Raw genomic sequence first — 243,793 nt, 5'->3', positions numbered from 1 at the left:
CAAGGAAGGCTAAATGTCCCTTGTATTGCCATCTTGTCTGAGCAATGAGTGATTCATGGATAGCAGACATGGCATGTTTTTTTTTTAAATATATATTTTATTGATTTTTTTATAGAAAGGAAGGAAGAGGGATAGAGTTAGAAACATTGATTAGGGAGAAATATTGATCAGCTGCCTCCTGCACACCCCTTACTGGGTATGTGCCCACAACCAAGGTACATGCCCTTGACTGGAATCGAACCTGGGACCCTTGAGTCCACAGGCCGCGTAAAAAAAATAATAATAATAAAAGAAAGAAAAAATATATTCTTGTGAGAGGTAAAGTGAGCTTCTGAGTCAGAGACACCTGGATTGGAAGGCTGTGTGTGACCCTGAGAAAATGACATAATCTCTCTGAGCCTGTCTTAAGATGGAGATGATGATAGCACCTATCTCCTTGCTTGTTGGAAGATTAAATAAATTAGTCAATGAGCAGTGTGAAGGTTTTAAGAAACAGCCTCCTAGATGTTGACCTCACATCTGTCCTTGGGGTTTCCCAATCCTTCCCTTTCTATTTTTGTTCACTAGATTTGAGCAAGGATCTGCCCTCGCTAAATTATTTTTGGAGAATCATGTTTATTTCTGGGCATTTAAAAAGAACTTTGACCAGGATTATAAAGGTCAGAAAACTGGCAAGTGAATTTTTGACATTAGATAAGAAATAAGAAAATATTAGTAAAGTATGGACTTTACTGGTTCATTAGCTATAACAAATCTTCTATAATAATGTTAACTACAGGAAAAACTAGGTGCGTGGTGAATAGTAACTCTGTAATTTTACTGCAACTTTCCTATGAATCTAATACTATTCTAAAATAGAAGAGATTAACTGTTTAAAAATATATATCAATAGCTAAACTATAGAAAATAAAAAATCATATGTATGTTTATAATTTATTTGTGTATATAGTAAGAAACTATCAGAATAAAAATGGAAAGAAAAATTTAAATAAGCTCTAGCCAGAAATAAGGAACATTGGTGAGATGATAAAAATGGGCACTTTCGCCAAGACCGGTTTGGCTCAATGGATAGAGCGTTTTGGCTTGGGGACTGAAGGGTCCTGGGTTCGATTCCGGTCAAGGGCATGTACCTTGGTTGCGGGCATATCCCCAGTGGGGGGTGTGCAAGAGGCAGCTGATCGATGACTCTCTCTCATCGATGTTTCTAACTATCTCTCTCCCTTCCTCTCTGTACAAAATCAATAAAAAATAAAAAAATGGGCACTTTAAAAATTTGCAGGTCTCTTTTGTGTGGAAGATAAGATATGTGTTATTTACGAGCAGAAGTTACAGGTGATCCAGTTTCACCCCGGTGATGATTAAAACTGTCCACATACCAATGGGCACATTCTCAAGTAGTACAGGACCCCGTTCATGGAAAGGGTAGATTACCACCCATTAGGGGGATGTTGCAATGAGTGGATAGGAAACCATCCTTGAGAAAATTGTATGTATTTTATGGCTGCCTCTTTCTCTTATGTCCATCTGTTCTATCTTGCTCTTTTTTCCTTTATCCTTTGAATACATTAAGCTTTGGCTATGGATTTAATTCTCTGGTGTGTGGATTTTTAACAGACTTCTTGGCCTCTGGTATTACATGCAAGCACATCACTAGGAATCTCACTTGTTCAACTTATTCTTTGTTCTCTCTTACACCGGCTCAACATCCTCATCTCGGGCTTTCCCTGCCTTGACAACCTGTTTGGACACACTTCTCTGGCTCTGACATCAGAGAGCTCACAGATTTGTTCTTGCTCTCCTGCCACACACTGAAATTCTGGATGGTCCCACTGCCAATAAAGTCCCAGGGACCTGCTAGGCAAGGAGGAACAGAAAAACATCTATTTATGGCCTTAGAGCTGACATCCAATCTCAGTAATTATTTTCAGGCAACACTTAGAGTCAGGCCTGGCCTTTCATGCCCTGTACACGTGCACTGATGGTCCTGAGAAATGAAACAGAAATGCCGCTTGAAAAATGCATCCTGCCTAGCAAACAGAACAACTGCACTGAAGCACAACGTGCCACACACACTATTAAAGATCAAAGTGATTGGACCCAAGCTCTTTGTGATTCACATCTTCCACGTAAGACCTCAGATAAACTAGTAACTAGCCCTGCAGACTCATATGTTCTATAGAAAGGACAACTGTCTCTTCCAGGAGTTCGCCTCAGTTACAAATGCTGACCAACTTCTGCTCAGACCACACTTACTGTCGCCAAAGGCCACCCGATGATTAACTGTAGCCTCTGAGTGACCTTCTCTGACTCCTACTTTCAGAGATGCCACAATAGTTGTGCTCTGCCTTCCTCAATATGTACACACCCAGCTTTAGATCCTCAGCAGGTTCCCCTGGCAGCCTTTGATTAGGGAGTTTAATAATTCTGCCTGACTCTCTGCACATTATCTTCTCGGTGTCTAGCACTCATCTATTTTGCTTTGAGGATCCACTTAAGCCAATGGACACAGATACCAGGGGGGGTGAGGGGGTGGGGAAAGGAGGCTATGGAAGGGATGGAGGGATAGTGGGGGGGGGGGAGGGGGATAAGGACACATATATAATGCCTTATCAATAAAGGGGAAAAAATTCGGAACTGAGGGGGGAAAAAAAAAAGAATCCACTTAAGTGTCAAACAATTGCTCCCTGATTTCTTCTTCATCTCAATCCTCAGCTTCCTTCATTACCCCATTCTCTGTGTTTCCAGGGACGTGGCTCAGACTTCCATTAGCTTTTCTCTTACTTTATCTTCATTCTTTAATTTATGTCTGCCCATTCTCTCCCCCTTCCCTTAACGACAAGGTCACTTTCATGCATCTTTGCATGTCCAGTGTTTGCCCTGATCCCGGGCATAGCGTAACAAAACTCTAAACAGAGCCTTAAAAGCTATGTGGGTCAATTATTTGTTCTCGGCCATTATCTATATACGAGGGAAGCCTCATGTGGAACAAACCTCTATCATGCCCATTTCTTTGTGGTAATAAGAGTCTATATATCATCTGCTGGGTGACCAAGGTCACAAGCAGTGATATGAGATTACAGGGACCAAGTTGATGGGTATGGCTAATACTATTAACAATTCTATTTTGCAAAGAAGAAAATAAACCACATTAAACATCTTCATTTAAAACATTATTTCATTAAAATAATAAATATACTATCTACTGTAGATAAAGCTAAAGTCCTTTAAAAATATTAGCTCAATCCTGATCCCAGACCTACTTCTCCAGAGGTATTTGTTGTTATCAATTAAGCATGCGTCCTTTCAGATTATCCCCATGCATTTACATACATAGGAAAAATACAGTAATGTTTTGTGTATGTGTTTAATATAAATTTAATCATCAGAAAACATCTTTAGACTTGGAGATACCAACGGTAATATATATGACATTCATTTTATTGTCTCTATTACTTAACCTACATTCCAGTAAAAATGTTAAGAATTGAACACACTCAGAGTATGTGTGTATTTCATATATGATATGTAAGTACTTGTAATAATGAATTAATTGCATTAACCTTATATTCCCAAAGACTATTCCCAACATAGCTCAAGTGAGTGTTATGAAGATTACTGAGATGATTCTTAAACCGATTTCAGCTGTTTAGAATGCAAAAGCTAAAAATAAAGCAGTAAGCTTTAAGTGATCAAAAGCATCTAAATGCAGAAAAGCTATATATTGTCTTTAGTGGAAAATTAATTCTTATTTTATAATTAAAAGGCCTTGTATAGTCATAAAGTACTTATTCAGAAATAATAAATGGAGATATCACTTCTTTCTCAATTATCTAGTCTGCCTATGTAAATTGATTATCATTACAAGTAGAATTTTGTATTTTATAATAGAAAAATAACATCCAATTCAATAATTTTATTTCAGCACCAACTTGAAGTTTTCCCAACCAAACACTAAATATGCACTTTGAAATGTATGATGAAAAAGTATCAAGGAATGATGAATAAATGTATTCACAGTTGGAAAGTGTTTGTGGTTGTGCTGTATTTGCTAATAAATTGTATTTTAAAATCTGCAAAAGAAAGCTTTTAGAAATGCAATTAATTTGCACATTAATAAGCATTCCAGGAAATCACCAGCTCAGTATTGAAAAGAATATGAATAAAACACATAGTCAATATAACATTTTATTTATATAGTCCCTACCTTATGTATGATGGTATTGTCTGTCCTAAAATAGCTGGAGTAGGCAAGGTATATTTATACACAGCTAAGAGTTCATTCCCCAACCCCACTTACCCTTCATAACAGAAGCTCACTGTAACCAGTATTCTTGCTATTGAGTCATCATCTTGTGATATCAAATACATGATATATTTAATGACATGTGTTAATAGGAGTAATTTTTCCCAACAGAGAAACTAGGCTCAAGGAGGCTACAGTAAAATTAATCCCTGGGTTTTCTGTTAGAGAATGTATTATTCAGGCTTCTCTAGGAAAACAGAACCAATAGAAAAGACACGCAAACACACGCGTGCGCACACACACACACACACATGAGCAAGAGTGAGATTTTAAGAAATTTTGCAGTCTGGCAAATCCAAAATTTTCAGTTCAAGTCCAAACAAAGATCATCAGGCTGGATGCCTAGGAAAGAGCTGACATTGCAGTTGAAGTCCAAAGGCCTCCAGCTGCCAGAATTCCCTCTTGCTTAAGGGAAGTCAGTATTTGTTCTCTTTAGACTCCAACTGATTGGATGAGGCCATCCTTATGGAGGGCAATCTCTTTACTCAAAACCCACTTATTTAAATGTTAATCTCATCCAAAAACTTCGTCACAGAAACAGCTGGAATAATGTTTGACCATATATCTGAGCACCGTGGCCCAACCACGTTGACACAGAAAATTACCCATCACAGAGAACTTGACCATTATGGCAGAAAGGCTCTGGGGACCGTTCTCAGATCTGTGAGAACCAATTAGCTTTTGCTTTCAACATGAAGTTGTCCTGGGAGTCTCTTCCAGGTTCAACTCCTGCCCTGGATCTCCTCTTTTAAAATCACCTTTCAGCCCTGCTGGCATAGCTCAGTTGTTGAGCGTCACAGGTCACAGTTCGATTCCCAGTCAGGGCACATGCCTAGGTTGTGGGCTCCATCCCCAGTGTGTGTGGGGGGGGGGGAGGGGGAGGGGAAGGTGGTGGTGGGGGAAGGGGTAGCGTGTAGAAGGCAGCCAATTGATGATTTTCTCTCATTATTGATATTTCATATCTCTCTCCATTTCCCTTCTTCTCTGAAATCAATAAAAAAATATTTTTAAAAAATCACCTTTCAGCAGATAAATAATTTTAAAGCTCCTCTTATTATCTTAATCTTTACAGTAACCTTGCTAAGCACATTTCCCCCCTTCTCCATTTATTCAAGAGAAAATGAGGTCTCAGAGAGTAGCTTGCCTGAGGCCCTACAGCTAATAAGTAGCAGAGGTAGTACCAAATCCAGGTTTTAACTAGACTTCAAACGTCATGCTCATGCTCCCTAGAGGAACACTGTCCTTGCTTCAACTTCATTTTCATTGTCCTGTGGAGGTCTGTGCAGTCTGCTGGTTGCCTACTCAATATCCATTCTTATCTTCTTTCTTAGTAACGGAATTATCTCTCTTCCCGCCCCCCCCCCTCCGCCCCAGGCAACAGTGTGATCAGCTAAAAGAGTACAATTCTCCAGCCATCTGAATAAGTTCTGGTCCAACCACTCCCTTCCTGGTTCCTGTCTGGAATGTGGGTGGGTCTGATGTTTTGAGCATGAACAAGGGTAATATGACCTTTTTTTTTTTTTTTAAGTATATTTTTATTGATTTCAGAGAGGAAGGGAAAGGGAGAGAGAGATAGAAACATCAATGATGAAAGAGAATTATCGACTGGCTGCCTGGCAGCAAGCCCCACACTGAGTATTGAGCCCACAGCCCAGCATGTGCCCTGGCTGGGAATGGAACCATGACTTTCTGGTGCATAGGTCAACGCTCAACCACTGAGCCACACCCACCAGACAAGTCTGATCTTTGACTGTGATCACAAGCACATGGAACACACTAGGAGATTATAGGACATACACCTAGTAAATGTTTTAAATAAGCCTTTTAATTTTTAATTTTTAAAATAACTTTTGATTTATAGTGAAGAGGAGTAGACTTTGCCGGTCCAAAATATGCCACTTTGGGACATTGATTATTTTAGGCTGGTTAATTTTAACAAACAGCAGGGATGGGAGATACTCTGAAAAACAAAAGTTACCCTTTGTAAAGGTCTTTTCCATTTGTAAGGAAATATATCTTTCCATTGTATACTTTCCCTCTTTGCACCAGGCTTGTCTTCATTATCAAGAAGACAGGGACTTAAATCTGAATAACACTCTTACCCTTGTCTGCTGGGCTTTCCCTGGTAATCCCCCACAACTCTTTTGCCTTTAGCTGGAGATGGTATTTTTGGTGGTGGCTTCTTCCATTTCGGCAAGTTATTCAGTGTTCCTGGGTTTCTCCTTAGGTATATACAAGAGGCATGCATATTATTAAACTTTAATATGTTTTTCTCCTTCTAATTTGTTGCGTATTGATTTGATTATAAGTCCTGCCAGAGAACTAAAAAGTTAGAAGATAATTTTTCCTCCCCATCAGAAGAAGGGAGAGACTAACAGACAAGGAAATTTAGTCAAGATTGGATATTTGAGCTCCAAATTAATTTAGTGGTAGCCTTAGGATAGATAGATCTGACTCTGAAGCCAACTTCCCAACAAATGTAATATCCTTTCCACGTTTTATTCTCCTGCCTAAACAAATAATTGTTATGTTCATGGGAGACAGTAGGTTTTTGCCAATTTTTCTGAGAATAGATGCAAAGGATTCCTTTTGCCAATATTCCTGAGATGAACTCAAAACCTCAGGTTTAAATACTTACAGTTTTTATTAAAGTTTGCGATTACATGAGAATGAGTTGAATAAACAAAAAATGGAAGTCAATGTTATTACTTTCTTTGACTTCTTATCATTGCTTTTGGCTCTTAGTAGTGAGGAGTCTTTTCATATTGACTCCTATGTTACGCACAATGATTTTTAAATGTTTTAAATATAAAAATTTAAATTATCAAATGTTCTGAGAAACACTTTTTTATGTCCACAGGCATTCTGTCCTATGTTTATAGAAGTATCAAGGACAAAAATTACATTAGTGTTGGAGTCAGTGAATTTTGCCACAAAGTATAAATTGCTTAACAAACGAATGATCGAACTCACAACCTTAGCATACTCACTCTAACCAACTGAGTGAATATGTTACCTAGCCAGGTCTACAATTTCTTGATCTTGACCCCCATTGTCACAACATGACCTCCTGGGTTCTGAACATCACCTCTTCACACAATCACATTAAAAACAGAAAGGCAGCAGGTGGGGAGTGAGGACAAACCTTTCTTTCTTTTCTTCTTTCTCATAAATTCCAAGCAGACTCCCCTTTACATCACTGGCCAGAACTGGGGTCACCAGGGAGACTGAGAATGCAAGTAGTTGGCATTGCTTGCCTCTGCTGTGGGACACAGCCACGCCAGCAAGGAAGCCGGGAAAGTTGGTCTGACCTTGGGAAGACAGCCAACAGTGTCTGCCACAGGGGCCTTGTAGCTATGGTCACTGCGCGTGCCTGGCCTATTTCTTATGCTCAATGAGCTAAAATATGGAATTCGCAATGTCACACGAAGAAGAGGAAGAGGAGAGCGTGGGAAACACGCTGCTGGTATAGAAAGGCTGTCTGATGAATGGGTCACCTGTAAGTGTCAGAAAAATTGTGAATTACCCTTAACTCAATAAACTATTCAAGTCAGAAGGACAGGACTGCCAGATTAAAACGCTGAAAAGGCTCTCTTTCTCACTCTCTGAAGCCTCACACACTTGGAAGATGATCTTGGCTGCTGAGGTTTCCCTCTTACTGGTTTGATTGGAAGTTTGCTTATATTTGTTTGTTCAGATTGTTATTCATGAGTTCTCTTGCCTTCCCCCAGGATGAGGGTCCAGTACTTAGGGAGTAATTCATAGGAATCTAGAAACCAATGGAGAAAGCATTGTTTACTCTACTTATTAAAGACAATATATCCTTGCATTTCCATGTATTAATAAGGACGCCCTCCCTTATAGAATACAAAGAATAATGCCATGCCAGATTTTCATTTCATTCCATAGAATCACATCTTCCCAGCATTCTATGTCAGAACTATTCTCAGTATTTCCACTAGGACAAAAGAGTTAATGCATAGCACAGCAAGAGTTAATGCATAGCACAGCAAGGGGTTGACTGGCCATTGTACATTGTAAAGTGAAAACAAACATCTTTTGTTTTGTTGCTGTTTTTTAATAAAAACATGATAATCAACATCCTAACTAAATGTAAAAGGTGGGCATTTGAATATTTTTTAATTAGAAGGACTAATGCATACTGCCACATTTAGTCAAATCTAGAGTTCCCCGTGCAGGCTTAAATCATAAATGTGGGCATTATTGCCTTTTACAATACTCCATTGATAGAACACCAACTTTAAAGCCAATTAAAGGTTGGCAATCTTCCTACCATTGGCAAAGTAACACTTGTTAACAGTTCCCCTTGTGACACGTTTCAGCATAATCACTGATTTCTGGAAACCTTATTTAGCACTTACGGATATTTTGAAATCTCTAATGAATTTCTTTTTATAGACATTTTAACGTTTTACTTTAATTTTTTAAAGGTGTTCAGGTAGTTTAATTTTATACACTCAGATGGTGCATGTACACAGATATTTATATGTGAAGGACAAAATGTTAGAGTATGTACAACTATACTCTATAAATAATAGTTTGCTTGTAATACTCAGATTTTAATGGTTCCATTTCTGAAATCTAATTGTACTCAAATTCATTCAGAAAAACCTCATACTAGAATCTAAATATGCAGACAACTGTTCTTTCTGTTTAATCAATTGCAAGTTCTTGTCACCTAAGAATTGGTTAAAAATAGTTGGAATAAGTAAATTCTTTCCTGGTTATTTGCTTTAAATAAAAGCATTTTGGAGGCTAGTAAACTCTTTTTTACATTTCATATGGAAATAATTTGATAAGCTTGGCCAAGATGTGACCAATGAGCTAAGAACATTCAAGTTATTTTAGTCTTGAGTTACTAACACTGAACAGAGGACTAGTTTTCATCAAGTAAAGAACAGCTTGATTATATGCTATGAAATGTTAGTGAAAAAGTAAACAATAGTTAGTTTTCACTTGGGTTTTATGTTCTGGCATACTTCAAATAGATAATATTAATTTGAGATGACATGATGCATCTGGATACTTAATACTAGAAACTTGATAACATTAAAAACAAATTATAGAAGGCATCCTGATATTCAATATTAGCAGTAGGTAATCCTATATAATAAAGAGCTAATATGCTAATGGTTGTGACACCCTCTCGTCGTAATGACTGATTAGCAGGAGGCTGTGTGCACAGCAGGCTTGGGTGGGTGGGCGATGCTACATGCTGGCTAGGTGTGCCTGGGTGGGTGGGGACTTGACTCTGTTGGACTTCACTGGAACCCATGGGTGGGTTTCTGGGTCCCATCTCCCTTGGCGGTGGTGGCAGTGGGACTCTTTCTGGGAAGGGGGGCAGGGCTGCATGAGTGGGGGGGACTCTTTCTGGGTAGGGGGGCAGGGCTGCATGAGTGGGGAGGTGCGCACGAGGAGGAATTCCAGGACTCGCACAATTTTGTGCGGTGGGTCACTAGTATTAGGATAAGATGATACAGTCCATCCCGATATTGACAGTAGATTGATTTGGGTACATACTTTGAAATGTGTTTATCTTCAGCCATCCACACACTGTTCATATCAGGACAAATATCAGTATGTTTAATTGCCCTCTTTAAAAGGAAAAATGAGTCATTATTGCAACTGTAATTAAGTATATATAATGTTTAAATTTTATTTAGTTCATGGAAATTTTTTTTCAAAAGAAGCATGCTTTAGGTATAAGTTTTTAAAAACATAAAGTAAGATGCAATTTTAAAGTTTGTAAATTACATATGTATAATAATATTTAAAATATATACACATATATATATACTTTTATTGATTTCAGTGAAGAAGGGAGAGGGAGAATGACAGAAACACCAACAATGAGAATCATTAAAAAAAAATTTTTTTTCCAATTGATTTCTGAGAGAAAGAAAGAGGGATAAAGCATTAATGAAAATATCAATGATGGGAGAGGATCACTGATCAGCTGCCTCCTGAACACCCCCCACTGGGGATGGAGCCTGCAACCTGGGCATGTACCCTGACTGGGAATCAAACTGTAACCTCCTGCTTCATAGGTGGATGCTCAACCACAAAACCATGCAGCTGGGCTGTAAATTATATTGATAATGGTGAAAAGTGAGACACCACACACATATATAAAAATCAAGATTTGATTAGCCAGGCTGGGTGGTTCAGTGGGTTGGAGCAGCATCCCACAACCAAGAGGCTGCAGGTTTGTCTCCCTGTTGGGGCATGTATCTGATTTCAGATTTGATCATATAAGAGGCAACTAACGGATGTTTCTCTCTCTCACATAGATGTTTCTTTCTCCTTTCCTTTCTCTCTAAAAATCAATAAAGAATCTTAACCAGTTTGGCTCAGTAAATAGAGCATTGGCCTGTGTACTGAAGGGGCCCCAGGTTCAATTCTGGTCAAAGGCATGTACCTTGGTTGCGGGCACATCCCCAGTAGTAGGTGTGCAGGAGGCAGCTGATGGATGTTTCTCTCTCATCGATGTTTATAACTCTATATCCCTCTCCCTTCCTGTCTGTAAAAAATCAATAAAATATATTACTTTAAAAAATAAAAATAAAAATCAATAAAGTCATATTCTTAGGTGAGAATTAAAAAAAAGATTTGATTAAATAAATTGTATCTTTAGGTTGGCAAGGCAGAGACAATTATTATAGTTGCCTATCTATATCAACTTATCCTACATTTCTTAGTAACTTCCCAATTTCATTCAGGATGGCCTGGGCATGTTGATGTGAGAACATCCAAATTTGCAGAGAATTTTTATAAAAGGTTATTTGAGCCAAACTGAGGACATACTGGGAAGCAAGATCTCAAATGTTCTGGAGCAGTAATCGCCAACCTTTTGGACCTCATGAACCACCAGTGGTCCGCAGACCACCGGTTGGCAACTGCTGTTCTGGAGAACGACAGTTCTGCAGTTTCTCTTATACATTTGGAACTAAGGCAGGAATATAAGGAAGATTTAGATAAAGGTGAGGAAAAAGGAAGGTGAGCAAATATCTATGATTGGATTTCCAGATAATTAACAAAACTATGTGCTCCACTGAGGGTGCTTATGCCTCTGAGGGGTCTGAAAAAGAGGATTCCTCTGGCATTTCAAAGATGTGTTAAACTAGATGCACAAGAACAATGAACATGGCTTGCTCAAGGCAAAGACTAACCTTTTATTTTAAAAGTTATAGGCCTGGGCATGACTGTCATCTGACCTAGGCAGATTGGAATTTATGATCCGATCACCACCCTGAGAGGTTACTTTCAGTCACTGAACTTGCTGGATGTTTGGTCCGCAGGCATGCAGACTATGCAGTTATTAATACATAAGAACTCGCTCAGAAGGCCCTTTTGCTTAGCTAATGCTCTGTTGTTGCTATTTGAAATTTTTACTTTTATTTTTGAAGTATGTTGTGAGGTCGGATAGAACATCAGTGTGAGAAGAGGGGTATAGGCAATATGCTTGTTTACTGTCCTTGTTGCCACATGAGCTCAGAATTCCAGTGGTCCCACAATGAGCCAGAGTTCAGCAAGACTCAAAGCAAGGACAAGGAAAGTGTGTTATAGCTAAAGGTGACTAAGCTGGGTCCCTGACACTTCTGAGAGGCCACGCTTTCCATTTGAACCAGAACTTGCTACCCAGAAAGAAGGCAATCGTATTCCCAGAAACATGTGTCATTTCTTACTCATGTTAATTCCCTGAAGTAGTCAACAACTTATCCTGTAAATGGTGACATGGAGAAGGAAAAGATAGACAACCGATAGCTCCTTTTTTCGTTCACTCCTTCTTTCTTTCTCATCAGTAAGCTGAAGTCAGAGTGTTGGTAGAAGGTGCTGTATGCGTATCAAGAAGTGAAATAAAAGTAGTTGATTTTATTCTGTGAGCATTGTTACTGTTTTAGTAAGAATCACGTACAGATGCATGCACATGCTATGAAATGCAAATTATGTGATTCAGAGATTCCATATACAAATTACATGTTCTTATATTTGCATTTAAAACTGACATTAGTATAAAGAGGAAGGATAAAATTCTTGCAACTAATTTAAATTGTTATTCTTTTATTACTTAAAACGACATTACATAGAAAATAAAAAATGCCATGCCAAGTCAGGAGAGAGACCTCAGAAGAAAAGAACCTTTACATTTTAGCATTTTTAATAGAACTTTACCTACTTTGATGTTGTTATTGTTTTGCGATTGATTTCAGAAAGGAAGGGAGAGAGAAATAGAAACACCAATGATGAGTAGAATCATTGATCAGCACTCTCTTGTACACCTTCTGCCGGGAATAGAGTCCAAAACCCAGGCATATGCCCTGACCAGCAATCGAACCAGTGACCTCTTGGTTCCTGGGTCGATGCTCAATCGCTGAGCCACACCGGCCAGGCATACCCTACTTTAAAGCAAGAGGTCCCATGTTTGCTCTTTTTCATTGGGCCCCATGATTACGTAGATAGTCCTGACTTTATGAAACCAACGCCACCTGTGAACTGCTACTTTTGTGTTTAAATCACTGTTATTTAGTTTTCATCAAATCTAATCCTAAGAAGGGATATTTGATTATCTCTCCAGAAAACTTACCTTGGTTAGACTAAAAAAAAAAAAAAAAAAAAAAAAGTCGGTTATGCACAGTGTGTGACATTTTTGTTTTTTAAAAAATACACACAAGCACATGGATACACACAGAAAGAAAAAAAAAAAAAGGCCTGACAATAATTACACCAAACATTAATAACATATATTTCTAGGGACTGGAATTATTGATATTTCTTTTCTTTGTGTGCATGTGGTTTTCTGTACTTTTTAATCTTCATAAAATGAATATAGATTACTTTTTTTATTAGATAAATTTAGAAAATTTACAAATGAATCCTGAGCTGGTATGACATTTACCATTAAATCCAGACACTGTAAAAACTCAGCCTCGTGTTATTTTATTTTATTTTCTAAATATATTTTTATTGATTTCAGAGAAGGCGGGCGAGGGAGAGAGAGATAAAAATATCAATGATGAGAAAAAAATCATTGATCAGCTGCCTCCTGCACACACACACACACACACACACACCCCAGGGGATCAAGCCTGCAACCTGGGTATGTGCCCTTGACTGGAATCAAACCTGGGATTCTTCTGTTCGCTGGTCAACACTACCCACTGAGGCAAACCAGCCAGGGCCAGCCTCATGTTATTTTATAGAGTCCGCTTCATTTGTTTTTCTTTAATTCTTTTTTGTTTAAAGTATCACATATGCCTCCCTTTTCCCCCATTGACCTCTCCCTGGTTGTTCCCCCTCCCCGCCAGCACATGCCCTCACCCCACTACTGTCTGTGTCCATGGGTTATGCCTTATATGCATGCATACAAGTCCTTGGGTTGATCTCTCAAAGCCCCCCTCCCCTTATAAAACTAATAAAGGCTGTTTGTAACAATTGAAATAATACAAAATTACATATATTAAAAAAAGCCAATTTTATCTCTACTCTGTCCCTGTCATCTAAGGTAAACATGTTAAAAGCTTGACATGTATCTTTTCACAAACTATCTATAATAATAAAACCATAATGTGCTAATTAGACTGGAGATCCTTCCAGACAGGCTGGGGCGGTGAGGGAAACCTGGGTCCCAGGTGCCAGAGGGAAGCTGGTGCTGGCAGCCAGGGGAAGGAAGGCCTGCTCTTGCACCAATTTCGTGCATCAGGCTTCTAATATAGTATAATCAAACCTATTTAATTTGTTCACAAATTACACACGTGCACGTAGATGGAATAAAAGAAGAAGAAAGGGGGATTGATTGAATTTTGCATTTGTTTCCAGTGAAATACAATCCTATTATACACATTACTCCAAAACTTACTATTTTCACTTTATATACCATAAACTTGTCTATAAGCCAAAAGTTATGAATTTAACTTTTTCTTATTCCTCTACACAAACATAGACACATATCATTTTATACCTCATTTTAGCCACCTCATTTTGAAGCTTGGAGATGTCTTTTCATATAATTTACAATATTAAACATTCTTTCCACTATGCCATGGGGGGAGGGCAGGAGGTGGTTTGTGTGAGTTGGGTGTTGCTTTGAGTGAACTCACTCTTGATCCAAAGTTTGTGAAAGGAAACGCCTTAAATTTATGTTTCCAAACAAGGTAATTCCTTATCCATACGATATTCCTTGCCTCCACTTTCTCATTCGCATTTCATATTAAATGTCTAGTCAGTCCCTTGGTTTTCAATTTGCTTTTGATGCATCGTCCTGTTACTCTTCAGAGGGAAAGCAGATTTAGTACTTTGAAGAAGTAAGCTAGTGTGTCTTTTAATATTTGTGAGTTTCACCTAAGAAGGCTGGGGAAACCAGAAGCTTTCAACATAGCAGTACCTGCTGAGAAATGGAGGGAATTGAAATAGACCATGTTGAACCCACAGGTCACCAGTTTGGTTGGTTCAATTCCCGGTCAGGCACATGCCTGGATTTTGGGCTTGATCCCCAGTAGGGGTAAGTGCAGGAAGCAGTCCATCCATGATGTTCCTCTCTCATCGATGTTTCTCTCTCTCTATCCCTCTCCCTTGCTTTGTCTTTAAAAAAATAAATAAAACATGTTTGTTTGTTTTTTAAAGTAGACCATGTTGCTATTTTAACATTAAGATTATTCCTACATGATACTGAAAATATATTTGTAAGGCATTGTCTCAAAACTGACCAAATGAGGGCTTTGTGTAGGCAACGTCTCAGTGAATTCCTCTGTGACCTGAGTATCCTTATTAGCATGAGCCGGTGAAGAGATGATTCTGTCTATTCTCCAGGGTATATGCATGCCCTTAACTGCACTTAAATCTTCACTTAGTCTGAGCTGCTGAAGAATTACTCTACAAACCAATGGTTCCCTTATCGTGTTAAAATACATTGCATGAATAATTAAGTGGTTTCTTTCTAGTAACAAGTTCACCGTTGCATTATCTGATGATAATGAATCCACAGTTTCTTAATTTTGCTTATTTATGGCTTTATCGTCACAAACAATTATTCACTGTACACAGACTGTGCTCTGTAGCTTCTGCGGATGAGACCAGAACATGCTCTTATCACTCCAAGGGGATTATTTTCTGGGAGGGGGGGAGGGGAATTGATGGAGTTTTTACTCCCCAAATGAGTGAACAGAAAAAAATCTTTACAGGATACAAACACAAATTACAGATGAAACAGGCATAACATTGAAAATCTTGTGGAAACAGGAGTGACTAAGAGAAACCCTTCAAATTCTATTGGTAGAATATCTTTCTGAAAACTAGATTTCTGTACTCAAAGATATAGTTGGGCCAGTTTGCTGCTTTAAGTAACAGTGCAGATAGAAAGTAACTTTAAGTTCACAATGCAGATGGAAAATAAAAATTAAACACAGAAACACAAAATTGAAATGAACCATCTACTACAAATGTATATGAAATTATTATTTCTCCTGAAACCAAGGTTGTGCCAGTCTAAGTGTGCTGATTCAAGAGGGCCTTGTCCTCAAAGGCCGGCCTGGCCAGAGGCAAGGTTGTTCAATAAGAAGTTTGTCCCTGGCACACTCACTGCCCAAACATCTCCCTTCACCTTTTGTAGTCACCTCTACTCTCTCTCCCTCTTGTTCTCAGGGGTCTCCATGTCCTTGGCTAAGTTTGGCTCTCAGTTGGCAGCTAATTAATGGGTAAGAAGTTAGAAAACGGTGCTGCTAAGTGTTTACAATGTCTTTATACGTTTCCACATTTTTCAGTTATTAGAAACAGGGAGGAAAATTATGGTAGAAGAAAACTGGGTTGGCTCTGGGTCAGCAAATCCGTCTGGCATTTTAATAGAAGCAAGCCTCAGTCATTAATTTTGCATCGTATTGTGTTCAATGACCTTAAGGTATCCAAGCAGCAGAGGTGAAAGGGGGGAAGGGTAAAAGTCAGTGGTGCTTCTGTAATTTTCTTTTTCATAGGGTAAACATAGTCATGGGAGCGACCAGAGTCTGGAAAAATTGCTATTTTCTTCTTCTTTGATAATGAGCAGAGGTTAGGGTGAGATGGGGTGGAAGTGGGGGGAACCAAAGTCAGAAGAACTGTAATCAGAAAGTTTTCGTCTGTGGGGGTTCAAATATAGGCTTAATTGGCTTAAAAATTGGGAAAATAGAATTTAAGCGCTAGCCACTTCCCTCCAACAACCTAAACAAACAGGCTGCAAGATGATGGAATGGAAATCTTTAGTATGCCCTCTGACCAAACTATATTTAACAGGGAGAAACCCATATTTGATTAGAGTTAAGGGTACAAAAATTAAGTTAACCTAAGAAAAACATTAGCTTAGTTATGAGTTTTTACTGAAATGCTATATTCTTTTACATCCTTCCTTTAAATAGGACAATTTTCATAGTTAATTATAGTTGCAAGTCATATAATTATATTTTTCTAATGAAGAATTTAAATTGTTCAAGGTGGTTTCCTGGTTCTTTAGACCAGGGGTCTTCAAAATTATTTGCATATGTAATCCTGAAAGAATTCTGGAAAACATAGCGTCCCTTGAATATTTTACATTGATATCTAAAGATGGTTTATCTTAACTTTAAATCATTGCAGAGAATGTACTTCCTGATGTATTGTAATTTGAATAAAAATTCCAGCTCATTCAGTTTACTGAAAAAGTCCACCATATAAATATTGTCAAACTAATCTTCATCAGCTAAATCAGCCTGAACATCTATCACTTTATTTATTTATTTTAAAATATATTTTATTGATTTTTTACAGAGAGGAAGGGAGACAAGATTCAGGTTGGGAGGGAGCTGTCTCTCTTTCATGAGATGGGAGAAGTATGAACATGAAAGGGGGTACTGGCAGGACTCAGGAGCTGAGAGTCTGAAAGTAGGTTGCCTTAAAACTATCCAATCACCATGTGTTTTTGGAAAGTTTCCATGTACCCTAGGAGTATGAGTGTCCAGGTTGAAGTCTTCTATTCTAAACCCCTTTTAAAAGAGAATGCACATGCTACCAAGATCCCAAAATACTAGTACAAGATAGTCTTCTATTGGGAAGAAGCTCAAACAGCCACAGACATTCCAGAAACTCAGTAGGACAAAGGGACTCCTTTATTAATGCTTCTCCTTATGGAACAGCTCACGATGCAAGGCCTAATTCTCATGTTTAGATATGAATTTTTAGAGATGAAAGAGCCTCTTCGACACAAACTTGTAGAGCTAGAATAGTGGGGTAAGTAAACAGCACTAGGGTTATTTTGAATTTTTTGCTTCTACCTAAGAGTAAGAGGCATCTTCTGATTTAATGTTTCCACTGAAGGCCCTAAATGATACCACATTAAACAAAAACTTAAAGTAATACCACATGTCAAAGGATTTGAAAGCATGCAAATGCTTCACTTGGAGAATAAAGCATGTGCCTTACTTGGAGAATACTAACTGAACAAAAATCGATGCTACATAATAGATAAGCTAATATTTTAAAGGAATGCTTCAAAGAATATCCTTCAGCATTACTTTATGCTAAACATGCTTTTACTCTATACTTCTTTCCCACAAAGCACACTTTCCCCTGTTGTTCTACAGGAATGATAAAAAACATAAAGAGAGAAATAACTTCGAGGAAAAGTCAAATTTCTACCCAAGATGTATTTTTATTGCCTTTGTTCTTTCGACATTTCTGTCTTTCATGTTTAGGTAACATTTCCCTACTTTCTTTGGAGTATTTCACATCCCTCACTCCTTACAATTCTGAGCTGCCACTCATACTCCTGCAACATAGAAGTTGTGATATGATATAGGTCAACTATCCCATCCTCCTCACTATACACTGTTCTGGAGTTAGGCATGGGATGCAGACTGGGGCCAATTAGAGCCTGTCGCAGGGATATTTATATAAAATTGAGAGCATTTCAATGAAGTTGCTCAAACACTAAAACCCTGACTTTTGTTGGATTTCTTTCTTTTCTTTTCTTTTTTTTAAAATATATTTTATTGATTTTTTCACAGAGAGGAAGAGAGAGGGACAGAAAGTCAGAAACATCGATGAGAGAGAATCATTGATCAGCTGCCTCTTGCACACCCCCTAATGGGGATGTGCCCGCAACCCAGGTACATGCCCTTGATCGGAATTGAACCTGGGAACTTACAGTCCGCAGGCCGATGCTCTATCCATTGAGCCAAATCGGTTTCAGCATTGTTGGATTTCTTATGGAAGATGACAAAGAATGGAGTTTTCCCTCTGGGGTCTAGTGCAGAACATAACCTAGCAGGCCATGTAGATACAGTGGACAGTGAAAAATAGAAAAAACACAAATAAGGAAGGATACACCCATTATAAAAAGGCCTTGAACTGCTCCAGGCCCTGGACTGGTATTCAAAGATTTACCTACATTACAGGTAAATCTGAGACAGGGAAGCCCCTGGAGACATAGGTAACAGGTTCTAAAAACTAGAGGTCAACAAGTAGGTCATCTACCAGGACAAATAAAACAGGAAGGTCTTGTTTTATAACTTCTAGGCAAGAGGAAAGCTCAAGGGCTTGTTGACAGTGATGGCATTTCCTGCACTGAAAGGAAAAGGGTGTGAAAGGCGAGAGGGATGCTATGTGTTTCGAGGAGATGTAGGCTGATTCACTATAAAGTTCGGCATGACTGGGGGCAAGTTGGGGGTGGGTGTAGGGTGAGGTGGGGGTGGAGAGTGTGTGTGAAGGGGGTATTGAGGCAACTGCAATTCTTGTGTTTCAATTGCGCCACCATGTGGCTGTGATGCCTGCAACAGTCCTATCCCTAGCCCAATATGACACCTTAGTTGACCGGTTGAATTTTCTAGTGTCTCTCCTGGAGGTAAGTAAAGCTAACTGTCCAGTCCCTAATGCATGAGGATTTCTTATGGTGGGAGATGGGCATTGGTTAGAAATAGGGAATTACAGACAAGAAAGATATTTTTTAATGATATCAGAGGGGTATTATTTGAATAACAAAAATGATGGGTTCTTATTTTGAACCCTAGGTTGGAGAAGTGGAGTTTATAGGTAGTGGTGTATTGGAGTTGGCTCATGCCAGTTTGCAAGAGATAACTGTTAAATTTCTAGGAATTTTTCAAGCTGGTTATGAAAAATTGACTACATATGTCAGGTTTAATGACAATAGATTTATTATGAAAAGAGTTAGCATATTAGGATGTAACTCCATTTGTCAAATCATAGTTTAATTGTAACCATATGTTGGCTACAGATACAAAAGCTTGGCAAAACTCAACAAAATAATTCTGTAAGAATCCATTGACTATATGGGAGTTATAATAAATATTGTATATGTTATATTATTTATAAATTGTATACTGCACATCTTTTATATTATAAAAATTAAAACTAAATATATATATACACACACACACATACTTTTTCTCCCTGTAGAGTTGGCTGTTAAAAATTTACTAGCACAACACTGCTTATAGGTTATATGTTTATAATAAATTGCTAATAAGAAAATATGAATAATGCATCATTTCATTTCACTCACACCCACTTAATTCCAGACTAGTATGACTCCATTCTGAGTCACACTCCAACAGCCTACAAAAAGTTTAGGCCGTTACCAATGCTTAATAGGAATACCCATTCATTGTTTGCTTCATTTTCTTAAATGCTTTGGTGGTAACTAGACAACTGAATTCCTATAATGTCTATGCTGATACTTTAAAATCATCCTGAAGTGCTACGTGACTGATCTTTCTGAAAGGTGACATTTCATTCCCGCCTAAATAGCTCACTTTCATGTAATTATACAAGAGGTTAGATCTCACCATGAGCTAGAAAAAGTAGGCAGGTAAGTTATTCTGCATGATAACAACCAGCACAATCATTCTGAGACTCTAAACATTAAGGAGAGGCTTACAACTTGAATGGTAGATGGTACACATATGTTTGATCTGGCTGCAATAAAAATGAAAGTAAAGGAACAAAAATAAAAAATAAAAAAAAGGAAATGAAATCCCAAGAATGAAAAGAATAAGATAAGAATCATTAAGAGCCGAAACCGGTTTGGCTCAGTGGATCGAGTGTCGGCCTGCAGACTGGAAGGTCCCAGGTTCGATTCCGGTCAAGGGCATGTACCTTGGTTGTGGGCACATCCCCAGTAGGGGATGTGCAAGAGGCAGCTGATCGATGTTTCTCTCTCATCGATGTTTCTGACTCTCTATCCCTCTCTCTTCCTCTCTGTAAAAAATCAATAAAATATATTTTTTGGGGAAAAAAAGAATCACTAACAGATGAAGATATTTATTTATTTATTTATTGATTGATTGATTTTAGGGACGTCAGAAAAGAGATGCAACCATGTGATGGATTGAACAGAGGTAAGGAAGCCACAAGTCAGATACCATCAGGAGGATCATAGGAGTCATCTGTCCAGTAAACCCTCAGAGATATTCTGGGGTTGGAAACTTGGAGTCAAACTATCAACTTGTCAACAGAACAAGATAATATTCAAGGACTCAGGAACTTTCTTTCTTAGAAGTTACTTGATGTACTTACTTGAGGAAAAAAACAAGAGGGAGGAAAATCAGAAAGAAAATGACCTGCAATACAGAAGTCAGTGGAGTTCAAAAAAAGGCATACATTCCATGTTATAGATAGAATAAATAAAGTGATGGAAGATATTTGAGCATACTGAAGAAGGCATGCTACTTTTCTTAGGGAGAAAAAAAGGCAATTAGAAATTCTAGAAAAATCAAATAAAAAATAGAAATTAAATTGTGGTTCAAATGTTAATCAATCTTAAAATACAGCATAATTTTGCCCTAGCCAGCTTGGCTCAGTGGATAAAGCATCAGCCTTCGGACTGGAGAGTCCTGGGTTCAATTCTGACCAAAGGCACATGCCTAGGTTGCGGGCTTGATCCCCAGGAGGGGACGTGCAGGAGGCAACCCATCAATGGTTCTCTCTCATCATTGATGTTTCTATCTCTCCTTCTCCCTTTCTCTCTGAAATTAATGAAGAACTATTCTGGATCCAGGTCTTACCTGCTTGGACATGTAATGGGCTACAGTTTCACTAGAGATCTTCTTTACTCACAATTCACACCATGTACTAACTGTCAGGATGTTCCCGGAGTGCTGCCAACCGTGGACAGATGTCAGGATTTCCTTTGGTGTCGCTGGGAGAGGTTTGGAGACCTTTGTGAGGTTGGACTATATAGGTTTTGTTTGTTTTTAATCTAGGTTTTTTAATGGGTGACCTGGGATGGAATTGCTTTCCAACTTGATCTCAAAGCCCATTAAAACATAAAATTAACTATTGGAAAAATTAAAACTCCAGTCTTAACTTTTAGGGGCCCATAAGCTCCTTTGGGCTTCATTCTTAACTTGCCAAGTGTTAGGGTTTTTGTTGTTGTTGTTTTGTGTGTGTGTGTGTGTGTGTGTGTGTGTGTGTTTTCTATTCGGCCTCTGTTGACACCACTGAGTGGGAATAGGCTCCTCATATCTGGTGGCCTGGGAATTTCAATTTCCCACTAGGCTTCCTCTGATGCCTCCCTAGCTGGCAGGGATAGAAGTGCCACATCACTGCCCGCCATGTGGCATCTACTGACACCCTTGTGGGGAGGGGTAGTCTCTTTACAGATGAAAGTCCTGATTCTCCACTTGGCCCCTCCTCTGGTTCTACCCAGCAGGGACTGGAGGTGCGTCTCATTACTGTCAGGTAGGGGTGGAAGTCCAGGCTCAGCACGGGGGTGAGGGGGATGTGGGGGTTGGGGGGGCTATAGGTTTTTACTGTGTGGTGTTTGTCTCCAGCGGAGAGATTATTTCCTAAAAGTTATCTGTCTTGGTAGGCTGCATCTATTTCATCCTTTGGCTAGAGAGAGTAGCCTTCCACTGGGACATTTTTGTCTGTGCGTGTTGGCATTTTCAGGTTTCTGGGCTTGGGCTTCTCTAATACCCAATAAGGGACCATAAAGCTAAATGACTAAATGAAAATCCCAGAACTTAACACTCTGTTCCTCTTCAGGTCCTGAGGTCCCTAGCTGGTATGCCTTCTTTTCTCCACCTACTTTATATATAAGTAGAGGCCTGATGCACAAAATCTGTGCAAGAGTAGGCCTTACTCCCTGGTACCGGCTTCCCTCTGGCACCTGGGACCCGGGCTTCCCTCGCAGCCCTGGCTTTGTCCAGAAGGTCTTTCGGTCTAATTTGCATATTATGCTTTCATTATTACAGATGTTCAGATGTTAGTTGTATTTATTGGGAAGGACAGGAAAAAATCTACTTATCTCATCTTCCCAGAAGCAGAAATGAAGAGCCTATAGGGCACAGGAACACAATTTTAAACAAAACTAGAGGCTGAGACTTAGGGAGAAGTTGCAGTGCCTTACACACAAAGATATCAGGAAGGCAATCGAATAAAGAAAGCCAACCATAGGTAGGAACTACCCTTGCAAATACAAGACTATCTGCAATCACCTTCAAATAGTAATCCTTAAAAAAAAAATCATAATGCTTTTGATAGAGTTCCATGAAAATCTCAAAGCCTTAATTTATAAATTAGTAATCAGTATAGGGCTTCTGAAAGGAGATAGTAAACTACATGGTGTAGACAAAGCCATCAATCAGTTTAAAAAAAAAAAAAGGCAAATTAAAAAGATCCCATGCCCAGATTCAGGTCTGCCTGCTTCTATTTCTGAGCCCTCGTTGGAGTCCTAAGAGAATACTCACTGTTCAAAGGAGGCAACCTTTTGCAAAGTAGTACTAATTTTCAAGAAAAGAGCCCTATAAACAACCTAGAGAAACAAAAACAGTAGCCCACAATAAAAATGACAAAAACAATCTGATTGGATATAAAATCTCAGGAGGACTGGAATATAAACTTTAGGAGCTGGGAGATCAATGGCCGTGTTGTCCCGTGTTGTAAATAGCTCTGCTATGTAGGTTGACATAGTTGAAAGGCAAGCGCATTTCAGCAGTTAATTATAGAAACCTGTCCAGGGAGCTGCATTTATTGGTTGCAGGAGGTCTATTCTAGCTAAAACCTAAATAAACTAAGAAGAGAGGGTCAGGTAGAAAATGCTAGGAGACTGTTCCAATGGTAGACATGATTCCCCCCCCCCCCTTTTCCTTTCTTCCTCCTTCCTTCTTTTTGGTTGGTGTGGGTAGAGACAGCCAAAGAAGAAAACTATTTTTGTATCAGTTGCAAATGGGAACCCTGCACTTGGTACCAGTTCCTGGAAACATTGCTAGCATGCCCAGAACCAGGAGTGAGCCTGCATGGAAATTATCCAATTTCTATGCTTTTTCTTTAGGCACTTCCAACTCCCTGAGTGACTGGGCAAAAGGTCAAAGTCAAATCTGTTGATTCTGCTACTTAGATTAAAAGGTTGGGTGAGCACAATTTAGGTAAATGAGTAAATAAAATGAATTGGGGGTGGGGGAGAAGGTAGTGAGCATCCTGGGGTTCTGATTGCCTTGGCTTCTCCTCTCTCACCTTCCTCCTGTACTACCCTTCTAGATAGGATTCAAGTCTTGCTTTTGTGTGTCCCTGACTCCCAACTCTTTGATGGGGAATTGGCAAGCCCTGCAATTATCACCAAAGAGTTGAGATCCAAATGTGTACATCACAGACAGAAGAATGAATATATCTCTCTGGCACACATATACACTACTTTCTGGACTTTCCAGTACCTTCAGTTTTGCTTACAATAATGGATGCACAGAATTTTAAGACAATGGAGAAATATATATTGGAATCGAGAATATGACTTCTTAGAAATTCCACCTTTCAAAGAGAACGATTTTATCAACTTGTTTTCCTACTCTTTCCCAAATGTATGGAAGCAAACTGTATGTTCGTGTTGTTAAATGACATCACAGAAATTAAAAAGTTATGTTATCCATGGTAGGTTTCTGGTCATTGTTTCCCAACGAACAGACAGACACTACAGAGTACTGCTGCTAGCATGAAAAGACCCACGTGTTACTGCAGTTAAAAACTGGCCCCATGTTTTTAGGGAGTTTCTTCTACCTAAAAATTGCAGCAGCAGCAGCAGCTGCGAGCCACAGTTCAGTATCTGCTGCAAGAAGGCAACACATGCAGCTACACCCCTCCGCGGGGGGTGGTTCTGGGGGGTCAGGTGCTCGAAGGAGGCGTCAGGGAGCGGCAGCCACCGCCCCCCACACGCCCTCCGCTCTTGCGTAAACAAGCCAACTCCCGCAGCCCGCTCATTGGGGGAGGAGCTTGGGGGCGGGGTCAGAGAGTTATGCCGAAGCCTCATTGGTGGGTTCTCCAAGTGCAAGGACCTGCGAGTCTTGATTGGTTGGCTCCCGGGATTGACAGCACCTGCTCTGACGGGGCGGTGCCTCCGGGGGCGGCGCTCCGCCCCGAGCGGTCGCGTGCCCGCCCCGAGCGGCAGAGCGCGTGCGCGCGCGGTCCACGCCGGCGCCGTGCCCGCTCGCCCGCCCGCCGGGCCGCGCACCCTCGCCGGCAGTGGGAGAGCCGGAGCGGCGGAGGTCACCGCGGGGAGGCGGGGCGGGGCAGCATGGCAGCCTCCTTCTGGCTCCGCGGAGCCGCCTCCGGCCTCCGGCCCTGGAGCCGCCGGCAGCGGCCGGCAGCGGCCAGCCTTGCAGCGGGTAAGGACCTCGCGCCGCCTCTCCCCGTCCCCCCTCCGGCCGCCCACCTCTCGCGACCTGACGGCCCGAGAGGTGTTTCCCACGGGAGGCGCTGCGGTTGGGTCGGGGCGCACCACCCCACGTTTTGGCTGGTCCCTGGGCCTGGTGTCTTTGCGCCGCTCTGTTTCCCCCTAATGGTCCCCTTGCCCCCCATCCAGGTGAATGGCGTTCAGCGCCCTTTTTGGGGGGACGGTGGGAAGACCTGGGGGTGGAGGGAATCCGGTTCAACCATATTGGGGTCCGGGGCGTGCTCCTTCGGGGTAAGTTAGGGCTCGAGGACCGGTGGAGGGCCCAGCCACAGGGGCGACCTCGCCTTCACCCCTGCGCCCCCCGGCTTTGCAGCGCCGGCCGGCGTCCAGCTCCCCTGGGGTGCACCCAGGCTGGGCGCCCCCTTGGGCGGCAGGGCCTGATTTTTGTTGAATAACCACCTTAATCGTACAAGATGGGTTTATACAAGTGGTGTTAATGCCAACCAGTTGGTAAGTCATTCAAGCAAAAGTTTTCACTCACCCTTGACAGCCCGCGAGGCGGGCTTCCCACCGCCCCATTCCTTGGAACTGTGCTCCCTGAAGATGGCACTTGTGTCAAATTATTAACCCAAATACTTGACACGTCTTCAAAATCGTGACCTGAACCCATCCTCCCTCCCTCTCCACCCATAACATTACAAGTTAGGGAGGCTAAGCATGGACTTTGGGAAGAGACAGATTTTAGACCCACAGAGAGAAAATAATTTTCATTTTCCAGGTGAAGAGCCTGAGGCTCCTTGGGCAAGTGAACTAGGGCATCTGTCCAGCAGGATCTGGAGCGTGGCCCTTGATTCTTCCTCATTCCTGCATTTCCTGGCACACCAGGATTCCTCTTTGATTGAAAAATTGGTTGATTTGTGAGGACCCTGCCATTGTGTTCCTGTAAAAGTTTGAGAGTTATTAACACCGTACTGCAAGCTCATACTCAGGATTCTGAAAAAGCCTTTGTATTAAAAATATATATATATTTTATTGATTTTTTACAGAGGAAGGGAAAGGGATAGTGAGTTAGAAACATCAATGAGAGAGAAGCATCGATCAGCTGCCTCCTGCGCACTCCCTACTGGGGATGTGCCCTCAACCAAGCTACATACCCTTGACCGGAATTGAACCTGGGACTCTTCAGTCTGCAGGCTGATGCTCTATCCACTGAGCCAAACCGGTTAGGCATATCTATCTATCTATCTATCTATCTATCTATCTATCTATCTATCATCTTTGATTTAAAATACAGCAGTTTGGGAATTGAAGTCTTAATAGCTCCCTCTCAGTACAAGCTGAGCAGAAGAGTGAATTTCCCTGACTTGAGAAGGGCAGGCTTCCTCCATGTGATGCAAGAGAACAGATGTCTGATACAGAATCACAGTAACAAGATACAGACTCACTGCACCTGCCAGACTTTATTGTAACCGCTATTTGAGCTACTGTCTAAGCTACAAAAATAAAAATAAAAATTAAAAAAGCCTCCCACTTTAGAGAAACTTAAAAAAAAATCGAGTAGCCACTTTTCCACAGTAGCAAATGTCGCACCAATTTTCTCACAAAGGTGCAGTTCTTTCCGGTTTGATTAGCCAAGGAAGATGTATGTGCTGTTTTGTGGTTTTATAATGTGTTCAAACGATGTTTTAATGAACTCGATGCACCTTTTCGGCTTGTAAAGTTAATACAACTCGATAGAAGAGCCTGGGCCCCAAAGCTATAATAACTGTCTCTTTAAGCTAGAATGCTGTTCCATAGTGCTGGTTAGACTATTTCAGCACGTGATCTTGTTTCTTGAGTCCTTTGACCCAAAGATGCTCTATGGATATAGATTTATAATAAATTTTAAATAGTTCTTTTTTGTGATGATTGTTTAAAAACAACTCAGTAGTTGTTTTGACTCTGGAATTGTTTTAAATGTTTCTGTTAATAGTTTGGTACAGCCGAAACCGGTTTGGCTCAGTGGTAGAGCATTGGTCTGCGGACTGAAAGGTCCCAGGTTCGATTCTGGTCAAGGGCATGTACCTTGGTTGCGGGCACATCCCCGGTAGGGGATGTGCAAGATGCAGCTGGTCGATGTTTCTCTCTCATCGATGTTTCTAGCTCTCTATCCCTCTCTCCTCCTCTCTGTAAAAAATCAATAAAAAAATATATATTAAAAAAAAAATTAAAAAAATAAATTAAAAAAAATAGCTTGGTACAGAACTGTTAAGTTTTTTCAATTGGAGTCTTAAAAAAGAAATTCTTCCTGCAACTTTGGAGCCTAGAGACATTAAGAAAAGAACCATGTCCAATAGTAACACATTTAGTGTTCTGAAATCTGTGGGTTGTTTGTCTGCATTGTATATTTAAGATGTTTGTATCAATAGGTTGCTAGTACTATAAAGAGCCATATAATTATTTACTACTTTTAAAAAAATGAGACCTGAAAGTTGCCAATTAATACTGCCTCCTAATATTTAAAGTATCAAAAAGGATATAGAAAAATAAGCAATATTAAACTATATATATATTACATTTTGCTCACCATTTAATAAAAGTAAATTTTATATTTTACTTTTGAAGGTAAGTAAATTTAATTTTATACTTTATATACAGATTTTTAAAAATCTACACACCTAGGCCCTCTATAATTTCCCTACCCCAACAGCAATAAATAAAATATTTAAAATATTGATATAACTTGACTCAAAAAATGAAAGTCTTTATAAAGTAAGTCTCCATCCTTAGTTTAGTAACTTTTTTTTGGAGGGAGGGAGCAGAAGAGAGAGACACATCAATTGGTTGCCTCACCCCCACCAGCCAGGGGAATGAACCTGCAACCTAGGTTTGCCCACTTGACTGGGAATCAAACCTGTGACCCTTCAGTTCCAGGCTCTAACTATTTAGTCACACCGGCTAGGGCTCCAACTAGCTTTTCCCATCAGTATCACCTTTGTATTGTGTAGACTGGCTTTCTACAAGCTTGATTTTAGTTATGTTCTTTGACTCTACTATTTCTACACATTAATGTGTGTGACTTACTTAAAGGAAGATGCATTATTTAAGTTTGAACATTTTTAGGATAATAATTTTGTTAAACTACTTTAAATATCTGCTCTGTTGGGAGCATATTCTTCTTTTTTTAAAATAGTGATTTTTTAGAAAGAGAGGAAAAAAGGGGGCGGGGAGAGACAGACATTGATGAGAGAGAAACATCATTGATTGGCCACCTCCTGTACCATCCCCACTGGGGACTGAGCTGCAAGCCAGGCATGTGTCCTGGTGAGGAATGGGACAGGGAGCCACATAGCCGGGCAGGGGCATATTCTATACTGTACAAGAACACCTTCCGATGCATCACATTAATTAAAATCTGTTTCCTTAGACATTTGGCATATGACTTGTAACTTGTGCTACTTCTTGACCATTGATAGCAAAAGTAGCAAATCTTATTCACTATCATGTGCCAGGCACTGTTTAATGCTTTACTGTATTATCTCAAGCAGTTACAATAACCTTCTGAATGAGTTACTCTTGTTGATACAAATGTCTAGAGAAGTTAAGTAACTTGTTAGTTCAAGGGCATACATCTAGGAATTAATCTTGCGTGGATAGGAATTTCAGTCTTCTAAACTGAGGGTTCTTAAATATCAATGTCAGTAAATAAACTCTTCTCGCATGACATCAAAGCACCTAATTATATAACCCTTTCTTGAACTTGGCCACCAGCAAAGATGTTATGAAGAGAACTGAGCCCTTGTTAAAGACTTCATCTTCATTGATTTTCATATTGGCCAATTAAAATTCTGGGCCTGATTATTCTTTTTATTATTCTTTAAAATTTTTAACTTTAATATATATATATATATATATATATATATATATATATATATATATATATTTTAATCCTTACCTGAGGACATGTTTCTGTTGATGAGAGAGAGAGGAAGGAAGGGAGGGAGAGAGAAATATAGATTGGTTGCCTCCCATATGCGGCATACTAGAGATTGAACCCTGCAACCTAGGTATGTGCCCTGATTGGGAATCAAATCTGAGCCCTTGGGTGTATTGAACAATGCTCCGACCAACGGAGCCTCACCACCCAGGGCAAGGGCCTCATTATTATTTGATTTTTATCTTCCTTAGAAAAGTAAGCAAGAATTTGTTGGCCAAAGCAAAAGTATACTTAGGACAGTGAAATAAGGAAGGGCATGCAAGAAACAACAGGAGAGCCGAGGCTGGGCTGCTTTGGCTCACTGAGAAGTCTGAGAAAAGGGGGTTCAGGGGATTAGTCTGGCTGCCACGGCCCATTGCTCCCCTGGTTGCAAGTCGCCTGGGGTCCCTCGGAGTTTAGGAGATGCATGCCTGTGGGGGAGGGAGAGAGGCAAGGGAATAGTAGATGTGTGTTCCCTAGAGGGAGTGCGCCAAGGGCCTCCTTGTTTGTTACCTCACCTTCAGCAGCTAACGTCAGCTCTCTACTTGAACTCTTCGAAGATCTCATCACTAGGAATTGCTATACTGTCAATATTTCAAAAACTGAACTAGTCTTCTGATACAACCCCCCTCTGATTCTTGTTCTGCTGATGAATATGCTGTTTTCCATCATCATTGAACCTCTTGTGGACCAGAAAGTTGGGCACAGGACTCCTTTTATACTCATTGTTTTAACTGTGCATTGGTGAGGTGATGTTGCACAAGAATGACACCCATATTTAATGGAAATGTTAGAGATGATCATCAAGTTAAGAGGAATTAAATATGCTTTTAACCCGAGAAGACCTCTGATTCTTAAGCATCAGGGCTTCAAATAATTTGCTTTTAAGAAATTTCATCTCATGTAGATTAAGTTCAAGGAAGAGTAGGGATTCCTAAAAGAGTGACTGTGGTTATTTGGTACACTACACAGTTTTAAAACTGGAGCCCTTGAAAGAAAAAGAAAAAATAAGGTGGGAAATGTCAGGGGATAAGACAAGTGGAGTTACTTGTCATTCTTCCTGACTGGACTAAGCCCATAACAGTGTCTGTCTCCGAGTTTTGTCATAGAACTTGATGCAGTCAATATTTGTTGAGTGGACATCTAATTCCAGAAACTGAAATAACTTCTAATATTATTTTCATAGTAATGCAGAGTCTCTTTGCTCTGTCTTGCCACAGTGATTTCAAAAATGTTTTTGTGAAAAAAGAAGAAAAGACAATAAAACAACCAGCGTGCAGCTTTTATAAAGAAGGACTTTTCCCCCCTATAAATGGAAGTGCCTCTTTCTGAGAGGGCACTGATTCCTTAGCCCAAGGGCAAAATATCTTTGACCACATGGAGGTAGCCATCTTGGTTGTTGCAGTGATGGTCAATTTGCATATTATTTTATTAGATAGGATAAATATAGTTATGAGGAATCTAGACTCCTTCACATAATAAAGTACGTGATATATATTTTATAAATGATAACATTTTAAAATTTATTGTTAAAAATGATCAAGTGTCTCTCCCTCTATTTCCCTTCATCTTTTCCACTCTACCCCTCCTCACTCTCTTCCTTCTCTCTAAAAATCAATGAACATATTCTCAGGTGAGGATTCAAAAAAATAAAAAAAGATGATAAAGGGATGTTCTAGAAAGAGATTGCTTACAAATTATTATTTCCTGAAAAACTAAAGTAGGAGTTAGTCTGCATGTACATTGTCAGTATCTGTAAATGTGATTAGATCATTAGTTTAGAACTAGTCTTTAAAAAGTTTTTAATAAGAAACATCTAAATAACAGTTGACCAAACTGACACATAAATTCAAAGAAAAAGACGATGGTTGCCAAAGGGGAGGGAACGGGGAATGGGTACAAAAATACCGAACAGTTGGCTTACTAATGTTAAATGAAAGTTTGCTATAAAAAATGTTACCTGCTCTTATTGAAAGTACTGCATTGAAATCAGTGTGTTCTAGGTCAATGGCCTCTAAGACTCCAGTTGGATTTATTGGACTTGGCAACATGGGGAATCCAATGGCAAAAAACCTCATGAAACATGGCTACCCACTCGTTATTTATGATGTGTTCCCTGATGCGTGCAAAGAGTTTCAAGAAGCAGGTGAACAGGTAAGGTCTCTTCTTAAGATTTTGATGTTTAAAAATGAATATACATTCAAATAAGTGCTGAAACAGTTTTTTTTTTTTTTTTTTAGAAGGGAAAAATAAGTAAATAACTGTTAAGAGTCATTTTATTTCTGGTAGGAAACTACATCGATACTGTGTGTATAATCTTTAATCACCTTCAAACAGAAATGAAATTAAAGTTATGGAGACAAGGTGTCTCAGATTCCTGAAAATAAATGAGAAGGTTCTGGAACACAGACTGAATTATTACTTTTTCCTTTTTTCCATCCTCCCTGAGAGACGTAAGTGGGTGTGAGGAGGGAGAGAAGTTGGGTTCTGGGTAGCTGCCCCTCAGAGTAGTGAAGAGTGAAGGCTTGTTTTAGCTTCTGGTGTGCAGTTCCCAGCCTGCCCCCCACGCGGTGGGAAAAGTTCTGTGTGTGGTTCACACTGCAGCAGCAAGCCTGGCAGGCAGAATCCTCTTTCCCACAGCTCCTCTCACATCTCTGCTTGCCCAAGAGTCTCAGCTCTAAGAAGTCCTCTGAGTATTGATTATAATAACAGAAACGGAGGGCAGATGAATGAAGGGAGAGAGGTAAAAAAACTGTGGGCCTGAGGGGAAGTATCGTGTCATAATAAAATGAAAACATTTGTTGACAAATGGTTTGTGCTAGCAGCTTAAACATTCTGATCAGTGTAATCTCCTAGGAATGCTACTTTAAAAGATAACATTAATTTCGATGAATAAGTTCTGATATAGTAAAATGTCAGTATTATTTCATATTTAGTTTTAAATATTTTTGGATAAAATAAAATATAAGTTTCATTCTACTACAAGACAAAGTCAAGACTAGGGGTAGGGATGTGATAGAAACATGGAGGTGAAAACCTTGAAACTTCTTGCTATTCTGCACAATAGTGCAATGAAGGGATTAGGGTTTAAAAATTCAGACTATATTTGAGTTGATGGTTATGTTTTAAGGACAGGTGTCCCCTTCTTCCTATAATGTTACTATGTCAAGTGAAGCTGATGAAATGACAGTCTTTAAGAAAAGAATTCCCCCCCTCCCCCCACCCAAAGATTATAGAATTGCTGGCTAGTTGATTTCTAATGTCTACTGTTAGGGGGAAATTTTTAGGGAGAAAAGGTTACAAAATAGGCATATCTGGATTAAAAGCAGTCATCTGGTTCTAAAGATCTTTGGACATCTCCGTGAAGAAGTGCTATTTCTTCTTCTTTTTTCTAAAAAGCAAATCTGGGGACTTAACTGTTTTATATAACTGAAGAGTTGGGGAGCGGTCTGATCCCAGGCACAGCTGAATTTGGGGCACAGATGTGGTCAGGTTCCTTTCTGCCTGCTCTTGGCCCTGCTTTCTACCTAAATTTTCTCATCTTATAAAGTGGGGATAGTAATAGTACCTTCTTCTTAGTGCTACATAGTTAAGTGTGTGGTATTACTACTGTTGTGAATGTTGTTGTGTCTACCATATTTCTCCCAAATCTTCATTCTCAACACCACACAGAGAAACACTACTGTCCTGGCCGAGTCATTGAGTCCAGGGTGCTTTGGAAGAAAACGTAGACATGTTTTTAAGGGAAAGAAGGATGATAAAAATGAAAACTAGGAGATAGTGATTTGACAGCATCACTGCTTAAGAACATGTTCTGCACCATCCCTTCTATGCCACTTTTATTTTGCAGAAGATACTGATTTCTCTTTTAGCATCAAGGGCATATGACTTGTGCTTCATTTTTGTTTTTATTGTCTAAGGAATTTCCCTGGAGATGCCACTGGGATTAGTAAGACTGCCAAAAGTCTTACACTATTTCTGCATGAGTTTTCTGGTTGAACTGGGCTTAATTAGGTTCTCTTTTGTTTTCTCTTTAAAAACTTGGAAAGCATCCTGTTGTTCGTGGGTTGTAAGGCTGAGCATGTCTGGTTAAGTAATTCCCTTAGGACTTACTCTGGCATCCACTCAGGTCTTGTTAAGCGAGAACTTTAAAAGTCTCTTGCAAAAGAAAAAAATAAAATAAAAGTCTCTTGCTGAGTGGCTCCATCATTGTTTACCAAATGTTTCAAGATATAGGCACAAACTACTTTTGTCAGTTTTTAAAGCATAGTGTATGCTTTTCTACTTGGGAAGATTAAAAAACACAAAGTGGCAAATTAAACCAAGGTCATGTTCATCTTATTTCTTTGCAAATTTATCTTACCCGCTTACTGGGAAGCAGTGCTGAGCTTGACTTCTGTGACTTTTGTCAAGAAGAGAGAGCGAAATTTTTCCTCTTAATGTAAAGCAGCTAGTTAATGGTCTCCTTCCAATGGATATGCATAAAGGAGTCGCAATTCCTTCTGATTACCTTGGGGTCTGATGCCCTCACCCTTTCTCCTTCCCCTCACCCGCAAAACAGGTTTTGTCTTTAATTTCTCTAGTTTCCTACTCTATTGCACACCTGTCATTGATGTGTACTAGCAAATAGATGAATCTAAATCCAGAGAAATTGGCTACAAAAACTTGTAAAGTCTGTAGATACCATGATACACAAGGGAGCCAATCTCCTGCAGTCAAAATTCAGATTATGGTAAAATAGAGTTATCCTTATTCACAATAACATATGAATAATTGGAATTAGCAAGAGATTGTTCTGGGATGGCCATGACCATCTGACCATAGCCATGGCCCAGAGTGAGCCAGGCCAGTGACTGTCCACAGAGGCGGACGTGTGCTGGAGCCCTGCCATGCTATACCTTTGTTCTGAGTCATTGCAGAGGCTTCCCAACGCATCAGCACCCCCCTCACCCTCCTTTATTTATTTATTTATTTATTTATTTATTTATTTATTTATTTATTATAGAGGCTGTACCTTTCTAGAACTTAAGGCTACTAAATATGAAAGTTTCTTTGCCTTCCTTCCCTTTCTACTTTGGAGATAGAAAACCTTAAAGATAACCCAAATCACTCTTCTTATTTTGTAAGTTCAGAAACTGAAGCCAGACAGGTTAAGTGATTTGCACAAAATTACACATTACCACAAGAGTCTTGGTAGCTTACTGGTATGCTCTCAGCCTATATGTAACTAAACCTGTGTGTCTGACTTCCCAAATTAGTGTTCCTTTCACTGATCCATGCCATCTTTGCGTATCCATTCAATTAGCAAAGTAATTGAAGGGACTCTAATTAGTTTGGCTCCTTTTTGTGGTTAGTGTCAGGCAGGCAACAAGGTTTGTGGGTCCCCCCCCCAGCTTTTGAGTCGTGGCCAAATTTGTCAGTTATTTCAGACTTTTGAAGTCATTACATGGAAGGCAAGATGGTTTGAATAGCTGGACACACATGCCTATCTGTCTAGTAAACATGCCTTCTGTAGTACAAATTAGAGACTTATTATAATGTGCCAGTTGTATCTAGTCATTAGCTATGGCGCAGTTGTGGCCAGTACAGTGATCACATTCCAGCTATCACTATCATTGTGTGTTTTTTCCGGACCTGTGACTTTGACACTACTTTCCCGTATAATTGAGGGCTTAGTGGTCCTTTGGCAACACAAGCATCCCAGGAAGCAGATGCTGGGGATGTGGGGGGCTGATTGGCCACCCCATGCACTTGGCAGTTGCATGAATTGGCACCGCCAATTTATTGGCATGAGAACCTTGGAGGTGTGAAGTATTCTTAGGTCTGTGAGCTAATTGTTGGTACCCCTGAGGGCACCTCTCAAGGAGTTATCTAGATGGAATTGAATTTCCTTCAGTGGAAGAGTCCCTCTCAATTCCTAAGAGAAAGTCTGAAATTGACTCTAGGAGGAAAGGCCACTGGGAGGTGTGCCGCCGTTTTTGCATTGTGTTTCCTTCATTTAGGTGGGAATGAACAGAGGCGGGCTCTCTGTGTAACCCATGTTCTTGATGCAGTCCAGGAACAGAGAACTATGACTCTTAATGACTCTTACTACTTCTTTTTTTTTTTTCCTTCATCTTACTGAGCTGTATTTTTCTAGAGAGAACTTGAACGTTTGCCAGGAAATAGTTGCCTCTTTTTGAATCAGAATTTATTTGGGTGTAGAAACGGTGTTCATTTAACTTAATTATTTCTTCTTTTTAAAATACATTTTTGTTGATTTCAGAGAGGAAGGAGAGGGAGAGAAACATTGATGTGAGAGGGAAACACACGGGGGATCCTCCCGCAACCCAGGCATGTGCCCTCACCGGGAATCAAACCGGCAGCCTTGTGAGCACAGGATGACACCCAGCCACTGAGCCACACTGGCCAGGGCAACTTAAGTCTTTCTTTGTCATTGATGGAAAAAATATTTTTTCCAGAATTATTTGTGGCAAATCCCTATGATACATCAAAAAATACATATTAAATATGTAAATTATAGACCTTAAAATGCTATATTGCCTTTAAAATGAAACATTAAAAGAGAGAGACTATCTTTTGTTTTTGTTGTTTTTAAGTTGTGAGATGTTTGATATCAAGGATACTTGCATGTTTGAAATTTTAAAGTATGACTTAAGAAATTTGTTTTAAAAAAAGAAATTTATGTTAAAACTACATTTATCTAGAAGGTAGGTGGTAGTCTGTTATGGAAAATTGAAATGTAAATTACTTCTAGCTTATAATATTTAGATTACATGCTGTGCTTGGTTTCCCATTCTTTTACTCTTCATCAAAGATGACAAGAAAATGTTACGTGCATTTTCACCACATGAAATGCATAGGCTTTTCCATCCTTAAGGTGCTTACATGTCACTTAATATTCTCTAATAGAGAATATGTCAATTTCTAATACATATGTCAATCATTCTATAGAGAAAGCTTCAGTTATCCTCCTGTTAATCTTTTGTCTTTTTCTAAAGAGAGAGATACAGCTTTAGAGGAGCTTTTGGGACAGTTGGGTGATGGATTCTTTCTGTTAAAGCAGAGTTCGAGTCAAGGAGTGAGCTCCTGGTCTCTTCTGCCTTCTTTGGTCATTGAGTGGCTGGCCAGGTGAATCCAGGTGTATATATGAAGGAGATCAAGGGGTTGGGGTATGTGAGTAAGGGTGTGTACACCCATGTGGCATGCACACATATAGAGATTGAACAGAGCAACTTTACAGTCAGTTTCTGGTCACCATGGAAGTAGAAATGAGGGTTGAAATGAAAGCATAGCTTGATGCGTATTTGTATGTCTGTCTTGTATATAGTTTCCACATGAGTCTTGGTAGCTTAATGGTATGCTCTCAGCCTTCATGGTAGTACTCAAAATCAGTGCAGAAGTGCTCATGTCCTTGTCCTGACCTTTTCTTTTCTGAACTAGGCAGAATTCTTCTTCTTTTTTGTTTTGTTTTGTTTTGTTTGTTAATCCTCACCCAAGGATATTTTTTCCATTGATTTTGAGAGAGTAGAAAGACTGTGTGTGTGTGTGTGTGTGTGTGTGTGTGTGTGTAGAGGAGAAAAACATTGATGTGAGAGAGACACATCTATTGGTTGCCTCCCACATGCACTCTACTTGGGCCAGGAATCGAATCTGCAACTCAAGTACATGCCCTTGACTGGGAATTGAATCTGTGACCTTTTGGTGCTCAGGCCGACGTTCCAACTGTGAGATGCATGAGCCAGGGCTTTCTTCTTTTTTATGAAAATAGAGACACAGGATCCAGGCTTGATCATTCTACCAGGAGACTTTTGCTGCCCATTGAAATACCTGTAAACCCGTAGTTTGGTTACCAGCCCCTCTTGTACTAGAATGTTTTCCTTAGTCAAAGTATCTACCAAAAAAGCATGCTGTTAAGAATCTAAGTTGGAGGAATCCCTGAGAAGTCTGTTCCCAGGACTGTTGTGTTTTGCCCTTTCCCCACAGTTCACTTCACACTTTTTAAAATAAACAGTAGATTTCATTATATACAAACTGCATCTGTATGTGTGTAAGAATGAACTCTGTTTTAGGCAGTAAGCTTTTCCTTGTCATTTGGAATCAAGGATGAGTTTTATTCACTGTCACTGTTATCAGTATGCATAAAAACTGGATCCTACTTTTGCTCTAGAAACTGCTTACGTTTTTATTTAAACGTGTCTTTTAAATTTTTTTTTAAAGGTAGTGTCTTCCCCAGCAGATGTAGCTGAAAAAGCTGACAGAATTATTACCATGTTGCCCACCAGTATGAATGCAATAGAAGCTTATTCCGGAGCAAATGGAATTCTGAAGTATGTATTTCTCAACTGTGGATATTTTCTCATTATGATAGTTCATGAATTTCACATTTGTTGAAACTATTAAGAAATTACAGTTACGCTGGTTAAAACTTTCCATACTGTTTTCTTATTTCTTAAAATGCATGATTTGGTTTCTTTCTCTTTGTAAAGGGTTTGTTTTTTTCAACGAAGTCAAGTATGTGACTTTTGGGAACACTTTTTTTTTTTTTTTTTGCTTCCGTTTCTTTCCTTTAACTCTTGCATTAAATGTCTGCTTTCATTGGTAACATGTTTAAGAGACTTTTAAAGCTTGCATGTTAAACTCCACAAATGTTACAAGCATAATATGGTTTATAGAAATTCAGGAAAAGGTTTCGATGAAAAATAAAACCAAACATTGGAAAGAACATCATTATTTAACACTTTATTGTGTAATAAAAAGTTATTGTATGTCCTCTGGGTTAGCACATCTGCAGTAAGAACTTTGAGGGGTTGGAATTAAAGGTTAGCAGTTTTGCTCTTTAAATAAAATATAATTTAGGTCAGAGTTTCCCCTAGCCAGTGCCTCGCTTCCCTGGCTTCAAGAACCTCCTGGCTAATTGCTGCCTATTGCCAAACCCTTGTGGTTTTGTTAGGATGACAGTGGTTGAATTCCCAACTTAGTTTTCTGCTCTTACTGGTTCCTGTTCCTAACTTGTTTTGTTGTTGAATTTCAGCAGATAAGTAGAACAAATGGGTAGGCTCTGAAGAAACATGAAGGGCTAAAACGAAAGGGATTCATTTCATGAAGCTGTCATATGAAATTTGAAGTTTTTGGAAATTGAATTGCTTTGGAAAACTAACAAACCTGGAAGCAAAAGACACTTGGATATAGGCAGAAAACTGATAAGATAAATGTTTAGTTTCAGGGAGGGTAAAACACACTAACTTTGGATGGAGCCCTCAGGCCCACAGTGTGTGTGGTCCTTAGGTGACCTAGCTATCTTGTTACCTACTCTGTTCCAATTATGGCCCTGCTTCACCTCTCAAGGAAAAGTTACTAAAAATTTGGGTGGAGAGAAATCCTACGTTTATTAATACCCTTTACTAACGAATATGGTGGCCAACTACCAGAGCAGTCTTATTAAGGGTGTGCTTTGAAAGAGTTTGGCTTTACTTTGAGCTATAATTTGCTTTTCATGGTTGGTTCTTGATTTTCTTCTGGATTAGGATAATTTCCCCAATCCAGGTGCATGCATAATTTTTTAGATGATTTCCCATTTTTTAAATAAGATCTTAAAATTAATATCACTGAAGACCGGTAAACTTAATTTTTATTTTTTAAGTTGCATGAAGTGAAAATCTACGTATTGGGGTGATCTGTATTAGAATATATTGTTTCATTTTCCTGTGGAATATACACAATTACTGCACTTGGACCAGATCAATGTATATGTCTAAAATTGTTATAGACATTTTATGTGCTATTTTTTTCTATAGGAAGATTTTTATTTTCTGTAGTATTTAGAAATGATTTACCTTTTTAATATTTCTATTTATTCAGTTCTAATTTTCCAGTCATAATTCTGACTAAATGTCTTAGGAAGTTTATTTTTTTTTAATTTTTATTTTATTTTATTGATTTTGTACAGAGAGGAAGGGAGAGAGATATAGAGAAACTTCGATGAGAGAGAGTCATCCATCAGCTGCCTCCTGCACACCCCCTACTGGGGATATGCCCGCAACCAAGGTACATGCCCTTGACCGGAATCGAACCCGGAACACTTCAGTCCCCAAGCCAATGCTCTATCCATTGAGCCAAACCGGCTTTGGCTTAGGAAGTTTTAATTAAAGGTTACCCGTATGCCCTAGCTGGTTTGGCTCAGTGGATACAGTGTTGGCCTGGAGGCCAAAGAGTCCCAGGTTCAGTTCTAATCAAGGGCATGCACCTTGGTTGCAGACTCCTCCTTGGTTCCGGCCTGGTCAGGCATGTGCAGGAAGCAACTAATCGATGTGTTTCTCTCACATTGATATTTCTTTCTATCTTTTCCTCTCTCTTCTCTCTAAAAATCAATGGAAAAATAACTTTGAGTGAGGATTAACTAAAAAATTAAAAAATAAAGGTTAACCATAGTCCTTTAAATAAAATATAATTTAGGTCAGAGTTTCCTAGCCAGTGATATAGAGTACAAAGGAATTACCTAGGTATATTGTCTGCACTTATAATACAAACAAAAATGTTTTACTATAAGAATGCCAATTAAATATTGGTGTGAAATATGATATATGAAAAGGCTTCTTCCCTCTTTTAACAAAGAATGTATAATATATAAATTTACTATAAAGAACAAAAAGACTTTGTGAGATTTCCAGGTCCATTCCTATATTTCCCTTTCTGCCAGTTTGATATTTTAATTTGCCTTTAAAATATTAGTATTAAAGAATACACCATCCTGAAGCAAATGGCTAAATTTCAAATTGCTTATGTTCTACCGAGTAGAAATTACATGGATATCTGAAATTTGCTATCTTTTTTAAGGCAAATAAATTACTTTTAAAAGAAACCCTGCTACTTAAAAAATAAACAAACAAACAAACAAAAACAACAAAAAAACCATCTAAATCCTACCAAATACCTCTTTTAAAGTTCATAGATGCTTTAAATTGCTTAAGTCTTAGCCTACCTATTTTATTATGATTAGAGTGTATTTCATCTAAAACCAGAATTTATACCATATAGTTTATTAGATTATTTTTGTTTGTTTGAAAGAGTTTGGGTTTACTTCAAGCTATAATTGATCTGAAAATTAATTTGAGATTTTGAACCATTTCTGATAATTCTTTAATACTAAACCAAAGAGGACCTTGATATCTGGCAGCTTTTAGCAGATTCTGGTTTTGTAGATAGTTGCATGAAATGTATATTTAGCATTGTAAACTATATTTTTAAAGCTATGTTTTTTTTTAAAAAACTACATTTTTATTTATTTACTTAGAGAAGTGAAGAAAGGCTCACTATTAATAGATTCCAGTACTATTGATCCTTCGGTTTCAAAAGAATTGGCCAAAGAAGTTGAGAAAATGGGAGCAGTTTTCATGGATGCCCCTGTTTCTGGTGGTAAGTGGTATTAAAAAAATGCACACCTATTTCAATTTGTCAAATGTAGCTAGAGGGGGCCAAAGGAAGAAGGGGGAGAATAGGAGACATCTATAATACTGTCAACAATGAAAATAAAATTTAAAAAGAGTTGTGATTAAGATTTTGTGGTATTCAAGATATATCCAGTTATTTTTAGACCTGTTACAGGAATTCTCAATTCCTTCATTATAAATAAAAACAAAACGAATTGTGTTATTTAGTGCTCTCAAACACATTGCTTATTCTTGATTCAGATAAAAGGAAACCACAATTTTAAAAAGTTGTAAATTTTTTATTCAAATTGCTATGGGTAGGGATAGATCAATTCCTGGAAACTTGGACTTTTCTGAATGGATTTAAGAAATCATGAGCTTGAATAATCTTATAACTTAAAGAAATTGACAAGAAAGGAAACAGGAAAAAAAGATCACTTCATAAAGGAAACATTAGGCTGAGTTGATTTTTATGGATGAATGTTACCAAAATTTCAAGGAGCAGATCATCTCAATTTTATACAAACTTTTCCAGACAATAGAAAAGGAGGAAATGTTTTCCAGCTAATTCTACAAGAGCTGGATAACTCTGATACTTAAATCAGACAGAAACATTGTGAGAGAAAAATTATAGGTCTATATTAGTCACGAATGTAGAAGTGAAAACTTAAAAAATACACCAGCAAGCCAAGACCGGTTTGGCTCAATGGATAGAGCGTCGGCTTGGGGACTGAAGGGTCTTGGGTTCGATTTCGGTCAAGGGCATGTACCTTGGTTGCGGGCATATCCCCAGTAGGGGGTGTGCAGGAGGCAGCTGATGGAAGTCTCTCTCTCATTGATGTTTTTAATTATCTCTCTCCCTTCCTCTCTGTACAAAATCAATAAAATATATTAAAAAAAAATACACCAGCAAGCTGAATTTAACCATATATAAAAAAGATCAAACGCTACAACCAAGTTTGGTTTATCTCATATATGTACAGATGGTTTAATATTAGAAAATCTATACATACATTTCATCAGATTAACATTTAAAAATCATGTGATCATCTCAATCAGAATAAGAAGACCCACTAATAAAATTCTCAAAGCTGATTATTATATCAAATATTAAAAGTGGGTATCTGGGTTTTTTGGAATGGCATGATTGTGGGTATTATGATTTTCCATGATTTCCAAATTTTCCAAATTGTGTAATCAAATACCATATGTATACACACATATGGATATATATATATATATATATATATATATATATATATCACACACACACACATATATACACACATACATACATACATACATATATTTATATATATAAAAGGCTAATATGCTAAGTGTCTGACCAGTAGTTATGATGTGCACTGACCACCAGAGGGTAGACGCTCAATGCTGGAGCTGTCGAGCTACAGTGTCTTGGTAGTGGCGATTCTTGGGGGACACACCCTGAGACCAGAGAAGAGGGAGACCGATTCTTTGTGGGGCCGTGAGATTCCATCTTCGGCCATCGGTTATGTTGTTGCTGGGGCACTGTTGGCCCGGAATCTGGCTTACTGCACACTTGCGTTTGCGTTCCACACCCTGTACGACAGCAACTTTGCAGAGTGCCCTCGCACTCCAGGGCCCCATGGAAAGTGTCGGAGAGCCAGTTTCAGCCCGATCCCCGCAGGCCAGGCCGAGGGACCCCACCTGCTGGAGGGACCCTGCTCACTCTGTAAACACTGAGGAGGGACTGCGGAGCTTGGCTCCAGGGTGTGTCCGGCCCGTTTTGTCCAGTTCCACCCCACCAGTCACCTAATTAATTTCCTTTCAGTGTGCATGAATCCATGCACTAGGTCACTAGTGTAATTATAATTGTATAGCAGTGGATAATGGAACAGCATTTTTATTCCAATTATATTAAACTTAATTGTAGGCTTTGGAATTCAGAAATAACAAAATATATTAATTTAAATCAGTTTCTGTTTTTTTCATAAAGAATATAATGGTTTGTAAAGCTATCTTATATATCTTAAATATTTTTTAATGTAAGTGGAGGTATAAATAATTATTAGCCCCTCTAATTGTTACATGGAATTGGTTAAGTAGGATTTAGGAGTAAAGATTTACAATGTGAGCCTGGCTGGTGTGGTTCAGTGGTTGAGCATTGGCCCATGCACGAAGAGGTCACTGGTTAGATTCCTGGCCAGGCCACATGCCTGAGCTGAGGGCTTGATGCACAGTAGGGGCATGCACGAGACAGCTGATTGATAGCCCCTTGCTTGCAAGGGGCACGCTTCATTCTTGCTTTCACACAATGAACATTTATTGAGTACTTCGTATGTGCTAGGTAGGTTCTAGGTACTAAATTACAGCTTTGAGGATATTCAGAATCTTATCTCATGGAGCTTATATGTATAGAAATAGAATAAACAAATTAACAAAGATAATTTCAATGATAAGTGCTACGAAGGAGAAAAAGGCAGAGTAAACCGTTAAGGTGACAGACTCCTTTTCTGTGGAGTTGGCAGGCTGCCCTCTGGGGAAGTGACCTCTGAGCAGATATGTGACTGCACAGCCTGAGGGGCTCTGCGACATTGAACAAGCTCGCTGTGTTCTCGAACATTTGTCTGTATCACCAAGACGCCCAGGTAGTTCACTCAGTTGTTAAGTTGAATCACTTACACATTGACACCCTTTGTGTTTAAATCACGCCTTTGCTGAGCAGTTTGTAGTTTCCAAAGTAAAGCTAACTGGGCATTTTATAATGGGCTAATTAGTAATACTGGCCTCATTAGTATGATGCCCTAATTTAGTTAAATGTCTTGTGTAAGTCACATTTTTATAAAAATTGTCATCATTCTTTAATGTCCACTGTTGTTTAGCTGCACTGTCTTGGATATAGGCATGTTTTCTCTAAGTGTGGAGTGGGTCTGTTACTGCAGAGCTAGTTTCTATGTGATCAGCTCTCTCATGTAATGAATGCTAGACATAAAGCGAATTAAAAACTATTGTTTGTGACTAATGACCAGGACTGCTCAGTCTGCTCTCCGGGCATAATTAGAGCACTTAACTGCGCTTGAATAATTGAAGAATAAACTCACTGATTGCCTAACATGTCTGTAGATTTGCATAGAGACCTTGAGCGGAGTCACTCTGCAGTGGCACTTGCAGCTCGCCCAGGGCTCTCTGTGCTGGCAGGCCTCCCTGATGTGCTAAGCTGTATTGCTCCAGTTAGGGTTTAATGTCAAATTAAAAAATTGCACTTGTGTGTACGATTGTATAACAGCTCCCTCCCAGGAAACCAAGTTTTATACTCGACTTGGCTGGGTTGCGTTTCAGTGATTTGTTTGAGGAATTCTTACACCGCGGAGATGTGAGCGCACAGCCTGTGGAGGAGTTTCTCTTAGCGCTCGCCTTGCTGGCTGACTTCTTCAGAAAGCCTCACTGGACTCCCATTATTGTTTTTAAAATCAAGTGTGCAGCCTGGCCTTTCCCGCTCACTGAGCTGGGTATGTACTATGTTTTCCACTAGACCTGTATCTAATTTATGGTAAAGGGACCACAAAAACAAAAATTATTTCTATTTTGGCACCTACCGCCATTGTAGTTAAGGGACTGCTGGCATTTTCTTAGAGAGGTTTATAACTTGGCACTTTTACTTGGCTTTGGGCCGAGACATTGCTATTTCTGTCCAAAAGCAAATTCTTTATACCAAATTTCATATGCGCTGTGGTTTATAACGTGTGGAGGGGGAAGAGCTGTCACAATAGGTCTTTGATGCTCTGCTACGCTGTTTGGTTACAAAGTAGAATTGTGTGTGGTTGTTTATGCATACATGTTAGTCTTTCCCTAATCTGATTTCATTGTTTTTAATGTTCTGAAATAAGTTGGTTTAACATGATTAATAGAATTAATTTTTATGGATTCTTCCCTTTAAAGAATTATATTATGTAATGATATTTTTTCATTCTTTTTAACTTATCAACTTCTTTTTTTTTAAAATATATTTTATTGATTTTGTACAGAGAGGAAGGGAGAGAGATAGAGAGTTAGAAACATCGATGAGAGAGAGTCATTGATCAGCTGCCTCTTGCACACCCCCTACCGGGGATATGCCCGCAACCAAGATACATGCCCTTGACCGGAATCGAACCCGGGACCTTTCAGTCCCCAAGCCGACGCTCTATCCATTGAGCCAAACCGGTTTCGGCTCAACTTCTATTATTTATTATTAAAGTAAAAAGTACTTTGTGGCATTGGTCTTTGTATGAGAGACTTGAAAAATTTTAAATAAAATAAGCCTCTCCTTGCACTAATTTGGTGGTATTTAAAGCTTTAGTGAAAGACAAATGTCATATGATTTCACTAGTATGTGAAATATGAAGATTAATATAAACGAACAAACAAAACCGAAACAGTCTCATAGATACAGTGAACAAACTAATGGCTGCCTGAGGGATGGGGGTTGGGAAGCTTTGTGAAAAAGGTGGCAGGAAGTGCAAATTGGTAGTTACAAAATAGTCATAGGGATGTAAAGTATAGCACAGGGGGATATATCTATCTATCTATCTATCTAAAAGGCTGATATGCAAAGTGTCCCTTTGGGAGTTTGTCTGGGAGACTGGGAGTTCTGAAAATATTAGGGGGAACATTTTGTATACACCTGAAACTAATACAAAATAATACTGAATATAAACTGATAAAAATAAAGTTAAAAATAAAGCTTTAGTAACTGAAATAATTAAAATTTTTTATAACTGTTTAATGGGCAAATCCATTTTCTTAAAAATAACATAGGACTCATCAATACTGATATACCAGAAATGGGTTCAATATGTTAGCCATTCACATTTACCCATAACTTCCCAGGCATACCCTGGAGATATTGCAGGTTTGGCCCCAGACCACCATGATAAAGCGAGTCATAATCTTTTTGCTGGTGGAGGGTCTTGCCTTCAATTTGTAAAAAACGCAACATCTGTGGAGTGCAATTAAAGCAAAGCGCAATAAAAAGAGGCATGCCTGGACTCATTACCCTGTATCCATTAGGTATCCTTTTTGTGTCTGGAGGATACCCTTTGCCTGGGATTTTCTCCAGTTTGCACAATTACTTCACATATGTATGGTAAATAAATTACAAAGATTTCTTTGAAATTAGTCTCAGAGAAGAGGTGCCCATAAAAACCTCTTTTACATTCTTTGGCGTGCATAAGACTCGCTTACAACAGTGTCATGGACAAGAGCCCCTATATAATGTGTTAATGAGTTCTTAACACGTTTAGGTAAGACTGCTGACTCACTGCCCAAGATAACATAGTTGAGGCAGCTTTAATAATTTGTCTCCTAAGAAAACAGAAGAAAGGTTTAGAGAAGCCAAGGTGATCTCTTCACTTAGGTTTTGTATTAATATCATCATTTACTGTGAGTTGTATTATCACTAACAACAACCTAGTTTATTTCTAAAAATTTACTTTCTTGCAGTTTGCAAATTCCCTCATCTGCAAATCTGCAGGCAAGATTTTAATTGCACTGCAATTTCCAGTCAAGTAGCCATTACCGGGGTTCTCCTGGCAGGCTCTGTCCTGTGGTGGAGGGACACTGTTCTCCTCACATGCTTATGTGGGAAAGTGCAGGGATAAGGCAGGGGTCCTACCTGCAGCAATCCTGGGGTACTTTTAATGTCTTTTAATTGCCACTCAGGATGTGAGTCAGACCAGACACAATTGGATCTGGTGACAGTTCGTGACTGCCTAGTGGTGTTTACATAAAGGTGAAGTAGATTTAATAAGTAAATCTGAAGCTGATACTAATGTATAATTTATTTTTCATTAACATCTATTGATTCTTAAGTAGTGTGAAATTAGTTTCAGTATACCTTATGTGTTCTGTGTCTTTATTTTGTTTTGCTTATGATCTCTGGATAGCATTGTTGCTGGGCAAAGGGGGTGGAGGAAATGGAGTTAAGAATTTGACAAGGATCTTGTTATCATGATCAAACCACGATCAGACTTATTTTCTAGATGTTTGATTTTCTTAAGACAGTATGATGATGATAGCAGGTAAAAAATATGTTGAGTTTAAATTCTTCTCTGCATACATTTGCCATATGGTTCTGTTTTGTTTTGTAGTCCTAGGTGCTTTGTTTGTGAGAATTTTAAATTTACATGCACACTTTATAGTAGTCATTCTCTCATCCCCCCACGGTGGCCAGTGAAATGGCGGCCCACTTGCCTTTTCTGTACTGCCTTGAAGTCATTGGAACTTGACCTCAAAGTAGAGGGGTTTTTTTGGCTTTTGGTATTTAGCTCAAACTATGTCCAGGGATATGAGTGATATGGACTCTTAGAAGAGTCTTAAGAATGTTAAGATTTGTACCTGACATCGTTTTTTATTGAGTTGTTGACGGTTAGGGATAGTCATCATTTTTCTCCATTGCAATCTCTTAGGGTTTTATTTTTTAAATGAGACAGTATGAGGCATCCAAATAATTTCATCATTAATTACGTTTCATTTCCCCTAATTCTTATGTGTGGGTAATACTTATTCTCAAGTGGCCAACATTTTTAATGTACTGTGTACATTATATATTAAAAGAGTAGAAAAATAGTCTTGGCAGACACTGAAATAATTGGCTTTTCCAGCCAAGATAGGTTTATAAAACATTCTGAAATTTAAGAAGTGAGAGGGAAAGAATTTTTCTTTGCATTAATGTCATATTTTATTAACCCTTTACCTCAGGCTATAAAATTTTTCTGCAGCTTTTTTATTTATTTTTATTATTATTATTAGGTTAGCAGCTAGGGGAAGAAGGGTAGTTGATTTATTCTAATTGTCAAATATCTTCAGGCTCAATTCCCCTGGCCCTGGTCAGGGCCTGTGTGGGAGGCAATCAATCGATGTCTCCCTCCCTCCCTCCCTCCCTCCCTTCCTCCCTCCCTCCCTCCTTCCCTCCTTCCCTCCCTCCCTCCCTCGATCCCTCTCCCACCCCTCACCTTTTCTCCTTCCCCTCCTACTTTCTCTAGAAATAAATAAAGTGATAATTTTGAGAAAGGAAATAAAAACAACATAATTCTGACTTTGAGATCTGTAATCTTTAATAGGAAACTTTTAAAAACAGCATTTAGAAATATTTGATAATATCTCATGGTCTGTAATTGAACTGTACTTTTATATTCTTATTAGTACTCATAAAATCAACAGCTTTTCATGATCAGGCATTGACATCTTATATCTTGCACACTGCTCTGTTAGGAAATAGACTGAGCAACAGTGGTTGTTTTGAAGTTAATAGAGATAGTGAACATTTTTTTCAGAAAAATTGCTTTCTGTAACATTCAATGGTTAGTGGACAAGGAGAAAGGAGGGAGGGGAGGGAGGCAGGGCAGGAGCATGTGGGGGGAACAAGAGAGATTACATTGTCCTTTTCCATTTTAGCTAGTAGTTTGGAATACAACTGTAAAGTTAAATTTTTTGGAATTGTTACTACTCCAAGTGGGAATATAAACTATATTGAACAAAATTTATTTAGCCTGTTAAAAAGTCAACCTAAAACTCGAGTTAATTAGCTTACATTACATCACTTGTAGTAGAGACTCAGACTGGTACGGAGGCTCTATCAGGTGAGCTGACTGCTACCCATATGGGGCTTTAAGATAATGATGAGTTTAAATTTCCTCTTAGAGCTAAGTGAGAATAAAACTGGAGGCAATAAATACTCTTGGCCAAAGCCATTAAATGAAAAAGCTGGGAATTCTCCAGCTCTTGACTTAAATTGTTTGTTTATCAGCTGGCGCCTAGTCTGGAGTCAAGAGCTGGAGATTTCTATCTGTGACAGAACTTTGAAACTCTTGCAGGACACTTTCATTTCAACTTAAGGTAACTTGAGTTTATAGCTTTGGCTTTAAAGATTACTAATGATTTACTCATTTCCTTACCATTTAACCAGAGTGGACTTTTTCCCAGGAAGGGATCTGTGTTTATTTAGGGCCTTTGTCTGCCGAGGGATTAAAAGGCAGCCCACCAGCATTGTGAACTTGATGGTAATAAAAGGTCACCAAAACACACCATAAAAACATTCTTACCATGGAATTAATTATACAGTGTAATTTTACAAAGCAGCTCGGTTACTCCATCCCTACCTTCCCCCCATTCTTAAACATTTCATCTTTTAAAAATGAAAGCTTTGTGACAGTTTAGGGTTTTTTGGGGGAGGAAAAATAGTTTGCTTCTTTTTTGATAATTAAACACGGAGGAACTGGCACCTGCAATAAATTGCGTAAAAATGTTTAAGTTTTAAAATAAAAATGATCACTTATTGTTAAACTCTGAGATGAATAACTTGTTTGGGAGGAGGGTAGAGTCATCAAAAGGGATGCTTGGAGTTTCAGAGAACAGTTGAGTTTCTAAAAACCTAAGCATAGTTAAGAGTTTTTCTGTGCCACCAGATGGCATTGCATCCAAACCTGCTTGTGATAACGGGATTTTTAAATACACTCTTTTTTGTTCACAGGAGGTCATAATATGTTCTCTATAGTTTGTTTTTGAAATTCATGTAAAAAAGCAACTAAAGCAGAGTTGATTAAATATCTCCAAAGAATTGAAAAGATTTCCAAACACTGCAAATGTTTGCTTTTAGGTGGTTCACACTGAAATGAAAGTAGATTAAAATGTTGAAGCATTTGCAGAGGATAGCCTTTTTTGTTGTTGTTTAGTAAGTGAACATTTAACAATTGGTTTTGTTTTGTTTAGCCTGTTCAAGCATTCCAGAGAGGATCCTGCCAATGAAAACCCTTCCGAATGTTACAAAAATGCCCTCCGCCTGGCCCCTCGCCCCCAGCACGCGCGCGCGCGCACACACACACACACACACACACACACACACTCCCGCTCACACTACCCAGCCCTTACATAAAAAGTGTCCGCAGGTCTCACTGTGAGGGAGTTTACAAAAGGAGGGAAAGACCTCTGAAAGGTGCAGGTTAGTCCTTCTCATAAGCCCGACTATGATTCATTAGGCCATTCACATTCATGTTTTAGACGCTGTTTTGGCGAAAGTAAATTCCTGCAGTTTCCTGTTCTGGTTTTGAGGGACTCTCTTCAGTCTTTTGAATCAACTCATTTTAAGAAAGTGATACGTAAAACATTAAAAAAAAAAACAAAAAAAAACCTCTTACAATTTTATAAAAGTAAGATTTTTTTCATTAAAATATTTATTAATGTTTTATTTTTACAAACACGTAAATTATTTAATCCAGCTATCTGGATGCAATGATACGTTGTTAGAATAAAAAAGGTTCGGTATACATTCTGTTGGTTTTTAGCCTTTTAAAAAATGTATTTGCCATGCAGAGAGATGCTTAATGGTTAGCTTTGATCATTTATCAAAAAGCTTTATGAAATGGTACTCATTTTATCCTCTTCCCTCTTCTCTGAGGTTTCTCAGTGTGCACAACCTGTTTAAGAAACGTATATGTTTTCAAAGTGTAAGTGTTTGACCTCCCACCTTGATGGTCTTGCTTTTAAGCATGGGCACATACACACACACACACACTCACCTTTCTCTTTTCTATATTTTGAATAACTCTGTTAGCATGTGTGTTGTACTAAAACTAAATATATACAACCTTCATTATTACGAATGATGATGAAACTTTTAAAATTATGAAAATTTCACATTTGAACATAGTCTAGACAAAGGTACTCACAACATTTAACCCTGAATATTTTAGTTTTAAATTTGATACAACAGTCTGCTTCTTAAGCTTTGTTGTATGCTGATATTTCTACTTATTTAACATCAAAAGCTGTGTTGGTTTCTCTTTATAGATTGTGCCTGTGTTCTGGAATTGCCTCCTGCTGTCCATGAATTGCTTCTTGCCTTGTTTTGTTCGAATTTCTCACCAGGGTTGTTTTGTTGTTTTTTTTGTAGCCAGCATTGGGGGGAAAAAAGAATTTGATACACTAGGATAATAAAAATTATGCTAGCTATTCATAATTATAATTAACTAAGCTGCCTAGCTCAGCATATCAGTTTTATGCAGTAAGAATAAACACTTGCAAGTCTCATATGATAATGTGGATTTATATAATTGCCTACAGTGATTCTGTTTTTCTAGTTATTTCTATAATGTTAAATGACTTTTTTGCCAAAATTCCAGAACTCTGCCTTTTTATTTAAAAAAAAAAATATTAGGAAAAAAAAATGCTTACTTGTTTGGGTGTATGTAATTCAGTAATGAAGCATTTAGATTTTGGCTTCTCTCATTTCAGTTGAAAATAGTATTGGTGTAAGTGAGTGTTACCATGGGAACCTCCACATACATATAAAAGGCAAGACTAAGTGGAGGAGGGGCTGTGTACTAAAATACCACTCTCCTTAATGATCTATTTTATATTTGTGTTGGGGTACAGGGGACACTAGGATGAGAAGGGAAGAGAAAGTAGTACAGAAAGTAAATGTCAAAACTTAAAACTATGTGCTCATACTTCTGCAGTCTCATAGGTAGAAGTGTTTCTTTTTTAATTTGAAATGTGATTCTTAATAATTTATATAATTTACATATGTTGGGGAGTCTTTGCATACATTATTATTATCATTACTCTTTATACCTTAAACTATGTTGATAGAACATGCTTAACTTACTTGATTTTAGATAAAATAATTAACTTAGTGAAATTTGTTGGAAAGTTAGGGTTTTAGCCACTAAGATGGCTTTAATTATAAATTTTATTAAAGATAGTTATCGTACCTAATTCTTTTTTACAAGCCTGAAAATTAGGAAAAAGCTTTGCCTTTGCTGATTATGAGACAGTTAATGTGGCTCACTGAAGAGCTGCATTTAGGCTTAACAGTATTGTTAATATTAGATTTCTTAAATAATTTCAGCACTTTTCTGTGAATATTACATAAGAAGACAATGACATACTGTATCTGCATGTACAGTATTGTTTTCTAAGAAGAATAATGAAAAGCTCCGAAGCAAGCATCAGATCCTTTTATTATCCCTTAGGGAGCACGTGTGTAGCTGCTGATAAAAATGATCCGAGAAGAGCCAATTTAACTTTGCAAAGCAACATTTTTATTTTTCATATATTTAGGTTATTAAAAAAAACAAAAACCAATGAAATTGTGCCAAACATAAGTTAGCTAGGTAAAATGTAACATTGCTATCACAGTTTTGACACTGTGGATACTGGTTATCAGATACATATGTAAAAATGAAAAAAACCGTTAACCTGACAAAAACTGTTTAAACTTACTCTTTTAGTCATTCCAGAGAAAAAGTAAAGCTGCCAAGGTAATAAAACATCTGGAAGTTTTTAAATTAAAAAGAGTAATTTAAATTTAAAAAGGGAGGGGAGGAATGGGAGAAGAAAGTGGGGGAAAGACTGCACACCGCTCCCAGGCCTGGCTGTGTCTGAGCAAATCCGCCCGCCATGCAGATGTGCTGTCCCTCTGCACAGACTCCGCGGCATCTCTTCGCGGGCGGGTGAGGGCTGGGTGTTTAGAAGTGAACTGGGATCCAAAGAGTTTGTCGTCAGTGAATTCTGTGACATAAAACAAGGCAGGGTTGAGAATAAAGAAGAGAGTATTTGCATAGAATTAGTTTTATATGCAAGTAGAACTTTCGAGTGGTGTGAAATAATTCATAACTGAGAGAATGCTTAGTCGTCAGTAATTTTAGTCTTTATTTTTAAAGAGTGAGGCCTCACACTTTATTTTTAAAGTGTGAAATGTTCAACAACCAAGATACCATATCACTTTTAGGTATACTTTTAGCAAATGATTTCTGCTTAAACTTTACTTTTTCAGAACAAGAAGACTAAAAAATAATTTTATTTTTTTTGGAAAAATGGTAGTAAGAGGGAGAAAAAGTCAAGTTTAAAAAAAAATACCTAAGAGAATGAAAGTAAGGACATTTGCGCTGTTTTTCTGTTTCGTTTTTTGTCTGCTGCTTGTCCCCCAGGCCTCCCGCTTCCTTGGAGGAAATCTGACAATCTTAATGGAGTGGAAAGCATAAAAAAAAGCACCTAGCCTTATCAATAAGTGCATTCAAAGTAGTTTAACTACCTTTAAAAAGGTTCATAATAGAGAATTTTCTAGAAGAAGGCAACTAAGATGTATAAGTACCTCTGGTGTATCGTGCTGGATGGTTTGTGTGTTTTAAACCATTAAGTCTTTATAGCAACCTCATGAAATGCAGATTACTCTTATTTATTTATTTATTTATTTATTTATTTAGTGCAGAAAGGAATGATATGACAGCGTGCATTTATAAGAATTTGCCTGAAGTATCAGACATTTTAAGTAGAGGATTTTATGCTAGGACTAGTACTTACAAGTTTGGGATTTTCTTTTGATGATAAAGTAATGAGAAAGCTTTGACTTATTTTATTTGAAAATAAAATCGAAGAAAATACTTTGTCATGCTCCATTGATACCACCATTCACTGACACTCCTTTCTCTCCCCAAAACCCCACCAAAATATAGGAAAAAATATTAGCTAACTAAGAGAGTCCACTTAGGTAATTTAGAGCAATTTAGTTTTCAGTTTTATATGCTTGAATTTAATCAACCACAGGAATAAAAGGGACAAGAAAATGTGGAAACAGAAGTGAAAACCACAAGTTTCAAACTTTCTAAAAGTCTTGTAGAATTTTCGGAATAAGAAAGAGCCAAAGGCTAACTTCTTTAGCTATGTAGTTAGATTATGTGTACACAGGACAGTTTCACTTAAGTTTGCTCTTTTAACTTGTGTTTCAAAATTTTCTTTCCCAATTTGTTATTTAGTTAAATATACAGGCAGTTCTTGGGTTACGTGGGACTCCACGTACATTGTTTCTTGGTTACGTTACCATTAAAAAAAAAAAAAAAGATCCATCATTTTGACATATGTACATATGTGCTTTATATTTTTTATTATTTATTTACCACAAGTAAAGGTCAGAAATTGTTCTCTTTCTTTTCAATTTTGTTACTGTTTCACTTCACTACTGCTGTGTATGTGCTTCCTGTGAGTGATGTAGATATTTACGTAGGTGGGTTCCCACTTGTGAAAATCGCGTTACATCGCCGTAGGAACAGATCTCCGATGTAAGCCGAGGACCTACTGTACTTCAACAACTTTTTTAAATACCCCAAATTGGCTTTTACAAAATATTATTGGGAGTCTCAGGGTGCATGTATACTTCAAAAACATGTTTTTATTGATTTTATTTGTTAAAAATATATATATTTAAGGAAGGGAGAGGGAGACAGAGACAGAGACAGAGACAGAGAGAGAGAGAGAGAGAGAGAGAGAGAGAAAGAGAAACATCAATGATGAGAAAGAAACATTGACTAGCTGCGTCCTGCACAACCCCCACTGAAGATTGAGCTACCAACCCAGGCATGTGCCCTTAACTGGGAATGGAGCTGTGATCTGGTTCATAGGTCAGTGCTCAACCGCTAAGCCACACCAGCCAGGCCATGTATACTTCTTAAAGTATGTTTATAGTACTCAGCTTTAAGACCTACCACTAACAGTGTATTAAAGCTTATTACTCAATAATAATAGTAATAGTACCGTATTTTCTGGCGTATAAGACGACCCCCTAATTTTACAGTTAAAACATAGGTTTAGGCCTATATTCGCTGTATAAGACTACCCCCCACTTCCGAGACAACCCAAGCTATTAAAAAAAAACTGGTGTTGCCTCGGAAGTGGGGGGTAGTCTTATACAGCGAATATAGGCCTAAACCTATGTTTTAACTGTAAAGTTAGGGGGTCGTCTTATATACCGGAAAATACAGTAATAAAGGGTAGAATTTAGTCTAATTTGATATTATGATTATCATTTTATGTTTTACTGAAATAATTATAATGTATTGGGGATTGATGATTTTTATCTTGTCAGTATTGTAAATGCCTCTCAAATACAATTCTTTAGTAATATTATGAAAAGAAATCTGTCAATAGCTTTTAACAGAAGGTCTTTAAGAATAATGGGCGTGTGTGTTTTAATAGTTTAAATATAACTCTGTGAAAGATTCTTTCTATACCTAATTCAGACTATGTGAAAAAAATATATACGAACAAACTCATATTCATTATAGCTTAACTATAAAACATAGGTTCGTTGAAGGGTATAAGAAAATATGTTTATGATATTAAAAAAAATAGATCTTTAGAAAGGGAGGAAAACATTGATATGAGAGAGAAATATTGATCAGTTGCCTCATGTAACCTAGGTCTGTGCCCTGGGGATTGAACCTGCTAGCTCTATGCCATGACCTTCCCATGCACAGGATGATGCTCCAACCAGCTGAGTCAAACCAGCCAGGGCTGTGACATTTTGCTTGGCCAGTTACCTCCCCCCGCATTTTATAAAGATCAAGTATGCTGGAGAAGGAAAGGCTAATGTATGTGTGGAAAGCAAACAGCCCACCCACCTCCTATTGTGCATATTCTAAGGGTGAGAATTTCAAGTGGTTAAGATGTCTGGTTTCATCCTCAGAGATTTCTAGCTTCAAACATGACCGACATCAGTTTAGAAAGAGTGAAGAGGAGGCCTTTCTTCCCCATATATTGGTGTATTTGACAGGGGAAAACCCAGCCAGTACTCTGGTTATAGCTCGGAGCACTGCGGAAGGCCTTGTACCCGTTCCCAGGTGCTTTTGAAAGTCATATGTGAAGATTCTTTCACTTGTTAGTTTTTCTTATTCCATAGATTTCCAACTTGTTATATATCAGATTGTTGATAGAAATGCTTACTAGATGGATTGCCATGAAAGGAGAGGGTAGAAAGGCAGAGCATATTGGCAAGAAATTTCTGGAAAAAAGAAATTAGAAAAGGTTTTCTGACCCTGATGCTTACTGAGGTAAAGTTCCAAGGGACTGATGATGATTGCTGGTCAGAAAATTGTCTCACTGGATAGTGATGAAAACTGGAGTTGAGCCAAGTCTTGTTTTTGTCTGGTTTTGTTCTTTCTTTTCCTGTTGTTGATTGTATTGGAAGGGACCTTTAGTGGGTCATCTGATTATGGCAGGATGAAGGTTAAGTTTAGCGTTGCCTGACTTCAGTGATGTTATCTTTTCCAACCCAAGTAGCCTATAATAATGAGATTCTTCATCAGAAAAAAACGAGCAATTCTTGATCTTTATCTGTACATCATTTTTAAGAGGTGATGTGTTTGTTGCAGATTGAGGTTGTGACTTTAAAAGGGTGGACTGTGCTATTTCAGGAAGTACACTAATGTGAACATGTGACTGTTTTCAGGAAGGAGAGGTAATATGGAAAAACTGTAGTAAGGAGGGTAAAGAAAAATAAGGCACCTAATGAAGAATACTCATTCTGTTTTTGTTGTTTAAGGGAGAGGACGAGGGAATTTGCATGCAGTATCAAGTGTATGTGGGCTGAAAGTTGAAAAAAAAATAGGAAAGAAAAAAACAGCTTCAGAATGGTAATTATGATGCCCTGACCGAGCACCCCTTATTAAGTATGTGTACAATACAGCTGATCACCAAAATAAACTTTATATAAATTCCAAAATAAGGAGTTGTTGGTTTTTAATTTGCGGTATGTGTCATGTGAATATGAGGGTCAGGGTCACACTGGGGAATGAGCTTGGGGAACAGGTACTGTGGAAATAAGCTGTTTGTGGTTTAATGCCTGTTTTCTGTTTCCCACATACTTTCTGTTGACATCATCGATTGCATAGTGTGGCTGGGCCTCTTCACCTGGCCCTTCTCCCCGTCCCGGCCAAAACGAGATTTTAGCCTCTATGGAGGGTATTTCCCTCTGTCATTTCCTCTACGTTTCATAGTAACTTAAGCTCTGTATATCCCCACCCCCACCATTGGCAGTACAAATGAAGGTGATATCCTTCCTTTTACTTGTCTGTATGTTAAAGGTTGTTGAATTTATTTTATGTTGGTACTACAGTGTACGCAATTACGAAGGGACCAACATAAGGGACTTACTAGTACAATTTGTCATGTAAACCATTTTTGAGGTGGGAAAGAAAACCTTTCCTTAAAAAAGCCCCTCATCTTTTGAAAAATTGCTATTAAATTTTATTTGCATTACTTTCTCATGCTTAATTTTAATCATAATTTTTAAAACTAACATAAATGTAAAGGACTTAAAGTTTAGGTTAAAAATCAATCAATTGCATCTGTTTCTGCCGAAATTCCTTAAGTAAAGTACCTAATTTTTAAAGTCTCTTTAAAATGGACATAAAGAAGGCATTTAATAAACTTTTTTCCCTCTGGACCCCAAACCACAGGTTAGATGGACTGTTATTGTTGTATACTCACATGTGAACACATTTTTGATACGGTGTTTGCTTTCTGAAGGGCTCCTTAGTTATTCCCTCCTAAGAATGATCTAAAATGGATGGATCTAAAATCTCATAATCTCTTAAGGTCTTCTGCATCTAACGAGGGTTTGAAGGGGCAGTTGTGTTGCTATATGTCTAGTTTGAATTCTTGGGCATGCTTCTGAGTGGGCATACTTTTTGCTTTTCTTTCCAGTGTTCACTCAGTACGTAATTATTGATAGGGATTGGTGATAAACTTTGTGTGGGAAAGAGGTCCTTGTTTCCTGCCTTTGTTGGTACTTGTGGGTTCCTAATCTCCTAAGAGTCTTGGGATGTAGGTCAGTACATCACAACTAGGGGTGGGTAGTTTTTTATGGCAAGGAAGAGGGAAAAAGATAGTATTGAAGCAATTCCTGTCTAGGTCTGCAAAGTGCAGATTGCATTTCTCTTTCAGTGGTGTTAGGTTTATAGCCCTTTTTTTGGAAAGTGCTATTAAGTGTTTGGAGGCCTTTATCTTGCTCTTTTTTGTTGTAGCAGATGGAGTTGTCCTCTGGTGGCTTGCTAGGTGTGATAAATGTTGTGCTAAAACTGCTTGCTGGAAGTTTGATCTAGGAAGATTACCGTTGCCTTCAGTTTCCTGAAGAAAATGGAATCAGAGTATGCAAACCATGGGGCAAACAAGCCCATCAGCTGATCAGCAATAAGAAGGTGTTCTTTTCATTGATGCTTGTGATTTCTTTTTCTCTTTATCTTTTAACTGTTTATTGTTTAATATAAAACTACAAAAGTAAGACTGCTCATTTCCATGTACATTTCATCTGTCCAGTTGTTTCGATTACAGCCCAAACCTACATGTGAATACAGCCATCTGGCTTCCGAAGTAACGTCCGTAATATTGCATAGAAAAGGCACAGCTCTCAGGTCTGTGGGGAAAAGGTTACACTTCCTTTTTAGAGAAAATCCTCCTCAAAACCACGAACCAAATGTCACTATGTGCATCTTTTCCAATATCTTGGTGGTTTGCTTGTATGGACTGCACTTCTCTTCCAAACTTACTATCCCAAAGGATGTCCAAAACTTTTATTGGCTTTGTCTGCAATAGCATTTGATCCTGGCTAATTTTCAAGAAACATTTAGACTCATTCTTAGAAGCACTGAAAACAATGGTACCCAAACAGGAACATGCACCTCACTGTTCATTGGCTATTAAAGGAAATTAACCATTTACAGCCAGAATATGTCAATATGCTTTAAAAATTTTTTTTCACAAAAATGTAGAAAGGACCAATCAATGTTTTTAAATTAAGATAATTCATGTAAAATATCAATTGCTACACAAGGTAGAGTCTGTCTTTTTTTTTAACATCTATCATTTAAGAAGGCTGCCCAGTGGTATTCATAATTCATTGTTTACCACAAAGGTGGCTAATATATTTAAGCTTTAAAAACAATCCAACTTGACATATAACATTATGTTAGTTTTAGATGTATAACATGATAATTTGATATATGTATATATTTCAAAGTGATACAATAAATTTATTTTAAATTAATCAGCATAAAAACAATCCATAAGTTGATACTTTGGCTCTTTGGAGCTTATTTATGTAAAAAATTTTCCTTGAGAAAGACATGCTCGGTGGGCCTGGGAGAGGACACCCATTGACAGTGACGTGCAATGAAGTGACAAGATGAGAGCAGAATATTATTAAGAGCTTTGAATTGAAGTGATTTTTCCCCCGTAAGTTATTTATTCTTTTTTTTTCTTTTTTCTTTTTCCTTCCTGTGGAGTTTTAACAACATCTGGATCATAACATGTGCAGAATGTATGGTAGGAATGCATTCTCTTATAGGGATGTCAATCTGTATTAAAAGTGAGGGGTCCGAGCCAGACCCCCGGGTCATCTCATCATCTGCCCAGTCCACATTCACTTGTACTCTCTTCTCTAGTGTGGGTCTATTTGAAATAAGGAAAAGTATGGGTGAGGAATGTTTCAATACCTCCAAATTTCTGAGGGAAATGAAGCATCAAAGGGTTGATACTTTAAAATGTTTTTAGTAGCACTTTCTCTCTTGGACAGAAGGGGTAACCACACCACACCCTTGTTCACATCAGAAGTTGAGAACTAGCCAGAGCCTCTGCTACACCTCAAGTGACTGTGTCAATTGAGCTTTTTCTTCTTCTTTAAAGAAAGTTTAGGAATAAAAGCCAGAAATGGTGATCAGTTTTATCTGAAATGATATACATGCTAGAAATAGTCAGAACTTTTTCCTCAGAGCATACAGGGACAGATATCTACACAATGAAAAATTGTTCCCATTTTATAAAAGAACTAGATGCCCGATGCACGAAATTCATGCAAGAGTAGGCCTTCCTTCCCCCGGCTGCTGGCACTGGCTTCCCTCTGGCTTCCTTTGCAGCCCTGGCTTCGTCCACAATGACATCCGGTCTAATTAGTATATTACACCTTTATTATTAAAGACTAGAGGCCTACTGCATGAATTCATGCACTGGTGGGGTCCGGCTGGCCCAGGGTGTGTGGGGGGATCGAGGGTGGAGCTGTCTGGGGGAGGGGCTATGGGCTAAATGGGGTGGGGGAGGCTGGTTGGAGGGCCAGTGGCCTGGGGTAGGGGCCAAGGGTGGTTGACCAGCTGGCCCTGCCCCTTATTGGAGTGGGGGACCCATAGGGGGCTGAACTGGCTAGGGGGAGGGGCTGTAGGCTGATCAGAGTGGGGGAGGCCCAAAAGGGGTAGGGCTGGCCAAGAAGAGGGACTGTAGGAGGTTGGCTAGCCAACCCCATCCCCCATTGGGGTGGGGGGGAGTGATCAGGGGTGGGGCCAGTCGGGGGGGAGGAGCTGTGGGCCGATCAGGGTTGTGGGGGCCCAGCAGGGGCAGGGCCAGCCAGGAGGAAGGGTTGCATAGGGGGCTTTGGCTGGCTGCCCTACCTTTGATCAGAGTGGGAGAGGCTAATCAGGGGTGGGGCTGGCTGGGGGAGGGTCCAAGGGAGGTTGGCTGGCTGGCCCCACCCCTAGATCTGGCCGGTTCACTGGCTGCAGTGGGCATCATAGCGACCAGCCGTTCTGGTTGTTATGGCATTCTGGGGACTGGCTTTTTATATATATATATAGGCGAGGGCAAGAAATTATGCAGTCTCTTGTGCTCACAGAAAGCTTATGCAAGGGACATGGTGTTGAATCTTATATAGCATATCTCTCCATAGTTTTATTGCTAAAAAGATTTCTTTGGGCATATTTCTAATATTCTAAGAGCATTGTTTTCTTTGGCCACATCTTTGTTCCTTCAGTTTTGATTAATTTGACTAGTAGTATTTTTAGAAAATTATGTGCTTCTACTAGCTATTATGCCAGTTTGTGGTTTATCTACACTGGAATTGGAAGATGTTAGCCACCACCTAGCTACTGTGATGAAATAAATGTTTGATTCATTGAATCCTCCTGGCAAACTTGTTATTAAAAACAGGTAGGAGTTTCTCACCAAATTAGTTGACATTCAAAGATAGAGTTTTTCTAGATCAGCTGGATATAACTGGTAGTAAAGTTATAGCCTGACCTATAAAACTCCCTATTCCAGCTCCGTTATCCTTTGTGTATTCCTAGCTTTGATAGTAAAGAATAATAGGAGTGTCCATAGTCTTAAATTTTTTTTTTTTTAACTCTTGTTGGGGAAACGCTCACTGGAATAGAAGGTGGTCCTAGTGGTATCTGAAGTTAACTCAGGTCTGATGTGATGTATAGAATGCAAAAGAGTTTGATTAGGGGGATCTTGGCAGTACCTCCCACAATGATGTGGCCTGTGAAGGAGGCATGTACATTGGTTGCAGGCTCCATCCTCACCCTGGTCAGGGCCTCTGTGGGAGGCAACCAGTTGATGTATCTCTTTCACAGAGATGTTTCTCTCTTTCTCTCTCCTCCTCCCTCCCTTCCACTCAAAAAAAAAGGGGGAGGGGGGAGATTCTTTTTGCAACTTATTTTTTTTATTTAATGTCTTTTAATGTATAGTAGATTTATTTTACACTTTTTAATTACAGAGTATTCTATTATGTAGGCAGATTTCTATTGCAAAAATGCAAATCTGAATATTCTTGAATATAGATCTTTCCATGTATATGCACATTTATCAGTAAGAGAAATGCTAAGCAATGAAATTGTGACTCAAAAATTTGTTTCCTTTTTAAAAAAAATGTATTTTCAATTTTGGTAAACGTTGCAGAATTTTCACCGAAGTTTATACTATCATCAACAGTATAAGAAAGTATTTCTTGCCCTAGCGGGTTTGGCTCAGTGGATAGAGCATTGGCCTGTGGACTGAAAGGTCCCAGGTTTGATTCCCGGTCAAGGGCATGTACCTTGGTTGAGGGCATATCCCCAGTAGGGAGTGTGCAGGAGGCAGCTGATCTCTCATCGATGTTTTTAACTCTCTCCCTCTCCCTTCCTCTTTGTAAAAAATCAATAAAATATTTATTTTAAAAAATAAGAAAGTACTTCTTCATGCTCTTGACAACATTATCTGTACATTTCTTTTCTAGTCTGATAGTCTAAAAATGGCAGAGTGGGTTTGATTTTATTTATTTTTCAAATTATGACGTTAATTTGAGCATTTTAAGGATGTTTATTGGTCATTTATTTGTATTTCTTTTCAGTGACTGCTTCTTCCTGTCCTTTGGGCATGTTTTCACTGGATTCATTCATTCAGCAGCTATTTGTTGATTAGTGTGTGCTGAGCACTGTATTAAGCATCAATCTTTTCTAATTGGTATGTCTGAGTATTAAATGCTCATTCATTGATTCAATAAATATTTATTGATTGCCATATACTAACTACTAGCCTAGGCCTGGGAATACATCAAAGAGAAAGCACACTCCATACATATTTTTCTGCGTTCAGGGAAGTTATATTTTAGTGAGTGTGAATATGTATATGTATGAGTAAATATATTTATTGCAGATATTTCCTTCCAGTTTGTCCTTTATTCATTTTGTTTATATGCAGTACTTTTTGAAACTTCAAATTTTTATGTGGTTAATTAAATCTGTCAGTCTTACTTTTTATGACTTCTGAATTTTATGTCCTGTTTAGAAGGGCCATACCTTCTCCAAGTTTTAAAGTTTTAAAAAATTACACATTTTTCTTTTAGTTGAATTTATTTTTTTAAATGTAAACCTTTGCTTCTTTTGGAATTATTATAGTAGAAGCTATAAGGGTAGAGATCTAGATTACTTTTTTGTTTATAAATGTGAGAAATATTGATTTCTACATATTAATATGAACTCTGCTTAGCTTTTGAATTCTGTAATTGTTTCTAGTTTTTCAGTGGTCTCTGGGGTTTTCTGGCTCTAAAAATGATAACTTTGTCTCTTCTAAGTTTTAGATATCTTATTCCTATTTTAACTAATTACTTTGGTTAATACTTCCAGAACAATTTTGAGTAATAGTAATAACAGGTGTCCTTGTCATGTTCCTGACTTTAATGAAAACACTTTTATGGGCTTGATCTTAAACACAGTAGTAGCTTTGGGTTTGAGGGAGATTATTAAAAAATTATGTGGAGGAAGTGGCCCATTCTTATTTTAATGTGTGCTTTCATTATTCATTTCCTCAACAAATATTTATTATGCTTCTGGTATGGGTCAGACACTGCATTGGCACTGGAAAGTGAGCAGTTGGCCTAGGCACTGGCCCTGTCCTAACTGAATTTATAATCTAGTTGAGAGGAGACAGATACTAATCTTACAATCTTATAATCATGAAAAGCTGCACAATATTTTTACTGCTGTGATGCATTTACTCTAGGAGTGTGTTAATAGGGAGGTTATTTTCTTGTAGGTTAGGAAAGTGTTGGAACCACTAAGCATTGATTTGTGATCTTCAGGAAGGGAATGAACTAGGAAGACACAGGGGAAGAACATTCCAAGCTGAGGGTGGCACAGTTGTAGGGAAGTGTGGTATTGGGTGAGGCTGAAGAAAGAGGCAGGACTATCAAGACCCTTTTAGTCATGCTACTCATTTTGTCCTTTATACTGAGAACAGTGGAAAGCCATAGAAAGTTTTAAGTAGGGGCCAGCATGATTGGATTTGGGTTTCTAAAAGATTACAGCAGTGTGGACATCATTTTAAAGTCAGGGTGAGGGTAAAAGCTGAGAGACTAATTGGGAGGCTAGTGCAGTTGGCCAGGCAGAGTTGTGCTGTGGAGTTCCAGAAAAACGGTAACATGATTGTGTTTTTGGTTGTTTTCTTTTTTTTTTTTTTAATATATTTTATTGATTTTGTACAGAGAGGAAGGGAGAGAGAGAGAGTTAGAAACATCGATGAGAGAGAGTCATCGATCAGCTGCCTCTTGCACACCCCCTACTGGGGATATGCCCGCAACCAAGGTACATGCCCTTGACCGGAATCGAACCCGGGACCTTTCAGTCCCCAAGCCGACGCTCTATCCATTGAGCCAAACCGGTTTCGGCTTGGTTGTTTTCTTAAAAGTACCTGAGGTGTAGGCATTATAAGAAGTCAGTCTATAAAATTCACCAAAAACAACTTACAGGATGGATGGAGTTAGGTGGAGGTGCAGCTTTTATGTATTTATTTATTTATTTATTTATTTATTTATTTATTATTTTTTATTTTTTTGGAGGTGCAGCTTTTAAATGAAGAATATCCAAGTGGGTCCCAGTAGTTTGTTTTAATCTGGTCCTCCATTTCTTCTCATCTTTTCCTTTTTTGTTTCATGATCTGAATGAAAATCCAATCTATTGTTATTTTCACCAGGTATCTATTCTTTATTCTTCAACATCCTTTTATTAAGACAACATTTAATGAGCAACTCCTGTGTGTCATGTACTCTGCCGAGTTCTGGGGAAAGAGATGAATGGGCCCTCAGGGTCAACATAATATATTAGGTGAGGCAGATGAGTAGTCATAAAATAACACATTGTACTGAATATAACGTACAAAACATACAAAGTTATTGATCCATTTGGAGGTATCTCATGGTTGGCATTTTGAAATAGGCGAGGTCCAATTTACATTTTAAAAGATAAGTAGAAACATGCTGCGGAGAGATGGGGAGGCATGTTTTACGGCAAATGGAATATAACATGTGCAAGAACACAGAAACATGAAGTATGGCAGTTTGATATTTCTGGATTTTGATGTTTCTGGTTGTAAATGTTCCTTGAGGGAGATAGTAAGGATTGAAATTGAAGGGCTGAGAATATAATTGAATTTAATCATTCATGGCAGTTTCTTTTATTTTGTTTTGTTTTTTAATCCTCACCCGAGGATATTTTCCCATTGATTTTTAGAGAGAGTGGAAGAGAGAGAAAAGACAGAGAGATACATTGATGTGAGAGAAACACATGGATTGGTTGCCTCCTGCACACACCCTGACCAGGGCCCAGGCCAGGGTGGAGCCTGCAACTGAGGCATGTGCCCTTGACCAGAATCAAACCCGGGACCTTTGGGTCCACAGGCTGACTTTCTATCCACTGAGCCAAACCAGATGGCAGTATCTTTCAAATGTGATGAAGTACCTTTTTTTTTTTTTTTTTTTTTTTTTTTTTAAATCTATCCAAGCCCCTTTATTCTTTTTCTTTTACCTTTTTAAATAATTTTTTAAAAAATTAAATATATTGGGGTGACATTGATGAGTTAATATAGAGGTTTCAAGTGTACATTTCTATGATACATGATCTGTATATTGCATTGTGTGCCCACCATTCAAAGTCAAGTTATCTATCATATATATTTGGCTCCCTTTACCCTTCACTAATCCCTCACCCCCTTCCCTCTGGTAACCACCATACTGTTGTCTGTGTCTGTGAGTTTCAGTTTTATTTCCCACATATGAGTGAAATCATATAGCTCTTAGCCTTTTCTGACTGATTCATTTCCTTTAGCATAATATTCTCAAGGTCCATCCATGTTGTTGTAAATGGCAGTGTTTCATCTTTTCTTGTGGCTGGGTAGCATTCCATTGTGTATATGTACCACATCCTTATCCAGTCATCTATGGAAGGACACTTTGGTTGTTTTCACGTCTTGGCAACTGTGAATAATGCTGCAGTGAACATAGGGGTGCATATATCTTCGTGAATGAATGTTTTCAAAATTTTAGGTAGATACCCAGTAGAGGATTGCGGGACCATGTGGTAACTTCGTTTTTTGAGGCCTATCTCAATAAACAAGAAAAATCTCAAGAAAGTGCTTTTCTAATTCCAGGTGCTAATATTATGACCAGACTTTGAAGAAAGTGGTATTTCAGGTTTACAGAAGTAAGTGAGATCTTTATCTAGGACTATGTAGGAATTAACAGATACCTTCCCAGTTCTAAACAGCTGAGGCGAAGATAGAGGTAAAGCTCTAAAGGGACCAGATGGGTGTTGTTAAGTAGTAGCAGATGTTCCTTTTAAAGTCTGCGAACCAGAGGTCTGTTAAAGTACAGTGCTCGTGTTTGACTGCCTGATTCAATGAGAAACTTTTACATTTGTGCTTTATGCTTCTGAAAGGATCAAACAGAACCTGTTTAGATGATTAAGAAATCTGGGGATCAGTGTTTTTGCTTGGTAAATTCTGATTAACTAGTGGGGCAGCAAAGTAGTTGCAGTAGGAAAGTACTTTGGATGAACTGAAAACAGTGCTTATGTTAGGAATCTGAAGACAGATTTGCGTTCCACTGTTTCTACTACTCGTGTGGCTTTGCGTAAATTAACTTCTCTGAGCTTCTACTTTTCTGGATGTAAATGAAAGTAGTAAGAGTATTAATATTGAGTCTATCCATGTTAATTATTTCAAGGCTTAAATGAAATAATGTATAAGATGAAAACTCTTAATTTGTCTCTAAAATATAACCATTGAATCTCCCCGAGTAATCATATTCCTTTCTGTAATGCAATTTTAAGGCCTTTAGTTTTTGTGAAAATCAACTAATGAAATTACTATCTTTCCTTTTTGTTTTATTTTCTCACAAAAACCCCAACTTCAGAGTAGACTTTACTGGGATTTTCTAACACAGCGGTCGGCAAACTTAGCAGAGCCAAATAAATCTCATCAGTACAATGATTGAAATTTCTTTTGAGAGCCAAATTTTTTAAACTTAGACTTCTAATGCCACTTCTTCAAAATAAACTCGCCCAGGCCATGGTATTTTGTGGAAGAGCCACAGTGAAGGGGCCAAAGAGCCGCATGTGGCTCTTGAGCCGCAGTTTGCCAACCACGGTTCTAACATAATCAGAGTGGAAAGATAAGCCATCCATTGCTCTTTACATGGGAATGTTGTAACCCAACTCACACTGTGCTTCACAAAACAAGATTTTTGAGGTTGGAGAAGGGGCAGCGTGCTCGATGGGAAGATCATGGGGTTTAGATCCAGGACTCAAGATCAGGGCACTTACTAGTTGTATCGACTTGGGCAAGTCCACTCATTTACAGAGTGAACCAGAGTTCCCTGCCAGAGAGAAAATCTCTCAGAGAACATAACTGTCGTCAGTTTAATTCAGATGTAGAGGAGTATTTTCCCCAGACTACATTTACTATCGGTGAATGTTTTATACCAAGTGGGTGACTTCTCCTTTTCTCTTAGTTTCTACGTTAAATCGGAGGCATTGGAGTTGGGAATTAGTTTCTCTGCTGAAAACTGACCATTTGACTTTGAGTGAGTTATTTAACATCTCTGTGACTCAGTTTCCTCACTAGTAAAATGGACATTATAAATAATACCTCCTAGATAGCCTTTATTGATTCATAGTATGTTCTCAATAGTTTGTTACTTCTATTACTAAGACCACTGTTGGAATTACTATAAGGAAAAAAAGTGAAGTTCTCATTTAGCTGATAAGAATTTGAGAACCTAGAAGAGTAGTTTAAGGATGAATCCTACTTACTGATTTTCACTTTGTAGATAAAGATTTGGAGGAAAAGATGTTATCTACTGTAAGGGTGGAAAAAATAAACACCGTTTCCTTCCACCCTCCTGAGTTCTGTGGCTGGTACCCTGTAAACGAGACTGTCAGAAGACAGACTAACAAGAGAAAAAGCGTACACATATATTTAATATTGGTTTTATGTAATAGGGAGTCTTCCTAAAGAAATGAAACCCAAAGAAATGGTTAAACTGAGTGTGAAAGAGAAAGTGATGGGGAAATGTGAAAGGACAAAGGGTAGTGAACTGGAAAGCTTAGCAGGTCCTGTCCATCGGGATTCTCCTCTGACTCCTTGTCTTTGGAGGTAAGGCCACTGCTTTCCTCTGGGTGTGGGGTGGGTAGGCACCCCTCACACAGGCTCCTGGAAACTATATGAGGGGACAAGGGAGAAGTCACAGCGTCCTTCCTGCTTCGGCTGTGTCTTAGGTTTCTTCAGCTGAAAATATTAAATATGTTTAGGTGGCATATTTTGGAATAGCATGTTCTGAATGCCATTATATCATAAAAATGAAAACAAATCTAGGGTTTCCCCTAAATATAAACATTTTAATAATTTCTAAATATATTAGAAATATACTTCACTTACCCTTTTGTTTTGTTTTGTTTTAATATATTTTATTGATTTTTTACAGAGAGGAAGGGAGAGGCAGCGAGAATTAGAAACATCAGATGAGCCGAAACCGGTTTGGCTCAGTGGTAGAGCATCGATCTGCGGACTGAGGGGTCCCGGGTTCGATTCCAGTCAAGGGCATGTACCTTGGTTGCGGGCACATCCCCGGTGGGGGGTGTGCAAGAGGCAGCTGGTCGATGTTACTCTCTCAGCGATGTTTCTGGCTCTCTATCTCTCTCCCTTCCTCTCTGTGAAAAATCAATAAAATATATTAAACAAAAAAAAAAAAAACATAAAAAGAAGAAACATCAGATGAGAGAGAAACATCAACCAGCTGCCTCCTGCACACCCTGCACTGGGGATGTGCCCGCAGCCAAGGTGCATGCCCTTGACCAGAATCGGACCTGGGACCTTTCAGTCTACAGGCCGACACTCTATCCACTGAGCCAAACCAGTTTCGGCTACCCTTTTTGTTACTTCAAGCTTCTAAGTGGAAATATAATATACTGATAAAAATTTTTATTAGTTAAAAAACATTTTCAATATTACCTTATTTTCTAATATTGCCATTTCTTCACATTAAAAAATGCCATTACTGTGGGATAGCTATATGAGTGGAATAATTTGCATACTGTTTTAATTTCGACTTGTGTTACTTTTTGAAATTTGGTCCCTTGAAGTTAAAAGATATTTGCTTTTAAAAATCATTAAAAATGAAGCATTTGAGAAGCATTTCCTAAAAAGATGGATTATAGGGCTTTTAGGTCTAGCAGCATATAGGTATTGTGCCTTTTCCCATTTCCTCAAGAAGAGGGTGAAACAGTAAAAATAATGAGAGAATATAACATCTGATGCTTTCAGAGTGTTGATTTCTCAGATATAATTGAGGAAATGTTAATAATTTCCAGAAGCAAAATTATAGAATTAAGACAGTAAGTAAATCATCTCAGGTAACAAGATGGTTTTGTGGTATATTTAAAAATACTATATGTTTTATTACATATATTTAAAATCAGTAAGTCCTCCACCCCCTCTTGTCTTACAGGCTTTAAAACCTGAAATATGTTTTAAATTTGGCTTGTGCCTGGCCAGCTGTCTTTTCATTCTTTTCAGTTTTGCAGTCAAAAGTGACTGGTTCTTTGCAGAGTAAAGACCCTACATTCCTATACTGGAATCATTCTTGGGGGCTGGTGTGCCAGGATCATTCTGCGCTCTGTATTGTACCTGTTTCACCTGAATTTGCATTGGTATTTGTATGACTCATAAACACACATTTACTTAAACTCTTTCCCTTCTAAACTACTGCGCTCAGGTCATAGAAACTGCTAGTGTGTAAGTGCAACGGGTGACACATTCATCTTTTTTTCTGACTTCTCAGTTGTTTAAAATGTCTAATTTTATGATGACATTACTTGGGTGAGAATCTTTGAGTGACAGCTCTATCCAGGTGGAATCTTTTTTCAAGTTGTCCTTTGAAAGGGTTAGAGATAGTTAAATGCATTTGGTTACTCATATCCCAGATCATCTTCAAATTATTGGCTGGTTAAAATGAGTGATTAAAAGAGAAAGAAACCTAATGGTATGGTGGTGGAGAGGGTATGTGCAGAGGAGGGAGGAAAATGTGGGGAGGGGGCGGTGCTGGCTGGGGAGGGCAGTGGGGGACGTAGACAAGGCAGTGCCATCATCATGGGCTTTACTTATGACATGTCTTGTCACTTCTTTCCTTTTAACTTAAAAATGGATATTAGTAAAAGTGCTACTTCGACATTTTCTGGTATAACTCATTTTTTGGATCCAGTATGACTTGTTATACCAGATTTTTCTTTCGGTCATTAAGATTTAAATTTTGTATTTCTGGTAGTAAAACCATCCCTGTCAAGTGTAAGGAGGCTGCCGCTTTAACACTACTTCACGTCTGATGGGAAAGGTTTTCTGTTGTAATTAATTTTCCTCTGAGCTCTCTGTGGAGAACAGTAGCCCACTGCAGAGAGGTTAGAATACCATGGACTTTGGCTGTTCAGCTTTAATGATACAAGAGAATAGCAAAGCAAGAATAAATGAGGTACTTTTTGGTGAGCAAAAATTCTGAACTGGCTGTCAGTGTGAGACCGGTTGTAGGAGCAGTTAGCCAGCAGTAATAGGGCACACTTGAGTAATTGAATTTGCATAACAAGGCTCGCTGAAGAGATCTGACAGGCATAGAGATTTGTCTAGCTAGAGACTCCAGATGGACGTGACCACGCAGCAGCTGGGTGGCACGTTGCTCAGCATGGACAGCACCGCCCAGACTGGCAGCTGGACCCTGGCGACTGCAGGGCTGTGGCAGGCCAGCTGGTGGCTTCTGACAGCCAGTGGCCCTGAAAGAGAGTCTTTTTATAATGGCTTGTCAGGGTAGTGGACCTGCAGGGACCCGCAGGAGAATGTCACAGGTCACCATGGAGGGTTGTTAAGCTGAAGAAGTCTGTCCAGGGGAGTGGAGGTGGTCACCGTTGGCAACCACAGAGCTAAAACACCTTCCAGAGTGTTTCCCCCTTCACATGAGGACGGGCCTCTCCCCCACCCTCCCTCCTCCTTTATTTGCTCCAGACTACAGTCACTGTGGATTAGGTTGTATTCGTAAAACCTCGAGACCACGTGGTCCACCTTCCTGAGAGCCAGTGTTCGCTACCACTTGAAATGGAAAAGAATATTGCTTTTTGTGTTTCCCCTCTGTCTGCATGTTTGCAAGAAGGACATACTTGTTTTTTGGAAAATCAGTGATAATTTAACAATTTGTCTTTGATTTATTGCTCATAGTTAAAAGCAACATGTTTAAAGAATGAATTGCAGAGAGAACGGGTGAAAATGAACTGCTATGAAGTCGGTTTGCTCAGGTTTCCCCACCCCACCCCCACCTCCAGGTGGACTGCATTTGTGTGGAGGAATTATATACAACCATCCGTCTTCTCCGATTAGAATAAACGTGGAAGAAGGCCAGCTTTGTGCTTGCTGTTCATAAAGTTTACATCTGTGTTCTTAAATTGAGAATTTTGCCATCTTACAACGTTTCCACTCTAAAATAATTATGTAACTAGACAATACAGCTTTTTTAAGGACAGGAAAACTCCACTTACTTCGGAAGCATTTTCCAGTGAAATGAGAAACTTGCTGTCAGAAGCCCCAAGCTCGCTCACTTGCAGTAAAACCAAATTCTAACGGAGCAGAGCAGCTCATACTGAAGCAACTTGGACTTTGTGCCTAGAAGAACCGTCAGAGAGTTAGATTTTCAAACTGGCAAAGATTCAAAGTCTGTTCTGAACAAAGGGAGGGGAAATGCATAGCTTTGTTGACTGCTGTTGGGTATGTAAATTACTTCAACCAATTCAGTGAACAGTTGGAATGTATGCATCAAAAGCTTTTTAAAAATATGTAAATAATTTAAGTATGTAAGTAATTCTTCTTCTAAGAGTTTATCCCCTCAAATTAAGAGTGTATGTAAAGATTTAGCTGTAAGAATGTGCTTTTAGCATTACTAAGAACAATGGTTCTTAGTGCACCATCCATGGACCTCCAGGGGGACCATGAGGTAAAAATTAGTTTTATAATAATAGTAATATCACTCACAGTACAAAAGGATTGGTGGGTAAAACTTTTAGGTCTTAGCATGACTCAAGACGGGGCTGTGTCCTTCACTGCCATAGCATGTGGTTTCACTTAAGATTGTCCTTGATGAAGCAGTAAAAATTGTTAATTTTATTAAATCTCGACCTTTGCATACATGTGTTTTTTTAACAGTCTGTGTAGCACAAAACACTCCTTCTGCAGTGGTACTGTGGTTGTCTTGAGGAAAAGTACTTCTGTGATTGAGTTGCCGGCTGACCTACCTGCTTTCTCATAGAACACCATTTTTATTTAAAAGAATGACTGACATGGCATTTTATAGAAAAAGAACAAAGTAAAACTGCTACTTCTAGGAAAGCATCTGGCAGTATTTGTTGCCAATGACAGAATTGGATATTTCAAGCAAAAATTAGAATTTTTGGAAACTTGTACCTGATTCTATGATAGCTTCCTAAAACTAAAGACTTTTATGATGAGATTTGTGGTTCTATTTAAGAATGTAAATTACTAATATTGTATCGTGGGAATTTGGAAGATCTCTGTATGATGCCACAGAATTATGCCTGGGTAAAAGACTCATTTGAAGTGCAAAATAGACTGATTTTTAATGTAACAAAGTAAAAAAAAGTTTATTAACAATATTAGATTCCACACTGCAGCTAGACTTTAATAAATCACCATTTGTCAGGGTTTGGTTTAATATCAAAGAAGGATATTCACAATTATTTGAAAAGGTTATTAAAATACTTCTCCTTTTTCCAACCACGTATCTGTATGAGGCCAGCTTTTCTTTATATACTTCAACCAAAACAACCTATGTATATCTGCTTCTGCATTCATTCTGGTAAGAAAATCCAACTGCTTTCTGTCGAGTGAGAATTAAAGAGATTTGCAAAATTGTAAAGCATTGCTGCTGTTTGCACTATATTTATTTATTTTTTGCTTTGGAAAGCCTTTTTATTTTCATAAAAATGTTACCATGTAGTGGGTTTTATTAAGTGAATTAAATATTTTAGAAATTACTTTTTTAATCTATAATATGGTAAAAATGGATAGATGTAATTTACCTAAGCAAAAGCTTTGGGGTGCTCAATTATACACTATATAATAGAGGTCTGGTGCACGGATCTGTGCACCAGAGAGCGCATGTCAGGCTGAGGGACCCCACCAGTTCACAATCAGGGCCAGAGAGGGACTGTGGGAGGGCTCCAAGGCGTGTCCAGCCCATCTTGCCCAGTCCCAATTGGCTGGATCCCAGCAGCAAGCTAACCTACTGGTCAGAGCAGCAGCCTCCTGGTGGTCAGTGCATGTCATAGCAACTGGTCAAATGGTCCAGTGGTTGGACACTTAGCATATTAGGCTTTTATTATATAGGATGCATATATATTTTTTTTAAGTTTATTTTTCAGTTACACTTGAAATACAATATTGTATTAGTTTCAAATGTACAACATAGTGATTAAACATTGACATATCTTATAAAGTGATTCCCCCAATAAGTCTAATACTCATCTGACACCGCAGTTGTTGGTGTCCATGAATTCTGCCTTTTTTCCTTTTCCTGTTCCCTTCTTTTTTCTTTTTGTTCAATCCCTCCAACACCCACCACCAAGGTTGTCTGCCTGCTCCATAAGTTTGTCTCTATTTTAATAAATGTTTCTTTATCACATTTTCTTTCTTTTTTTATATTTAGTGTTAGTAATATAGGTAACATCTACAGTATTTTGTATCATATAGGACACTATTGATGTAGATATCGATAGATTATTTCTCTTGTAAACAAATGCCGTAAACTTACTGTATCAATAAATATAGTACAGTACTGTAAATTTATTTTCTCTTATGATTTTCTTAAGTTTCTTTTCTCTAGCTTACTTTGTTTTAAGAATAAGGTATATAGTACATGTAACATACAACATATGTGCTAATTGACACCACAACCCCTGCATTAAGGGTCAGCTGTGTTTACTTCCCTTTAACATCTCTCTCAGTTCTAAAATCTGCATGCTAACAGTGGCTCTGTGACATCCTGTGACTAGTAAAGCTTCCCTTGACGTCAAAATAAGCATTCTTTTGAAAAAAAAGAAGAGTGTATCATGTGACTATCATCTTATTTATGTGAAAAAATGTCTTGTAGACTAATAGCTGTTAAACAAGAAGTAAATAGCACCATGCACATGCCTTTTGGTAAAGATAGGTAAGGGAAACTAACATTTAATAAGCTGCAATTACATAAGTTCTCAGCCAGGCACTTTAATAAAATAGCTGGGTACTTTACAGACATTCTCTCATTTAATCCTCATGAGAGCCCTGTGAAGTAAGTACGTTTTACTGATGGAGAAATGTCTACCAAAGAGGTTAAGGAACATGGCCTAATCATTGGTGGAAGTGGAGAGAATCCACACCCAAGCCTGGCTGACTCTAAGGCTTATGCTTTTTACTCATATAACATGCTACTTCTGACTAAAGAGAAATGAAAACCACCATGAACTCAAGGAAAAGCTAGCTCAGCTCCTCACTCTGGGAGACCAGATGAATGGATTCTGAGTGGGGGGGAAGCCTGCATTAAGGTTCATAAATTTCAAGATCTCTGGGACTTAAAGAGTCATTCCCGAGTGTTCAATTAAATAAAAATAACAAAACACAGTGTCTGGTGTATCATAATCTTTCAGTAAATGGAAGTGAATTATTATAACTCTGTAACCAAACCAGAGTTTTGAGTTCCTGCTCATAAAGAAGGAAACATACACACACGCACACATGCACACACACACACAGAAAAACAAAACAAAACACAAGACAGGACTACAATCCCTTACTTAAAACTCTTGGAGCCAAATGAGTTTTGTGTTCAAATTTTAGAAGATATATTGTGTACTTGCCATATGTTACGTAACATCCATAGCAGGGCCCTCTGCAGTCAAACATTATTCTGCAGGGAAATGCATCTGTGTTTACATTAAGCAGAATAAATGAAGACTGTAACCTCATATCAGTTCAGGTTTTACTGTCAAATGTCTTTTGCTTATAGAGACTTTTGTATGACAGAGTTGTAGGAAAGGGATTGTGGACTCATAAGGCACACTAATATTTCAAGGAGAATGAAGAAGCATAAGTTACCTTACCAACTGAGGAACAGATAGTCAAATGATAGTTCTGTTCAAAAGAGACTAAATCTGCCCTAGTTGGTTTGGCTTAGTGGATAGAGCATTGGCCTGTGGACTGAAGGGTTCTGAGTTCGATTCCAGTCAAGGGCACATACCTGGGTTTCGGGTTCGACCCCCAGCAGGGGGTGTGCAGGAGATCTCTTATCATTGCATCTTTGATGTTTCTACCTTTTCCTTCCTCTCTGAAATAAGAGCAGTAAGTCTTCTGGTTCCTAATCTCAAATACTAATTATATCCAAAGAGCGAAAACAAGCACCTTGTCTAACTTCTCTCAAATAAATATGTTTCACTTTAAATAAAGTTGGGGGCAAAATCTAGTACCATAATCCTTCTAAAGGATTTGCCTTTATCAAAGAAACCACAAGAAGCCAAATCTGTTTGAATTGGTCTCTCTTTCCAGATCTTTTCTTATAATAGAGTCTCCTTCCTTTCTGGTACAAATGAAGAGTGATACTCTGTCTTGGTCTTTAAATTCTGAAGTTCCAGCAGATAACTCCTGAACTGGAAAAGAAACAAGATTATAGGCTGTTTGGTCATTCCTGAACGTAACTATCAACAAGAGAATCTAAAAACCAAGGAAATTTTAAAAATCTGATGAACAATATTAACTGTTGAATATAATAGAATCAGAGGTATGGAAGGGCAGTGAACTGACGATTCTTGGGGAAAAGGGGAGAGGGGGATGTGGGAAGAGACTGAACATAAACTGCACCTATGGATGAGGACAATGGGGAGTGGGGAAAGGGCAGAGGGTGGGGTGGGAACCTGGTGGAGGAGAGCAATGGGGGAGGGGGGGGGAAGGAACATTTGTAATATTATGAACAATAAAAACTTATTTAAAAAAAAAAGAAATCTACATTCTGTACGAGAAAAAGCATTGAGTAAATTTAAAAGAAGAGCATTTCAAATATTAGGAAGATAAACAATATAGTTGACGTTAGTGCATGGTAGAGCTAGAACTGAAGCAGAATAATAAACAGCCTCTTCCTCTCTGTCTTGCTCGTGTCCTGACATCCTTTCCTGCCCGGTTTATATTCCATGGTCAAGTCCAACTCTTCATTTCCCCTGCACCTGCCTTGGAGTAATGGATGACCATCTTGGCCTGGATTCACTTTCAAATTAATGATTACTAATCTCAAGTGGGCTCTTAACGCTGCATGACAGTTCATTTCCTTCGTTCATTCACCTTTTCCCTCACCGAAACAATCATTTCATACCTTCTTTTCTGTCTTCAAATCTCTAGAGTCCTTCCCCAAAGTCAATGATGACCTTTCTTACTTTCACAGAGAAAATACAAGGCATGATGTACCTGGGTTTCAGGTTCCATCCTTGGCCGAGGTTGAGGCGAGTACAGAAGACAACCGATAGATTTCTCTCTCACACAAGGGTGTTTCTCTCCCTCTCCTCAACCCTCCCTCTCTCCCTCATAATCTCCTCTCTCTCTTTCTCTTTCCAAGCATGTCCTGGGATAAGGATTTAAACAATTGGTTTAAAGAGTTTTCTACTGAATTCCTACAAATATGCTTACCTGAAATTTTTTTATGGAATTTGTATGCAGATAATCCTAGTTACCTGGATATTTTTTGTTACTAAGAAATGGGAATTTTCGGATTTCTACATGTTCAAGCTTTTATTTTCAAAGGGATTTCACTGGTAGCGGTTTCAGAAAAGAGTGGACCTGTAGAAACCCAAGTCTCTTTTTTTATTCAACATTGCTGCTCAGAAGACATGAGTTCAATTCTTGCACCATCACTTTTTTCTCATCTGTTTAAGAAGGCAGGGGAGGTGATCCTTATGTTGAGTAATGTCTGTTATTGACCTTTACATTTCTTTCATTAAAATCAGAGGAAGAGTTTTATTTTCTTGGCACCCCTGGTTCTCTCTCTCTCTCTTTTCCCTAAATCCTAATTTATAGGAATGTGGCTGTTCAAACAGACTCCCGTGTATTTTTAAAATGTCCTGCAGTGTGGTTTAAGTATGGAAGTAAGTATTATGGATTTTCATGGGCTGTAACTCCATAGCATGGCAGTGTGTTATAGAAATAAGTCTACGTTTAAAAAAAAAAAAAAAAAAGAAAAGAAATAAGTCTACGAGACTCCTGGCTGTTCTGGGTTTCCTTACTAATGTGAGCCAAATAGTATTAGAATAAAAATACTGAGCTGGTTTTTTTTTTTTGTTTTTTTTTTTTGTTTTTTTTTTTGATGGTTGAGTTTTTATTTGTAAAACAACCCTAAAATGGAACTCAGCTAGGTAATTTCTATTCGTAATGCCCTGCTAGATACCCTAGAACAAACACCATTAGTGTGGTAAGTCATTTATTTGGAAAGCTATTAACAGGACAGACACAGAGCTACTAGGGAAAGAAAATACATATGCAGTACTGATTGTAAAAATGGAGACAGAGTACAGAGTAACTCGGTCCAAAATAATGTACATTAATGAAGAATTATTCAGTTTATAGAAATTTGACTCAGATGTTTCAAGAAAGTATCTTTTGTAAATCAAGATGTGAGTATTGGTCTTTGGGTCAGAATTTTTCTCCCTGACCTCCTGCCTTTATTATTTTTTATTTTTGCTACAAAAAGCTTTATTGTTTGTATTTAGTCCAATGCTCCAGGGTGGTTAAAAGAATGGCTAGTAGTTTCCATGAGAGGCTCATGTAAGAGCCAGACACCAGGGGGTGCAGAGGGGCCCCTCAGAGGCCTCTGGGCTCCAAAGTCATGCTGAAGGGTGAGCCTTTTGAAGAGATACTTGCCCAGTCCTGCCTGGGGCGGTCACCAGGAGTTAGGCTGAGTCAGGTATTGCCCATCTTCCTGATGAGTTTCATCTGCTCATCCAGGAAATGGCTCTTCAGGAAGTCACAGAGATGAGGGGCTGGGGGGGGGGGGGGGGTGTAGCATGTGAAAAGGTATAAGGGGACCCAGGGCCTGCAACTCCAAAAGGGTATGGTGCAGGTTCCTCTCCGAGGCCAGGGCGGCCTCCATGACGTCCTGAGTTTTGCCCACTCATCTTGGGGAGGCTTCAGCACGTCCTGGAAGAGAGTGCGGCCACTGTGCTGCTTCTCTGCCAACTCAGGGAGGAAGTGGTCCGTGCCCTCCAGAGCAGCATCGTTGCGGTGGACATAGAAGCCCAGGAGAGGTAGGTGTGGGAGGCTCACAGACACAGGTTGGCCCAGGGTTGACTGCAGCCTCCGATTCTGATAAATTTGGGAGCTCAGGGTTGTTTGGCAATTAGGAGTTAAGGTAGAAAAAGTCCCCAGTGTGTTGGCCGGTGTCAGAGGTGGTTCTGAAGGTGGTGACGGGATAGGAGGCTGGAAGAAGGGGCGTCCGTGAGTCTGTTCCAAACACTGTTGAAGCAAGAGACAGATGTGGAACTGCTGAGGCACTATCCCCCCTGCCTTTTAAGAAACACAGTAAAAACAGAACACATGAAACATTTCTAAATAATAAGTACAAAGAGGTTATATTTATATGTGGATCAACACACTATCAAATTATTTGTTCTATTCCTAACTTCATTTTATAGCTTCTCCCCTGCTAATTCTTCTTTTTGGCGAAACCATTCACCTCATACTTGTAGACTTTTAGCATAAATCTCCTGAGAACAGAGACATTCTCCTATATCACTCCAAAACTACCGACACTGATTCTGTGCCATCTAATAAATAGCCCATATTGAAATTTTCTCAATTATACCCCAAATAACTGGACTTTTTTCTTTTCTTTGATCCAGTGTCTAATAAAGATTCATGCATTGCATGTTTCTTCAGTCAAGAGCAGTTCCTATACTCTCCCTTAAAAAAAAAAATCTTTCATGACGCTTACATTTTTGGAGTCTATATTATTTGTCTGATGGAATTTTCTTCCTTCTGAATTTGTCCGATTGTTTCCTTAATATTGGTTTCAGGTTAAACCTTTTTGGTTACCATTCAGATCCTGACTTCTTTAAAAAGAAAGGCTTGCATTTGGTTGTAGAGAATCTTGACTTGTTCCGCCTATTCTCAGATGCTTTTCTTAGAGTCCCAGCCTCTGCACCAGATAAAGAAGCCGTGGTTGAATTCTCTTTTTGTGTATACTGAAAACCTATCTTACAGTAGTGACAAAAACTCATTTCTGTTTTTAGTAAAAATCAGCTGTCCGATTTGTGATCTAATGAGCCCTTCTGAGCCCTGATGAGAGGATGTGTACTTTTCTGTTACTTACAGGAATCTTCAAATGGCAGCGTTAAATATTCTCTTCTGAAATGGCAGGCTTTCAGGTTTATATCCAATCAAAAATGGCCCAGATTGTGAAACAAAAACAGGCTGAATTTCAAGTGGCTATACTGCAATTACCCCGAGAAAATGGAATATTTCACACCAGCAGTCTCCCTCCTGTGCTCCTGGGAAGAAATGGGATATTCCAAAATCAGTGTTTTTAGAGCCTTTGTTCTCTGGTTATTTTTGAAACTCGTGTAAGAAGTAAGAGTGTAATGGTGAACATTGTAACCAAAATGATATCTTTTTCTAACCCTAGTATGTTGTCCGTTTAAGGAAGTAAAGCAGCCCTAATTGGTTTGGCTCAGTGGATAGAGCGTCTGCCTACAGACTGAAGGGTCCCAGGTTCGATTCTGGTCAAGGTACCTTGGTTGCAGGCACATCCCTAGTAGGGGGGTGTGTAGTAGGCAGCTGATCGATGTTTCTATCTCTCCTCCTTCCTCTGTAAAAAAAATCAACAAAATGTATTTTAAAAACAGTAAAGCAATATTTTAAGTGACATATTGAAATTATAAAATGTACCTTCAAAAAATGTTTCCCTTAGTTGTAACAAATGTTTATATTTAAGTATTATCTTTTTTTTATTTTTTATTTTATCGATTTTTTTACAGAGAGGAAGAGAGAGGGATAGAGAGTTAGAAACGTCAATGAGAGAGAAACATCGACCAGCTGCCTCTAGCACACCCCCCACCGAGGATGCGCCCGCAACCAAGGTTCATGCCCTTGACCAGAATCGAACCCTGGACCTTTCAGTCCGCAGGCCGACGCTCTACCACTGAGCCAAACCGGTTTCGGTGATATTTAAGTATTATCTTTAACTCTGTCTTTTCAGAACCCTACCAACTCTCTATCACTCAGCGACACTTGCATACCAAATTCTCTAAAAATACTGTTTTTATTTAAAGATTTGGTTTTTATAATTTAATACTAAAGAACAGTAGATGCTAGTAATAGGAGTAAGGGGTTGTTTTTTGTTTTTGAGGTCAGCAGTGTTTACATTAATCAGGTTGACGTTTTGTGCTGGTGGGTCATGAACTGTTGATAACAGCAGTAAATGGTGATTCGGTTCTTGGAGATGTATAACTCGTTAACCAGCTACTATATTAAATCATCACAGAAAACAACCAGCACCCCATACCCATGTGTTTTGCAGAAATAGCACATTAGGAGGTATGCATGTTTTCTTTGTTTACATCTTAAATTTATTGGAGGCTTAGTCACTTGTGTAAGGATGCTGCAGTTTTGCCACCTCTTTAGAGAACCAGGATTAATACCTTGACTGATTTCAGGGCATGAAGGGGTATATATATTCTTTTACTAACATACCCAAGTCTCTTCTTCATATCATGAGCTTTTCTGGAACCTTGTGTTAATAATGAGTACACCTGAGTAATAACAGCAAATATGTTTACAGATTTGTAAGTTGGATTAATTTTAACTTAAATTACTACTATGGGCATATGGATACTTTCAAAATATGTATTTTAAGGGAGAGATGATGCGTAGAAAGTTCATTTATGTGCTATAGAAGTAGATTTTTTTTTTTTGAGAAGTCTTTATATAAATCTCTTTAAGAAAAATTTAAGAAATGAGCTAGATTGTGGTGGTGGTTTCTCTCTCTTTTTTTTTTTTTTTTTTTTCAGTTGCTAATCAATTGCCTTTTAAGATAAAACTCAGAAGTTGGGTATTCAATGAGTCTGAACTTACTAGCATCTTTGAATTTTAAGTTAAAATGTTTTCAGTATGTCTTATGTGTATAGGCAGTGAACAGATAGTAGCATGACTTTTGTATTAATGTTGATTTACTTTATGGTTGGGTGGTACAGATGAATGGAGTCAGTTTCCAAGTATTAATAAAACCCCAAGCACTTAGGATAGGTGCTCAGTCGCAATTTGTTAATGAATGTGTGACACTTGGGCAGAAGCAGGAGAGCTTTTTAGCACTCAGTATTTGTCCAACAGAATGTATTTTAAGGAGGAGAGAGTAGGTAAAAGAAATATTTCCCTTTACAGAGGATATTAGGGATATTAGCATCTTCAAAGTAATAGTCTTATTTAGGGTACTAAATAGGTTCTTGGAACCTAAGGCGACTCTGTAAGAGAAACAATATAGCATTAGAAAAGTATAGGCCACTAGAGGTCAGTGTTTAGTAATCAACTTTTAATGAACCAGAACAGTCAGAAAAGCCAATAAATTACAGTGTGGATTTTTCTAATTATGAATTCATATTTAATCATTCAATGACACGTTAACTGTGGCAGTGGTTCTATGTACTTTGCATATGTGGTTATGCTAATATACTATTATATTTCTCAGATGCTGGTCCTCTATCATTAGAGTAGTACATTGCCAAAGGCATTGTTATCTAGTCTTAATGACCAATTATGAGATGTAATTAACTTTGTTACCACCTCCACTCCTTTCATGGACCAAAAGTTCTTTTGAAAATAAAGATTCACTGTCAATGGAAGTTACATTTATGTGATCACATAGCTAGTGGTTCTTTCTGATCCATTCCTCCCTCTTCCCCTTGTCTGAAATCTTTTTGCTTCATTTTTGGTTTCCTTTGTTCCCAACCCTGCTCTCTGCTCTGTTCACCTGGTTTCTTTCCTCCCTCCTCTGGGTTCCTTTTCCACTGAAATATGAATCAGCTACTTTATTTCCTCAGTGACTGCATACTTTTTCTCAAGCTTCCCAGCCCTGATGAGTGAGAAAAAGAATGTGACTCTTACGCATGTCTGAAAGGAACCCTGGCTGCGCAGGCAGTGAAGGGCAGCTTGTATGCATGCATGCAAGTGTGCTCCTGCGGCTGCCGCCTCTGCTGCGAGAGATGGCTCTCGTTAGCCTGTCTAGCCCCAAATCCATTCAGGAAAGGCAGCTTTCCCTACTTATGTGATAAACATTTGTTTTCTTCATTAGTGACTCTGCCGGGTGCCCAAGGAAAGCCTCCAAATCATAGTTTAAAACTGAACAAGTGCTCATGTCTCTTTTCCTGAAAACAGTGCTGTGCATTCTGCTCAGAAAGCAGGTACAGCAGCACGTGGCTGCTCAGACTTCCTCTGCTGCTGGGCACTGCAGCGCTTCTGTGCACACTGGGCTGAGGTTTGCTTCCCACTGCACAAGGCACACAGCTGACACATTGTTCACCCCAGCTGCCCCGTCTGCTCAGCCTGCCATGCAGGGCCCTCCACAGGCTGGATCCAACTTGCTTTTCTACTTGTCTCTTAGTATTTATGTCCACACGCCTTAATCGTGTACTTCCTCTAAGTCTCTGTTCTTATTTATGCCTTTTTTTTTTAAACTGGGATTTTAACCTCTTCCTCATTTTTTATCTGTTAAACTCTAAGTCCAACACAGATGTCACCTCCTGTAACATCCTCCTTAGGTACTGGTGCCCTCTCCTGTGAACTACCATTCCATGAAGGACACTTACCATGCCGCCGCACACTGTAGGGTCTTGTGCACTTGTGTTCCCTCCTCACCTACATTACATTTCTGTTGAGTCCAGTTGGTTGGCTCTAAAATTTCCAACCAAAAAAAACCCTATGTGGCATGGTGTCTAGCTTTATAATCTTACTAGAGGCCCGATGCACGAAATTCTTGAAAGAATAGGCATCCTTCTCCCAGCTGCTGGCACCAGCTTCTCTCTGGCACCCGGGACCCAGGCTTCCCTCCGGCCGCCAGCAGGCACCTGGGACCCAGCTTTGTCTAGAAGGATGTCCAGAAGGACGTCTGGTCTAGTTAGCATATTAGGCTTTTATTATTATAGATTGCTAGAAAATTAAAATAATTTTATAATGCTAAGGATCTTGCTATTTGGAAAGGTGGTGGTATATACTTTGCTGAAAATTTTTTGGTAAAACATAGGCCTTTGTCTAGTAAAATGAGTTGGTTTGAACACAAGGAATAACAAACAGTCAACTTGTTCTTCTTGGCTGTCTGCTTTGCAATATCACTGGGACTACAGATAGTTCGTTATTAAATCTCCTAAGTGATAAGAAAATGTAGTTTATATTTGAGTTGATGCCCTTTGTATTTTCCTAGCTCTATTTCCAAGAAATTGAGAATTTAGTTAAAATTAATGTTTTATTTGACCTGTCCGGGTGCCTCAGTTGGTTGGAGCAGTGTACCAAAAGGAATATTTGAGGAAGTTTAAGTGGGAGTTAGTATATGTGAAGTTTTAATGATTCCAAATTCAGGTACTTACTATTTTCTGAACAGTATACTTATATACTGTTACATATTTGCTTTTGCAATTCACTTCACCGGAATTTCTCTCTCTGTTCCAAATAATTTCCTGCCAGCATATCCTAATCTTATTAATCTTTCCTGGCCCATATTGATGTGATCTTTTTAGTAAAGGCTCTCCTATTCTCTTTTCCATCACAAAGGAATGTGATGTTTCCCTCTTTTGAATTTTGAGCATTTTAACGGCAATTAATTTTCTTTGTACTGAAGTTAATTTTATAGTACAATTCTCTAGTCGAGATTACAAAACTTAATTTGAGCAAGAATTTGGTCTTAATTATTTTGTATACCCTGAAGAGACAAGTAGATTCCTTGTATATAGAAACTACTCTGTAAATATTTGGTTTATGTATAGTGTTTTGAGTAAGATATATAAAACAAAAAGAAAAGCACAAATTAAAGTGATCTAGAGGTTCAAGCATTTAATGTTTTCTTTTAGATTGCTTTCATGGAAAATATTCATAAACTTGATTGCCTAGTTGGATGAAATTTCTTAATTTCACTTGTGAAATTAGATGCCATAAAAGCAACATTCTGTTGTAAATTTTTAGTGGAATACAGGTACTAATGGTAAAGGTGAAACCTGTTTTATAATAGAATAGAGTTAAGGATATCCTGGTATAAAAATAAGATGAAAATCCACTTTTCCTTTGACATTTAAGGACCCATTTTGTTTCTTTACATACCTATCTACTGCTTCTGACAGTATGGTGTATTAAAATATTGTGCTGTCATACAATACTCAGGTGTTGGATAAATTAACACAGAAAAAACACACCCATATTTTTAATGCATATCAGATTCCTAAAAAATAAGGGAAATTCTCAGTGACCAAATAATTGACTAGTAACCCGAAATTAGAGTGATAAGCCCAGAAGCTCTGGCTACCCTGGAGGGCACATGTTAATTTCAGGAACCAAGGGGTTTGGGGATTACTATTTATAGGTGAAAAATCATGGCGGTAATGGAAAGCTAGGCTCTGTGTTAACACTAAGTGAGAAATCTGACCTCTGCCTCCTATTGCTCTTCCCCCCCAAAAGTCAAAATAACTGGAGGCCATTTCCCTGGGAAAAAGGGTGGCCTGTGATAATCTGCCTGCTCATGGAAGAAATTAATTAGGAAATCTGTCTGTCTGTGCTGGTTATAGGTTGGGAAATAAAATAGTTTCCCCTGAATCTTTGAAACAGTAGGTGTGATCACATGGGTACGGAGTTCAAATTTAGCTCATCCAATTGGAAAAAAACCAACTAATAAAATTAAGGTCTTCTGAGTTGGTAGGGTCTGTCACTCACAGAATGAATAAAAATTATCTCTGGAGAAAATCATCCTCAACCTAGAACTAGCAAAATTCACAAATATTAAGCACAGTAAATATGAGCTCTAAAATTAAGCCTACATTGACTGGAATAAAGAATAATATACAGAGATTTAACAGTAGACTAAAGGATCCCAAGAACCAAGTCAAAGATTTGAAATATGAGGAAGCAAAAAAAAAACAAAACCCCACAAAAACACACAAATACACACACACACACACACACACACACACAAAAAAAAAAAAAACCAAAACAAAACAAAAAAAACCACCCAGCTGGAGGAGAAAAAAAAAAAAATCCAATTCATGAAGATAGTGTAAGGAGCCTCTGGGACAACTTCAAGTGTACCAACATTTGAATTATGGAGGTACCAAAAGAAGAAAGAGCAAGATATTGAAAACCTATTTGAAGAAAGAATGAATAACAGAAAACTTCTGCAGAACCTAGTGAAAGAAATAGACTTACAAGTCCAGGAAGCACAGAGATTCCCAAACAAGAGGAATCCAAAAAGGATCACACCAAGACACATCATAATTAAAATGCCAAGGGCAAAAGACAGAATCTTAAAAGCAGCAAGAGAAAAACAGTTACCTACAAGGGAGTACCCATAAGATTTCCAGCTGATTTCTCAACAGAAACTATGCAGGCCAGAAGGAAATGCAAGAAATATTCAAAGTGATGAATAGCAAGAACCTACAACCAAGATCACTCTACTCAGCAAAGCTATCATTTAGAATTGAAGGTCAGATAAAGAGCTCCACAGACAAGAAAAAGCTAAAGGAGTTCATCACCACCAAACCAAAGAGGAAGAAGAAGAAAAAAGGTAAAGATAAAAAAAAAAAAAAAAAAATCATGAACAACAAAGTGACAACAAATACATGTCTGTCAACAAGTGAATCTAAAAATCAAATTAATAAAAAAATTTGATGATTCATAAAGGTAGCAAAATTACAGCTGTGAAGTAGCAACGAAAATAATTTTATGGTTGGGGGTCACCACAATATGAGGAACTGTATTAAAGGGTTGTGGCATTAGAAAGGATGAGAACCACTGAACTAGAGGATCAGAAGAAGAAGAATGGAAGTGTGGGGGTACTGGAGTGTTAGGGTTCACAGAGAACTCAAGAAAAGGGGTTCCATAATGTTATATCCAAGAGCCATACAGCATCCCTCCAAAAGACTTAATTATGGGGTAGACAGCCTCCCACATGTCAGACTGGCCCCTGGCTGATGCACATGCAGGACAGATTCACATACTTTGTAACTGAACTGACATTGGACCCACAGCACCCAGAAGGCAGGTCACAATTTGTAGCTTGGCCAAAACCAGGTTGATTGCCTGGTAAAACAAACAAATGGATGAAAACTAAAACGTAAATTTCTTCATAGAACTTGAACAAGACCCAGAGTCTTATAACATGCAATGTTCCAGATGTCTATGATATGATGAAAAATTAGTTGACATAGAAAGATCCAGGAAAGACTGATAAATTCTCAAGTGAAATGACAGTCAAGATGCCAACCCTGAGATTATGCAGATGTTTCATATCAGGCAGTGACTTTTAAAAACAACTATGATAACCATGTTCCAAGAAGTAACTGAAGAGAGCTATAAAAAATAACCAAATTGAAATTTTATAACTGAAAAATACAATACCCAGAAAATTTTTAAAAATTATTAAATTTCTTCAAAAGCATAATGGATCTTACAAAGGATAGAGTCTGTGAATATGAAGATAGAAGTGGTGCTTAACCTGTGTGGCTCGGTGGCTGAGCACCAACCTGTGAACCAGGAAGTCATGGTTTGATTCCTGGTCAGGACAAATGCCCAGGTTTTGATCCCCAGTGGGCAGGGGTGTGTGCAAGAAGCAGCCGATCAATGATTCTCATTGATGTATCTATCTCTCCCATTTCTTTCCTCTCTGAAATCAATTATGAAGATAGAAGTGGCATATCTATTCTGAACAAGAGAGAGAACAAAGATTTGGGGGGGAGGGTATACAAAGTCCCGGGATTCTGTGAGATAATATCAAAAAGTCTAACATTTGTGCCATTAGCATTCTAAAAGGAGATGAGAAAGTGAGGTGCAGAAAAAAATATTGGGGGGGGGGGAATGACTGTAAAAGCTACCCTATTTTGACAGAGGACAAACTTATAAATACAACAAGCTCAGACTGAAGCAAGAGAAGCTCAAAGAAAACCATGTTCAGATCCATCGTGATCAAACTATCAAAAACCAGAGAAAAAGAAAGAAATCTTAAAAGCAGCCCAGAGAAAAATGATGCATTACAGGGGATCTGTGATTTGAAAGATTCCAGAGAAGCTAGGAAGCGCCCAGAAGGAACAGCATATCCAGAGTGCTGAAACCAGAATTCTATATATGGCAAATGTCTTTCATGAGTGAAAGTGAAAGAGCCATTATCAGCTAAAGGAAAACGTCAGCAGCCATGCTCTAAAAACATCTTGTACTCTACCTAATAAAAATTACCTCCTAAAAAGCCTGTGGCACGTGGCTCAGTGGTTGAGCATTGACCTATGAACCAGGAGGTCACGGTTTGATTCCTGGTCAGGGCACATGCGTGGGTTGCAGGCTCAATCCCCAGTGGGGATTGTGCAGGAGGCAGCCAATCAATGATTCTCTCTCATCATTGATGTTTCTATCTCCCTCTCCCTTCCTCTCCGAAATCAATAACAAATATATATATTTAAAATTACCAAAAAGAAAAAAGCAAACAAGTGTGGAACCATAGGAAAACGTAATAAAAGTTCCGCCATCATAGTAGGATACTTCAATATACCTCTCTTCAGCCATCAACCTCAAACAACAAAATAAGATAGATTTGAATAACAGTTGTTAATTTCTCAGGCAAACTGGAGGGGGGGGGGGGGACCTCCTAGAGTGAAGTGGAATATGGCAGTGATTGGATTGCTCAGAATTGACTTATTAGCCTTGTTTTACTTTGTGGTTGTTAATGCTGAAGGCAAGGAATGGATAGAAAACGTATAGGAACGTATCTGATTCCTGTCATAGAAAAAGGTAGAAAATTATGCAACTTCTAGAGAAAGTAAAATAGAAGGACATTTAGGTTGTAAGCTATTGAATGCAAGATTTCTTATTTGGCTATTAAGAATGATTTTTAAAGCTGGAAAATGCATTATCTACAAGATGGGAGTTTTAAAAATCACATTCTCCACGGGCGTTAAATTAACTTTTCCCTCGGCCTGCAGATACTTGGCTTTCAGGAGCCTCGTGCTTCATTGCAATCCAGTGTTATCCACCATCTAGAATTGGGGTGAATGTCAGAGAGTTCATTTTCTAGTGATTTTCAAAATGAATGAAAAGCAAACCAATTCATTCTCTGATTTACCCCGCCCAGCCTTCCAAAACCCCACTCTGCATTTCTGTCTGACGGCCTCCGTACTGCGCTGGTCCTGCTCAAGCCAGCCCAGCGCCAGGCGGAACATTCTGTTGCTCTTTCAGCATAAGCAGGTCTATTGTGATATTTATCTGAATTCAAACAAGGCTAATTAAAAGAGCTGCTGACAGTTGTTGTGATCTGACTTTGACTGCAGCTTGATGGTCATTATGGGTAAATAATGAACCAGGTCTGCAAATGTAGCAGCTGCCAACTTGGGATAGAAGAACGGCTATTGCTTCCAATTTAAGGATCTATCGACCGCTTCCCTTCTCCCTGCAGATCTTCTGCAGAAAACGGATGTTCTCTGCTGTGGTATATTGTGGTTTCAGCTGTTTCAGATATAGCCTATAATTTCCTTCTTTAATATTTAACTTAGGACATTATTAGCTTTCAGCATTAACAACTTTTCTATTTTGAAGAAGTTCAGCTTTGTCCTTGTGTTTGCCATCACTAGCTAACCAGCTGTAGCTTATGTATGTGTGTTTAATTTGTATTGTGCAAGACACAGCTAGTTTAGAAGAGCAAGGTTTTATCTTGGTGAAGATGTTTCAAATCCTGTGTATTTAGGGGTGTGTGTGTATGTGTGTGTGTGTGTGTGTGTTTAAGAGATAGATGCATGTCCCTTGCGTTTGTTTTCTTAAAGATAGACAACTCCTGCCAAACCTTAGTTTTGGGTTTTGTTTACCTCATCAGTGACTTAGGAAATATTTTGATGCAAAGCTCTATCAATTCAGAGGAATTGTAGTGACTTCCATTAAAATGCAATACTATATATAGTGTCACTCCATCATGAGTTTTTTTCTTGTCTTATTAGCAAGTAGGAACAGGTGCACTAAAAGTAAGCAAAAAGGCACATTGCATGCCTAGATTAATATACTTCCCTGCAGGTTTTCCACTCTTATACAATGCAGCTTCTGGATTTAAAAGTCACATTCTGGAATTTAACAACCAGCCACTACTTAACAGTACATCCCTAGCATTTGTTCACCTGCCAGGGCGAAGGCTGTGCATTATGCAGAGTCTGAGGGATATGGTGGTGCTCTCTGCATAATGTAGCAGAGCTTTGAGATCTTGCTGGGAGGAAATGATCCCAAACATGCCCCTGAAAGGCAAGTCCTATTTTGAAAAATAATGATGAAAAATTGCTTAATTCTCCATGTGTTTGTGTCTTTGTTTATTTCAGGATAACAAACTAAACTTTGTTTATCTGGCTCCAGAATAGTACTGAGTGTTTGCTATCCCATTTCCAGCTTGGGTAATACCAGAGATAGTGTTAACAAGGGGTTATGTTATGCTGGCTTATGTTAAACTAGATCACCCCCTAACATGTGCAGAGCCATTCATCTGTGTCACCAAAACCCAGGAGAACATCTGACATGGACTCTGAAACAGAAACAGTGATCACTTACAAATCAAACATGGCACGCTCTAAACTGATTGTGCACGGCAATCTTTTCTAGAAAGGACAACTAATTGAACATGATAAAGTGTAAAGTTAATTAACACCCTTAAATTTGTTGATTACTTTCACGGGATTATATTGTTCGTTGAGTAGCAGCTTTCTGTCCCAGCTGTCGCCTTTTTCAGCGAATGTCCTGGTAAACAATAGAGACACCATAACAAGTCGTAAATGGTCCCTGTGACAGCAGCCCCTTGTGAGGCTGCATCTGTAGAAAATGATTAGAACAATTGCATTTTAAAGACAGCTCACATTGCAGCCCAGGTCCCGTTGGTCCCCTTCTTGATCTCTTTTGATGGCAGACTGGTTAAAACATTTAAGTTCTTTTGAGTAAATTAAGTGATTTACTACGTTTTGCTATATATCAACGAGAGTGCTTTAATGGCAAGATTTTTACAGTATTAAAGACATATCTGATTTTTTTTCCTGGAGTTTCAAGTTTACTAGAATTACAAAATTACGAGAACTAAATATTTTAATAGAAACTCCCACAAGCACGGGAGCAAAGGAGAGCAGGGGAGGGGAAGAGCCCCAGGAAAAATAGTCTAGTCTCTAAAGTCTCATTCAGGTGGGGCTTGGGGATGGACCCTCATCAGGGGCAGCCTCTCCTCCTGACCACTAGGGCATTCTAGGCCGTCCTCCCGGCTCAGCAGTATTTTGGATAAGACACTTCTGAAGGCCATGGGGATGCCAGCTCCCTCTGGTGCAGACCCCACGTAGAGAACTCAGCAGTTTGCACAGCTCCACAGTTGCTGGACCAACTCCTCTCACACATGGCGTGTATGTCGAGCACCGCTCTCACCTGCAGCTGTTTGTGTCCAGCCTCTAGCCATCCACAATTTTTAAAAATCATATTGGCTTGACTCTTGTCCTTTTGAGAAGCTGCCTGTTAGTAGACAGCCTCTAAGATACGAATTTTAAGGGGAAAAAACCTGAAAATCCTCCTAACTATCATCTGCTTGTGGCCAGAGGAGGCGGCTGGGGTCCCTCCACCACTGCTGGTACTGCTGCGGCTGTGGGTGGTGGGGGAGCCCCCAAGGCCATACTGGGTGGGACTGAGCTGGGGATGGTGTCCTTGACTCTGGACTGGGTAGAGAGGCATGGTGGTCCTCCTTTCCACGCTGGCTGGGGGAGTGGGCATCCTCATTTCCACACTGGCAGGTGTCAGCACATCATTTGATGTACGTTTTAGATTCCCATCTCTTCCCTTTTTGGATTTGAGGGCCTCTTTCCAGTAGCCAAAGGATTGAAAGAGATGTTCTATTTTGAGTTCTACTGGTTATCCTAAGTTAGCAACCTTGCAGAATAGTTTTTCTGTCAAAACTCTTGGTTCTGCTTCTCAGTAAAACTGAATTCCAACGTCCAGTTCTTTGCTACTGTTAGGCCAGAGATTTTGACATGTTCAAGCCAAGTAGATTTACTTGCTCTGTTCAGTTTTTCCTAGCATTTGTATGATAACTTCGTAAAATGTCTTTTCGATGCCTTCTTTCATTTGAGCTTCAAAGTAAGTGTGGCAAATGTTTTTATCACCATGTTCAGGTAGAGGAATTTAGATTGAAAGGTATTATAACTTGTCAAAGCAGTGTGACCTTCACTCCTGCTCTGTTAACTCATATCAGATGGTCTTCATTTTACGTCTTCATACATGTGCACTTATGCTTGTATGTGTTTATGCAACCGTAAATGAAAGTTGAGCTTTTATGATAAGCTAGAAAACATTGTCTTACTTAGTCTTAATTAGTATTCTTGGTCATTTTTATTAATCATTGATTTCCTCACTGTCTACCTCCTAAAACGACAATGACTGTTTATCAGAGAAATGCTGTGTGCTGGGTGCTAAGAATCGAACACCTCAAGCCTAGAAGGATCTTAATGAGGCACCCCAGAAAAAGCTTTATTATTGGAGCTATGTCTAGGAATATTATAAGAATAGAGAAAGGGAATCGTGGTCATACACTGCTTCTGAGAGTTAACATGAGTTGTCTTGAAAGATAAGCAGGAATCAGCCAGGCAAAGAGGGAAGGAAAGAAAATTTTATATGAGGGAACAGCCCAGGCGAGTCCTAGATACATGAAGAATCATTGCACATCCCAGCCTCTGCAGAGTGTCTTCAGTATGTGTAACATCATAGTTTTTATTGCAGGGGGTAGAGGAGGAAACCAGGAAAGTGGTTAGAATTCATAAAAACTCAGAAACTATTTAAAGAGATAGAAGAGAGTTACTGCTTCTTATAACTCAAAACAAAAGGCTTGATTATTAGTAGGTTAATTTTGTTGAGTGAATGAAACCAAATAAAGGCAGCATTCTTGTCACTTTCCCATACATTGTGCTGCCACTGAAAGATGTCCCAGGAATTATTCACTGTCATCGGGACATCACTGGCCATAGCTTCCATTGTTCATAGGTTCAGCTCCAGTCAGCTTAAGATTAATCCAGAAAGGCTAAAATTATCCTAGAGAAGACAACAGCTTAGATACCAAATTTGAAAGGACTCCAAGCAATATTATACAGGTAAAAATTAAATTCCCACCTCACCAACTGAAGTTGTAAAATTATTTATCTATATATATAAAGAGCCAGATCTATATATCTATCTATATAAAATTATTTATCTATCTATGTAAAGAGCCAGGGTCATAACATCCAAAAAGACCAAAGGTGTGACCGAATGCCAGGCTGTGCACACAGCAGGCAAGTGGGCTTAACTGCTGACCTCTGAGAGAGAGAGAGAGAGAGAGAGAGAGAGAGAGAGAGAGAGAGAGAGATGAGGCCGAAGCTCAGAGAGAGAAGCAGGGTGACCAGACCCTACTTCTCTCTCCCGTCCTCACCAGCAGACAAGCCTCTCTCTCTCTCTCTCTCTCTCTCTCTCTCTCTCTCTCTCTCTCTCTCTCTCTCTCTCTCTCTCTCTCTCTCTTTCTCTCTCAGAGGTCAGCAGTTCAGCCCGCTCACCAACAGCCTAGGGCGGCTGGTGATTAGCCCTGCCTCTATGATCAGGCCCAGAGATAGGCCTGGAGATGCTGACTGGCATAAAAACTGACTAATCAGAACCTACTCTGGGTGAACTGCTGCAAAGGCAAAACCTAAAGTGGGGGCTGAAGAGGGGTTTTAAGGGCAACAGTTGTTTGGTGTAAGGTGTAAGGTAGTGACTCAATTTTTTAATGACCGGTGTGGTAGTATAGTGCATATGGCTGGCTATCAAGCTAGATATAGGGATTATTTGTTTTTGTCTGCCAAGAGCATCTTCTGCTGAAAAAGGCTCCCCTCGCCTCCATTTAAGCAAAACTATCATATATAATCTATACTGCTAAAAGGGTAGCATGCTAATTAGACCAGGTCAACTGGCCATCTTCATACATCCAACTTCCTTCCAGACAAAGCCATGGTGGTGGGGCCTGAAGAGGCAGTTAGGGGCAATCAGGCCAGCAGGGGAGGGCAGTTGGGGGTGATATAAGGTCAGTAGGGGAGGGCATTTGGGAGTGAGATCAGGCCTGCAGGGGAAGGCAGTTGGAGGCAAGATCAGGCCTGCAGAGGAGGGTAGTTGGGGGCAATCAGGCCAACAGGGAAGAGCAGTTAGGGGCAAGATCAGGCCAGCAGGGGAGGGCAGTTAGGGGCGATCAGGCTGGCAGGCAGGTGAGTGGTTAGGAGCCAGTCATCCCAAATTGTGAGAGGGATGTCCCCCAAGGAGTCCCAGAATAAAGGACTTACATTTAAATAATACTTTGTATTTTACAACATATGTTCATATATTCACAGCTACTTTCAGAAGAAGTTATTAATGCTTTCCCTATTTTTTACACACTGAGACTCAGAGAAGTTAGGTTATTTGTTTATAATAGCCAGCAAGGGACACATCCTTAAACCAGACATTCCATTCTGGATCCTTTACTCATTCATCCATGTTCAGAATTTATTTACCAAACAACCAACTATTGAATGTATCATGCACCATGGTAGCTACTGGGAATGCTGACATAAACAAGACCCAGTGCTGACCTTGTAAGAGTTTATAGAGTAATGAAGGAATCAGGTAAGAAAATAAAATATTTTAATATGGCGCAGTGAATGCTGTAATAGAATTAAGCACTTGATACATTTTGATTTTTATATACAATTACTAAAATATAAGGTAAAATAAATACTTATATCAGTATTTTAGCAGCTCTTTGAGTGTATATTCCATGTTTTTCTATTTGGGAATGTGGACTTGAATTATTTAAAATCGCATGGCAATGTAATAAATGTGTTTACAATTTATTATTGATAAACATTAAAATATATACATTGTCGTCTGAAATCTATAAGATGTCTTACACAGCTTTAGAGTTCCAGCTTTCTAGATATTATTTTCTGAGCTCAAAAGGGTTACATTGATTTTAGGATAATTTAGGTCTTAATTTTGCCTTTGCAGTGGGACTAGGTTTGATAATATTGTATGATTAGACGAACATGTATGGAAAGATAGTATTAAGAATGCCAAAACATTAGAATTACCCACCTTAGTTAGACTCTTATAATGAAATGTAGGCTGTGATAGTCAGAAATAATTATACCACCACACTGAGAGCAAGTAAAAGTAGAAATACCACAGACTTTTGAATTAAAAGATGAATTAGTCTTGCTTTTGTGGTCTTCTCTTGCGTAAGTAACTGATTTCTTCTTTTTGAAATATGTGTTTGAACAAGTGAGAAAGTACACCTGTCAAAAGATTAACCAGCTGAGAACCATTGTCAGCATTAATTTTTCCTTTAATAAATGACTCTCTGAAGCTATTTAACAGTCTGTAATCTGGACACAAAGCTAGTGACCTATGATGGATAGTGCTGGATTTGTTTGTAAGCTTTGACTTAAATTGTCTGCCTAATTTCTCTAAGTCAGATCAACAGGATTAGAAGGAAGGGTGGTTATGTGGTTTAAATAAAAATGGCTTTAGAAATTGAGAAGAATAATTGTAAAACGTTAATGATCTACCATGTATGTGAAATAAATTAAAAACTAAAAAAAATGACAATCACTTAAATGTCAATGTTATCCGAATGGTCAAATGACAGAGATTTGCTAATTAAAAGCATTTTTATAATTGGGGTTTTATACATAATCAACTCCTCAATTAGGGTGTCTGAAAAAATATTGAAATAATGTAATTTAACTGTATATATGATCCTCTCAGGCCTTCACCACATGTGGCTACCCCCTCTTCCAAAATTGTTTGGCTAACATAATGCTGACTTCTTTTGCTTTTAATAATTAGTTAAAAATAGCATGACCTATAAAATAGAAAGGCTACTTGATTTGGCAATTGCAAAATATTCACAATTTGAATGAAATAGGGCTCTCCTCACTTGGGCTTTTTATGTGTAAAAACTGTGTATTTCATTGAATAAATTAAATTCAAAAGTAGGCCATTACTTGCAGCTGTCCATTCTAATGGTCAGATTTGATACATAGTGCAGACAATTAGGATTTCTTTATTCCTAGCTGTACTATAAAGTTAGTTGTAAAGGCAAAAATTGTACTAATATAGCTCTTCTAATTCTTTCCTGGATTTGAACACCAAAACCTAACTGAAAACTTTGAATTAAAAGTTCTCTAATACAAAAATCAGTAATAATATCCTTGGTTTTATTTTACAGTTAATAAAAATGTGGGTAAATAAAACTCTCCCCTGCCACTCCCTTTCCCCACCCTTTTAGGGAAGGTCTAGGGCATATTTTCTGTGCTAAAGTAGAAGTTGTTTCTTCACTCATTTTCAATTAATGACCACGCATCAGACACTTGTAAAAAGATGCTAAGGACTAGCCAAACCAGTGTTAGTTTATTTGTTCTTCCTGCTCATATCACTAGGAATGAATTGCCCAAGAGGTAAATAGCTGAAAGTAAAAGAAAAATCAAATAATATTGGAAAGTGCACACCATTGTAATCACTCTAAATAAGCAACTATTTTCTCATTGAAATGCCTGCTTTGTTTATGGGAGAAAGCCAGTCACTCTTCGTGGATCTCATCTGCAGATAATGTGTGGAGAGCAAGCGTGTGAGCCAGAGGCTCCAATTCACACTCAGGCAGCAAACTCCCCTAGCTGCTCCCATGCTGGTTGAGACACAGATGACCTTTTTCAAACACTTTCTGTTACTGCTGAGTAGGTGACTTAGAGGCATAAGAGATGCACAAAATGACAAAATTCACATTTCAAATTCCTATGTCTATCTTGCCATGATTGTACCTAAATATTTAAAATGAATTGAGGGTTTGACTAAATCTGTCTCTTTTGGCTTGTGATTAACCTACATGATATTTAATTATTAAAATATTCCAGAAGAAATTTAGAGTGTCTTGCACATACCTGACAAATATAATTTTATTGATTTTTTACAGAGAGGAAGGGAGAAAGATAGAAAGTTAGAAACATCGATGAGAGAGAAATATCGATCAGCTTCCTCCTGCCCACCCCCTACTGGGGATGTGCCCCCAACCAAGGTACATGCCCTTGACCAGAATCGAACCTGGGACCTTTTAGTTCGCAGGCTGATGCTCTATCTACTGAGCCATACTGGTTTTGGCTGACAAATATAATTTGGAAGCAAGATGTTTTCAGTTAGTTTGGGGATTGTCTCTCAGTTTACCTTCCCTTTGCCCCAAACCATTCAGGTGTCGGAGCTGCTCGGTCTGGGAACCTCACGTTCATGGTGGGAGGAGTCGAAGAGGAATTTGCTGCTGCCAAGGAGTTGCTGAGCTGCATGGGCTCCAATGTGGTGTACTGTGGTGCTGTTGGGACTGGACAGGTAACATGTTCATTCATATTAACGGCCCTGGCTTGTGGTATAAAGTTGGCTAATGTTCATTTCTTATTCCTGACCATATTATTATTCCTACTTACTCTTTTCAATATGTGTATGTTTTGTTGGCCCAAGTATTCTTAAATTAATTTGAAATAAATTAGTTTTCCTTCATTCATGTTGGAATTAAGCAGACATTAGTCAACTTTTTTTTTTTTAAAAATAAAAAATGATACCAAGTTCCATCCTTCAGATTTTGGTATATCATCCCAGTGAGCCCCGAAATCATCCTTTAAAGCTGTTTCTGTTTGTAGTGCTCATGTTATCTGAATTGTTGTTATCCTCCTTCTAATTTTCTAATTACATGCTATAACTCTATTTGCAGTATAGTCAGGTAGATATAATCTATGCATTTTAATCTGTTTCTTGAAAACCAAATAGTTTTCATTTAGAAATATGTTATATCAACTTTCTAGTCAGACAGAGGTGAATGGAAATTCAGAACTCCGAAATTAAGCTGCTCATCTCCCTCTCATCCAAGACACACACACTCACACTCCCTCCTCTTAATGTTCCGTCCTGGCCTCTGGTCCCCTCAGACTGTGGTATTATTATCTTAGATATGTCAGTTGTCTCCATGCCCTTGTCTAGTCAGTCTCCAACTTCTATTGATTTTTGCTCAGTGGCTCTCATTGTTGACCATCTTGTCCATTCCAAACCAGATATCTCCTGATGCAATCTTTCTCGCATTGTCACACCTCGTTTATTGCTCCAGGTTCACCACTCTGCCCAACACGGGAAGCAAAACCAACTCCATCAAGATGCTTGTATCATTATAGTCCTTCCCCGTTCTGAAACTTTGAATAGCCCCCATTTCTTATCATGTCAAATGAATTTTAACCCTCCATCCTTCCTTAGCTTTCATAGCTCTTCCCAGTCTTAGTCATCAAATTTCTCACCATTCTTTAAAACTTAGGCACGTGCGTATTTACTGTGTCTTACATATTTACCTTTCTCCTTGCTCTCCTCCTTTCTCTTGCATGATTAAATTCTGCCTGGCCTTTGAGAAGTGGTTTCAGGTTCCACTTCCTCTTTGCTCTTATCTCAGTGATCTTATTTCATTGAACAGCTATTGTCTCTATCTATCTTATAGCCTCTACCATACAATTCCCCACTTGTTTTCATTGATTTGTTCATTGCCTTCTCATTCAGTGTCATTCCCATTTTCCTATTTAGAATGTCAGCCCCTTCCTTCTAAGAGCAGGCATGTCACAGAGCTCAGTATTCCCTCTCATGCTCAGCCCACAGGAGGAGCTCGGTGGGTTCTTACCTAGCGGGAGAGAGACCACGGCCCCTAGCCCCTGCTCTGGGATAGCGTTCGGCTCAGAGAGAAGCATGCAGCACCGTGTTCCTTTCCCAGTGGAGGGAAGCCACTGATGACTGTTCTTATTGTTAGAAAGAAGTATGTGGAATTGGGTGGAGAAAAACTTCCTGTGAGTTATAACTTGAACATAAAGGAATTTACTATGTACTCCATTTCTTTTCAGGCTGCAAAGATCTGCAACAACATGCTGTTAGCTATTAGTATGATTGGAACCGCGGAAGCTATGAATCTTGGGATCAGGTTTGTTGAATAGTGCATTTTCACATGCTAACAATTTTTATGAGCTTTTCTCTTTGATTTTTCTGATGTTGAAAAAAAAATGTTCATGAGATAAATGAGTTGATCCAGGAACACTTTGAAAGTACTTCATTATTGAACTTTAATAGACTTTGCTTATTTGACAACCAATAGGACCCTGGAGAGCATGAATATTCTTTGCCACAGCCATAAACTGCATTGTGCTGTATATTTAAAGTCACATTATCCTTTTTATGTGGAAGCTCCATTTCTCCAGTTATGTTGAAATGCAAGAAACACTTTTACTATAAAATTTAAACATGCTTTGGCAGTATGGGATAAATTTATATAAAACATAGCATTAATGTGTAGTGAATTCAAGTGTTATGCTACCCCATGACTGGTTTTATGTATATATTTTAAATATAGTTCCCAAAACCTACTCTATAAGGGCTTGTAGTTACTTATTCCCTGATCAACTGGATGCATACATCTTTCATTTTAACTTGTCATTGGTTTTGTCACTTTACATTAAGGGTATATCTTTCCATTAAAATAAAATGGCATTCATACTTTGCTTAAAGTGATTCAGGAATTCTGTTTTTCCTACGATGATGATCTTCCCTTAGAATGCTTAAGGTTAATGTCTTAGTTTGAGCCTGTAATTTTTTGGAGGTTAGGAATGCTACATTTGATTAATCACTTAATTAATTTTTAATGTTTTTATTTAATGAATTTAGTAAATATATATTTTTTACTTTAGAAAATGCTTGAAGAGCAGTGTGCTTTATTTGGATGTTTTTTTCACACTTCCCAAAACTACATACCAAACATATAACAGATCAGAGTGGTGCTTCATATCACATCTTTTGATAAAAGCAATATAAAGAGCCTAAGTACTTGAGATATTTTTTAAAACATAGTAATGGATTCACATTTCCTTTTAATTAGCATATCAAGATGCTGTTGTTTTATTGAATTGCCCTTGTCTCAGATGTTAAACTATCTTGACCTATTAAGTTGTCATGTTGTAATTGAGATAAAAGAGGAATTTGCTTTGCATCAGTGCTAATTGGTTTATCAATATCCTGTACCATTTACATTTTAAAATTGAGTGTCTGTAAGATGGTAAACTTAGCATATCTGTACAAATCTTTAATAAAACTGATAGTGTGTATAGGAAGTTATTCATTGTTATTTCTGTATTGTAGTCGGTTTTAGGCTATGGGTCACTTACCATAATTGAAAAACTAGTTTCTAGTAAGTTGTTTACATGTCTAGACTAATTTCATGGAGCAAGGAAATATAAATTTCTGGCACCAAAATTGCATACAAAATTAATTGGTGTTGACAGTAAGATTAGAGCATTAGTATGTATGTGCATCTCTAGAGTTCTATCTTCATTTTTTTCTGGATATAAATGAAAACACAGTAAAAAGTAAAAGCCTGGATGAATCTAGGTTATACTATACTGAAATTTTCCTCTTTATCTGTGCCTGTTACTTAACATTCTGCTTCGTACCTTGAGCATTACTGAGTCAGAATGTTCCTTAGGCATAGTGATGTAGCCTCTGGCATTTCTCAAATACTTTTCCCAGCAAAACTTTCATTAGATGATTATTTGCTGTTCTCAAATGAAGTTTCTGTAAGGTAAGTGCTGTGGAAGTCCAACTCCAAATACCAGCTAATAAAGAATAGTATGGCCGTGGCCAGTGTGGCTCAGCTTATTGGAGCATCTTCCGGTACAGCAGGTTGCAGATTTGATCCCTGGTTGCGGCATGTACAGGAGACAACCAATTGATGTTTCTCTCTCTCTCTCTTTCTCTCTCTCTCAAAAAAAATAAGAGTATGAAAATGGAATGAAATACATGCAATGAAATGTGTACACTAGCTACTAGAGTGGTTTATCAAATAAAAAATGAAAAGTGATAAAATTCCAAATAGAAATATTAAAAGCAGAAGCAATGAATAAAATTTCCCTTATCATTGGCCTTGATCCACAATGTCAAAAATAATACTTAGAAATATGAACTTTTAAATATTTTTTTTAAAACTCTAGACATTACTGTTCCTGATCTATTTATGTGTGTGTGTGTGTGTGTGTGTGTGTGTGTGTGTGGTGTGTTGTGTGTGTGAACACAAAGAACTCGTTAGTTTTACCTAACTGTTACAATAAGCTATGTTTCTGGTGCTTCCGATTGTATTAATGAATTGCTTATTTTCATAACATTAGATTTTATCAATCTATCTTACAAAGATTCTCAGTGATTTGAAAGTCCTAAAAAATGATTGCTTCTGCTGTTGTCTTTTCTTTATGGTTTACAGACCTGGTTTAAAATGACAGGATTGTTCTCTAATAGAGTACAGAGAGCAGCCACAATTTATTGAGCTTTGCAAGGTGAAAGAGAAAATTGGCATCAGTGAGCATAAATTCCCAAGTAGTAAATTCCCACAAAGTAGTACAGCATCAAAGTGGTTCTGCCACATTTATATTCCATTCACTCCAAAGGGAACATTTTTAGAGCATTAATGTCAACATTTACAAATTGAGCCACCTATTCCTGTGAAGTGATCATTTCTGATTAATTTTGTTCTCATAAGTCAGTGTTTTTCCTGAACACTGTTTCCTTTAAAGAAAAAAAAAAAGGAAGAATAAAATCTTACAGTTAAAAACTCTTATTGACTCTATGATCTTTTACAGTGAGTCTTTATGGATGTTAGTAAAAGTTTAAAATGCTATAAAAAAGTAATCCATAAAAAATATTGGTATACAAATGTATTTTGGGGTTCTTTTTTACTAGACCTTTCTCCCTTCTGATTGGGTTCTGGTCGGGATGCAGTTTTATGGCCCTTGCAGTACCCTGCTTGCACTAGAGAGCTTTTGTTCCTGTGCACTACATAGAACAGCGTTGATAGTTGAGTTGTGTTGTTTTTATATTTGCTCCACCGGGAATTTTTATTAATATTATTATTTTCAGTAGTGGTGGTAGAAGTTGTTTGCATTACCAACCAGGGCCCAGGCCCCTCCAGCAACAACCATATTGTCTTCTTCCGCCAAAAGCCTAACAGTGAACTTCTGGAAGGCTGTTCAAGATGAAAACTTGCCCAGAAGAATAATTTTAGTTTCTGGACTCTTGCCCTTAGAAGATGTTGCCTGTTTTGTGTTGATATTTTTGTGATGACTGAAGCCTTACGTGTATACCCTAGTAGATTTAGCAAATGGCAAAAGTTTTAGAGTAAAAGTTTGACCCAATTTCTTAATAAGCTGGTAAAATGCCATTAGATTGGCTGGTTGGCTATCAAGTTCACTACCCAGGTGGCCCAGTGAGACTTAGAGGATGAGTCTTTGAGAGTTTGGGTGTCTGTTGATGTCTGTATCCTGGCTCTGCCATCGACTTAAGCTTTCCTTATCTATAAAATGACAAAAATAATAGTATCTTTACATAGGGTTGTAGTGAAGAGTAAATGAGTTAATCCATGTAAATCTTTAAAAACAGATTCTGGCATATAATAGCTACTCAGTAAATGACGGTGATTGATGTGATGGTGGTAGTGGTTAGTATTTGAATTGAATATACTTGAAAGCCTTTTCTTCATAACACTTCTCACTAGATGGCATTTTATATACAGAAGACATATATATGTATACTAGAGGCCTGGTGCGTGAAATTCATGCACTCGGTGGGGCGGGGGAGGGGGTCCCTCAGCCAGTCCTGCACCCTCTCACAGTCCAGGAGCCCTCAGGGGATGTCCAACTGATGGCTTAGGGGACCACGGCTCAGCTGGAAGTCAGACATCCTTAGTGCTGCTGTGGAGGCGAGAGAGGCTCCCACCACCACCACTGTGCTTGCCAGCTGTGGGCCCGGCTTCTGGCTGAGCCGAACTCCCCCTGTGGGAGCGCACTGACCACCACAGGGCAGCTCCTGTGTTGAGCATCTGCCCCCTGGTACTCAGTGCACATCACATCATAGTGACCAGTTGTTCCATCGTTTGGTCGATTTGCATATTACTCTTATTATATAAGATGTGTGTGTGTGTTATATATGTTTGTTTGTCTATTGTGTCTTCCCAACTTGAATACAAGCTTCATGAAGGGGAATGGCTTTGTCTGCTCACTGCCATATCTTAAGAACGTACTTAACACATAGTAGACCCTCAATGAAGATTTATCAAGGAGATGATAAGAGGAAAGAAGGAGAGAGGAAGAAAGGGAGGGAGGGACACAGGCAGACAGGCACTTCTCCTGCCTCAGGTCAAAGGTATCTGGGTGTGTGTCTTACCCGGCCTGCTCCTGGAGGGCAGGCACAGCACTCAGCTCTTCACTCCGTTCTCCTTGGCTCCAGGTACAGCACCTGCGCATGGAAGATCTGTGTGAGCATTTGCGAGTCACTGAGTGGCTGTCAAAGACTGACATGGGCTTAGATGTTCCACTTCTAGAGCTGTTCACGTTAGTGAAATCATTGGCTTTGTTCTTACATAAAACCAGACAGTGTAGATAGATACAGAGGCTATAAAGTGAACAAACTTAACTTGGCCCTTAAAAGCCTTGGTTACAGTGAAGGTAAACATTTGGATTCTCTAATTTTTTTTTTCTTTTTTACAATTTATGCATTTTTACTTCTATCAATAGTTCATTTAAAATTCTTGTGTTGTAACGGTGAGTAGATTTGACACAGTGACGTTTATATGAGTTGCATTATATATGCGGTCAGAGCAATGAATTCATTCTGTTTATATCAGAGAATATTCCAGCAACTGCAACGCCACATGCATGCACGCGTGCACTCACGAACCACATCCAGTGGCAAGTTATTATGAGGACTGACAGACTGTCATCCTCTTGACGGCTTGAGCTGTATATCTCCCGAACAGCAGTGGGGCTCTTATGCAGAGAGTATCATATGTTCCCAGCCAATTTACAGGGAAACAGCAATAACATTTTATCATGGTTGAGAGCCCAGTAGCTGCTTCCTATTAAACTTGCCCTTTCAGATACCTGTCTTGGATTAATTTGTTGATTTCAGATGGAAACTCAGTCTTCTCCAGTGAAGCATGACGTGCTAGGATAGACTCTCTGAATGACAATTACTGTGTATTCGAGCTGGTTTCAGCGGAAGACAGAGGACTCCAGCAACTGATTTTAATATCGTGTCTAATTTTAACTGTCAGTTATATATGTGCCAGTGAAAAAACCTCCAGAAAGATGAAATGCAAAACACTTCTTACTTGCTCTTTTTAATGCTGGGCGGGGGCGGGGGGTGGTGGTGGAGGAAAAGCGGAGAGGGAGTCGCCATCTCCTGAAGGGGATCAGCGTGGTGGGAGGCAGCTGGTGGAGAAGTGAGCACGCAACCACCGCCACCTCGTTTCTGCGTGCCCCTCAGGGTGCTCCGAAGCGGCAATGTGTTCATGCCATAAACGAGTGCCAGTGTTTTCCCGGAACATTCAGGAAAAATGAAACTTGGGGGTTTACAAAGGATAATAAGCGTTGCTCACCATTTAGGTGAGGCTTACAGACAAGGCATGAATTTCTTTAGCAGTACGAGCTGTGGTGAGGTACTGTCACACTGTAACCGGGCGAGTTGTAAAGAGGGGAGCGACTCTGCTGCTTTAAATGTGGGGAAAAGCGATGTTGTGGGGCCTTTAAATATTTCTGCCCATGGAACACATTAGCCGTTGTGCCTAGACAATGTCGCGGCAGTTGCAGCAAATTAACTTGTTAATTTGTGAGTTTACTTTTCACAGTTCTTCCCTAAGCATGTTGGCTGCTGCTTTTCCAAAGTCACCCGCTGCAACGGTGTATTGAGAGCCTAATTTTATTTGAAAGGGGAAAGAAAGCATTGGTAGCAAAGTATACACGTAACAAACTTTGATATTTATAAAAGAATGAATGAAACTTGTTTCTTCCCAGCAGTCTACAGTGGGACGGAATGTGTGATAGCCAATTTCAATTGGGTCTTTTATATCTTTTATAATCCTAAGGAAAAACCTCTCATTATAACAGGACCCACTATATGAATTCATATAGATGGTATGCCATGTAATAATATGTAACAGTTTTATTACATGACAAGTCCATATACATCTTGGCTATTAGCCCAAGCCCCCTGTACTAACACTGGCAGAATGTTTACTGGTCATGATATTCAGCTTTGGAAGTAAGCATGTGTGTGTGTGTGTGTGTGTGTGTGTGTGTGTGTGTGTGTATATTTAGCAGACATATATTTTGAACACACTAAATAAACAAGAACTTAAACATGCCAAAATGCACAGCTTGATTAACATTTATATGTGTCTCTTTCCAGTCTTTTTTATTTTATTTTATTTTATTTTATTTTATTTTATTTTATTATTGAAGAGATTGGTTTTAAGAAAAAGCAGCAGGTTTTATTTGAAACTTGATTTAGTGATACTTAGCAAAACTGTGCTTCCCAAACTGCACTAAGAGACAGGATCAAAGTAATACAGCATTTGATTCTTTTTTTTCTTTTTCTGGGTCCACATTGAACAGTCGTTTTATGCCATCAGCCCAGTGATAGAACAAATGATGTTTCCGCTTGGGCAAGCTTTGTTTTATCAGGATCAGTAACCTTATCAGCAGTTGACCCAGAACTATAATGCATGTCTCCGAATAGATAGCATATGTCACAATTCGGTGCAGACTTGCTTCATAAGCAAGATTGTCTGAAGAAGATTTAATAAACAAGGAAAAGTCTGCAGGAAGAAAGGTCTTCTTTGATAATGACAACTTCTCTTTAAGCTCACTTACTGCCTGTGGCTCAGCTCTTGCATGTATACTCAAAAAGCTAAAAGAATAAACAGTCATGAAAGTGCACACAGACTTCCATGATGCATAGTTTCTCTGTCAGTATTTCTTTCTGAAATATATAATTTGTGAATAAAGAATGTAAAACTTAGATGATCGTTTTAGGTTCTTATGTGACACGTAAATGCATGATGTCCAAAAGAGAAAGACATTTCTTTTTCCATAGAAAACCCACGTGTGATAAACCAACAACACTTCTTCTCTGCCACTGTGTTATTTCTTAGTAGAATAGTGCCAAAGGTTTTCTCTCATTGAGCATGGTTTGATCACTAGTGAATTCTTCACTCTCACCCATCCGCTTTGATTTTTGAAGACCTAAAATAAATGGAGAGAGCATCCTCCTAGGTAAATAAGTCACACATGATGTGTACACTTTGACACTTAACACTTCTTTTCTTTGACCTTTGACAGGTTAGGGCTTGATCCAAAACTGTTGGCTAAAATCCTAAATATGAGCTCAGGACGGTGTTGGTCAAGTGACACATACAATCCTGTACCTGGGGTGATGGTCGGCGTTCCCTCGGCTAATAACTACCAGGGTGGATTCGGAACAACACTCATGGCGAAGGTATGGCAAACACAGAGGCTTTCCAAGAGAGGGGAAATGTGTGATGCTTTAATTCTCCCTTGCTTCCTCCCTCCTTCCATCCTTTCCTTCCTCCCTCCCTCTACTTAGGTTTGCACATCCTCTGCTCGGGCTCTTACAGTTATGCTGTGGGGCAGTCGCTGGAAACAGAAGGTAGCCCCCTAGGTGCCTGTTCATCAGCTCTGCAGGGGGGTGTCAGGGCACCTGGGAGAATGAGTCACACTTACGCCGTTTCCCTTCTGTATTTGTGTGAACTGGGTTGTGACCTGTTAGCTTATCTGGTTCCTAAAAGTCTGCTAAGGGCTCCCACAGAGGCAGCAGCTAACAGGTCAGGTGTCGGCGAGAGAAGCTTCTAATCAAAGGGGATGATTTGGGCCGCCCCATTCTTCTGCAGGACTGGCTCTATTCGGGAGCTCTTCTCCGGAGCTGTCCTCTCCTCAGCTGGACACCTTTTCTTGAGTCATTTTCCCCAGTGTCCCTGCCCAGGAGGAATCTGCCACTTTGATTTTAAAGGTCCTTCCTTTAAAATGACTTTCTTGATAATAAGAGATAGCTCTTTCAACTGCTAGCATAAGACAGCATAGTATGAAACACATGGATACTACTGTCTTATTCTCGTTTCTTCTATGAAACGTAGTTGTCATTCCCCTTATAGGGAAGAGTACTTCTTAATTTTGCTTAGACTGAGAGCACTTAGAGAGGAACTTTTAAAAATCTTTCTTTACCTCAGAGAGCTGTTAGCAAAAACACTCCACAGCCAGTTAGATTTGTGCAGATAAATTGATAGAGATTAAAGAAATCCCTCTCATGCTACAATGATGAAAGCCATAGCAGCTTGTTGGGCAGATCAGGGTTTTACTTACTAAGAGATGTTTTACTTAACTGCCATTAAGTCTTGTGCTAGGAATATGATGCTAGCAGGTCATTGAAGTGAGTCTTGTACATTTATTTCTAGGTTTTAACTCATAAGATTCTAACACAGTGTATGTATTTACTCAGGACATAGTCAATACAAAAACTAGATCTTTCTTCGGAACTCCAGAGCCTAGAAGCTGGTTTCTGATGGGCACTAGGCAGCAGCTTCTGGAAAATCACAATGACTCTTGGTACTCCCCAATGTGTCTGTTTCCTTGTAAAATATAGGTTGGTCTTCCATTAATTTATTGAAGCCGTTAGCAATTGTTTTATATTTTTCCTGAATCACCCACTGAGCTCCTGAGTTTGTAAATATTTTATTTGATGAGTAAAGTGGGATATTCATTTGTTTTAAATTCTCTCCAGGAAGCTTCAAAGGACGCCTTCTTTTTCTAACACTCAGGGTTACCAGACTGAAAGGCCACCTACCTCTTCCTTTTAAGAATGTTCATGCTTTAAGGGCGCAGCTACCAAAGCATTTGCGTTTCCCTTTTTGGGTTTTATGAACTCTTATTTGAGATAATAATTTACTTGCTCCTTTGAAAGACTCTCATTAGAATTTTTTTCTCAATAACGTTGTCTTCTCAATATGTTGTTTTTGCTGAATTCTTATATTTTAGTTTTATTACTAGGTTAAAAGTTAAGTGCCATCTTCCTATGTAGAATTTTCTCTTCATTTAAAAATAAAAGATCTTATAGGTGTGCTGCTCAATGGTGTTGACAAGAGGCTGGCCTGCCTGTCAGCACATGAGCACTTCCACGCTTGTTAAGTGTGTGAGTGATCATTCAACTTGCTGTTTAGTGGAAGCTATAGAACATGGTTCTCAACCTGTGGAGAGCCTGAGACCATCAGAAAACACAGATATTTACATTACAATTCATGACAGTAGCAAAATTACAGTTATGAAGTAGCAACGAAAATAATTTTATGGTTGAGGGTCACCACAACATGAGGAACTGTATTAAATGGTAGCGGCATTAGAAAGGTTGAGAACCACTGCTATAGAAGAATTTAAGGTTAAGTAGATTTTTCAGATCTACCTCTTTACATGTGAAGATTATGCAAATAAACGCAAAATAATGCTTGTACCTGTGATATCATACATATTTAAGAAGCTAAAGGTTTCATTCATTCTTTAACATTTGCTTTTTTTTCTTTGAGTCATTTTCTCTCTTGAGTGGATAGTATAGTGATTGCTCAAGTACGTTTTGCAAAGAGTAGAACTAGTTCTCATCTTCTTGCCTTTCCCCTCTCGTTGCTCATTGACTTGCTCTTGGTGGGGGAAGTGAGCGTGGTAATGGTAAGGAGAAAATCAAGTTGGTTTTGCCACTTGTTTTGCAGCTCTAATAAAATCACAAGTAAATGAAATAAGGGGAATATTGTTTCAATTATCCACACCTGTCTTGTCTGCCATGTACTCCAGATATTTCAAATTTGGACAAGATTCCATTCTTATGGTAGTAGATAGCCATTAGGTGCAGTTTAACTATAGAAGATTTGTGATGTTAACTTTGTTTTCTAACAGCCATATGTGTTCTGAAACTTTCAGAGTGCAGGATGAGGTCTGTGAGATGCTGAAGGGCCGTTGTGAAGATGGTTGTCCCACTGCACTTCAAGTGCAGACATTAAAGCTTCCGTGCTCCACCTCTGCCGTCTGGCCCCATGCTCTCCCGTCCCCTTGGCTTGCTCTAATTCAGCCTCATTGGCTTCATGTTATTTCTATACTATGCACACCATGTTCCACTGCAGGACCTTGACCTTGCTATTCCAAATGCCTGAAACTCTTCCCTCGGCTCTCCAGAGCACTCACTACCACCCTAACATCCAGGTCTTAGGTCCAGTGTCTTGCCTCAGAGAGGTCTTCCCTAAACATTTCCTCTATCAGAACTCCCTTCCCCCACCCCCCCCTTTGCTGTCCATCACTTTAACCCCTCACCCTGCTTGCTTTTTCCTCACAGCACTTGTTGTCTGGAATCTTAGGGTTTGTTTTGGAGTCTGTCTTCCCCCGGACAGTCAGCATAGAGCAGTGACTGGGTATCACCAGCACTTAGAACACTGCTCAGCACATTGTGGCTGCTAAATATTTGTTGAATAAGAGATTGAATGGATATCCAATAATTCCACAATGGGGTTTGGCTTAGGCATACAGGCTTCTGCAGATCCTGAAAAAACATTTGCCTGTGTGATCTCACCCTTGTGCAAGTCAAAGTCACACACACAGGTCTGGTGGAAGGTGGAGGAGTGGGGCAGGGCGGAGCGGGGGCTGTGTGTGTGGGGAGTGGGAAGAGAGGGCAAAGTTATTATAAAATGTACATATACATGTAGTTTACCATAGTGCTTATGGTAAACTTTTTCTTCTTTGAAACCAAAGCCTTGGGGAGCCACAGTTCAAAATGAGCCTTCCTCCCCATCTCAGCGTGTCTCTCCTGCCTTTGTTTGGTTTAGGATCTGGGATTGGCACAGGACTCCGCCACTAACACAAAGAGCCCGATTCTCCTGGGCAGCCAGGCCCATCAGATCTATAGGATGATGTGTGCAAAGGGCTACTCGAAGAAGGACTTCTCGTCCGTGTTCCAGTTCCTGCGAGAGGAGGAGAACCTCTGAGTTGGCACTTTGGCCCTGGACACTCTTGGAAACCAAACTCTGTCTTGGAGCCTCCCCACTGCTCACTCCACAAGTAAACGAGCTTAATCAAAGGTCACCTGTCTGCTTCAGATTGTCTAGGTCACAGTTAAATGGGTTTTGCACCCATTTTTTACTGCTTATTTTTATCTATTTAGCAAACACACATTATCTGATTTTTTTTTTTTTTTCTGCAAGCCCCCAATGGTCTCTGTTAACTAGCTGATTGACCTTTTTCAAAAGTTTGATCCTTGAGCATATTCAACTAAATCATTGATTACTTCAATCAGGATATTATTTATACCACTTTACAAACAAAACAAAATATTCTCCAACAGGACAAAATTGATCTTAAAGAGGAGAAAAAAAACACAAAAAACTGCACAGAAGGAGTTAGAGAACGGGGGAATACAGTGAGTTACTGCCTGTGTCCCTCAGCAAGCTTGTCCTGTTTACCAGGTAGTGGTATTCTTGCATTACTGAGGTTACTGTGTTATTTTCTGGGGAATTGATAAAGCAGGAAAACTCCTTGCTATATGTTTTATAATTTGGACTCTGTTACAGTATCTTAGTGGGTCCCTCTTGTAACAATTCCCAATACTCAGCAAACTTGTTTTTATATTTTTCCTTCCTTGTACATTCTTACCACATATTTTTGACTTCAAAAGAATGACATCTTTAGACCTGTTTAAGAGCCAATGATGATATTTGCTTTAGATAATTATTATAGTATTCTACATAGAACCATATTATTTTGAAATTGAATAAATTTCTATGCTGATAATTCTTTCTTAGAGTTTTTGTGTCTTCCCAGCCATTCAGAGAACAATCAAATGGTCTGAAAAACTGGTGTAACAGAAGAATGGGGAAAGGGTGGGGGAAAAGGGAGGGGAATTGGCCAGTGGCAAGCCAGCACCTGCTGCTCTACCTGAACCCGTAGTCCCATTGGTTTGAGTGGTTTCTAGGTTGTAGGTGCTATGGAAACCAGCCGCATCAAATGTGATACATAACAACAGGGAGCACAGGTGCCACTTCCCCACCTCTGCGCCTAGAAATGTCCCAGGTCATAACCCTAGACACCAGATTAGGCAGAAGGACAACTTCCATCATTTTCTGGGTGATAAAAAATTCTAGGCCCTATCGCAAGTGCTGGAGCAATGGTGATGAACATAACTACAAAATCCTGCCTTTGTAAACTATAAATTCTGGTCTCTCACATGTGTGAGGTGTTGGGACAGACAAGAAATAAATGTTTAATCCATATGTCAGTTGATAATAAGGACTAATGGGGGAGAGGGGATAAGGAGGATGGATGGCATTACCAGGGGTACCTTATTAGGGTGGTAAAGGAGATGTTCTTTGATGAGGTGACATTTGAGCAGAGAAGGAAGTGAGGGAGCACACCTGCAGGATGTGAGGAAAGAACATTGTAAGTGCGGGGACAGGAAGTGCACAGGCCCGAGGCAGGATAACACTAGCTCCGAGGAATAGCCAGGAGGCTGTAAGTGAAGTGTCATGAAAAAGGGGGTGCAGATGCTGATACACTGCCACCTCCAATTTACTGGCTTAAAATAACGTTGATTCTTTTTCAAGGTTCTCCAGATTGCCTGTGTTCCTCTCCTGGACTGGGCCACCTCCTCTGGAATTGGAGGGTCTAGCTTGGCCTCACTCCGCTAGGGCTTCCCCGAGTTTGTTCACGTGGTGGTGCTCCCAGCAACAAACCAGCACTTTTCAAGCCCCTGCTCACCTCGTGGCTGTACTACCCCAAGGCTCCCATCCAAGCCCAGAGATCGCCCAGGAGGGAACTGTGGAGCTGTGGGCATGGGGAGGGGCATCACGTCATTTCGTAAACACCCTGTCATAGCCAGCCAGGGAGGGTCTTGTAGAGAGAGTTGATGTGCTCTGACTTACTTTTTAAAGGGATTGCGTGGCTGCTGGATGGAGAATGGATTGTGGGGGCAAGGTGGAAGCAAGGAGCCCAGTTAGGAGGTGATTGTAATAATCCAGTTAAGAAATGGTGGCGGCTGGGACCAGAATGTTCATGATGGAGGAGACAGGAAGACAGATTCTCAACATAAAAGAGCCATGAATGGCCCAGCCAGCATGGCTCAGTGGTTGAGCACTGACCCATGAACCAGGAGGTCACAGTTTGGTCCCTGGTCAGGACACATGCCTGAGTTGCAGGCTTGATACTCGCCCTGCCCAGCCTGGTGGCCAGTTGCCTGCAGAGGTGAGTCAGGGATTGCTCATTTACATGAGTTTGACCTCACTCCGGAAGTGGTTCTCCAGGAAGTCACAGAAATGATGGTCTGCGCAGGTGGAACCCCAGGCCTGCAGCTCCAAGAGGGCCTGGTTCAGGTTCCGCCAACTCGCAGAAGAAGTGGCCCACACCCTCAAGAGCCACATCGTTGCAATTGGAATAGAAGCCCAGAGAGAGGTAGGTGTGGGAGGCCTGCAGATGCAGGTTGGCCAGGTGGTTGACTTCACCTCAGTGGGATAATTCTGGCGAATTTGGGAGCTCATGGTCGTTTGGCAATAAGGAGTTGAGGTAGAAAATAAACGATGTGTGGGCTGGTCCCAGAGGTGGTTCTGAAGGTGGTGAGTGGATAAGACACAGGAGGGTGGCTGGAGGCTGGAAGAAGGGGCATACCTGAGTCTGTTCCGTTCAAACACTGTTGAAGCAAGAGACAGACCGGGACCGCGGAGGGCATAGCTGAATTGTACACTTTTAAATGGTGAGTTTTGTGGTATGTGAATTATATCTCTGAAAAATAAGAGGGGGAAATAATGAGATAAGATCTTCCTCTCTTGGTGAGTGCTTCTCAGCTGGGACAGTTTTGCCCCCAGGGGACATAAGACAAACTCTTTGGAGACAGTTTGGTTGTTACACTGGGGGTGGGGGATGCTATTGGCATAGTGTGGGTAGAGGCCAATGATGCTGCTGAGCATCTTACAATGCACAGGACAGCCCCAGGAGAATTATCGGTCCCCAGGTCTAGGATGCAGCTTGGTAAACCCTGCCCAGGTGTGGGTTCCACCGATACCTCTCACTTGGCATATCAAAACCTTAGCTCCCCATCCTCCCCAGCAGACCTGCTTCTCCTCCTGGTCCCTGCCCCATCCAGGTTCCCAGAACCCTCCCTGACTCCTCTTCCATCCGTTCTCCATAGCAAATTCTAAATCTCTAGCACCTTCCTCAGGCCCTCATCGTTTCTTGTCTAAGGTAATTCAGTCACTGCAGTTGCTTCTCTTTTATTTCTGAGTGCTTCACTGAGATATAATTTACAGACAATAAAATGTGCTTGTGTGTAATGTACAATCTGGTGACTTTCAGTAAATTTACAGGGCTGCTCCGTCATCACCACAATCCAATCTGAGAGCACTGCCCTCGCCTCCCTTCACCCTGGAAAGTCCCTAGTGCCCATTCACACTCCCCGTTCTCTCCCTCCCCCCCCCACCTCGCAGCTGTGGGCACCCTCTCTATAGAGTCCCAGCTGCTACTTAGCCACTGATTTGGCTCCTCCTCAATTCAGTCTTCACATCAGTGTGAGGTCCTTCTAAGCCTGAAATCTAAACCCAGTCATTCCCCTGCATAAAACCGAGGCCTTGGATACAGTTGGAACTCCTCCATGTGCTGTGCAGGGTCTTTGTGGTCTGCTCCCACTTTACTTCACCAGCGCCGGTCATTTCCCAGGCTTGCCCTGCTTCTCACACCTCCGTACCTCTGCGCATGCCGCTTCCCCACCTGAAATGGCCTTCTCCTCTCCTGGCTGATCAGCTCAGGCCCCATGTTCTCTATACGGCCTTCCTCAGGCTGAGTCGTTCCCCTCTGTCTCCATAGCTCTTGGTAGTGTCTTGTGTGTCATGGACGTATCCTATTGCGTTGTATTTGCTAGTCTGTCGGTCTGTCTTCCACACCAGTGAGCTCGGACAGCACCTGGCATTGAGCAAGGGTTCCATCAAGGTGTGAATGACTGAGGGGTTGGAAGCTAGGACATTGAGTTTGTGGTAGGTGACGTACTAATGGCCTGAACTTGTTTCTTAAAGGTTCTTCCTTGGCAGACCCCGTTTCTTTTACTCTGAGTTATGGTACACAGCTGCCCAAGAAGTCTGGCAGGAGGTGGGTCTTTTACAAAGTTTTCTTAGAGGGTTAGCTTATGCTGTTTTCCTGAAGAAACTCGTGGGGAAAAATAGGCACTTTTGGTAGTAAGCTTTTGTCTCATTATTTATGTACTTTAAGCTTCACCTTGCATGCAAATAAGCACACACAAATTTCCCTTAACCGGGCACAGCAATTCCAAATGCAGTCTTTTATACCCTGCAACATAGACCTTGAGGTGTAAGGTGAATCTCTTAATAACATAGGTTTGCTTTCTTTGAGGGATTCTGTGAAGTTAGGTGTTGAGAGATTCTCCTACCGTCCTATTGATCTGACATCATGATGATGGTGCTTATGCGCAGCCACAGCTGAGCCCAAATGGCCTCCTCTTCAGCCATCTTTCTCATTGCATGGGTTTTGATCTTGACTTTTATGCTAAGCAATCAGAAATGTGTGTGATCTGTCCACTTCCTGCGGGGCGTGGGGGAGAAAGGCATATCTGAGTAGTGTTACCCGTGTGCATAAATTCTACCCAGGAGCCCGCTGCTCAGGAAAACAGCACCATTACTGCCAGCCTCGGCCCCAGTAACTGTACCCCGGAGCATTCTCAGATGGCCGGCCAATAGGGAGTCGGCTGCCCGAGTGGGGTTTTTAACCATCTTTCAGCTCAATTGAAGAGGGAGCTTAAGGACATCATGGGGATTTGTAACGTTCCATGCAAGGTGTCAGACCCATAAGCTAGCATGTCCATCTCCGCGATGCGCACAGGGAAGCGTCTCTCATTGGTGACAGAGAGGTTGCAGATGACCTTTTACTGTGTAATTGTTTTCATCATTTAATAATTCAAGAAAACCTGAAAGGGATGCAGGCCTCTTTATGCAGACAAGAATGTGACTCTTTCGGAATGCTAATAGGAAAATAGGGGAAAGCAGAAGCGCTTTGCAGCCAGCCTGCAGGGAAGGTTCCCAGTGGCCTGCTTACCGGAACCGTCCCTGCCGGGGAGGCAGACAACTGGTCTTGCACTCGCCTGTGCATTGTCTTGGGTCTCTTTCCTTCTCTCAAATGAGAGCATTGCGCTGGCCTCCAAGGTTTATGTTAGCTCTGAAATTCTGCTTCCTCTTGGTTAAGGGTTTAAGAAATGTGAAGCATGTGCTCCTGACAGTTTTTGGACTCTCTGGTTGGGTATTATTTATTGCTCATCTAGCTATCTCATTTATTAGGTTTTTTTTTTTTTAATAGCCGGGAACAGATACAGGGATCGATACGTTTTTATTAATGATGGTCCTTCATGCCGGGTAAAGAGATGGCAAGAGGGCTCATCCAGAATGAGCCACTTGAATAAACCTGACACACAAGCTTCGCTACGGGCTGCATTTTGGCAGGCTGCGCGGTAAAATAATGACATTGGCAGAGTGAGCGACTGTGGAAACCTTCCTCACAGCCAGACTCATAAAATCAAAGGGCAGGTTTGGGGTGTGTTTCCCAGCCTTGGCTGTATATGCAAATCCCATGACTTTTTTGAATGTAGCATTTTATCTTCAAAAGGACAAATTTTGGCATTTGCTGCAGTCATTAAAAATGATAAATGCCTAAAATGCTTTCGAGTTGGGATTATTGGAGGTTAGAACAAATATTGTTTCAGTACCAAACAGGATCTGAGCGCAGAAAACTCCTCGCTGATGTTGTCACATTCAGAGAAATAAAAAGTCTTTCATTGGGTTCCCTTTAAGTCCTATGAAATTGGCATAATTGTTACCAGTTCCCCTTATAAAAATGAACGGGCCGTTGGGAAGTGAATTACTCCCCTGACGCTGTTAGGAGACAACCTTGTGCCCTGAAAGAGTTAACTTGTTTCCAGGTGGAGATTTTCCAGCCCCTCGGAGCAGCCTTCACATGGCATCAAGTTCACGATTTTACATCTGTGTTATGCCAGTTGAACTTCATTTTCAGCCCATGTATGGATAGAATTTGAAATATTCCACGGTAACTCCCTGGAAAAGGACTATTTGAGGCCTTTTCCAGAAATTTCCCCTTAGAGTTCCAATCTCAGAGACCCTACGAGCAGATGAATGTAGCTTTAATCCCTGCCCCTCTCCGCCTCTTAATGACCTTAACCCTGACCCGAGCCTGCTCTCTGTAAGTGCCAAACATGATTCATTCTCCTTGCTTGGTTTAGTTTTGTCTCTTTAATGAGCCAAGATGACCACGGAGACCTGATAGCTTATTTGTGCTAATGTAGTATGCTCTGCTAGCTAGCTCCTCACTCATTTGTTTGGCCTTTCCTTTTGCCTAGAATTGACCCTTTGTCTCAGCGATGAAAAGTCCCTATTTTAGACAAAGGAGATGCAAACAGTTAACGTGAACCAGCCTAGTCAAGAGACACAAAAAAGATAAAGAGTGCATTCTGGGCCTCGACTGCCATAGTACGGAGACGGTGTGAATGTCCATTAAGGACATGTTTTATTATGTAGGTACAGACCTGATGCTCAAAACCATTTCTTCCCAAGTGCTAGGAGTCCTGATGTCTCCAGGTTAGACTGTTTTGAGCTTAGACTTTGTGGTGTGAATGCCCTATTTCTCCAGCCTCTCTCACATCACTCTGATACTGTTATGTGGGCAGTGATGTTTTTTTGATGATTTGGTGCTTAATACATATCTTCTGTTTGGTGTGGAGGTGTTTTTTTTTCAAAGTTGCAGTGGCAGAACTGAACCATCAAGGACACGTAGACGGTGATAAGCAGAAAGGGACTTAGAAGATTTACGGTGGGTGTAGTTTCCCTGTCGTCTGGCTTACCACTCTCCACTCGATTCACTTGGGGTTGGTAGGGGTCTGCCTGCGGGGTTCTGACAAGTGTGTTGGTATCCCTGTGAATTTATGCGTGTGTCAGCTTCAGGAAACCCCGCACACTATTAAAAAACTGATATGACTTTGAACAGTGGCTTGATCCTTGATGATGGCCTCTCCTGGCCATCCCATTTAACTGCTGGTAGGTCCAGGCAGGGACATTAAAAGCTGCCCCTCCTGAGGCTGCACATTCCTGCCTTGCACTGCACTCACGGCGGTTTAGTCTGGCTCCTTTTATAGGTCAGTGACACCCTCAGCTAGTATACCTGTGTCACCACAAGTCTTAGCAGATGCCGTTTTCTTGCCAGCTGCATCCTCCTGAGATGAATTGGTGGTGGGAGTGAAGGGCAGGCCTCTAATCTCTGTGTCAGGACCAGGCCCCGGAGACCGTGGCTGGAGGACTCTGGAAGAAGTCAGCGGTATTACTCACATGCTGCAATTCTTGTTTCTTTTTTTTTTTTTTTTTTTTTTTTTTTGTAATGATCTGCCTGCTGTCTCTGACAATACCTGGTGGTGCTGTCCTGCACCAGCACTGGTGGCATCCCGCATCAGGGTACTGCTCTCTGAAGAAATAAAATGCAAACTTCAAAGAAACGCCCCTCCCTCAGAATGATCTCACCCCAGCTCTGTGGAGGGAGGGGGTCTTCTCTTGTGTGTGCCCCGGTGTACCAGATGCTTTCCTCTTTAAAAAGCAGCAAAAATCATAAAGGAATTCTGCACGGTCAGGTATTGTCATCTTTGCGGAGAATTTTCTTTGCCTAATGTTCTAGCTGATGGGCCGTTCTCTGTATTATGGGCCACATAATCTCCACAAATGTATACTCTGCTCCATAAAACTGCCATCCTGTTTTCAGAAACTAGTAAGTCACAAAGCAAACCTGAGACAGTGCTGTTAATAAACACAAATTGCAAACAAGAAGGTAGTAAGTGGAAATAATGCACTCATTGAGGACTAATAAAGCCTTTGATCTTACTTTGAAGGAGAGGGTCTTTGCTTAAACTACCCATTCAGGGACAGCCAGATGCCCATTAAAGAGCAGCGCTTTGCTTTGATAGAAAATCACTGAGGCCTGTCTAGCAGATCTGGTTTGTAAACAGATTAGTTAAGGGCTCATCAGGACTGATTTGCATAGGATTCAGCGAGCCCCAGTCACTTTTTCAGCCTTAATGAGCAATGCCGTTTCCAGGTTGGAAATTACACCATTTTTTTTCTTCTTCTTCTTCTAGCTACAAACCTTAGGTAATTACTTTGTGGGGAAGGGAAAGAATATTCATATAAAGTGAACCCTGGCTGTCCCCAGCTAATGGGAAAATGATGACCTAAGGCTTGTTTTGCTCTAAACGGTGAAGGACGTAATGAAGGAAATAGGTTCTGAGCTAAGCATTATGTTTAAAAAGGCTTTCCTCCCTTCTGTTATTTGAGAGGTAAAGGAGAATTATTCTGAATTATCATGGAAAAGGTAACAGGGACTGCAGGTTCCGACCACAAATGTTTATCTGCAGATGTTTATGGAGGACCTCCTGGGAGCCGGCTGTGTGTGTCCCAGGGCCCAGCACCCCTTGGTGCTCCAGGCGGACAGAAGCCCTGCCCTTACGGAGCCTGCCTTCCAGGGCCTTCATTACAGAGAGATGGGAATGGTAGAGGAGGGGAACGGGGCCAATTGCAGGACAGGATCCGAAGTTTCTACCAGTTAGCAGCCATTTGCTGGAGAGGTGGCAAGACCCGTATCTCCAGAGAGGAGACACCCTGCTCTGGTCCACGTAATCGCAGTCTTATCTGATTTTCAGAACCATCGGCAATCTCTTCGCCGTCAGTAATCTCCTCTCAAATTTCAGAGAGAAGAAAATGTCAAAGAAAACCTTTACTTAGTCTGATTACTTAATAGATAACAAATGGAGAGCTTAGTGAAGACACGGGGTAACTTTGAAAATAAACAGCCCCTACATGACATGAAATGATACTGGAAGTTTTCCGCCCTGACCTTCGGGAGGTGCGGGGAGTGTGTGGTGGACAGTAGTCTGTTTCTCTGTCTGGCTCACGGCAGCCTTGTCCTGCCTGTGAGAGATGTTCTTAAGTACTGTCAACACGGGTGACCCTGAGTTGCCTGATTGGGAACTTGGGTTTAAATAACAACCTTCAGCCTTTGCGCCCCGGCCTTGTCAAGGCCAAGGTCCTTAGCCTTACCTGCTTCCTGGAAGCCAGATCAGCTCAGCACACTCCTATAAATGTCACCTGGGAGAGATTCCACCCCCCAAAAATGGTCCAGCTCTGATAAGTGTTAGAGGAGAGGCTGGGACAGTCTCACTGTGACGTGGGCCGGACCCAGGGCCTGTCCGGGGAATCCAGATGGATGTGGGAGTGAAGGGAGGCCGTGCCCTCTGTGCCTCCAAATGGACTTGATTAGGCTGAGGAGGAAGAGGAGGCCTGCTCGGTTGGGTGCTTGTGAAGACTGCTAGGAAGACTCTTCCAGTAAAATCCATTTGAGGCCAAGTAGGACACCTGCACTCCTTAGAGGCGGCCCCGGTCACGTGAATTCTGTATCTCTCAGGGGAACGTGTGTGAGGCCCGGGAGGTCCTCGCCTTTCCCCTTCCTGGTCCCCCCCCCCCCTCCCCACTGCTTCCTAATGGGCAGCTCTCTCTCAGCTTCCGTTTGGGAAGGTACCTGACAACTCTTTCAGGCAGGAGGAGCCTTCTAGATGAGCAATGCCAAGGGGGCGGCACCCTGTCTCTCAGGGGGCCTCTTCGCATGTGGCAACACCTGCATCTTTGATGCACAGCCGTGGAAATCTGGGATGTTCTCCCTCTCCCCTCTCTTTCCATAGACATCACTCCATTCACTTCTTCCCAGGCGGGCCGGCATGAGGCTGGTCAGCCAGACCGCTGCCTGAGCACATGGTTAAGAGGGAGCTGCATGCAGGCGAGGACCATTGTTTGATCCGTGATGTATCCCAGGCACCTAGCACAGTGAAGACTCACTAAGTGCTGTGCTTGTTGGGAAAAGGAGTGAATAAACACAAGAATGAATGAATGAATGAGATACCAGTTTTTCTTTTCTTTTTTTTTCTTTTTTTAATATATTTTATTGATTTTTTACAGAGAGGAAGGGAGAGGGATAGAAAGCTAGAAACGTCGACGAGAGAGAAACATCGACCAGCTGCCTCTTGCACACCCCCTACTGGGGATGTGCCCGCAACCAATGTACATGCCCTTGACCGGAATCGAACCTGGGACCTTTCAGTCCGCAGACCGACGCTCTACCACTGAGCCAAACCGGCTTCGGCGAGATACCAGTTTTTCTTATACGCATCCTCAATTCTTATTAGTAATACTTTTGACAACCCACCCCTTTGTTAGCCCACCAGGAACAGAGCCAGAGCTCCCATGAGCTCCACGCCCATGGGCCCCAGGGCGGGGAGAGGGTGGAGGGAGGGGGCTGCCACCCTTAGGGAGCCTGGAGTGGCACTGTAAGGGTGGTGCCCAACTTCAAAGTATGGAAGCTTTCCTGAGTTAGAAACAAACAGCGACCAGCTGCCTCTTGCACTTGGCGCCTGTTGAGGGCCCCAGGGCCAAGTTCAGGGCATCAGGAAAAGACCCTCAAAACGGCCAGTTCCACGTGGAAAGCTGCTAGCGCAGGCTCTGACCTATAGTCAGTATCAGCACATGTCTGTGTCTGAAGGCTGGCAGGAAAGGTCCGCCCGAGGCCCGGCCTGGTGCATCGAGACACCTTGTGCCAACCAAGCTGCGGGTACAGAAGCCGCTGTAGCGGGAAGCAGAAGCTTCGCTTCATCTTGTTGGCCTGGGGTAACAGAGATGAGCGAGCTGGGTTTGAAAACCAACCTGATTCTACAGATTTGTAACCAGACTTTTGAAAATCACGCCGAAAGCCATCCTTCCCTCTCCACCTGCTTCCTGCACTTGAACACACGACACTGAGGCGGCGTGGTTGGGCCGGGAAGCCGTCGGGCCGAGTTTGAAGCCCCCTTTACCGCGTCTTGCTGTGTGTGGCCTCAGTTTCCTCACCTCACGGCAGGGACGGTCTCACGCCCACCTCCCGGGGGAGTGGAGGACTTTACAGAGATGCATGTCGAGTGCCTGGCTCAGTGTCTGCCACATGTAAACTCGGTCATTTCACTCCTGGACTCTATTTTAAAACCGATAGAACTTACTTTTTATAACTAAACACAGATACATTTACACGTGTGCTCACTTGGCTTAGCTTGTTTATATTAGCGGCAAGCGATTCGGTTCCTTTTCTGTGCCCGGGTCTCCTTATCGGGCTCTTTGCAGCCGGGCTTGGCCAGGTGGAGTTAGCTGTAAGAGGTTTGCTTTGAAAGGGGAAGAAGTATGGGGAGAGCGATCACAGAAATCCGGGAACCCCGGCATGTTCCCCACATCTGTTAAGCTGTCAGGGAAGGCCTGGCCTGGCCAGTGCAAATTATCCATCCATCCTCACTTCCAGCCACCTCTGGGCCTCCTGGTTATTAGGGAAGGAATACAAATGATTGTAAATAAGCAGCTGAATATGACGCTAGCATAACAGAGCCCAGGAAAGCAGAACAGAGCTACTGTGGGCAGCCAGGAGAACACAGGTGGGGTGTTGGGGAGGAGAGATGATTAGAGAAAGAACTGCCATTATCTGGCCCAGTGTCGAGCAGGACAGGAAAAATAATAGGAGCTCTGCAGTTTGGGAGGCTCATATTCAACTACCAGCTTTGCCAATAATTGGCATGCTAACATTTCTGAAGCTTAGTTCTCTTATCTGTAAAATGGAGAAGCAATTCATAGAGCTATTGGAGAATTAAATGAGATGCACGAGTTTTCTGTATAAAGCAGAAGGCTAACTCTGCTTTATACAGACGATACTCACTAAGACTGGGTTCCGTTTTCAAATACCTTGTCCTGCTGTCTCCCAATAGAAACCTGTGTGCTGTACAATGCCTGTAGATTTCAGACTCAGGACGTGATCGTTGTGACATCTTTAAAATTATCTTATGTCCCCGATATGAATGGTCTGGTTGGTCGTTGGCATAGTTTTAAAGACTATGTGGTTGATGGATTCAAGAAGTTGGTTGGATAGTAAAGTAGGTTAAAATATGGTTACATGGAATGTGGTGGTTAGCCCCCACTACGCACTTGTGTTTATCATGGGGAATTGTGTTCATGTCTGTTGCAGACTGGCAGGGGCTTTGAAGTTCACTCAAAATACACCTGACCAGGTGAGTCAGGTGAAGGATGGGGCTGGTATAGAGCCTGCTTTACCCAAGTGTCCCAATCAGCACCCATGCAGATAAACAGCAGGTAGAGAGAGAATAAGAAAAAACCCTCCACGATAGTTTCACTCCCTTCTGTCCAGAGCACTTGCTAAAATAATTTGCAGTTTGGGAAGCTGTGATCCCCTACCCATAAGCTCATGGTGAGGCTCCAGTCTATCACAGGCAGGAAGTGCTCGCAAATTGTAATGGACTGAAAGAGCCATTGCCCAAGTTTTAACTCAGATGATAACTCAAAGCCTCCCCCCCCCCCCCCCCCTAAAAACAGTGTCCACTCTACTGGATGCTTCCAGAGCTGACAGTTTTATTTGGTGCTTTTTTATTTCATTAAACCAGATCCAAGGTTGCCTTTCATATTGGCAGTAACACGCCCCTTGTCTTCCCTCCATGACACATCTCACTATTGCTTCTACCCTGGTGTGGCTTTGCTAGTGTTTGAGAAGATGTGTTTGACCATGAAGAGAGTGTGTTTGCCAGGTCTTGGTTAGCACAGGAAAATGCATGCAAGGAAAATGATGTTTAACATTTGCATTCAATCAAGAGTTAGCCTTCTAATTTCAATAGCAAAATATTCATCCACAACATCAACAGACTTCAGCAGTGATGGAAAGCAGGACTGTTGGAAATTGCACAGTAGGAAACATATACCTGGTGAGTTAGAATGATGACCAAATTCCATCATACTACCTTCTAGTGAAATCTGAGTTTCTTGTCAGAGTCAAAGAAATTATTCAAAACCTATCTGTTTAGCAAAATGAGTGAACTCATTGATGACAGAGAACAGATTTATTAACACCCCAGAGTTCTGCTCTTTAAAAAAAACAAAGAAAAAAGATTGCCTTAATATATTACATATCCTGAAACTTTAGAGGCCCTTGGTTATGTCAGCTTTGAACATCTCCATATGGGGCACAGAAAGCCATTGCTTCTCATGCTTCCCTACATAGCCAGAGCGCATGAAGCTCCGCCCCCAAGGACCTTGACTCCACCACCCACCTGCTCTCCTGACCTCTTCCTGTCCATCAGGAGCCCTGGTGAGGGAAGCGCCATTATAGAATGCCACCTTGTTCTCTCTCCTTGCAAAGGCTGTTCTTAAAATCAGCTCAAACTGGAAAATAATAACTGTGATAGACTTGACCTTTGAGAAGGAAACATTAGATTCCCTCTCTGGTAGCTGTGAAATTCAGTACCAGCAACAAAACTGTGTGAATCACTGACAGAAAGGAGGCCTGTAGCTATAACTCTCACCAATGCAAGTGAGAGGTGAGCAGAAGGCAAATGAAAATATTGTCTTGTGGCTACTTCGGCTTTGATTCCCAGGGATTTGGTGTGTGGAATCCAAGGCTGTAGTTTCCTTTTTCTCCAGCCCCAGGGCGTTTGAACTGCTTGTGACTGGCTTTCATCCCTTGACCAGAACGAGACCTCGGGGAGGAAGAGGCAGTGTGGTCTATATGGAGGGAGACATCAGAAGCCAATCTCATCTCGGGCCTTGACCTACCAACTAATATCATGGGCTAGTTTTTGACCAATAAAGTGGGGAACAGTAGATGAACCACAGGAGGAATAATCCTTAAGCCATTATCTGCCACTAAAATCGTCCCAGGCAGAGTACTTTTCTGCAGTTTGTACTGGTAAATATTTTGAGATTCAAAGGAACAAAGAATAACCAATTCAATAATAACGATGAAGAAACAGACTGTGACCAATTAACCAACGACAAGGGTAAAAAAATAGGAAGCCTTTAGAAACTGAATTGCATGATGGGTGACAGGCTTCTGCTTTCAGTGGTGGCGGACTAGGAAATTTGGATCAATCTGCTTGTTAAGGACGATTAGAAAAATAGGACAGGATCATTTTCTAAAAATCTGCTTAAAGTCATTAAAGAGCTAATAAGGCAGAAAAGAATTACCAGGTTAAGTTTGGGGAGAACATAGAACTCTGTGGCATTTAGGGTCATTTCTGCCGATTACAAAAAAAGGCGGTTGAAAGTTCGAAAAGCTAAGCAGGACATGGAGATATATAATTAGGAGTCTAAGACTGCCCAAGGTGAGGGATCCTGATAAGCCTTCCACAATTGGATTGACAGCCCTTAATATCTGTATCCAGAAGTAAATGAACTCTCAATGTGCCTGAGACCCAGCTTCAAATACTCCCATCTCTGCATCTGGACCCAGGGGATCCAAGATTGCTAATGTCCTTGGTTACCATCCAGAAGCAAGGACTTATTTTTGCTTTTGGATGATAATATCCTAAACTTTAAGGAATGATGATATCATTCTAAACTTTACGTTTTTTTCTGTTATTTTTTAGTAACTAATTTCAGGCACTCAATCAAAAACCAGCACACAAGGGGGAACACACACAAAAATCAAGAGAAATGACAGAGATACTAGACAATGGAGATCTGAAAAATATTTTTAAATAACCATGTTTTCAAAGATATAAAGTATAAAGTTGAGATTTTTTGACAGAGAAAAAAGGAAATTGTAGAACTAAAAAAATTTAGTAACTGGAATTAAGAACTCATTGGGTTTAGTAGATTAGACACAGCTAAATAGGAATTTAATTAACTGAAAAGCCATGAAAAATACTTGAAATGATAAAAAATACAGAAGAAAGAATAAAAGACATGGAGAGTCTGTGAGAAGTTCTAATTAGAATCCCAAATGTAGAGAAGATAAATTGGGCAGAAGCAATATTTGAAGAGACAGTAGCTGAGAATTTTCAAAAATCAATGAAAGACATCAAGCCACAGATTAAGAATTACTATAAACTCCAAGCAGGACTAACAAGAGAAAAACCAAACGTAGGCACATCAGAGTAAAGCTATTAAAAACATCTTCAAAGAATTGACAGAAAATCACTGCCAACTTAGAATCTTATATTCAATGAAAATATCCTTTGAAACTAACGGTGAAATATAAACGTTTTCAGCCAAAATTGTATGAGTTTATAACCAGCTGGTATATACTAAAGGAAATACTAGAGAGTGGGGTTTTTTCCACAGAAGGAAAATGATCACAGATGGAAATAAGAGGTGTAGAAAGAAATAAAGAACAGTGGAAAGTGTAAATATGTAGAGAACACAAATATTGATTATGATAATGCTTTGTGGAATCTATATACAGTAGGTCCTCAGGTTATGGCAGAGATCTGTTCCTTCTGTGCAACGTAATGTGATTTTCACTGTAAGTCGGAACCCACCTACATAAGCACCTACATCACTCACCTGGAGCACATACACAGCAGTAATGAAGTGACACAGTAAAAAAAAATGTAAAAGAAAGATAACAATTCCTGACCTTTACTTGAGGTAAATAAATAATAAAAAAACATAAATCACATGTGTACATATGTTGAAATGATGGAAATTTCTTTTTTTTATAGATAAATGGGAGATGGTGATGTAACCATGAAACAACATGCATTGAGTCCAATGCAACCTGAGGACTGCCCGTATATAAAAGGCCAATATGCAAATTGTCCCCTCAGGAGGTCAACCAGGAAACCGGGAGTTCGATTGCTCACTATGATGTGCACTGACCACCAGGTGGCGGTGCAGAATGAAGGAAGGCCCCTGGCAGGCAGCTAGAAGGCCCCAATCGACCCTGATTACCAGGCAGGCCTAGGGACCCTACCGTGCACAAGTTTCATGCACCGGGCCTCTAGTTTATAATATGTATAGAATTGAAATGCATGGCAACAATCTATACTAATAAAAGCCTATGTGGTCGTCACACCCTCACACTATGGTGCCCTCACGCTGTCACAGTCCATCACCAGGAGGCTGTGTGCACAGCAGGTACACATGGGTGGGTGGGGACTTGATGCTGTGTGCGTGGCACAGAGGCAGGGCCTGGCAGCTCCACACAGCAAGGCCTGAAGGTCTCTCAGCTTTGTGTGCCGTGGAGGCGGGGCCCCTGGCTCTGGCCTACATCTTTGGGGCGATCGATTGCAGGGTTCCCGCACTGTGAGAGGGCACAGGCCAGGCTGGGCACCCATTCCCACCCCCCACCCCCCCGAGTGCACAAATTTTGAGCACCAGGCCTCTAGTATTATATAAGGTCAGAATGGGGCAGGGGAGGGTAAATTGGAGTCCTAAGGTTTTTGTATTATCAGAAGTGGATAAAAATATTTTTTAAAAAAATAGACTTTTATTTATCAATCAAAAAGTGATGTATTGTAGTCTCTAAGATAATGACTGTAAGAGTAGTAAGAGTATACACGTATGAAACATGCAACCACCCCTCCATAAATGTACACACAGAAAAAAGATAAGGAGGGGCTCACCAAAATGTTAAGTGTGGTTACATGTCGATGGAAGCAATCTGGGTAATTTTTCCTTTCCTTTGCTTATCTGTATTTAAATTTTTTCATCTAACATCAAGCAGAGACCATTGCCAACAAGGGAGCTCTGGCCTTCTAACTTTATGATTTATCTATTTCCTTATTTTAACTCTTCTGTGCCAGAGCGAGGCAATTAAAAGTAACATTTGCCATTAATTTGAAGCATATTTTTTTTAACTTAACAATGTAATCTGAATAACTTTCCCTGTCATTAAACGTTAATATTTAATGTCATTTTTAATGGCTGTAGAATAGCCCGTTGTATAACTGCTCTATAATTTATTCTGCCATTTTCTTATTGTTGGACATTTGGATTATTTTCAGTTTTTAGAAGTAATAAGTACTTCTAATGTGCATTCCTCTATACATGATTTTTTTTTCCCACCTGAGGATATATAACTATAGGTATAATTGGTGGCTCAAAGGGCCTACAAAATATTAAATTTTTTATTTATATTACCAAATTGCCTTTTGTTAAAGCTGTATCTAGTGTTTTTTTGTTTGTTTGTTTTGTTTTAATATATTTTATTGATTTTTTACAGAGAAGAAGGGAGAGAGATAGAGAGCCAGAAACATCGATGAGAGAGAAACATCGAGCAGCCGCCTCCTGCACATCCCCTACCGGGCGTGTGCCCGCAGCCAAAGTACATGCCCTTGACTGGAATCGAACCCGGGACCTTTCAGTCTGCAGACCAATGCTCTACCACTGAGCCAAACCGGTTTCAGCTCTAGTTGCTTTTTAATTGACCGGGTATAAGACTACTGGGGATCCTATATAATAAAGAGCTAATATGCTAATTAGACCCGATGGTGGAACGACCTTCCGGAATGACCAGTGGGCGGGGGCTGGGGCAGTGAGTCAGCCGAGCCCCCTGCACTAATTTTGTGCATCAAGCCTCTAGTATGTAATAACAGTTTTAGCAGTTTGCACAGTCTGTCTATGAAGCTTGAAGCTTGTTGTCCAGGCTGCTGTGGTCACTCCTGGACACTATGCCCCGCAGTGCAGGGGAGCATGGCATCCACAGAAGGGGAGCAGTCGCATGCATCTGTGTTAATCTGGGAAAGGCTCATGGAGGTGAGGCTAGAGGCAGGTAATTGACAAGTCCAGAGGTCAAGGCAACAGCTGGTTTGAAGTAGATGGTCAACTGGCCCAACCAAGCAAGGAGGTGTCTCAGTGGCTGGAGGAGAGGTGCTGTGGGCTGCCCAGGGGAGCAGACTCAGGCTGGCATTGGGCCAGCTGGGGACGGGGCACCACCCCATGCTGGGTGTGTTAAAATGGGTCCCCGATCTCGGTTCTGGAGCAACACAATGACTTGATGACAGGGACATATCTGTGTCTTCCAGCCCACACTTGATAATGCCTCAGAAATGAAAAGAAATGTGTGTGTTTTTTCTCCTTTACAATATATTAGGGGGGAGGGGGGAGGAGAACAAACCCAACCCTGCCAATTTGCTAGATACTCTTGAAAGGATAATAAAGATGAAACTTTCTCCCTCTCTCAGCAGAACCGCATCAGACTCACCTTGTTACAGATTGTGCTGCGACCAATTAAAGAGAGAAAAGGAACTCTGCTGGAACCTTCCCCACTTCCCAGCTGCTTCTATTTAGTCCATGTCGTTGAAATCCCCCCAGGACCTTACACTAAATCGACCACCAAATATTGAAAAATAAAAACACGCTGCTAATTAGAGGGATGGCAAAGCATGTTTTCTGTTTCGGAAAGTGAGGGCTGGAGATGTTGGGGGGATTCCTTCCAAGGTGAGGAGGAAAGAAGCTGAGGGCACCTTTCCTTCTCTCTGGGGATTTCAAAGCAAAGATTTGTAAAGACTCCAGGACAGCAGGGCTCTTGTTAAAGCCGGGAGGGACCTCGTTAGAGACTGATGAGCCAGGGGTGTGTGGTCTCCCTGCTGGGAGAAGGTGCTAGAAGCCAGAGGAGCCTGCGCAGAACCCACCCTGGGAGGAGATGCTCAGCACTGGGCACCAGGGGGTAGAGAGGGGTGGGCATCCGAGCCAGAGCAGATGCCAGGAGCAGGCCTAGCCAGCCGGCTGTCACCTGAACACAGCCATGGTCTGGGTGTCTCACCCAGGCAGACCACCCGTCAGCGCACCTCCTTAGCCAGAGGAAGGGCTTAGCCAGGGGAAGGGCGAGGAACAGGTGCCCCCGTCGGCCTGGTGACTGCGGTGCCCTCTCCCTGCCTGCGCCAGGTGCCACCGCAGCCAGAGGCTTTTGGTCTCTTCCACCCTGTGCCACCTTGGCCTGCGGGGCCATGTCACTGAGACCAAAAACAGGACTTTGGCGGGGAGGGGGAAGTCAAGAACTGGAATTTTGAATTTTCACCTTTTGAGGTTTTTTGTTTTGTTTTAAAAACTCAAAGAGCTTGAGGCGAATCAGGTGACAGCATCCTCTGCCCAGGTGAGTTTAGGTGACTGCCTTCCTCGGAAACCTGTATCCTCTCTGTGAAAGGGGCTGATGATGGAGCGGCCCTCGGGAGGTGGTGAGGGTCGGGGGAGATGATGCCTCACTGCCTGGCAGGGTCCTGGCACCCAGGGAGTGTAGGTGAGTGAGGTTCAGGGAAGTGCTTCCGGGTTGGTATCCCCACTGCAGTTAGGAGTCAAGTAAAAACCGCAAACTCCCTATTAAGAGAAAAACATCTTTCTTTAAAAAAAAAAACTTTCTGTAAGGCAGATGCCATCCTCCTGGCTCACACCCCGAGCCTGAGCCAGGTGTGAAGCGGGATTCCTTGTAAGACAGGCGCACAGCCATCTGAGAAATGCCCGGGTCAGACGCGCATCAATCGGATGGAGCCAGGCCCCCAAGAAACCCAAAGAGCTGGGTTGTGTCACCGGCTTAGTGCTCTGCTGCTCTGGCTCAGGTCTTTATTTCCCATCCTCTCCGGCTCCAACGTGTGTGCTTTTGTGGTGATTTCGGCCCATGAGGGAAGCCTGCAAGCAATTACGTTGGCATCGAGATGGAAGACATTTCCTGACCCAGGATTGCAGACACGGGGTCCTGTCCTGCACCAGGAACTGCACCCTGGGAGTCAGAGGCCGTGCCTCACCTTTGCCCGGCTCAGGGCCTCCTCACTGTCCCGAGGCTGCCAGCGGCCAGCATGGTGCTGCCTCTGCACCGGGGCCGCCGACTCAGTCCGTCAGAGCAGGTGGACGTGGAAGGGGTCCTCAGCTGTGGATTCATCGAGAGAATCACTGAGGATCCTGATCCTTTGGAAATGGGCTGCACTAGGGTGCAGTGTGGCCTGGAGGCCTCGGGGCTCCCAGGAAGCTGGCCACCTCCACTGGCTCCTGGAGTCCAGGTGAAGCTTCCACCGCGCTGGGCAGCAGCCGGGTGGTGGGGACCACAGAGCCCCCTGCAGTGCAGGCGTTGCTTCTGCGTGGACCTCCTTCTCCTTCAGAATCAGGGGAGCTGGGCTGGGGTGTGGGGTGCATCAGGCTTTCGAGGGTCCCTCAGAAACCTCTCGTGCTCTGCAAGCAAGGCCTCGCTTCCCAAGCCTTTGCCAGGCTCCCTCACTCTCTCCGAACCCTTAAAACGCTCCTGTTTTGCTAAAACCGACCGTATTCGTTAGCTGACATCCTGGGGCCGAATGAATGGGCCAAGTCTTCTAAAATTCACATCCGGTTTGCCAGCTGCGAACGTTCAGGGTACTTTTTCCATTTGCTCTTTCCTGCCGGCTGCCGTCTCTGATACCTTAAATCTTGCCATCTGCTTCTTGCTCCAGGGCACTAAGTCCCAATTATTGCTTCTGCCGTTTGCTCTAGACACAGTCTTTTCAAGCCGAGCCTTTGATTTTGATTTTTTATTAGAAGACTCTGCTCCCCCCACTATGCTCGGTAAAGCTCTGGCTCTGCCCACAGAAGGCCGCTGTCTCTCTCAACGTGGGGTGTGTCTCTGTCCCCCAGGAAGAAGCAGCGTTTCTCTGCAGGAACTGCTTCCTGCACAAAGAACGATCCTGTGCACAGCCATTCCCCAGCTCCCCACGGAGCTATTCTTTCATCACGCCATGCCGATCATGTTTTCCAAGATGGAAGCAGTAACAGCTCTCATCCCCCGTGCTCTTCTGGACTGTGACCTTGACCCTCTTCCCAGGTAAGGCTATTATCCCCTTCCTCCCCGTCTTGGATCTGGGTGAGCTCGTGACTGGTTCTATTTATAGCACGGGGCAGAAAGGATGCGCTGTGGCTCCAGTCTGATCTTCTGGGAGTGCTCCCCCTCCAGACCCCTCTGAGTCCTGTCAGAACCCAGCCACTGGGCGGTGAGAAGCCTGGGCTTTGTCCAGTCCACGAGGCTGTGTGAGCCAGCCTTCTACTTCTCCTGCCTCAGGCACTGGACGATGAGTGAAGAGCCCATCTGGGAGGTGGATCATCGGATTCCCGCTATTCTAGCCTCCAGCTGCCCAGCCCTTCCCAGACATTACAGAGCAGAGAAGAATCATCCCTGCTGTGCCTTTTCCAATACCGATCCCTGGAATCCATGAGCATAATGGATGGTTGTTGTGTTACACCACTAGGTTTGGGGTGGTTTGTTATGCAGTCATGGTAACTGGAACATGAGTGGTCACTGGAACATGGGCACACTTCTTATCCAACTCTAGTTACATGGAGATGGACTGGCTGATTCATTCAGAAATGAGCAACTCCCAAGACCCAAACTTGAAACAACAGCACCTCTCCACCTCTGTTTTAGAAGGGGGAGGGAGGGATCATGGAAGTTGAGCTTCCCCCCAAACATCAATTCAGTGATTTGAAACAAGCATGGCTACTTAAAATCCAAAGGATGCTGTAAACATTAGCTACATGGCCAGATCCCAGTGCTATCTTTTTGTAATGTGAAGTTGCACATTTTCTTCCCATTGCTGCAGCTATCTCTCATCTTTACCATCCATCTCTGCTCTGGTGGGAGGAGAACACCCCCTGCCTTCCCTCCCAGGTTCCTGCTCAGATTACATGCTCATGTTGGGTTGAACCATATGGAATTGCCACTTTGTAGGTTAAATCTCAGCGATTTCATGTGGTACAACCTAATGTAACCTCCTCACCTCTTCAAATTGAATTGTGCCATTGAATTGTATTCTTACCTTTCAACCTAAATGGGGCTTGCTCCTTGCTTTCCTTTCCTGCCTGACTCCATCTAAATTGGATTATTCTGTATCATAGCATCTTGCTCTTTCCTCCACAGCACTTAATCACAATTTGTAATTACATACGTCTTTATTATTTAACATCGAATACTCTAACAACACTTATATAAACTCCTTGAGCACTGCACATCACTGTATCCCAGCCCCTGGCACACAGCCTGCCACATCACTGACACTCAATAAATGTCAGCTGGAGTCATGTATGTTCAGCGTGGCTCTCTTCATATGCAGACAGTGTTTTTATTCTGTTGCCAGAGTGTCCTGTACATGCTGATCCCTGCATCATATCTGAATCCGAACATAAGCTTCTAGAGAAACGAGTGATTCCTAATCCTGACTGCCCATGAGTAACACCAAAGAAGCCCGGCCAGTATTGCTCAGTGGTTGAGCATTGACCTATGAACCAGGAGGTCATAGTTTGATACCTGGTTAGGGCACATGCCTGGGTTGCGGGCTCAATCCCCAATGTGGGGCATGCAAGAGGCAGCCAATCAATGATTCTCATCATTGATGTTTCTATCTCTCTCCCCCTCTTCCTTCCTCTCTGAAATCAATAATAAATTTTTTAAAAGTCACTGGTTTTATTCCTGGTCAGGGCACGTGCCCAGGTGGCAGGCTGGATTCCCAGTAAGGAGGTGCACAGGAAGCAGCCAATCTATGTTAATCTCTCATCGATGTTTTTATCTCTCTATCCCTTTCTCTAAAAATCAATAAAAACTTTTTTTTTTTAAGAAAATGAAATACTGAGGAAGATTTTTAAAAATACTGAGGGGTCTGTCCTCAAATCAACCAAATCAAAGTCTCTAAGGAACAGAGTGCAGGCCTGGTTCAGAACATGGTTCTGGAAAACAGAGATCTCATCTGCAGAGGTGTCCATGCTGTGAAGTCAGGGTGCTTTCCTGCTGTTGCCCCGGTGGTATTGTTTCAAACCCCATCAGTTTATTTTGTTCTCAGTCCCAGCGGACTTCTCTGGGTACACCAGGTATTGCCACCAACCGCTAACCTTCGGAGAACCAACCAAACTCATTTTGCAAGTAACTTTCCCAGTGCCTATACCAATGGCGGGCTTAGCCTTTCCATAGACGTGAACAGTGCCCCCAAATCCACATGAAACCTAAACTAAAACAGCTTGTGCCTCAAATCAGGCTCTCCAACCTCTTCTTCCAATGGTACCCACATGCTTAAGCCCTTCCTATAAAGACATTCTCAAGCCATTACTTAATTTCTCACATCCTATCTTTCCAATTCTTGGGATTTTCTGTAAGTCACAATTCTGTAAGTCACCATCCACAAACCTATCTATTTAACTTAATTTCTATGTTTCCACCATTTATCCATTTGAATTCTGAACACCCACTGTGTCGTTGTTCTATATTCCCGGGACCAAGTCTTACCCATTCGAGGGCACACCGAACTGAACAAGGCTCATGTACCCAGTAATTGAAACAAAGCAATAAATGCTATTTTAACAAAAACTGTTATTGGGAAATGTTTAATTATTGTTAGGAGAAATAAAGGACGGCTTCACAGAAGTGATGCTAAGTGGACATTGATAAATCCAAGTCTACTAGGTTGGAGGCAAATGGGCAAGGGACAGATGCTTCGGAAAAAGCAGAATCTAAAAATTAGAATAAACCCAATAGTCCTGGATGTAATAAAAATAAGCAATAGGTAAGTATTTGTTAGCCCTTTGTTCTGAATGTGGCCCTTTCATTTCACAAGTATGGAGCATGCTGTGCATTTGTTACCCACATTCACACACAACAAATTCCATTTTCGTAAACTTTATTGATTCCGCTGTGCTTTTCATAGTTACTGATTTTTATGTACTCTTCTCATCAAACTGCAAGTTGATTATTTCACTTTGTGCATATTGTGGTAATTGGATTGCTTGCTTAAATGGCACGGTCTTTTTTTGCACACTTTGCCAGCGACACTGCTGATATAGCACAGTTTATCTCACTTTACTGCATTGTTCTAATTAATTCTTCCACAGCCAACTAAGTTTTTCTCTTGGGAATTGCCTGGGAGGCAGAAATTCTTATTTCTATACCACTTTGGTGTTCCTAGGGATGAGCAGAATTTTGAATTGGCCTTCCTTTGCAGTAAATACAACCTGTCTAGTTCCAAATCAGGGTTGAAACACAGTTATTTATGCTGCTTAACAAACCACACCAAAATTTACTGGCTTAAAATAACAACGGCCATATATTTTGTATTTCATGATTATGAGGGTTGCCTGGGCTCAGCTGGATGGTTCTTCTGCTCCATCTAGTGTTGGATGGGGCTGCAGTCATCCAGCTGGGGGCTTCCCTGATATGGAACTTGGAAACTGGCTCATGGACATGGCTGGAAATTGGAGATGGTTGTTTGGAAGTTCAGCTGGGGCTGTTGAACAAAGCACTTTAGTTTTCTCCATTCAGTTTTTCCACCTGGCTTGAGCTTTCCACATAGCATCCAAGAAGGAGCATGCCCAGCACACCAGGGCAGAAACAGCCTTTCTCTCACAGCTCAGCCTTGGAAGCTACACAGTCTTTTCTGCTACAATCTATTGGCCCAAAGAAAATCACCAGGCCAGCACAGACTCAAGGTGAAAGGATACAGTCTCCACTCTTTTCTTTTTTTTTTTAATGTATTTTATTAATTTTTTACAGAGAGGAAGGGAGAAGGATAGAGAGCTAGAAACATTGATGAGAGAGAAACATTGACCAGCTGCCTTCTGCACACCCCCTACCGGGGATGTGCCTGCAACCAATGTACATACCCTTGACCAGAATTGAACCTGGGACCTTCCAGTCCGCAGACTGAAGCTCTATCCACTGAGCCAAACTGGTTTTGGCCAGTCTCCACTCTTGATGAGAAGAGTGGCAAAGAATTTGTAGCCATCTTTACTTCACCACAGGTGTTTTCCCCTTAGAGATCAATTTGATTGCTAAGGACACAGTATACCATAAAATGTATCTCTGGCACTGCCAACTGTTTCACAGAAGTATAAGTCTATGCCATTTCTTGAAAAATCAACTCAAAGGCCAGTGCTACCCCCTCTCCTTTTATAAATTTATCTTATTGCTATGGAGAGTAATTAGGTTCAGGAGCTACACTTTTGTTTGCACTTCTCACATACTGCTATTGGTGACCATCCTAACCTATATAATAAAAGCCTAATATGCAAGTCAATTGTACAGTGGAATGACTGGTTGCTATGACATGCACTGACCACCAGGGGGCATATGCTCAACTCAGGAGCTGCCCCCAACCTGCAGGCCCCAGGCCAGCCAAGGTGAGTGCCAGTGCCCCCTCCCCCCCTCCATCTCATCACACTGCTAGTTGCCCCAGTGAGGGAGGCGACCAGCAGTGGTGGGAGGCAGGGCTGGCGAGCAGGTAGGGGAGGGGGGTTCTAGGCCGGCCAAGGTGGGTGCCACACTCATTTTATTTTTTCATTTACATTTTGTCATTATTGCATTTATTGGTTGAATAATACTTATATATCCTTTATGAACTTTAAGCAAAAGAAAGCTCTAATCAAAGCAAGACTAAACAGGTTTTCTTGAGAACAAAGTTGTAAGCATAAGCACAATATGCCAATTGTTCTGATATAACACTGAGATGAACTCTTTAGCCATAACATTTGTCCAAGGCAGTATTTCTCTAAATATTGCCAAATTGGTCTGGTTTTAATTGTGTAAATATACTTAGCGATTCATCGACCCATTCGTTTGTACATTACCTTGGTACATTGCCACTTGGATAACCTTCTCTGGCACTGTTGATACAAAGATGAATGAGACAGAGCCACTATCTGCAGAGACTTCACAATGCGAGAAACTGAAATGCACACAGCTTTGCATTTAAGATGCTAAATGACACTGAGGGAAATAATGCTGTAAAACAAGGGGTGAGGGACACAGGCCAAGAGGCAGTCAGTTCTGCCTGGAGTCAGGGAAGGCTCTGCAGAGTACGCGAGGAGAATGACAAATGCCAGGGGAAGGGGTGGCAGAGGAGCTGGGAAATGTGGTTAGTGGGGTCAGATTGGGAACACCATTGAACGCTGCATTTTGGCTGCCTGCTTATGAGTCATGATGAGAGAGAAAAGGTTTTCAATGGTCAAGTGACACTGTCTTGAATGATAACGCCTTCGGCAGTGTGTGTGGAAATTGGAGGAGGGTGTTTCAGAAAACAACTCCTGGAAAAAGCACACAGGGGGAAGACTGGGCAGCGTGCTGGCCCCGGAAGCCAGCGTCGGCCCAGGAGGCTATGCTGGTGTGTGCCAGGCACTCTCCCTATGGCCCCCACCCTCTGCGGTCTGTCTGGGTACCAAGACCCCCCACTGGTGTCTGTGTCCAGCTGTGTCTTCTACTGTGGCATCAGGATGGGGTTGGATTTCCTTCTCAGCCTACCAGTTCTTGATCTTCGTCCTCCCTGCATTGTGGGCCCCCCAACAAATGTGTTCTGTCAGAGCTGTTCCCGCTGTCATGCCTCCTGGCAAGCCCCTGATTGCTTATGGAGAGTCCTGGCTGCTGTAACTCTCAGCTTTTGGAGAGAGAGAGAGAGAGAGAGAGAGAGAGAGAGAGAGAGAGAGAGAGAGAATATTGCATTTCAAAGCTCTTTAAAACCTGTGAAGTTGTGTGCAAACAGTATGATTCTATCATTACCAGTTCCAGAATCTGCAAGTCCTTGGTGGTAAGAAGCCAGTGTGTTTTTAATTTCCTCCAAGGCACATGGTCCAGTCTTGTGTTGCTATATATGTCCTCACTAGGTCATAATATGTGATGAATAGTAATGATGTGTAGTTTATTTAATATCTGTGTTTACTCTTTTCAAGAATTGAGGTCTGTGGACAATTTTAAAAAAAGTTCACCAAAATTCAAGAGTTCTTTGTTAATTCTTTCCTTTCCATTTTGGAATTTTAATAAAATAGCTGCTGGCCATTAATGCCTTGTATATCATGAGAGTGTAGGAACAAAGTTAAAGATGAGAGATTATTGAGATCATGAGATAACACATCATGCCCATGACAGTGACTATAATAAATGACAGGTAATAACAAGTGTTGGCAAAGATGTAGAAAAATTGGAACCTTCATACACTGCTGATGGAAATGTAAAATGATGCTTTTGAAAACAATTTGGCAGAGCCTCCAAATGTTTCTCACAGTTATCACGTGACCCAGAAGTTTCTCTCCTAGATATGTAGCCAAGAGAATTGGAAACATATGTTCACATTAAACTTGTACATAACTGGCCTCTGAGTATTAATAACAGCCCAAAGCGGAAACTGATGAATGGACAAACAGAACTATGGATACGGTGGTCTGTGCATACGGTGGAATAGTATTCTGCCATAAAAAGGCATGAAGTACTGCTACCTGCTACAACATGATGCACCTTGAGAGCTTTAGGCATCATGAAAGAAGGCAGTTACAGAAGTCTACATGTTGTATGATTCCGTTTATATGAAAAGGCAAAGCTACAGAGACAGAAGGTAGAATAGTGATTGCCTAGGACTGGGTGTTGGGGTAGGGAACTGGAAAGGGAGTGACCACTAAGGGGTATAGGTTTTATTGGGAGGTGATGAAAATGTTCTAAAATTGATGTTTGCATGATCATGTAAATATACTAAAAACCACTTAATTGTATACTTTAAGTGGGTGAGTTGTATGGCGTGTGAATTATATCTCAATAAATCTCTTAATAAAGAAAGTATTGCCAAGAGAGACTTATAAGCATAAGACTTTCGTCATGTATATCTGTCTTTTATCTCGGATCACTCCTTCATGGTAAGCTCCTCAACTCAAGAGGGAAGCTGTGGTTCCCCCTACCACTCTCACCTGGTCCCTGCCAGGGCCTACCAGCACGGTTTGCATCTCTTAGCCTTCCTCCCTCCCTTCCCAGAAGCCTTAGCGGGCCATTGCTTTCTTCCACAGCATGAGTCCGGATTCCTCAGGCTTTATAACTCACACTCTCCCTTCTGCCCTCTCACTTGAAAGTGATCTGAGATACTTTGTATAAAGGAGGAGGCAGCACATAAAAATAGCTAGCTCTGTACCGATTGGTCTCATCTGGTGGCTTGGGGGATTCGTATTTGTGAAGTCCTAGCATATCCGAGAAGCCACAGAAAATTGCCTCTCATCCAAATGGAGGAGCTAGGTTTTTTGTTTTGTTTTATTGATCAGTGAAGGGGTAATGATAGTTTACCTCATAGTTTTCCTGCAGCAGCGACCTCCACCCAGCCTGTGAGGACTTCCAGGATAACAAAACGAGCCAGTTATTCTATAGGCAGCCACCGAGAAGGCAGCTCTCCGGGTTCGTGGGCTGGCCAACTGCGAATCCCCAGACTGCAAATGCCCCTTGAAGCCTATGACTTACTGAGGGAGCACTTGGCTGCAGACAAGTTGGAAGAGTCTGTTTGACAGTCGGAGTCAGACCGTTTTGATTTTTACATAAAGACAGTTAAACATTGTCTTGACAGGTTTATTCTAATTTGGTAAAGGCAATAATTTTATGGGATGGTAACTGTTTCCTTGCAGTCGTGATTCCTGCTGTTAATCTTGCAGTTGCTCCTAATTGGCAGATTGATGGGCTCCCAAGAATTTGCTCCAAAAGCCATTTGCAGAAGAAAGACAAACCAGAGGGCCTCGCTTTCGCTCCTGAAATACTACTTCTAATAGTGCGGGGGAGGGCTGTTGTGCACACAACGTGCAGATTATTTCTGGCATATTCATGGGCCTTAAGTTTAATTTGTATGATAGTAATACGTGTGCTTAGTTTAAAAGTCAAATAACTACTGCAAGACTTAAAAAGAAAAACAGCACTTTTTTTTCACTCCTTCTTCCAATTCCTGTTTCCATGAGATTCCAGGAAATCCCTCCCATCCCTTTAACTGTTTCTTATTATTTACTGTCATATTTCTAAGTAACAATATTATATTGACTTTTTAAAAATATATATTTTATTGATTTTTTATAGAGAGGAAGGGAGAGCGATAGAGAGCTAGAAATGTTGATGAGAGAGAAACATTGACCAGCTGCCTCTTGCACACCCCCTACCAGGGATGTGCCCGCAATCAATGTACATGCCCTTGATGGGAATCGAACCTGGGACCTTTCAGTCTGCAGACTGATGCTCTACCACTGAGCCAAACCGGTTTCGGCTATATTGACTTTTTGAAAAATTTTCCATTATGGGTATTATCAATTAACTTCTTGCTATGCAAGATCAGAATTCAGCCCTCTCATATTCCTCAACCTTATCATCCTTGGAATTCCTTTTTCCTCTCTTTTCTTTTGGATCCTGTGGTTTTTGTTTGTTTACATGTTGCTGTTGTTGCTAATGTCATACCTTACTCTTTCTTTTTTTTAAATTTCATTTTTATTGTTGATACTATCACAGAGGGCCCCATTCTGCACCCTCCCCCCCTTTGCCCACTTCCGCCCAACCCCCACCCTCTCCCCTCTGGCGGGCAACACACTGTTGTCTCTGTCTCAGGGTTATACTCTCTCTTAACTGCATTTTTTTGGTGGAGCAGGTCCTCCACCAAAGATAACTTTTTGAAAATGATACATAGATGATATATTTTGAGATTTTTGTCTTTCTTGTCAAAGCTTAGCTGGGTATGACATTCTAGTTTTGAAATTATTTTCCTTAAGGACTTCAAAGATATTTATTCTTTTTTTAAAAAATATATTTTATTGATTTTGTACAGAGAGGAAGGGAGAGAGATAGAGAGTTAGAAACATCGATGAGAGAGAGTCATCGATCAGCTGCCCCTTGCACACCCCCTACTGAGGATATGCCTGCAACCAAGGTACATGCCCTTGACCGGAATCGAACCCGGGACCTTTCAGTCCCCAGGCCGACACTCTATCCATTGAGCCAAACCGGTTTCGGTGATATTTATTCTTTATCCTCAGAACTTTACAATAATATCATGATGATCGGCCTTTTTGCGGGTCATTTTCATTCATTGTGCTAGTAGCCTTTGTTGAGTCTATTCCATCTGAAAACTCACATCCTACAGGAAAGTTTTCTTGTATAATTTCATTTAATATATATAAATCTCTGGTTCATTTTATCTGTCTTACCTTTCAGAAATTAGACTTCCTACATTAATTCTCTTTTTGCCTATGTATTCTATTTTCTGGAAGTGTTAGTCAATTATCTCCCAACTCTATTACATTTAAAATTTCTGTTATCATGTTTTTAATTTCCAAGAGCTTTGTATTGTTCACTAGATATTTCCTTTTCTATCATTTTGCTATTTTACTTTCTCTTTGAGTCTCTCAGTCATTGTTCCCTGGAGTTTTGTCCTGCTCTCTGCATTGCCTCTGTGTTCTCTACTATACTCATGTCATGGGACAGATAATTCAGTGTACAGCTCACATGGCTTGAGCCAAATTAACAGGATAAAATCACTATTAAAATTGTCTTCTTTTTGTTTCTGGAGATACTGCAACATTCTAAGTATTTTACTAATGCATCTGACCTCTCCTTTTTCCTTTCCATGCTTCCTCTTCTCTCTTTAATTGAAGGGTCATCACTTGATAGATCTGCTATTCTCATATTTATAAACTTATCCTCACAGCTTCAACTGTTACCTCTGTGTGAACCTATACTGCTTCTGTCTACGTTTCTAATATGTCTCATACACAGGATTTGGTTCTAGGTCAACGACTGCCCATTAGATATTTTCCATTGAAGATTCTGGCACACACCAAATGCAACATGTTTACACCAAACTAACTTATACCAATTGTTCACAAAACCAACTTCTGCTCCCAGCAGCATCCCCTTTTCTTGGTTTCTCAGACATGAACCTTGGGAATCACTTATTTGTCATTCTTGCCTTTAATCCCACTAGCTATCAACACTGAGCTGATACCACTCAGAATCTCTCTTATTCACATATCCCTCCCAATTCATTGATATCCTTTCATTGGGGGGCATATTTGCAAAAATTCTATGCATTAGAAACTTTGGTGAGACCCAGTGCTATGAAATGCATAACACAAGGTCTCTGTTCAAGAAGTTTGCAGTCTATAATCTGGAAGTGAGATGCAAGTTGGGGTGTGTGTAGGCGTCTTCTAGATCCCTACTGTTGTAGGTTCTGTTCTCCAGGAGGCAGACTGTGAGGTGGAAGTTGAAGTGCAGAAAGTTTATTGGGGGCGGGGAGAAGGGGGTGTTCTTGGCCTTAGTTCCTGAGGAAAGGAAAGAAGGAAGCAGGATTGGGCTGTGAAGTGGTCTTCATGGCTTCAGCGGACACTCAGGGAAGTTCTGAGGCTGGGACAATCCCTCAGCGTCGTCTGCATTTGGGGAACTGGGGCCAGGGCTTTATACCTCCATGACCTGAATACAGGCCATCGATGGAAAGTAGGTGACATTGGACAAAGCAGGTCCCTTTAGGAAAGACAATCCCCCAGAGCTTTTTCTCAGAAGGACTCCCAGCAGCTGGGAGAGTCAGGCCTTAATCCCTGAAGGGGACCTGGTTTATGGACTCACACTTAGTCTTGGACAAGACAGGAGTAGATAACAAATAGTCAGAGGTTGGTTGACTGAGTGAAAAAATCAGGAAGAGAGAGATAATCTTTCATTCATTCATTCATTCATTTTATGATATCCTATCCAAACAGGCTGTGTTAGGTTATTAGATATAAAATGATAAAATTCCCAGGTACTGCATTGAATAAGCACATACTCTGGTAGGGGTACCAAAAAGTAAGCTAACAGTAGAGAATCAGTGAGAATCATAAAACAGAGGGTTATAGTCTAAAAATGCATTTATAAAAAAGTTTTAGGGCATAATAAAATGCCAAAAAAGGAGAATACAAACTATATAAGCAGCTTTGTTTAAATTCTAACTTCCCAGCAAATATTTTTGTTAAACTGGTGCTAAAACACACACACACTCACACACTCACACACACACACACATACACACACCTTACTTACAATCTCATCTTTATACTCTCTGAACTACCTATTAAAGTTACCAGCCACCTAGAAACACTGCGTGCAGTGAACTGTTTTTCATTCAATATTCTCTTTGTCTTTTTAGCAGCATTTGATTTTTTTTTTTTTTACCTTTTCTGAGTATGTAAAAATGTGTAATTACATGCATTGAAATATAACTAGAAAAAAAATGCATCAAAATGTGCTTATAACACCAAGCTATGGGCTTACATGTGATTTTTTTTTTCTCCTTTAAGCTTTCCCCTATTGTCCAAATTTTCTATGGTAAGTATGAGTGACTTTTATAATATGGAGAAAAGTGCGTTAAAACACAGTGTGGCCAAAACCGGTTTGGCTCTGTGGATAGAGCGTCAGCCTGCGCACTGAAAGGTCCCGGGTTCGATTCCGGTCAAGGGCATGTACCTTGGTTGCGGGCACATCCTCAGTAGGGGGTGTGCAAGAGGCAGCTGATCAATGATTCTCTCTCATTGATGATTCCAACTCTCTATCCCTCTCTCTTCCTCTCTGTAAAATATCAATAAAATATATTAAAAAAAACAAAAAAACACACAGTGTGAACGTGTTGTGACCAAACCGTAGTGAACACAGAAGGAAATTCCGAGCAGTGGGTGAGAAAGAGGCTCTGGGAAGAGGGGACGCCTACCCCAGATATTAAAGGTGGTTTGGAAGTAGGTGAAGCAGGAGGGGTGCACATGGTGCTGGCCCTGGACGGACATTTAAAGTGGGAAGAATAAAACGTAACCCTGCTTCTGGGTGGGAGGAAGCAGAAAGCCTGGGACCCAGCAAGTGGTAAGAGGTGAGGCTGGGAGGGCAAGAAGGGGAGCAATCACAAGGACTGGAGGATCAGCAATATGGACTTCATCTGGCAGCCCACGCCAGATACTCACGTGGCCCTTATCCCAGCCTAAAGGGAGGGACCTCTGGCTCAACAAGAAGTTGACCTGTGGCTGTTACTTCATGGACCTTCTAAATAGAAGCAAGCCAAAACCGGTTTGGCTCAGTGGATAGAGTGTTGGCCTGTAGACCGAAGGGTCCCTGGTTTGTTTCCGGTCAAGGACATGTACCTTGGTTGCTGGCACATCTCCAGTTAGGGAGTGTGCAAGAGGTGGCTGATCGATGATTCTCTCTCATTAATGTTTCTAACTCTCTATCCCTCTCTGTAAAAAATCAATAAAAAAAATATTTATAAATAAATAAATATAAATAAATAAATAAATAAATGGAAGCAAAAATTGAGTTAGAATGAGAAGCTTTGTGCTCGACCTGGAGTTTCCTGGTCATTGCAAGATGACCAGATTCAGGCAGGAAAAGCAGTCTACTGAATGTGGGGAAAGGCGATTTAGACATGAACACACACACACACACACACACACACACACACACACACCATGACCCTGAAGACTCCAGCATGTACAATTTAAGAAGAAGAGGAAAAGAAGTGAGCCAGCCAGGCTCCCTTTGCATGCTTCTCAAGCAATAATGAGGATTTGCAGGTAGCTCTTGTCCCCGGATCTAAAGTCTCCACAGGTCACTAGCTGTGTTAACTGTTAGCAGCCCAGGCGTTCATTGCAAACACATGTTTGGGCCTTGCTGTCTAATGCTGCAGGGACATGTTTTGCTGAGCCCTGTCTTACCTTTGCAGAGCTCAGCACCTCTCTGTCGTGTGTGCCAGCTGGGCTGGGTTTGGGGGGCAAGCCTGTGGATCTGCTCTTTCCGGGCACCTTGGGGAGCGCCCACACTGTTTTCCCGTCCCTGCCCCCATACTGTGTGTGTGTGTGTGTGTGTGTGTGGGCACTGCAGGTTGCCACTTTTCTCCTGCACCAGTCCTTCCTCCTCCATTCCCGCCAGTGCTGCCTCGTGGGCTCATTCCTCTCCCTCAGACGGTTGCCATATGCTCTGACTACAGCCCTGTTCCCTCACCTGTTTCCTCTCCGCCACCTGGACAATCTGTGAGGCAGGGATATGAGGGACTCACGATCTGCTCAAAACCCTAATGTCTTCCATTATCTCTGGCAAAGCCTGAACATCACCGCCATATATATATGTTGCCTTTTCCTTGTTTTATGTTTTGTTGCTTTGTTGTTGTTTTTTGTGTGTTATTTTTTCAATTACACTTTACTTTCAATATTATTTTCTACTAGAGGCCCATGCACTGGAGGTGGTTGTCCCTCAGCCCGGCCTGCCCTCTCTCATAGTCCGGGAGCCCTCGGGGACAAAAGGTGACCTGGCGATCAGGGGAAAGTGATGCCCCATCACACCTCTGCTGCTGCCACTGCCGGCAGCACAAGCCTTGGCCGCCCTAGTTAAGTAAGCCTTGGGCAGCCCTGGGCGGCTGGGCAGCCACCATCCAAAGCTTGTCTGTGCCTCAGGCTGGCCCTGGGCGGCTGGGGGGCTGAAGGGACTGAAGGGACTGGGCACCGGCATCTTGTAGCTGTGGGCACTGCCATCTTTGAGGGTGTGACAGTCAATTAGCATATTCCCTCCTTATTGGCTGTGGGCACCACCATCTTTGCCATGATAGTATTACTTTCAGATATCACCCTCTTTATTAGATAGGATTACTTTCAGATATACAGCATAGTGATTAGACAATTATAATACTTTACAAAGTTTTCCCCGTGATATTTCTAGTATCCCCTGACACCATACATAGTTATTACAATATTATTGACTACATTCTCTATGCTGTACTTTACAACCCTGCAACTATCCTGTAACTACCAATTTGTACTTCTTAATCCCTTCACCTTTTTTTACCCAGTCCCCCAACTTCCCTTCCCTCTGGCAACCACCAGTCTGCTCTCTGTGTCTATGAGCCTTGCACTCAACAATCTTGTCTGATGGTTTATTTTGTTCATTTGATTCCACATATAAGTGAAATCATATAGTATTTGTCTTTCTATGACTAACATATTTCACCAAGCATAATACCACTCATGGTGTCACAAATGATCAGATTGCATTCTTCTTTATGACCAAGTAATATTCCACAGCTTTTTTATCTACTCGTCTATTGATCCCCCACCATTTTTAAATGCACATCCCACACTCAAGGCCCTCCACAACCTGGCCTCAGCCTTTCTCTGCAGACCCGTCTCCCACCACCTCCCAAGTGATTTTTACGTCTAGGCTCCCATCAGAGGCAGAGCCACAATGGGCTCACCCACATTATCCTACCCAGGCTATGATATGGTGTCTTCTTGGCCCTGGTTAGGTGGAAAGAATGGGCTTTGGAGTCAGACCGACCTGCGTTTTAATCCTGTGAAAGCATTACTCAGTGTGTGATCTGGGATAAGACATTGAATCTCCTCACAGTTCCTCATTTGTAATGTGCAGAAATCTTACTGCCTCCCTCAGAGGGCTGTTTTGAGGATTAAGTTAGATAATGTTTGTATTCCAGAAAGTGGGAGAGGATTTACCCTGTTGTCTCAGCTTTTAACAGAATCTCCAAGATGGAGCCATTCTGTGATAAGGAACCAAACATTTGAAAGAGTGGAACAAGACATCCCTTCGGATTTACAAAGAGGGACCAAGCAATCATGGTCCCAATAGACTGAAAGAGGAGGCTAGAGATTCACTGAACTTTGCAGGACTTCCATATTTTCCCAGTAGTCCCACCTTACTGGAGGTGAGAGGGCAGAATGATCAAGGGTGAGACTTTAGCCCCAAATACTCTCGGGCGGGGGGGGGGGGGGATCTCCTTTCCCCCACTCTTGGTGCCTGGTTGAAACTTCAGCCTCAGCATCCCTTCGCACAAACAGATGATAATGAAAAAATCACAGCACATGAGCTCTCCAAGGGAGAAAGGTGGAGAAAGGCCGCCAGTCCCTGCCAGAACAATTGGGTGGTGGCCAGCGAGGTTGCTGCAGCCAAACTGTCTTGTTTCTCAAAAGCTCTGCTGAGAATTTATTGCCCATCTTCTTCTAGTCAGGGAAGGATGGTTGTAAGGTTGCCAGCTTGCTCAAATAAAAAGAGGAGGATATTGAGCAATTACGGGGGCAGCCCCTGAAGTCAGGCACAGCTGGTCTTCATGGGGATTGCAGATGGCAACTGGGAAGCCATTAAGAATCCAGGCAGATTTAAACCTGATCTGAGCCTAAAGCTCTGTCTTAGTCTGGACTGGACTTTGTCATGCCTGAAATCATTGGAAGTGACCAGGAGAGACAGGTCTCTGATACTATCCCATTTCTGACAGACTGTGTTTGAAGGAGATAAAGATGTCTCTAGATTAGAGCCTACTTAATTGGGCCTATTCAGTAAATAAATATATTGAGTGTGTAAAAACAGTTAGCACAGGGTTTGGCATATAATCAGTGCTCAATAATTATTAGCTACACTAATAATGGTTATTACAGTATTATCATCTAGTACCTAGCACACAGCATTATTATAAAGTTCTCTATGCGCAATATTATTTCTCCCTCCAATAGACCAACACTCCATCTGTAGAGCTAACTGTAGCAGGTGGAGGGAGAGTAAACTGCATAAACATGGCTTCCTGGCACCCAACAGTGAAGAGACTTGCCCCCAGCAATGAAGAGTCTTTCACCCACAAGCACATGCAGCGAGTGCCTGATGCCCAGCAGTAGAGCGTTATGTTCATTGGTTCTGCCCAACCGGCACAGACATGCTGGAATTCTGAATTCTCTTCTGATATGACTTCTGAAAAGAAGCAGGGGCAACACGATAGAAGCCAAAGAATGAGACGGAAAGAAGAAGGACATTTCTACATGGCCTACTGTGTGCTAGGGACGATGCCGGACCCTTTGCATTTGTTATCGCATTTAATGAGATGAAGTAATGCAAGTTGTGGCTTGTGTTACCCTGAAAGAATATGGAAACGTTTTAAAATGTGAAATGCTCATACGGAGAACTGTGAGCCCTTTTTCTTCCATTATAATTTTTGTGTAAACAAAAAACGACAAGAGTTTAAAGATGAAGCGTCCCTGGGCACAGGCCTAAGAGTTCTTAATATAATCAAAATCCTCTTATTTATTTTCTTGCCTAAGTGGCTTCTCCCAGGGGGACAGCGGTTGCGTTTCCTTCATTCTGTGCAGCCGTGGTTGAAAATTAATGTCCTCTGCTATCAAAACAGCTATGTGCACCTCTGCCAAATGTAGTTATCTCATCCAGTAATAGGTACAGCCCAGAGATGTGGCGTTTTAAACCCCAGATCTTAGAAATCTGGGCAATTAGCCACTCCCTTGCAGAACAGAGCGAGGAAGGGAAGGCTGCAGTAAAACAAAACCTTGTTGTGACAGCTGCTGATCCGAATAAAATCTCCTTTATGCTTCGAGACACTTCTCCCAATCTATAAGCCAGAACGAGGGGACAGAAGTGGTAAAGAGGAGGAAAGACAAGGTGAAGAATGGGCAGGTGATGGATAATTAGCAAGTTCCCCGCTTAGAGTAGGTTCAAGGTGGCGGGTGTTGGCTGGAGAATGCCTTTACTTTAAAATTGAGATAGGAAGATGTAAGCCTAAGAAAAAGTCATAGAAATGTAGCTTTAGAGGAAATTTTAGAATCAAGTTACATTTGAAGCCCGTTAGGTGAATAATATCCTACAAAATTAATTATATATATGCATATATCCAAATGTACAGAATTAAGTTACACCAATATAAAAATCGGTCGAATTAAATAAAGTTTTCCCCCCTATCTAATACTTATTAGCCAGAGTATATCTTTCAGTTTAGAAATGGTTTGTATGAAAAACTACTGGTTCTAGAATAAACATTTCTTGACATGGATCTTGGCCTAGTTGTACCTGGAAAGCGTCTGCTGAAGATAGGGGGTGAGGGCAGCCATAAATACATCCCCACGATGTGTTCAGTAATAGCTCCGAGGGCCCTGTTCAAGAATATTACTTCATCTTTCACTACATGTGTTGACAAATTCTAAAAAAATGTAACTGTCTTGCTGAATCCGGTTTGGCTCAGTGGATAGAGGGTCAGTCTGCAGACTGAAAGGTCCCAGGTTCGATTCTGGTCAAGGGCATGTACCTTGTTTGTGGGCACATCCCCAGTAGGGGGTGTGCAGGAGGCAGTTGATCGATGTTTCTCTCTCATCCATGTTTCTAGCTCTCTATCCCTCTTCCTTCGTCTCTATAAAAAATCAATAAATATATATATTTTTTAAATAACTGTTTTGTTGGTTGGGTTTTGGGTTTATATGGGGGAAATGTGCATAATAAGTACTAAGGGACTCTTACCAAGCTGATGGGATTCTGGGTTAGAGTCCCTCAGTTAGTGTCCCAGATTTGCCCGGCTTCCTCTGGGAGTAACATCTCCCCAGAAGGCCCGGGTAGCTGCCTACTGGATATTCACTCTTTTTTGCCCCTGATTTCAGAAACACTATTTTGCCTGGAGAAGCAATATGTCCAAGTCCAAATACTCACTTCTCAAGTCTCCCTTCCAGCCAGACTGATACCTGTTGGATGTATATGTCTTGTTGTACGGAGATCCCTTTAATTGCATGCATGGTTTAGACGTTATTCACAGAATATTACATTAAAAAGGAAATAGTGATTTAACCAAGGCCCCAGTGAGACAGGCCCATGCTAGACCACCTCTTGCCCATATTTTCTTGTCCACTTTTGTGAACAATGTAGAACTGGGAGTTGTGACATTTGATTTGCAGCATCAAGGAGCTCTGGTGCTAGAGCAAGATTTGTCAGAAGAATAAAGCAGAGTTTAAGTGGGAAAGTATTTAATTCAGAAAAAATTAAGTTTTATAAGATTTCAAAGAACATTCAATACCCTAACCGGTTTGGCTCAGTTGGTAGAGCATTGGCCTGCAGACCAAAGGGTCCTGGGATCAATTCCAGTCAAGGGTTGCAGGCTTCTCCTAGCCCAGGCTCTGGTCAGGGTGCATGCAGGAAGCAACCAATTGATGTGTTTCTCTCACATCAATATTTCTCTCTGCCTTTTCCTCTCTCTTCCATTCTCTCTAAAAAATAAAAATCAACTGCTAATATCCTCGGGTGAGGCTTAAAAAAAAAATGTTCACCATTGACTGTCCTTTAAAAAAAGACCCTAAGATTGAAGAATCATAGGTACTTTTTTTTAATATATATTTTATTGATATTTTACAGAGAGGAAGAGAGAGAGATAGAGAGCTAGAAACGATGAGAGAGAAACATCGACCAGCTGCCTCTTGCACACCCCCTACTGGGGATATGCCCGCAACCAAGGTACATGCCCTTGACCGGAATCGAACCCAGGACCTTTCAGTCCGCAGACCGATGCTCTACCACTGAGCCAAACCGGTTTCGGCAGAATCATAGGTACTTTTAAATCTTCTGTGTTTTCCAAATATTCCACAATAAAGATCTACTTTGTAATTAGAAAATAAAAGAAAGGTATTTTGGAATACAATAAAAGGTTTTAGAGGAAAAAGCAAAGGCCTCATAAATATAATTTTCTTAGAGAATAATGTATAAAATAATGTTAATAAAAACATGCCTAAACCAGTTTGGCTCAATGGATAGAGCGTCAGCTTGGGGACTGAAGGGTCCCGGGTTCGATTCCGGTCAAGGGCATGTACCTTGGTTGCGGGCATATCCCCAGTAGGGGGGTGTGCAAGAGGCAGCTGATTGATGACTCTCTCTCATCGATGTTTCTAACTATCTCTCTCCCTTCCTCTCTGTGAAAAATCAATAAAATATATTTAAAAAAAAAACACACAAAAAAAACAGAAGTGGTCTCCAATTTACAATGGTTTGATTTTATGATGGTGTGAAAGTAATACCCATTCAGTAGAAGCCATACTTTAAGTTTTGAATTTTGAGCCCAGCCTATGCTACTCAGTAGTTAGGGTCAACCCATGATCCAAGAGGTCGCGCATTTGATTCCCACTCAGGGCACATGGCTGGATTGCAGGCTCCATCCCCAGTGGGAACCATGCAGGAGGCAGCCAACTGTTTCTCATCAATGTTTCTATCTCTCTGCCCTTTCCCTCCCTCTCTCTCTCAAATCAATAAAAACATATTTTTAAAATTGTTGAATTCTGATCTTTTCCTGGACTAGCAATATGTGGTACAATATGCTCTCATGATGCTGGCCAGCAGCAGCAAAATTAATTTGTTCAAGTGCAAGCTAATGTAAGTGTTCTGAGCACGTTTAAGGTAGGCCAGGTGTGTATTAAGTGCATTTCAACTTAACAATATTTTCAACCCGTGATTTTCAACTTCTGGATGCTACTCCATTATAAATCAAGGAGCATCTATACGAGCATTAACATTTTCACCAACCATATTTTGAATGCCAGCTACATTTTGCTTCTATCATATGTGGGTGCCAATTAACTAAACTTTTTAACATTCAATGATTTAACAAAGTTCTCTGCAAAAGTCCCACTGACCTAATAGTTTTTCTCCTTCAGGACAGATAAGAAACTCCCATTATCTTCAATGCATGATCCTTCTTGCAGAAATGGCCTAAATCTTAGGGCTGCAAACAACAAGAATTGAGCAGAACTAAATAACTTCCAGAAATTTGGTTAGGGAAGATGTCCCAGGAGAAATGTAAACTATTTGAAAACATCCTGTTACTAAAACTTGAGCATAAGAAGAATGACAAATGGACTGGACTCAACAATTTAATTCTAAGCATGAGTTTGGATCCTGTGAATACATTTTTAGCACATATTATTTTTCACGTTCTCTTATATGGATCACATTTCTACCATGTGAAGAAAGACCAATGACATTTACGACTTACTGAAGAACAGGTTGAAAGCAATCAGTACCCTCACTCCTGGCTTGGGGTCCGGCCGAGTGAGTCACAGAATCCTTGATCCTTGCTGGAATCTCTAGCCCAACTTCCCTCCAAAGCTCACCCCTGGAGACTGATTACAACCATCTGCTAAGAGCTATTCCTCTGACCAGGCAAATTAAAAGCTACAAATTATCAAACAGGAAGAATACGAGAACAACAGGGCAACATGACCAGATCTTAAACCACGCTCGGAATTTATAATCCAGCAGATGCATCCAGCTGAGAACTCTGAAGGTGTGGGTCAAGTGTCCAGGGACGGGCAGGCGGAGGCCTCGTTCCCACTGGAGTTGGGCCAGTCCATCTATGGGTCCAGGAGCCCCAAGGCAGCGGGTGATTGTTATTGCTACATTTTCTCTACTTACAGTCCAGCGCTGTTTGGGAGAATTTATGGAACGGCTTTTTGGTCTGGGTAGTTTGTTTATTGGCAGATTGACTCTCTCAAAACCTGCATCATATCAAGTTTAGCTACTCTCTTGGAAAAAGCGGAATGATTAACTGAAGACTTTGAAACAGGCAGTGTGTGATCACGATGAGGAGAGGGAGGATAGAGATGAGGAAACCTGACCTGGAAAGAGACAACAGAGGAGGATGTGACACCATTCGAAAGCCAAGCGTTCCTTTGGTACAGCTACAAAAGCTGCCTATTGCTTTATTAAAAAATAAAAAGATGAGGATGTCTAGACAAGAAAATTATTCAAGCTTATATATTCAATGTTCCTGTACTGGAAGACAGGAAACCATATCCAGTTCTTTCTCACTTTCCTGCCTTTTCACAACCAGAACCCAAGAGGCGAACGAATTATGGAAGACATTGCCAGGGCCAGGGCCATTCCTGAATAAAGGACAAGCAGGGGCCTCCACACGACTGAAAGATTACTTATGTCAGAACGAAGACAGTCAGTGCTTTGATGGCCTGTTTCTGATTTTTTTACACCCTTTCCCCCCAAAACACTGTTAGCCACAGAAGTCTCTCATAAAAGCTAGGTGAATTAAATGGAAATTGTAATAAAGAATTTTTGTTGTCTTTATTCTTTAAGTCATGTTTTCTGTTAGTTGCTGCTGTTTAGATTTGATTCTTTTTAAAAAATATATATATTTTATTGATTTTTTTTACAGAGAGAAAGAGAGAGGGATAGAGAGTTAGAAACATTAATGAGAGAGAAACATCAATCAGCTGCCTCTTGCACACCCACTACTGGGAATGTGCCCACAACCAGGTTACATGCCTTTGACCGGAATCGAACCTGGGACCTTTCAGTCCACAGGCCGATGCTCTAGCCATTGAGCCAAATCGGTTTCAGCTAGATTTGATTCTTAACATGAATTGTACACAAGGCTCAGGACAGATTAAAGAAAGGCAGATAGTGAGAACTAGGAGTTTGGGGTAAAGAAAAGGGAAATGTGGCCTCAATTATCCCCTCTGTTAACATGGGCAGATAGACAAGGATGACCTCTCAGTTCCTTCCAGCTGTAACATGTGAGCCTCACATTTCATGAACATTTTTGCTTTTAACACCTCTCAACTCCAACCTCCTCTGAAATGCTGCATTTGTACTCATCCCATCGCTATTCGTCTAAAACATTGGAATGTCCAACAAAGAGGAGCTTTAAATAAAATATTTCTTAAGACAGGAGATATCTCTGTGTAACAGCACACTATTGACAGTGTGGCTGGTAAGACATTGGCAGTGTCACTAGAGGGCCTCTTGTTATGTGGAAAGTTGTTCATAAGGGAAGGAAAAGTTGAAAACCATGATGTTATAGTAAAAAAAAAAACACATACCCTGGAATATCTGGAAGGAGATTCAACAGATTATCTCCAGATGGTGGGATTGTGAGTGACTTTGGCAGAGAGGAGTTATGTATTTTTTAATATTTTTACAACAAACATAGATTACTTACTAGTATGTTATAACAATAGAGAAACAAAAGACTGCATCTCAAACTATCCTTAAAAAAGACTGCTCCAGCTAGTCTTAAGCTGTTCTGGAGTGGGGGATTCCTCTACCTCCACTGACCCACTGAGGGCCCGAAGCTTCTGATTGGCTTCCCAGTACAACTGCAGCTTCCACTTGACTAAATTTGTCCTCTGGTTCGCATTCGCTCCACCCCTATCAGGCTCTTCCCAACATTGCCTCTCCCCTGATTCTTCTGGACCAGAAACAGTCAGCTTCCTCTAGGTCCCTTATTGTGTCATGGAGCTGAAAGTTAGAAACTCTGTTCCAGACTCCTTGAGGTTGTGGTTTTGGGTGCAATTTAGGTTCTGCAAGGATGTGCTCTTGCATAGAGATGAGAAGACGGAGGAGGCAGGGGCTGTCTTCCTGCAGGGGTGCTGTCTGGCAAGCAGACACTGACAGATGTGGTTAGGGCAGCCCAGCTGCACCAGCTTGCATGCAAGGTGACTGTGGCAGTAGAGTTTCTGGCAGTTTCCTGATCTCTGTATTACAGCCACTGTGGTTTGACCTTAAAACCAAACTCCTAGCCTAAAGACCTCTCTGGCTTACACAACTCCAGCCCTTACAGTGCTTTAGAAGGCACTTAATTCTCTGAATTTTATTCCTTTCTGCTTGACGTGATTGGGGTGGTTTCTTTTTCCTGCATTGAACCCTGAGAGACACATCACCCAGACAAAGTCTACTGGCCATGCAAAGCCTGCTTCAGGCCCCATCTTCTTCATGAAGATGTCACCAAAGATGGAGTGGGTCTAACTAACAATGACCTCGCCTCATGGATTCCATTAGATTAGAGCAGTGATAACAGATTGCTGAGGGGCCCCTGGGACACCTTTCATTTGTTTTCTATTTGGGGTTTCATGTTAAGATCTCCTTGAGCAAAATATTCCATATCAAAAAGAGCTTTGGGACCCACCAGGCTACCCTTAAGACAAGGATCTTCTTGAACAAAATATGCCATTTCTTATAAAACCTCTGTGATGTTGCAGGAATAGAGACAAGCATGGGGTTCATTCTGTGCTTTCCTTGAGGTGAGGGATTTGCACGTTTCACTTAGTTCCTTTCAGAGGCATACAAACCCACCCTCCCTTTCAAGTTGAACCTGGACCCCATCTTTAGTGAGCTCACCATTTTCTCTTTCTCAGCCTCTCCAGGCTGTGTGATCTCTTCCCAACTCTATTTTCAAATTTGTGTCTATCCAAAGTGAAATTTGGAACTTTCTGCAAAAAGATTGGTGGTTTACATCATTTGATATAGAGGTCTGAGTCTAAAACAAACAAACAAACAAACAGCCTGCCTTCTAATACGAGCCTTACTGTGCTCTATCCCATCACAGTAAAGCTAAAAAATGGGACATCAAAATAGAATTTCATTTTTCACCCATACAGTAGAGTAGTTCGTCTGTCATACACACAAAATTAATTATTGTAGATTTCTCCATAAATATATGTATATCTGGACTTGAAGACCCACAAAACATTTTCGTCTGTTCTTGTAGAAGTGGGAACCTCCTCTCAGTCCCCAAATATGTAATAAGGGAAGAACGATATGATGATAATGATTCATGTTAGCATACCTTTCATCAAAAGGGCTCTAATAACATTAAGACTCCATGTAGGGAGAAATTGGGTATTTCTGATTGTCAATAACCAACAACTCTTTAATAATTATCATAATGTTGGGAAGCGCTGAAGAAGCATCAAAATGCTGAGAAGCATCAAAGTAATACACGGGAGTATTGTTTCAAATGTCATGGGATCTTTCAAAGTGTCTAGTGAATCTTGTGTGTGAGAGGGCTTCCTTTACTCCTATCCCCCTAGCTTTCTGGAAGCTTTTGTTAGGTACCAACTCAGAGGAGGACTGTTTCATTCCAAAGAGGAATCTCATGTGAGTTTGCATTTAATAGGCTTGGGATTTAGGTGGCAGACACACACCAAATAACTAAGTCAATGGGCGCCAAGAGACTTGAAAGAATGTAGAAGAATGTAGCATTATTATTATTTTAATTAAGTGTAATTGCCTTATTAATCCCCATTTGCATAATACTGGGTAAAGCACTTAGCTAACACATGGCTATAGTTGCAATTTTCTTCACCCAGAATATTTCTATTCAGCATTTATATAGCACCTATTGGTTTATGATGCTAATATAGTAGATTCATGTTTCTGTTAAGGCTTAAATGAAAGAAGTTGAAAGCCAAGTCCATTATATTGCCTTCTTTATTTAGAACCTTTCATTATGAAGAATTCCAAATTGCTTTCTGAAGTATAGGGAAACCCTTTTACAATGAATTCCTGAGCGGGGAACTACAGCTGGGGCATTTATTCATCTGAGCATTATATTCAGCATTAAGGGATTGAGGGGGAAGTGGTAGATTTTAAAATCTTATAGCCCTTGGGAACTCAGACTGTGTTATCTGCCAAGGTGAATACAGTCCAGAGCAAACGAAAAATAAAATTCTGCTATTGACTTATTATTAGACGAAATTTTAATCTTACAATATAAAGAAGGTATGCACAAGGAAAATATTTCATGCAAAGAAAAAAATCACCTTAGTAGAGTAAGTGAGAAATACATCATATACAGAGAATATGCTAGTAAATAATGAGTATTTGATAATTAACACATTTTCTCAAGAACACAATTTTTCTTCTCTTAAGAGTGTATTCAGGTATAACGTTCAGAAAAGTAAAAAATACACAAATTGACACCTCAATGGATTTTCACAAAGTGAGATTACCTGTCTAACCAATGTCTTGTTGGAAAAATAAAATGTCACCACGACCCCAGAGGTCTCCCTCGATGCCCTCCCAATTACTACCCAACATCCTAAAGGGAAATCCTGATTTTTAAGGCAATAGGTAAGTTTTATCAGTTTCTAAACTTCATGCAGGTGGAATTAGATGGTGTTTACTATTTATGAAGGCTTCTTTTGCTCACTAGTATGTCTGTGAATTTACGTACATAATTCTATAGTCCCCCAAATTGATCTACAGATGCAACACAATCCTTTCCAAAGTTTCAGTTGATGTCTTTGCAGATCTTAAGAAATTGATCCTAAAATTCATATAAAAATGCAAGGGACCCTAGAATAGCCAAGACAATATTGAAAATGAAGAACAAATTGAACAAATCCACGTGGTGCAAATTTCAAAAATTACTACAAAGTTATAGTAATCAAGACAGTGAGGTATTAGAATAAGGACAGACATATAAATTAGTGAACTATATTAATGAGCCAGAAATAAACCTTTGTTGAAAAAAAGAATATATGTAAACATTTCTGTTAGTTGATTTTTGACAAGGGTGCCACAATAATCAAATGGGGTAAAGAGTAGTCTCATCAACAAATGGTACTTGGACAATTAGATGTCCAGGTGCAGAAGAATGAAGATGGATCCCTACCTCACATCATATCCAAAAAACAGCTCAAAATGGATCAGACCTAAAAGTAACAACCAAAACTATAAAACTCTTAGAAGAAAACATTGGGGTAAATCTTTGTGACCTTGTTATAGACAATGGTTTCTTACATATTACACTACAGCACAAACAAAAAATAAATAAATAAACTGGCATTATCAAAATTAAAAATTTTTGTGCTTCAAAATAACACCACTAAGAAAATGAAAAGACAACCCACAATATGGGAGGAAGATTTGGTACATCATAAGTATGACAAGGGTCTTGTATCTAGAATATATAAAATCTGGCTGGTTTGGCTCAGAGAGTGCTGGCCTGAGGACTGAAGGGTCCCGGGTTCAATTCCAATGAAGGGTACATGCCTGGGTTTCGGGCTCCATCCCCATTAGGGGGGTGTGCAGGAGGCAGCCAATCAATGATTCTCATCATTGATGTTTCGATCTTTCCCTATTCCTTCCTCTCTGAAATCAATAAAAAATATTTTATAAGATCTATTTAAATTCCTTTTTTTTTTAAAAGGTAATTAAATTGAAAAATAGGCAAAGGTTTTGAATTGGCATTTCTCCTAAGAAGATATACAGGGAGGTGAGAGGGGAAAGTAATGAGGGATTAAGACAAATATGCAATACCTCAATCAATAAAGAAATTTAAATGAAAAAAAAAACTTAGAAGAAGAAGAAGAAGAAGAAGAAGAAGAAGAAGAAGAAGAAGAAGACGACGACGGAGAAGAAGATATACAAATGGCCAACAGCATCAGCATTGTCTTGGAGCTTACTGGAAGTGCAGAATCTCAGGCCTCACCCCAGACTTACTGAGTCAGAATCTGCCTTTTAATAAGTCACACCCACCCACCCCACCCCCAGTAATTACTGCACACTTGAAAGTTTAATCCAATATATTTAATCCCATTGACTTGAGTTCTCTGCTTCTCCCAATTGAACAAATTTCAACTGTCACAGGCTCCCTCACCTGGTGACTCTGGGCTTCTCTGGCTCTGTGGTCTTGATTAGCCCCTTTTTGTTTCACCATAACTCCCCCCCCCCCCTCACACACACACACACACACACACACACACACACACACACACACCGCTCCTTTCTTCTTACCATTTTCCATTTAGACAACATCTGGAGATGTCTCCTTTTCCCCGCTGACCTCTTAATCTATTTCTTAAACATCCAACAGATATGTAAGCTGGACCAATTCCAAATGGTTTTTAGAGCAGCAAGAGGGAGTTTTGTACTGACTAGCAAAAGACAACTTTACTATTTGTTTATTGCAAGGGTCAGAGGTTAGCTCTTAGCACACCAACCCTATTCTTTGCTAGTGGTTTCTTGCTCAGGCCACCAGAGGTGTCGAGTTTCTGAAATACTTGGGAGATGAAGATTCATTGGTTAGTTCTGTTGTTGTGTCTGAGATTGAGAGGAAACTTTTTAGGCAGAATGGTATGAAAGGATCCCACCCCTCATTTATTTGGGGAGGAGGGTGGGGATCCCATTAGAAAGCTTACAGATCAGGGCAGCACCTGACAGATGGCACATGCTTAATAAATGTCATATCATCAGTGCCCTCTTTAACATAGACATGACAATGACGTCCACTTCAAGAGGGAATGGCCTGACCATTTGACCATTAGCTAATGCTCTTTTTGAGAAACAGACAGTAAATGCCGTGCAATCCACCTTGTGTCAAATTTAAGGAGTGAATTTTGAATTTTGCCTTGTATTCCACTCGGCACTTAAGGCTTTCCAGTCCGGGCCCATGGGCTGACACTCAGAGGCTTGCTTTTCTCTCTGGTCCTGCCACAAACTGACCCAATGGCCTGGGGCAGTCACTCTACCTCCCAAACTCTCAGTTCCTTTCGGTCACACAGGAGACTGGACTGCAGGGCTGTCCAGGTCCCTTCCAATACCCTTTGGGTCCTTCCAGGACCCCAAACTCTTCTCTGGTCTGTTTCTGTAGTAGCCCTCCATTTTATTTTATTTTATTTTATTTTATTTTTAGAAAACTTCATTACGTGAAGAGACTTACCTGAGGTCTGACTGAGAAATCAGAGGCAGAGCTAGAGATGTCCTGCTCTCCCTGATGCCGGTGGGGCGCGGAGTTTATCCAGGGATTGCATTTGTCTCCAGCGACTCCCTGGGATCAAATACATGTTCGTATAATAGAAGAGTTCAGCTCCTTTTTAAATTAAAAGTCTAGGTGGATGTGGGTTTCTTGGCCTAGAAGGATTTTGTTGTGTAAAGGTTTGAAGGAGGACGGCCCGCCACCTCCCTAGGTCTGAAGATGCAGCCTCAATTGAAGGGTGGTTTTTTTCAGTCCCGTATTTGCATAATAAAACCAGTTAGCGGACCAGCCAGTGAGTTTGCTCTGGGGGGCTATTCATCAAAGTTACAATGGAAGGCAGGGCACCTGGTAACATTACAAAGCAGACTTCATTTCCCTTTGTAATTACAACTGTAAAATAACTTCCAAAAACCCAAATTGCTATTGAGACCCAGATAAGGCAATTCTCGCGTCTCCACCTCGGGAGTGACAGTCTCATTCCTGCTTAATTGAGCAGCAGTCAATTACTTTTTGTAGCCAGGGTGGTAACACAGGTTTGTCTGTCACCAGGGTGAGCTAGTTATGACGGTGGGAGCTGCAGTGGCCTCACTTGGCTGGCTGGAGAGTAGAGTCAACCGGCTACTCAGACTGGCTCAGCAGAGTAGCTTGTAATTTCTTAAGGAACGCAGGAAATAATCACCCAGAGTAACTGCATTGTACAACATCTTCGGTCAATTATAAACAGCAAAAATTCTATGAATGGCCCTCTGAGGCTGATACAAAGTTTTTCTTTTCATTTGCTGAAAAATCTCAGTATTAAATTTAATCAACATCAGCATATGACTTAGTAAGATTAGACAATTGTTGGCCTTCACACAGACTATCAAATGCTGTCAATTACTTTCCCATGTTCTCTCTCTCATTTAAAAAAAAAAAAAAGAGGGGGCTATTACTACAGAAATAAGTTATTGTAAGCTAAGGGATAGCAGCTGTTTAATTTTTGTCTGAATTTTAAAATTCTAGCCAGACTGCCCTATAAAAAAATCAAACTCGGAGTTAACCATATGCAGATAACTTCTTAAGTTAGAACAAAACACACATGTATGTTTCTTCAATGAAAAAGTTACTACATTTTTATTTATCTCCTTGAATTCCAGCTGTGCTCTGTCCAGGTTGGATGTCCTTGAGCGACTTCCTGAGTCTTGCTATATCTCAGTTTCTTCATTTGTCCTGTGGCAACAACAGCTCCTATCTCAGTGTGGTTGTGGGAATTAGATAATGTCTATGCCTATGGAAAGTGTCCCGTACAGTGCCTAGTATTACTGTAGTAAGTCTCTATTATGTGTTTGCTGTTATTACTACACATTTCCCACTCATTAAAAACTCTTATTTGCAATAACTAAGACATGTGATGCCCAGGAGGATAAATTTATCCTTTAGTCTTCCTAATTTGGTTTAGCACTTAATGGAATCTTTAGGCTGCAGATTGCTGCTCTGATGAACTTGGCTTAAGGCAGGTACTTTCCATCCTCTATGATGCCCTCAAGGAAGGTAAAAGGGACTAGAGGAAGTTGAAATTGTTGGAGAAAGCCAAGTCTGCTGAGGAGCTTGTGTAGAATAGTCTCAGTCTAGCTCAGAGTGGTTCTCAACCCTAGATGCCCATCAGAATAACCCAGGCTGCTGAAGCATGGGACCCAGGCTTTGGTACTTTGAAGGTTCCCCGAGTGACTCCAGTGTGCAGCCAGAGTTGAGAACTACTGTACCAAGAAGTAAGGGAAAATTGAGTGAGTCCTGAGTGGATAAATTTTCAAACTGCTGCTGCTGTTTAATAAAGAGAGTTATAGTAATGGACCATGTGAGATTAAGTAGCACAACACTGTAGAAGCCATCATAGGTGCTTCTTGAGGTTCCTTTGCTTTGTAGAAGGTAGACATGCACTCTGGCCAGCCTATGAGAAGAAGAATTTTTTGGAAAGACACAAAGGTATCTCAACAGAAGCCAAGTGAGGGAGTTAGGGCAATGTCTGGGGCCTGAGCATGAATAGGTCAGGGACCCTCTCTCTAAAGTTTTGCCATTAATAAGGCTCAAATCAAGGCCTCTATTCCAACTTCCTGGGAGAGAGAATGATGGGTCGAGCATGGGCCAGTAGTCTGTTCCTGATAGCGGGAGGAGGGGGGGAAGGGGAGGGGGGAGGAGGATAGAGGTGGGAGTAAGGGGGTGTAAGGGCTGGAAGCCTACCTCTGTGTACCAGGGACAGCTCCAAAGAACAGGGATCATAATGAGCTGAGGGATACACCAACAGGTGTCAATGACTTATCTTTCTCTAACAATACTTGACACCTAAGCAGTGGGAGCGAGAAGACTTTGAGGGTCTCTAGGGCTGCAGAAGGCAGGCATTGCAGACCAGCTGTCATCAGTCAGGAGACAGAGTAGCCATACAGATGGAGATGAAATCTGAGAATAAGGAGCAATGACTGCAAGCTGAGCAAACACCTGCAATAGTGTTTAGAAGCCAGTTTCTGTTCTAGGTGCTTTGCATGCATTACTGAAATCACTTAATCTTTACACCAACATCTGAAAAAGTACTATCATTATACTTATTTTTCAGATGGGAATACTGAGGCACTGTAATTAGGTGACTTATCCAAGGTCACACAAACTCAGAAGGTCCGACTCCAAAGTCTATGTTCCTATATGCTCTGAATCACCACACTTGTCTGAAAAGATGGCAAGTCCTGGTGATGCTAACTGAGCGTGGGGTAAAGGAAAAGTAGACAGTGATAGCAATACAATGTGGAACTGAACCTAAGATCAGAGTCTTGGAGAACAGTTCTAAGGGATGGAGAAGTCATGTTGTTGGGTGGTTGAGGTGATAAATTCAATTAACAAAAAGGAAAGTGGGCATGAAAATTTTTATTAAAATGACTATCAAATGGCCCTTATGATAACCAACCTCTAATTATCATATTACTGTACCCAGATGGTGCTCCAAACACCATAGATGAACTCTATTTTGTTGTTGAACTTTTGTCCCTCATGAGTATATAGGCTCCTCAATGGCAGAGATTACCCACCCCTCCACAGCTTCCCCTAGGCTCCTTGCCCCTCACTGATGCTCTAGAACTTGTTAATATTATCTTGGTGGATCTAAATTAAGAGCTTATTTTCTTTTACCTCCATTTACTCATATGGAGTAATTGGCCTGATGAAAGGAAATTTTACTAAAACTCTCCCCCTCCATACTCCTCATTCTTCTAGTGCTGTCTCACTCTTCCTGCAGTGATTTGCTACCATTGGGACCGTGATTTAATTATGCAAAGTGTGACAGATCACTTGAAAGTTGTTAGTTGCTGAGGAAGCACATTTGTGATATGGGGGGGAAAGTTCTTTGCATTTTGCTAAGTTTCATATCTTCTGTGAACACTTCTTAGTGGGAAAGAACTTAAATTCTAAATGATTACCCTGCAGATTTATGAAATGCCTCAACTAGATGTGCTCAACTGACTGCAGGGATGGAAAAGAAAAATGATGTACTCCGAGACCTTGACTTCATCGCAGCTGCAAAGAATGTAAAAGCCTTACCTTTCTTCAGCACCCAGATTGCATCCACCATCTTGTCTCTTCTATACTCCTCAGGGCACCTGTGCTGGGAGGCATACACACTGGGACTCAAACACCACTGGGGATGTATGATCAGGGCTAAGTCTATACAAGGAAGGGAACCAGGTTCTGACTCAGTTTGTTGACAGAGTCATCCTCCCAAGTTGCCATGACACAATCAGATGTGCCAGATGCTTTGTTCCTCCAAGAGCCACAGACCAAATGCAGTAGCATCAGCTGGGCGTGTGTTAGAAATGCAGAATCTCGGGCCCTGCTCCTACTGACTGAAGCAGAATCTGCGTTTTAACAAGATCCCAGGGATTCACTTGCACATAGATGTCTGAGAAGCATTGGCACAGTGCATGATCAGCCAACAGTTCTTTAAGGGCAGATCTGCGCCATTTTCCCATGCTCAGTGCAGTTAGTGGAAGCTCAATTAGTTTTGTGTTGAATAGAGTGCCTCATATGCAAAGGCACACATTTATGAAAGTATCGGGGCTTCTAAAGAATGCAGAGCGGCTATAGTATAAAAGAAAAGCAAGAATATCTCTTTGTTCACTTCTTAAACTTGTAGTTTTTGAGTACCTACCACATACCAAGTATTATTCTAGGCACCTGGGGTGCAAAGATGAGCAGGACACACAGGGACTGCCCTCAAAGAGCTTCCCTTCCCAGGTACACAGTGAACGAGTGGCGAGAATTTCTCTGAACCATAGGTGAATAGAACCTTTTGGTTATTGAGTACCGGAACCTCGACCATTCTTTGTTAAAAATTAAGACGGTTACATTATTTTTCATCTATTCTTCCTCATTTTCCCCCCCTCTCTTTCCACCTAGGAGAATTGGAAAAGGCATGGTTTTCATTTATTATCCTTATTGGCAGCAATGCCACTCCTTAGTTGTATTAAAGTCTAAATAGGAGTTATGATGGCTCCTTCAGACTGTTAACACTTCTCAGCTTCATGGCTCCATTTCCGATTTGACACAGGCCCAGTTTTGTGTCTTTTTTTTTTTCTTTCCAGTTTTGTGTCTTATAGACCAGAAGTATGTGATCACTATCAATTGCACCATCTCAGGGTATTCTTTCTGGAACAGTTGTATGTCTGACAATCACAAGAAAGGAGAAATTGATGTTAAAATGTCCTCTCCTTTTTTCACATTACCTTCCAAATCTTGGGACCCTAAAGCATTATACATACCTGTATTGTACGCACTTTCAGCATTGAAAGTATGTCACTTTTTTCTCGGCAAGAAGACATGGAATCCATCTTTTCACAAACATGGTAGAGAAAACATCTAGGTTTGGGGGGAAACCTAAACCTATAACATTATTAAATAATTTATTATTATTATTTATTTATTTATTTATTTTTTTGCTTAAACTGGTTAGAGAGGTTTCTGTTGTCTTCAACTGAGCACACTAACACAGCTGTTTATTCAGATGGTTTTCATTATTTTATGTAATTCTCAAACCTTTTGGTTTTAGCATCTCTTTACTTGCTTAAATATTGAGGATTCCAAAGAATCTATTTTTATGTAGGCTATATTTATGAATTTTTACTGTATTACATCTTAAAATTATAATGTCAATGAATTAATTTAAAATAAAAATAATAAGCCCACTTCATGTCAACATAAATAACATATTCTTATGAAAAAAATACCAGTTTCTCGAACAAAATATTAATGAGAAGAATAACATTATTCTTTTTATGTAAGCAAGGCTCTGATATTTGAACAAATAGAAGTCAGCTTAATTGTTATATTCCACATTTAGTCTGCTGCAACCAATTGTTTGATTGAGGTATATTAAAATTTTGGTTTTATGCAGACATTAGTACCCTTTCCTATAATTGTGGATATTCTTCTATACTACACCAAAACTTGGCAAGTAGCACTTTCTTAAATGTTATTCGCGATGTGGAATCTAAACCCGTTATCAATGAACTATTACATTATTACACTATCATATTAACATTCATTGATATCTCTCTGTTTGATTGGATATTTTACTCATGCATGGTTTTGAAACATCACAGGTTGGTCATTTGGAAAATGGACATTCAATATTTTATTGCATGATATTTCATCAGAAAACGCTTTAAGTATATGGAAGCTGTCAAACTCCCAGAAACCAATACAACTTTTCTAAAATTCTAATTTTCACTTGAAAGACCAAATTTTATCTTTGGCAACAAATACTGTCACTTGTTTCCCTTGAAGTGACAGTCTCACTTTGTTCACTTTCAGGAAGAAATCTACAACACTCCTGAGTCTGACTTGTTTTTAGTTGTTCTTTCAAGTCAGAGGTGGCATTCCACGGGAAAAGCAGCCGGTTCACCGTACAAGTCAATTGCGGCAGTGCCTTTCCTCACAACTGTCAGAGTTGGTTATGCAGAAGCGCTTTGTGTGAACTCTCCATTTCGCACAGAATGTTAAAAGGATGTGTACTCAAGAGTTGGATTTAACAAAACAACTTTTACAGCAAAAAATACAAAAGTTGTGATTCAAACTGTAGCAGCTGCTCGTCCTGTGTTGTCCTTATCTCTCCACCCCGCTGTTTCACTGTGTGCCCAAGGATGACCTCCCACTGCCAGTGCCTACATCTCCAAGCCCAAGAGCTCTTTCTGGAACTAAGCAAAGCTCTCTGCCCGGAATTAACAACCCCCAGCAACTTTCAACCAGTGACGGACTGGAGTTGGGGTCTAACTACCCCAGTTCACCCGCCATCTGGTGGGCTAGCTCTGAGGCCCACATGTCCTACACCTTTTCCCAGATTCAGCTCCAGTCACCACTGTGACACTTGGCTAAATGACTCACCCATTATTGGCCGCTTTCCCTACTAGTGTTCCCCACCCTCCCAAATACATGACTTACATTTGAATCGTTGTCTCTGGGTCTACCTCTGAGGAAGTTCAAACTAAGACTATCCTGTATTATGTAAATCAAGCCAGACTTGGAGTCCAGGGAATGCCTGGTTTCAAATGTGTCCTGAACTATGAAGAAAACTAGACGAATTTGAACCAAACAGGGCATATGTCCTGACCACACCTCACGGGTGCTGGAGTCAGGATCAGTTTTGAACCTGCTGTTCATATTTTATAAGATCTCATTAAGCAAGCTCCTCTTTATCCCCCCAGGAAGTTAGGAACCCATGAGGAGGAAGGTGGGAGCATCTCCAGAGACATATTTGCAAGAGCAAATTAATATAGTGCAAGCTGAGTATGTATAAAAACTAGAAAGAAAGAAAAAAGTAATTAAAGTTGGGAGTGGTCCAGTGGCTCTGTCCTTAGGAATATGAGCTCCAGCTAGTGTCTGACCCGGAAAAGGATTTTAGAGAGTGTTCACCTGGCTTTTGACTAATTAAGTGCAAGAAAAAAATCTAAAGTCAATAATAAAGTGTTGTAAATGCAGAAGGAAGAAAATCTTTAAAACCTTTTTATATGACTTTTGTCCAATTTTCCATTTCTACTCATTGTTTTCTGTGTCTCACTAAGGGAAGCATACTCCTTGTTAGGCATTTTACAGCAGTTCCTCACTCTCTGAAGTGTGTTGCCATCTTTTATTTTTAAGCCGTTTTCCTCACAGCAGTGGTAGGTTAGGTCAATATCATTTTCCCTGTTTGAGGAAGAGAAAAGTCAGGTGAGAAAAAGGGGCGATGCCATTGGCTCAGGTCAAACAGGAAGCTTCGAGAAACATTGACTGAGCCACCAGCCTGTGGGAGAGGCAACGCTGGCCCTCTGTAAACAGTTCAAACAAATCCAGTTACTTCGTTCAGACTAAAAACTACTAAATTGGAAAATTAAAAAAAAACCACAAACTATCACTACAATACTGATGTGGATATTATTCAGATATTTGTGTATTATAAATTCATTTTCTCCTTGAAGTTCCCTACCTTCATCTCTTCATCTCCCCATTTTCTCCTTAAATCATACCTCGCCTTTTACAGGAAGTTCTCCAAGACTATTCCAGCCTTCAAGAATTGACCTTCCCACTCTGCATCCAAAACCACTTTGTCATCATGTCACAAGTGTTTTTGCTGTTCAGTGTTGTTTGCTAGTCCCTTTCATGATCTCTGGCACGTAAGAAGTTCAATAGGCATTATTAAGTGAATGAATACAATTTTGTAACAAACATTTTGTGTGTGTGTGTGTGTGTGTGTGTGTGTGTGTGTGTGTGAAATGAGGAAGGCCCAATCCCAGTTTTATGCTTAGCTAACCAGCAAAGGCAGGCAAAGTCTCAGGGACAGTTAAGGTATTCCTTGAGGAAAGACTAGGCTCCCATAGTCACAATGTGCCTTTTAGGGACAATGAAATGATGTCACTTCTTGCACATTTCTGACAAAATTAGAGTTTTGAAATTGTGACTGTTCCTCACTGTCATAGCACTTGGAAATATTACAGCTGAAGGCTATCAAATGAGCCAGTCCCCTCGGTTGACCACCCAGCAAAAAGCTCTCTTTCACTAGGTCCTATGGGAGGTGAAAGCAAGCATTAGGCTGCACTACAGAGGCCGCCATCTTGTGCACATGAGCTCCTGCTGTGTGCAGATCTCAGCCACATCAAACAGATCAGAACTCTTCTCTTTCTCGGGCTCTTAGGTTCACATTTGGTCATGAATAATTCACTCATTCACACATGTTTACTGAGCAGTTATCATGTGCCAGGCACTAAATGGGGAAATGGATATACAGAACACCTCTACTCTACATCACTAACGTTTCAGGTATTCTTCAAAATTTCTGGTCAACTGATGATGACGTCTCTTCCCAGAGCTGCTCTATAGTCTTCATTGTCAGTGATTATTACTATAGATTATAATGAACAAGTTCAGGTGAACACTCATTTTGAACTTGATCTGCATCATCAGTGGACACTCCCTGTTGCCCAGTGGAGGAAAGGCAGCAGCTAAAGTCATGAACCCATTTGGTCCTCAGTTTTTTGAGCTGGAAAATGACAATCAGCAGAGGTTCCCCCCTCAAACCCTCCCACCCACCCCCTCCGTGGCCTAAGCAGCAGAATGCTCAGTTTAGTCTTAATATCATAGCAGTTTCTTTTTAATCCTCACCTGAGGATATATTTTTTAATGCTATGTGTATCTTCTTTTGTTTGTTTATTATTTTACATGTCTTCTTTTTTTCCCAATTAACACCGCCCCCCACCCCCTCACTGAGGATATTTTTCCATTGATTTTTTGAGAGCGTGGAAGAGAGAGGAAAGCCAGAGAGATATATATCGATGTGAGAGAGACACATCAATTGGTTGCCGTCTGTATGTGTCCTGACGAGGGCCCGGGCCTGCAACCGAAGTACGTACCCTTGACCTGAATGGAACCCCAGGAACTTTCAGTCCGCAGGCCGACACTCTATCCACTGAGACAAACTGGCTAGGGCTTGACTCAGTTTCTTGGCCGGGGATCTCCCTCTACCCCATTAAGGAGACACTTACACTGAATGAGATAAAGAAATCACTGTGCTGGGTGTTTCTGCCCACTGAGCACTTCATTATAACCCAACAGGAAAGAAGTTTCAACAATGCTCTCTTTCCTTCTCTTCCCCCATCACTCTCTGCCAGCGTGATGGAGAAAATATGGCCGTTAATAGGCTACCTCGGAACAAACATTTGCATAACTGTTAGCGCAGAGCTCATAACTCTCAGCTAATTGGCTGATGGTGATTAAAATGATTAAGTGATTGTAATTTATATGATTAACCAATTAACCCATTCTCATGTGATTGGCTCGGGGTAGGCCTTGAGATGTGCGCTTGTCTCCCAGCGTGAAGGCCACGCTAAACTGTGTTAAATGTTCATTCAAATGCTGAGTTGTTCCTCCAACCAGCAGGGAACATGCTTTGCACTAGGTAGTTGACTTTATCATATTAAGTGAGTGGCTACCAGAAAGCCCTGTGCCTGGCATGAAAGAAATGGGGGGGCTGGGCAGTGATTCTTTAGTGTGGAGGGGCAGGGTGCGTGTGCTGTTGCCAGAACCACCATTGTCATTTGAAAGTAGCCCACCTTCCACTAAACGGAAAGAAAGGTGAAGACTTAGACCCCGGATCCCTGTGGCCGGCTCCAGCCCTGCTCTGACACTCACCAACTGTGGGGTGTGATCAGGGGACTTAACCTTTTTAAGCCTGTGGAATCCTCTCCTATATATATTACCTACCTCTAAAGGTTCTTATGAAGATCAAATTAGACTTTGGATATCATACTCTCGATAAGTATTGGCTGCCATCGTTATTGTAATTTCTATTATGGTTTTATCACTGCTCCTCTGGGGTATGAATTACTCCCAGTGTCCAGCACGGTGCTTGGCATACAACAGGCACTTAAAATACGGTAGCCCCCCCTCACCCTAGGTTTCACTTCAAGCCTGTGGTTTCAGTTCAAAATATTAAATGGGGAATTCCAGAAATAAACAATTTGTAAGTTTTAAATTTTATGCTGTTTTGAGTAGTGTGATGAAATTTCATGTTATCTCACTCTGTCCCACCCGGGGTGTGAATCATCCCTTTGTCAAGTGTTTTCATGCTGTATGTACAGTAAAATATGTTGCAAGAAAGATGACATTTATATAACTTTTATTAAAGTATATTGTTTTAATTGTTCTATTTTATTAGTTATGAAATTCGTGCACTGGGGGGAGAGGGTGTGGGGAGAGGGTTTCCCTCAGCCCAGCCTGCACCCTCTCCAATCTGGGACCCTTTGGGTAATGTCTGACTGCCGGTTTAGGGTTTGGGCCTAAACTAGCAATCAGACATCCCTCTCACAATCCGGGACTGCTGGCTCCTAACCACTCGCCTGCCTGCCAGCCTGATCACCCACTAATCACTCCTCTGTGGGCCTGATTGACACCTAATTGCTCCCCTACCAGCCTGATTGCTCCCAACTGTTCTCCCCTGCCGGCCATCTTGTGATGATGTGGGGAAGCCATATTGTGTTGATGTGGGGGCAGCCACCTTGTGATGACATGGGAGCAGCTGTCTTGTGGCAGCCATCTTGTGATGACGTGGGGTGGCCATCTTGTTATGTGAGGGCTTGAGAGTCAATTTGCATATTATCTCTTAATTATATAGGATTGTTATTCATCTCTTGCTGTGCCTAATTTATAAATTAAACTTTACTATAGGTATGTATGTATAGGAAGAAATATAGCATATATATTACCTGAGGTTTTATACATCTACTGGGGTCTGGAACCATATCCCCCTCAGATAAGGGCACTGCTGGATGTGCTGATGATTGACATATAATAGTGGACACAGAGTACTAAAATCATGAAGGGAACTTTTCTAAGTGCTTTATGTTCATTAATATGAGTAATCCTTGCAACCACTCCATGAGGTATATAGTATTACCTTCTGCATTTTAGCGGTGAGGGAGAGAGAGGTAAATTATCTTGCTCAAGGTCCCATTACTACTGAGAGGTGGGATTTGAGAGTGAAGTTTGCTTAGATATTTTCCCCATCCAAGGTAAACCATCCTTGCCAAATGGAGATAGGGAAATAATATGGTTCCTCCCAATGAGAGGAAAAAAACAAATTGAGTTAAGTTGCTTGGTAACAGATTTCAGGGACTTAGAAAATTTGGCAAATGCAAAAAGCAAGAAACAACCTGAGTTCTCAGAACCAACTAGACAGGCAGAAAGCAGAAATCAAACATATTCTTTATTGGATAAACTCAAGTTCACTGTGATCCAGCATGTCCACTTCACCACTCCCATCCCTTTGCTTCTACCAGCAACCACTTCACTTGCCCTGCACCCCAGGCTACACACATTACCTCCTTCCCAAGACTTCCCAGGCTTTTAGCTACTGGGAGCTCTGAGAGACCAAGCTGGTGATAGATGTATGGCTGTTGGCTTTCAGTCTATAGTTTGTTTGAAAGTGGAAAGAGAGGCCAGTAATTGACATCTCTATTCTGGAAGTTTCAGCCAGCATTCCAAAGACACTACTTGTGGATGTCTTTCTTTCTGGCTGTGTTCTGGTGATAAAATGGCAGCATAAGATAGCTAGCAACCGTTTTACTTCCATTTATAGAATAACATTTAGTTGAGCCATAGATCCACCAGGGATGAGAGGTTCTTACTGCTGCTCTACGTTACTGCAATAAATGTGGGTGTGAGGGGCCGGGACTTCCCTACGCTGATCCCAACTCTTTCTCGGTTCCACCGCCATCAGACTCCATTCACTTTCTTTTTCTGACCCCAGCTCCTCTTCTTTTTATTCCCTTTCTTCCTAGCCCAGGACTTTATCCTTTTCTTCTCCCTCTTTTCTTCCCTCCTTTCTCTCCTCTCTTACCCCATTACCTATTTCCATGGGACAAACTGAAGTTCACTGTGATGACTATGGCCATTCAGTAGTGATTGGCACATGTACACTCCTTCAGTAACTCCCATGCAATGGAAGTGGAGTTTTTATTGTTAACCTGATGCCAAAATGAATTCCACTCTCTTCCACCACAGGCTCTTGGTGTCTGTTGGTGTGATTTTACCTAAGTTCTTTTCTTTTTTTTAACTTTACATTTTTTCTTATAAAATGAATACATTTTAGTATTATAAATTTTATGGAATACAGAAAAGACAAAGAAGAAAACTAAGTCACTTCAGTATATCTCTCCCAACGTTTTTCTTTCTTTTAAATCCTCCTCTACTACAAAACAATGAGAAATTATTTTTAAACCCAAAAGGCTGTGCTCCGAAAGGTATATGCATGTATGAAAGAGAGATGGGTTGTAGAGAAAGCCCTTTGTGATTCACTGAGCTTGAAGTAATATATCACAATATATGACAAGTTCAAATTATGGCTGAGTCCCCGCGGCACTGACCTCTGGCTCCCTGATCTTTTCCAGGGTTTAGGGGAGTCTGTCTCTGCCTATTGCACAGGAGAGAGAGAAACCCAAGCTCCGGACTTGGCAGGTCAAAGCTACTCAATTCATCTCTAAATCTTTACAAACCCAAGAATTCCCCTGAAGTCATCATTCACTCTGAACTTGCCCGTTGCTTTTTGTGAAGGAGAGGAAAGAACCTCGCTTTGGTTAAACATCGGCTCCGGTGAAACCAAGCGTTGAAAGGGGGCAGAGTCCATAATTGATTTTCTGACAGGTTATAAAATATTAAAAGATGGGAAAGTTTCCAACCTAATTTTTAGGTATCCGTCTGAAGCCATGTCCAGTTGGCCTGCAGGATCAATGAAACAACATTACACAGAAATGCTGAACTCATGCTCTCCTGGCTAATCTATATTTCAGAGATGAGATGGAGCTCTTAAATGACCTACAGGCAGAGCGGGCTGATCCGCAGTTTAAACCTCCCACTTGGAACCTTGGTTGCAAAGATTAACTATTTAAAGGCAGCACATCCCTGAATCCTTGGCAGGATGGGGAGAAAATTCAGACCAACAGGGCCATTAAAACCCACAGGGTCTTTTTCTCAATTTAATGTAGACTTCTCAGAATGACTTTTGCCTTTTTATTTTAGGTATTCTGGTTTACCTCTCACTTCTGGGGAGGGAGGCAGGGGAGACAGCCTTTATTACCCCTGAATGTCCCCTCAACAATGGCATCATGGAAATCTGACCCATGTGCAGGTGAGGTCTATTCTGGGAAGGATGAAGGTGTGCTGTTTCCTTAGCCCCGACTCCCACAGGAAGTCCCGCCCCGTGCGAGGGGCAGAGGAATTCCGGAAGTGGCATATTTGGAGAGCTGGACGTGAGTCGGCTTCCAATCCTGTCTTCACCTCTTGGCAACTGGGCTTGGAGCAAACGGAACAACTTTGGCCTGAGGTAAATGTGATTGGACATTCTATCAAATCATTTCTAGAAACTGTTCTGTTTTTCTGTTTTGTTTTGCTTACCTCTGAGGCTAGGCCTCCCTCAGCTGCATTTCACCCTGCACATGCCCTAGGCCTCTCAGAGGGCTCTCCGGAAGTTTCCCCAGGCCTTGCGGCGTGTCCCACTGACCTCTCTGTGATCGAGGGGAGCCCTCACACTTGGGCGTAGTATTTAAGTGCTTTTCCCTCCTTTTCCCTCCAGCCCCCCACTGCTGCTCTCCCAACTCTTACTCCCTCCAACCCCCTGATCTCCCCACTCCCATCACCATTGGCTCCTTGAAAGCAGGGACGGGGCCCAGCTCATTTCTATTCCCAGAACCTTGTGTAGCAACTGGCACCATGACCGGCTGACATCTCTTTGGTTACTTATTTTATTTTCCAGCTCCCAATGTAGAATGTAAGCTCAGGGAAGACATAGCTTTTTGCCAGATTTGTTTAACATCTTGATCCCCAGAGTCTAGAAGAGTGGCTGACACATACGGTAGTAGATGCTAGACAAACATTTGTTGGATGGATGGGTGGATGAATGAGCTGATATACAATCCAATAGTAGAAACATGTGATCAAGGAACTATGGACAATTTGGGGAAAGACTTAGCTGAAGGGATGAGATTGGAGGCTGAGCCTTAAAGGATAAGTAAGTCTTTGCTACTTAAAATTGACAAACTGAGTCGAGGTAGAGTGGAGAGTGTGATAAATCATCACACACTTCAAAACCAATTAGACACGTTAAAAGTTCTTGCCTGGGAATTATCGATATTAACCCACCTGCTGTATTCACCAGGCCTTGTTCCTTCAGATCACCACTTGTTCTGATTGATGGCACATGCACTTTCTGAGCAGCACTTCAAAATGTATAAAGAAGTGGAAAATTGGGTCTCTGAATGGTTTGCCTCAAAACAAGAAAAGTTCTATTGGGACGGTATCCACAAATGTGTAGCTAGTGATGAACATTACTTTGAATAAAGCATTTTGATGTTTCTCTTGAAATTATCGTGTTTTCTTTTATTACAAAATCTGCTGATTTCTAACCGGTACACCTAGTATTTGTTGAATGAATGAAACAGATCTCAGTTTTAGTAGCCAGAGAAAGTTGTTATGATTTGCTATGTGAGAGTCTGCATTTTCCTATGATTGGTTTACAGTGAGTGTTTCATCAACAAGCAGAAGGAAAAAAATTCCATGAATCACCGAGGCCATTTTTTCTCTGGAATAGAGGCAAATTGTTGTAACCCGGATGGTTCTGAATTTGTCTGCACGTGAAGGAAAGATGTTCCTGGCTGATTTTGCTCCCTCACCCCGTCCCTGTGCAGAGAGGTGGCCATCAGGCCCTATCAGTGCTGTTGGGCTCATAATCAGATTTTAATGACTGTCTGCTTCCCTTCCTACATGTTTATAGTCCTCTGCACTCTGATTAGGCTTTTGGTCCCACAAGATAGTTAAAAGCCCACAATTTGTGCTGGGTGTTTTCTTGTTTTTTCCCCCTAAGTCAAGTGAGTGGATGAATGTCCCTTTGATCTTCCCCCTGTGGATGAGAACTGTTTGTGTTTTTAAGGCCTTTACCAATTATGCGGAATGGACACAGGACGGGGCCTGAGGCTGGCCTTCTGGGTGGTTCAGAAGTCCCTCTAAGGTTTTATTCTTTCTCCTCCCTCCACATCCCAAGTGCTGAAGGGGCAGGGGAAACGAAAGCAGTTAGAAATGTAACAGGACAATCACTGGGTCCGGGCTGCCTGCCACTACTTGAGTCAATTCAGCAGAGACAGGGGTGAGCCATATTTGAGCAGTTACTCTAATAATGCTGACAGTATGGGAGAGCAGCAGGTCATCCACAAAAACCTGCTTTCCTCTCCAGCATAAGCCAGTGGCTTATATTGGGTAAGGCGAAGATTGCTTGGGGAAGTAGACAAAAGGGATCAGGATGGGTATGCATGATGGGCAGTTTCCAGGCAATGAGGGCCAGGGGTTTGCAAAGGGCGGGGGCATGAAAAAGGCTGGCACCTCTCATTTCTGCAACAAGGTTGTTCATCTGTCCATGATAATAGGCAGCTCCTGGGAGTGGAGGATGGGCCATATTTCCAGGTGAGCATGTAACTCCCAGCCAGGTTAGAATACTTTTCTTTAATCCGAACAAAACAATCACGGTTACTATTGATCACGATTAATATTTTTTATGATTATAGTTGGTCCCCAATATTCTATTTCTACCCCTAACCGAAGCTCTGGGGTAGAAAAATGAACGGAAAATCTAGGCCAGTGGTCGGCAAACTGCGGCTCTCGAGCCACATGAGGCTCTTTGGCCCCTTGAGTGTGGCTCTTCCACAAAATACCACCGCCTGGGCGAGTCTGTTTTGAAGAAGTGGCGTTAGAAGAAGTTTAAGTTTAAAAAGTTTGGCTCTCAAAAGAAATTTCAATCATTGTACTGTTGATATTTGGCTCTGTAGACTAATGAGTTTGCCGACCACTGGTCTAGGCCAGTGGAGGGTCAGCTTTCACGGCTGTTGTTCCAGGAGGCACAGCCTTTTCTCGGTGGACTCCCCTCAGCTGTGATGGGGTGGGTTGCCGGTGGTGGGGAAAGCACACTGTGTGCTCCACTTGTCATCCCCATGGAGCTTGGTAAGCAGTTCCCAGGCAGGCTGACGAGGAGGAGATAGTCCCTACCATCTCCCGGCTGGGTTTGTATATAGCTGAAACAACCTCCTGTCATTGCACTTATTCCAACAATTATGTGGGCAAGAGGGATGGGAGCTGTGGGCCTCGCAGGCGAGGGAGGGGACCACGGGAATCACACACGTGTCTCTGGGGCTCCCGGTTGTGTCAGCTTTGAAATACGAATGCCATGCTGGCTGGTGACTTCCTTGTGGCATGCATACGTTATCCTGCCCGAGCCACAACGAAGTTGCCTGCAGTAGCACTTCATTATTTTAATTAAGTTTATTGCAAGACTAATCATCATTGCCGTCAGCATCCATCATCAGTGATTTTTTTCCGATTATGGCCGTGAGTGGTGACAGTTCGTGTTGACAATAAACGATAACGCCTCTGGCTGGAACTGACACTTCCCTGGAATTTGCAAGGTTGCTCTGAGCGCTCCTGGGCTTGCTGTGTAAAGAACTATTTATCTATGCCAAAAGCTGGGTCTAGCCGATATTTGTTTTTGCTTCCCAAATGGATAAGTTCATAATATTTGCAAAACTCATCCTTTAGTAGATGACAGCCCCCGAGTCCAAAACGCAATTGGAAAGGAGTTATATGCTCTGAGCGCGGGGCTGCTGCATCCCAGCCGCTCCCCAGCCTGTCCTACAGCCGCATCCGGTGAGTTATGGCTCTTTCTTTCCAATGGACATGGGAATGAAGTTGTTTCGATTGCAAAATGGCTCTGGCTGTTTCCTCTTTCTAAGTGGAAAGGGGTGGGGGGATTGGAGGGAAAACGGCTCCTCTTCCCTTTATAGCTGGTCCTTTCTGGCATCTGACATGATTGAAGTTCTTCCCCATTTAAATAAGACTTCTGAACGACAATGACCTACATGCTTATTATTCTTGTGCCTGCATATCCCCGATTTAAAGCACTCCCTGGTCTCAGCCATTGTGCTACAAATAATTTTAATTGAGCCGAGAAACCCTTGACATTTTACTAGTAGAAATTGCCTTCTATTTATAAGACTTTAAGGAGGAGCCTTCCTGGCAGTCCTGACCTCCGTGTGATTTGACCTTCCCCCCTCCCCCCTCTACTTTTAAGTTTGTTTGTTTTTTAAATTAAAAAAAAATTTTTTTTCATTGAACCAAATTACTCCCATTTCTAATTTTAATTTTTTTTTCAGTAGCAAATACAAAGCCAATCTGATTTGTCTGCAAAATCCCACACAGGCTATGAAATACTTGGGCTCCTTCGACTCACATGTATCAGGAATCTGTTCATCTGAAGTCCATGTGGGTAAGGTTGATAAAATGAATCCTAGGAAGATGACTAATGATGAGGGTCTAAACACAGGGGCTCTTTTAGATCCTAAAATATCCTTTGGATTCATGGAGATATTCTAAATAGTGAAAATTTTAAATTTTGTTATCTGTTTTCTCCAAATATCACAGATGCCCTGGGGTAGGCCTGTGGAGGTAAATTGCATTTTGATGTCAATAATAAAATACAGTACATCTGTAGAGTACTTTCACATTCATTGTCTTCCTTGATCTTCAAAAGAACTCATTCATTCATTTGTTAAGTAAATATTTATAGGCCACGTACTGTGTTCCAGCCACTATTTTAGGGAGAGAGGAAAACGCAAATAAGCAAAATATGTTTGTTTGGAGTTAAATAGTGCAAAGTATACTATAATATAAAACATAAACTAAGCAGGGAAGGGGAAGAGGAAAATGCTAGAGTGGGAAGACCTCACTGGTAAGATGACACTTGAGAAGAGGAGTGGAGGAGCTGAGGGCAGGAGCAACCTTCCATGGAGAGAGAACAGCAAGTACAAAGGTCCTGAGGCAGGAATAGAAAGAAGACCATTAGGTGTAAAGTGAGCAAAGGGGCTGGTGGTAAGGAATAAGATCAGAGTGGAAGCAAGAGTCCCATCATGCAGGTCCTTGGAGGCCACTGTAAGGACTTGGCTTTTACCCTAGCTGAGATGAGAGCTCCGAAGGGTTTTGAGCAGAGGGGGGCCATGATCCAACTTCTATTTAAAAGGAAGTCTATGGCATTGTAACAGTCAGTTGGGGAGAGGGCAAAGGCAGAAGGAGGGAGATCAGGAAAAGATGACAATGGCCTGCCCTAACAGGTTTGGCTCAGTGGATAAAGCTAAACCTGGAGGGTCCTGGGTTCAATTCCCGTCAAGGGCATGTGCCTTGGTTGCGGGCACATCCCCGGTGGGAGGTGTGCAGGAGGCAGCTGATTGATGTTTCTCATCAATGTTTCTGGGTCTCTGTCCCTCTCCCTTCCTCTCTGTAAAAAAAATCAATCTATATATATATATAAAGATGACAGTGGCTCAAACCAGGGGGATAGCAAGAGAGGTGTTAAAAAGCAATTGGTTTCTGACTATTGAAATTAATTAAGGAAAATGTTAGTCTCAGAATAACTAAATTTCTCAAGTGTATGACAAAGTTGGGTTTGAAACCAGACCTGTTGGTGGGAATCCCTCCCCAGCACTTTGTACAGACCATCTGCTCCTGAGTGCAGCCCAAATATCCATCCAGGAGCGTCCACCTCAGAGCTGTGGCCATGTTCTCATTTACATAATAAATAATCAGGAGGAGCCAGGGCGCTCCAGACCCCTGGATGCCTGTAGACTAACGCTAGCTGACAAGCAGCAGGTTGGAGCCTGAGGAATGGCTGGGAGCAGGAGCAGGAGCCTTGGCGTGTGGGGGAGGAGAGGTGCTCAGTAGTAGTCTAGTTGCTCAGAGGGTTCAGGTTCTCCTTTCAAGCAGACCCCTGCAGTGCTCAAAAAAAATGAAGCTATAGACCTTGAAGTATTCCTCTTATAACCTCATTGTGATATATATCAGGCTACCATCACAAGGGCCCCACAAATATAGTGACTTAAGCCAGAGAGAAATTAATTTCTCTGACTCGTGTCAGAAGTGGGAGTATCAGGGCCCCAGGCTGCTTCTGATGCCTTGTTTGCCATTATTTGACACATGGCTTTCCTCTTGTGATTTGAGATGATTGTTCCAACAACCACCATCACATCAATGTTCCAACCAGCAGGAAGGGGAAAAGGAAGGGGAGTTTGTGTTCCTTTTCTTTATGCAAATGTCCCAAAATTTGCATACATCTCTTCTCATCTCCCATTGGCCAGAATTTAGTCACATGGTCACATCCAAGGGAGGCTGGGAAATGTGGTCTTTCATTCAGCAGCCATGTGCCCGGTTAAAAGCCCTGCTTATAGAAGAGAAAGTACATATTGGGAAACAAAAATCCGATCCCTGACATAGAACCCCAAGTTCAGTCAGTAACTTTCTGAGTAGCAATCTGAGTAGTTTTGCCAAAATTAGGAGAAACAGAAAAACAACTTCATGTTCACCCTGTGGTTACTTTCCCATCCATTAAGTGGCCTCTCTCAAGGTCCCTTCAGACAACTTAGGAAGGAAGACTAAAGCTTGGTACAAAGGTAAGTCCTCAGGCAAAGGACTCAGGTAAGTACAGGGAAAGAAGAAAGGAGTTTGATGGTGAGCTAAAGAGGCACACAGCGATGAGGTAATGGAGCAGAGTCTTGTGTTTGTATCAGGGTCCCTTTACTGTGGAAGGTTTTAAGTGCAGAGATTTTTGTCTGGAAGACAAACCAACAACAACAAAAATTCAAGCAGATGTTATTTTGGTGCTTTTAAAGTGTTTTCATAAACTTTTTCCCACTGGGTCATTGTAACAGTACCAAGAAATGGCAGCAAATGCTACTTCCATTTCACCTTTATGATAAAAGGGAATCTCAGAGGTTAGAGGTTTTTGGTGGCAGAGGCAGGATTCAAACTCAGCTCCTCCTTACACCTCTGGGGGACCATTATTCTGCCTACCAGACAGGCTAGAAAGGAAGAAGGCACTGTTCTTCGTTAGCCCTAATCTCCAATTTCTAGCACAATGTTAGATGTCTAGGAAATACTGACTGGTTTATCTATGATACTGGTGGACACAACAGAAAATGCTAGACTCTCCAGACATCAGGACACAGGGACCTATATCTGTTTGCTGAGCCACATCAATTTCCCTGCTTAGCAACAGTGTGGGCAGCACGCTGACTCCTACTGGCAAACTCAAATTCTTGCTCTGTTTTCTCAGATCTGCTTAAGTAGAGAGAAGACTCCTTTTAGCTGCAACCTCATATCTCTATCTGAGTATTTTTCCCTTTTGCATGGCATTTTACGGTTTATAGAACACTTTCACATACTCTCACTTGACCTCCATGAAAACTCTGCTGGGAGGAAGGACAGGGAGTACAGTTTAGCAGTTAGCAACTGAGCTTCAGATGGCAGGCATGATGTGTCCAAGATCATGAAGCCAGGACTTGGGCCATGTTTTCTGTCACCAAAGCCTGCACTCTCTCCATTACAGTGTGTTAGCCCCAGGAGTCATTTTTCTTGGTTCAAGACTCTGGGGTCCTTGGACCATGCTCTATCCTCAGTACACAATTATCATTGCCATTGTTGTCGTCATCCTCATCATCATCATCATCGCCATCCTCCTCTTCACATCACCATTGTCATCAGCACCACTACGAATTTGCTGTTACTCATCAAGTGTTAGTAACCACCATTAGCCCTGTCCATGAGGGGAAACCGTAATGGCTCATAGACTCACTATCTGATTCCAGTTATCAACGTGTCAGGAAGTTGCTTCTGAATCATCCCTTTCCTTGTTCTCTCTGTGGACACCCAGACCCAGTCCCTAGATGGTTGAAAATAACCAGGATGATGTCCACCAAAGATCACCAGTACTGTCGGCATAGGCATGTATCCCCAATATGTCTGTTTCAGTTACCTACGGCTTCAAACCACTGCAAAACCCAGTGGCTTAAAACCACCACCAAATTATTTGCTCATGATTCTGTAATCTGAGCAGTGTTCAGCTGGGCGGTTCTTCCCTCAGTCCTGTTGATGGTCATTTGTGTGAGAATGAGAATGAAAAAGACATACAGTACCTTGGTATTATTAGGAAAATAGCTTTGACCGAATATACCATCTGGAAAGACCTCAGGGACCAACCCCAAAGATTCCCTGTTTCACTTTGAGAACCATTACCCCACCTATTTTTTGTTCCCATTTTCAGACTGGACTGTGGCTTGTCTGGGAGGAGGGACATCAGTTGGCTCCAGGGACATTCTTCAAAGTCCCGAGGGGGCTGGGGAACTTTTCTGACTGCTTTCAAATTCAAACGGTGGGCAGGAGGCATGAGTGCCCCGCCTGCTTCCCATCACTCAATCCAGTTTCCAATCTCTGGACCTACTTAGCCTCCGCTGTGCTCTACATGAAGATTTTAGGTAAGAGCATGTCATAGGCAGAATTCTTATTTTGTTATGAGGTAGAGAGGATTTTGGGGGGGTCAATTATTTATTCCTCATCAGAATTTAAATTTCCACCATCCAGCCTGAGCCTTGGTCCATCTTCCATTCATTTGCCATATATTTTCAAAATGTCCCCCAGCCGCATCACCCTTATATTTATAAAAGGGAGGAGGGGTTGCGTGAGCAGCGCTTATTAAACCCACAGCAGCCACACTGCTTTGAAAATTTAGTGGTTAGCTAATATAAGAGTCATAAAAGGTTTGGGGTTCTGGGGACTTCCATAAACTTACAATTTTAGGTGCCCTGAGATGCAATTTCTGAGCAATTTCTTTGATCTCTGGCTGCCCTGGTAAATCATTTATTAGGGCAGCTTTTTTAAACAGAATCCTCTCAACCTCTCCCACAAGATATATAAAATAACATACTCTGCAAACAGCCATCTACCCCCTGCACTTACAGTATTCACTGATTACAAACGGATGGAAATGTTATGAGGTTTTATTGTATTTGTTTTAACCAATTCTTTTTATTCTCCAAAATTTGCAGAAGAGACAGTGATGATGTGCTACGTGATGCCACACTGTAGCTGCCTGAAATTTCCAGGCTGAGGCATGCCTCACTAAGAATCCTTTGGCAGTATTTGTTTTTCAAAGACTATGATTTTTACAACAAATAGAGTCCCAAGCCTTACTGTGTCATTCTCCAGGTCAGCTGCCCATATCAGTTTCTCGTAACATCCCTGTGTTTTCCTTCCTCTCTTTCCCTAACCTGCGTAGCCATTCTATCTCTAGCGGAGAAGGGAGTAGTCATCAGATCTCTATAATCAACCCACCTGCACTCCTCTCCCTCTCTCTCTCTCTCTCCCCCCCCCCCCCGTCTCTCTCTCGATGATAGGAGAAGGCAGCTGTCTGCAAACCAGGAAGAGAGCCCTCATCAGACTCCACTCATGCTGGCTCTCTAATTCAGGACACCCAGCCTCCAGAACTGTTGAGAGAGAAATTTCTATTGTTTAAGCCACCCGATCTGTAATATTTTGTTATGGCACCCAAGCAGACTAAGAGAGATGCCATTTTTATCTGCAAGATCGTAAGCTGTTTTAAATGTTTGATGGTACCATTGTTGGCACATGTGAAGTGATATAAGCATTCTCCTGCCCTCTTGTTGCAACCATTTTGGTAAACCACATGGCAATATACATCAACATCTAGAATCCATATATCTGTGGACTCAGTTCCCACTTCCAAGAATTTATACTGCAGATCTTTTTGTACACATACACAACAGTTTATGTACAAAGATGCTTTTAAGGTGCTGGGTAGCACCGAAAACTGGAAGAAGCATAGATATACATTAGTGGGAAATTTAGTGGGAATGAATTAAATAGTTTGTCCTTAGGTGGGCTGCCTTACAGCTCTTTTTTTTTTTTTTAAATTTTTTATTGACTTTCACAGAGAGGAAGAGAGAGGGATAGAGAGTTAGAAACATCAAAGAGGTAGAATCCTCGATTGGCTGCCTCCTGCACACCCCCTATTGGGGATGTGCCCACAACCAAGGTACATGCCCTTGACTGGAATCGAACCTGGAACTTTTCAGTTCGCAAGCCGACGCTCTATCCACTGAGCCAAACAGTTTTGGCCTTACAGCTCTTTTAAAAGAATGTGCTAATTGTAGATTGGAAAAGGTGAGCACACAGATGTTCACTGTATGATTCCTTAAACTCTTCTGTTCATTAGAAAATTTTCATCATAAATAGTTGGATGGTAGGAAAAGAATAAATAGACTTATAGATGCTGTTATGGAAACCAAGGTAGTTAAGTGGGAGGGAAAAATCAGTTTCAGAAAGAGGACCAAAGTATTATTCAGAATTTTCTGATCTTTGATCCATGATTTTTATAGATTTGAATCCCCTAGATTTCTTTTTTCATTATTACAAATAATTCCACAATGAACATCTTTATTTATAATCTTTTTGCACATCTTTGTTGTCTCAAAGTTAAACTATAGATGCTTAGAACTGGGGCTTATGATTATTATTAAGGCTATACATATATATTTTCAAAATGTTTCTGGAAATTTCTTTCCAATGTGTTCTTTATTAGAAATTCCACAATTTTATAAACACTTATTCTATGTCCATATTATTGAAAATACTAGGGAGAACACCTTGTCAGAATTCCCTCTCCTCCTAAGCCTCTAATATAATAACTAATATTTATTTAATGTGACCAATGGCAGGCCCTATGCTGGGACTTTTGCAGGCAATGCCCACTATGAGTCTGAGGCTGGCATTTGTGTCAATTATTTCTTTGAGGAACTGATATTTAAAAGGAAAGCTAATTTCTCTGGCATTTCCAACTCTTCACTCCCACCCTAATTTAGAAAGAAAATAAAGATTCCATTTCCTTGCCTATACCCAGCCCTTCTCTTTGAAAACACAGGCCAGGAGAGAATCCAAGATGGCTGCACAGGTAAACATCTAGCTGCAGCTGCACATAACAATTTCAATAAAATACAACTAAAATATAGACTGGACATTACCCAGAACTACAGGAAAGTCAAATGACTGGAAATTCTATAACGAGAAGCAAGGAAAAAAACAGAAGGAAGAGTGGAGGAGCTGTAAAAGCCTAAGGTACGGAGACACATGGCGCACATGGAGAGGACGGAGCCGGAAAGGAGGGGCGGCTGAGTGCCTGGCTGGTGTTCCCTAGCAGGAAGGAGATAAAAGCTTTGACTGTGCTGAACCCCAGACCTGACAGCGCTGAACCCCAGTTCTAGGTCAGACCCTGGGGATCCAGGCTCAAACAGAGGGAGCCGGGGCTGTGAGGCGGAATCCCAGGGGAGCAGCGAAAGACAGAGCCCCCGGAGGCGCGCACATTGTGCGCAGAGAACGGACTGTTGACTCTGCTGCTAGATTGCCCTAGCGGGAAGGAGACAAAGCTCTGGACTGTGCAGGGCCCCAGTTCCGACTGCTCTGAACCCCAGTTTTAGGCCAGACCCCGGGGACCCAGGCTCATACAGAGGGAGCTGGGCTGTAAGGCAGAACCCCGGGGGAGTGGCGAAAGGAGGTCCCGGAGGCGAGCACATTGCGCTCAGAGAGGGACGGTTGGCTGTGCCGCAGGATTGCCCGGCCGGGAAGGAGACAAAACCTTCAAACTGCTCTGAATGCCACCTCCAACTCCACTTCCAACTGAACTGAACCCCAGTTCCGGGCTCATTGGGCGAGAGCCTAGACTGTTTGGTAGCAGGCGAAAATCGAGGGCACCTTTCTCTCAGAGGTGCTTACAGCGAGTACTGAAGGACTCTGGGGATTACTGAGACTCAGGAACCACATAGGGTGGGGCTGACGGAAGCCAAGGCTGTAGGCTCCACCCTGGAAACTCCCCCCACCCCCCGCCCCATCAGGGAAGCTGGGAAAATGCCGAGAAAACAAAATAGATCACAAACGAAAGAAATGGAGGACAAAAAGCGACTGGATATAGAGTTCAAATTTATGTTTATAAGGTTTTTCAAGAATTTCCTAGAAAAGGTTGATAAGACCTATGAGGATATGAAAAGGGATCAACTAGAATTAATAAGGAATCAATAAGAAATAAAGAATACATTGAAATAAAAAATATTATACAGAGTCCTAAAAACAGAATGGAAGATCGCAAGAATCTAGTCAAAGATTTGGAACATAAAGAGCCAGAAGACACTCCTCCACAGAAGCAAGAAGGCAAGAGAATCCAGAAAATTGAAGGTAATGTAAGAAACCTCTGGGACAACTTCAAGCGAACCAACATCAGAATTATGGGGGTCCCAGAAGATGAGAGAGAACAAGATATCGAAAACATACTGAAAGAAATAGTGACAGAAAACTTCCCCCACCTGGTGAAAGAATTAGACTTACAAGTCCAGGAAGCACACAGAACTCCAAACAAAAGGAATCCAAAGAAGACCACACCAAGACAAATTATAATTAAAATTCCAAGAGCAAAAGACAAAGAGAGAATATTAAAAGCAGCAAGAGCAAAGCAGGTAGTTACCTATAAAGGAGCACCTATACGATTGTCAGCTGATTTCTCAACAGAAACCATGCAGGCCAGACGGGAATGGCAAGAAATATTCAAGGTGATGAATAGTAAGAACCTACAGCCAAAAATAATCTACCCAGCAAAGCTATCACTCAGAATCGAAGGCCAGATAAAGAGCTTCACTAATAAAAAAAAAGCTAAAGGAGTTCATCACCACCAAACCAGAATTATATGAATTGCTGAAAGGGGTTCTTTTGGAAGAGAAAGTAAATAAAGATAAAAATTATGAACAACAAATACGTAACTATCAACAAGTGAATCTAAAAACCAAGGAAATTAAAAAACAAAAACTGATGAACAATATTAACTGATGAATATAATAGAATCAGAGGTATGGAAGGGGAGTGAACTGACAATTCTTAGGGAAAAGGGGAGAGGGGGATGTGAGAAGAGACTGAACATAAACTGGGCACCTATGGATGAGGACAATGGGGTGTGCCGAAAGGGCAGAGGGTGGGGTGGGAACCTGGTGGAGGAGAGCAATGGAGGTGGGGGAAGAGGAACATTTGTAATAATATGAACAATAAAGATTTATTTAAAAAAAAAAAAAAGGCCAAAGAAAAAAAGAAAAGAAAACACAGGCCAGTCAACATTCCAGTCCCAAGATAACCACCTGTGAGAGTTTCTGCGGGAGGAGCAGCCAAGCCCTTCCACCTAATTAGTACGAAAGTGGGTAGTCAGTGAGGACTCTGTGGACTTGCTGGACCTGACTCAGAGTGGATTAGTAAATTGAGAATAAGCAAAATTGCAGAATACCATTGATGGGCAGATAAAAGGATGTGGATGCTTTCAGGAAGATTCTTTTTCCTGAGTTAGCTGAAAGACCATTACATCATTACGTCACGTAATGACTTCTGTTTATGTCAGAGCCTGCTGGAGACATATATTTAGAATTTAGTTCCAGAATAATCTTGATCTTGCTAAGGAACTGGGATGCTTTCTTTCTGAAAAAAGAACTAGGGAAGTTCAGAGTCAAAACTGATGTTTAATCTCAGCAACTCTATTAATGTTCATGTTGCTTTTCTTCCTCTTAATTTTCCAATTTAATTTTTGTTTTAGTGAGGATATTATATAGATTCCTTTAATATATTTTGTTTCAAATAATTTTAGAAGGGAGCCTAGGAGACTAAGTGTTCTTGGCTAACGGGCACTGCCTTTGGTGTTCATGCACTGAGAGCACCCTCAATAGCTGTATGTTCTCCTTCACCCATTCATTCATCAGACATTCACAAGCACAGAGGAGCAGTGCAGGGTAATGGGAAGGTCTCAGGTTCCAGAATCAAACAGGCTCCAACATTTCCAACCTTACAGTGAGCCAGCAGGTGATCTCATTTCTCTATGTCTCCGTCCCCTCATCTGGAAAATAGAATTGATAACAATGACACCCTTAATCTTAATACGAAGAGTAAAATAATACAGGAAAGTACTTGAAACAATGTCAAGTACATAATATCTCTCAATAATACTAGCTTTCATCATCATCACTTTTTTTTTAATTAGTTGCTGTTATGGACTAAATTGTGTTCCCCCCCCCAAAAAATTCATATTTTGGGGGGGGGGGGGACACAATTTAGTGTCCTTAACCCCCGATACCTCAGAATGTGACTGTATGTGGGCTAGGGCCTTAGAGAAGTAATTAAGTTAAAATGAGATCATTAGAATGGCCCCTAATCCAATATAACGGGAGTCCTTAGGAGGAAGCAATCTGGACACAGACATGCACAGAATGAAAACCATGTGAAGCCCTGGGGGAAAGTGGTGTCTACAGGCCAACCCGTCCTCCCAACACCTTGATCTAAGAACCTCCAGCTTCTTGAGGAAAAAATGTTCTGATGTTTTAGTCACCAGATCTGTGTGTTTTTTGTTTGTTAGCCCTAACAAGCTGATACAGATGCCTACTGTGTACCCAGTTGTTTCCTAGGCACTGAATATACAGTGTTGAAATGACAGATTAGGGCCCTGTTTTGTGGAGGTTACATTCTAGTGGAAATAACATGTAAGCAAATCTATGAACAACATTATTTCAAGACAATATTGTGCTATGAAGACAATAGAAACAGCCCTAGCCAGTTTGGCTCAGTGGATAGAGTGTTGGCCTGCAGACTGAAGAGTCCTAGGTTTGATTGCAGTCAAGGGAACATACCTTGGTCGTAGGCTCAATTCCTGGCCCTGATTGGGGCAAGTGTGGGAGGCAACCAATTGATGTGTCTCTCACATTGATGTTTCTCTCTCTCTGTCATTCCCTCACCCTTCCACTGTCTCTGAAAATCAATGGAAAATATCCTTGTGTGAGTATTAACAAAAATTGAAAGGGAAAAAATGACAATAGTAACAGTGATATGATGGGGGTTACCCGGGGGAGTGCTGCATCTATTTAGATGAGGTGGTTGGACAGCCAGGAGGGCCTGCGGAGCCAGCCTGGGGACCCCAAGCATTCCGGGCAGAAGGAACATGCTTGACCTGTTTGAGGATCAAAGAGGCAGACACTGAGGCCAGAAGACAGTGAGGGCAGAAGAGGAGGTTAGGAGGGTCTGCAGGCCAAGGAAGGACAGTTAGGCTCACATTTTAAAAGCTTGCTCTGCTGGGAGAATGATTGAGGGGCTGGAGTGGAAGCCGGGAAAGCAGAAAGGGGTGCACGTGGACAGGAGAGCAGTGGAGACAGAAAAGAGGGTGGATAGATGGCTTCCAGATGCATTTTGAAGAAAAGTTTATAGGACTTGCTTGTGGGTTAGATACCAGGTGGGGGGCAGGTGACTATCGGAGGGATTAAAAAGGTGCCAGGTGGTTAACTGAACAAAGTAGTGCCATTTGCTGGTTCAGGGAAGACAGCAGGGGTTGGAGTGGGGAGCAGATTGCGGGTAGAATTTAGAGCGACGTGACTGAGACGTGTACTATACACCGGAGTGGAAATGCCAAGGAGCCTGTTAATGTCAGAGTTAGAGCTGAGAGATTGAGCCCGAGATACATATTGGTGAGGCAGCCATGGCGATGGACAGGATCACCTAAGAAAGATGCCAGAGCAGCAAGCTTGGGAGTAGCACAGATTCTTTGTGGGCTCCCATTGAAGAGCGTGAGGGGAGGAGACTCAGAGCCATCGTGAGGTAGGAAGAAAAGCAGAGACGTGGAGAGGAAGTGAGAGGCAGTGACTAACACATTGATACCACATTGACATGCATACACGATACCAAGTGTGTCTGCACGTGTGTTCCTAGAGGGCTCACACATTGTGAGGTTGTCTGTCAGTGCATATAGTCATGAAATCCAATGCTTCTAGGGTTTGAAGCGCTTTTAAAAATTACATTTTACACATCAGTACACTTGTAATGCAGGAACTGCTTGCTTAGGGTTATTTATATCCCTGGGTTGCAGAAGGATTTGTCAGGAAATAATATGAATGTTATTTATCTGACTGTTCAGCTTTATTGACTGCTACATTTCACATCCTTCAGTTCTTTTTGGCAGAGGAGTAAATAACACTGCTATTAACCTCTAACACCAGTATAAAAATAGGCAGTTATTAAGGGGTAAATATTACTTTGACGATTATTGCCCCAGTCTGCTTTCTCTGGGAGTTGTAATAAATAAGGCCTCTCGTGGGGTCCACAAAGTTCCCAATTTTGTGGAGGGAGCTGGCAGCTCCCCTGGCCACGGGCTGAGATGTGGAGCCGATAGAACCCGCTCCGGAAGCATTGGCTTGTTCCTGGGGGGAATCAGGGCAGCGGTAATGCCCAGGGCGGCTGTGCATGTGGGAGCTGACGGTGTCAGGGCCTCGGGTTTCTATTGGAGCAGAATGAGAGAGGACAGAGGCCCCTGCTAAGAGCCTGAGAGCTGGGTTCGGGAGCAGGAGAGTCCTTAGAAGCCTGGGTTGGTTACATGGACCTGTTGACGAAACCAGCTATGGCTGTGGAAGCCCAGAGTTTTCCACGGTCACTCATCATTCAGAACAGGTTCACTGGCAGGATACCTCCCTGGTGGACTCCACTCCGTAGATAAAGAGACGAAGAGTTATGGTAACAGGTGGAGCAAGAGTCTTGGGCTAGAAGTCAAGAGTATAGTCTCGACTCCAGCCTTCCTGTGTGCTATGAACCTGGGTGAGTTATTTGCCTTTTCATCCAGAAAAATGAGAGGACTGAGCTACGTGATGTCCTAGGACCCCGGCAGTCCAGCAGTGCCTGGTCAGTCACCCAGTTCGGCCTGATCGGATGAGGTCACCAGGCCTGGGGGAAATCCTAGTGAGCAGGGAGCCATTGCACATGGTGGACATGATCACAGGTGGCACCTGCCACCCCCTGGTCACCCACAGGAAGCCCCAGCAACAGTGGGACCTGGGTGCTCAAGCAGGCCCCCGCCGACAGCCACCCACCTCCCAGCCCAGCCCAGGACTGCGGGAATGGGCAGTCATTGTGTTCTGGTTCGCTACCCAGGACTCAATTTTCTTCACTCCAAAGTTGGTTTTTATTTTGTTCTACACTCTGATTACAGATGTAAAAACGCAGGGCTTTTATCTCCTTAGAAAGCATTTAAATTCCAACCGCATGATTAAAAATTAGTCAAACTATTTCATGCAGAATGAGAGGCATGCCTGCCGAATAATAAGCAGATTAACTTCTGAAAAACTGCCTTTATGTGAGTGAATTCTAGGGACCCACTGTGTAGAGAAACTTTGTAATGAAGGATCCAGCATGAATTAAATTTGTGTGTTTGGGAAGTTTGGTTTTCGCACATCAGTGGTGGTGGAGGTGGTATTTACCGTGATTTGCTTTCCTACGTCTCAACTATGCTAAAATATTTAAATGTGGTGTCACTCAAGCTGCTTGCTTCTGTAAGACAAAACTTTAGAGGACGTGATTATCTGGCACCTCCATTCCACTTAGAAAGCAGACGATGCTTATTCCAGAGAGTTTTATCTATGAAACAATAGAAATATGCACAGCCCTAGCCTGTTTGGCTTAGTGCATTGTTTCCCAAAGTGTTGCACCGGAGTTTGGTGGGGATATGCACTGCACCATGCTTAGCTGCACCTAATTCTACATTCTCATGAGTACGAGGGATACTCAGCGTTACAAAACTTATAGAAGGGGTACACATATGTCAAAAGTTTGGGAAACACTGGTAGTGGATGTAGGGGTGTCGAACTCAATCAGAGAAGGGGCCAAAATCTAAAATCCAGCCTAAATCACGGGCTGAATGGTTTACTGAACAGTCATAAACTGTCATTGTGATGGAAACGCAGAGGAGTGCAGTGATGACAACGTGGTGCGGGCTACATTGCAAGGCCTGGCGGGACGGATTTGGCCCACGGGCCTTGTGTTTGACACATGTGGGATAGAGCATCGGCCCACAGACTGAAGGGTTCTCAGGTTGGATTCCAGTCAAGGGCACATAGCCCTGTCAGGGCATGCGTGCTGCAGGCAACCAATCAATATGTCTCTCTCTCTGTCTACCCACCTCCCTTTCACTCTTTCTAAAAATCAATGGAAAAATGTCCTCAGCTGAGCATTAACCAAAAAATAAAAAATATGCACAAATGATTGAAATATATCATGTTAAAGGCCCATTTGGCATAAGTATCAGCAGAATGGTTTGGAATTCCAGGCCTCATTTAACTTTTCCAAGAATTTGCCATTTTATACTGCTGCATTGTGAGACTATGCCAGTATTTCCTGAAGGTTGTAAATTGTTGCAAAGGGACATTTAAAATCAGCATGAGGGCCACGTCCACTGGCTGGCAGCCCCTTGAATAACCACAGAAAATATGCCTGTTGCCTCTGGGCCTTCGCAAAGAATGTTCTTCTCTTCTCTTCCCCTTGGTTGACTCCTCCTTTTTCTTGAGTTTTTTATTTAAATGTCACTGCTTCCAGGAAATCTTTCCCAATCTTCCACATGAGGTCAGATACCCCACTTCTATGCATGGATAGCAGCCTTTCTCCCAGCACTTACCATCCCTGGAATTCCTGGGATTGCGGATTAAGTCATTAAGTTGTATGTTTTATGGAGATGTTGCTCACCAGATCGTAAGCTCCATAAGGCAGAGCCCCTTCTGTCTTGTTCAACATTGTGCCTGCTACGATGTATAATAGCCACTCAGCAAATATTGGTTGTCCTTGTTCATAAATAAGGGGATAAAGTGACATTTTAATCTTAATACTTGTCTCCAAAGGACTCTAACCATCTCACAACATATATGCCCAGAAAAGAGAAGAATCAGGGCCATCAGGATAAATGGGAGCCTTTGTATGCAGCCCAGAGTACAGTGGTTTTAGAAAGAATCGTGGAAAAATAATGGCTTCCTCAAAAGCAGTATGAAGAAGGAAGAGAGGAGAAAGAAATCCCAGGGCTTGGAATTAGTGAGATCTTTCCGCATAGTCCCTGGTACAGGCTGCAGGACGAGTGCGAGGGAGGGGTCTCTGACAGTGGTGGAGAGACGGCTGAGAGCTGGGACTCATGAGCACACACATTCCCTCCCCTGGGTTAGGGAAAGCTCGGCCCATGCTATGTGATAGAGAAAAGGAGGCCTTTCTGATGCCAGGCACAAGCTCTGCCAGCGGGAGGTGAGATGAGGAAGAAAGAGAATTGTGGATATATCTGACTTTAACAAAAGTCTCCTAAATAAGCCTGATTTATTTGACTAAAAGGCCAGCCTTGGCATAAATGTCAGAAGGCCATTTGTGTTTCCATATTGCAAAATGTGAATCACTAAGTTTGCAATATGAATGCTCTATTGCACTTGAAAAATTCTGAGTTCTTTAGGCTGTTCTTTTTCTGTTCCAGAAAAGCTATTTTAAAAGCTCTCATTAGAATATTTTATAACTCTTTTATCCCTCCTGAACATCTGTGAACTGGAAAGAATATAGTGTATTACAGAAACAATCCATTTCAAGAAAAACAATTAAAATGAGAACTACTTTCATTCCTGTGGCATAAAACTCTAATTCTGTCCCCTTTGCAATTTTATCACTACCCTGACATAATACAGTCACAGCTTCGCTTACGCACAACGTTAATTTCACTCACACTCTACTTAATCTTCAAAACATTGCAGAATAACATTTTTCTCCAGTAATTTATCATTGGCTATGATCAGGCAATGTGTTTAGAGGATGTGAGAATTTTTTTTTTTTAAGTTTGCATTTATCTCAATGCTGAAGTGTGCTCTGAATGCTATTAAAATATATCATTTATACACTTTCACATTTAACTATATTAACTATACCTTAACTCGACATTTATTAAGAGCAGCATATTTATTTCCCATTCAGGACTTTTTAAGTCTGTGGAGTCAGCTTTATGGAAATGAGCAATCTCTGCCAGCCTCACACCGTGTAATAGGTTAACCTGGGCAGAGGCCCCAGGGCTCCGTTGTGGTGAGCACACAATGGCATGTGCTTCCCGGGCTTCCTGCAGTTGGTTTCTGGGGCAGGCCCTCTCCTCGGTCCGCCTGGGATCTTTTAAATTCTTACACAAGCTCACGACAGCTCTCATTCTCATCCATTCGCTCTTGAGTAAATATATGTGGGTACTCCAGCGATGAACACCTCTTACTTCAAAATCTTTCCCTGGAGATGAGTAATAAAAGCATAAGTTCCTCTTGCTAATTTTCATTTATATCCAAATGTAACATGTGCACAAGCTTAGCAACCCAAGGCTTACAGGTCTTATCATGAAAACCTACGGTTCCTGTCTCACCCCTCCCTCCCCTTCATGCTGCTTTCCAGAGGTTTTAGCCATTGCTTCTTGTTTTTATCTCCATAGTTGTAAATAATATGCGCCTCCTGCTATTTTTTTATTTTTTATTATTTTTCTGTTTTAGATCATATCTACCGACTCCCAGCTATGGAATAGTCAGGTTTTGTGGTGGTTTTTTTTTCCTGTCGCTTCCTCTCATACATCCAATACTTGCCCCCTTCTCCCCCCAATGCAGTATTGTGATGACTAAGTAAATAGTATTTGCAGCTGCACCATGTTCCAAGACCCTTCCATTCCTCCTTTGTACAATTTTTTGTTTTCCCTGGAGTTAATAATTGCTTTTCTTGTTTAGTTTTCCTTGTCCCTCTAGTGAACTGAACCCTAAATCTTCTGACAGAACTGTAACGTCTCCTTTCTGTATGGTCAGATAGGCCAACTTACCGATCAATTTCTTCTTTTTTTCGAAGACATCAACCTTGGAGTCCTTTGTTCTCCCGCTCAATCTGGGCCGGTTGCTCCCTGGACCTGCTAACCATCTGTCAGGCCGGCCCTCCCTGGACCTGTCTTCTGTGCTGGAGCCCCATTTCATCCATCCTCGGTCTTTTTCTTACTGAGAACATCCTCGGTAGCTTTTGGAGAAAGGTGCACAGAAGGTATAAGATGCCCCCAAATCCTGTGCTTGTGTGAGGATCCTGGTATAGTTTCTAATCGTTTCTAATTGTTTTCTCTCCTGCAGGCTGATGTTACAGCTTTTCCCAGGCCTGCAAAAATAGTTAAGACTATCAGCCATCAAAATTTTGTTGAAATCTCTTTTATACTGCTGTCTCCTCTTGTTCTCTTAGCCTTATGAGTTTATGTCTTTCATATTCTTTTAGAGGGGGTGAAGATAATATTCAGATGTGTTCTATTCACACATTTAGCCAGCAGTATAATAATTTTATAACTCTAAAAATTAGTTCTGCTATTTAGGTATGGCCACTGATTCTTTCATTTACTTAACAGTTAGAGAGGCAGAATACCTACTATATGCCAGGCATTATTCTAGGCCTTGGGGTTACACCTCTAAACAAAACTGACAGGTTCCTTACCCTCATGGAGCTTACACTCTTATGGAAGGAGGGCTGAAAAACAAACCAAATAATAAACAATATAAATCATGTAAGATGGTGGTTTTGTCAGGGGGAGGGAAATCTATATATATAAAAGGCTAAGTGTCCGTTCGATCAGTGGCTATGATGCACACTGACCACTGGGGGGCAGACACTCAACACAGGAGCTACCATGATGCCTCTAATTGAAAAATAAATGGCCCCAGACACACCAACATCTGGCTTCCCCCAAGTGGGACACAGGCCCCTTTAGTCCTATATAATAATCCCATATAATAAAAGAGTGACATGCAAATAGAACAAATGGCAGAAAAAAACAACCAATCAAAGTGTAATATGCTAATGATATGCTAAGGCTGCTCAACGGCTCTCTATGACATGCACTTACCACCAGGGGGCAGATGCTTCGACCGGTAGGTTAGCTTGCTGCTGGGGTCTGGCCAATTGGGACTGAGCAAAATGGGCTGGATATGCCCTGGAGCCCTCCCATGGTCCCTCCCCGGCCCAATTGTGCATTGGTGGGGTCTCTCAGCCTGACCTGCACCCTCTTGCAACCCAAAACCCAACAGGGGATGTCAGAGAGCCAGTTTCAGCCCAATCCCTCCGTCTGCTCCCTTGGGAGGGCACCAGACACAGGGCTCATGGCTGGCAAGCGCTGCTGTGGCAACACGAACCTCTCCTGATCGGGCACGAACCCGAGGCAGGCATAGTGGGGCCAGGATGAGCAGGAGCAGTAGGTAGGAGCTGCAGGTGGCGTTGGACTGCAGGTTTCAGCCCCATCCCTGCAGGCCACCCAGATGGACCCCACTCATACATGAATTCATGCACCAGGCCTCTAGTTTTAACAATAAAAACCATAGGTTATGAGTCTAGCTCATGTATAACTTAATTGAATGTAATAAGTCCCCTCCAAATTCAGATCCACATCTTTAATAAGCAAAATTCCGGTTTTCTTAGCATAATAGTGTCTACTGCATTATCACTTTGTTCATTTTTGAAAGCTGAGATTGGGAGAGGGAGGGTATGAGGAAGGATGGGGAAAGCTGAGTAAATGCTAATATCACCCATAAAGATCTAGAACCAAATGAGGGAGGAAGAAAAAGTGCAAGAGTTAACAGGAATTTTGGCCAGAGATCGATAGGAACTGCTGAGCCCCTTACCAAAACAATGATATGCTAATGACCACATGAGAAATTGATGGATGATGCTAGGGGTCAAGTAAAAGTGAATTAACACAGGCAGTAAACAATACGGAAGAAGCAGCAGGCAGCAAGAGAAGGGGGGGGGGGGGGGGGGATGGGAAATCTACATGGCAGTAGACCAAAAGGAACAAAAAGGGAAAAGGGAAAAGAATGGTTGAGGCCCTTGGGACTCTCCAACAATGGCACCTAAATGTTGAGCTTAAATTGGCATCTTGGATGAAACCATCATTAGTTCAGCCTAAGTCTTTTTAGAGAGGAAATTAAGATGTTTTAAATTGTTTAAAATGTTTGTTTTTTATTATATCCCTGTATCCTTCAGAGCCTTTTTTTTTTCTTTTTAAAGGAATGTAGGATAAATTTGTATAAATATCAATCAGATATTTATACGAATTGGCCCAGAACTCTCTCTTTTTTCTTTCTTTTTTTTTTTTTTTTTTGTACTTTAAGAAACTGAGATCCAGGTTAACTGGCCAAGGTTCACACAGCACAGTCCTTCCTAGTTATTTGTAGCTCTGCACCGGACAGGTTGCAACTAATTCACTTGTGGTGTCCCTCCCATTAACACAGAGTCTAGCGAACTATTAAGTGCTCCATACATTAATTGAGTGAGTTAGAAACGGCAACTCACTGTTTCTATTTGGGCTTATTCCTCATGAGCCTGTCTTCCTCTTATTCTATTATTTCTAGCATACAGCATAATAATGGTAATGGGTGGGGGTCGAATGTCCGCAGTGTGGTGACTGGGAATTTAAAGAAATGCATCCTGTAGGTCTCTCCAGAGCACCAAGACTCCAGGGACCCATAGCAGCCACCACACTCACAGAGGTGGCCCCCGGGACCTTCTCACAGCTGCTCATCCAGAGTTGGCCAGTGTCACCTCTAGCATGAAGTTTATGACCTTACTTCTTGATGACTCCACTTTTCCCTCTAAGTGAAAATCTCAGTTTCCAAGTCATAAGGTGTTATTAGAGAATTCTGAGAGCTGACAGAGAAACTGACATGTTTCTAATTGAACACAAATGATGACATAACAGTACATAGTTCTGTTTTCCAAATGGTCCAGACCTCCGTGCCAATCTTTGACAACCAGTAAGGTGGTGTGGTCAAGTGAGGTACATACCAAATGGCAAATTCCTACATACTGCCCTACTGAAATATCACATCAACCCTTAAAATGTATGATTCCACTCTGTCCACAGCTAAAGAAATCAAGGATTGGCAAAACTAAGCCATGCAGATGCCTGGTTCAAACCAAGCACTATCAGAGTAGAACATTTATTTCCACTAGTGAGAATACAGTCAGGTTGAAAAACATGATCAAGGCCAAGCAGGTGACTTTTGGATCAGAAGAAAGATTTACCGACCTGTTATAAAGGCTGGTCTTTGGAATTGGCAAGATCTGTACTGAGCTTTTCTTGGATGTCTCTCAGACCATATATATCACTATATAATCTATATAGTGGTGTTTTAACGGACAGAGCTCTTACCTGTAATAATTTTCTTTGAACTCATGTGCTCTAAGAAATGCCAATAAACTCAGTTAAAGTAATTTCTTACCCTCAGCACATGCATTTGTGCAGAAGGACCCTAGATCTTGTCAACAAGAGAAGAACACCCCATAAAGTCTACACTGAGCAGCCATTACATGCAAAATGGACATTTGAAAAAGAAAACATTTGACCTGTCCATTGATTGAACTTTCCTTCAAAGTGCCCTTCAGGGAGTACTGTGCTGGTTGCCAGGAAACAGAGATTCTTTTCTGGAATCAATTCTTGCCATTCTAAGTGTCTTTGAGTATGTCACTTATTAGAATCTTGGTTCCCAACTTACAGTGGGGCATTTTTCCTCTTGCTTCCTCAATCAAGATATGTCAGGAAATTCTGTATATGTCTGTAAAGAGTAATGAAGTTATTGTGGACATATGAAATCATGATCCTTTAACATTGTATATTATAATGGGGCTATTTTCAAATATGTCATTTAGAAGTTGCTGAGTGATGGCAATTGAAATAAAAAAATATTTTCCACATTGGTTCTGTATGAGTGTGAACCTTCCCATGGTGTTATGAAGTAAACTATACACTGAGTGGCCAAATTATTGTGATCTCTGAACGTATAATAATCTGGCCACTCAGTGTGTATATTTATATTAGAGGCCCGGTGCATAAATTTGTGAATGGGTGGGGTCCAGCCAGCCTGCCCAGGGGAAGGGGACATGGGCGGTTGGCCTGCCTGCCTATTGGTCGAACTCCTGTTGGAGGGGACAATTTGCATGTTAGCCTTTTATTATATAGGATATACACTGAGTGGCCAGCTCATTATGCATTCAGAGATCATAATAATCTGGCCACTCAGTGTATACTTTGGTGCATTTTGAGGGATCCTGGAGTTCGGAACAGTCTTGGGTGAGCAGATCTGAGTTCTAGGCCAGCCTCTGTCACTCATAGGCAGTATGATGTAGGGCCAGAGTGGAGCTCTTTTTCTTGCAAAGTGGGAGAGTTGCTTAAGGTGATCTCAAAGGTCCCTTATAATGCTTGCTCACCTCTTTTTGGATCACACAAAAACATACAAAGCTTTTGCCCTTCAGTATTTTATAGTCTGCTGGGGGAGTTGAAGAACAAACAAACAAACAAATAAAAATAATTAGACAGCCAAAACCGGTTTGGCTCAGTGGATAGAACGTCGGTCTGTGGACTGAATGGTCCCAGGTTTGATTCCAGTCAAGGGCATGTACATTGGTTGCGGGCACATCTCCAGTAGGGGGTGTGCAGGAGGCAACTGGTCAATGTTTCTCTCTCATCAACGTTTCTAGCTCTCTATCCCTCTCTCTTCCGCTCTGTGGAAAATCAATAAAACATATTAAAAAAGAAAATAATAATTAGACATTGTAACAAGTGCCAGAAAGAACTAAACTGATAGAGAGCATAATGGGTGAGGAGAGCTAATACACAAGGATAGGAACATATAGAGGGCAAGAGGCAGTCTTGCTATTTTCCTCATTTTCACAGCAGGATGTCAAAATATATTGTTTGAAACTGAGAATCAACAGTTTTCAAAATGTCATTGATGGTTACCAGGTTAGAAAGACTTCAGGTAGGTACATATGAAAATGTTGGAGGTTCTAGGGAATCAGCCAAGAAGTCAGAGGTGAGGAGGAAATTCATGTTTTCATTGTATACTATTTTGTGCTATTTAAAGAAGTGTGTACAAGTGTTATTTGAGTAATAATAAATGTGGAATTTTAAAATATTGAAACAAACAGGGAAAATACAGACTCAGGAGTGATTTTATAAGGGACTTGAAGTATAGCAAGAACTCGTCTACCATGGACTGTGGCTGACCATTCCCAATTTCCACGGGAGAGATCTCCAGCAAGAGGGAATAGGAGATTTAAAAGGAATATATATTTTTAATTGGGAAATAAATAATTTCCTGGTGGCGTTGGAGGAGAGTTGTAAAATTCCCTGAAAGGCTTTGGAAATAGAGTTCGAGTCCAGGCTGGGTGGTGAGAGATTGGGCAGGAGGGGACCACGGTGGCCTGGGGGAGGCTTCTTTCCACCCCAGGAGGCTGTGACCTGCTTCCCAGGACCAACACCTCTCTGCCAGCTGACACTTTAATGCGCATTCTACCTGAGGCGTTCACCCTGGTAGGAAATCCTTGGATTTACAAGTGCCCATTAGTTTCCAGTCCTCCAGAGCTTCTGTGTAGGGTTTCTTTTAGGGACTTCCTTGTGCTTCCCAGTGCTGAATACCCAGTGCAAAGAGGACACACCTCTGGGACCTTGGTTCTTCTCTTGCCCATTACAAACAGCCATGGGAGCAACATTTTGAGCTCCTCATACTTGACAAACTACAAACCCTCCCCCTCACCCACAAGAGTGCCGGCCTAGAGGGCAAAATGGGTTCCTTCCATGAAAGAATGACCAGGAACGAGGAGCATATTAAGAATAAAGAAAGACAGAGCAGAAAGGAAGCCAGCTGAGTTTTGGCAGCTGCTGGTTTCTCTTTGCTGCAAAACACATTCCACCATCTATCCCTTAGGTCTGTGGTCGGCAAACTTGGCTCGCAAGCCACATGCGGCTCTTTGGCCCTTTGAGTGTAGCTCTTCCACAAAATACCACGGCCTGGGCGAGTCTACTTTAAAGTGGTGTTAGAAGAAGTTTAAGTTTTAAAAATTTGGCTCTCAAAAGAAATTTCAATCGTTGTACTGTTGATATTTGGCTCTTTTTACAAATGAGTTTGCCGACCACCGCCCTAGGTCAGTAGTTCGCAAAGCGTGGTGCCTGGACCAATTGCATCAGCATCACCAGATAACCTGATTAAATGACCCCACCTGTCTTGGACCAGAAACTTTGGGGGTGTAGCCCACCAATCTGTGGCTTCTGGGAGAAGATTACTCACCGAGCAAGAAGTAAACACCAACTTGCTCTTCATTCTTCCCTCCAAGGGAACCCAAGGTGGCAAAAGTCTGTTGTCTCTGGACAGGTTTTAAAACCTCTGCCTCAAGGTGCCTCTCCAGCTCTGGGTGTTAATTGAGCACTTCAGCACCTGCCTGTCCTGAGTGGAGCATCATCTGGTGACCTGGCTACCCCACAGAAGCCAAGCCATTGCTCTCTGCTGTGGTGGGGATGTACTCCAGAATGTGCAGGGAAGCAGGGCCGGCTGTATGTCCGGATGTCAGCCATGGTAGCCAGCCATTGGAAGTCCACCTCACATGCCAGTGTGGGTCAGTGACATAGGGCACTAAATCTCACCATTAAAGACTAGAGCCTTGTAGGTCAAAATCTCCCATCAGGATTGATGTTCCCTTAAATGAAGTCACCTAAAGCTGGGCAGGATTCGCTTTTTAACTTAGGCTATGATTACTTATCATCTTATAATTTCTCTTAATCAAATATCTGTTGTTTTATCACTTTATTTGGTACTAGTTAAGGACATCACACATGTCGTATGCTTCTCTATTAATATAGGCTGGTCTATATCTGACTTTCCACCATTTTTTATATTAAATGAATTATTGCATGCTGCCCAAAGATCTTCAAAAGGACTTTTTTCCTTCATATTACAAATGTTCAGCCCAGCCATCGTGGCTCAGTGGTTGAGCATTGACCTATGAACCAGAAGATCATGGTTCAATTCCCAGTCAGAACACATATGGGGTTGTGGGCTCCAGTTGCAGGCTTGATCCCCAGTGTGGGGCATGCAAGAGACAGCCAATCAATAATTCCTTCTCATCATTGATGTTTCTATCTCTCTCTCCCTCTTCCTTCCTCTCTGAAGTCAATACTAATATATTAAAACAAACAAAACAAATGTTCATATTCATAATTTCTCAAAAAAGAAAAAAAAACACAACAGAAACATTTCACCTGGGTGAATACATCAGAATGAGGAGGAAGATGTGGGGGAGGAACAAAATTTCCTCTAGTCTCAAGGTTCTTTGAACTGGTGTAATAACCATAGACATGGGACACATTAGCAAGAAAAAAATAACAAAATGTAACACCTATATATGTACGGGACCCCCATATACGAGTGAGAGTCAGAGACCCTGCATGCAGGAGAGGTTCAGAGACCGAAAGGGTGGCATAAGGGATGAGGTGATGTGCCTTGGGGGCTGCAAAGGCCCGATGCAGGATAAGAAAAGCAGGTGTTTAGTAAATAAAAGTTCGCCCTACCATACAGGGAGGTCAGAAAGAGATTATGGCTAAGAACCTCTTCTTATGAGCAGGTCTCCAGAATTCAAGTTCTGGGTAGTTAACGTGAGGAGCACACGTTTCTCTTGACCTGAAAGCTAAAACTGCCTCGAGCTCCAGGCAATAGGCATACCACAGAGGCAATCTTTGGATGGCTCCTTCTGAATCCCCACAAAGGCCTCTGTCACCCTACCCTTCATTCTGTGCTGGCCCCATTCATTTCTAGACTGAGGTGGGGGCTTTCACATATACCCCCCACCCCCGCCCAGGGCAGGCTGGTACTGACTGAGAAAAGTCAAAACAGACTTGCAGTCTTTCTGCAGGTCGCCTGTCTTCAACTATTTCTGTTATTCCTGAGTTTGATTGTCCAGCATCTCTGGCCAGAGAGAAGTGCAGAGAGCCTACCTAAGGATTCGAAGCTGTACGACTGAGATGCAAGTAAAAATGCCTACATGACCATTCACTTCTTCGTACTTGTAGCCAGAGTTTTGAGACCCTAAGAACGAATTTAAAATATATTTGTCCTTCAGGTTTGGACTCTGAATCTCCCAGTGCTTAATCAGAATGAAAAAGAATCAAATACCCCATCAGCCGCAGAGCCTCTGCTACCCGGCTCTTTCGACCAGTAGGAGACTTTGATTTCCACAAGTTCCCTAAAATCGCCTCAAAGGCAGAAAAGAATATCACACAATTCAGCTGCAGCTCCTTGGTGGCTGGAAGGCTGGTGACCCACGCACCATGTGGAGATGGCACTCTGTGGCTTCCTGACTGGGGTCTCAAAGGGAGCGGGTGGGCGTGGGCATCCCAAGGGTGCTACCTGCCACTGTAAACTGAAACAGGATATTGCAAGATATCCTGTAGCAGGTAACAGGGAGGGCGGTGAGAGGGAAAGTTACGGGCAGTCCTGGTGGAGGGTCTGTCTGCCCAAAGCAAGTGCGGACAGGGAGGCAGGGCTGCTTTTTTATGGGCTGCGTGAAACAAAAGACATCAAAACCATTGCCTTATTTCTGGTCCAGCCCAGAGCCATGGCCACGTCCTCCTAATAAGGAACCCGGGGCAGAGATCTTTCCAAACGCTTGTGGAATGTGCGTCTCCAGCCCTCTCAATTTAAGGGAGGCCCCGAGCTACCAAACCTACAGCTGCTAATCTGCATGATTACTGAAGAACAGTAAAACCATCAGCTCCCGGTCCCGCTCCGCAGGGGGCAGGAAGCAGTCACCGGCTGGATCTCCTGGAAACAGTGGAGGCAGAAGGCCTGGCTGGGAACCTGGCTGGAGAAAGCAGGCCGCTACCGCACCGGTGATCTCCACCCCCCCACTTCTCCGCCGCACTTTCTGGGCCCAGGCTGTGGAAACTTCAGGGAGGCAGGAGAGAGCACCACAGAAATGCTTTGTAGAATCCTTGGGAGCTGCTAATCATTGGGAGGGATGTTCCGAACCAGTTCGTTTTTATTAGTATTTTGTGGTTTTTCACGATCCATGTCATTAAAAGAGAGAAGTCAGAAAGAAAAACACTCATTATGTTCACCAACTTAGGAAAATAGGGTTGCCTTTTCATAGAAATGAAACAAACAAAATAGTGTCCACTCATTCATTTACTAAATATTTATTGAGCATCTCTGAATGAGTCCCTTACTAGGTAGGACTAGGATCCATTGAAGGGCAAGGCAAGGTCGTTGCCCATAAGGACCTGCAATCCAGCAGGAGGATGGCAGCCATGCCGCTGAGCAGGATGGGGAAGTACAAGATACCTGGAGAGACGAGAGGAGGGCACCTAACCCAATCTGTGGGCATCAGGGAAGGCTCCGCTGAGGAGGAGATGGCCAAGGGGAAATTAGACTGTAATCATAGCCAGGGAGAGTCAGAACCAATTAGGAAGAGGTTTCAGACCAAAGGAACAGCAGGTGTCCTGCCATCTGAGGTGATCCCTGTGTCTGTTTCCTAATCCTGTGCCCAGAGTTGCTCTGGGCGGTTAGGAATATGGAGGAAAACCCCCTCCTTAGCCTGAAAGCCAGGGCTTATCCCACTCCTCGCAGTGGCCCTGAATGCCAAGTCTTTGAAACAGGTTCAGTTGACTGTTTTGACTTTCATTTGATGTTATTCTATTAGTCCACATAAGTAAACCTGAAAATTATTCAAAACAATAGAAAGTCTGCCCAGCCAGGTGTAGCTCAATGGTTGAGTTTCGATCCAGGAACCAAGAGGTCACCAGTTCGATTCCCAGTCAGGACATATGCCCAGGTTTCGGGCTTGATCTCCAATGAGGGGCATACATGAGGCAGCCAATCAATGATTCTCATCATTGATGTTTCTCTCTTTCTCTCCCTCTCTGGGGGGAAAATATATATATATATATATTGTATATATATATTGTGTGTGTATATATATATATATTGTGTGTGTATATATATATATATATATATATATATATATATATCACAATAGAAAATCTTTTTACTCATTATATTTAGAAATGTTATAGCAGCCTCAAGAATAATGCTTGGCTGAGTCTTTATGTAACGTGAACTTCTGAATAGAAGTGTATTGCTTGGATGGAGTGGAAGCTGGGTATAGAAGGCATTCCTGCAGGTCTTGAAGAGGCAGGACCTCACAGGCCTTCCTGAAGGTCTACACTCACATTAGGTGTAACAGTTTTGCCACAGTGGAAGTCATAACCCAGGAGTCAAACAGCTTAGAAACAGGCTCCCAAATGTGTTTACTGCTGGCATGCAACTAATGAGAGAGAGAGAGATAGACACACACACACACACACCACACATTCACAAACTGGGAAAGATCTGGGAAAAACTACAAAAGCAGCCGGGTCTATTTGAAGAAAGAACAAAGGAATTACTTCAAATATTAAAAGAAAATAGGTTGTCAGGGATTTCTTTCATTATTTTAAGTCAATATGATATTGGAGTTATGCATATGGATACTGGAGTCAAATCACCTGGGCTGGAATCCCTGCTTAACCACTTATTAGTCATTTTATCTTGGGACAATTACTTAAAACCTTGTATCTCAATTTTCCTTATATATAAAATGGGGCTATAAGAGTACTTACCTCATTAATTTAGGGTGAGGATCAAATAATGACAGGCATGTAAGTATGCCTTGAACATAGTAATGATCAATAAATTTAGTTATTGTTTTTCTTACCCTCCCCCCCCCTTCACTTTTTTACCAGAAAAGAACCAGGGGGGAAAATGGGCTTAATTATTGTACAAAGAAAGGATGTTAGTCCAAATAAAAAGGAATTTCCCAAGAGCAGGTATGTTTATCAACATAATAGTTTTCTTAGAAAAAGCAAGTCTCAGAAATGAGATTGACCCTGATCTGCTGAGGAGGAGTGACATGAAGTGACAAGAGGGCCTTGTTTGGGAGACATGAAGAGGACAGTCATTTAGAGACAAATACTTGGGTTCAAGTCTCAGCTTTACCATGCTAAAAACAAGACAGTAGGCCCCAAATGGAATCACTTGTGCTAAGCCCCAAACCACCAAACAGAGATTTAATTACAGTTTCGACTCATGGAAATGCAATTTTAAGCCAGTCAGGAATTACCTGGTCAGTATTAGTTAGATAGTCTGTCTGCCTGATAGACCCAACCATCCCCTCTAAGAAAAAATGATTTTGAAATAACCTAAATTTTTGCCCAGTACAACTTCCTTGTTTCCGCCGCTCCCTTCTGCCTATAAAATCTCTTGCCTTGTAGAGCTCACCGAAGCTCCTTGCAGTCTGCTAGATGGTATGATGCCCTATTAGGAATTACTGAGTAAATCCAATAAGTTCTTTAACATTTGTTCAGTTGAGTTTTGTTTTTAACAACCACCAATCAAATGCATGCTCTTTTCCATAAGGGCTGTACCAGTTTACATTCTCACCACAGTGGACAAGCGGAAACCATTTTCTTCACATTCACCGCACGCCTCTCTGTTTGCAGATGAGGCAGCTTTTAGCAGCTTCTGTTTTTATTTTTAAAATCCTCATCGATGATTTTTTTTGTTTGTTTTTATTGATTTCAAAGAGGAAGGGAGAAGGAGAGAGAGAAACATCCATGATAAGAGAGAATCGTTGACCTACTGCCTCCTGCACAGCCCCTATTGGGGATCAAACCTGCAACCTGGGCATGTGCCCTTCGCTGGAATCAAACCTGGGACCCTTCAGTCTGCAGGCCAACAGTCTATCCACTAAGCCAAACCGGCTAGGGCCTGATATGTTATTGATTTTAGAGAGGGAGAGGGAGGAAGAGAGAGAGAGAAACATCTATGTGAGAGAGAAACATTGATCGGTTGCCTCCTGTATGAGCCCCGAATCCACCAGCTGGGTATGTGCCTGTACCTTCCTGGTACTGGAGGACGCTGCACCCAACGAGGCCATGACGGCCATAGCCCCACAGCAGCTTCTGGGCTCGGCACCAGTGTCTGCTCTAACATTGCATGTGCACGTGGGATCTTAGTTGTTATTTTGAAAGACTTGCTATGAAAATGTTGAAAGGAATTTAAAACTCGGATTAATAAAAGAAACTTCAGCCGAAGCCGGTTTGGCTCAGTGGATAGAGCGTCGGACTGTGGACTGAAGGGTCCCAGGTTCGATTCCGGCCAAGGGCATGTACCTTGGTTGCGGGCACATCCCCGGTAGGGGGTGTGCAAGAGGCAGCTGGTCGATGTTACTCTCTCATCGACATTTCTAGCTCTGTCTCTCTTGCTTCCTCTCTGTAAAAAAAAAAATCAATAAAATATATTTTAAAAAATAAAATAAACATTAAAAATAAATAAATAAATAAAATTTAAAAAAAATAAAAGAAACTTCAGCATTATATTTGTCAGTGCAAATAAAGAAAGATCCCCATTCAATATTTAAATACATTTGCAACTTCAGAAGATTTCTGAACGTTTGTAAAAGGATTTTAAGATGTGTTTTTTGTTTGTTTGGTTTTTGTTTTTTATTACCTACTTTGAGAATACAGTCTTTCTCTGGTCACCTAAAGTGTGTGAAGGGATCATTGGTAAAAGTCTTGTTGTAGGTAGCCATTTCCAACACAAAATCAGTAATAGAAAAATACTCGTCTATGGAAGCAAGCTAAGTGTCTCATCTTAACACTAAAAAAAAAAGGCCCAGCAGGTGTAACTCAGTTGGTTGAGCTTTGTCCTGAGCACCAAGAGGTCTCCTGATTCGTGGGGGAGTGCAGGAGGCTGAGGGTCCGTGCCTTCCTTGTGCAGGGGGGGGCTGGAGACCCCGTGCCCTCCCCGTGCAGGAGGCAGCTGGGGGCCCCGTGCCCTCCCCGTGCAGGAGGCAGCTGGGGGCCCCGTGCCCTCCCCGTGCAGGAGGCAGCTGGGGGCCCCGTGCCCTCCCCGTGCAGGAGGCAGCGGGGTGGGGGTGGGGGGCCGAGGGAGGGTTAGGACGACCGTGCCCTCCTCGTGCATGAGGCAGCTGAGATCCCCGTGCTGGATAGGACTCCAGCCAATGAGCTGTGTAATGAAGATTTTCAGAATGGGGCAGACAGAAAGGCTTCTGAAAAGTTTTTTCCAGTTAAGCAGAGACATGAAAAAGGATAGTTCCTTCTTCCAGCCTTGTGTACGTTGTTGAATGTGTCTGTGATGCTTGGAGCAGCTGCAGCCATCCTGTGACCATGAAGACTTAGTCATGAGGACAACCCAGCATGTGGAGATGGTGGAGCTGAAAGGACATTGGACCCTGATGATGACTGAGCCAAACCTGGAGCTCTCTCTCCTCTGGACATCATGTTATATGAGGTAATGAGTTTGCTTCTGAGTTAAGTCATTTTTATCTGGATTTTCTACTACTTGCATCTGTAAGTATCTTCACTGATGATACACAGTGCATTCAATGCCTTCAGATGAGAATCTCCATTCCCAGTGCACCAGTAGAACATGAGCATGCCTGCTTCCCCTCACCAGCATTCCAGTCACTGTAATTCTTTGCCAGTGTGATAGGCAGCATGTAGTTAAAGATTGATAGGGCCTGCCCATCTACTTAGAAAGAAGAACTGCTTTAAGGACTTCCGCCTTCTGGCTGCAGCCAGGGGCCTCCGCTTTAATCACAGTGAGCCTGTCTGTGGATTCAAGCTGGCCCAGCAGGAACCCTCTTTCTAATTCCAGTCATAAAATATGCTTAAAAGTAATATATTTGCGCTTACAGGGAACACATTCTTTAATTTAAACTTGTCATTGATTGCCACCAATCTTCTTCCAATTAGTTGTTTTACGCATACTTGTGGTTACAACCACGTGTTGTAAAATGAAAATCAGTTGAAAGCAATAAACTAATGTATACCTCCATCATGCACAACCACTTGCTGAGAGTAAAGAGTGTGTGTGTGAGAGACAGAGAAAGAGGATGAGCCGGAGAGAGACTTGGGGACAGAGAGAGAGAGAAGTGCATGCACACAGCTGCATCGATCTTTCCTGTGGGAGGGGCCTGTCCCAGCCCAGCCCTCTGTGAGACTGGGAGGTGTAATCACAGTGAACTTCGTCCTTTGACATTACTCACTCAGGGTGAAAGGCGGAAGAGGCATAAAATAAGGCCTCTCCAGACTTGACTTTCAGGGCTGTAGCTGAACTCAATTTATTCATTCAAGTAGGCGTGGCACCACTTAGATTATCTCATTAACATCTCATGTTGTTGTCCCCATTCTCAAGACACAAAATTGAGGCACAACTGATTGCCATTTTTAGCCACAAGAAAAGCCAGGCAGAAGACAAAGTCAAGAGCACAGAGGAGGAAGGAACTGCAGAGAAAGTCAAAAAGTGAATGGACCCAAGCCTGTCACTCACTCCTTCTGACCTTCCCGTTATATTACCGGTGCAACTCTTTATTGTTTAAGCTTGTTTGAACTGGCCTTTCTGTTGCTTAGAGCTGAAAACAAAAAAATGACTCTCCACGCTGGAGCCAACTTGGGATCTGGAAGAACCTGGTTTGGGGCTTCCGCCTTGTCAGCTTACTTAGTACAAATCCCAGCTTCCCCAAACCCCCGTTTTCTCATCTAGGAAACTGGACATCATAATACCTGTCCTGTTTAGAGACAAAAGCTACAAAAGCCCTTGGAAGCATGGCGTTGTTATGTACGTATGAGAGAGGTTAACTCTTAGGACACAACGGGTTATTTGTAATGTGCACGTGGGAACGTTTATTACCTACTTTGAGAATACAGTCTTTCTCTGGTCACATAAAACCAGAAATAGAAAAATACTCATCCATGGAAGCAAGCTCAAGTGCCTCATCTTAACACTAAAAAAAAAAAAAAAAAAAAAAAAAAGGTCCAGCAGGTGTAACTCAGATGGTTGAGCGTTGTCCTGAGCACCAAGAGGTCTCCTGATTCGTGGTGGGGGAGGGAGTGCAGGAGGCAGCTGATGTGCCTTGAAACTTGCTTGTTTTTCTGGATATGTACGCATAAGTAACAATGCTTTAGTTTGAGTTTCCATTTTCTTTCTTATTTCCCTGTCTTTTCATTAGCCTCTCATGGGTGTGTGGGAAGCAGTGACAGCTTTCCGACGCCATTTTTCTCCTTACTCAGCGGACTCCCAAACAAAAGGATAGGGTGACTTCTTTAAATATGTCATTGAAACCCCTCTCTGTTCTGTGCTCAGAACAGGAATTGAGATGTGGAAGTGAAGAGACCTTTCGGGGGCCAGAAGAAACTTGTCTAATCCCAGAACAGAGTGGGACATTTATCCTCCTAAATGGTAAATGGAATTGTCAAAGGCATTTAATGGATTGGCAGAATTTTAAATGGAAACCGTGTGTTTTCAGAAATGCACTAACTTGTGATCATTCACTGCAGAGGGAAATTAAATTGAAGTGAGGAGAGGAAAAATGTAGCCTGTGAAAAGCACAAATGCAGAGCAAGGAACCATCGAGAACCTGGGAGGCCCACTGGCCAATTAAGTACCACGTAAAGATTTCCAATTTTCTTGTAGTAAATTATTTATTTAGCTCTTACATACCATCAATATATTTTACAAGTTTAATACCCAAATTATAGCTGGCCCACCCATTTATGGCCCCATAAATGAGTCCTGACTTACCAATGTGAATTCTTGTTCCTGGCAGTGTCAGATTTAGATTGGATTTGGATCTATTGCTTTTATCCTTATCAGACATTTCGAGGCTGATATTTTATTGCTATATTTAAAATGGAAAGTGCTTTAAAATAGACTTGGGAGGGAGCACCACTGATTCCTGCCCGATATGTCATTTCCTGACTTAACATCCTACTATAATCTCGGCTAAAGGGTTGGAAGTCCACATAAGACCCTCTCTACTGACAGTTTCCCCCCACGCAGAGAATTTCTTGCAGGAAAGTGAGTGATAAAAAGAATGACTTTAATCTTAAGTAGGAGTAGCTAGAGCTTTTGGTAGTAAAACTGACAGGCAATTTCCATGCCTCTATACTTTGTAAGTCAAATGAATAATAAAGAATATAAATGAAACACATCTAGCCATTTCATAAGTTTGAAAGTGTATGTGAAGCTAAATGACTAAGGCTTGTTTTTCAAGGGTCGGTTTTTATAAAATATGTAGAACAAACCAATAAATTAACGGCAGGAGAGAAGATGAACAGAGCAAACCTAGGGACAGCTTCCACATACAATTATAAAAAGGTATTTATAGCTCTGCGATTAGTACACCCCAGCTACAAGCATGAGAGCAAATACAAGCTGTGACAAATGACACCCAAAATTATAATAATATTCAATTGTGAGTTTAGGCCTTTGGGGGGGAAAAAGTAGCCAAAAAAAAAAAAAAAATTTTTTTTAACCTTTTCATGTTACTTTAAAAAAATTTACAATGTGAATGTTCTTTTAAGGATTTTTATAAGAAGGTTTTTAATGGACCATAAAATGATATTTTTGAACACGAGATTCATAGAAACCAGCCAAGAACAGAGGGATGCGAGCGCTCAGGCCTTGCACCCGCCTAGGGAGGGGACACCAAGGATAAGCCACTCGTGGGAACTTACTGTTCTCATCTGGAAAATGGGCCTATCCCAGGGAAAGACGGCAAGACAAAGTGCTTTGCAGGAGAAACATGGCATTTGGTATTAAAGAAAATTATTGGGGGAGGGGGAGAGGAGGAGGAGAAGGAATTGTCTTTTCAAGGGACTTAGAGTCATTTTAAAAATAAAATTAGACCAGCTTTGCAATTCCAACTACACCCCTGAGGCTTAGCACTGCACGCCTCCTGCTGGGCCAGCCACATAACGGGTGGGACTCCTCGTTCAAACAGCAGGGGAACTGAAAGTACTCAGTTAAAAGTTTTTTCCTTTTCTTTCTGGGCGTCTTGACTTGTGGTGTGCTCTTATTTGCCATATACTGAATTACATAGAGGAATTTCCATCTTTTAAATTATTAGCATGCATTTTACTGTTCATCTTTATATTGTGCCCTGCCAGTTTTAAATGAAAATATAACAGCAGCCGAAACCGGTTTGGCTCAGTGGCTAGAGCGTCGGTCTGCGGACTGAGGGGTCCCAGGTTCGATTCTGGTCAAGGGCATGTACATTGGTTGCGGGCACATCCCCGGTGGAGGGGAGGAGGGGTTGTGCAGGAGGCAGCTGGTCAATGTTTCTCTCTCATCGATGTTTCTAGCTCTCTATCCCTCTCCTTTCCTCTCTGTAAAAAAAATCAATAAAATATTAATTAAAAAAAAAGAAAATATAACAGCATTGAACTTATATGCAGAATCACCAAAATGACACAATTCTTACTTTACACCTCATTCATGCAGATGTATTTTGCTCTTACAAGAGCGGTGAAAATTGGACACAAAATGGTTTGGCTTGGCTGACTGCTGAGGAGGGAGGGACTGCGGGAAAGGAACTTCAGTTTGCCCTATCTTCCCTTTCCTTTCCCGTCATAATTTTTCAGATACGTGGTGACTGCCACAGGGCCAGTGGGTCGGTAGTGTTTTCTAGAACTCCATGTCTCCCTGCATTGGGAGCAGATTCTGGAAAGCCTGGCCCCGGGGGGGCTTTCAGCTCTCTGGCATGGCCCGCCAGAATTCTGGGCTCAGGGGACATCAGCAGCCAGTGAACGGGAATATTTCGCAAATGCTCAGCCCATGCTACATGTCCCATCAGACCTTATGTACAAAACACAGATTCAGCTGAAACCAGTTTAACTCAGTGGATAGATAGAGCATGGGTCTACAGACTGAAGGGTCCTGGGTTCGATTCCGGTCAAGGGCATGTACATTGGTTGCGGGCATATCCCTGGTGGGGGGTGTACAGGAGGCAGCTGATCGATGTTTCTCTCTCATCGATGTTTCTAGCTCTCTATACCTCTCCCTTCCTCTCTGTAAAAAATCAATAAAATATATTTAACAAAAAACCCCCAAACAGATTCAAAAAAAGAATTATTAAGAATGTCAAGATGTTGACAGAGCCTTCAACCAAGTGTGGGCCTCTGATGACCAGGCCTGGGACACTGCACCAGTCACACTGAAGCCATCTTGCCTTCCACCAAATCCCTGGATTTCTGGTGGGGGAGGCAGTCACCAGCCCACAGTGAGCTCTCTCTCTTCATTCGCTCATTACCTGTCCTGGCCCTGCCCCAGGGGAATCCCTGTAGATTGCCCTTCCCCTTCTCCTCTCCCTCATCCTTTTGCCCTGGACACACCCACTCCAACTTGCTCTCTTATTTCTAGACTTTGAGAAAATGCAAAATTCAAAAGCAAGAAAACAAGCAAATTCCCATTTGCTTGTACCTCTCCTTTTTCTCTTAAAACAGTGTGTATGCCCCATGCGATGAAGCACATTTTGGCCAGTCCTTACTGTTGCCAAATTTTAAAACCTAGATGGCAAAAAATAAAAATTAAAAAAATTAAAAAATGGTCTTTCCTCATTGTATTATCTGGGCATAATTTTATAGGGGAAGGCAAGTTACTTTACAAAAACAAAACATGGGCTGAAAATGTAAACATGTTGATGTACATGCTCCTTTACGAATGCTTCTTAGGTGAGTCCAAAAAGAGTTCCCCTGAGAAAGACCCCAGGTTTGGGGTGAAACCCATACATTTCTCTATGCAGGGCAGCTGGTACTTCGCTGCAGAGGGGGAAATGACTAGGCTGTGGGATAATGAGGACTCGGGGTGCCTTTAAGATTTCTTAAATAATCCTGGAACACTCAGAAACTCTTTTCACTACCCCAAGAATAATGCCTGAGGGGAGAAAGACCTTTTTTGCATTTTTTTTTTTTTTTTTTTTTTTGGTTATTTTCCCTTTCTATTTCCAAACTCGGGTTCCTGGAGTCCCCGGGTTTGTAAAATAGTTCATGAAGAAGCCAGGCTGCAGGGCCGCTCCTGTGGTTCAGGGGTTTGTTTCTTTCTCTGCGCCCCTCCAGAAATATTTTCACTTCAGCGGCAGGACTTAGCGCTGTCTGAGTCAGGAGGAGAAAAGGTAGATGATGTCTTCTTTGGTTCTTGAAGCTTCAGAATGGCTCCCTCCCAGCGCCTGCTAACCAAGCCACCGCCCTGCGAGATGTAGCATCAGAGTCGAGTGACCAGGTTCCCGCAGACTTAAGCGCTGACTTTTCCGAGACCAGTTTTCTTCAATGCTGAACAGATCCAATATGTTGGATGGAGCACAAGGGTGTCCTTTTGAGAGGTTAGCAGGCCCCCAGGCCAGACTGACCGCATTGATAACTTGGTGGCAGCCAGGAGCGCATTCCTCACTCTGTTCATAATCCCCTTGAATGCTGGCAAATTCCAACCAAAAACCATGTATTGGGCCCTCCCTGCGCCTTTCCTGGAACCCTAAATGGACAGCCTTCTTCTCTCTGCTGGACGGGCAGCTCAGGGGAGGAAGCCGGGGCCCCGACAGGTAACTATAATACTTACTAATCTGCTCTCTACCAGATCCATGTTCTTTCCCTTCATGACCTTGAGGAGCTGAGTACTTTGGAATAAAACCAGCTACTTAAGACTTAAAACGCATTCAGAGACACAGTCGATGAGGGAACCCAGGAGATAGGAAAGGGACAGTGAGGAGCTATTACTTCATGGGAGTGTGGTTGTCATTTGGGGTTTTGGAGCTAGAGAGAGGTCCTGATTGAACACCCTTGTGAATGCAATAAATGCCCCTGAATTGTACACTTTGAAATCGTTAGTTGTGTGTCACACGAATGGCACTTTAATTTCTTAAAAAAGTGAAACACTGTTCTACAGATTTTATTCATTTTTTTTTCATTCTACAGGCAATTCTCTTGTGAGAGTTTCAGAAATACATTTTGTTTTTGTTTTTTTACATGTTTTAATTGATTTCAGAGAGGGAGAGAGAGGGAGAGAAAGATAGACATATCAGTGAGGAGAGAGAATCATCGATTGGCAGCCTCCTGCACACCCCACACTGGGATCGAGCCCAAAACCCAGGCATGTGCTCTTGACTGGGACTTGAACCATCACCTCCGGGTTCATAAGTTGACGCTCAACCACTGAGCCTCACCAGCCAGGCCAGGAATACGTTTTGAGAGAAAATTCACCTCACCAAATGAGTCTGTAAGAAGAGAGCTTCACAATTAGCCGAATGAGTCTGTCCACTAGTTGTTATTAGAGACAAAAAAAAAAAAAAAAAAAAAAAAAAGATTTTCTTCTCAGTTTCCTCTTCTTGCCTGAGGAAGGACTGACTATGTCTCTCTTTAGATGAGGCTGTTTTCTCACGCAGCAAGAACCATGTGAATTAGGGTGGAGATGCCAGAAGTGGCGCACTGTCCAGTGCTGTGAGCCTCCTTGCTCGGAGCTCCTGTGTGAAGGGCTTTGGCTGGAACCACAGGGCTCAGTATGATGCCCAGCGCTCCAGTCCCCAGTCGCTGCCCACCCTGCTTTGTCCAGGTTCAAAGGCTCACACAACAGACACTCTCCGTCCTTCAGGGTGAGGCTGGCTCCCAGTCCCCAGCGCTCCACTGCCACGCAGGTGCCACCTGAAGCAGTCATTAAAGAAGTCACTCACACCAGACTCTTACACAATCCAGCCCCGCCGGGACTTACATGTAGCTACTCATGAATGTGCCACCCTGTCAAATGCATGCAAAGCAGAACCGCTAAGGTATGAGCTAATTGATTTGATCAATGTTCTGGTTTTCTCCAAAACATTTTTTTTTTTAAAGAAATAGCTGAAGTGTGTTTATGTTTTAAATGTGTATATTCAGCTTGACTCTTTCGTCATACCGATTGTGACAGATGCATGACCCCAACTGGCTCGGGGGCCTAGTTGCAGAAGCTTCTGGGTTTCCATGAACCTTTGTTTACGAACTCGTGACTGCCCAGCTGCCAAGTCCTTTTGAAGTTTCAGATTTGCCTGGTATGTAATTAGCACTGAATTGTTGGTTGGTTTTCCAGTAAAAACATAAACAGTAACATTTAGAAAACTCGCCAGCCCTTTTCATACTATCATAGAGGCGTAGCACTAAAGAGACTATAGAGAGTTTAGGTTCCAAATGTCCTCATTTCAGAACGGAAGCCCAGGGAGGCTGAGGGCCTTCCCCGAAGTCCCAGAGGGTTAGTAATGGCGTCAGACCAGCTGCCAGGTCCCTGATCCCTCTTCACTGTTGGGATCCACCGCTCTGCCCTTGCTCACTGAAGAGGGCCTGAAGACAAGGGATGATGCAATTCCAGAAACAGCATGATATCATATTTTAAATGATTTTTCCACACATGGTATAATGAAAAAAAACCCTAAACCACAACAGTACCTTAGAAATCTGCATCACGTCTCACACATGTGGCTCCCTGGCGTTAGGCAGACCAAGCGGGCTGGGGCCTTGTTGAAACCTTAAAACAAACCAGGCCATTTCTGAGGTCTAGACAGGCCCCAGACAGCGTTTCCAGAAGCTTTGAAATGTGATTTTAGAACTGGGTAATTTAGAGGCACTTTAACCCAGAAACCAAACTGACATTCAGAACATTCATTTTGAAAACATTTTTAAAGCATCTCCTCACCCCTTTAAAATACAATTTTGTGTTTTCCTTGGGGCAGACCAACGGGGATTGCAATGATGAAGGTTCAGAGTGGCTACCTCTTAGTAAGTCCTAAGCACAGCAAATGCAGCCTCCCTCCTCGGTGCGCTTACCCACGATCCAGGAGAAATTTGCTTTGTCGAAAAATATTCCAGAAGTCATGCTCAATTTTTACATTGCTTTTGCAGCAGTAGAGGGTTAGTCTTTTAGGTTCTATTTATATATTAAAGAGACTTGGGAATAATTTCAACTATAACCTGTGTTCCAGGCAGCCAAATTATTCATCTAGACAAAAGCATCCTTGCTGCAAAACTCGGTCTTGCAATTTCATTAGTAGGTGCTCCCCATTTTGCTTTCAGTGAAACTTCTTTCTAGGGCGTGTAGATTGGGCCATAATCTTCTTTTTTAATAAAAGAACCAGGAGCCATTATTACAAAGATGCCAGAAATCCTATCACACGAAATACTTTGTATTAAGTGGAATTCCCAATGTGTGGACAAACAACTGTTTCTGTTTCAGACTTGTTTTCCTTTGTGTATCCTGCTCAACACCAGGAGTTTTCTTCTTCAAATTAGGGACACTGCCGGAGAATCGATCATGCTGTGTCTCTCACGATGGGGGAAGCATGGTGGTTAAAGTTTAGACCTTGGGAAAGCACCATCACTCTCTCTCAGCAGCGTGTGATGGTTGGTCATTTACCTTGAAATGTAACTAGGAAATAACAGGTTGTGATGGCTCGGCAGCCTCTGGGTTTCTTCTCTAAATCCTTTTCAGTCACTTTAAATTCAGCTTTTTAAAAGTCAGGCCAATTGCCCTTCGGGAACAATAAAGTGGCAATTAGGTATGACAAAGGCAGAGAGTAGACACAGTTACTTACTGCCACAGTAAAAGAAAAAAGATGGCTCTCTGAAGCTATCGAGCAAACCTGCAAAATGGAATGGGCTGCTGGGCCTTATGAAAAATGTACCCAAATATTTGCAGAATGTACTTTTGGCTAGTTCTCACTTGAGATATTAAACCACTTTCTTTTGTCGGAGAATGTACTACCATTACATTTTCTATTAATTTAACAACTTGATCAAGCAATCATCATTTATTTGCCTAAATTACCAGTCCCTTAGTACTTCATCAGCAAAGGGAAATAGTTCATAGACCATGAGGCAAAGCCTCTAATTACTACTAGAGTGTAATTCAAGGGAACTTCAACAGGTATTATAATTTTGGCCAATTGAGTTACTAATTTGAAGAATCAATTATCTCCCGGACCCCTTCAATTTGCTGCTTTGTTTAATTGGTAGAAGCTGTCCAATTACACATCTGATATAGCAATAATATTTGCATCTGCACATCTTCAGCCAATTATCCAACTGAGTCTGGTTGTCAGGTAATAGTTGTGTGGGTTTAAAGAGTTTGATACACTGTGTATCAAATTATATTTATAATTTGCATCAAATCCACTCAAACTTTTCTCCCCATATAATTCTTCCTCTGCCATCCATCTAAAAATGTAAAGCAGCCGGTTTGGCTCAGTGGTAGAGAGTCGGTCTGCGGACTGAAAGGTCCCAGGTTCGATTCCGGTCAAGGGCATGTACATTGGTTGCGGGCACATCCCCGGTAGGGGGTGTGCAAGAGGCAGCTGATCGATGTTTCTCTCTCATCAATGTTTCTAGCTCTCTATCTCTCTCTCCCTTCCTCTCTGTAAAAAATCAATAAAATATATTTTTAAACAAATTAATTAATTAATTAAAATGTAAAGCAGTTTTATTCACATAGATCATCTGTTTTCTTTTCTCTGACCCCAATAAAGATACTTAATCTAAAAAAAAAAAAAATCAGCAGGAACAACTTACTAGTGGCAAAAAGAAAATTAACATCATTCAATGCTGCAAGGTAAAATCATTACAAACCTGTACTACAATCCCAATGTAAATTATGCAAATCCTTGAAAAACTATAAGATTATAGGTGTCATAAATGTCTCTGCATTTTGATCTTGTAATACCACTTCCAGGTTTTACCCAGATGAATTATTTCCAGAGAGGAAAGAAATCTATATCGCAAAGATACTAGGTGTACCAGTTAATAATGCAGATTTTTTTCAATAGATGGAGTTACATATATGTTGATATATATGCGATTTGATATGTATGCTATTTTGTTGTATTGAAAACAAGCTTCAAAACTTCATATGTCAAATTTGCTGAAGGTGTTAACATCATATGATATATATTTTTACGCTTAAAAATGTTGAATTTCGTGCCAAAAAAAAGAGCGTTGTGGGAAGTTTTAATTCATTATTTTGAAGAAAAGTGCTGCTGAAAGTTATCGTATACTTTAAAAAGCTTATGGTGAACATGCTCCATCTCAAGATACTTGTGAACGCAGGTGTAAATGCATTAAAAGTGATTTCGATGTGAAAGACAACGTCCAGGTCAACTGAAAAAGTTTGAAGACCAACAATTATAAGCATTATTAGATGAAGATGTCTGTCAAACTCAAAAACAACTTGCAGAAAGATTAAATGTTGCTAAGCAAACAATTTCTGATTATTACAAGCAATGGGAAAAATTGTAAAGGAAGGAAAATGGCCTTCATGTTATGGGGAAGTTCAATTGAACGAAAGACAAATGGAAAACTGAAAAGTCATCAGCAAAATGTTTGCTTTGTGCTTCCATGGCACTAGAGAAAATCTTTTTTGCATCGAGTTGTGACGTGATGAAAAGTGGATTTATTTTGAGAATCCCAAATGCACAAAATCATGGGTTAATCCAGGTCAACCATCTACATTGAAGGCCAAATCACTTCAGAAAGAAGACAATGCTCTGCGTTTGGTGGGATCAGGAAGGTGTGGTGTCTTAGCTTCTAAAACCAGGAGAAACCGTTAATACTGATCGCTACCAACAACAAATAATCAATTTGAACCACACTTTGATTGTGAAATGACCAGAATGTGCCAGAAGACATTGGCAAAGTATTTTTGTTTCATGATGATTCACCATCACATACTTCAAAACCAGTGAAAGACACGTTAAGAGATTTTGCCTGGGAAGTATTAACCCACCTACTATATTTATCAGACCTTGCTCCTTCAGATTGCCACTTGTTCTGATCGGTGGCACCCGCACTTTCTGAACAGCACTTAAAACATATGAAGAAGTGGAAAATTGAATCTTTGAATGGTGTGCCTCAAAATAAGAAAAGTTCTATTGGGATAGTATCCACAAATTACCTGAAAGATGGGGAAATGTGTAGCTAGTGATGGACATTACTTTAAATAAAGCACTTTTGATGTTTCCCTTGAAATTATCTTTGATTACAAAATTATCTTTGATTACAAAATTGCATTATTAACGGTACACCTAGTATTCTTTCCAATGCTGACAAAGGCAAGAAACACAGTGAAGGAAGACCCTGTAGGGCTGGGCCAGGGTGAACCTATGTTTGGTGGGTAGGAAGCTTATAGAATTAGGAGTTATTTTGAAACAAAAAGAATAAAATATTCAGCATAAAAGGGAATTTTTTTAGAACAAGAGAAGAAATTGAAATGACAACAAATCACAAAATTTTGAAAACCTGACTACCACTACCATAAAAAAATGACCCTTACATTCATTCCTGACTTGACCATTCTACCTTTTTTTTTTTTTAATGAACTGCATGATAAATGTCTATGATTCTTGCTTGTGTATATTTCTGACTATACACTCCTTGATTGCTTCTTTACATGACCAATATTTTACTAATATAACTTTCTATAGAAAGAATGTAAAGAAAAGTCTTTTGCTAGCCTGGTTCATAAATTTTTTTTTCTATTATTGCTAGTTTAGAAATAATTATTAGCTCATAACTAATTATTGGTGAAGTTATTTAAGATATTAGAATTGTTTTCAAATTGAGAAACACTTTCATTAAGTTCCTTTCACGTGTGAGTTGCTATGGACACACTTACTATTGGTAGTCTGGCTCTAGGTTTGTGCCATGCAAACACAAGCTGATAAAAAGAAAAACAGATGTATGGTGAATTCACAATTGTATGTGTACTCTGCATTTTGAAATATATCGCCGATGGGAGAGACATAATATGTTGACCAGGTGTTAATGCTTTCAGTTTTACATGTTTGAGAAGCTGAAAGAACTTTCCACAGACCAGCTCTGGTCTCCCTTATATGCATCTTGTTTCTCCTCCACCTACCCAGCATCATACACCCCAGCCTTGCTTCTTTGTGGTTTGAGACAGGTGATTCAGCACAGAGGGCAGTACCAATATATTAGAAGCCATCCCCCTACATTATGACAACTAGCAATTACTAAATATAAGCAGAAGTGCCACCAAACACATAATTATGTCCCCATTAAACCCAAATAAACGTATCCTCAAGCTCAAGTGGCAAAGGATACTTGAAATATCTTATTGTTCAGAATTTTACAAAAACACATTGCTGGCCCCTGGCAGAGAGAGACCTGTACTCAGAGGGGCCTTGAACTTAAGCTTCATCTGCTTAAGTTAAGTAAGGGGCAGAGAAACAGGAAGTAAGATTATGAACACCAGCAAGGGGGAAAAATTATGGTGCAATTAAGGCAAGAAAGAAAATCAAGATGAAAAGGAACAGGGTTAGTTTTGTTGTGTTATGGGACCGTTAGTGAAGAATATAATCATAAGTCTTATCTTAAATATGGTGAATTTAAAATACCTTGTGGGATCTCTGAATAGGGATATCAAGCAGGCAAAATTGCTTCTTTAAGTTCTAAAATCAGAGATTCTCTGATTAACTGAAAATAGTCCTCTGAGTTCTCATCCTGCACCTGCAATACTCTTGACCCTTTCATTCATTCCTGACTTGACCATTCTACCTTTTACTAAAAGTAAACCCATAGCCTGAGATTGCTTTGGTTGGGATGTGGGTAAAGGAGCTTGACATAAAGCTTCAGTAAAATTGCAAAGTCCTACTTTCTATTCTCTGTCTTCAATAATTCACAGTGCCTGCCACATTTTGAAAGAGTCCTATGACACAGAACCAGCAGGAATCTCCATTTACTGTTCTCTTTCTGCCAATTTTCTTAGCTTGGAATAAAAAGAAAAGAGATGATAGATAGTTCACTTATTATCTTGGCCTTCATTTAGACCATTTTGTCTATCGTACAAACAGAGTAATCAGAGAATGAATCAACAGTGAGAACCATTGTGCCCCCTGTACACAACTTAAATTCATGCTCATTGAGGCTGATGCTGCTTGACAGACTATTTTTCATGTGTATTACTTTTGCTATCTATTTGTGTCCTCATCCATTGATAGTTAATGCATCTTCTGTTATTGTTCTGTGTAGTGATTGTGATTATCTGCTAACAATACAATGATATAAGAAATTAAATATTAATAGGCAATTTAGAAGAGGGCTGAAAATTTAACGTTCCAATAGATAAAATTGAAAAATGGAACATGTAAAAGGCTATAAGAATCAGAAGGTTGTTTCTCCCTGAATGTGTAAATCAGAAGCTCTCTGGATGCTGTTAGTGCTAAGGATTCACAGAAGTTAAACCTAAATGTCTGCAGTGGAAAATGGGGTTCGCCAGCTGGCATGAAACAACGTTAGGCAATCTTTGTTTTGCTTTTTGGGAGAAAAAAAGTTACTGGACTGATTTTAATTGACAACAAAAACTAAATTTGGGTGGGGGAAGGGATCTGAACCGCCTTTAAACAAATCACTCTTAGGGACTTGATCATGCTCATTTTTTAGAACCTCTTGTCTTCCCTGTCATTGTTTCCATTCTGATGGAGGCATATATCTCACCGTAGCTCCTAGGTTCATTGGGGTTAGGTACTTTACAATGGAGGGAGAATTCTGTTATCACAGAATTCTTGCCTGGCTAGATTTAAGATCCTAAGCTTGACCACAAAGCCTATTCTCCCAAAGTTGGCTTTCATTCAGCCAAATTCATTGATTGGGCCTCAATGTGCCAACCCCTGGGCCAGACAGGGTGGTGAGGACCTGACCTAAGGTGGTGGTGATAGGAAGGGAGAGAGAGATATGGATGGTAATTATTCCAGTTTCTATTGATATGTTACAGTTTACCCCAGAAATTAGTGGCTTAAAACAAAAAAAAAAATGAACATTTTATCACATTTTGTGGTTTCTGTGGGTTGAACTTTGGAAAGGGCTCAGCCAGGCAGTCTATCTTGGCAGGCCTCTCATAGTAGTAGTTTGGTGATGGCTGGAGCCTGAAAAGCAGAGGGGTTGGGGCAGTGAGAGCCAAGCATCTCTATCTCTTCACGTGGTTTCAGGACTGCTCCATATGGTTCATCCACATGTGATAGTTTGAACTTCCCCATAACATGAAGGCCTTTTGCAGATGAGCTCCAAGGAGCATGGTCGGAGCTGAATAACCTCCTATGGGTTAGCCTTGGAGTCACATAGTGTTACTTTCACCACATTATTGGTCAATACAGCTAGAAAAGTCTAGTTTCAAGAGGAAGAAACATAGACCCACCTTCAGTGGGAAGAATGTCAAAGAATTTGTAAATATATCTTAAATGACCACAGTAAGGGATTAGACTAGACAAGGCTTAGTGATTGGATTTTGGGAGTGAGGGATATGGAGTGGAAGATGATTCCCAAATTAATCACCAGATATCTTAGTACTATGTTCAGGATGCTCCAACAAAAACACTATAGATTAGGTGGCTTCAGACAACAAGCATTGATGTCTCTTCTGGAGTCTGGGAAGGTAGGAGGATAAAGATGCTGTCAGATTCAGTGTCTGGTGAGGGCCCACCTCCTGGTTCATAGGTGGCCATCTTCTCGCTGTGTCTTCACATGGCAGGAGGGATGAGCGAGCTCTCTGGAGTCTCATTTACAGGGACATTAATACCACTCATGTGAGCTACATCCTCATGACCTAATCACCTCCCAAAGGCCTTACCTCCTAGTATTATCACATTGGGGTTAAGCTTTCAACATACAAATTTGGTGGGGATATAAACACTCAGACCATAACACCTGGGTCAATGAAAATGTTACCAACAAAGATAAGTTCAGGAGAAAGAAAGAGATTGATGAGAAAGGTAGAATTAGGACATGTTTAAGCAAAGATGGTTAGCAAGGCAAAGTTGGAAAGTTATATCTGGACCTCAGGAGAAAGCTGGGCTAGAGACAAATCTGAGAGTGACTAGTACATAGGAAGGCCCCAGTCTTGAGTGAAATTTCCCAAAGAGTGTGTATAGATCAAGAGTAGAAGTCTATTGACAAAAGGAATACAATTTTGAGGCCATTTGAGTGCCCCCAACCAATAAGTAGACTATATCTACTCCAGCAGATATAAACATGATTGAATCCACATGTATCCCTTGGTAGTGAGTGGATATTGAATAGGACTGGCAGCTGGGGCCATCCTGATGAAGGTGAAGAAGATTGGACCAGGGCTGTCTGATCTGAGGCCCATGCTCTTCCCCACACTAGACCACCTCATTCCTTGCCGTGTGTTCCCTTTTCACTGGAACGTTCAATACCCAGTTACTGCTTATCAACTACCTACCTGTCCCAACTCTTGGTTTCTCTCTCTTTTGCTAAAATCTAGACTGAGACTAATTCTCAGCTCTGTCCATCTGACAGACACACTACTTATACATACTTGTGCTTCTTAAGCCATTTCTACTGGCTTGTGCTGTCCTTTTAATTTTTTTTAACTTTATACTTTTTAATTTCAATATCTCTCTCTCCTCCAGAAAAGGAAAGAGAAACTCTTCTAGATTCCTGTTGATCTTTTATTGTTCTTTTTCTTCAAATGATTGGGGCTACATCACTTACACTCAGACTGAATTTGACTTTTCAAGATCTTCATCAAATCACCTGACATTTTCTACCTGAATACCGAACCTTGTAGAAAGGTCTGGTCACCTGCCCCTTGATTTTAGTAGAGGTCTAAAGAATAAGTTGAAAACAGAGCTTCTTAAGCACACAAACGTGGACTCATTTGAGTTTCTCAATAATCCTGTGAAAGAGACAAGCAAAACAAGAACTATTATTATTCCCATTGCTACTGGAGAAGAAATGGCGCCTAGGACAGACAGTGTAAGCCACTTGTCCCGAGAACATCAGTGCTGAAGGAGGTAGCCCAAATGCAAAACCTGCTGTGGCACCATGATGCACTGCCTCTCCTCGGCCTATCATACAGGACTTCCATTCCTGTGAAATATGCGGAATAATTTTTAGGTGACAGAATTGTTTGTGATGGAATAGACATTCTGAAGAATCAATATTAAATCAGGAGGGCATCAGCCAGATGGTGTCATTCCACGAAGGTACTCATTTGCAGGATTTTGTTTGTCTGTTTTTTAGAAATAGCATGGCCACCTTTGTTGCATTCATTCTCTGAGGATGTGCTGCCTTGAGGCATTTCAGTGGAATAGCTCCTTATGAATCACTAACAGAGTCCTGGCTTTCATTTTAAACATGCATCCAGACAGGGAGGGAAAAACTGAGAATTTAACCTCCCAGATTCTCGTGGCCAACTTCATATCCTGTTGTTGAAACAACTCCTTCTGGGGAGGCACCATGAAGGCAGAAGGAGGACCCTGTTGGCTGCAAAATGAGGTGGAGGGACTTATGCCACTTATGCATGAGGCCTTTGCTGGCCCTACCTTATTTAAACACACTCTCTCAACCTCCTTTGATTTACAGTGCTACAGCTCAACTGTTTTGAAAAGCTGATGTTGTGGAATCCTTAAGTCATCTGTGACCTAGGTCACTAAAGACAGGAGCAATTTAGTAAAAGTATTAATTGAAACTCTCCTGACAAGCCCTACTCCAGATAAAGTTACATATCAAACCCACACAGGCTGCTGGGCTATTCTGAGCAGCCTGAGATTTTCAATATCTCATAAACAGGCCCCTCAATCACTACAATCTAATAAGGCTATAATCATCATTGACACTATAATGATTAAAATGAATAAAACCCATTAAGAAAAGTCATGTTGAGTTATTAAAAGTTTCGCTCTGTGTGATATGTAATCTTTTATCCATTTTTTATGATGAAATCTGTAACCATCTATCCACAAAAGACCATTAATTTACTGCTCTGTGGATGTTACCATGCTCTTTAGTTTAACAGCTTATCATTGATTTCTTGAGGGAGATATTATATTTGGAGAAATACACATGGAACAAAAGCCCTAATGTTGCTGTAAATTTCCCGCTGACGGGATGATCAAAGTATTTTGGTCTGGTCTGCAGCCCGGGGGGGGCTGGCGAGCAAGTTTTCTAGAGCAGAGAGACTCTGCGGCTACCAGGCAGCAGATATGTGTTTGGGGGCACCGTGAATGCTTCTCAGGGAAGGTCATGTGCATGGCGGAGAGAGAAACAATAAAATGTCCATTAACTGGAGCCTAGTTAACTGGCTTATTGGCATCTATTAGAAACAAATTGCAAACAAAACTGATCCTATTATAAACTTCTCGTCATCCCCTCCATGGAGGGCAGTCCTGATTGGCTCAGGAGAGACCAACAACTACAATGCTGGCAGATGACTCTTTTATTTGTAAAGGGGAAGATTGGGTTTCGGCCAGTAGCGGCCTGCAACGCCAATCAGCAGAGAACTACAAAGTTGGGAGCAACTAATGTAGTCTTGCCCACATTCTTTCACCGGGGACGTTTTCCCCCTAAGCAAACAGCAATAAAAAAAATTTAAAAAAATCTGAATGGAAGAATGTGGACAGAATGCTGAACTAAGTGGTGGGGGAGCCAGATTCTTTATGTGTATTTCTTCTCATAATAAACTCCGCTCCAAGATCTTTATTGTCCATCTCTCATTTAACCTTATTAACAGTCAAACCTAAAAAGGCTCTGTGAAGCTAAGAGGGTGTTGTCTTTGAAGGTGTTCTTCGTTTTTCCTGAGATGATTAATAAGTCCGTTCGCCGATCCCTGCCTGAACAGGCTTGCCGGGGTTCCCCAGCGAGTAGTGACAGGATCCCACACGGCAGGAGGAGAATGGGCGCCTCATGTTTTATCAGAGAGCCTTCTCTTCCAGATTTGCTTCCCTCAGTGACATCCTGCTGGGGTCCCCCACGTCCCACCCCACTTTATCTAAATAACATTAGGTTATAAATGTCATTTCATAGCATACCATCTCTTTTTACTAAGAGAAGCCTGTCTTTACCAAAACGATCACATATTCTTTATGATCCTCCCTTTCAAAGGAAAACAGTAAACCCCATTTATGAAGGTTGAAGTACAGTTCAAAGCACGGCGAACAGACATCGGTTTTTACCCATCTCTGGAGAGTCCATTTAAGTCTACACCCTTCTATCAAGGAAGACAAAGTGGTTGCTCAATGAAATTAAAAGGCAAGCGCGCCAAGAATAAAAGAGGAAATCGTTCTTTGTATAACACATCATTAACCTGTGGAAGTAACTGCCGCAGGGCCTGAGGGAGGCTAACAGCTTAGTACAGATTTGTAAAACTCCTCACATCGGAGTGGGGTGGGTAACTGGTGACTATCAATCCTCACGTTTCAGACCACAGTTGAAGCCAGGAAGACATTTCACATGCCCTCAACATGCTAACAGTTGTTGGTGAGATTACAAATACAGAGGGTCGGGTGCACAGATAATTAACTTTTCTGCTGTTCTCATACTGTCTTCTCTGCTTAACCATATGGATGTCAACTGTGGTTCAGGTGAAGAAGGCATTGGGTGAAATAGCTGTCCACTTCTCTGTGACAAATCATTATTCAAGATATAATGCAGCCCTATCTGGATTGGCTCAGTGGATAGAGCTTCGCTCTATGGACTGAAGGGTCCTGGGTTCGATTCCAGTCAAGGGCATATGCCCGGATGTGGGCTGGATCCCCAGTAGGGGACATGCAGGAGGCAGCCAATCAGTGATTTTCTCTCAACATTAATGTTCTATCTCTCCTCCCTTCTCTGAAATTATATATATATAAAGACGTGATACAGTATATATGGTCATTTCACTGTAGCTAAAGGCTCTTAAGAGAGATACCAATCACTTAAACATTCCAATAAAAGGGACTGCTCTTTAGAAGAAAAGTGTGTGTGTGTGTGTGTGTGTGTGTGTGTGTGTGTGTGTGTACAACATAAATAAGCCAGAGAAGGGGGTAAGGAAATGGGGAAGAAATTCCTTCAAGAAGTCTTCCTTTGGTATATCTTCAGAGAATGTGAAATTGACTGTTAAAATACCTACAAAAATTCTAAAGACGTTCATGAATTTTAATTTATCACCATGGTATTAATAGCCCTTTCTAATCATGGGGGCACGAGAATTTTGTGGCACAAAAGTTTCCCTGGTGTTAATTCGAGCCTTTAATTAATGATAACCTTTTAGAAGGGGGCTGTTTAACTGCACAGAAGAAGAAGAAAGGTTACACAGACTCGGTGCGGGTTTCAGTGAGGCCGCATCTTGCAAAAAGCAGGGGTGCAGGAACGATGAGTCAGCACTTCTGTGATTACAGGTGGAGAGAGCAATAAAATCTTGCTGAGTTTAGTTATTGAAATTATATGGTTTCATAAATAGTATAATGTTGTTCTCAGCGGGTAAATGTTATATTTTAATGACATCCGTATTACAACACATACAAATGCTCAAGCTCAAGGTCAACAGGCCCTCGCTCTATACGAGCAGCTGGAGTCCAGTTCTGCTGCTGGAGCGGAATGATGCAGGCGCGGAGAGAGACTGAGATCACAGGGGCTTATTCGTTGAGAGGAAAAATATTTTTCTAGTGGGCCGTTTGGAAATGTGGGCAGGGTTGAGCCTGTTAGAACTTGCTAGGTGACCACGCTTTCCCGGGAGGTAACAGAACCTTATGCGAACTTTGCCATAGCGCAGGTGGCGAGCCTGCTGCGGTGGAAACTGTTCCTCGGCTGCGCTGTGTTCACCTACAGGCCCACCAGCGCCTTACTTCGTCTCAGACCAGTGTCCCCTGCGTGAGCCCAGAGCTTGGAAGGACAGGTGACACATTCATGCATTTAAACCCTCTCCTAACTTTAAAAAAAAAAAAGTTTGAAGAGACTAATTTGCCTGGGTTGTTAATAAATCAGCGTTGTTTCACTTAAAAACTATTCAGTCACTGTAATCCTTCCAGATGTTTTCCCTTTGAGCCTGCGTCCTCCAGTCTGCCAAGATTGGTATGGATATTTTTGCTTGAGTAAATGGAACATTATCGTTTCTCTTTTTAAACTCTCTCTCAGGTATAGACCATGTAGTAATTTACAAAGCACTTTCCCTGGCATCAAATATTACTGAATTCGCACGGTGAACTTTGAGGTACTGAGAGGTAGCTATCTCTATTTTAGAGGTGATGAATCTAAGGCTTAGAAACGCTGAGTCAAATGGGTAATTGTTGAACTTGGGGAACACATTTAGGTCTCTGTCTCCAAATCCATTCCTATCCCTACCTTACCAGATCTAAGTTAGGAATTTTGAACACCATGCTCAGTAGCTATCGTTAAGTCACAGCATAAAATAGTTCATTGCTGCGAATCCTACTGAGGGCTTTGTTTCTTAACCCCTGAAAACATGACAGAATAAATGGCTTTAAGAGCTGCTCTGGTTATCCCAAAACAAACAGTATGAGAGACAGTCACAGGTCTGATGGGTTGTTCATCCATCAGTTATCCCCTCTTACATTGATGTCCCATTGTCATTTTCAGGAATGCTCCTAAACTGGGTAGGGAGTAAGAATCAAAAGGTGGAAATTCTTTAACATGTATACTTAATGGGTGAAATCTTGAGTATCAAGCAGCTTAAGAAATAGGAGTTTTTCTGGAAGCTATTGAACCACAAGGCATTTAGTCAGTGTGGAAATGTCTTTGGAATTGAGCTAAAAAAGATTGTGTATCAAGATCCCCATTTATTTCTCTAGGGCAGAACTGTGGAATTGATGAAACTAAAGCTCAGGAAAGACCCAGTTAACATAGATGTAGCTATCAATCGTCCACTGGTCATTGTTTAAAACCAGTCACTGTCCTCTGTAATAATATTAAAGGGTCATCTATCCCTGATGACTCAGATCTAGTAGAAGCTAAACAAGAGAAAATTGGTAAGCAAGAGACAAATAGGGGCAGTGACAATTTCAGCATGTGTTAATTGTGCTTGTTTGCTATATTAAATATCCTATGCAACTTTTTACTATTATTACATATATATCCTACATCAGATTGGAAATTGAATTGAAAAAGATTCATTCTGTTTACTGTGTGTGTGTGTGTGTGTGTGTGTGTGTTGACAGAGACCAGAGTGGGAAGATAAAAAAGTATAAGCACTTACTTGAAAACTTACACCTCAACTATTATGACCTTAAAATAATTTAAAATGCATCCTCTTGAGCAAATAAGTCAAATACAAAAGGTAGCCTAAAATTCTATTTACATAAAGTACACAACAGGACACACTAATCAAGAATGTTAGGAGTTAGGGTAGTGGTTACCCTGAGAATGGGGAGATGACTGGAATAAAGGTTACACAGGGGGACTTATAGGGTGCTGCTTGCATGAGTGTGCTCAGTTTTGCACAATTGTATCAAGCTGTACACTGGACATGTGCATTTGACCATCAGTTGGGTCAGGAGCAGATGCTGAGATGTAGAGACCAGTGCAAAAGGCTTATTAGAGTAACATTTGTGAAAGGAAGAGCGGGAGAAGCAGGATGGGGCCGGAAGGGCTGTCAGATCATCAGCTCATTGGAAGCCCACAGCCAGGATAGCTCACGGGAAGTGCATGGTAGGTAGAAATGACGAGGCCTTGCCCTGTCACTGGCTGGGGCCATCTCAAGAAGAGCATGGCCTTCTCATCTCAAAGGTGACTGAAGGAGTTAACTGTGAGAGGCTGTCAGCGAACATACTCCTTGCCAATGGGCAGTGAGTTCTTTCTGAAAGGGGATTTGAGCAGCACATGAGCCCTTAGAGTGCAAGGAGGGAGACTATGGGTATATACTATTTAACATGATATATAAGTATATTATATTGTATTTAATTTAAAAGAAAGAACATGCCATCCTCTCTAAGTGTTCTTGTTGTCTACTCTCACAGAACTCCGTGTTATACAATTAAATCAATAAGAATGTTCCACTGATGAAAAATGGAAAGATTATTATTTTTTTCCATTTTCACAGAACAAAAACCTAAGATAATATATAACTTTTTCTTATTTTTAACCTCAGATTTTTCTTAAATCTTTGTCACAACTTACTTGATGTCTTTAAGTCACAGCATAAAATAGTTCATTGCTGCTAATCCTACTGAAGGCTTTGTAGAATCCAAATAAAGTGGCATCTGCTTTAACACAAAAGTTATATATGTATTTCCCATACCAATAGTTCATGAGAGTTCACAAAGAGCAATGAGATAAGTGTCCTACCAGAGGAACAAGTTTAAACATCAGCTAAGCTACCTGGAAAAACTGGATGCTAGAACTGTGAGGAACTTACAGAGCATCGATGCTCTGATGGCTAGCCACTGACAAAAAAATGGTTCAACCTCCAGGGTTATAAGCAGTTAGGGTGCTGTGTATGTCTCCCCACAGGTACTAGATACTGTGCTCTTGTCTCTCATCATACAGGACTTCTAGAATAAAGTATCTGTTTATTCCTTTAAGCTCAGTTTACCTTGTACCTGAATGCCTAGTCTCTGATTCTACATGAGCTCCATCAGTCTGCCTGTTGGGGTACCAGAGACACCCCAGGCCTACACCTTAATCATGCTCTCTGGATTCCAACACACACACACACACACACACACACACACACACACACACCTTTCCAACTATCTTTTCTGAATCTTCTCACTTATAACCACTTACTCTCACATCATGCTCTCTACCTGACCCAACATGGCCTGGTTCCCAGACCAGAGGCCTCTAGGCTTGCCCCATCTTGGCGCTAAAATATATTAGGTATAAGAATATTTTTTGAGTTCAGAATAGAAGCCACGTGTGTGTATCAGTGCTATTCCATTCTCCTAATCATAGAATGGAACAGCAATCGTCTAAGAATCCTAATATTAGAAATGCATTACAGCATAAGGAAAAGTAAGCAATAGTTCATGCTATCATGAGCTAATAAGACTTCAGCATTAATAATAATAAAATAAAATAAAAACAATAAACACCTTCATAAGAAAAAGAGTTTATTGTTTTGGATGCACAGAATCCATCTCTTTTGTTTGATAGAGTTTACCTGTTTCCTTTTGGAGCCTTACCTTCCTCTCACTCAGCAGCTTTGAGAGGGCTGTCAACCAAGGCACAGTGCACGCTCAAGCCAAACTGAACCAATCAGGCTCTTGGGATTTCCTATTTTTATTATAGGTGAACAAAGATAGAAAAATAAAATGGTCAGAGGTATCTGTTACAGTGAAATCTCCTGACAAAAGATCAAGTAGTCCCAAATTCTTTGCCCTCAGGAGCTACTTTTCTTCTCTGATCTAGCTTTTCAAAGAACAACAATTTTCAGTAAAAACTCCCACAAATTTAATGAACTCCCATAGCAGGACAGAAACACTGAGAGAAAATACACACAGAAAAGGAAACAGTATCAGTGAGCTGTGTAACAACTTCAAGAGGCCTAATATACATGCAATTCGAATCCCTGAAGGAGGGAGTGGACAGAAAAATGTGAAGAAATGATGGATGAAAATTTCCAAATTTCATTACCCACAGATCCAAGAAGCTCAATAAAACCAAGCACAAGAAACCCAAATAAAATTATACCAAAGCATGTCATAATCAAGTTGCTTAAAAACAGTGATAAAAAGAAAAATCTTAAAATCATTGAGAGAATGTGGTAAATATAAAAGGCTTTTACTAAAAGCCTTCCATGTTCCAATGCAAGGTATAATTTCTTTTCCTCCCTCCCTTATTCCCTCCTTCCCTCCCTTCTTCTCCTCCTCTTCCTCCTCCTCCTTCCTTCTCTCTACAAAGAATATAAGGTCTAATAGAACTTAATTATGTTTTTCATAAATCAGATTTTCTCCTTGACTTGAAACTAGTATAAAATACTCATTATTCAAACATTCAGACTTCCACTTGATTTTTCTTGAAGACTCCTAAATATATAACAAAGATGCGTGTTCGAAGTTACAGATAAAGATTTCACAAATGAAAAAATTTCCCATCATTGTCAACGTGTTTTGAAGGGAAAGGAGTTCCGAAGTTGATTATAACTGGTAACTGTGCTCACAGAGAGAAGGGAAATCTGAGAGCAAAGGGAAGGCAGGTTTCCAACCTCGAGGCTTTTGATATTTTTTAAAACCGAGAGAGATGGAAAGTCCTAACAGTTGTGAGTGAATGTATGTGTGTAAGGGGGCAGGGGGGAAGGCAGATTTTAGAGATCAATTTCCTGTTATCATCCATCTTACAAGATATATCTAGATTTCTTTATGCCAAACAAACTTCTTGGTTTATAACCATCACTGTGATATGCTAGAAATGTTCCGTTTGGGCATTCAACATGACATATGCTGCAGGTCATGGAAGATGTTTAGCATGCTGTTCGGAATGTATTTGGGCTATGTAAGCACAAAGTCTTTCCCCTTTGCCTCCCCTCTCCTTTCCCTCTTCAGCTGTTCCTTTCCTTTGTGACAAATGTGTCCCTTGCTTCAAAAAGAAAGGAAAAGCTTGAACTAAGAGGATTTTCTATTCACTTTGGTTGTTCTTCAAGTCATTATTTCTCAATTAACCTCTGGCGACTCTGCTGCCGTGTATTTAAGTCACCTGAGACATTAGCTAGCGATGAATTGATCATGAAACTTCTATAGCAGAGAGGGCTGCAAAGAGTAGAGTGCTTCTACATGTCTCCTCTCCTGCAGACGGTGATAACTTCACTCCCCATGAGTACCTACTGCTTTACTATCACACTCAAATGTGTTTATTCTAAGGAGAAAATATTATGGATGAACATAAAGTTTTAGTATCTGGATGGCTAGATTGCACCCCAGAGAGTTGGATCTTTTTTTCTATCTTTAATTTTTAAGATCAGTTTTATCGAATGCTTCTCAATCTAGTTCTCAAGACAAATGAAAAAAAGTCATAGAAAGAAAAGAAACCTACTTTGAGTTTGAATGAACTGCTTTGCCCAAATTTGCAACCAGAACATAAATCTCCTCTAGTGCATTCTTTTTTTTTTTTTAATATATTTTATTGATTTTTTTACAGAGAGGAAGAGAGAGAAATAGAGAGTTAGAAACATCGATGAGAAAGAATCATCGATCAGCTGCCTCTTGCACACCTCCTACTGGGGATGTGCCCGCAACCAAGGTACATGCCCTTGACCGGAATCAAACCCGGGACCCTTCAGTCTGCAGGTTGACGCTCTATCCACTGGGCCAAACCGGTTCTGGCCTCTAGTGCATTCTTAATAGCACCAACCCTCTCAAATTGAATGGGAGTAGTAGTTGGAGTTTCTAGGATCTGGACAAAAGATTGAGAATCAAGGGCTCTTCTGAATCACGGAAGGATAAGAACTCAACAAAGAGGTTGGCAGGAGCAAGGCCACTACAAGTTCTGTAGGTTGTGCATCCACACGTTGCAAACTACAATGAGAGTGTCCCCTAGAATGCGCAGTGTACAGCCTGAACAGATTGCAGTGGCAGCCCAGAGCAAAAGTGAGACTGACCTAAAACCAGGAATGAGACTGAGGGGCGAGTCAGGAACTCAGGTACACTAGCCTGGGCAAGAGTCCACGCCAAGAATAAATTCCGGATTTTGGATGGTGGATTCAGGCATCCACAGTAACTCTTTGCCTCATTCCAGTCTATCATGGCTTTACCTGTATTTACCTTCATATAGTTTCACATTCCTCATTACCCAACCCAGACCCATGGTCTCAGTAACCATACTACTGTCCTCCTGTTCCCTCTCAGGTCCTCACTTCTTTCAAGTTCCCACTGCGGTGACTCTACCAGCAGAACCCCATGCTTTATGACTCCAGTATGAATACAAAGCCTTAAAATTTGACCTGCAAAAAAAGAAATGATCTAACAGTTCTGCTTCTAGCAATTCCCTCAAAGGAACTAGTCATTACAATTTTTAATACTGGGATAATATGAAACATAGTTACCAACAACAGTGAACTTTTTAAATAAACAATGTTATAGTTGTATAATGGGTTACTAGGCAATCATTTAAAATTATTTTGTGGACAAAATATTAGGGATGTAGGAAGATGCTTAAGATATGAGGGTAAGTTTTAAAATAAGATTACAGTACAGTATGACTAACTATATTTTTGAAACTATACATAGGAAAGAAGACTTAAACAACATATACCAAAATATTGGCACTACTTCTTTCTGAGTGGTGAAGTTAATTTTAATAACTTTTATTGTGAAATTGTCTTGTCTCAATTACAAAAATAGCATAGTTTTCATTGTACAAAAATGAGGGGGGTGGAGAACATTTTAAATTACTCATAATCCTACCAGCCAGGAAAAAAAGCTATTAACATTTTAGAGTATATTAGAGTATTTTAGAATATTTCTGAATTTTTAAAAAATTAAAAATAACTTCTTTCTCATAAAAATAATAGTGTTACCTGGTCTGCATAGGTTGAACATCAACCTATGAAGCAGGAGATCATGGTTTGATAAGAGAGGCACATGCTCGGGTTGTGGGCTCAATTCCCAGTGGGGGGTGTGCAGGAGGCAGCCAGTTGATGATTCTCTTTCATCACTGGTGTTTCTATCTCTTTCCTCCTCTCCCTTCCTCTCTGAAATCAATGAAAATATATTTTAAAAATAATAATAGTGTTGAGCCATGGCCAGGTGGCTCAGCTGGCTGGAGCGTCGTCCCATACACCAAAATGTTGCAGGTTCAATTCCTGGTCAGAGCACATACTTAGGTTTCAGATTCAGTACCCAGTCAGGGCAATTCAGGAGGCAACCAATCAGTGTTTCTCACTTTAATATCCCTCCCTCACCATCTCCATCTCCATCTCCATCCTCCTCTCCCTTCCTCTCTCTCTCAAATCAATAAAAACATATCTTTGAATGAGGGTATAATAATAATGATAATAGTGTTGAAAATATAGATGAGCAGAAGGAAAACATTTATGAAATTATTTTTATTTTCTTAAGGTATGCAAACATGAGTATGTGTGAGCCGGGGAATAGGGGGGAGACGGTTTGGAGGAAACACAGGTAAAAGAGAGGAATAAAGCTGGGATTGAAAATATGTCTCACCAGTGTCTCCCTAAGAACTGAGATTTAGACATTTGGTTGCTGGCTGTGTGGGCTAGCGCCTTCAGGTCTTGGCCAGGTAGGAAATGGGTTTCAATCTCTTATAATATTTGGAGGCTTTCAATGGTTGCAGATGAAAATGAATTCTGAACTCCTCTGAGTATATTTCATGAAGTATATCTGGTAAATTACCAATAAAACTTAACTGAGTTCATCTCATGTCAGGAGACCCTTAAAGCCGCTATCATAAAACTCTACTGATGAAAGCATTTCTTATTGATTGCAATCATTATTGGCTCAGCCTGCCCAGCAAAAAGCAAATAGGCATTACACCACTTGAGAAAACACATTTCAGAACCACACCAATTTTATGAGATGGGCCTAAGAGATGAAAGCATTTATTCAGAGCCCCATTGTGATTTTTCAGGAGGCCTGTCTCAAACCAAGAAGGACTGTGTAATCCAGAGAACTCCAGAGCAGCAGGCTCTGTGATTCATGCGCCTGGCCACAGCCATGTGGCCAGACTAGAAAGATGTGCCCAAACTCAAGCAGTCTAATTGCTACTTTATGCTCCCTTCACATTTCACATCTATTAACTCAGCACATCAGCTATTGATCTGAAAATAAAATCAGCTCTTGCTTTCCCATAACAAAGAAGAATTGCAGCTTATAATGAAAGAAATGCTCATATTTGGTTGCATAATAGAAATCATATTTCCTTATTACAAAGGTACCTAATTAGCAAAGATTTTCATTTCCCTCTGATTTCAGGGGTGGGCCAATCACTATTCTAAACACATAGCTGTCCCGTAGGGGCATCAACATTTGCATCTTACACATTCCTTTTGAAACAATGCCTTTGAATGAAACAGAATATAGATTTGACATGAGATTTTGAAGAGGAGAGGATAGAGAGATCTATTAAGTGGCAGTGGTATTCCTCAGGAATCAACCAGGGAATTCTTCTCCACAATTTTTCACTCTGCTTATGTAAAAACATTCTTTAGAATTCTGAGCATAATAAATATTTTGTTTTCCCCTGCTGTTTTGTAGGCACCTACAGAACATCAAAAATTTAAGTTATGCTAAATATAATCCCAGAATTTATGGTATAATTAAATTTGTAAATAAATCAATTTTGATATTAAATAATAACATCCGACACTGGTAAAGGAGTGGCTAAATTGGCACTCTTGTGTACTGCTGGTTGCATGATAAAGTGGTACCCCTCATTTGGGAAGCAACACAGTGATGTGTATACTTTAACTATACAAGCAGACTCACATTGCCGCACCAGGAGCCTCAGGGACAGGGTAGCCCTGTACCAAGCTGGGTTTTTGTTGCCAGCAACTACAGTGAATTGCCAAAGTTAACAAGATTTAATGGGGAAATATGGGAAGGCTGAAGGACAAGGACTGGGGTATCTCCAGGCTGTAAGGATGATCTTCTCAGGGCACCTCTGTTGGGAGAAATCAATAAATGCCACCTTTGTCTTCCAGGCTCCACTCAAGATTCAGATTTCCCAGGGGGAACATCTGATTGGCTATGCTTGTGTCATGTGATCACTGCTTAATCAGGAGTGGCAGGGCAGTCCCACCAAATAGCACACAATAGAGGAAAGTGGGATCCCCACTCTCAAAAGGGACTCAGGTTACCAGAAAAGAGGAAAGTGGATGCTGGGCAGACAAAAAGAGTAGTTGCCCATTGCATGCTGGGAAGCAAGAGTTTCCTGAGTTGCACATGTCCCCGGGTATAGGCAGAGGAGTCGTGCTGAGCCTTACAGGGAGGAAAACATGACTCTCCACTGCTGCGCCTCCAACAGCTCTAAGATCAGTTATATCACATGTTACAGTATCATTAGGCAAGTAGCATGTGAGACCAACTAAGAATATTTCATTTTAAACTTTGCTGATTATTCAAATTTGCTTTGCATTCTTGGTAATGATTTCTTGTTCTATTTTTATGTCTCTTCCAATACAGTGCTATCATACATGATGTTAGCCCCATTAGACATAAAGTAAGCATTATTTATTATTTTAATCAGGTTATGAAGCACTAAAATAGGAAAGAAAAATCTTTCCACAAACCTTTTCAAAGCCTTGAAAGTTGGGGTTTAATCAGGCTTTTACTTTCTTCATGCCATGGGGTAGTGAGGAGAGTTGGAGTGAAGCTGATCAATGGCTTGGGATTTTTTGGCTCATGGTACTACATTAAAGTGCTTGGATGTTGCCCCAATCCCACTCCAGAAAGATGGAACCCTAGTAAACTCAGCCTTCTTTGACAAGTTGAGTAGGAGTGTGGGTTCTCATATTAGGATTTTAGCCTTATGGTCAACCATGGTAAACTGGAATTCAAGGATAAGAGAGGGTACAGACCAGATGGGAAATGAGTAAGACTAAATCAGTTCAATACTGTATCTTAATAGCATGTGAAACATATGTTCATACTTATGTAAAACCACTATTGGGAGAGGATTGTTTCTCCTCCTCCTCCTCCTCCTCCTCTTCCTGAGGTTTCCAGTACTCACCTGGAGAATACAGGGTGAGGCCTAGGTCAATATGTGCATTTCTGTGTCTGACGGTGCTCTCATAACTGTTTATCTGATTTTCCTCTTGTTGTAATCCTTCAATATTAGTAACCTGACTCAATAGACTTTGATGAGACAATAAAACAATTAAGAATGGAGGTAGGGAGGAAGGAAGGGAAACTGGGCTAAAAGAAGAAACCCTTATATTGCAAAAGAACATTTTCCAATTGCCTGAGAGGGCTTTTTTGTTAGATGCAAATACAACTGTGACCCCCACTATTTCACAGATATGCTGTTTACCCAAATCCTGACAGAGACCCCTGGCTACAGTCATCACTCTGTAAAAAAAACAGAGCACAGTCTGACAGTTCCTCAACATGATAAACATAAATATCCACTCCCAGATATGTACCCAGGAGAAATAAAAACACACAACCGCACAAGAGCTTGTACAGGAATGATCACTGCAACGTTATCCACAACAGTCAAAAAAGTAGAAACAACCCCAATCCCATCAACTGATGAATGGATAAGTAAAATGCAGTGTATCTGTACAATGGGTTATTACTCACTAATCAAATACCTGCTACCACACAGATGACCCTGGAAAACACTATGCCAGGGAAAGAAGCCAGTCCCAAAAGACCACATACTGAATGATTTCATTCATGTGAAATGGCAGAAGAGGCAAACCTACAGCTACAGAAAGTAGATTAGTGGTTGCCCAGCCTTGGGCAAGTGGGGAAATGGCCGGGAAATGGCAAGTAACTTTACTCATAGACATGGACTTTCTCTGTGGAGTGATGAGCATGTTCTACAATTACCTTTTGGTGATGGTTGTACAATTCTGTGAACATATTAAAAACCGTGGGACTGTATACTTTCAATTGGTGAATTATATGGTATATTTCTCATAAAGCTGCTTTAAAAAAAGATGAGTACTTAGATTTCTACCCCAAAAACGCACTACAAAGCAAATATCTGAGATAAAACTGCAAAAAAGAAATACTGTATCCAAGCTTGAAATAAACTTTTAGCAAATATATTAAAAAATAAAGAAGACCTAAACTAATGGATAGCTCTCTTCCCAGGAAACCATAACTAAATATAGTTATTAGACATCTGACCGTGACTTTGTCATGGGAGTCAGTGACAGTGGGACAGGAGGCAGCAGGGACAATGACCACAGCCGGGGCTCAGGAGGCCCAGGCCACTGCTTACCACCGAGGCCCCGCTCCGGCCTGGCAGCGAGTGCTGTTACATATATAGCATCCATTTTAACTGCAAGAGCCCAAGTCGTCAAATCATAAACCTACATTTCCATAGATCCCAGACAAAAATAAACACAGACTATTCTTTCTAATCCTTCCCCTCTGCTTTCCTCCGAGTGCTGATTAGATTGCGTTTTCTATAAAAGGATGGATGAGTTCAAGTCTTTTCTAAAGTATTTCCTCATGGGTTCATCCATGATTAAGGACACGAGTTTTTCTCATTTGAAAGATGCATGTTCCAGCTGTTCTCTGTGCCTGCCGCAATTCCTTGTTAACCTTTCTGGAATTAAGGAGAGAAAAAACGATGTTTAATTATGGTGACCTGACCGTGTCCCCCTCCCAAATGAGAAGAGAATCCTTTGTATGCACATCCAAGATAATGGCTTCTTTTAACCAGTGATCTGTCATTCTAATTCTTTGTTTACAATTTCAAAGGGTGGTATGTACTTTATCTTTTAGGTCTTTAAAAAATACGGTCCCATACATTGAGGCCTGATAAGTTGAGACCTAAATGTTTTAAGACCTCTAAAGTAATAATCGCTAAGTGCTTAATTTCAAAACACACAGCTCTCACTCGCTTCCATGGGAGGAAGTGCCCATCATAGAGTCACACCGTGGGCGCCAGGCCAGGCTTTCCTTCCAGGGCCTTTTGAACACTGAGGCTCCTGAGGTAACGGGTTACCTCTCTGGGCCTCCCGGTTTCTGCCTTTCGGGGTTGCCGAGGCCCCTCGTGTGTATGAACAGGGCAGAGGGAGCCCTTCTCCTCCTGCATGGAAATCCAGAGTTGCCTAAATGAACACACGTCTAGGTCACCTCCAGTGCAGTTGAAGCTGTGTGAGGAGTTGCTTGTGCCGGGACCCTTCCTACAGCCGCTGCTGGAAATGCTGCCCAGAAGGCCCTAGGGGATTCTTGGCCACAGGTCCAGACAACACTGTCTGTGTCCTCACTCCCAGGCTGGCTGCTCTCCAAGAAGTACCAAAGCTTGCCCCTGTCCTAGGGGGAACCGATTTAATTTATATCAAAAAAAAGGGGGGTGGGGGAGAGAGAGAGGGGAAGTTTGTCACATAATCCAAAATAATCAAATGACATATGGACTTGAGTCAATGAATCGCTCTCATGCAGGAAACAGGACGGGCAGAACCTGGGACTGGCTGACTGACACCCGGCTGGGGTCTGGCTGAAATCTGGATCCCAGTTTAAAGGGCAACTCAAGTATTTTTCTCTGTTAAAGGACAGGCAGGTCACAGCAGTGTTTATGAGGCCACGGGCCCCAAGTTTTAACCACAGAGAGAGAACGTTCAAACAGGGAAGCGAAAATCTTAGACAAGAAAATGCCTAGACAAAGAAACTATTATCAAAATGCATATAAGGTTAAATAAAAAAAAGAGAAGGTGCTGAACAGGTGTCCACATGTGCCAACTTTTTGTAAGAAATAAAATATAAAATGAAACCTTGGGTAGGAAATATATACTCCTACTTGCTTGATTTTTGCATAAAGAAATGCTAGAGGGTATAACACTAACTAGAAAAAAATGACTCCTTGGTTTGGGGATTAAAAAAAAACAAAACTGGGAGCACAGAGGACAGGAGTGAGAAGTACAGTTTCACTATGTATCTTTGCATATGTATTTTTATTTAGTTAATTTTTTGACATGTGAGGAACTGCTCTCTCGGCTTAGAAAGTATCAAGAAACAAAATTGCTCAAGGAGCTATTGAGAGCAAATATAAACACATAAAAATAAGTACATTGTATGGTACATTAGATGGTCATAAAAATTAAAAAGCAGATAAGGATAAGGAATACAAGGGAGTTAAGAGATGGACAATTTGCATCTGTGTATATAAAAGCCTAAATGACCAGTCGACCATTCACTATGACTTGTACTGATCACCAGGGGCAGACACTCAATGCAGGAGCTGCCCCCTGGTGGTCAGTGCACTCCCATAGCCAACCTCCCACAGTCCCTTCTCCCCTGTCTCCCCCCCCCCACCCCTCGGTCAGTGGGTCCCAATAGGCCCCAATTGCCAGCCAGGCTGAGAGACCCCACCCGTGCACAAATTTGTGCACTGGGCCTCTAGTTATTAAATAAGGTGGTCAGAGTAACCTCAATGGGGTATGAGCTGCCCTGAGATTTGAAGGAGGAGAGGAGATAGAAATATGGATCTACGGGGAAAGAGAGTGCCAGGCAGGCAGGACAGCTATAGCACTGGTTCTCAGGGGACATTTGTCAATGTCTGGAGACATGTTCAATTGCCAGGACTGGGTGTGGGAATGCTACTGGCATCCAGTGGGTAGGATCCAGGGATGCTACTAAACATGCCACAGTGAACAGGACATCTCCTCACAATGAAGGATTATCTGACAGAAATGTCATGAGTGTTACTATGAAGATATGTTGAGCTTGAGCAAAGGCCCTGAGAAGGGAAGATGCCAAGGGCCTTCAGGTAACAAAGAGTCTGGTGAGGCTCTAAGAGTAGGGGTGTCGAACTCAATCAGAGAAGGGGCCAAAATCTAAAATCCAGCCTAAATCGCGGGCCGAATGGTTTACTGAACAGTCATAAACTGTCATTGTGATGGATACGCAGGGGAGTGCAGTGATGACAGCGCGGTGCAGGCCACATTGCAAGGCCTGGCGGGACGGATTTGGCCCGCGGGCCTTGTGTTTGACACATGTGCTCTAAGAGAAACAAGCTGTCCTGCCTCTATCTTCTTAAGACTGGTCAGCAAGCTGCAGTTGACTCACTCTCACACAGCTTTCCACGACAAACATTAATTCTAACAATGAACCCCAGACCCTTAAGAACATCTTCTTCACAAGGTTACTGCTTTTTGACACTGCTGACGATCCACTTATCCTGCAGAGCAGCGTTCGTTCCTCCCTTCCTTCCTCCACTCCCCCAGCACCGGCCCCATCACAAAACACAGCTCTACGGAGACTGCAGAAATGGCCGCCTTCTTAGTTAAGGATGGAGAGAAACTCAAAATGAGAATATTACCTTGTAAAACGAGAATGATACCTCGGGTTAAGAAGCTGGAAGAGAAATAGAAAAGATGGAAGCAAATTTAAAAAAAAGTAGAGAGGGAGGTGGTTTTCTTCCCTCTTCAAAGAGAAAGAGACTTTGGGGTGTTCTGCAGAGAGTACAGTAAGAAGGGAGACCCTCAAGTCTGTTGATTCAGCCAATGAGTGGAGACTCAAGACACAGCCACACCCCAGAATTTCCCATCATTCCCAGTGTCCTTGTTACTGTTTTCTCTTGCTACCAAGTCATTGCTCTCATAAGTGTTTGTTGAACTGAGCTGTTGTAAAACTGGTGACATGAGGACTTCTCTCAGCATTTCTAAAGCCAAAGTATATCTACCAGTAGACAGGAAAATGCAAGGTATATTTAGGTAAGAGTGACTAGTTGTTTTAACTAGAGTATCAGTCGGGTTTAGGGGAGCAGTGATTAATAAAATTAGAAGCTATAGTGACATTAAAATATTTAGTAACTGGTATGATTATAAAAACTAATATGTAAATTGACATATGTCTGACACTTTAAAATATATCCTCTTATAACCACTAAATAAACTGGTTATATGTGTATATAGCTGTCCTGCACTGCAAGGCACAGGTCTAGGAGTCCTGCCCCAGCTTGTGCCGGCACCTTTAAGAAAGTTACTGAGTCCCTGGTGCCTTCATTTCCCCCTGTGCAAGCTGAAACTAGCGAGCATCCTTCATAAGATTGTTCTGCAGGTCCAAGAAAATAAATGTAAAATCCTTAAAACAAAGCCTGGCACAAAGTAGGTGCTCAGGAAAAACTAGCTATTGTCCGCCAGCCGTGAGCCAACCCACGAGCTCCTTCCTGCCCACCTCCTTTCCGAGGAAGAGAGCGACAGCACAGTTTCTAGGATGGTCCCGGAGGGCAGGGACCTTCGGAGGTGACCTTCCCGGAGAGGCCTGATTTAGTGCCACCTCCTGCAAGGAAGGCTGCGTAGGGAAAGGACATGCCAGGCAGCGAAGTCAGCAAGTGAAAAGGTAATGCTTGCAGATAATGGGCCCAGCTTGTCCCAGCACCTCTAACAAATCATCAAGCAAGAAGCGAGCCACTCTCAGGGAAAGAGCATCAGAACGGCGTTCCAGCGGCTTTACGCAGCTCATTTATGAGGGGAGCAGTTTTCACCTCTGCTGTAAAAATGCAGTTCTTAGCTCATGAGATAATGGGACTCTGGGAGGGGTCTACCGTGATATTTAGCTCATGAATGTGATATTTATTTCTGAACCTCAGGAGGCTCTGAATATTTCAGAAAGTACGATAATTATAGTCTCCAAGACTACATCGCAGCATCCTATTATAAGACCCAGATTTGGGTGTCCTGCTGGTCAGACAAGGGCAGAGCGAGGTGCTAGGGAAAGGGAAACTTAGAAGTGAGCGATCTGGGAAAGAAGAGCAGTCACAGTCAAACTACTATCTGTGGCTAATATTTACTCTGTACCAGGCACTGCGCTAATTATTTTGGGTGAATTCTCTCACTCAGTCCCCAGAACCTCCATGACAGGGGTGGGGAACGTCTGGCCTGCGGACCGTATGAGGTCCACGAAATTCTTTGGTCTGGCCCTGCCAAGGCATTAGGGGTGAGTTAATGAAATGTTTGACCAAATGTAGCAGGCTAATTTTTAAGCTGATAATGTTGTATGGCCCTCGAATGATGTTATAAATATCCAAATGGCCCTCAGCAGAGAAAAGTTTCCCCACCCCTGCTCTATGAGGAGACAGGCCATGAGCAGCTTGCCTGAGGTCCAGGAGCCAATATGTAAAGCATGGAGCTCTTGGGCTGGTCCCCTCACTGGTCCGGACCTCCCTCCCCTGACCTGTAAAGCTAAGGGTGGGCCGGCTGATCTCTAAGGACCCCTCCAATACTTGGATTTCAGGTTTCATGGAATTACGTCACCTCCCCTCCACCAATAAAACCACAATTTGCAAAGCCTTTTTCAATACAGCTTGCCTAAAAAGCCTTTTTCAATGCTCCTTCCCTGATATTAAATAAAGGTCGCAGTGTTTTGGTCAGGAAATGTAAGGAACAGTCCTACACAAGTGTTTGTGTTTAGGGGGTTTTTTGGGGGGAAGGGGGCAAGAATGGGGCAGAGTGGGTCCCGCGCAGGAGGGGCTGGGGACTGGCTCTTGGAAAACCATGAAAGCATCTCCCGCCTGAAGTCATCAGTTCCCCGAAACCAGGACCCCTGCAGGCCAACCTCGTGACCTCTCTGCTGGGAATACTAAATGAGCCCCCGAGGTCTTTAGAAATATGGGACTTACAAATAAGGCCAAATATTTCACCTCCGATTCTGATGAAAGGTTTATGAGCCCCAGAATAGTTCAAGCACGACATGTCTGGATTGAATATTTGGTGCGCACTTAACACCAACAGGTTTCAGAGGCTTCGTGTTTCACAACCAAACTTTGGCAGCACCGTGTGAGTTACCTGATACCCATGGTAGGGGACATTTTCTCACTTCTCGGTGCCATAAATAGCACAGGCTCCTGTCCGGGGCAGACGCGGGTTCGTTAGGCACGTTAAGCTTCAGAGATTTGCCGGCATTGCCGTCCCTTAAGCTTGCGACCACAGAAAATAAGGCTAAGGAGATGATGACATGCGGCCACGTAGGCTCTAACAGGGTGGCTGTGGAAGGGAGGGTTCCAGAAACGCAGTCTGGACATGTGGCTGGAGATGTGGCCAGTCCTGGTCGGATTGCTGGGCTCGGGCTTCCTTCCCTCTGACGTGCTGACCGAGCTGGGTTTTAGTTAGAACATGAAGGGGAGAGGTAGGAGGACATGACCGGAAAGAAAGTCCTCTGTATCCCAGAGGAGATTCGGTTCTATGTGGAGATCAAAGAGCATAACTGACCTGGTTTGTTCTGAAATCACTCTTCATTGATTGAGATCTTTAGGAAACTTACAAGTAGGAATTAAAGGCAAACAGCATAAAGACGAGGAACACAACTGATTCTCTTTTTTCGTTATGTATTTTTAAAATCTTTATTGTTGAAAGTATTACATAGGTTCTCCTTTCCCCCATTAACCTCTTCCAGCTCACTCCCGTCCCCCCTCCCCCAAGGCCTTCACCACCCAGTGTCCACGGGTTATGCGTGTATCCGTACAAGTTCATTGGTTGATCTCTTCCCAGCCACTCTCCCCTGCTTCCTGCTCAGGTTCAACAGTCTGTCCATGCTTCTATGTCTCTGATCTATTTTTGTTCATCGGTTTATTTGGTTCCTTAGATTCTACATATGAGTGAGATCACGTGATATTTATCTTTCTCTGACTGGCTTATTTTGCTTAGCATAATACACAACTGATCCTTAAAAAGAATGACTTTAAATCCACGTGACAGATTCTGGTTTACAAAGCGCTTTCTCTCACACAAAATAGCCTTTTTAGCTCTCAATGGAGAGATAAGAACAGAGCTCTAAAGATGAAATGTGTTTTATCTTTAGAAAGTGCATTATAAACTCGTCAATAAAACTGACCACATTCCGGCCACAGGGATACCAACCATCTCTTGAAGAAAGGAAAAATGCCATTTACTGGCTTTGTGACCATAAAGATATTTAATGTTTCTGATCTTCAGTTTTCTCGTCTGCAAAATGGCCATAATAATAGTACCTACCTGCTTCAGTGGGCTCTGGCGGCATTAAAGAAATACCACAGACTGAGTGGCTTGAATGGCAGAAGTTTATTTTTCACAGTTTTGGGAGCTGTAAGTCCAATGGTTTCTGGTGAGACTTGCTTCCTGACTTATAGATGGCCTCTTAATCTCTGTGTGCTCATATGGCAGTGTGTGTGTGTGTGTGTGTGTGTGGGTGAGAGAGAGAGAGAGAGAGAGAGAGAGAGAGAGAGAGAGAGAAAGAGAGAGAGAGATAAAACTCCTCTCTGATATTTCTTCTTATAATGACACTGATCCTAATAAATCTAGGCCCCACCTTTATCACCTCTTTTAATCTTTTTTTTTTTTTAGAATAGCTTTTAATATGTTTTTTATCTTATTTAATTTTTAATGGATTTTAGAGAGAAAGGAATGGGGGTGGAGGAAGAGAAACCAATCGTCTGCCTCCTGCAGGGCCCCCTACTGGAAGTTGCGCCCTAACTGGGAATGTAACCATCGACCTGTTGGTGCATGGGTTGATGCTCAGCCAGTGAGCCATACTGGCTGGTATCACTTAATCTTAGTTACTTCCTAAAGGTCCCTTCCCCAAACACAGTCACACAGAGGATTGGGCTACAACATATAAATTTGGGAGGACACAATTCAGTTCACAGCATTTCACCGGGTTTTTATGAAGGTTCAATAGAGTAATACCTGTTAAAGGATCAGTTGCGTCTGGCATTTAGTAAGGGTGCAAAAACAGTAAGGAGTGCTGCCTTCTGACATTATCAACAAGATAAAAAGAACAAATTCTTTGAAGTAAGAGGACTTACTTGTTTGATCTTAAGTAAGTTGCCGAGCCACTCTGGATTTGGTTTCCCAATCAACTTATTTGTTTCATATATTGAATATTTAGTGTGCTGGCTTCTTTCCTTGCTGGTCATCTCATGATTGCAACACAGCTGCACACCTCCGGTCATTTCACCTCCATGCCACGCCAGGAGGCAGAAGTAAAGGCACAGCACAGGCCAGCTCCATTCGTCTCTTTTTCCCAGGAAAGCAAAAGCTTCCCCAGACACTGTATCCAACAGACTTCCACTCCCACCTCACTGGCCATCACTATGTCACATGGCTGCCTCTGACTAGAAAATGATTAGAAGTGGTTTGTGGCAGCATCTGCTATAAAGTAAAAAGGTTTCCTAGAGTGAGATCAGTATTTGCAAACCGCTGTTATTGTTGCACTAGGGATGACAAGGTAGCCTTCTGGCGGGGTCACCAGATGGTCACCTCCATCATATGTGGTCACTGGCAGCCCCCTATCCACAGGATCAGGACTAACTTGGGAAAAAGAGAAAGGAAGCACTTACACGCAGACAAATCTGAAAAGAAAAATGCTGCAGCGTGTAGGATAACACACACACCAGAGAAGCCAGCTGCCTTTGTCCGGGAAGCGTGGACAGCTGCTTTCCGTCCACCTCCCTCCTCACGTCCCCCATTTTCAGAGACGATTCAGGCAGTCCCAGCAGAAACATGACTTCTCATAGGTTCACATCGCTCCCAGCCACGCCACAGCGAGAAGCCCCACGCCCTGACCCGGTGCCCGGTCCTCCCCCAGACGCCAAAAGGCTTTTTAATGAGGCAGGCAGGCAGGCAGGCAGGCAACCGGACCTCAGCCAGAGCATCTCATTCCCCACAAAGGAAAGATCAAGGTCACTGAGGACAGGGTGGGCATTCTTTAAAGCACAGAATCCAGGCAGAGCGGGGGATCTTTGTCCTGGGGAGGAAAACCCATCTGAGAAACGCTGCAGACATTCCAAAACCTCCTGCTCCTGAGGGCCAGAGCGGAGGTGGCCAAGCTGACGTTTTTCATGAGCCCTGTCAAGAAGGTCCAGCGAGCTTCTCTTTCATCTCCTCGCAAAGCAAACACATCACCGAGCCCTGTTTATTCCGGGAGGTTTCCTGCAAATATTTTAAAATTCAAATTTTGTCAAGCTGGTTTATCTCGGAAGGCCTAGTTGGGAGAATATGCTAATAAGTCATTAAAGTGCCCTCATATCATGCCATATGGTCCACTTGAAACATAACACACTGGCCCCTATTCTTTGGGCCAGGTCGTTTGAGAAAAGGGAGCCCTGGGGAAAAGATGGCTGCTCTGTGCACCCTCGTTTTGTATGCTAACTCTTATGAGAGGGGCTGGTCTGTTTTGATGAAGCTCGGCAGCTATCTGCGAATGGACGACTCTGTTCGAGAAAACCATTGCAGACGTGTTCGTGTAAAACCCAAGCTGGCAGAAATACGCTGGCGTGAACTCAGTTTCCAGGGTGGCTTCTGTTTTGTTAATTATTAGTACGGTTTCTCATCATTATAGTCTAAGCTCCATATCAAGTGATGTCTGGCCTTTCAAATAATTATTTTGAAAAATAAGGTATACTTGGGATCAGTGCAGATGACAGATAGACAGATTATACATGAACTTGTGTGTTCAGTGGATGTCTTTAATATGCAGGTCAGGCCTGGGGGATGTACGTTCAGAAACTGAACTTGGCAGTTTGGGGAGTTTAACGGCGCCGTGGCCTGTGCACCGCATTTGAGGAAACTACAGATAAACTCAGGAACCCAGCGGTCAGTCTCCGGCTGTAGCAGGACCTCCAACCCACCTCCCAGCTGGCAACTCCGCGAGGGAACACGGACTCGCAGCCACAGAAACACCATCGGGGTGTCAGACGTGAGTGAGCTTCATGTCAGCCCTGGGTTCCTCAGGGCTTTCACTTTTGCTTGAACCTCGGTGCTCAAACTCACTTCAATCCCAGCACTGCGGCACCCGATTAATAGACAAGGACAGCTGTCACAACCTCTCTCGACATATTGGTGGGAACATTTTTTTAGTTATTTTGCAAAAAAGATGCTGTCTCCTAGTCCATGGAAGCAAAGGCTGGGAGAAAAGAAAGAGAACCCCTGCCCAGCACTCCGCCCAGGACACGTGCCAGAATCTCCTGGACCGCTGTCCAGTGGGCCAGTCGAAGCCAGAGGCAGGACAAACTAATAGCAGGCAGTACCTCTGGGTTCCCAGGACAAAACAGCACACAGATTACATGTCTAATGAATCACAGAAGCCTCCTACCCATCAGCTAGTAAGAAGTATGATTTTTATTTTCTAACCTCCATGATTACAATCTCTAAGCGATG

The 243,793-nt window shown here is 41.3% G+C and overlaps 1 protein-coding gene across 2 annotated transcripts; it reads left to right on the top strand.

Annotated features, from left to right (window-relative positions):
• Positions 1–24,736: 24,736 nt before the first annotated feature.
• Positions 24,737–108,742, top strand: HIBADH (3-hydroxyisobutyrate dehydrogenase). Of its 2 annotated transcripts, none has more exons than XM_036453736.2 (8): positions 24,737–24,936; positions 30,893–31,053; positions 37,120–37,229; positions 40,193–40,314; positions 95,263–95,396; positions 96,938–97,014; positions 104,246–104,402; positions 107,708–108,742. In XM_036453736.2, exons 1-8 carry the CDS (start codon positions 24,846–24,848, stop codon positions 107,864–107,866), a joined length of 1,011 nt encoding a protein of 336 aa, XP_036309629.1. In that variant the 5' UTR covers positions 24,737–24,845; the 3' UTR covers positions 107,867–108,742. The 2 variants fall into 2 exon arrangements, with proteins under 2 accessions (XP_036309629.1, XP_036309628.1); XM_036453735.2 differs by having other exon boundaries at positions 24,743–24,936; positions 107,782–108,742.
• Positions 108,743–243,793: the final 135,051 nt, after the last annotated feature.

Source organism: Pipistrellus kuhlii, unplaced genomic scaffold (genome assembly GCF_014108245.1).
Source record: "Pipistrellus kuhlii isolate mPipKuh1 unplaced genomic scaffold, mPipKuh1.p scaffold_m20_p_26, whole genome shotgun sequence".
NCBI classification, from domain to species: Eukaryota; Metazoa; Chordata; class Mammalia; order Chiroptera; family Vespertilionidae; genus Pipistrellus; species Pipistrellus kuhlii.
Note: the sequence above shows the minus strand (reverse complement) of the source record. Positions and strands in the feature narration are given on the sequence as shown.

What these genes read in the sequence shown, in the direction of transcription:
- HIBADH (XM_036453736.2), top strand. Translation starts at nt 24,846, where the DNA reads ATGGCAGCCTCCTTCTGGCTCCGCGGAGCCGCCTCCGGCCTCCGGCCC. An exon ending in AGCGGCCAGCCTTGCAGCGG is followed by an intron (nt 24,937 to 30,892) that starts GTAAGGACCTCG and finishes CATTGAAATCAG; the next exon opens with TGTGTTCTAGGTCAATGGCC. An exon ending in GGATGCCCCTGTTTCTGGTG is followed by an intron (nt 40,315 to 95,262) that starts GTAAGTGGTATT and finishes CAAACCATTCAG; the next exon opens with GTGTCGGAGCTGCTCGGTCT.